General features: G+C 35.8%; 1 protein-coding gene and 1 pseudogene across 1 annotated transcript; both read right to left on the bottom strand.

The window, feature by feature from the left end:
* Window positions 1-62,103: 62,103 nt before the first annotated feature.
* Window positions 62,104-62,604, bottom strand: LOC149202683 (serine/threonine-protein kinase Aurora-1 pseudogene; annotated as a pseudogene).
* Window positions 62,605-73,721: 11,117 nt separating this feature from the next.
* Window positions 73,722-264,930, bottom strand: LOC149202682 (potassium transporter 5-like). The gene is made up of 10 exons (XM_089401668.1): window positions 264,823-264,930; window positions 264,095-264,320; window positions 186,437-186,685; window positions 186,192-186,239; window positions 185,785-186,045; window positions 185,621-185,673; window positions 157,920-158,034; window positions 157,552-157,806; window positions 74,019-74,692; window positions 73,722-73,943 (listed from the first exon to the last, which is right to left on the bottom strand). The coding sequence occupies exons 1-10, from the start codon at window positions 264,928-264,930 to the stop codon at window positions 73,722-73,724; spliced, it is 2,211 nt and encodes a 736-aa protein (XP_089257794.1).
* Window positions 264,931-288,358: the final 23,428 nt, after the last annotated feature.

Below are 288,358 nucleotides of genomic sequence, written 5' to 3'. Positions count from 1 at the left end.
GACCTGAGGGATTATTGCACAAAAGATCGAGCGCTTGTTTTGTTCGGCTCGTTAAAACTATCGAAAACTCATCCCTTATGTATTGTTTTATACTTTTTCGGACTTAAGGGATTAGATGACGAAAAAGGACTTTCGGAGTTGACTTTACATACCTTTTCAGACTCTCTAAAAATGAAAAGGACCGAGTTATCTTTGTCATTAGACTCGTTAAAAGCATTAAATAGCGACAAACTTGTCTTTAGACGAGAACGAGTTTCACTATCGCTAGGCTCGTTAAAACATAGCGATGGGCTTGCCTGAAGGGCAAGTTATAGAACAAGCATATGTTATCCTCCTCAAGCTTGACAAAAATAAAGAGGTACTGGTCAGCAATGACTGGGGAAAAATTGGGAGAAACTCAAGAAAACTTTGATGGTAGCAAGTCGCTCTTGAACATGACACTTTTCCTCCATACCACAATCGGGTTGGGTTGTTTCATTCACCGGTCACATCACCATGGTCTCGCCATACCATCCATATTTGGGGTAATGCTACCGATCCATTGCATAAGTGTCGCCATATGTTCAAGAGAAGTCGTTCAGAGAAGTCAACCGTGTCCCATCCACTGCCATACATTATCCTTCACCCTTTCATGACCGCCACCCTGAATCATATGTCATCAGATCGTTTTCACCTCCATCAAAATCATTAGCTCCGTTCCGTGTCACTGATGTGGGATTCATTAAGGCCCTCCTTTGACGGATCACTTCTTGTCGACATCAGCTCATTATCCAAGAAGTTGATCTAGGAACAACCCCTTCAATACTTTGAAGCTTGCATGCCTCAATGGCAAGTTTCTCACTTCCGGCGACAGGTATACATCAATGACCTTCGACCGAAAGATTTTGCGTGGTGTTCGACGTCAAGTCCTTTATTCACACCACGTGAATTGTACTGCAGTACCTTGAGGGTCATTATCATTATCGGTGATTCCTCTCGCGCTTGTTAACGGTTTACCTCATTGACCGGTAATCAAGCGATGTCTTTCCATGTTCGACTTCAGAACATTTCTCACATGGATCGACTTGTACTTAGAGTGAAGATCGAACGAGTTTGAAGACCCCGGATCTAGTTTCATCCATCCGGGCTGCGATATATATTCAGGAAAGATAAAGACATTGACATGTACATCATTGCAGCAGATAATCATCCTACCCAAAGGATGATAATTCCATCAAAATTATCAGTCTACCATCAGACGATTGTCTGTTCTATGTACAGAAAAATGAATTTATAAAGCTGAGCATGGGAATGCCCGCCTCAGCTAGATCATGAAAGCAGTATGAAAAATAATGTATTGTATTGTATCTTATTACAGGTCTCCTCCCAGCATTGAATGAACTTCGGATCCTCCTAATAAAGCATTTCACCCGATAAACGACCTCATACTTTAGGGGGCAACTGTTATAGACATTTTTGTGCCTTACAGCTATAAGCATGAAATGTCCATAATCTAAGGGATCCAAAGTCCCTAAACATGTTGTTCCTACCCCTAGAGGAACAAGGCTAACAAACCACAGCAATTCATAGAAGTTCTCCACCAGAAACTGCTCAAAAACAAGTCAATTCAGGATCAATTCAGAGGCTCCACTAGCTGTCTGCGCTGAAATGCGAGATTACACTGGCTAGGTGCACTGCAACGCAGGTAGAAGCACTACCAGGATGCGCTGAGCGGGAAGTGACAAATGGCAAGTTCATTCAACGAGGTGGAAAGACCCTGGAAGCTTCCAGAATCTTCTCCAATGACACTTGCCTCAATGAATTCGACTAGTGATGAGTAAGAGGCTCTTAGTCTCCAAGTGGAAGCAAGAACTGACAGAGGGAGAGGACACTAGTCAGATCTCAAGCTGACTCATCCTCTCTCCAAACATCTATATATGGATCTCTCCTCCATGAGATCTAGGGGCTGGAATTTTGTTATTGCAAAGAATTGCTGTTGGTTTGAGACTGGAATCATTGGGTGCTTAATGCTTTGAAGGGAGGTGAAGATAGGAATTTCATTTGCTGGGAAGGAGATGCTGGATTGGAGCCCTCTGGGTTGTATCTCTTCCTGAACCTTGTTATTAATCAATAAAGCTATCTTGGTTTCTCCTATATACTGATGTATCTTTGATGTATGATTGCATTAGTATGTTTAGTTTATCTCTAATCCTGAACTAGTTATAAATATGAATCTATGTCTTTGTGTAGTGTTCTCTTTTTGTGATCTTACAGGAACCCGTTGAAGCTGGGCGAGCGAGAAGGCAAGTAGCTGGGAACTCCCAAAGGGAAGAGAAATCGGATCGAGGGACAAATGGAAGACACCGGTTAGTCCATCCATCTCTCTTCATTCTCATTTCATAAAGGAAGAATACCAGAATAGCTGTTTCTGTTTGTTGCTAAGGCACTGTCACACCTTAGGTGGATAGGATCATCCTGCATAGGCATTTTTCCCCACAACACCCAAACTCAAATACAATAAAAAACCCCCAGAACGTTCATAACTAGCATGAAATCCAAGAAAACAAAGCTAAATCATATAGAGGGAGCCCTATCCAAGTATAGGTTGGCTAGAGCCTATGCTCCAAGGTAGGTTTGTAGTTACTTCGATGATTTCCTTCTTTAACCTTGAGAAAATACTAAGTGATAACATAGTGGCGACCATACTCGAGAAGAATAACATTTTCTTTGGAAATATTTTACAGATTTAGATCTGATCTATGATGGTGGATAGTGATCAGACACACAAAGGTTAAAATCATCCACCTGGCGACTCCAAATCAATTTCACAATCAAGACTCCATCAGAGTAATGGACCTGAAAGAACAATATGAGAAGATCAGGTTTCTAACTTGGATTTTTATCCAAGACATCATGTTTTTTCTCATCAACAAATTTTTTCAATGTATATTGTATTTTAGAGAAGATCTTAGATTAGTTTTTAATTATTTTCCTTTGAAAATTGTAAATATAAAATCTCCTTACACATTTGAGTAACATTCTTCTAAATCTTATGATGATAATTTTCCAGTCAAGAAATCTCAAATAATCAAGAATGATCTTACAATCCCTATACATATTCTGGTACCTTGGAAAGTTCCTGATAGGTATAAGCCACTCATCTTACCTTCTACACTCCATATTTTCCCTAAAAATTATTACAAGTATCTCCTTAGGTTTGATGGAGAAGATGGTAAAATCACTTCCCAAAAACATATTCAAAGTTTTGAGAATTATATGGACTTATTTGAGATCGATGAAGATGATGTTCGAATTAGAATTTTTTCCCTCTCTTTGCAAAGTAGAGTAAAGAGTTGGTTCAAGAATACACCTATTGCAAGTATCTCAAATTCCCAATAGTTTGTCAAAATTTTCCTTGATAGATGGATAATCAAAGTCAATCTTTTTTTGATCATAGAAGAATATAATCAGTTAAAAAGACAGCCAAATGGAACAATACAACAATTTTATGAAAACTTTAATCAAATCTATTATTCAATACCATTAAATATAAGACATCCTCCCGATTCAGCTCTCTTGCATTATCCAAAAGAATTTGATCCAGAGATAGAATTTCAGCTAAGAGAAAGAAACCCCTCAACACTGGAACATATGTAGAACATTGCAATAGATGTAGAAGTTAATCTGCAAATTAGAAGACAAAGGTTGAAAGCAGGAGCGGAGAAGAACAACATTACAGAGTTAAAACTCGACATTTTGGTTAGAAAAATAGAGGAAAAGATACATAAGATCACCATGAAAGATAATTTTTTTGTTCAAAACCACCATGAAACATTTATTTCACAGGAAAAAGAGGTTGATAACCATGAACAAATCCCTGCTAATTCCAACTACTATAGATCAAAAGATAGATTTATAGAATAATGTGTGGAGAGACAATCTGTTGATCTAATGTGTATGTTTGATGGCATTACTTCTTTTAATGATTTCCATAAACATGATCAGTATGGTGATAATTAAGTTCTTCAAATGCAAACTAACTTTACATAGCAATCAGAAACTAGTATGGGAAATAAAGAATTTCAATTTCAGCAGCTTGAAAACTGTGATCATCTTATTCATATCAACGATGAATGTGAGGAAGAAAGTGCAAAAAATTTAGAAATAAGTGAGGCTTCTTTGCCTCTTTGTTTTTCTTCATTTTAGTTCATCAGAGAAAACTTTAAAGCAATAAAAAATCAGAAGTCTTTAGGTATTGATATTGACAACAAAGAAGACAATGAAAATCTTAATCAAGATTCTTTAGTTTCGCAAGTGCAGTTATCAAATTCTATTGAGACGTCTAATCAGATGACACAGGAGTGTTTTATACCACTATGTTTTGAATCATTTTAGTTTTTAAAGGAGATATGGTATAATATCTCCAAAGAAAAGGATGAACAACATGCATAAATCCATGAAGTCCCATTAAAACCCATATGTAATAAATTGCAACAATCCTTCCATGTCTTTTATGATCCAATAGCTGATATGTTAGATGATGAACGCAATCAGAAATTTTCTCCATTGACTAACTACGAGATTCAAAATCAAGATGATAAAGGTTTCACCAGTCAAACATTCTAATCAGTAGAAATATCATCACAAGGCTTATCTGAAAATCTACAAGGTGATAAAGATAAATGTGACATTTCAGTTTCATGGCATGGAGGCCATCTAGAACAATTGTACAGTTGCTTAAATCAGTTGAACAATAGTGTATATATTTTGGAAGATCCTTTTGTATAGTTTTTAGAGTCCACAACAGAATCAATTATTTCCTTATCTTCTCATTGGTTGACAAGGTTATATTGGGTTGTATAACTTCAATTTTAATCACAAACAAGCACAAGCAGCAAAATCCACCATTGTATATGATTCTTGAATGGTTACATTGGTTGTTTCATTTTACCTAACCTGCAGTTGGACAACTGATTAGAGTAAGTAGGTAGGATTTCAGTTTGATTAAATACAGTTTTTTAGCAGCAAGTTTATTTGAGATCATATTTCAACACAACATGTGTTAGATTTCAGTTTTCAGAAAATGGTGTATTTTCAGTTCAAGAGTTTTAGTAATAGAGATTATACGACAAAGAATATACATGTTTGGGATTGACCCAATGGATGAGGCTACTAGTCGACACTGTTCTTGACATCTCACAAGGGGATTCCATCCCCAAGTGGAGCCACTGTTAGGTTCCTACCAAAAGGATTTATAATTTTGAATTGGCTAAAGTTAACTCTTGTAATATTGTACATACCTTTGCTTTTTGCAAATTATTTCTATATTGAAATTAAAAAATGTAAAGAGAGTATGTCCTAAAAGAATAATCAAAGGAAAAAAAGAAACAAAAGGTCAAAAAAATAAAGAAAAGATCAAAAAATGAAAATATATGAACCCCAAAAACAAAAACAGATCATGAAAGTGTGCAAGTCTAAATGCCACTACTATTTTACTACTTTACTATCTTAAATAATGGTTGTGTGCAGCTTTTCATATAGGCCACAACTCATGCTAGTCAAACTATTTAATCTTGACTATTTCATGTTTTGAATTTTATGTTTATAGTTAGAGAATAAAATCTGACCAAATAGCTTAATCTTGGTAGATCATTAGATAGGTAGAGAAAATAAAAGGGGCTCATCAGTGTAATCCAAGCCCTTGGAACATATAAGGTTAGAATTAGATAGTTTATTTTTCAAAAGAAAAAAGAATGATAAGGGTTTTCTAGCCTAAATGCACCCAAATAAGTGAAGAAAAAATGTTAGGGTAAGTAATGGGTAAGTAGAAGAAAGGTTGCTGAAGTATAAAGTTGAGTGGACAAAATCACATTTATCATGCTTCATCTTATGTTTCAATGTGCATGAATAATTAAGAAAGTAAAAATAGAGGCTTACAAGGTGATTTAATTGACTTCCCCTCATTCATTTCATTCCTATACTCACTAATTTCCCCATCCACAAGTATGTTCTAGTACTAAAAATCCTTCAAGACATAAAGGCTCAGAGCATTTCTCTATCTTTTGGTTGGACCGGACCCTCGGCTTAATGACTTATGCACATCAAGTGTTAGAATTCCCCTCATAAAATTCATCCCCCTCCATTTCACTAATGAAGCTTTTTTTCCTAAGGTTAAATTCCATTAGCCCCATGAAAAGTGAGAACCACCATGTTAAAGTCCATTTCACTCAAAAACCCACAAAAGATTTTATCTTAAGTTTAAATGTATGTAAAAGAAAATTACAAAGGTTGCATTACACTTAGTGGTATTTTCTTCTCCACTCATCTCATTTCATATTAATCTCTAACTTAATTATATAGATCCTGATATTCCTTTTCCCATATATAAATGAATCCCATATATAATACCCCAACCCTTAGTTTAGCTATAAACTATATTTTTTATCCCATACTCCCAACAAAACCCTCTTAACTGAACAATACTCTGTAAAGTTAATATCATCCCTTAATTAAGCTTCGTCTAATCATTTAAATTCATCCCAAGCAACTTATGATTAAAGCCATGGCCCCCCCAAAACCTTTTCCCATTTCATCCATGCACATATTTCCCTCAATTGCTATCTGATCATCAGCGCCCAAATCCAACAGTCCACAGCCATATCAGGCTCACATGATGTCCAACCATTACCCACCTGATAAAGTGGTTTTTCGTAGGCCCCCATCTGCTATGTGTTAAGTGCTAACATAGATCGAGTGACCTAGCCAAAATACTGCCTCCTCCATAAAAGTGGTGTGATGGCTTGGGAAACCACCTCCCCACCAAACCTGAAACCACTCATTGTTCATAATATAAAATTACGCGCAAATTTACCCATTACCAATTAAAACCATGAAAACACTCATTTTCATACCTTTTACTCAGTTACACAGTGAAACCTATCAAACTCTTCCAGCGCCACCTTGAGCCTCTGAGACATGATTTCACCATGAATTCCCTCCCAAACACCTTCTGGACTCTGTCCATAGTTCTTCCCAGTTTTAGTATGGCCTCCGGTAACCTCCTTGTAGACTTGTGTTTTATTAACAAATTGTTGTCTTTTACAGGTAATTAGTAGAAGACCAAAGCTTGGATAAATTGTTTTGATACTAGTCACAAAGATTTTTTATCCCAAGATTTGAAAGGAAATATATTTAAAACCCTTCACTCAAAAGAAGAAAACAATTATACACGGAATAGAGAAGGAAATCATTCACACGAAGACATTGATTGTTAAAAAAAAAGTAACTATATAGAGCATACAATCAAAAGACAAACAGATAAAACATATAGAAACTTGATCAATATCCATTACCATATGTTGATACATGTAAAAAGCTAAATAATTTAATGTTGAAGTACAGAGTAAAAAGTTAAAATGTACACTAAAAGTAAAAACAAAGTAAAGGATATTGATAGGTCATCAAAGTAAAAGTGTATCAGATGAAAGAGTATCAGTAGAAGTGTAATAGAGTGAAAAATCAAAGTGAAGATACATAAAATCATGGCAGAAATGGTACATTTTCCAGGAATTTCCTATCTAAGTCATAAATGTGCAGAAAATATTGTGGCCAATCCAAGATGACTTTTGAGAAACTGGATGATTTTGGTGTTCCTAAAAGGCCAATATAAAAAACCTATCTCATGTTTTACACAGGTATTACAAAAATCGAGATAAATGTATATCTTCACAGCCTATTTTTCAGACTATGCAAAGTCTTGTTTTTGACATATTTTTGCAGAGAAAATTGTGAATAGATGGAGCTGAATTTTGGGAAACTGAAAGAGGTTTATCTCAATAGCATACTTATCTACAATAACCTCTTTAATGTTTTACATATCTATCTTGGATTGATATATACAAAGGTATCCCTGGAACCTAATTTTGTAGAATTTCTAGGGCAAAATGCATAAATGAAGAAGGTAGTTAGTGACTTGGAAGCCTCATCATCAATTAAAAGTTGCTATCAAATTTGAATTTCTCTTCTTTTTCACCATGAATCCATAAATATAGTGCAAAATAGATTCATTAGTTTTGAGTGTCCTTTATTTAAGTTCTATTATTGTAAAACAGTTTGAGATATTTGTAAAACCAGTCTTGCTATTTTTTCAAGATATTTCAGTTTAGAATTTGTATAAATACTTCTTCATTTGAAGTATTTTGGGGTGGATTCTTAGACATTTCTATAGAACTTTGAACAAAAAGACTGTAAAGCTATTGTACCACTGACTAAGCCAGCAAGCTGCACTAATGAATAAAGATCAAATATTTCAAAGGATTCATGTGTTGAGCAAAGTTCAGACAAGTATTTCCATGTGTTATCATTATCTTTCTTAAAGTTTTTCACAATCTTTAATGTATTTCTGAATTTGAATGTTATAACTAGAACAATATCTCAGAATTTGTTTAATTACACTTTGTTTTAACATTTATGCATATAAATGTTTTCCACTGATATCTAAGTTAAGGAACTCTTAATTGCTCCTTAGTTTAGGTTGTCTCTTGCATATCCAGATTAAAGGATTCTTAATTTCCCTTTGATTTTGATTACCCCTCTATTCCTCATTCATTTCCTCTTCCGAGAACCCTTAATTTCTCTCTCATCCTGAATGAAACCATTTCACCCCTCTGTTTCAAAGGCCTTAACTTCACTCTGCTGGCTTGCCCTTTGAACATTCCGTTTAGTGAGTTGATCCAGTTCTTCTCCTTTTATATATGACTTCATAGCCCAATGGTCTAAAAGATATCATTATGTCCATCTATTTAGAGAATCCCACCACCCAAACTCAAATACAAATCAAAAACCCCCAAAACGTTCATAACTAGCCTGAAATCCAAGCAAACAAAGCTAAATCATATAGAGAGCCCTCTCTGAGCCTAGGTTGGCTAGAGCATATGCTCTAAAGTTGGTTTGTAATTACCTCGGTGATTTATTTCTTTAACCTTAAGAAAATATTGAGTGATAACATAGTGACGACCATACTCGGGAAGAATAACATTTTCTTAAGAAATATTTTATAGGTTTAGATCTGATCTATGATGGTGGAAAGTAATCAAACACATAAAGGTTAAAATCATCCACCTGGTGACTCCAAGTCAATTTCACCACCAAGGGTCCACTGGAGGAATGAACCTGAAAGAACAATATGAGAAGATCAGGTTTCTAACATGGATTGTTATCCAAGGCATCATGTTTATTCTCATCAAGGTTTTTCAATGTATATTGTATTTTAGAGAAGATCTTAGATTAGTTTTTAATTATTTTCCTTTGAAAATTGTAAACATAAAATCTCCTTACAAATTTGACCAACATTCTTCTAAATCTTATGATGATCATTTTCCAATCAAGAAATCTCAAATAATCAAGAATGATCTTACAATCCATCTACATATTCTGGTACCTTGGAAAGTTCCTGATAGGTATAAGCCACTCATTTTACCTTCTACACTCCATGTTTTCCCTAAAAATTATTACAAGTATCTCCCTAGGTTTCATGGAGAAGATGGTAAAATCACTACCCAAAAACATAATAAAAGTTTTGAGAATTATATGGACTTATTTGAGATTGATGAATATGATATTAGAATCAGACTTTTTGCTCTCTCTTTTCAAAGTAAAGTAAAGAGTTGGTTAAAGAATCTACCTATTTCAAGTATCTCAAATTCCCAATAGTTTGTCAAAATTTTCCTTTATAGATGGATAATCAAAGTCGATTTTTTTTTTTTTTTTTTTATCATAGAAGAATATAATCAGTTAAAAAGACAGCCAAATGAAATAATACAACAATTTTTTGACAAATTTAATCAAATCCATTATTCAAACCATCCAATATAAGACCTCCTCCTGATTTAGCTCTCTTGCATTATCCAAAATCATTCGATACAGAGATACAATTTCAGCTAAGAGAAAGAAACCCCTCAACACTAGAACAGATGCAGAACATTCAATAGATGTAGAAGTTAATCTGAAAATTAGAAGACAAAAGTTGAAAGTAGGAGTGGAGAAGAACAACATTGCAGAGGTAAAATTCGACATTTTGGTAAGAAAAATAGAGGAAAAGATACAGAAGATCACCATGAAAGATAAATCTTTTGTTCAAAATCACCATGACACCTTTATTTTACAAAAAAAGAGGTTGATATCCATGAAAAATTTCTTGCTAATTCCAACTACCATAGATCAGAAGATAGATTTATAGAGCAATATGTTGAGAGGTAGTCTACTGATCTAATGTGTATCTTTGATAACATTACTTATTTTAATGACTTTCCTAAATATGAGCAGTATAGTGATAATTATGTTCTTCAAATCCAAACTAACTTTGTAGAGTAATCAGAAACTAGTTTGGGAAATAAAGAAATTCAATTTCAACAGCTTTAAAATAGTGATCATCTTATTCATATCAACGATGAAAGTGAGGAAGAAAGTGTAGAAAATTTGGAAATAAGCGAAGCTTCTTTGCCTCTTTGTTTTGCTTCATTTCAGTTCATCATAGAAAACTTTAAAGCAAGAAAAAATCAGCAGTATTTAGGTATTGATATTGACAACAAAGAAGACAATGAAATTCTTAATCACGATTCTTCAGTTTCACAAGTGTAGTTATCAAATTCTATTGAGACGTCTGATTAGATGACACAAGAAAGTTTTATACCACTATGTCTTGAATCATTTCAGTTTTTAAAGGAAATATGGTATAATATCTCCAAAGAAAAGGAAGAACAACATGCAGAAATCCATGAAGTCCCATTAAAACCCATATGTAATAGGTTGCAACAAGTCTTCCACATCTTTTATGATCCAGTAGCTGATATGTTAGATGATGAATGCAATCAGAATTTTTCTCCATTAACTAACTATGAGATTCAAAATCAATATGATAAAGGTTTCACCAGAAAGACATTCCAATCAGTGGAAATATCATCACAAAGCTTATTTGAAAATCTATGGGGTGATAAAGATAAAAATGACATTTCAGTTTCATGGAATGGAGGCCATCCAGAACAATTGTAGAGTTGCTTAAATTAGTTGAAAAATAAAGTATATATTTTGGAAGATCCTTTTTGTAAATTTTGTAGAGTCCACAACAAAAATCAAGTATTTCCTTATCTTCTCATTGGTTGACATGGTTTTATTGGGCTATAGAACATCAGTTGTAATCACAAACAAGCACAAGAAACAAAATCTGCCAATGTATATAATGCTTGAATGGTTGCATTGGCTGTTTCATTTTACCTCACCAGTAGTTGGACAGTTGATTAGAGTAAGTAGGTAGGATTTCAGTTTGATTAAATACATTTTTTCAGCAGCAAGTTTATTTCAGATCATATTTCAGCACAGTGTGTGTCAGATTTCATTTTGCAGAAAAGGGTGTATTTTCAGTTTAAGAGTTTCAGTCACAAAGATTATACAACAAATCATATACATGTTTGGGATTGGCCCAATGGATTAGGCTACTAGTTGACGGTGTTCTTGACATCTCACAAGGAGATGTCATTCCCAAGTGGAGCCACTGTTAGGTTCCTATACCAATAGGATTCATAATTTTGAATTGGCTAAGGTTAACTCTTGTAATATTGTACATACCTTTGCTTTCTACAAATGTTTTTTATATTAAAATTAAAAAATGTAAAGAGGGTATGTCCTGAAAGAATAATCAAAGGACAAAAAGAAACAAAAGGTCAAAAAAATAAAGAAAATATTGAAAAATGAAAATATATGAAGCCCAAAAACAAAAACATATCATGAAAGTGTGCAAGTCTAATTGCCACTACTATTTTACTGCTTTACTATCTTAAATAATGGTTGTGTGCAACTTGTCATACATGTCGCAACCCATGGTAGTCAAACTACTTAATCTTGACTATTTCATGCTTTGAATTTTATGTTTATAGTTCGAGAATAAAATCTGACCAAACAGCTTAATCTTGGTAGATCATTAGATAGGTAGAGAAAATAAAAGGGGCTCATCAGCTTAATCCGAGCCCTTGGAAGATATAAGGTTAGAATTAGATAGTTTAATTTAAAAAAAAAAATAAAGATAAGGGTCCTCTAGCCTAAATGCACCCAGATAAGTGAAGAAAAATGTTAGGGTAAGTAATGCGAAAGTAGAAGAAAGGTTGTTGAAGTATAAAGTTGAATGGACAAAAGCACATTTATCATGCTTAATCATATGTTTCAATATGCATGCACAATTAAGAAAGCAAAAACAGAGGTTTACAAGGTGATTTAATTTACTTGCCCTCATTCATTTCATCCCTATACTTACTGATTTCCCTATCCACAAGTATGTTCTAGTACTAAAAGTCGTTCAAGCCATAAAGGCTCAGAGCATTTCTCTGACTTTTGGTGGGACTGGACCCTCAGCTCAATGACTTATGGACATCAAGTATTAGAATTCCCCTCATAAAATTCATCCCCCTCCATTTCCCTAATGAAGCTCGTCTTCATAAGGTTAAATTCCATTGGCCACATGAAAAGTTAGAACCGCCATGTTAAATTCCATTTCACTCAAAAACCCACAAAAGATTTTATCCTAAGTTTAAGTGTATGTAAAATAAAATTGCAAAGGTTACATTACACTTAGTGGTATTTTCATCTTCGCTCATCTCATTTCATATTAATCTCTAATTTAATTATATAGCTCCTGATATGCCTTTTCCCATATATAATAGCCCAACCCTTAGTTTAGCTATAAACTATAATTTTTATCCCGTACTCCCAACAAAACTCTCTTAACTCAACAATACTCAGTAAAGTTAAGATAATCCCTTCATTAAACCCCGTTCGATCATTTAAATCCACCTTTAACTTGTAAATAATCCCAAACCACTTATGATTAAAGCCATGGGCCCCTTGAAACCTTCGCCCATTTCATCCATGCACATATGTCATCGGATTGTTGTCCAATCGTCAGTGCCCAAATTCAACTGTCCACAGCCATATCGGGCTCACTCGATGTTCGACCCTTACCCACCCGATTAAGTGGTTTTTCCTGAGCCCCCATCCGCTACGTGTCAAGTGCTAACATAGATTGGGTGACCTCACCAAAATACCACCTCCTCCATAAAAGTAGTGCGATGGATTGGGAAACCACCTCCCTGCAAAACCTAAAACCACTCACTATTCATAATATAAAATTCCGCGCCAATTTATCCATTACCCGTTAAAACCTCGAAAACCCTCATTTTCGTGCCTTTTACTCAATTACACAACAAAACCTATCAAACCCTTTTGGTGCCAACCTGAGCCTCTAAGACATGATTTCACAATGAATTCCCTCCTGAACACCTTCTGAACTTTGTCCATAGTTCTTCCTAGTTTCAGTACAGCCTCTGGTCACCTCCTTGTAAACCTATGTCTTATTAACAAATTGATGTGTTTTGCAGGTAATTAGCAGAAGACCAAAGCTTGGATAAACAATTTTGATACTAGTCACAAAACTTTTTTACCCCAAGACTCGAAAGGAAATCTATTTAAAAACATTCATTCAGAAGAAGAAATCAGTTATACACAGAACAAAGAAAGAAATCATTCAAATAGAGACATTGACTGTTAAAACAAAAGAACCAGACATAGCATACAGTCAAAAGACAAACAGATCAAACATATAGAAATTTGATCAATATCCATTACAATATGCTGATACATGTAAAAAACTAAATAATTTACTATTGAAATACACAATAAAAAGTTAAAATGTAGCGTAAAAGTAAAAACACAGTAAAGGATATTGACAGGTCATCAAAGTAAAAGTGTATCAGATGAAATAATATCAGTAAAAGTGTATCAGAGTGAAAAATTAAAGTGAAGATAGATAAAATCAGAGCAGGAATTGTACATTTTCCGTAAATTTCCTGTCTAAGTCATAATTTTGTAGAAACTATTATGGTCAATCCAAGATGCATTTTGTTATGAAACCAACTCAAGAAAAAGATTGAAAAGATATATCAACGCCTTAAAATTCAGCCTCTTCGAGGGGGCAACCTCCTTTACATTACATAAATGAACAATTCTTGGATGATACAAATGACAAACCTCCTTTCTATATATAGGAGTCTAAGGAGTCACAATATAACCCAGCCGACCTAACAATAATAATATAAAGCCACAAAAATAACAATAGAGGGATTCTATGGGGCACAATAATAAAAGTATGGGGATAATAGGGGCACAACAATATTAATAAGGGGTACAATTACAATAGTAATGGGGTAATCACTAGTATTATAGGGACACAATATGTCACTCCCCTTCAAAAAAGTGTTGTCCTTAATGCTTGAGTAGTTTTGGATACTTCTGTATAAAATTCTCATCCTCCCATGTGGAATCTTCAGTGGATAAGTTCTTCCAATTGATAAGATACTCTGAAATTGATCGATTTCATAGCTATCGAGTTCTTGTTTCTGTGACTGCTTCCGGTTCCAATATAATTTTTCCTTCCTCGTCAAGTTCTGGCAATATTGTTTGAACTGGGAGCTTGTCACCTATAACCTTCTTTAAACATGAAACATGGAAAACTGGGTGCAATCGAGAAGCTGCAGGAAGCTCCAATTTGTATGCCATAGTACCAATCTTTTGCAACACCTTGTATGTACCATAATACTTTGGTGATAATTTACTATCCTTCTTAGCTTGCTTGGGGGACATTTGCTTATATGGTTGTAGCCGTAGGAATACCCAGTCACCTACATCAAAACTTCTTTCACTGCGATGTTGATCTGCCTATTGTTTCATTCTATTCTGTGCCAACACGAGGTTATCCTTTAAGAGTTGGAGGACTTGTTGTTGATATTCGATGTGATGTTCCATTACCTAAACCTTAGAATTTTCTCTTAAATATGATGTGATGGATGGTGGCTGATACCCATAAAGTGCCATAAATGGGGTCATTTTTGTTGCTGTATGGAAGGAAGTGTTATACCACCATTCAGCCAAAGGCAACCATTTGATCCATTGTGTCTGTTTATCAGATACAAAGCAATGAAGATATCCTTCCAAACATTTTTTTACTATCTCAGTTTGCCCATCAGATTGAGGATGATAAGATGAGCTATGAGCTAACTGAGTACCAAGACAAGAACATAATTCTGTCCAAAAATTTCCAGTGAAAATGGGATCTCTGTCACTTACACTAATCGTTGGGTTTCCATGTAGCTTTTGAATTGTTTCCATATATGCAGTAGAAACTATACTAGCTTTAAATGGATGTGATAATGCACAAAAGTGTGCATACTTGGTAAGTCTATCAACTACCACCATGATGACACTCTTTCCCTCAGACTAGGGTAAATCTATGATAAAATCCATTGAAACCTCCTCCCAATGTTGGCTTGGAATGGATAAAGGTTGTAATAGACCTGATGTCTTAATTGTTTCAACTTTATTTTTTTGGAAATCCAAACATTCCGCCACAAACTTTTGAATATCGGATTTAAGGCCATCCCAAAAAAATTCCTTCTTAACCCTGTGGTAAGTTTTTAAAAATCCTGAGTGCCCTCCTAAGGGAGAAGTGTGCAATTCCATAAGAATCTTTTGTTTTAGCTTGGGAATTCTTACAGAGGTATAAGCGATCTTTGTACCATAACGAATCATTTTTCCAGCTAAATGTATCAGACATACTGGAATCTTGTTGTAACTTTCGAATAAGTGCCCACACTTCTTCATCATTCTTCCATTCCTCCCTTGCTTCATTTATCCAAACTGGTTGGATAATAGAAATGGCGCACAACAATGATTCCACATCGTCATCCTTTCTTGAGAGTGCATCTGCCACCACATTTTGCTTCCCTTTTTTGTAGATGATTTCAAAGTCATAACCCAACATCTTTGTGACCCACTTTTGTTGCTCTTCAGAGGACAATCTTTGTTCTAAAAAGTATTTAAGGCTATCATGATCCGTTTTTACCTTGAAGTGTCTTCGCATTATGTAGGGTCTCCATTTATTAAGTGCATGGAGTATTCCCAACATTTCCTTCTCATAAATAGCTTTGTGTAAAAACTTTCCCTTGATTGGACGACTTTCAAAAGCAATGGGTCTTTCATCTTGCATTAGAACAGCACCAATTCCATTTCCTGAAGCATCACATTCCACAATAAAGGTTTTTGTGAAGTCCGGTGTAGCTAAGACCGGTGCTTGGCACATTGCCTCTTTAAGATGTTTGAAGGCCTTTGATGCTTCCGGAGTCCATGAAAATGCATCTTTCTTCAATAATGTTGTTAAAGGTGCTGCTATTCTCCCATAATTCTTAACAAGCATGCAATATTACCATGTCAACCCGAGAAATCCTCGCAGATGCTTTATCAATGTGGGGATTTTCCATTCCTTAATGGATTTAATTTTGCTAGGGTCTATCTTAACCCCTTCATGAGATACAATATGACCTAGATATTCCACCTCTTGGACTCCAAAGAAACATTTGGATCTTTTTGCATATAATTGTTTTTCCTCCAATACTTGTAGCACCCTATCAACATGTTCAACATGATCCTTCCAAGACTTGTTGTAGATTAGTATATCATCAAAAAATACTAACACAAACTTTTTAAGGAATGGTTTGAAAATTGAATTCATAAAACCTTGAATTGTTGAAGGTGCATTGGTAAGGCCAAAAGGCATGACCAAAAATTCATAATGACCCTCATGAGTTCTAAATGTTGTTTTCAGAATGTCTTCAATATTGATTCTGATTTGATGATATCCTGAACGAAGATCCAACTTGGTGAAGTAAATTGATCCATGAAATTCATCCAGTAATTCATGAATGACAGGAATGGGAAACTTATCTTTAATAGTGAGCTTGTTGAGCTCCCTATAATCCAGACACATGCGCCATGATCCATCCTTCTTGTGCACCAATACTATTGGAGCAGAGAAAGAACTTTGACTCGGTTGAATTATACCAGCCTCTAGCATTTCTGCAACCATACGTTCAATTTCACTCTTTTGGGCATAGGGATATCTGTACGGCCTGATGTTTGGAGGAACACTTCCTGGAATTAGATGAATAGCATGATCATGATCACAGATAGGTGGGAGACCTTTGGGAGTCTCAAATACCTTGGAATGATTGTCTAGGACTTTTTTTAGATCTGGAGAAATAGATGATTCCGATGTGGAAACATCTAGCGAACATAATTGTGCAATTACACCTCTTTGTTCCTTTTTTAGAAGATTTGTCATACCATTAGAGCTGATTATCTTTCCTGGTTTTCCTACAATACCCCTTAATTCAACTTCCTTTCCTTCCGTAGAAAATTTGATGAAAAGTTCTCGAAAATTAAAAGCTATTGTACCCAAAGGTTGTAGCCATTGGACTCCTAGTACAACATCAACATCTCCCATTGGAATGGAAAGCATTGGGCTAGTCAATATATATTCTCCCATGGATAGCTTGATATTATGGCACTTTCCAGAGCAATTTATCGTTTCTCCATTTGCAACCATCACTTGACACTCTAGTGCTGGATATAGGAAGCAATTCAATTCTTTTGCTACCTTACAATGAATAAAATTGTGGGTACTTCCTGAATCAATCAACACTATTACCTTTTTCTTCTTGATTTGTCCTTCTATCTTGATGGTTTGAGGAGTGGTAATTCCCGCCAATGCATTACAAGATATGGTCGGATTTATTTTCTCTTCATCTAGGCTTTGTTCTTGGAGTATATCCTCTTCTTTTGACCTTTCTTGCTCCTTTTCTTCTTCCTCTTCACAATCTATGTAGAATAATTTCTTCTCAGCACACTTATGACCTTTAGTGTATTTGCTATCACAACTGTAACAAAGCCCTTTTGCTCTTTTTTCTTCCAATTGTTGTGGTGTCAACCTTATAGGTTGTGGAAGACTAGGGGCAACAACACTTCCGTCTTTATAGTTGTGAGTGGTATGCTTCCTGGTTGCCATAATTTTGCTTTCAATTTTTCTTACTAACCTGAATACCTTCTCTAATGAATCAGGTTCCCAAAGGCGAACATCATGTTGGATATTATCCTTTAAAGACACTATGAACACATCAATCCTATGCTCCTCTGGAATATTTTTTACCCTTATGTTCAATTTTTGGAACTCCTCAATGTGTTCCATTATTGAACCCTTTTGTTTGAGACTTATCAATTGGCTAAAGAAAGTGTTGCTTTTTGTATCCTCATAATGTGCTATCAATTCTTCCGTAAAAATTGCCCAAGTGATAAATTGTTTACGAGAGCAAAGCCATTAATACCATACAAACTGATTTGGTTCCAAATATAAAGTTGCAATACGTACCTTTTGTGTGTTTTGCACATTATTAAGATCGAAAAATTGATCCATCTATAATATCCATGTTGCGGGATCCTTGCCATCAAACTTCCTCATATCAATTTTTGGAATATGGTGGGTCTTCGATCCAAAATTAGAGTCTATGAAATCATGATTAACATTTCTTTTGTTCTCATCATGAGTTTCCTTTACTACCCTTTCACCATTAGTAAGCATTTCTTGTAGAAAATTTGTTAAATCTATCTTCAAATCTGTCTTCAAATCTTCCATGCCTGTCTTCAAATCTTCCATGTTTGTCTTCAAATCTATCTTGAAATAATCCATCTTATCTTCCACGTCAATCATCTTAGCTTTTACACCTTTCTTTAAACAGTCCATCTTAGCTTCTACACCTTTCTTTAAACCATCCATCTTAGCTTCTACATCTTTCTTTAAGCCATCCATCTTAGATTATGTTCCTTTTTGTGCAAGGGGCAGTTGTTGCACTTGGTCTTGTAATTTTGATATATCATGTTGCATTTCTTCCTCTTCTTCATGAGTCATGCTAGTGCTTTCAGGTTCCTTACTAGGTGTTTGCATTTTCTTTCCTCAGGGCATCAACTACCGATAATAATCCTCTACTATGCCCTTTGAATTCCTTCAAAATAAATTTCAAACCAATCTTAAGCAAAAATTTAAAAGAACCTACACACCTTCTTTCACTTTGTAGGAGCTCGATATTTCCTCTGATGTATCTCTGTACATTCAAATCGTCTAGTTCTAAAATTGTGACTTGCAGTAGCCCTCTTTGTCCTCTTTCCAATGCCACCAGTCTGATCCAAATTGGATTCTCCAAGGAAGAGTTATGCGAAATCTCCCACAATGACCTGATTATAGACTAGTTTAGTAGAGCGAACTTGTACGACATGCCACGAGTCACTGTTTCGACCTTTGGCTCTGTAAAATATATACAAGAAACTACCATCCATCCTCTTTCTATACCTTCTTACGAAATTTCAATCTGATGCTCAGAGAGAAAGTTATGACGATTTTCCCCAGGTCACTTGTTGGAAGGTAATTCAGGAGTCTGCAAAAAGACCAACTTCCTCAGATCACATCTCCGCACATATAGCACAAAAAGCTCTGAAATTCGGACCTGAGCTTCAGCGCGATGTGTTCTCAAATGGGTTTTTTTTAAGCTTCTGAAACATCGCAGAAAAAAGGTTATAGCGAAAATGCCATGATGACCTGTTTGGAGCAGCGAAACCCTAGAATCCAAAGCTCTGATACCAAATGTTATGAAACTGTCTCAAGAAAAAGATAGAAGAGATAGATCAACGCCTTAAAATTCAGCCTCTTCGAGGGGGTAACCTCCTTTATATTACATAAATGAACAATTCTTGGATGATACAAATGACAAAACCTCTTTTCTATATATAGGAGTCTAAGGAGTCACAATATAACCCAGCCGACCTAACAATAATAATATAAAGCCACAAAAATAACAATAGAGGGATTCTATGGGGCGCAGTAATAACAATATGGGGATAATAGGGGCACAACAATATTATTAAGGGGTACAATTACAATAGTAATGGGGTAATCACTAGTATTATAGGGACCCAACACATTTTCAGAAACTGGAGGAGGTTTGTGTTCTTAAAAGGCCAATATACGTTTTACACAAGTATTACAAAAACAGAAATTGTATCTATGATATTAAAGAGAAACTTTGTTTAAAATATTTTCTAAACATATAGAATTTATTATTGGGAGTCATTTACTTTTCAAGCAAGAATTTTTAAGAGATATTTTCTGTGTCATTTATTATTATTTAAATGTTTTTGTCGACACTGATATTTTTGGGAAGTTCACAACATTAACAATCTTTGCTATGGTCTAGATTATATATAGGAGTAGATTGGAATTTTTTAAAAGCATTGTAAAGTAAATTAAATTGTTTAAATAATAAATTTAATGTATCTCAAATTTCTCCATGCACCCTCAAGATTAATATTGAATTCAAGAATGTTTATAAAATATATCTATCTCAAATCTTATCATGCACCCTCAAGATTAAGATTGAACCCAAGAACATTCAATACTAGTATGCTTCCTGTCCAAACCACTCACTAAAAAACAAGGCCAAACCTCACTGAATATTGCTAACTAACATTGCATATCGGCAGGGACTACAACTACGCAGTTGCTCCTTGTTAAGGCTAGTAGTTTTCATATAAGTGAATATGGGCTATACAAACCCTTGCATGTCCATATTTCTTTTGTGCCAATGGCTTCCCACAAATACTAAGATTTATTAATTATTACAATGTTATCAACATGGCTCCCGTGAGAGTTGATAAATTATTAAGGTAAATACTTAATAACAAATATTTTATTTTCCAAAAGTTCATTTATCTGCTACAATTATGTTACGGATTCTAAGAAAAAAAATTCCCAATTCAAAAATCCTCACTCAGTAAATTAGATTTATTATTTTTCCATGAATGAATTTCATTTTATTAGCTTGGATTTTGGGGGCAATTGGTGGCGGTCATGGCTATTTCTTTACAAGAAAATTAAATGGATTTTAGCATACTCATTTTAAGGTCATGATATAAGAGTAAAAAATTAATCAATATTTATGTATTTTCATGATTTATATTACTTGAAATATAGAGTACACTTAAGATATTCATTTTGGAACATTCAAACATTAAATTCATATGTTTTGGTTTACATATACTCAAATTCCCAATTCCACCAAAATTAAATAGGATAATTCTTCTAATAAAATTTTTGTAGCCCCATAGATATAATACACATATAAAAATCTTTGTACAAGATAAGATATATAGTTTATCTATATCTTTAGGTCATACAAATACTCCTCATAAATGTTTTTCTTAATGAAAGAAACATATACAATATTAATCCTTCTTTACTCTATTTATTTTTCAATCTTTTAAGCAATTTTTATAATCATCCACACATATAATTATGGTTTAGTTACTAATAAATGACATATGAAATATTAAGAAAATGTCATTCATTTTCTATTACGTGCTTAAATAATTTTTTTCCTTTCTCTATTTCCTTTATTTTGAAATCATTAACCATTCCTAATGCATTATTTTACACCATCTACTAAGAAGAGAAATACATAGCACTAAACTATAGTTCTTTAAACATTAAGACTCATGAAAATATTATAAGAACTATCACGTTCCTCCCATCTAGTGAGTTCTACACAACCAATTTCGCGCAAGCCTCGGACCCTTTATTGTCACTAGTTTGTCAACATTTAGTCGTAACTTTCTCCTCCCTTGTGCAAAATCTAGGAGTGTCCTCTCCTTTTCAATATTTTCACTTTATAAAAATAATAAAACATAAGTTTCCTATGCTTTCTCCTCTAGCTTTGCATCTCCAACAAACTAGAAGTATCATCCCTTGGCACCACCCATCATAGCACTTATCTTGAGCTATGTTGTCTCTTTGGTGTTGGTTATTCGTCCTAGAATATTAGGGGAGTTATAAATGTGACCATTGTCACTTAAATTTGTCCACTACCAAGGACGTTTAATAGATACTTTGGCAACAAGGAAGCATTATTAGTAATATGTTGGTTTCCACAATATTTCCAAATAAAGACAATATTTAATTTATAATTGTACATAATTATTTAGATATTGCATTACTAATTATTTTATTTAGTCTCGGCCCCGCAACCTATGTCTCCAACTAACATAAAACAATAAAATGTGTAGAAGGTAATTGCAACAAAGCATATTATAATTAGAGAAAAGCGAGATGAAATATTGTTATTTAAAAATAAAATAATATAAAATGAAAAGTATATTAAATTGTATAATAAAAGTAAAATAATCTAAAATAAAAATTAGAATGTAATTATATAATAGTAATTAGTGAACTACTAACTTGGTGGAAATTAAACTCCGCATAAACTAGATAACTTATACTTCATTGATTTTATTTGACTACCATCCAAGCTCAGTGAAAAGTGATAATACCTCTTCCTAATAGCTCCGTCATCCTCCCTCCCATGTTGTATGAATTAATGTTAGACTCCATATAAATTAATGCAGCATACAAATCTTAAAAATATATTGAAACATCGGCCAGAAATGTTTTTCCAGTGTTCAACATCATCTATTGAAGTGAAATAGGTTCCCCAAATTCACAAATGACCTTCCCTCTTACAACCGTGGTGTTTTATGTGTACAATTAGACTCAAATGTGTTTTCCCTTCAAATTATACAACTATACCCTTAGCCCTCTCTTTATCAATGACATTCAAAACATACTCTATTGTAACAGGCTCAAAGTTTAGCCTATCACTAATATCGTAATATCTAGAAAATGTTTGGGGGTTTGAATTCATCATCATGGTTTCGTAGCCTAAATCCCGTAGTATAAATTATACGTGACAATTAGAATAATAAAATTGAATGCCATACTTGATTAGGTTCAATCCTCCTCCATGAAATCAATATTGTCTTCCATAGATTGGGGTTGCTTCACATTCTTCAGTATATATAACGTGTATTATATGACTTAGAAGGAAAGTTGGGTGGAATTTATGAACAACTTTTTTAGGGGATATAGTAGTAAATGTTTTTAGCTTATCACGAAATAAGCTCTACATCATAAAAATCATATTTTCTTAGTTTTGAAATCTTTGTAAGAGATGGGGACCCTTCAACCTTTAGGAGCTTCCACAACTCTCAAACGAACTATCTACGAATTTAGCATAACTCGTGAATCTCTTCAATGCACATAAATTTACTAAACATAAATGATTGCAAGCATTAAAATATTTAAAATAAAAAATGGGCTATTAGGCAGTAGGTAAGAAAAAAAATTAATACGAGTGAAGTAGGGAAAAGAGATTGATGTTTTTTCCGTCATATATTGTTGTAGGCAATAAGGTTACTCCCCTAAACAATATCATGAAAGGAGGAAAGGAAAGTGTTTTATGTACACGATATACAAGTAGAGGATAGGATGGCCCCATTTTTAGTATGCATAAATAAAGAAAGTAATGGAATTTGAGGTGATTTTCTTGACCATGAGAAGAAGAAAGAGGAAGCGTCACATGATAGTTTAATTTTTTTTAGAGGGACTTACTAGAGGGATGTAAGAAACCTTAATATTATCCTGCCAAACATGTTGGTGAGGTATGCCAGAAAACATAAGATAAATATTTTCATGGGGCATTATATATCTCCTCCCATGCATGTGTGTATAAGGTAAACATCATAGGAGGAATCACTATCCATATGTTGATTCAGATTCATATAAAGGCATAATAAAGACATTTATTCACAACACACATATCCATTCTCTTAATCTCTTCTCATAATTTTATTATTATTTTCTTAAAGATGAAACTATGAACTAAATGATAGAATATATAGATAAATGAAAAATAAATAACAATGGGGTGTTGTTGAGTAGGTAAATCCTCTCGATGGACAAAGATGCTCCATCTAGCCCAGTTAGTGGGTCTAGCAACAAACATGACAATCTACAAGACACTTTCTTATATTACAATTAAAATAAGAGAAGAGGAATGAGACCTACCTCACTCTAATGTTATAATTCCTCCTTTGTTGAAGATCTTGATCATTTTCTCATCAGGCTTAGTCCTTTCTTCTCATAGTGTTTGAATACCTACAGAAGAGGCCAAAGACACGACAAAGCATATTCAAATGTAATCCACTTAATAGATCAAGGACCGTAAAGATAAATGAAGAATTGACACAAGAATTTATGGAATGTGAACCAACAGTTGTATATATTAATAAAAAAGGAGAAAGAATACAACCCAGGCCTTCATGTTAGTAGACTTCTTTCAGTGAATTTTCAAGTCCAAGATCAATATTTCCAAGAACTCCTTCTACAAGACAAAGTGAATAGCATATAGGAACTATCTCAGCACAAGGGTGCAAATAATTAAAGACCAACCATTTGGGAATGTAGGAGGATGAATTTACAGGGGGGAGAGGGAGTTAGGATCTCACCAAAGATAGGGAAAGGTTCTCGTCTCAAGAAGGAATCTCAGAAGCATAATATAAAGGTTAATATTGGGAGAATTTGACCACCTCCATGACAAACATCATCCAAATTTCCATTCTGGAAGCCTTTAGATCATGAAGCTTCTCCTCCACTTTCGGAAAACTTTCCTTTTAGGGTTCAGCAAGACTATCTAGGCAAAAGTCGCGCTGGCAATTTGAGGCTCATATGGTGCAACTTTCCATCAACATGAAAGGGTTGTGTCACAATTGCACTGACCCAAAAATAGGGGTTTTGAGCTCATTTTTCTCACGAAAGGCTTAAGGAAAGTTTTCATTAGTTCTTCAGGGAGGATCTGGACTACATATTAGGATGGGTACACTGCATAGTTGTCAAGGTTTTGGCAGTTCGGGATATGAAATAGGGAAGTGCAGTAGGTGTGACAAAATATTTTGCAACATATGCCCCCTAAAACATGAAGGTTGAATAGGGAGTGATGGTTGAGATGCTTTACGAGATAGTGCAAGGACTAGAACAAAAACTGTCAGGAGACTTGCAAATCAAGGATGCACATAAATATGCATATCTGATACCTCTCTCATATATATCAAAGAAATAATCCATTGTATGGATGCAACCATCCAGATGGAGAGGACATGTGAAAAGATCCACGGTACTAGCAAAACCATCCGAATGAAAAAGGATCAGTTGGAAATCAAAGATCCATGGTATGGATGCAGCCACCAAATATAGAAGGATCATCATCATCATAGATATTAGATCCCACTGTATGGTCACAACCATTCGTATAGAGGAAACATTTATACAATCGTGAATAATGCATAACTCCATGTATCATAAATTATATCAGACAAAACTTAAGGTCTTTCCCTCCATCCCAACCCGATCAAAGTATGAATTCTAACATGTGAATGAATGTGTCAAAGTCAAACATGCTATAAAACCACCCGATTACTATCCAATGATGTGAATCGTTAACAGGAATGAGAGAAACCACCAATAATAATAATGGCTCTCAAGGTATGATAGTACAATTTGTGAATGTGAAAATGAAGCTGAAGTTGAAAACTCATGGAATCATTTGATCGAAGGCTACTGATGAAAAATTATCATCGAATGAAACTAACTTGCCATTAAAGCATGCAAGCTCTGAGGTACTGAAAGGGAGTTTCTAAGTCATCTTCCTAGATAATGGGCTGAATTCAATTAGAAATGACATGTCGAAGGAGGGCCATAATGATTCTCTCATCATCGACATGAAACAAGGAATAAAGTGGAATAATCGAGTATGATCCAGAACTATGGAAAAGCTTCATACAATGTATAGGTAGTAAACTACAGATAGGACTTCTCTTGAAGATATAGGTGACACGACCTAGGAGTGTGGCAACATTTGACTAAACATAGGACCAAGGGTCATGACAACAAAGTGGAATAGTTAGATGAGAGGCAAAATGGATCACCCAAACCCAGAAAGACAAGTGACAGACTGAGGATATTCCGAACCCAACATGAGAAAGTTATGAGTGTCATGATTAGGAGCGACATGCTGCCTACAAAAGAGATGTTTCACTTTCACTTTTTCTCCACTATTTCTAGTGAGTAACCCAATTATTTTTAATCACAATCTTGAAGGGGATAGCATATTGTTGTCATATAAGTTCATTATTCGAATGAATCCATCCTAGTAGGTTTTATGAGTCCTAGGAAGGATAAACTCGGTCTCATCATGGTGACAATTCTTTCATCATTTAGTTTTTATGAGTCTGACAAAAGAGTAACTCAATGTATTTTTCATATTTAGATAGTTTGAAAAGTAGACGAAAAAGAAAACTCCATTAGGTCCCTTTTCGTAATTTATCTCTTGAACCCAAAAATTTAAATAATAATATCCAAGAGAACCTCTTGACCATGTCGACCAAGGTGCTCCTTTTTCGTAAATAGTCAATCTCAGCTTGAAAAGGGGTAAACATCTACTGAGACGACATCAACTCAATTAATTTGACAAGTTCCAAAAGACAAGTGCTCGTCAATCTTTTCATAATTTGAGAGTCAGAAAAGAGCTTAAATATGACTCCAACTGGAGGAATGAGTGGTATAAAATGATAGTAACTAGTTCCAGTAATGATGGAACTACGCAAAACATGTAATGGTCAAGTGGCTCGCTAATAAGAACACTCATCGCAGATGCTTCTCAGGCAAACGTAAAACAACCAAGTGAAAGCATATGATCAGCCAAAGAGATGGTGATGATGGAATGAAAAAACTAAGGCTCATCTAGCAAAAATAGGCTGAGAAAAATGGCAATCATGAGAGGTAAAGTGAGAATTGGTTTCATTTTTGCACAAGCTTGAGACAAAGATAAACTATGCTTGAGATGGGATTGCATGCCCCAACATAATGACTCAATTCGAGGTACATGCCGCCCAAGCTTCATTTCCTTCACCTAAGTAGACTATGGGTTGCTAATAGGAGGATGGAATGAAGGTTCACTTACAAGATCAAGTGAAAGACTCCACTAGTATTTTATGAGATCTAATCAAAGACTCAAATTAGAAGGGTATTTGTTTCATTTTTTAACGAGCTTGACACAAGAAAAGAACCATGCTCATGAATACCTATTTCATTTTTCAACAAGGTTGACATAGTAAAAGAACTATCCTCATGGTCCTTGTTTCATTTTTTAATAAGCTTGACACAAGACAATGAACTTTTCTCTAGGAACTTAATCACAGACCGAAAGAGTCCATGGCTTCCAAGAGGTTCTCATTAGGTGGGAGAACAAAAATCTGGAAAGGATACATGTCTAGGGATCCAAATGAAAAATCAGGCTCCAACACCCCCAGTACATCATGTACTACATAACCTACTAGATCATCAGTAGATGTAGGAAATGTGTTATGAAACCAACTCAAAAAAAGATGGAATGGATAGATCAATGCCTTACAATTCAGCCTCTTCGAGGGGGAAACCTCCTTTACATTACATAAATGAACAATTCTTGGATGATTCAAATGACAAAACCTCCTTTCTATATATAGGAGTCTAAGGAGTCACAATATAACCCAACCGACCTGACAATGATAATATAGAGCCACAGAAATAACAATAGAGGGATTCTATGGGGCACAATAATACTAATATGGGGACAATAGGGGCACAACAATATTAATAAGGGATACAACTACAATAGTAATGGGGTAATCACTAAAATTATAGGGACCTAACATGCCCCTCTCCTTCAAAAAAGTGATGTCCTCAACGCTTGAGTAGTTCTAGATGCTTCTATATAAAATTTTCATCCTCCCATGTGGACTCTTCAGCGGATAAGTTCTTCCACTTGGTAAGATACTCCAAAATTGATCGATTTCGTAGCTGTCGAGTTCTTGTTTCTGTGACTGCTTCTGGTTCCAATATAATTTTTCCTTCCTCATCAAGTTCTAGCAATATTGTTTGAATTGGGAGCTTGTCGCCTATAACCTTCTTTAAACATGAAACATCGAAAACTGGGTGCAATCGAGAAGTTGCAGGAAGCTCCAATTTGTAAGCCATAGTACCAATCTTTTGCAACACCTTGTATGGACCATAATACTTTGGTGATAATTTATTATCCTTCTTAGCTTGCTTGAGGGAAATTTGCTTATATGGCTATAGCCGTAGGAATACCCAATCACCTACATCAAAACTTCTTTCGTTGTAATGTTTATTTTCCCACTGTTTCATTCTATTCTGTGCCAACACGAGGTTATCCTTTAAGAGTTGGAGGACTTGTTGTTGATGTTCGATGTGATGTTCCACTGCTTGAACCTTAGAATTTTCTCTTAAATATGATGTGATAGATGGTGACTGATATCCATAAAGAGCCATAAATGGGGTCATTTTTGTTGTTGTATGGAAGAAAGTGTTATACCACCATTCAGCCAGAGGCAACCATTTGACACATTGTGTCTATTTATCAGATACAAAGTAATGAAGATATCCTTCCAAACATTTGTTTACTATCTCAGTTTGCCCATCAGATTGAGGATGATAAGATGAGCTATGAGCTAATTGAGTACCAAGACAAGAAAGTAATTCTGTCCAAAAATTTCCAGTGAAAATGGAATCTCTATCGCTTACAATAATCTTTGGGTTTCCATGTAGCTTTTGAATTGTTTCCATATATGCAGTAGAAAATGTACTGGCTTTAAATGGATGTGATAACGCACAAAAGTGTGCATACTTGGTAAGTCTATCAATTACCACCATGATGACACTCTTTCCCTCAAACTTGGCTAAACCTGTGATAAAATCCATTGAAACCTCCTCCCAATGTTGGCTTGGAATGGATAAAGGTTGTAATAGACCCGGTGTCTTAATTGTTTCAACTTTATTTTGTTGGCAAACCAAACATTCCGCCACCAACTTTTGAATATCCGATTTGAGGCCATCCCAAAAAAAATCCTTCTTAACCCTGTGGTAAGTTTTTAAAAATCCTGAGTGCCCTCCTAAGGGAAAAGTGTGCAATTCCATAAGAATCTTTTTGTTTTAGTTGGGAATTGTTATAGAGTTATAAACAATCTTTGTACCATAATGAATCATTTTGCCAGCTAAATGTATCAGATGTACTAGAATCTTGTTGTAACTTTCGAATAAGTGCCCACACTTCTTCATCATTCTTCCATTCCTCCCTTGCTTCGTTTATCCAATATGGTTGGATAATAGAAATGGCTCACAACAATGCTTCCACATCCTCATCCTTTCTTGAGAGTGCATCTGCCACCACATTTGGCTTCCCTTTTTTGTAGATGATTTCAAAGTCATAACCCAACATCTTTGTGACCCACTTTTGTTGCTCTTCAGAGGATAATCTTTGTTCTAAAAAGTGTTTAAGGCTATCACGATCTGTTTTTACCTTGAAGTGTATTCCCATTAGGTAGGGTCGCCATTTCTTAAGTGCATGGAGTATTGCCAACATTTCCTTCTCATAAACAGCTTTCTGTAAAAACTTTCCCTTGATTGGATGACTTTCAAAAGTAATGGGTCTTTCATCTTGCGTTAAAACAGCACTAATTCCATTTCCTGAAGCATCACATTCCACAATAAAGGTTTTTGTGAAGTCCAGTGTAGCTAAGACCGATGCTTGGCACATTGCCTCTTTAAGATGTTCGAAGGCCTTTGTCACTTCTGGAGTCCATGAAAATGCATCTTTCTTCAATAATGTTGTTAGAGGTGCTGCTATTCTCCCATAATTCTTAACAAACTTCTGATAGTACCCTGTTAACCCCAGAAATCCTCACAGATGCTTTATGGATGTGGGGATTTTCCATTTGTTAATGGCTTTAATTTTGCTAGGGTCTACCTTAACTCCATGAGATACAATATGACCCAGATATTCCACCTCTTGTACTCCAAAGAAGAATTTGGATCTTTTTACATATAATTGTTTCTCCTCCAATAGTTGTAGCACCCTATCAACATGTTCAACATGATCCTTCCAAGACTTTCTGTAGATTAGTATATCATCAAAAAATACTAACACAAATTTTCTAAGGAAGGGTTTAAAAATGGAATTCATCAAACCTTGAAATGTAGAATGTGCATTGGTAAGGCCAAAAGGCATGACCAAAAATTCATAATGACCCTCATGAGTTCTAAATGTTGTTTTTGGAATGTCTTCAGTCTTCATTCTAATTTGATGATATCCTAAATGAATATCCAACTTGGTGAAGTAATTTGATCCATGCAATTCATCCAATAATTCATCAATGACAGGAATGGGAAACTTATCTTTAATAATGAGCTTGTTGAGCTCCCTATAATCTGGACACATGTGCCATGATCCATCCTTCTTGTACACCAATACTACTGGAACAGAGAAAGAACTCTGACTAGGTTGAATTATACCTGCCTCTAGCATTTCTGCAACAATACGTTCAGTTTCACTCTTTTGGGCATATGGATACCTGTACGGCCTGATGTTTGGAGGAACACTTCCTGGAATCAGATGAATAACATGATCATGATCACGAATAGGTGGGATACCATTGGAAGTCTCAAATACCTTGGAATGATTGTCCAATACATTTTTGAGTTCTGGAGAAATAGTTGATTCAAATACGGAAACATCTAGCGAACATAATTGTGAAATTACACCTCTTTGTTCCTTTTCTAGAAGCATTGTCATACCGTTAGAACTGATTATCTTTCCTGGTTTCCTTGCAATACCCCTTAATTCAAATTCCTTTCCTTCCACAGAAAATTTCATGAAAAATTCTTGAAAATTAAAAGCTATTGTACCCATGGATTGTAGCCATTGGACTCCTAGTAAAACATTAGCACCTCCCATTAGAATGGAAAACATTGGGCTGTTCAATACATATTCTCCCATGGATAGCTTGATATTATGGCACTTTCCAGAGCAATTTATCGTTCCTCCATTTGCAACCATAACTTGACACTTTGGTGCTGCATATAGGAAGAAATTCGATTCTTTTGCTATCTTACAATGAATAAAATTGTGGGTACTTCCTGAATCAATCAACACTATTAACTTTTTCTTCTTGATTTGTCCTTCTATCTTGATGGTTTGAGGAGTGGTAATTCCAGCCAATGCATTACAAGATATGGTCGGATTCATTTCTTCTTTATCTATGCTTTATTCCTAGAGTATATCCTCTTCTTTTGACCTTTCTTGCTTCTTTTCTTCTTCCTCTTCACAATTGACGTAGAATAATTTCTTCTCAGCACACTTATGACCTTTAGTGTATTTGCTATCACAATTGTAACAAAGCCCTTTTTCTTTTTTTTCTTCCAATTTTTGTGGTGTCAACCTTATAGGTTGTGTAAGACTAGGGGCAAAAACACTTCCATCTTTATAGTTGTGAGTGGTATGCTTCCTGGCTGCCATAATTTTGCTTTCCATTTTTCTTGCTAACTTGAATGCCTTCTCTAATGAATCAGGTTCCCAAAGGAAAACATCATGTTGGATATCATCCTTTAAAGTCCCTATGAACACATCAATCCTATGGTCCTCTGGAATATTTTTTACCCTTATGTTAAATTTTTGGAACTCCTCAATGTGCTCCATTATTGAACCCTTTTGTTTGAGACTGATCAATTGGCTAAAAAAAGTGTTTCTTTTTGTATCCTCATAATGTGTTTTCAATTCTTCCATGAAAATTGCCCAAGTGATAATTTGCTTACGAGAGAAAAGCCATTGATACCATACAAACTGATTTGGTTCTAAATATAAAGTTGCAATACATACCTTTTGTGTGTTTTTCACATTATTGAGATCGAAAAATTGCTCCATTTGTAATATCCATGTTGCGAGATCCTTGCCATCAAACATCCTCATATCGATTTTTGGAATATGGTGGGTCTTCTGTCCAACATTAGAGTCTACGAAATCATGATTAACATTTCTTTTGTTCTCATCATGAGTTTCCTTTACTACCCTTTCACCATTAGTAAGCATTTCTTGTAGAAACTTTGTTAAATCTGTCTTCAAATCTTCCATGCCTATCTTCAAATCATCCATCTTATCTTCCATGCCATTCATCTTAGCTTCCACGCCCTTTATCTAAGATTCCACGCCATTTATCTTAGATTCCACGACATTTATCTTAGCTTCTGTTAGCTTTTGTGAGAGTGACATTTGTTGCACTTGGTCTTGTAATTTTGATATATCATGTAGCATTTCTTCCTCTTCTTCATGAGTCATGCTAGCACTTTCAGGTAGCTTATTAGGCGTTTGCATTTTCTTTCCTCTGGGCATCAATTACCAATAATAATGCTCTACTATTCCCTTTTAATTCTTCAAAATAGTTTTTCAAACCAAGCTTAAGAAAAAATTTAAAAAAATCTACACACCCTTTTTCACTTTGTAGGAGCTCGATATTGCCTCTGATGTATTTGTAATTTTGGATCATCCAGTTCTGAAATTGCAACCTGCACTATTCCTTTGTGTCCTCTTTCCAATGCCACCAATCTGATCCAAAATGGATTCTCCAAGGAAGAGTTATGCCAAATCTCCCATAGTGACCTGATTATAGACTAGTTCAGTAGAGCGAACTTGTATGACGTTCCACAAGTCACTATTTTGACATTTTTCTCTAAAAAATATACACAAGAAACTATAGTCCGTTCTCTTTCTATACCTTCTTACGAAATTTCAATCTGATGCTCAGAGAGAAAGTTATGACGATTTTCCCCAGGTCACCTGTCTAGAATGTAATTCAAGAGATCATATCTCTGCAAATATAGAGCGAAGAACTCTGAAATTCGGACCCGAGGTTCAATGCGATTTCTTCTCAAATGGGGTTTTTTTAGCTTCTGAAATGTCGCGGAAAAAAATTTATAGCGAAAATGCCATGATCACCTATTTGGAGCAGCGAAACCCTAGAATCCAAAGCTCTAATACCAAATGTTATAAAACATGCTTAAAAAAGATAGAATGGATAGATCAACGCTTTAGAATTCAGCCTCTTCGAGGGGGAAACCTCCTTTACATCACATAAATGAAAAATTCTTGGATGATTCAAATGGAAAAACCTCCTTTCTATATATAGGAGTCTAAGGAGTCACAATATAACCCAACTGACCTAACAATAATAATGTAAAGCCACAAAAATAACAATAGAGGGATTCTATGGGGCACAGTAATAACAATATGGGGACAATAGGGGCACAACAATATTAATAAGGGATACAACTACAATAGTAATGGGGTAATCACTAGAATTGTAGGGACCTAACAAAATGAATAAGTGGCCATGTAATTAATCTATGGTGCGGGAGATACCGCTAGCACATAAGAACCATTAGGGATGATGGTTGATTGGGAGTTAATTGAGGACCAATGAACGTAATCCGATCAATGATCACAATGTTTCCGCCATGTGGGAAACAAATCACTCGAAAGAGAGAAGAAACAAGATCTCCCATGACATAAACATAGTCACGACCAAGGAATATATTAAAATGTAAATGACCTTGGATAACCATCACATCCATATAGACAATATTTCCTCCCAAAATAATAGGTAACTTAGGAAGGATCTCTAATGGTTGACTGGTTCCTCTGTTAAAAGCTAACATATTCTGGGTGATAGGGACAAGCTGAGGAGAACCTTAATCTTTCCAAGCAGTCAAGGAAAAAATTCTAATAGATGTGACCTCATCTATGATTGTTCTCGATACGTCCATATGCTGAGCATGTACTATAATCTGGAAAGGTACATAAGATGGAAGCCGATATCCTGCCAATTGACTACAATCAAAACAAGTGACCAAACTACTCGGAGGGGGTGTCATAAGAATGGGAGAGATGCCCTCTTTCTCTAAGGGAAAAGGAGAGATTCTCTCATGCACCTCAAGAATGGGAGGATTTCCCACCAGTGCATTCGAAACTGAGGAAACGGGAAGAACCTGAAAGAGGTTCACTCTCTACCGAAAAGGTATAGTTAACTGAAGGTGGAGCCAAGTCTACCATTCTCTCAACCAATGGTTGGTCAATAATGGACTCAAGAGATTCACTTTCAGAGAGAGTGGGGTTGACCAAATATGACTTTTGATAAATCCCTTGATCAACTAGGAGAGGATCTAGGGAAATCTTTTGATAACTAGCCAGAAGACGGGGCTAGGAAGAAGTAAGGTTTTCCAACTCTTTGGAAGTGTCAAATAAAAGAGGAAAACGGTGAATGGGATCATTACCTTCACACAACTTACAAGGAAGTTTGAATATCCTCTTTTTCCCATGAGCTTTACTATTACTAGTTGAAGGTTTATCACTGGCATGATCTCCAGAGGTTGATGACAAAGAATGATGTGAACTAGTGGACCACACTTCTAAGACCTTAGGAATACCAAGAAAAATTCGAAGAAGGTGGTCACCCTTACATAACATGTAAGAGAATTTTACTTTCTGATGCTAGTTGGAATATTTTTCATCATTAGTTGCATCGGTAACAATAGTTTTTTGGTTTCCCCGTTTCTTAATTTGCTTCTTATGCTTTGTCCTCTTCTTCTTATTCTTCTTAGCTTCCTAGTTAATAGAACCCATAATTTGCTAGGCGGAGAGGAATAACAGGGGTAAAGAAATAGGCGAATAAGGAAAAGGGTCAACTTTAATATCAACTGGAGGTTAATGTTGGTTAGGTGGAGGAGGATTTGGTTGAAAAGTAGTTTGGACACTTGGAATCACCAAGGTCGGAAATAATGAAACTGGCAAGCCAATTGTCAATCTAGGAAGGGACAATGTTGCCATATAGGGAGCACCAACATTTCCAAAAGAAGGAAAAGGACTAGGATTCTTGTTAGGGAGGTTTCCTTTATTGGTAGACTCGGGAAATGTTGCTATTAGTATCAACCTAAGATATACTAAGGAGTATTTACACAGGAAGGATGTTTTTCCATGGCCAATTAATTGATTTTAGAAATAAAAAAATAAAAATAAAAGGGAGGTAAGATAGGCAAGAGGGTTTACCAAGTATCCATGAACCGCGATATACACCTTAGCCACAACCAAGGACTTAAGGTATGATGGCCAATCTCCCCGAATGTTGTGTTCGATGTATAACATTTACAAGGTGGCTGACTCAGTTACCTGTGGCTAAAGGATACCAACCTAGTTGGGTATCCCAATATATACTCGACAGTACGGGGAGCACAAGTCTGTGTTAGTGTTGTATAATGCATAACCATTCGGTGAGAGTGTTATGATATACTTTCCATACTGAAGTGCCTATGATATACCCAAAAGTACTGGAGAACATTCGATATACTTCTGTACTGGAATGAGATTTCATCCCCAGGATACAATGCAAGAATTTAACGACAACTTATATGTTTAAAGATGACGGGACACGTGTGTGGCCTAGACCTCTAATTATTTACATTAAGTTCCAAATTCTACTTAGGTTAATTAAGGTAAATTGTAAGTTTATCCTAAATTAAGTTTCAAGTTTTTGGCTCAATGATGTCGCTTGAATTCCTATGATGCAACTAAATGAGAAAAATGAAAGATTTTCATTCAATGAAAGCTAAAATAATGAAGGAAGAAAGACAACCAAACAATGCATCAATTGAGAAAAATGCATCAAAACATATTTCCCTAACTTTTCAATGCAAGATGTAAAAAATGAATATTACTTTTCACTTTCACTAATGAATGCAATGCCAAAATGCAATATTATGAGAAACAAAATCACTTTCCTTCACTAAGATGCACTAATATTTTTGTTCTTTTTCTTTAATTTGATCCAAAATGCAAACTAATGCATAAGAAAAAGAAAAATATATTTCATAACAACTAAAATGAAGATTTAATTCACTTTGGCTTCGAATAAAACAAAAATTGTTTCAAAAATACTTTAATAAAGAGATCTTTTCACTTTTATTTTTGAAACAACGAAATCAAAACAAGCATATACTTTCAGTTTCACCAAAGAAAACAATTGTAATCTACGTTTGACAATGGAGCAAAAGTAATTTTCAAAGTACAAATATGATCCAATACTAATGAAAACAACTTGGCAAATATGAGCCGAAAGCAGCTTGAAAATGGTGCCCTGATTGTACTAAAACTCCTAAATGGAGGCAATCAATCTCAAAAAGACAAGCCAAGTGATGAGTGAAGGTTAACCTAGACCTACAAACCCTAGAGGACAATTTGAATTCAATCACACACCAACAGAAGAAAAGGGACAATTTCAACCATTAAAGGACAACAATAAAGGCAAACATAATGAGATCACACTGGGAAAACACCCACAGAGATTGAGACACAATGAAAATGAGAAGAACCCCTAATTTTTTCTAGCCACTGGATGAGCGCGCCTGTCTAAGGAAAAGTAGTGCTAAAAGGAAAGTAAGCGCGATTGTTAATCCAAAATAAGCACTCATAGTTCTCCTGTAAAACCAAAAGATGCATTGGGTGAGGAAAGGAAGGAAGAAACGAAGAGTTTCAAAACTTAGACTAGACTTAACACTCTTAAGAAAAAACTAGTGATTGTATAAACCTACAGTGATACATAGAAGCCGAGAAATTGACGGTTGGTCAAACTAATCAAAGGATCAGATCGAAGAAATCGATGGAAAGGGTATAGCTTCCCCAACAGAGTCACCATTTTTTGAGTAGGTAAATCATCTCTAAAGTGATGCACACAAGTCGAGAAATCAACGGTTGATCAAAGTAATTAGAGGATCATATCAAAGAAATGGATAGAAATGATACAACTTCTCTAGTGGAGTCGTCCTTTTTTTGAGTAGGTAAATCCTCTCTACAGATAGAGATGATCCCTATAGACCAATGAGTGGGTCTAGAAACTAACAAGACAATCTACAAGACACTTTCCTAGATTACAATTGAAATAAGAGAAGAGGAAGGAAACCTACCTCACTTTGATGCTATAATGCACTCCTTTCTTAAATATCTTGATGGCTTTCTCCTTAGGATCAATCCTTTCCACTCATAGTGTTTGAATACCTGCACAAGAGGCCAAAGACATGACAATGCATAAATGTGCAACATGCATAACGAAATGTAATCCACTTAACAAATCAAGGAGCATTAAGATAAATGAAGCATTGACACAGGTATTTATGGAAGGTGAACCAGTAGTTGTATATATTAATAAAAAAAAGAGGAAGCATACAACCCAGGCCTTGATGTTAGTATCCCTCCTTGAGTGAATGTCCAATTCCAAGCTCAAGCTTTCCAAGCACTCCTTCTCCAAGCCAAAGTGAATAACAAGTAGGCACTATCTCAGCATAAGGGTGTAAATAATCAGAGACCAACCATTTGTGAATGGAGGAAGATGAATTTATTGGTAGGGAGAGAGAGTTAGGATCTCACGAAAGATAAGAGAAGTTTATCATCTCAAGGAGGAAGCTCATAGGGATAAGATCAAAGGGTAATATTAGGACAATTTAACCACATCCACAATGAACATCATGCAACTTGCCATTCTGGAAGCCTCTAGATCATGAAGCTTCTCCTCCACTTTGGGAAAAATTTCCTTTTAGGGTTCAAAGCGGGTATCTAGACAAAATCCATGTTGGCAGCACGAAGCTCATATGGTGCAATCTGCCATGAGCACGATAGGGTAGTGTCACAGTCACGCTGACCCAGAAATTAGGGTTTTGAGCTCATTTTTATCAAGAAAGGCTCAAGGCAACTTTTCATTAGTTCTTGAGGGAGGATCTCGATTGCATGTCAAGATGGGTACACTGCATAGTTGTCAATGTTTTGGCACTTTCGGGTATGACAAAGGGAAGTTTAGGAGGTGTGAAAAAATACTATATAACAGGTGTTCAACATCACACATAGAGTGATGCAAAATAAATAACAATAGGGTGTCCCATATCCTCCTAGGGCCATCTAGATCAAGATATGATAAATTACATTCTAAAACCCTTGTCAGAATTGTATCCATTCTATTAGCTCATCTAATATGATAGCATGCTAAAGTAACCATATGGCTATAGAAAATCATATATTTTCAATGGAAACACTTTTGTTACCAGAGCGTCTTACTCTAGTAAGATTCACATACAAAAACATAACACATGAATCATACAATAACAAATATACAAAAACATTACATAGACACAAATAACAAAAAAAACAAATAAGACGAAACACTATTAACAAAGAAGAAACACTATTAACAAAAAGAGATACAACAAACAAGTAGTCATTTAATAGTTCTACTAATACCTACATTATTCATTGATTTCCTTTTCACAATGATGGTTTCTCCCATATAACTTTTCTTTGCTATCTTTTGTTCAACCATAGGTGTATATATCTCGATATTAGGAAGCAACTCATGTTTCGTTAAATAAATCTAGGACATTAAGCTCCAACTCTATGTAATGCATGACCTTTGAATATTTCTAATCAACAGATTTATCATACAATTATCAAATTTATGCATACAAATTAAGGATAATAAATTAATATTTGTAAATTATTTTTACTTCTAAATCAATTAAGAATATAATAATAATAATAATAATAACAACTAAAAATGAAAGTGATTGAAAAATTAATAAATACATCATTGCATTTAAAATCCCAAGGTAACTTCTATTAGATTACTTATATCTGTTGCTGTTGCTTTTGATTTTGAGGTAGAACAGATGGATGTGAAGATAGCATTTCTTCACAAGGATCTGGAAGACGAAATCTACATGAAGCAACCTGAAGGCTTTGTGGTGAAGGGTAAGAAAGAATTGGTATGCATGTTAAAGAAGTCTCTGTATGGGTTAAAACAGTCACTAAGGATGTGGTATTAGAAATTTGATACATTTATATAGGGACTTAGCTTCACCAGAAGCAAAGCAGATCACTATGTGCATTTTAAATTAATTGGCGACCGTGTTATTTATTTGGTATTGTATGTGGATGATGTGTTGTTGGTTGGAAATGACAAAGAAATTATCTAGGATTTGAAGACCCAATTTTCCTCCAAATTCGACATGAAAGATCTTGGTGCTACAAACTATATTTTGGGCATGGAAATTAAAAGAGATTGGGCAAAGAGGAAGCTCTGATTAAACCAGAGGAAGTATGTCGAGACAATATTGCAGATATTTAATATGCATGATAGTAAACTGGTGAAGGTTCCTATTCCTATAGGTGTAAAGTTATCTGTTGAACAGTGTCCCAAGACACAAGAAGAGGAAGAGGACATGTCCCGTGTTCCATATGCAAGTGTAGTCGGCAGCCTAATGTATGCAATGGTCTGTACTAGACCAGACATTGCACATGCAGTGGGAGTATTGAGCAAGTTTATGTCAAAACCAGGAAAGGAGCATTGGATAACAGTGAAGCGGGTTTTCAGGAATTTGTGTGGCACTAGTGATTATGGTTTGTGCTACCAAGGAAGACCAAAATTGGATAGAGTGTTGGATATTCGTGGCTTTGTTGATGTAGACTGGGCTGAAGATCTGGATCATAGAAGATCTACAAGTGGGTATGTGTTTAACCTATTTGGAGGTGCAGTCAGTTGGATGAGTAAGAAACAATCTGTAGTGGCACTATCAACTAGAGAGGCAGAATACATGGCAGCCACTCATGCAAGCAAGGAAGTAGTTTGGTTCCAAAGATTGTGTTCAAGTATGGGGTTAGTACAGGGAGCTATAAGGATAGACTGTGACAGCCAAAGTGCAATTTTATTGGAAAAGAACCCTGCATATCATTCAAAGATAAAGCACATTGATATTTAGTATCACTTTGTGAGGGATATGATAGAAGACAAAAAGGTGTTGCCGGTAAAGGTGGACACTTTGAAGAATACTGCAGATGCATTGAAAAAATCTGTGAGCTCTGAGAAGTTCTCTTGGTGTAGAGAAACAATGGGCATTGTAGGGCTAGATAAATGACTAAGCTCTCTTGTGGCCCCCTGTGGAAAGAAAACAACAAGTGGGAGAATGTTGGGTTGCATTATATTCTTTCCATGACTAGCCGACGTAGTTAACCGGGGGTTAGAAGGGGGGCAGAGCCCTACCTTCGTTGCGCTGATTGTGTAGCGAGGGGAGTCACAGGGGTTTGAGGGGCGCAGGTAACCCCAATCTATGGGGTCCGGGAAAATTTTCGTTTTGGAACCTATGTTAGGTTGGGCATACCCACCTATGGTTTTGCGAATAATTTTTGCACATGTTTTTTTGGACGCGATGGTTTTCGATCCATGGTTTTAGACGCGATGGTTTTTCAGTCCATGGCATTAGATGCTTTTGCATGTATAAATATGTATTATAACATTGAAAGGAACATAATGAAAAATCAAGCTGGTAGTCCTGGTTTTGGGATCTAGGGGAAAAATCTCTATGTATATGTGTTTTATGTGTTATGCTCTCGCATTGTTTATTTTCTATGTTTTAGAATTCGTATGCATGTAATTTCTATACGGGGTTAAAACCTACAAAAAAATTACACTTAAAAATGATAAAATAATCTCCAAATTAGCAAATTGAAAAACTTTAATACAATGAATGTATTTCAATGTTTTTCATAAATGAATTCATAATTTATTAGGTGGAGATGTTTTTTTTAATTTACATTTAAAAATAATAAATTAATATCTAAATTAACAAATTGAAAAACTCTAATAACATGAATATCATTCAATCTTTTTCATAAATGAAAAACTTGAATCTTTGCCTTAATTTTACACTAATTTATAGAGATAAAATAATTGAAAATAAAAAATAAAAAATAATAATTTTATTTATAATTTCTTTTTACTTTTTAGCTATGTTGCCAAGAAACATGGGTTCAGGGATGAGTAGGGGACAGGGATAGGTATGTCATTTTTTGAAACAGGGTGCATGGGTTCGTTGGGATTATATTATAATTTATATATATAATATATAAATAATATATTTTATAAATTATAATATATATGAATTTGTATATTTTTCAACTTTAAACAAGAAAACTAAAATATTTATGATTTAACCGTATTGATTTTAGAGGTTAAAGGCTGATCAAATATCCTCTTTCAAGAGAGAATAGAGCCCAATTTATGTATCCTTATTCACTCTCCAAATTTCAAGATTTTTACCAAATCCTGTAGCAGCTTGCCTACTCAAGAAATCAAGTTAATTGTAGAAGCTCTGACAATCAACAAGTTTAAGTTCTTATTAGATGGATCATGGTCCAAGTGTGTCCTTCGCAATGGCATTATAAAATTTGGGAAATTTTCTCTTAAACAATATCAGACTTTGCCTTGTTAAACAACGATTTTTCAGATAACAAGCTATGTTTATTGTTGATCCATCTCTGCTGTAGAAGATTGATTTTAATGGCTGAAGATCTATTATTTAAAAGCTAATATTCCATTTGTATATTTTTGTAATGCTACCAGGTTCCATCGTTTTGACCTTAACTACATCTATTGGTGTCTAGTTAGTTGCATGGCTATTTATGCTCAGAAATTTTCATCATTTTAAGATGTAACAACAGTGAAAGTCTAATTCTAAGTTTATAAATAAGTTGTCTAGCTATTTGAACCATTTTCCCATTGTTGCAATGACCCTTGTCCATGTCACTTGAGAGAAAATATAAAACCAACATCAACAACAGTTGTCCTTCAACTATTTGATAAAATACCTCAATTAAGACTCATTGAAACTCAATTAAAAACTCAAAAATTTTAAGAGAAAATTGAGTATATTTGAGTTGGGAATATTACATCTACATCGACAATTTTCAATCCTTTCCGATGTATCAAAAGAACCTGGTTTATTATTTCAAGGTCTTGGGCTTTTTCAAGAAGAACTGGGTTCTTCAAGGTACTTCTCAAAGGTACCCGTTCCAGCACCCGGAAGGTGGGGAGAGGAACCCGGGACGAGTTTGAGAACCCCACCCCTGGGTTCGGGAACCCGTGCAACATAACCTTTTAGTAATCATTTTACTAATCACTATGGAATTTTCTTTCAATGTTAAAAAGAATCAATGTGATTTATAACTGAAATATTTCAATATGCACATTATAATAAATATTTAATTATATATAGAGATATATTATTATTCCATTGAGAGGAGCTTTCTAACATATAAAGTAAATTTGTAATTGTTTTAATATTTAGTATGTAATTAGAATATAATATTTAAAAAATTATTAAAAACAAAAAGTTCAAAGTAAATATCTCTTTATATACGTAGAGATTTTGACTACTCGTTGATAGGTGTTTTGTAATCGAGAGTATGAGGGAGATAAATTTCGTGAATGCTGAATATAGAGTTGACATGTCACATTTAAAATGAAATACGAATAACAAAAATAAGTCAATGGATATCTCTCTCTCTCTCTCTCTCTCTCTCTCTCTCTCTCTCTCTCTCTATATATATATATATATATATATATATATATATATATATATATATAGATGGAGAGAAATAAAACATTTTATCGCCATGTTGGGCATCGGATCCCCCGCAATATAGTTTTGGGGCTTAAAGCTCGAGTTTTGGGTCAAAAGTGTATTGTAAAGACTCCACGAAGTGCGCAGAGTGCAAAATATATGGTCAAGTCATAGGGTTGTCCACCCTTAAAATATGTAAAATAAATTGTTGTAAAGTCAACCTACCGATGGTCCACGGACCATGGGATTGTATAAATAGAGCGAGGCTCTGGAATTGTAAGAGATTTTTAGATTTAGAGAAGAAAGATAATGGAATAATCACTATCAGTCTTTAAGTCTGAGTCTTGGGTAGTAGGAGTAGGTAGAAGGCTCTGCACCTGAGTGCGCAAAGGCCTAGAGTCCACAGCTGAGTGCGCAAACCCCTGCAGCTGAGTGTGTAGGGCAAGAGTTGGGTTGTACTTGGAGAAGATTATTAATAAAAGATAATTTGATTTTGGAATATTGTGTATCTGTGTTTCTGTTATCTTTATGCATCTCTATAGTTTTATGATTGCGCGCACTTGCTATGAATGTTACATGGTGAATAAGAATATTGGGCCCACATTATTAAATTAATAACTATAATAATAGCATAGTAAGGATAACGAATCTAGAAAGTACTTATTCGCTCTCTTTATAGAGTTGTGCGAAGGCAGTTGCACAGGTTGCAAAGGATAGATAGCTGCACAGAAGCAACGCAAGTGCGTAGATTCAGATTGTGGACTTTCCAAACTTCATCAAGCCATCCCTAGGGTACAGAAACCTGTTTCCATCACCCTCCCATACTACCTCAGGTGAGGCCTCAGTCCGCACACCACGGACTATTGCCAAAAGGGTCGGTAGTATCGGGATTTGTTTTGCTAATTCACCTCTAAACCTGGGTTAGGCCCAAACAAGCCAACAAATGGTTCCATTGCCAGGACTGGGATCTACCTAAGGGATGTCTGATGTTGGAAAGATGGAATCCAACGAGGAAAGAAATTGAAGAATGGTTGGATAGAAAGATTCACGAGTTCGTGAGACAGGAAAACAGAAATCTACGAATATATAAGGAATAGTGGTTGGATCGTTATTTTTATATTGAAATACATGAAATTTTCTTTGCCTTCTTCCCATCCGAGCTATATGAGTCGCTCGCGAAGTTAGCAGACAACCAGGGATAGTGCAAGCTTGAAAAACCGTTAGTGTGGACTACGGAATTAGTGCACAGATTACAAGCCTTAGAAGATAAGATCGTGCATGTTGTTGACCATTAGCTCGACTGAATAATAGGAGGATTCATCACTGAGTTCACGGTGGACACGACCGTTAGCTACAGTGTGGTAGAGCGACGTTTTCTTAAGGGACCACGAGGTAAATACATAAAATATTTGAACACTTGGATTAAAATGTTATTGTGCGAAAAATAGGTTATGTGAATAAATTGATGTTTGGGACTACGTGAAATGGAAGATCCTATAGAAACATAAATAGCACACGAATAGAAAATAGCCCATTGATTTCTCTGCAAAGGGAGAACGAGGAGGAATGTGAGGAAGTTTCACCATTGAGTGTAATCAGTTTAATCAGATAAAGGATTCCACGGTTACCACCCCCACCCACACCACCACACGTTTCACCTTTTTCACCTTCATCTCCACCCACCCCACCTCCACCACCTGCACAATCTAGTATGGTGAGCAGGATCAAGCTTATGGTGTTCAAAGGAGTAGGAAATGAAGATCCAGACTAGTTCTGATTCATGGTAAGAGCAATATGGGAAGCGCACAGCGTAGTGGACAGTAACATAAAGAAGGCAACTCTAGTAAGTACATTACGAGACCACACACTAACATGGTATATTAAACATTCAAATGATCATCCGAATGGAGGGATCGCGGAAATTCAAGCCACGTTGAATAGGGAGTTTAGCATGCTAAAATCAGAGACACAGTTGATTATTGGATTCAAGGAAATCACGATGCTCCTGGGCGAGACCCCCTAGGACTTGGATCAAAGGTTGAAAAGTATGATTCGTGAAACAAATATGATGTTGACTGATGCACAACACTGAGCCTAGTTTGTAGCATCATTATCACCACACTTGAGGACATCGCTGATGCAACAGAAATTGGCCACATAGGTGGAGGCTTTGGAAATGGAAATGAGGCTACACGAGACTCCTATTCAGGATCTAGGGTTGGAAGTCCAGCAGATCCATGTGCAGTAACAAAATTTATGTTTAGAGATGTAGAGCTTGAAGCAAGACAAGACACCATGACCAGAGGTGTGTGAGGAATTCTGGTTCATTAAATGTAAGGGTCAGGGGCACGATAAGGATCATTGTCATGTATTTGCGAACTACTTAGTGATAGGAGGACTTATGCTGCTAAGACCTAAGGCACAAGTAGGGCCCAGTGCGGTGCCTACATTATGGTGTGCAATCTACCAGATAGGGGAAAAGAATAATATTGACAATTGTCATTTATTGCAGAAGTATACGCAGACGTCGCAACAATTGTTCTATAATTTTTGCAAGTCAGCAAGACATGACGAGCGCACTTTCTGAAGTTTTGAGCTAATGATGGACCAGACCCCTACGTATAGAATGCAGACTAAGATGTGAGGTCTGGATCCAAATGCGACGATGGTGCACACTGGATTTAAGGGGCGCAGACGAGGAAGAGGAGGAATGGGACCCGGAAGGGGTCGCAGACAGTTAATTTGCTATAATTGCAGAGGGCGTGGTCACTATGCCCGTGATTGTACAAATCCTACTAGGGCATCGTGTTTGTATTGTAATTAGTTCGATCATGGGACAGAGGATTGCCCTACCTTGGTAACGAAGATGCGCGAAAAAGTTGTACTTCAGCTGGCCCTGACTTAGAATGTATAGATGATGAGGGCTGAACCACGCGAAGATGACCCAAACGTGAATGTGATGCTTAGAAGTGGCAACGCGATGGGAGATGATAAGGGGAAACAACCGAAAGAAAATCAATAAGTTTTCAAGCCTCCTCTAAAGGTTGGAGCGCGCGAAGGAAACATTTATGGAAGCTAAGGAGAGCTTCGTGGAGGCCTCCACTTCAGCTAGTAAGGATCAAATAGAGTTGGGAATGGATCCTTCCATGATCAATACCTTTCTGGAGACATGTATGAAATTTTTGCGCGACAGCAGGGTGACAAAAGGCCTATAGGAGTTGATCACTAGGTGTGCAGGATCAGGGGAACTGCGCATGTTACGAAAAGTTAGAAAACATGCATCGCACACTGGAAGGGAAATGAGGCTGACTACATAGATCGGGGAATTTGAGATGGATCAAGTAATTCTGGATTTAGGATCTAACACAAATGTATTGCCGAAACAGACCTGGGAAAGAATGTGCAAGCCCACATTGCAATGGTCTCCTATTCAATTGTGCATGGTGAACCAATATAAGATCATACCAATGCGGCGATTGCAAGGAATAACTATCGATATTGAAGGAGCAAGTGTGCTGGTCAACTTTGAAGTGATAGAGATTGTTGATGATAGAAATCCTTATCCCACATTATTAGGTATTGATTGGGCTACTAATATGAATGGAATTATCAACTTAAAGAAGCGCAAGATTATTATTGAGGAGAAGGCATTGCGCATGGTCATACCACTAGACCTTACTAAAGGAGTGCGATACACTGAGGCGGTGCGTGATGGAGAGAGTGATGATGAGCTCGATTGTATCTATAAAATAACTGTGCACGATCAAGATTAGGTGAATCTGACTATAGATGGTAGGATCGCATGGGAGCACGATAGCTCATGCACCTCAGATTCGAATGAGGAAATAGAGCGATGGCAGAATCGGTTGCATGAAGTGATAATGTTGAACTGTAATACAATGATTAATTCATTGTGTTGTGTAACTACGGAGGTGCACAACCTACCGACGTATGATGGGGTGACCACAGTGGACAATTTTTTGGGTCGATTTGAGAACACAGTACCTAAGCAAGAACGGTTCGATGAATTGAATTTGGCACTACGTGCCACGCCTGCCAGATGGTGGGGTACGCACAAAGGAAATTTCGAAAACTGGACTGAATGTAGAAAAATGATGGACATACAATTTGGAAAACCATAGTTAGTGATGAGAACCAATTGTAAGGGAAAAAACAACTTGCACGCACACCTTTCCCAATGGGTGCAAACGTATAACGGACAGCTTGTTCCAGCGCACACCAATTTTGGAGGCCAGAACAGGGCACAGTGGCAGAAAAGAAGGATTGCACTACCCACTGTCAGGAGAGAAGTGTTCACTAAGGTATGCAGAGTCATGAATATAGGAAATAAGGTACAATGTACAGAATGGGACCTACGCATCACAGCGGTGAAATGGGCTTGTAGGACAATATGCAAAAACTTGGCCGTGAAGTCGATTCCGAAGCTACGGAATGAAGTAGGAACTGGTATCTCTGAAGAACCTCCATAGAAGGTCCCGCATGCAACAAAGCCAGCGAAAGGAACAACACGCGAAGACCTGCCAGAAGAAATTGTAAAGCTGCGTGGCAGGCAATATGAAAGACTTTAGGAAGCCATTTGGGGATGGGATGAACAACTTCGCAAACTGGAAAGAAACCGAGTATGGCTGAGAAAGAAGAGTATGTTGCTAGACAGAGAGGTCACAAAGCTGGAGAATGAACTGAAGAAAGTTTTCTTGTTGTAAAACCTATAATAATACAGCCAGATGCGCACTCACTTCTTAATGAAAGGGAGGACTATCGTCAAATATTAGTTAGTCTAATACCATGGCTAGGAATGCATCTCACGCTATGACAAAATCAAGAAAGCTTGCTACAATTAGAAGGATGCGCGGATACGAAAATAGAAGATGTTTCACAGACTATCTGATGGGGTGCGATAGAGTTGCATCAGGGTGGTGCGACCCCCTAACTAACCGATGAAGGGATAGTCTCACCACTCCAGACAGTTGAAAGAGAGTGCAGGACTATAAAATAATCTATGTGGGAGTTGCGTGATAACAGGGGTGCGTGCAGGGTCAGTCTCTCACAAGGTTCGCACCCGCACAATAGTGGGTGCGCTGTCGCGTGAATAAATTATGAAGTGACCACTGATGTCACTGTTCATGATGAGATGGTGGATTTAAGGGAGAATGGAGTGGGCGGCGGACAATTAAGACACTAGTTATGGGTAAGATTTTGGAAAATCTACCGCCAAGGACCCATTTATGATCCCAATTTGGGGGGAACAATCGAATTCGAATTTGAAAAGTGCTATAAAAATACAAGAGCCTACCATAAGACAACACTTGGTCTTTTGAGAAATGAGTTATTGCAGTGTTGAGTGCTAAGTGAATTTATAGTAGCTAAGTACACAACAAGCTAATTTTCTACCAGACACCTTGACTGCTGCTAGGCTAGGAGAAAGACTTGCCGAAGATATCGCTGCAGAAGCTGCACATCCTGGATTAGTTCATAGTGAGCCCATGGAGGTAGGAGTGGTGCCAGAGGTTTTGAAATCTCCGTGAATGCCAAGGCCAAAGAAGGATAAGTAGGTGTAGGGACTAGTTTTCATGTACCCGTGAAATCCGCACTCTGGCCACTAATCCATGGAGGAAAAGGGTAAGGTGGTGAATATTGAATCAGAAGATGAGGAGGAGGATCTACAGGACCTCATCGTGCAAATAGAGCAGTAGGATGACGTAGAGGAGGACGTAGCAACTATGGTTTCCACAACAAAGATTCCCGCATACATTTCCCCATGGAAAGGTAAAGCGAGGGTTCCTAAGGACTTGGAGGCCATAAAGAGTGCACTCCAGACCCCTCTCCTCCCTAATGGAATTACCTTTGAAGATCCGTAGTTAGGTAGGGTGCCTACACTGAAATTTGAGGATTGGGACCTCATAGACAGCGAGAAGTTCCTGCACATTGTGGTAGGAATCTTGATGAAGCAGAACTCGAAGGGGTCGGTGACTATTTTGGAAACATAGACATCATTGTGTGGCGTGGAGAAGTCTGAGTTACTCCATCTATGGTGGATACCCCACTATCACCGTGGGCCCATTACTATTTTTGTCATCAGGCAGTTGTTGTGCCTCATGCACGATGGGTATCTATGGCTAGAGGAGGATTCCCATTACGGCTGCACTCATTCGCAGGGTTACTGAGCTACCCTACAAAGGAAGTGACCCTGCGGAAATTGCAGGAAAGAGCAGTGACTTGGCCCTCGCAGAGGTGATGAAGGCCAAGTACAAATTAGAAAAGAAGAAGCGAGGGTACACCATCGCAAGCTTTCGAGACAAAGGGGTGTGCATAGCCACCCAGTTGCTAGCAAGCAAGCTGATGCGAAAATGCCATGCTGATGAAGCCCCTATGCCAGTGGTTGCACTGGCTTAGTAGTGCACGGAAGGCGTCCATTTTAACTGGGCGGAATTCCTGTGTGAGGAATTTCTCACTAACTACAAGGAGGTCCAAGAGGAGGGTAAGACCTTCCACTATGCATGGTTTCTCTTATCCATCCTCTTGGTGGTAGGAGAATCATTAGAGGATAGCCAGTTCCCCGGTATTAAGTAGGATTTACGAGAGGCCGCAATGTATGCCTCGCTATGGGCCACAAAAGACGTGAAGAGGATTCACAAGATAAAAGTGTTTTGGGTGCTCATGGAGGTGAGCATCTGCATGTGGATAAACAGAAGGTCGCGTCTCCCCCCTACAGTCTACAACAACTTGTAGGGCTCAGCTGAATTCAAGGCAAATATGCATAATGTGTATATCTTGGCATGCAAGGACCCCATGCAGAAATGGGTAAAGCTTCCGTTCATCGTAACGGATGATGCAATCTTTGCCGTATTGGAGTCTTGGCCCTTGGAGTGGCATGCTCCCGATTTGACAGAGCTAGAAAAGGAGGCCACACAAAGGCAGAAGGTGGAAGCCAAACTCCACGTTACATAACTTGCAGAAAAGAGGCGAAAGGAGAAAACAGCCACAGAGGTAAGGGCGCGGTGTAAAGCAACGTTGGCTGCCATGGCACAGAAGAAGGCTGAGGAAGTAGCAGTAGCGCAGGCAAAAGAAACTACCATAGCACCAACAAAGGAGCCCGTGGTGGGCCAAGCAATGTCCACAAAGCAGGACATAGAAGAGGAAGACAAGAAAGAGGAGTGCACAAACCCCGATTTTGCATCAACCCAACTTAAGCGTCCATGCTTCCCTGGGAAACCAGCTCCAAGAAAGAGGTGAAGCAATGAAGACATCTATCAATCCGATCACGCTTACGGAAGGTGATATTTTTGACATTGGTGAGACAGTTTGTAATGTCACTAAAGACACCTTTGAGGAAATGATGATGGAGCAGGCAGCTATGTTTGGGGTGCTCAGAGCACAGTTGTAGGAGTTAGATGTGTGACCCCCACAGGTAGTAATAATGGCACCATACGGCACGGTAGGTACATCGGAAGTAGAGTAGATGTTGCGTGCCCGCGCAATGAACAATTTTGTGCTACCCGAATGTGCGGTATCAGCATCAACCGAGGGTGACAGGCCCACAATGAGCACGATGAAGGGCTTGGGCTTGAACTTGGCATCCCTTCTGAGAGAAGCCCTGCAGCATGACGAACTGGTTGTACAAACCCATGGCTTTGAACAGGCAGTCGCGGAGGCCTGTAGCAGCGTGCCAGAATTGGCCGTTCCGGCAGAGATCCCAACAGCAGAGAGGATTCACCGACTTGCGGCTAGAGTCCACGAGTCTACGAAAGAAACGACGAAGGTTTAGTTGGAGCTGAACCTGTAGATCGTTGAGCCACGGTTGAAGGCATAGCCCTCCACACCCCTAGAAGTCAGAGAGGAGCATGCCCACACTATCCAAACGGGGTTAGAAGAAATAGAGCGCACAATACAAGATTGTACGACAATGTTGAATCAGTCACTCTTCACGCTCACGACACTACAGGAAGATCCAACTATTCAGCGTCTAGAGATAGAACCGCGAGAATTGCAGCAGTAGTACGACAATTTCTAGGGGACCACATAGATGGTCGTCCTTACTCAAAAGCTGGTAAATATGCAAGAGGCATGGGCACTGAAGGAACAAGTGGAGGTTGCGCATAAAAAATAAGCAGTGCTTAAAGAACACATCCAACCTTTGATCCAAGGGAAATTTGGCACAGATGCAGGGAATATATGCACTAAGGTAGGGATGTGTCCTTGATAATGAAGCATCAGAGATACGCGCATAACAGATACGACAGATGGCCGAGCAATGTGCTTTGGATCTATGCGAAGTGTAGGACCTGCTAGATGGACTCTGCACCAAGATCGCCGCACCAACTAAGTGACTCAAGGATGAGTCACGATGTTTGTGTTGGGGGCTTGTTGGGCAGCGGATCCTCCGCAGTATGATTTTGGGGGTTAAAGTGCGAGTTTTGGGTCAAAAGTGTATTGTAAAGACTCCACGAAGTGCACAGAGTGCGAAGTATATGGTCAAGTCATAGGACTATCCACACTTAAAATATGTAAAGTAAATTGTTGTAAAGTCAGCCTACCCATGGTCCACAAACCATGGGATTGTATAAATAGAGCGAGGCTCTGGAATTTTAAAAGAGTTTTACAGTTGGAGAAGAAATCTAATGGAATAATAACTCTAAGTTTGTAAGTCCGAGTCTTGGGTCATAGGAGTAGGTAGAGGCTCTGCAGCTGAGTGCACAGAGGCCTAGAGTCCATAGCTGAGTACGCAGACCGCTACAGCTGAGTGCACAGGGCAGGAGTTGGGTTGTACTTGGAGAAGATTATTAATAAAAGATAAGCTGATTCTGAAATATTGTGTATCTGTGTTTCTGTTATCTTTATGCATCACTTTATATTTTTATGATTGCATGAACTTGCTATGAATATTACATGGTGAAAAAGAATATTGGGATCACACTATTAATTTAATAACCATAATAATAGCACAGTAAGGATAAAGAATCTAGACAATACTTCTTCATGCTCTTTACAGAGTTGTGCAAAGGCAGTTGCATAGGTTACAAAGGATAGACAGTTGCGTGGAAGTAGCCCAAGTGCACATATTCAAATCGTAGACTTTCCAAACTTCATCAAGACATCCCTAGGGTGTAGAAACCTAGTTCTAGCACCCTCCCATACTACCTCGGGTGAGACCTCAGTGCACGCACCATGAATTGTTGCTGAAAGTGCCGGTAGTTTTAGGATTTGTTAGGCTAATTCATCTCTAAACCTGGGTCAGGCCCCAACAAGCCAACACACCATGTTGTTGAAGATGAAGATGTATAATTCTCTCTCTCTCTCCCTCCCTCTCTCTCTCTCTCTCTCTCTCTCTCTCTCTCTCTCTCTATCTATCTATCTATATATATATATATATATATATATATATATATATATATATATATATATATATTTGCATCTTAAGGGATTTTACCCCTCTAGGTCTTTGATAAATCTGAAATTAAGATGGATCAATGCTGGTATTGAGTTAATTGAAACTATGTTACTTAATTAATAAATACAACATCATCATTATTTTCATTTTAGAATTTGAAGAATGTTGATGTCTTGGCCCTATATGTGAAATTTCTATAATGAGTGGATCTTACAATCCATGGACCTCCATTTTGTAACTACCCTCCTAGTTGTTAGCTTCTTATTCTTTCTTCGCCCTTTATTTCAATTCTTTCTTCGCCTTTTCTTTCAAACACTATATATATATATATATATATATATATATATATATATATATATATATATATATATATATATTAGCTAAATCCAAAATCAATAATATTTTGCATACAAGTTAACAAGCACTATGCATCTAGAACATGAGAAATGCCCATAAGGAACATGAACCTAAACCATGAACAAGTAATGCACAATTCAATATCCAAATAAAAAGTACCTTTTATGAGATTCTAAGAGAAAGCCAACTTGATTCCAAGTGTTACAAATATTATTCACTAAAAAATGGGGAAAACACACCAAGGGTCAATTTTCCACCTAACCAATTCAATCAATTTGATAGGTGTTGTGATCTGGATCTTGGGGGCTAAGATAGATGAGCCAAGAATGTTGAGGGAGGAGGGGAGGGAGTTGTAACAACCATTAACACCCAATACCTCATCACCTTTTTTTTTTTACTTTTACCATTAAATATAGGAATTACCCGATTATATACACCCCCATTCAACAAAGATAAAATTCCAGAGTTTTTCTATGATGTATAACTTAGGGATTTAATCTTAGGTCTTCATGTGATATACCATAGTTGATATATAGCTTCACTGTATGATTTATTTCATGAAATTGATACCAAGGTATTTAATCTACCACTCTCATTACATAACTGTTATTTTCTGGGGTTCCCACCTCAACTAGTTTTCAATCCCAAGAAGTCTCTCATGCCTCCAACTAGCACTCTCAACATTCACTCCACCACATCTCGTAGAAGACACCTGGTCCCTTGGTAGCCCTCGATACCGTAAGTTCAGTCAGATGGCCCATGTTACACGATGGTGGTTAAGCGTAAACAACCTAGTCATGGTGATCCAGATGGATATTGGTGGCCACCCACGTATTCCACTTGGACCTACAACATTGTTTCTTTCAATTTTTCAGTTTCCTTATTTGTAGCACAATTTACTAGTTTTAGCAGTTTCTCGGGTCCTAAACTTCCAGAGCCGTCTTGAGGCCCTAAACAATGTTTTCTGCGAAAATTGGGAGCAACATGGGTCTGTGGACCGATGGTTCTCACTCAAAAGTTGTAGTCCTCGGATAGCTCTTTGTAACGAGGTATTGTGCGTGTCAACCGGATATCGTATGCCAAAGTTACAACGCCGAGAATTTGATGTACCAATTTACCCAAACATGGCCCATAGTTTGGCGCTTCGTCTCCTAGGGTTAGGTTTTGTTTTCCATTATATCTCAATAATAAATAGACCTTCAAGCTTCACTGTACGATAGTTCAAAGGCATGTAGCCACCACATCTCTTCTTAGAGATAAGCTACCATTGCTCGAGCTAGTTTATTTCCATTTATGTTTGTAAGCATATTTCAGTATTTTACATCAATGAAATGAAGTATTATTTTTGCTGCATCTCTATATTTATGGTTATATTTGTAATTTGCTGTGTTCTTGTTTAAATTTGGATTAGTGGTATCAGAGCAGTTTTCTCTTTCTCTATTTTTCTTTGCATATCCCCAACGAGGTCGATATATAAGGAGTTGGGGCTTGTACTGGTCAAACCTTTGCAAGACTAGCCTCACAAATCCTGACAACCTCCCATGGTGGATGAAAAGAAAGATGAAGGGGCAGGATATCCTATCAAAACCTTGCTCGAAGAGGCCCTCGACCGACAAAGGAATGCGATGATGGACAACTTTGCCCAAATCCTTCAGCGGCTACCCAAGGGCGACACATCTACTTCCAGCAGCTACTATGGAAGTGCCACACCCTTTAAGGTACAATTTAACTTTGACATTCCCATATTTGAGGGCCAAATAGATGTAGATGCTGTAGATAAATGGTTGAATCTGCTAGAAGGATATTTTTCTCTTCATGATTTTTCCATCCGAGAAAAGATCACTTTTGCTCTTCTCAAAGCTGCCCCCCACATCAAGGACTGGTGGGAAATCCACTGTGAGTAGAAGGATGAAAGTACAAGCTCATTTTTTTAGCCGCACCCACTTCGAACTCGTTCTGGGATGCCATCAAGGAGCAGTACTACCCTATCGGGAGCTATGATGATAAATACGTAAAGTGGACAATGCTACAACAAGGAAGAGACCAATATATGTCATAGTTTACCAATGTTTTTCATACCCTTCGCATGAAGTTGGGTATCAAGGATTTTGGGAAACATTTGTTTCTCAAGTACTGTGTCTACCTACACAGGTACATTCAAGACAAGATGGATTTCTTCAACATCTCCTCACTTTGCACGGCATACCGATATGCTGTCAAGATCGAGTAAATGTTTAAAAAGAAGAAACGAGACTTTAGATCTCTGAACCCGAAGCAAGGGAAAGCTGCCCCCAAACCACAAAACAAAGGACAAAGCCAAGGTGGGCCAGACTGGGACAAAACACCAAAATTGCAAGCAAAAAACAACACTGCAAATCTGAAGAAGGACACAAGAAAGTGGTGTGAGTTCCATAAGAGATCCACTCACAACAAAAGTGAGTGTCCGGCCAAGTAGTCATTGTTGGCTGAGCTAAGATCTTCAGAATCAAATGCATGTTCCAACTTTGAGTAAGAACCCAACAAGGCTAATGACAAAGGGAAGCAGATTATCGATGTAGAGCCCAATGGCACCGTTGCCACCATGAATATCCAGAAGGAGGAACCTGAAGATCCAGAGCAGGAGGAGAGCCTCTTCCACTTGTAGATGTGGGTAAAGAGTTCCCCACTATAGTTCATTGTCGACAGCAGGAGCCAAAAGAACCTCATTTCGGTAGAGGTTGTGAAGTAGTTGGGCTTATCAACCACAGCACATCCACAACTGTACACCATTGGGTGGCTTCACCAAGGACAGGATCTTCGCGAGAGCTAGTAGTGTCGCCTTCCATACAACATCAAGCCCTTCACGAATGAGGTTTTATGTGACATTGCTCCCCTTGATGTTTGTGATGTATTATTAGGCCAACCATACTTGTGGAAGTGACATGTTGTGTATGAGTCAAGGTCTCGTGCTATTATTGTTACTTTGGGAAATAATCTATATCGGATATTGGAGGTAGCACCGTCTACTGCCATCCCTTTGGTTACTGCAAAATATTGCAGTAACCTCATTTCAAAAACTGGGAAATTTGTTTTCCTGATGATACGTCCTCAAGGAAAGAAGAAGATGGTGGCCACGACCTCTAGATAGGGCCCCTCTGCACGACAACAACAGATGGACAAGGTCATGGAAGAGCACAAGCACATCTTCACCTCCCCTGTGGGGGTTCCTCTGCACTATTAAGTCAAGCATTCCATCAATCTGACCCCAGGTGCACCACTACCCAATGGACCAATCTATCGATGCTCCATTATGGAGAACGATGAAATCAAGAGGTAGATTCAGGAACTTTTGCAGAAAGGTCACATCCGATAGAGTTCATCACCCTGTGGGAGCCCGATCATGTTGGTACAGAAGAAGGATGGGACTTGGAGACTCTGTATTGACGATCGGGCACTAAACAAGATCATTGTCTGGAATAGGTCCCTGATCCCACAAATTGATGACCTTCTGAACCAACTGAAGAGGGGAAAATATTTCAGCAAGATCGACTTGAAGTTAGGATATCACCAGGTACCAATCGAACCCTCGGATGCGTGGAAGGATGAATTCAAAGCCAAGGAGGGCATTTTCGAATGGTTGGTTATGCCTTTTGGGTTGACAAATGCTCCTGCAACCTTCATGAGGCTAATGGATGACATCTTGCGACCATTCACCAACTCATTTATAATGGTATACTTGGATGAAATCTTGATCTTCAGCTAGAGTTGGGAAGAACACCTCCATCATATCCTACAGGTTCTCCAAACACTACGGCAACACAAGCTATGTGCCAATTTGGAGAAATGAACATTTGGCATGACACATGTTTAGTATCTTGGATACATTATTGATGAACGGAGGGTGCATGTGTATCTAGCCAAGATCCATGTCATTCAGGATTGGCCATCTCCAACCACTCTGACAGAGCTCCGCAGCTTTCTGGGTCTTGCCAATTTCTACCACAGGTTAGTGTTGGAATTCTCTGATATCACTTGGCCCTTAAGTCAAGTCACCAATGGAGGTGTGAAAGAAAAATTCTTTTGGTCTAAATGTTAACAGAAGGCATTCACAGAGTTGAAACATCACCTCTTCTCGGCACCAGTGCTTGCATTACCAGACTTGCAACAGCCATTTGAGGTCGAGACAGATGCCTCTGACTATGCTATTGGGCAATCCTTACTCAACATGGGCATCTAGTGGCATATCATAGTGAGAAACTTCCAGACATAGTACAAAAGTATCCCACTTATGACCAAGAGATGTATTCCATTGTGCAGGCCTGCCGATAATGGAAGCATTACATTTTGTGGAAGGAAATGGTCATCCACGCAGACCACTGACCTTTGTAGTTCATACAGACACAAGGGAAGTTGTAAAATGATTTCCATCAGAAGTGTTCCAAATATGTGCAACTGTTCCATTTGAATATCAAGTATAAGAAGGGTAGCACCAATAATGTTGCAGATTTCCTTAGTCGACCACTAGTCATGGCGCTAACCACCGTGCTCAACTCTTGTCAGCATGAGACTTCTGATTGGCCACTTCTCTACAAACGAGACCTAGAATTTGGCCACACCTACCAAACTCTCTTGGAGTATCATCATGTTCCATATTTTCCCCTCCAGGATGCCCTGTTAGGCCACCTAGGTCACCTTTGTGTTCCTTCAAGCGAGCGTGCCAAGATGATTTTGGAAGCGCACTGCAGTTGGTTTGTTGGGCATTTTGGGGTCAAGAAAATAGTGGCAGTACTACAAAATTATTTTTGTGGTCATCTACTAAGCATGTAAATGACTATGTTTTTGTGGATGTCGACAGATTCTTGAAGATGGTCATTATGGCGGACTGCAAGAAGAATATCAATGCAGAAGCCACTGCTAAACTCTTCTTTGACTGAGTGTGGGTACACTTTTGGATCCCACAGTCTATCACCTTAGATCGGGATAGTAGGTTCCTCATTGCATTTTGGTCTAGTCGCTGGTTGATGCTGGAAACCAAGCTCACTAAGTCCACAACTTTCCATCCCCAAACTGATGGCCAGAAAGAGGTCGTCAACAGGATGATCATACACATTCTGTGCATGTAAAACTCAAATCATCCACACACATGGGATGAGAACCTGCCCTATGTCTAGCACAGCTATAACTAAGCTCTCCACAGCTTGACTAGCCACAACCCCTTTCATGTGGGCTTGGGATTCCAACCATTATGTCCCACTGATGCGGCCATGCCATTAGCAGCTACTCAGGTAAATTCAGATCATGTACAGTCCGAAATCAACAAGGAAAATAACTTCATTGAGCTCATCCAACATACCCGCCAGTAGGTACATGACATTCTAGAGAAATCAAATGGAAAGTACAAGTAGCGACATGATCAACATCGAGTGACACACAAGTTTTAGGTGGGCAACAAAGTCTAGTTGCATTTGCAAAAGGAACACTTTACTGGAGCCTATCAGAAACTCAGACCACTCTGATATTGTCCTTACACTATTAACAAGGCTATGGGAGACAATGTATTTGAGCTCAAAATTCCCACATTCCTTGGCCTGCACACAATGTTCAATGTGGACTACCTTCGACCATACTTCCCACCATTATTAGACACATTAGACATTGCAGAACAACTCACACCTACAGAGTTAAATCCATATTGCATGGAACAGGCCACAACTGATCGAATCATGGACATGTAGATCAAGAACACCTGACAACAAAGGGTCCAACTATATCGAGTTGTTAAAGCATGCCAACTCCTTCACTAGGTTAAGTGGCTTGCCAGGGATCAAGTTCAGCAGAAGTTTCATCATCTCATGAAGGAACTCAACACAATGGGGACCATTGATTCCTAAGGGGGGAGGAATTATCTCGTTGGATATTGCTGGCCACCCACCTATTCCACTTGGACCTCGACCTTTTTTCTTTTAGTTTTTCAGTTTCCTTATTTGTAGCATAATTTACTGTTTTTGGCAGTTTTTCGGTTCCTGAACTTCCGGAGCTATTTTGAGGCCCTAAATGACGTTTTTAGGGAAAACTAGGAGCAACATGGGTGTATTGACTGATGTTTCTCCCTCAAAATTTGCAAGCCTCGAATAGATATTTCTAATGAGGTATTGTGTGCATCAACCGGAGATCGTATGCCAAAGTTACAACCCCGGGAAGTTGATGTACCAATTTACCCAAACTAGGCCCATAGTTTGGTGCTTCATCTCCTACAGTTAGGTTTTTGGATGTTTAGGGTTTTCCATTATTTCGCAACAATAAATAGGCATTCGATCCTCATTGTAAGATAGTTCATAGGCATGTAGCTACCACATCTCTTCTTAGAGATAAGCTACCATCGCCTAAGCTAGTTTATTTTCATTTCTTTTTGTAAGCATATTTTAGTATTTTACATCAATGGATTGAAGTATTATTCCTATTGCATATCTATATTTATGGTTATATCTGTAATTTGTTGCATTCTTATTTAAATCTAGATCACCTAGCCTCCCTGTTCACTTCTTCATTCTTTCTGATTTGATCACCTCGCCTTCCTGTTCACTTCGTCATTGTTTCTGATTTTTGCATAGCTTTACATCAAACCCTACCTTTGCAAGGGTATTGGGCTCAAAATCACTCCAATAGCTTCTAGCTAAACAAGGTAGCCTACCACCATTTTGGAGTAGTTATGTGTGATCTAATCATCTCTTTGTATCTCACTTACATTTGAGGTTTGGTTATAGGTATCCAACTTATGGAATGTGGCAGGAAACAATGCTCCACTAGCAATACTTCTTTCATTTTGTCGTGGTAAGCTAAGTCTTTCTACTTACCTTATTTGGTTTGTTACAATACTAATATTTCGAGTCTTGACTATTCTTCATATTTTCAATTAAAGGTTCCTTTATGTCTCAGGGGTTGGCTGCATAATACCATGACTTACTGATTCGGGTTAGGCTAGGTTCCTTTTACCACGGATAATTCCATTACTTCATTAATCACCTTATATGTCTATCTATGCATGAGGATGTTAACTAATGGACTAGATCTATGGGTTTATAGGTGAAGGACCTTACCTTTATGCATCTTGATTTCTATAGTCATCATCCAAGCATATCTTATCGGTTTCGTCTATTGTCAAGGTGTAATCTCTTTTGACTGGGATTTCACTTATTATTGCTTCCCACGGCTAGTTCGGTGTTTCGATTATCTTGCCTTATGCTTCCTTACATTTGATATTTTGAGTTGACAAAAAGGGTTTATTGGTTTAGTTCTTGGTTTCCATACTTCATATATTCAACTTAAAGTTCAATGGTTAGTGTTAATTAAAAATGGATTTCTTTCTGCTATCTATTTTACATCCTCTTTTAATGATATTCTTGCAAATTTGTTTCTCATAAAAGATTAAGGTATTTATAACAGCTAGATTTCTTCTATTAATTCTGAAATTGATATTACATGGTATTTTATCTAGCAAGGCTTGGGAGATCAACTTCTTGTTGGCTCCGTCCTCTCATAACCTATTAATTTGCATAGTTTGGAAGGGGAATGTCCCCACAATGGACTTTCTTGACCCAACTACAGGACTAATCCACTTTCAATTTTATTTGCTATATCTCAATTTAATAATAGAATATCATCCAAGTGATGCTCTTTTTAAATTTTCAACTATTATATGTAATCTCATTTAACTTGGACATAATGGAACTATTCCATTTTATTTCACTTAGTCAACAATAGTTTCACCTACAGGTTTCTATGTTTTTCCTTTTTTTTTAATTTTTACCTTCCACGTCCTTTTCTTGGGGTTTCTTAAGTATGTCTTTAAATACAAAACCTACATATTAATTCTTTCTTTTTTAAAAGAAACAAACAGAGATGTTCCACCTAAACAGCCCAAGTCATGCCTCTCACAATACTTGCTTTATTTTCTTATGTTTTTCATCTTCTATTCATATCACAAGGAATCTATTGGAAATAAGATTATATAGAAAAATAAAACCATTTAAAATTAACTCCTTCTCAGGAAATCTAATCACAGACCATAATAAACCTTGTATTTAATTCAAGAAGCACAAAAGTTTGTCTTTAATTCAAGAAATGCAGAAGAAAATATCAATTTGAAACATAATGACAACAATCCTTTACAATCATTGAAAGTTCAAGATATTTATCTACAATCTATCCTTTATAGGGAATTAACCAAGATAAAAGTGTTTTTCGCAACAAACAAGATTGGAAATTATGTCCAATCTCCCCTGAGCCTCTTGTAATTTCCAGAGTAGTTTTGCAGAACACACTAATTCTTAGACCTCAAGACTCCTTTGTCAAGTCCACAATTGACAAGCTTCAGGGTTTCCAATGATTTCACACTAGCTCAAGAATACGAGATAAGAGTAGTTTTACAAAATACACTGATTCTTAGACCTCAAGACTCCCTTTTCAAGTCCAGAATTGACAAGCTTCAGGGTTTCCACTGATTTCACACTAGCTCAAGAATACCAGAGCAATGTTTCTTCTTGGCAGCATCTTGCTCAAGGCATTTTTCCTCTTTCCCTGGTGCCTCAGACTTCCTTCCTCTACCTCTGCTCTCTCGGCTTCCAATCAGATATATTCTCATCTTTAGAGGAGGGGTGTGTAATTGTTCAAACTACGTAGAAGATTGTATTTTTTGTTTAAATAAAGACAAAATATATTCTCTCCTAATTCCATGAGTTAGGATAACACATTTCTTTTAAAGACCAAACAATAAGTTTAATTACCAAAATTAACTTTTACAAACCCAAAATTCACTCAGTCTTTGCAAAGTAAAGTAAATGATAAATATTTACATGGCCATGGAGGGTCTTACAGGAGCATATACATGTGCAAAACAATTAATCACATAAAGATAAAACTATCCACATTGAATGCAAAAGATAACTACATTAATTAAGGAGAAAACTCTTTTACAACTACATTGTCCAGGACCAATTTGTCCTTTTGCAAGGTGAGACATGTTATTTATATTATTCTCTATGCCTTATTAAGGAAGATCATTCAATACCATAGGTAAATTCCATGGGTGGATACCAGTTTCCATTCGGATAAATCATCCCCCTTTAAGAAGCAATGGTCTACATTGGGTCAAGTTCCCACATTAGGTCAAGTTCCCTCCTTAGAAGCTTTTGCTAAATACCAACAAATGAAGAGAAGGGTTTAGTGTGTATGATCCTTAACTGTGGGTTTGTGGATGACCCAAAAACTATTTTTGTTGAAGACAAGGGTTTTGAGTGGTTGACCCATAGCTAGACATTTGTGGATGATGCATAACCATGATGGATATTTGTGGATGACACATAACCATGATGGATGAAGATGCAAGCATAAAGTTACATTGTAATGCTTGTGGGACAACTATGATACTGAACATGTATGACCTAAAAAAGAACTTAAATTACAAGGGTTTTGTGTTGTTGACCCGTAAGCATGGATTTGTGGGTGACCCATAACTATGATGAATGAACATCTAGAGAAAGTGCTACCCTATAATGTTTTTGGGCCAACTCTGACAATGTATGGCCTAACAAATGGACTTCCAAATAGCTCTCTTGTTGGTATGTGAAAGTATGGTAGAAATTTTGTGGCTTATCTAATGGCATATCTTCATAAATTCTCACTATCCATTTTGATGCTGTAAGGACTTAATCCTAGTACTCAAGTTTCACATTGTTGACTCCCATTATTGATAGTCCCACAATGACATTACCTTGGGATTAGGGGGAGTATTTCATCATAACTAGAAGTACACCTCACTATACTCATCAAAGGTAACCCTCTCCCATAATGACATTACCTTGGCATTAGGGGGAGTATTTCATCATAACTAAAAGTATGCCTCACTATACTCATCAAAAGTAACCCTCTCAACATGGGTACGACTAGTATCAATAGAGCTAAAGGGAGACAAATATGCCTCTAATGTCACCTAGGTGTTGTGGTTGACATATCTCATAAGGAAGCAAAGTACAACTCAAAGTATGATGCCTTCAAAGAATGGGAAAATCTAGCACTTGAATGTAAAAAGGACGGGTTATGCAATCGAAAATGTAAAAAGAAGGTTCACAAAGACGATTATGGCTTATCTAGCAACACAAGTTTCCTGTGCAAAAATTTTACTCGACATATTTCATTAAAAATCTACAATTTTGAGTTCACATTGTAGGCCAACTAACAAGTTCTCTAGCTTGATGTCCCAGTGTATCACATGTTTTTCACGACAAAAGATTAGAGCTCGTGCCTGTGAAGCAATGCTACTAGCTTTCCACTTTCTATGGAATCATTCAAATCATTGAAGCTCTTTGTACATCTCATCTTTTGCAACATATTTAGGTATCATATAGCGATGACTTTGATAAAAAAGAAAATAACCAAAGAATGGAAGTATATTGAGATTCTGAATATAACAGTGGATTTCAATCTCTTTAATCGGTAATCTGCCAAAGATTGTTGGAGTTGGTTCTTTTAAGTGATTTTTCAAAGCTGCGACATACTAATTCTTCTTCTTTCTTGCAAGATATAAATTTCCAAATTTCCCATGGTGAAGAGGTTTTCCAATGTAAAAATCATTGAGAGTCCAGTGCCTTTCATCCTTCTTACCATCCTTCTCACTCTGCCCTCTAGATAGAAACATTATTCCCAAAATTGTAGGGGGTATGATTCTCTAAAGGGCCCTTACTATGTACTTTGCAATAACCTTAGGGGCAATCTTAGGAGAATCATAACATGGGGATACCATGTTGGGTTTAAGGACTGTGACCTCTAGGAGGAAATGGTAGTAATATAACGTACTGTAATAGGCAGCTAATACCCTCTTTGTAATATCGAGCCAAGTTTCAACTTTCGGCTCAACAATAGGAACTAAACCATTATCTTGGAATATGATAGCTTAACAAGGCCATTTTCATTTTCCAGAATATCAAGTGGGGAGGGTTCCATATTTCCAATATTCAAAGCAAGTCTCAAGTTTTCAAACCTTGCTGTAACATTATGGTATTGCTAGCATCTTTACGCAAAGCTATCCACACCTTGGGTGGTAGTTTCACATTTCGTTAGTCCAGGATCGTGCTGATGGAGGAGGGTTTCATTTTGACATGGATAATGTAGGTCTTCAGAAGCCATGGAATGAGGATGTGGGTTCCTTCCCCCGCAGTGGTATGTTGGACACCTCTAAATCTATCGAAAAGGATAGATTTGTTCCCCCATCCATGGCATAAAATAATACATTTAGGAATTTGATTCCTGCATAGCCTCCTTGACCAACATAGACAAGGTTTACCCCGCGGTCGATAGCTGGTATGCATTGAACAACTCCATGACAATATTCAAGATCTTGTTGCCAATGGAGGGCAACACCCTCTTGCGATAATATCCCAGTTAAAGAGTCCTCTTGGGGCCTAGAGAATGGAATTTATTCTCAAGGAGATGTTCACAATTTATAGGTCCTTGGTGCCTGAACAATGTGGCTAGGGTGACACCCTGCACTTGGCACTGTAGCTTGCCCTAGTAGTCACCAGTCATGCAATTGCTGATTCATTAAATATATAGCCCTTTCATTATGTTATCCTCCCACTTTGATGCAGCATGGGAAGAGTTACATTCCATGACTTGATACTCTCAAGCTCGTTCCCATCGTTTGGATTTTTATTTGTCACTTCTAAAATGCAGTTGTAAGAGAAAATCATGAAAATGTTCTTATGAAAGATGCCATCATAGACTCTGTTGAAAAAAAAAGTTATTTACGCAGAGAGGCAGAGGTGTGACTTTTGCGAAGCTGATTTCACGCAGATAGCTTTCGTACAGCTAGATTTCGCGCAGCTATACATAGGCTTAAAAACACAGTATTCACTCATAGTAACAAAAACTCAGAGTGAAATAGAGTAAGCTTGGAGAAACAATAAAAACTTAGGATTAACCTCTAATTCATGAAAAATACATTCATATGAGGCTGCAGCTCATTCACCAAGTAAGAATAAGGTTTACAAATATTTTTACTTCACGCAGAATAACACACAGTAATACATAATAACGGTTGTTTTCACACGCCCACCAAAATTCACTCCACAATTTTCTCCTCACAGACCCTCGCTTTCTTGCTGTCCTACTCTCTAACTTCCAAAATGACTTTTACATACTTATTTATCTCAACATACAATTTTTTTTTACATTAATGCATGATAGAGAAAATAATTACTAAGTTGTTGTTGTTGAGTGTGATTAGAATCGCGCAGGTGTTTGTGGAGTGTGGGAAATAGTCGCGAAATGAATGCTTGCCCATATATATTTACCAAAATACATTAAATTCCTTAAATTCTTTGCTATGTTCTGGAATGGTTCACGCAGTACTTCTTTTCTGGCTTCAATCCTTCCATCTTCAAACAGAGACATAACCTGCAAAAATACTTCTGACAAGTATGGCTACTGTTAACATGTTTAACATGGTGGTTGAGATTAATATTTACAACATTCCCCCTTAATCACAATTGCCGCCATTGACAATTCCCAAATAGTTTCTGAGATAAAGAAAACTTTCACGTGCCAATGGATTTATGAAGATATCAACAAATTGTTCCTGTAACCTGCAGTGCTGCAACACAATTTCATAATTGTTAATCAACTCTCTTATAAAATGATATTTAGCATCAATATGCTTGGTCCTCTTATGAAAGATATAATTCTTTGACAATGAAATTGCTGAGGTGTGGCCGCAGAAAATAGTTGTCGTTCCCTCTTGGTCATGATGAAGATCCCTCAGCATCCTTCTCATCCAAACTGCCAGACAAACTACTGTTGTTGATGCAACATATCAAACTTCTGCTGTTGAAAGTGACACTATTGGCTGCTTCTTGGAGGCCCATGAAATGGCTCCGAAACCCAAACGAAAACATATCCTAACATGCTCTTTCTGTCATCGACACTTCCTTCCCAATCATTGTTAGTGTAACCAACCAGCCTGAACTCACTTGTTGCCATGTACAAAATGCCATATTGTTTTGTCCCATTGGCATATCTTACAATCCGTTTCACTGCTTGCTAGTGTGTCTCCTTGGGTGTCTCCATGAACCTTGACACCAAACTTACTGCATACATTATATCCAGACTAGTGGCAATCAAATACATAAAGCTGCCTGTCATGATTTTGTCTAATGTTGAATTGACATTGTTGCTACAATCCTCTTTTCTCAACTTCAACCCCATGATAGTTGGAGTTGGTGCGCATTTGTTGTTCTGCATTTTAAAGCTATCCAAAATGTCTACCACATACTTTTCTTGAGAGATAAAGATGCCATTTTCTGTCTACTTCACTTCTATTTCCAAAAAAATCTTAGCAATCCCAAGTCAGTCATATCAAATTCACTCTTCATGGCATATTTGAAATCAACGATGAGGAAATCATCACTGCCTGTAAAAATCAAATCATCTACATATAAGACAAGAATGAGAATCTTACCTTCTCTCTCTTTGATGTAGAGAGTGGGTTCACCGTCACATTTTTTGAAACCATTGTCCAACAAGTAGGCATCTATCCTATTGTACAATGTACACAGTCCTTACATCAACCCATAAAGAGCTTTCCTCAACAGATACACTTGGTCTTCTTGGCCTTCTACCTCATAACCAGGCAGTTGTGCAGCATACACTTCCTCTTTCAGCACCCCATTCAAGAATGTTTATTTTACGTCCATTTGATACACTCTCCATTTATGTTGCATGACAGTCACCACAACTGCGTGTACTGTCTCCATCCTCATGACTAGCATGAATGTCTCCACGTAATCTCTTCCATTCTTCTGTTCGTATCCTTTGACAAGTAACCTTGCTTTGTGCCTTTCAATCTTTCCCTCAATGTTGCTTTTGGTCTTATAGACCCACTTCACTCCAATGACATGTTTTCATTTCAGAAGGTTAACTAACTCCCATATGTCATTCCTTTCTACTGCTTCTATTTCTTCCTCCATTGTCACAACCCATTTTTCTTCTTTTAATGCATCCTCAAAATGGATTGGGTCATCTACATGACAAAACAAGGCAAATAAGGAATTCAGACCAGCGCTACTATCTACTTCATCTTGCTCATAAATTTCATTTAAATTTCTGAATTTTGGTCTTTTTGTGCTCGCTAAAGATGGGCTTGACATGTCATTTAGTGTTGTGCTTTGCAGTGTGCTTGGAGAAGCACTTGCTTGGATGTGCGAAACTATCCTATTATTTGTTGATGGCATTGCTTGCTGCCTGCTAAGCTGTGCTTGAATAGGTGTAGAGGGAGTCATTATTGAGCAATTAATTGCTGATGTTAATTCCTCTTTGTCCTCATGTGGTATACATGCTTTCACATTGATTGTCTTCTCTAAACTTCCATCCCATGCTTCCTCTTCTATGAACTGCACATCTCTGTTGATTATTACCTTCTTGGTTGTTGGATTGTAGAGCTTGTATGCTTTGGATTAATCACTATATCCAACAAATATGAATTTCTCCCCCTTTTTGTCCAACTTCTTCCTCAACTCATTTGGGACATGTGCATAAGCCACACATCCAAAAACTCTCATGTGAGTGACACTATGCTTTCTTCCACTCCATGATTCTTCAGGGACTATGTTTTGGACACTTTTGGTTGGACATATATTCAAGATATATGTTGCACATGCGACAAATTCAGCCCAATAATCATTTGGAAAAAATTTTCCTTCAACATACTCCTCACCATCTCCATAATGGTCCTATTCTTCCTTTCCGCTACACCATTTTGCTGAGGTGTATACCTGGTTGTAAATTGCTTGTGAATTTCATTCTCCCTACAAAAACGAAGGAAATCATTTGAGATGTATTCTCCACCTCTGTCAATCATGAGGACTTTGATGTAGTGTCCACTTTGCTTCTCAACTATTGGCTAAAGCGCTCAAACATTTCACTTTTCCATTTTAGGAGATAGACCCATGTCTTCCTTGTGTAGTCATCCATGAAGGTCAATACATAGTGGCTACCACCAATTGATGGTGTCTGCATTGGTCCACATAAATCTGAGTGGAAAATCTCCAAAGGTGCCTTTGCCCTTACTAACTTTTCTGCTAGAAATGTCTCACTATGTTGCTTGCCCAAGATACATCCTTCACGTAGGTTATCTGGTTTTTCTATGAGTGGTAGTTCCTTCACCATGCTTTTCCTATGCAACAAATTCAAACCTCCAAAGTAGATATGACCAAATCTCAAATTCCATAACCAATTTCATCTTTGACCTCTGCTTGAAAGTTTACTTGTGTGACAGCTGCATCTTTTCTTCCCTCTTCTTGTGAGTTCATTGAGAGTTGTTCTTGTGCACCTTCTTTCTGCAAATCTGATATTATTTTTAGGGGAAACGTTCTATTGATTGTCATCTAAACTTTTGCAATTAGCTATCTGCTTGGAGGTCTATCCAAAATTGTGCACACATCATTTTTGAAGAAGATATTGTAGCCCTTCTGCATGAGTTGTCCAACGCTCATGAGGTTATGCTTCAGACTGGGGACAAAGTAAACATCTGAGATGTACTTCTTCTCCCCCTTCTTTATTAGGATATTAACTCTTCCTTTTCCCATGACAGAGACTTTGCTATCAGTCCCTAATGTCACTTCAAACTTCACACTTTCATCTATATTGGAAAAAATTTCTTTGTTTCCTGACATGTGGTTGCTACACCCTGAATCTGGATACCATATATCACTTTGCTTTTCTTGTGCAACATTACAAGATAAAAACATGCTATCATGGTTCTAATTTTCTTTTGTCAAATTTACACTTGGTTTGTTACTAATATCATATTGCTTCTTTCTACATTCATTTTCATAATGACCATACTTCTTACAGTAATGACATTGGACTTGAGATTTATCATACCTCTGACCTTGTGCTTGATTTTGGCTTGGGCCTTGACTTGGATTTTGATTGTTGCCTCTTCCACTTGAGCTTGAAGGGCTGCTTCTTCCACCTTTGTGTGGGCTTCTTCCTCTTCCTCTAGCATATGATCTTGCTCTGCCTCTACCTTGACCAAATGAAACTTGTTTCTTGAAGGCATGCTCCAATGAGGAGCGTGTTGCTCTATTCTGTCTATGTTAATGAGAAATCAATGATGCATTAAGCTCATCCACTAAGAACTGTGAGAGATCCTTTGTCTCCTCTATGGCCACAACAATGGCATCAAACCTTGCTGGAAAACTTCTCAAAACCTTCTCAACTATTCTTATTTCCTCAAGTGTCTCACCATGAGAACTGATTTGAGTAGCTTACCCACTTACATGTGTAAAAAAAGAGTCTACATTCTTAGAATCTTTCATACAAAGTGTTTCAAAATCTCTCCTCAACATTTGCAGCTTGGTTGTCTTGACTTTTGCCATGCCTTGGTAGGCTATCTAGAGGGTGTCCCATGCTTGTTTGGACTTCGTTGATGCTACAACCCTTGGGAAATTACTTTCATAAACTACTTGGAAAATATAAAATAGGGCTTTTGAATCCTTCTTCCTGTCGTCCCTTAACAAATATCTTTCTTCTTGAGATAAGGCATTGTATGTTGTTGCATCTACTGGTCCTTGAAAACCATTCTCCACCAAATCCCAAATGCCTTGAGAAGAAATCAGGGCCTTCATTGTAATAGCCCAATAACCATAATTATTGCCATTAAACTAAGGTATTTGAGGATTAGCCAATCTTGTGCTTGATGTTTCCATTTCTGAGTGTAAAAAAAAACTTTCTACCTACTTGTAAATATGCTAGAAACAATCTTCCCTCAAAACAATTATGTCTACTAGTAAAAACACTTGTTTTTACGCTAACAAAGTTTAACCTGCTCTGATACCATGTTGAAAAAAAAAATACGTGGAGAGACAGAGGAGTGACTTTTGCGAAGCTCATTTCGCGCTCGATTTCACACAGCTAGCTTTTGCATAGCTATACATAGGATTAAAAACACAATATTCACTCACAGCAACAAAAACTCAGAGTAAAACAGAGTAAGCTTGGAGCAATAATAAAAACATATGATTAACTTCTAATTCATGAAAAATACATTCATATGAGACTCATTCACCGAGTAAAAACAAGGTTTACAGAGATTTCTACTTCACGAAGAATAACACATAGTAAAACACCATAACGGTTGTTTTCATGTGCCCACCAAAATTCGCTCCACAATTTTCTCCTCACAGACTGTCTCTTTCTTTCTCTCTTACTCTCTAACTTCCAAAATGACTTTTACATACTTCTCTATCTCAACATACAATTTTTTTACATTAATGTGTGACAAAACAAATAATTAATAAGTTCTTGTTGTTGACTGTGGTCAGAATCACGTAGGTGTTTGTGGAGTGTGGACAATAGTCACAGAATGAATGCTTCCCCATATCAACTTACCAAAATACATTAAATGCCTTAAATTCTTTGTTGTGTTGTGGAATGGTTCATGCGGTACTTCTCTTCTGGCTTTAGTCCTTCCATCTTCAAATAAAGACACAACCTGCAAAAATACTTCTGACAAGTATGTCTACTCTCTAGGTGTTTAACGCAGTGGTTGGGATTAATATTTCCAATAGACTATGCAATCGAAAATTTGAACACTCGTCAATGAATATTTACATAATTACAAAGTTCCTTTATAGAAAAATTGTAGCAGTTCTTGAATTTCTCCATCATGTTTTCTCTCTTTCTTAGATGTTCAAATAAATTCGGTTAATTTTCATCTCATAATCCCAAAGATAAGGATCCATGGATGTCACTCCACCAATTAGTCTAAAAAAGGGCATTCTCTAAAAAGTTTCCAAAACGCTATAGATTGGAACTATTTATGGCATGAAGCCAATGTATTCACCCTAGAAACCCTAGTAAACTCGATTACCATGGTGGTATGAAGACCCTTATAAACTCGATTATTATGGAGTTTTAACTCGTTGTAATAGCATTGATCCAAATTTTGGGGACTGGGGGTTAAGAGGTCGGAACCATGAATGTTGAGAGAGAGGAGGAGCATATACATCTTACAAGAAACTAATAACAAAAATATAAAAGTACCTACACTAAATAAAAATGAGTTAGATAACTCTATTAATTGAGAAAAACACCATTTTGCAACTACATTGTGCAGGACCAATCTATCCTTTTTCAAGGTGAGACCTACTATTTATAGTATTCTTGGTGCCTTATTGACTTACGTCATTGAACACAATGGGTAAATACCATGGGAAAATACCATGTGTAAATACCATGTGTGGATACCACTTTTTATTTGGACCATGATTTCGGTTGAATAGATCCTAAAATCAATGAGGCGATATAATGAAAGTTGACAACAACTTTGATGTATCCAACCCAAAGACAATAAAAAAGAATAAATTAAGTCTCACAATAATTCAATTGAAATTTAGTGGAAAGCCAAAGACAATAAAAAAGAATAAGTTATGTCTCACAATAATTCAATTGCAGTTTAGTGGAGAACCTCTTGGACTTGTAGCATCTCCAAATCCCATACAATTATGGTGTGTAGGGACCTTACTACCACCATTATTGGGTAATTGTAACCACAAAAAAAGTGGTAACACATTTCAAACAACAATCTTAGTAATCACAACCATGACAATATAATGGTGTAATTGTAACCACAAAAAGAGTGGAATCACCTTTCAAACAACAATCTTAGTAATCACAACCATGACAATAATGGAATTCTTCTCTTCAAGGATCTGACTACCACCTTCAGCTAGTAGCCCCCTTCAAGCCAGAATATTATTACCAATTTTAGCTAATGAAAACAACCACAACAACAATAAAATCCTACTCTATGCGAGTCTTACTAACAACTTTAAATAGTGACTACACTAGTATTAAGAGTGCAATCCTACGAATTATGCCTAAAATAAAATAATACAAGAAATCAAACATACCAAGCTTCCACACATCTTCATGTTGTAAATACACTCCCAACCCCTCAATTATACAGTCCCTACCCCTCAATTGACATTGATTAAGTTGACATAGACATAGTTCCACTTCATTAAGTCGACATAGACATAGTTCCGCCCAACCAATCAACCTAATAGTCCAGGTACATCCGCCTTACTTATTTCCATGCACCATTTTCCTCAAGAGCCAACCAAACCTAACAAAGTGTAGAGAGCATCTTTTAAAATCCATCTTAATGTAATATTTTTTAAACATTTGTCTCTTTCCATTCCCTCTACCATGAAAATGAACTTTTTGTTTTAATGATGAATATGTATACTTTTTGTTTTAATGATGAATATGTATGGATTTATGATACAGTAAAAGGAAAGTTACAACTCATTCCCCTTATATCCTTTCACCCATATTTATTTTGAAGGTCATTTTCACAAGTATTTTCTCATTTACAAAGATTCTTAGACACTAGGATCAAATAGTCATCTATTTGAGACGAAAATCATTCTCTAGCACACATTTTTCAAACATCCACATTTTTCTCCACCTATAATAATTAACCCATTCATATTAGTGATGCGTATGTCAAAATTAACATCATAGTCATTTCCCACATTCATAATAGTGATGCTAATAGCAAGTTAACATCATAGTCATTTCTTATGAAATAATTTAATAATAAAAAATTTCATACACATATACTTTATAATAAGATAAATATATATTATAAATTGTAATATTAATTATATAAAATTTAAAAGCATCCAATAAACTCTTAAAAATCAAAGATTATAAAAACTCATTTACAAATATCAAAATTAATATCATCATTATTAGGAATATTTAAGGTTTATTAAATGATTAATAACGACTCGCTAGTATTCATCAAAAATTAAAATTATCCAATACATGTAATATCACTAAACTCTTAAAAAGGAAAGATTATAAAAATTCATTTTTAAATATCAAAATTAATGTCATGATTATTAAGAATATTTAATATTTATTAAATCATTAATAAAAAACGATTAGTATTCATAAAAAAATTAAGTAATTACATCATTATTATTATATATATATCCAACGCAATAGATCATCAAATCAAATTCATGGCAAGGAATTGATGAGTCTAAAACACCATACCCTAAGCACATGTATAACACATAATAACCTTGTGAAATGTGGAGGGATGACATCCATTTAAGTAAAAACTATTTGAGATATCAACCATTGATACGCACGAGCCATATAGGGGATTAGGAGCGCCGCATCTCCTGAGAGTGATCTTAATAAAAAGCACCATGTCTAATCATGCTAAGTAGATCTTAATAAAAATTGCCATGTCTAATTATCCTAAATAAGGACAAGGAGTTGTTACTATAAGCATTTACTATTTCTAGATTAGTTATCCTTAATATCCATAATAATATTCCGTGAGAAGATAATCATCTATAATCAATAATAGAACATATCAGTGTGATTTATAACATAAAATTAGTAATACACAAAGGTTTAACATTTTTATATAAATAATTTTAAATACATATATTTCAAAAGAATAATGATTCTACTAAAAATAATAAATGATGTTATTCTTAAATTAATTATCTTTAATATCCATAATAACACTAGGTGAGAAGATAATAATCTATAATCAATAATAGAACATAAATGATGTTATTCCTAAATTAGTTATTTTTAATATCCATAATAACACTCGGTCAGAAGATCATCTATAATCAATAATAGAACATATCAGTGTGATTTATAACATAAATTTAATAAAACACAAAGGTTTAACATTTTCATATAAATAATTTTAAATACATATATTTCAAAAAGATAATGATGTTACAAAGGGAATTTGATTTACTATTATTTTACAAAAGAAAGTGTCTGAATACCAGAATATTTCATTATAATAAAACTTAGTTATTTAATTTATGGTGCATCCCTTTCACTTATGATTTTAAGTTACAAGGTTTTCTCCCCCATTATATTAGATAATCAAAAAGTTTCAAGTGTGCTAACTTTAATGTACACTTTAAAAATAAATCAATATTGATTATTACATTATATTATAAATTTTTAAATTATATTTTAAATATTATTTGTATGTATTATTAAATTATTTTAAATATAAAATAGTTTTTAAATTAAAGTTATATTTAATATATTTATTAAAAAAATTATATCTAAGAAAATATAGAATTCGATTATGATATTATATTATAGTTTTATTTTATATTTAAATAATAAATACCTTTTATTATAAAAATAAGTGTATTTAACTTTATTGTGGCATAGAAGAGTGGATGATGAAATATATTATTGATATGCCTTTTATATAAAAATGGTTAAATCAAAGTTCGGTAATTTTATTTTCCGGAGAATATTAATAAAATAGAAAATTACATTTTATATTTTCCATTTTCAAGTATTTAAATTATTAAATTAATTTTTAAAATAATATAATTAATATTATATATAATATATTAATTTCTGCTATTTTATTTTATTATATAATATTAAAAAAAAAAATAGAGGTGTTCCAACTACTCACCACTTTCCATGCTCACGGAGGTTTACCCTACTAATTTAACGTGGTATTATAAAACTATCAACCCTAGTAATTCAACGTGGTGTTATAATACTATCAACGCTACTAATTTAACGTGGTGCAGTAAAGGTATTACATACAAATATTATAGATATAATATTAACAAAATTAGAGATTCGAAATGACTTTTCTCAACCCCGACAAATCTTAAGACAGTCATGCTGAGCTTCACTAAAATATAAAAGGGGGTCAAAACCTAAATTTGGTTGAAATCAAATCTCGTAGGTCATAGCAACTTGCAATATATTTCTGTGGGGAATGTCCAAAGAAGTGGTTCCCTGCCTGCGATTGCTCTTCAAAAAGGGATATGCATGGTTAACCACAATTTTCTTAAGCAATGAGGAACCCCTCCTCGAAGTCATCTGGCTGTCTCCCATCAAATATACCACACCTGATTCTCTCGCTCTTTCCAAGAAATCGATCTCCTGCTGCAGCTCCAACTCGGTGGGGTTGAGTACTTGACTTTGGGAAATGGCCATAGCATGAATTTCACCACCCTTAGACCCAGCAGATTTATCTGTCAAATGGTCATTATTCTCAAATCTCTGGCTCACTCTTATTTCAATTTGATGAAGTCCGGATTGTATAAATTGTTTCAATGAATCTAGTAATTCATTTTCGAATTCCACATTCCCAATCCTAATGTCTCCGTAGCCATACAATGCAACACATCGATACATTTTGTATTCTTTTGAACTTACTTGTCCGAATCGAAAACGCTCTTCAACTGGGACTGTGCTGACGAGCAAATACTTTACACAAACAAATACAACGATGGAATGGATGGACGGTATATTGGTGATAAAATGTGAGAATATGGGTGGAACTCCCTGTGACAGTTCCGAGAAGAGAAGCCCAATTCCCGGAACTCTGTTCACGCTCAAGTCTTTGAATAAACTCTGAATGCGTTCATCGGACACAATGTGCTCCGCATCATAAGCATATTTCCTTATGTGGGCGTAATGCCACACATACATTATAAATAATAAGACTGCTCCAAAAGATAAGGAGATGTATCCTCCATGGGGAAACTTGTAAAGACAAGATGAGTAGTATATCAACTCCACTGATCCAACCACACCGAGAAACACTGCAACTGAAATCAGATTCGTTTGCCATACCATAAGCATTACGAGCGTGAGGAATGTTGTGGTGACAAGCATAACACCAAGCACAGCAACGCCTGCAAGTAATTTACAAATCAAAATATGAATCAGTATTATTTTCTACAGCTGGGTTTCCTATGAAGATACATAATACTAATACAGCAATTTAAATTAATATCAATAATAAAAAGCATTAAAATATTTACTTTATGGTCAATTTTTGTTAAAATTAAAAAGTTTTATAAATATGAATAATAAAAAGTATTAAAGTATTTACTTTATTTTAAAATTTAGGTTAAAATTAAAAAATTATAAAACTTTTTAAATTGTAATTTTATTTTATATTATTATTATTAATAATTATTAAAGTAGATGGTAAGATATATCATTTGGGGGAGGTCTAGAGGAAACGATGGCGGTATAGGGTTTTTGTCAGACCCTGCAATGGTAGACCTGCACAGACCACGGCGTCACGGTAACAACTCTACAACAATACAAGTAGTAATACACAACTAAGAATAGAGTACAAGTCATGGATAACCTCCAGGCGGAGGACACAAGGCCTCCCCCAATGATCAAGAAAATACTCAAATGCACATGGAAAATGATGGGAAAAACCCCCAGGAAGAGGAGGAAATGATTCTTTTTGTGCAGACAGATAACACAGGAGGAAATGAGGCTCCCAAAGCAACATCAGCCACCTGTAAACCTGTTGGAGCTGAAAGACATAAGATTGAGCTACCAAGTCAAAGAATCAATACCCAAATCCAATACATGGAGGATCATGCTTTAATAGGGAAATTTATCAGCGTCTGGCCCACAGAGAAAGCCTTGTATGGTTGGATTGCAGCTAAATGGAAACCAAAAGGGCACATCACCTTGCAGCTAGGACCAAAGGGTTTTTTCACGATAGTCTTCAACTGTATAGAAGATCAAAATAGGGTCATCAATGGAGGACCATACTTCTTCAATGTAGTTGGTCTTTACCTGAGAGACTGGATTGAGAGATTCAACCTGGACAAAGAAGACCTAAGTTGGGCACCAGTATGGATTTGTCTTTATTCCCTTCCATTAGAGTACTGGGATGAAGATTCTCTGAAAGATATTGGAAATGGACTGGGGAAGTTCATCAAAATTACGGATGAGATAAAACTCAGAAGATATACTTCCTACGCTCGCATTTGTATCTATATGCATCTAAGCAAAGCTTTTCCTGATGCGGTAAGTTTATATCATGATGATTTTGAGTGGATTCAATCAATAGATTATGAACATGTCCCATTTCTATGCAGAAAATGTCATGCCCTTGGCCATCTCTTTCGTGACTGCCCATTAAATCTGAAACCCCCAACTTATACCCTCTCAGAAAACCCTGATTTTGAAGGTTTCACTAAGGTTAACAATCACAAAAAGAACCACAAAAAACCTGCATCAAATCCCAAAAAGCCTTCCGCCAACACTTCAATGCCATCCACCAGTAATAGCTTTGAGATCTTAGCTCAACCAGAGTCGACCACCAAGGAGTTCCCCTTACCTTCCGAGGAGCCTCTTAAGGCACCGTCCAAATTCAACCCATCAAGCTTAGGGCAAACCCAAAAGCATTTGCAATCCATAGATCTAACCAGTTCCTCACCCAATCTGACATCGATCTAGAAATATCATGGCATGGATATAGACATTCTGCAGCAAGAAACCACTGTCGTAACAGACTTTGCAAAGGAAAGTAGCGAGGCCAAGCATATGGAGGAAGAGCTTGAAAGTATAGACAAAGGAGATCTGGACATATTAAGATTGGAACAAGCTTGCAAGAAAAAAGAATTTGACAGGATCCCAAAAAGACAGCTGGAAAATTTGGAAGTCATCCTTTCCAAAGCACAACAACAAATATCTCTAGGCATTCAACCCGGAAGTCAATGTGATGGAAAAAACATTCCTAAAGACAATAAAACCGGGGGAGGAAAACAGTCCTCCAAAGAACCATCCGTATTGGGGAAATGCTAGTGGAATCAGGAAAATATTCCAAGCTTACAAAATATTAGAGTCGCCTACCCAATAATGAAACATGAAGCTCACATCTTGGAATATAAGATGGCTAAATAGCTCTGGGAAATACAGAGTGATAAAAAACATGATTCAACGAGAGAAACCCCAAATCTTCTTCATGCAAGAAACAAAATGTAACTCTACCACACTTGGTCAAATCCTTCCAAAAGCATGGCCAGGCAGTCAAGCAATAGCAGTGGATGCCTTAGGAGCTTCAGGAGGACTAGCAATACCCTGGGATGAACGAGCTATTATGCTTATTAATATCCATGCGAGTAAGCATTTTATTCAAGCCACCTTCCATATAATAGGGACAAATGTGCATGGTCACCTCACTAATGTATACTTTCCCTAGGTGGCAATGCACAAGATAGACATTCTGAATACATTATCTCTAATCAATTCCACCAGAACACATCCACTCTGGATCATAGGAGGAGACTTCAATATGATTACTAAACTGGAAGAAAAAAGTAGAGGCAAGAATAAATTGGATAGTGAAAGCATCCATTTAAAGAATTTCATCCAAAATAACTGGCTTATAGATATGCCATTCAATAATGGAGTCTATACTTGGAATAACAGAAGAGCTGGCACCCAACAAATTGCCTCTCGACTAGATAGATTTCTACTTTCCGACAATGCCATCCATCTTGGAGGAGATCTCTCTGCCTCGATCTTACCTCTTACAGGCTCAGATCACTAGCCTGTCTCGCTCCAATGGAAAAGACCAGGGAGCAACACACGGAGACCCTTTTTCTTTGAAGCTTTCTGGTTGATGCATCTAGACTTCAACAACCTAATAAATACAATTTGGAAAAGCTTCAACCCCCCGGAAGGTTAAAAAATGTATCAATTCCAAAAAAAGCTCAAACATCTCAAAAAGAACATCAAGCAGTGGAATCAACTAACCTTTGGCAACATCTTCCAAGCTTAGAACACTCTAGATCAGGTAATGAAAAGAATCCAGCAGACGATCATTACTAAGCGAAGAACCAAAGCACTCTCAGAGGAGGAAGAGCTCTTTCAGACACAAATGGCAGAAAGAGAAAAGCAAGAGGAAATACTCTGGAAACAAAAATCTAGAATCAGATGGCCTAAGGAGGGAGAAAGAAATACAAAATTTTTTCATCGCACTACCATACAGAGATGAATGCACAACAACATCACTTACATTTAGAATCAGTAAGGAGAGCGTTTAGAAAACCATGAAGATGTAGAACAAGAGCTTCTTACTTACTTCAAATAGGTGAAAAAAGAACCACAAGTCGATCGACAACCAGTGATAGAGAAGATTATAAAGAACATTCTGAAAATCATAACAGAAGAACACAATCAGCTCCTCCTTCGCCCGATATCTTTACAGGAAGTAGTGTATGCTATGCGACAACTCAAGGAAGGGAAGGCGCCTAGCCCTAATGGTTTTACCTCAAATTTCTTTCACAACTACTGGGATCTCATTAAAGAGGAGGTCTGGCTGGTTGTTGAGGAATCCAGGACTACTCGATGGATGCTTCCCTCTTTGAACGCGACTTTTATTTCCCTTATCCCCAAAGAAGCGCAATCTCTGACTCCAAACAAATTCAAGCCTATTGCTCTCTGTAATGCCATTTACAAAGTCATATCTAAAGTTATTGCCTCTCGATTGAAGCTGTTGCTACCTTTACTCATCTCGCCAGAGCAATCAAGGTATGTGGAAGGTCGGCAAATCACAGATTACATCATTCTCATCCATGAGATTATACATTCCATGAAGCAGCTCAAAAAAGCAGGTATGCTCCTAAAAATTGGCCATTCAAAAGCTTTCGATAAATTAAGTTAGACTTACATTTAAAAGATGCTGATAGACTTTGGATTCTTCCCTCCTTGGGTTAGATGGGTTATGAGACTTATATCCTCCACTTTTTTCTCCATTCTGGTCAACGGCATCCCTTCCACTCCCTTTCATCCTTCCAAAGGAATCAGACAAGGAGATCCTCTTTCCCCCTTTCTGTTTGTTTTAATGGTGAAAGGGCTTGGACGAAGTATCAAAAAAGCTCTTCAGTCCCAGCAGCTTAGAGATCTCTGCTTCCCCAACACCCCGGCCTTCACCTACCAACAATTTGTGGATGATAACATGCTGTTTAGCCATCCCTTGGTTCAAGAAGACCTCAAAATAAAATCCCTCCTGAATGAGTTCTCTGAGGCCTCTGGTGCCAGCATTAATAATGCAAAATCCAAATCTTTTTCTTTCATACCCCTTCCATCACTCAATCTTCCATAGCTCGCATTTTTGGATTCACAGTTGCTACTCTCCCCTCTAAATATCTGGGTGCACCTATGACTAACTCTGCTTTAAAGCATTCTACCTGGCAACTGATTTTGGAGAAACTGGAAGCTTGCCTTTCCTCCTAGACTTATAGAGCCCTCAATATGGCGAGTCGTCTAGTATTAGTCAAAGCTGTCTTGCAATCCATGCCTCTTTATCTTTTTTCAGTACTGGCAGCACCTAAATGGGTGCTTAAGAACATCAAAATTCTTTAGATGAATTTTTTATGGGGATCCTTAGGAAAAACTAAAAAATGGGCACTAGTTAAGTGGGCTACGGTCTTCCTTCCAAAAATTTCAGGGGGAACCGGGCTCCGTGATCCTCAACACAAAAATGCAGTCATGGGAGCACGTTTATGGTGGAAATGGATCTCTGCGCCACATATTCCCTGGGCCATCCTATGGACAGCCAGATATGCAAACAACTGACCAACAGATGAGTTAATTCAACCCACAGAAGTAGGCAAAGGGTCCTTAATTTGGAACGTGGCTAGTCAGCACAAAGACATAATCCAACAACACAGTTTTTTGGAAATAAGGGATGGCAACCATGCACATTTTTTGGATGACTCATGGCAGCAAGGACCCAAGCTGAGGGACCTGATCAGACCCCACCAGATACAGGAATGGGAAGAGCATCAGATGGATAAGGTTAGCAAACACTGGACACCTACTCTCATGCAGGGATACCGACAATGGATAAACATGTCCCACGTCATCAGGCAAGGCACAGAGTCCATTCAAAAACATTTGGAGCAGAGCTTCTTAATAGAAAAATTCATTTTTCTGACAAGAAGGATATAATATGATGGGGTTACAATGCGCGAGGAACTTTCAGCACTCAAGAGGCTTACAAACTACTAATTGGCAATCAAACAGTCAAGGATCCTCTATGGGACGAAGTATGGTCCCCCAACATATGGCCAAAAGTCTCTACTTTCCTCTGGCTGTTATGTCAAAACAAAGTGAGTTAAACAAAATACTCACTTGAGACAATCTAAGGAAAAGATGTTTCCACGAGCCCTCCATTTGCCCCAACTATAAACAACAGGATGAAACCATTTTGCATCTCATGAACTCTTGCTCTTTGGCAAACAGACTCTGGGAAAAAGCAAGTTTTAGATGCCAAAAAGAAGGAAGAATTAAAGAGGACATTACCAACACCATACATAGTTAGGAAATCAATCTGTGTAAGAGTAAATTATTTAATTCTTTATGGAAAACCATCCCAGGTTTTCTCATGTGGACTATATGGAAAGAAAGAAATCGCCGCATCTTCAAAGACCAATCTACACCATTAGAATTCCTATGGAACAATGTTTGCAAAAACCTTCAGGAAACATTAATGCTCCAAACTTGGTACGAGGAGGACTTTCCTTCCCTTCCACAGGAGCAGAACATATGGACAAATTGGAATCTTCGACTGAACCAGGTAGAGGCAAAACATAGTAAATTCTCTTTACACCACAATAGACCAAAAAAATGGCTCCCTCTGCCCCATAATATAGTCCAATTAAACTTCGACGAAGCTTCCAAAGGTAACCCAGGAAAAGGAGGCTACGGAGGAGTATTCAGGGTTCATACATGCAAACCTCACTTAATCTTCCTAGGCTCAATTGGTTGGGATATGAACAATTCTGCAGAGCTAGAAGTGCTATGGCATGGGCTTCTTTTAGCTCAACATCATAGTTTCTTCCTCCTAATAATTGAAGGCGACTCTCAGATTCTCATTAACATGGTTAATCAGATTCTGCAAGGGACCCCGGCTTACAAAGTGGTCAGCAGCTGGAAATTGGCAGAAAGATTAGAGCTCATCGAACAATGGCTCTCCACCAACAGAGCAGTCACCTTCAAACATATCCGAAGAGATGGCAACAAAGTGGTTGATCTCTTGGCTAACATAGGGGTTGATAGTGAACGGACTCTACATACAGGTACGCTCAACACTATTGCCACCACTTCCCAGATACAAGATTACAATGAATTGGTACAGAATGAAGAGGCACACCTAGATGCGGGTGATCATGATGCAATTAATGGCGATTAGATTGAAGGATGGCAGGTGGCTTGGCCACATGGCCACCCGCGTCCCCTTCCAGGCCCATTTATGGCAAATAACTGTCAACTTGCAGGCACCATTACTCTATTGCTCAAGTCGAGATATCTGCAGCACGCACAAGTTTATGGCCTCCTCCAGCCATAATACATCCTTCCCTCCCCTGATAAACTACTCATGCCCCCCTCAAGCCACAGAGCCAAGCTCTCGCACCATCACTGGCAGACGTTGTTGGTTACTCTGCTGTGTGGATTTGGGAAATGGTTATTATTTCTCCCAAACAGCACACAGTGAGTTGAATTGTGCTTAGAATCCCTCTGTTTTCCTTCTGAACAACTAGTCCAGTCCTAGGAATCTCTCCGCCTCCCCAATTGACAACTCTGATATTAACACAGTCATGGCTCGCACTCGCCACCGCATACGTAGTAGAAGATGGGGTAGTCATGGTGGAAGCATTTGCCCCCCCCTGCTGCGCCGAACCCTGAAACTGCTTCTCCTTCTTCTTCCCCTTCTATAACTCGCTCCCATGGTCTGTTCTCCAGAAGATACCCCGCTACTCCCAGTGTCACAGGACGGTCATAGGCCCATGGTGCCTGTAGAGAGAATGCTGCTACCCAAACCAACAACCTTCCCCTGCCCCCTCATCCCTCTCAACATGCGGCCCAATTCCGCTTCCATAGTTCTCTGCCTCGGTCAGTCGTCATTGCCACTTTTACCATTACCTTCAGTGAGGAAATCAACCCACAGGAAGCTCAGACAAGGAGTAGTGTCGAGTAGCAAAGGGACACTCAGCGGAACAGGGAAGATCGTGACGTAGGCAAGTAGTAGATGGTTGAGAAAATTGACACTCTGCATGGTGAGGAGCTGGCTGGAAGCAGGCATGTCACCGACGGCAGAGCGGGTGGCACGAAGGCAACTAGTGGCGACTTTGGTGACACGTCTGGCAAGCACGCAGCCGAGGGCAGCTCAGCGGGCATACAAACAACTAGTTGCATCCCGCGTGGCACATCAGTAGAGGATGATGATTGGTACGAGTATGTGTGTCGCATTGTAGAAGAGCCCCCTCCAGATGACATCCAGGGGGTCCATCCTGACTGATGACATGGTTGCCAGGTGTTGCTTTTCCATTCATTGATGGCTTCATGAGCTACAGTTTCAGGCTTTTCTCCTATGTTTTGTTTTTATCATTCCCTTTGGCATGGTTTGCTTGCTTGTGCGGGTATTTTTTATGTTAAAACTCGAGACCCCTACATGGGCTTTTTCTAGTGTTTACACGGACTAGTTTCCCCTTGTTGGGCAGTGGAGTTTAGACTGTGATATTTTTTGTCAAAACTCTGTTCAGCATCATAGAGGCCGGAGCCTCATTGTATTTCTATTTAGTTTTAGATCAATAGAATAGTATTACATAGAAACAAAAAAAAGTAATAATAATTATTAAAAAATGTGAATAAATAGGTTGAATATCTGAAATGAGATTTTCAACCATGGAAATTTACTTTTTTTTTTAATTATGGAAAGTTTTAATGTATAAATTAATTTTGTGATAATATTATGATCCAATACCATGATTTATCAATACCACATGTCAAAAAAATCATAACTTCATTTATATAATACTTGTTAAGCCTTAAAGTGTTCCCTATGAAAATGACTGTCCTCCTCGGCCACCTGTACTTTCATGAGCCGTTGATCATTAGATTGATTTGCGACAGGTATTAATCAGTTATGGTTATTAAGTTACGCGGTTATTCAAGTTACCTCGGTTTCCCTCTTCTACTGCATGTATTAATCAGGTACAATTATTCAAGTTAAATCATTATTCAAGTTACGCAGGTTTCACTCTTAAAAGAACTGCATTTACTTTAGCTGTCATAGTTTTTCCACAAATTTCATTAAGAGCGCCCCCAATATTCTCTATAAGTTGGGAGATGGCTGCACCAGATTCTGTTTCAGTCGACAATTTTGACCTTGTTTTGAATCATATTTGTTTTCTTCGAACGAGTTTTGAATATTCATACAATTTCTAGGAAACATGGCGACAAGTAGAGGAGTTGCAAACCCTTTATAAAATGGCATATGGGCATCGTATGTTTGTGTTATGTTACAGCTCTGCGATATTTGGAAGTGGAAGAAAATGGAGTTGGGAGCACAGATAGCCTCAAAGGAACCAGAGGACATGCAGATGGAGGTGATGGTTAATGGAGTGGAGAATGAAGAGGGCGATGTTTTAAAAGGAAACAAGCTGCACGCTAACTCTCATGGCAGCAAGTTCAAGCAGGTTGACTCAGATTTGGAGTCGAGTACAGTTTCTGGAATGGCTACTCATGGCTCGGTTAGTATCAATGATAAATGAAGGCCACCTCCTCTTTTAACAAGAAGCCAATTTCTTGCTGCCCTTGCTCAAATGTTCTAATATTTGTAACCTACTCATTTGTTAATGACATATTAATTGGATTTTGGTTTAGTAATCACGAAGTTGACGTGGATTTTAGTTTACTAATGGGGAAGTTGACGGAATATAAGTGAACAGAAAAATTATTTAATAATAATAGGCAGTACGGAATAACATAATGACTTATTCTGTACCACTACATAACTTTTAAGAACTTAACATGTGGATATTATTCCTATAGCATATTCCTGTTTAATAAATATTTTATTCTTTAGAGCAATTCAAGTAGTACAAAGTTTGGATTCTAATTTCTAACTTCTCAACTAAGTTAAGTAGAATAAGGATCCTATCCGATTGGCCAAACAAGGATGGAATCCACTCTCTAACTTCTCAATAAAGCTAATTGCATAAAGATTCCAATCATTTTTATCACTCGCATTGATTTGCGGTAGACTTAATAACATAGTGCAGGTTGTACCACATGCATGTTTAGCTTCTTATGTTGTCAAATTTGTATTCCAAGGTATTTTAAGTTAGTATGTGGTTGTCGTTTGCATGTGATATATCATGACATTCATTGAGTTAACTCTTTTAGCCCAATCACATGCACGTGATACACATTTCATGAACATTAGTGTTCTTGGACAGTGTTTTTAGGGGTACCTAATTTAAAGTTGGTGGTGGACATTTGCTTGATGGTGGGGAGACAAGTGTTTCTTTGCCGTCTATTAGTTCAAACCATATGAATTTTTGATTGTATGGTTGTAAATTTGTAGTTTATGTTAACATATTCAACATCTTAATGAATTTATTTTATTTTAACTCATTTTTTCTTATGTTTAATCATATAAATTTGATTTATTTGAAAGATTTTTTTTTATAAAAAAAATTATATGTAATGATAGTGTTCATCCAATTCAATATGACATGTTTTTCATCAAAAATTGATAAAATAATAAATTCACTTCTTTGCATTGAAAATGGATTTTGAATCTCTTGATATTTCCCACAAATAGATCTCATATGGTCCACTCATCTACAAATGGTAATTTAGACTAGAAAATTGTTTATTTTCCATTGGTGATAAGGTTTTATCTTCCAATATTACTTAATATCATGATCATTTCAAAATCTAATATGAAAAATGGTTTAATTTGGAATTGTTTAGTTTCCATTGGTGATAAGGTTTTATCTTCCAGTATTACTTAATATCATGATCATTTCAAAATCTAATATGAAAAATGGTTTAATTTGGTTCAAATGATAATTTCAATGTAATACTTACCAATCATTTCATTATTTTTATTAAAAAAAATTCCATTTCAAAATCTATTATGAAAAGTGGCTTAATTTGGTTCAAATGATAATTTCAATGTAATGCCTACCAATCATTTCATTATTTTTATAAAAAAAAATGCATTGGTGATAAGATATTATCTTCCAATATTACTTAATATCATGATCATTTCAAAATCTATTATGAAAAATGGTTTAATTTAGTTCAAATGATAATTTCAATGTAATACTTACCAATCATTTTATTATTTTTATAAAAAATTCCACTGGTGATAAGGTTTTATCTTCCAATATTACTTAATATCATGATCGTTTCAAAATCTAATATGAAAATTGGTTTAATTTGGTTCAAATGATAATTTCAATGTAATACTTACCAATCATTTCATTATTTTTATAAAAAAAATTATATGTAATGAGAGTGTTCATCCAATTCAAAATTCAATGACATTTTCTTCATAAAAAATTGATAAAATAATAAATTCACTCCTTTTCACAATTTGGTTCATTTCATTATTTGTATAAAAAAATTATATGTAATGATAGTGTTCATCCAATTCAAAATTCAAGGACATTTTCTTCATAAAAAATTGATAAAATAATAAATTCACTCCTTTTCATAATTTGGTTCAAATGATAATTTCAATGTAATACTTACCAATCATTTCATTATATATATATATATATATATATATATATATATATATATATATATATATATATATATATATATATATATATATATATATATATAATGACAGTGTTCATCCAATTCAAAATTCAATGACATGTTCTTCATAAAAAATTGATAAAATAATAAATTCACTCCTTTGCATTGAAAATGGATTTTGAATGAAGTATAAATTATTTCACACTCACAAAAATTTCAAAGGAAGTTAAAATTTATTTATTTATAATAATAATAAATTATATTAACAATAAAAATAAAATGATGGCTAAATTTGTCCATTTTTTTATTTTTCTTCTATTTTAAATTTCTTTTATATTATGGGATATGATTCATGTTAGAAAATGTTTTAGATAAATTTGATAACTTTGTAATGTAAAAGGGTAAAGAATGGACATAACAATACAGATAAAAGGATGGCTAAATTTGTCCATTTTTTAATTTTTCTTTTATTTTAAATTTCTTTTATATTATGGGATATGATTCATGTTAGAAAATGTTTCAGATAAATTTGATAACTTTGTAATGTAAAAGGGTAAAGAATGGACATGTAGAATGCAGAAGATATTTCTAATGATAAAATGTTAAGTATATCTTTTATTTTTTAAATTTTTGTTTGCCTTGAAAATTTATGCCTCAGGCTTTTCCTTTGCAACATCTTGTGCAATTGCTAGTTTATATAACATTTTTTTAACTAATCAATCTAATTAGAAGGACAATAACTATACAATTGTTTTGTACATAAGTTTCAATCTTTAACATGTGTGGATTACAACTAGGAATTGGACCAGATGTTGCAAAGGAAACTTTGTAAGGCATAAATTTTGGAAGAATAACATGAGCTTGAACACCTACTAATTCTACACCTCAAATTCTCACTATGTGGAAAGAATGAAAACTTGAAGAAGTCTCATTTTAAGGTTTGTCCCTCCTTGCTCTCATCTAAAATTCCCTCAAAGATTTCCATATTGGGAGATCAAATACAACACTCCTAGGAGGTGCCTTACATTGTAATCCCTAACAACCACTAGTGAACATTTTAAAAAGAAAAATGAAATTTCTTGAACACCTACTAATTCTACACCTTAAATTCTCACTATATGGAAAGAATGAGAACTTGAAGAAGTCTCATTTTAAGGTTTGTCCCTCCTTCTCTCATATAAAATTCCCTCAAAGGTTTCCGTATTGGGAGATCAAATACAACACTCCTAGGAGGCGTCTTACGTTGTAATCCCTAACAACCATTAGGAACATTTTAAAAAATAAAATGAAATTTTCCATGCAATAAGGCCATCTACCATCTACTTCTTAATTGCTAGAAATTAATCAAGCAATGCAATCCTACTACAAATGAAGGTTATTTTATAAACTTGAAAGTTCTTGTTTTATTTTCCCATCTTTGTATGAGAGGTGACCCACGGATTGAGACGTATCGAAGAAGAAGATGAGCCTTCACTTTTTCTGCAGCCTCTTGAAAAGTTTATAAGGTTGTCTTACCCTAGGAAAGTCAATATTTGTCTTTTTGAACTCACTAACTAAATACTTGAGCAAAGCATTATAAAAATCCTCACCACCCAAAAAGTATCACCATTTGTCCCCATGACTTGCAGTAAAAAGCTAATAAGGTTACATTAATTTGGGGGACGAAGCAAAGAATGAGAATAAATAAATAATCAAAGTAAAATAACCTAATATCTCAAGGGAAGGAACATGTCTCAAATAAACCATTTGATATTAGGGTTACAATAATTTGGGGGACAAAGCAAAGAATGAGAAGAAATAAATAATCAAAGTAAAATAACCTAATATCTGAAGGGGAGGAACATGTCTCGAATACACCATTTGATATTTCAAGAATTGACACATCAAAAGTACACCCACCAAGATCAAACACAACAACTAGGCCCTCTTTCTCATTCATGTGATAAAAGGGTTGTTGCATTAGTCTTCTTGATGATTCTTTTGACATCAAATCCTGCAATTTTACCAACATCATCATCAAAATAGAAAGGCATGGTAATGACTACACTAGCGATAGTCTTTCCAAGGTAACCCTCGGCAATTTCTTTCATCTTGGTCAGCACAAATGCACCCATGTGACTCTAAGAGTATTGTTTCCCATTTATTTCTACCTAGGAATCACATTTGTTGCTTCAACAACATTAAACAAAAAACCTTCCTATAAAATGCTTATTGCCCAACATAGTTTCCATGTGACTCTAAGAGTATTGTTTCCCATTTATTTCTACCTAGGAATCACATTTGTTGCTTCAACAACATTAAACAAAAAACCTTCCTATAAAATGCTTATTGCCCAACATAGTTTTTGTGGGATTTGTCATAGCTTCATGTTTTGCATGAATACCCCTACAAGTATCTCTCCCTTTTGATTCACAACTACAATAGATGGTTTTGTACTGGCCCCTTATGAGCTCTCAACTAACTTTGGGTTCTACAAATTTTCAAAAAATAGTCTAATAAGAAGAATGCATGAAAATCAAAATACTAATTATTTTGTCAACTCACACTAGAGAAAACAATGACTTTAGCATTCAAGCATAAACAACTAACCATCTCTTCCATGATGGCCACACATGAATTGGCAGTACCCAAATCAATACCAATCACATCACTCCTAGCAAGGGAGGAACTATAAGCTCTAACAACCATTATTGAAAATTCTTAAAAGAAAAATGAAATTTTCAATGTAGTAAGGCCGTCTACTTCTTAGTTGCTAGAAATTAATCAGCAATGCAATCCTACCACAAATGCACATTATTGTATAAAATTGAAAGTTCTTGTTGTATTTTCCCATCTCTATATGAGAGGTGACTAGGGGATTGACAAGTGTGTGCTCTAGAAAAAGAAGATGACAACTCGAGCGTGGGTTTTTTTTTGCAACCTCTTGAAATCTTTATAAAGCTAGCTTATCCTAGGATAAGTCAATTTTTGTTTTTTTGAACCCACCAACTAAATACTATAGAAAAGAATTATCAAAATCCTCACTACTCAAAAAAGTATCACCATTTGTGACCTTGGCCTACAATAACACTCTAACAAGCTTACAATAATTTGTGTAACAAAGCATAGAATGAGAAGAAATAAATAATCAAAGTAAAATAACCTAACATCAAAAAAGCCCCAATATGTTAAAGAAAGAAAGAAACCAAAATGAGCAATGCTAGAGGAACTCGAGAAGGACCTTTCTGTTGATAAATTGTTTGCTCAATAAGAAGGTCCAAAGAATTGGGCTACTTTTTCATCCAAAGAGACATTTCTACTTTGAAGGAATTAGTAGAGTTGTGTTGCCCTAAGATCATTTTTACTTGGTAAAGCATTCACAACTCAACGGATTATCAATAGATTGAAATGAAAAATTATGATAAAAATTGTTTTCCATATAATAATACGTCTCAACATTGATATTTTCAAGCCCAAAAAAATTGTGGGACAACCATGCTACATCATTAAGTAATGGGTAGTCATTTTTATATTTATGATTGTTGCGTCATCCACATGTGGACTCCACATCATCGACAAGGTTCCACGCAGGGTGGTAGTTGCAGGCAGTGCCACCCATATGGATTGGTAGGATGGAGATTCCAGTTATTGCCCATATGCACCGCTGACCTTAAATACAAAATGAGTTTTGTTAGTTCCAAAACAACACATAAAATGCTTGGAACATATATACAATGTATATCTCTTTGTTCAGATTGATATTCTTATGTTTCTATAAATCTCTTTGTTCACATTGATATTCTTATGTTTTTAATAGCAACAATTGCAGAAGAAGAATAGGAATAAAAGGGTAAAAATGGAGAGGAGAATATTTTATAGCAACAATTGCAGAAGAAGAATAGGAATAAAAGGGTAAAAATGGAGAGGAGAACAATATTCTGATCAATGGTTATGAAGGCTAAATTTAGCTGTAAAAATGTGTAATCTGGTAGATATAGTTAGCCTAATAGTAGACATGTTATCATTTGTTGTGGTTACAATCACAAAGGTGGGAGGCATTAATTTAGTCATTGGCAGTTCACGGAGTATTAATTCTTTATGTTCTCGGAAATGTTCTGGGATCTCATTGTCCGAAGATGCCACGCCATTAAGTACTCAGCGCTGGTGTCAAGAGATAGCATTGGTATAGCTTGCAACGTCAGTTCATCTATATTGTTTGTCGATATGGTTGGTGAGGCTAGTCAACCCTGTCGGTTCGTCGAGGCTAGTCAACACGGTCGGTTCGTCATAATGTTGAAGAAACTGTTTTTGAAAACAATGCGAGTGAAGACATTTATGTTGGACAAACCAAATAGAAGCTTAGAAAAGCTTTAAAATGAAAAGAGTTCAACCAAGAAAAACGGCAGGCCAAGATAAAAGCAAAGGCGAAAGCTAATAAGTCAAAGAAATCAAAGAAGTAAAGTGAGCAATGCTAGCAGAACTGGAGAATGACCTTTTTGTTGACGAATTGTTTGCTCAACGAAACGGTCGAGATAACAGAGAATGGAAATGAGCTACTATTTGATCTAGAGAAACATATTTCCACTTTGAAGTAATTATTGCCCCGCATTGTGAATAACAATCCAAAATAATTACTTTAGAGAAACGAAGAGAAAGCTTAACCCTAAAGCAACTTTGTCGATGTATTTTAGACTGCCAAAATGTTAGTACAAAAATAAAAACCAAATACCATGATGGCAACACATGAGTTGGTGGTACCCAAATAAATACCAATCACATCACTCCCAACAGCCCTTGAGTTGTAAATCCTAACCACCATTGGCTAAAATTCTTAAAAAAAATAAACTTTCAATGTACTAAGGCCATCTACTTCTTAATTGCTGGAAATTAATCAAACAATGCAATCCTACCCAAAAAAAGGTTATTGTATAAACCTTCAAGTTCTTTTTGTATTTTCCTATCTCTGGCGACCCATGAATTGACACATACTTGCTTTGGAAGCCCTAGCATTGTAAATGGACGTCCCATATTACCAATCACTTGAGGATAACTATGGATAACTCATAACATTGAAGGCCAATTGCCATACTTGCTTCAAATGGAGCCTTGTTTGCAACATTCCTCGAATTGCTTGCAAGACCTCCACGGTAGGAAGCTCCATTGATCTTCACAGTTGCTGTAAAAGTCCTTGTCAAATGATAAGTTGGAGGAGGTATGTTTTTCTTTGAAGCAAGCTCTAGGAGGGAATTTTTAGGTCATTTTCTTTCCTGCATGGTTGTCAGCAAATATAATGAAGAATCTTCCATATTCAATCAAAATCACTAGAATTGTTGACAAACCTAATACGTTCCTAAACCAGAGAAAAGAAAAAGTAGAAGTAACATTCACACTATATGGGAAACACAATTGTACTTTCTCTACCAACAACCACATGCTTATGTCTATTACGTAACACATAGCTGCCCACCCCATTTACGGTTTTCTTGTTGTTCATGGCAATAATTTCATTAGGTATTTGTAGATGTCGAGTGCCATTTTCTTGTGGAGTACGCAAGACATTGAAATGGTGACCTTATGCGCTTGCGCTAAACCATTACGAATTGAGATCTGGTAGAATCAGCGGAAAAGAAATTAAACAGAAAAATTGTCGGCACAAATCATAAATCCATGAGTAAAGCCTTAAAATCTCTCATAAAACATACTTCTATTAGTTGAAGAGAATAAGGACAATTTCCAAAAGATAGTATTGAATCACATATTCTGCGAGCACAAATACGAGATGGAAAGACTATCCAAATAAACATGCGGCAAAGAACTGGGTTCATTGAAAATGAGAGTTTTTCATGACAGGGATGAGAAGATCCTCCCTTCAAGATCCATTGGTATAAATTGATCAATGTTGATATATGCCGGTATACTAGAAAAAATTATGTCTTTCGTTTTATATTGGTTATGGAGATTGATGTAAATTTTCCATTCTTATTAATGGAAATCTTTACGCTGAAAAACTATATCAGCATGTAAAACCTCAATATGGATGGTGAACATTATGCACTCCTCATAAATCCTTCATGGAACATTGAAGTGAGAGGTGTACTCTCAGAAATCTTGCCCAGAATATTGAAGCTACAGATTCCCTGGCCGGAACCTTGGAAATTCTGCCAGGAAATAAAAGATTTAAGAAAAAGGTTCTCTACAGAAAATCTTGCAAACACTGCCGGGAACATTGAAGTTATCGGATTTTCAAGGATTGGGGCAAGAATTCTGAGGGGTATATAATTTTGGCCTTGTGATATAGAGTCTTGTGATGTGCTAATATGCAACAACATACATTGTGAGGTGCACCCCAACCAGACCATTTTGGTGTGCCCAGATCATTGATGTGATGCACCAATATGCATTCATTATATGCAATGCCTAACATGTTTTTATGCATTTTGTAGAAGAAGAAAAAGAACAATATTTCAGTTATTTGGATTGTTTTTCATCTGTTAATGAATTCTACCTAAATTTCACTTGAAAAACATAGATGTTGAAGTAGAAATGAAGAATCCTTATGATAAAAATGATAAATACCTTGGTGAGAATGCCGACGCCACATTCCATAGCAACCTTGGCGAGGAAGAGGTCATCAGCGAGTAAACGTTCCTTGAATCCTCCAAATTGAAGAAGCCATTGAAAGAGGACCGATTTCTCTAATTTAGCATAGCGATTGATAATGGCAGCGGGAATGTACCCTCTGTGACTGCGCCCGCCAAATCACCTAGAATGGTCTCCAATGTCTTCCCCATCTGCCAGAGTAATTAGGGAAGCCTACCCTCCGCCTCACAGCCTTTGCTCAGCATCCCTTTTAGGGTTCCGCTTGCTTGTCGTCTGCATACTGCACTGTGCGCAGTTATCTGCTTCATTCTAACTTTGTTGTATGCAGTTATCTGCTTCGTTCTAGCTACTTATTAATCTGACAGATTCAAAATCTTCAGCCGTGTAACATTGGATTGAGGTTGCAGATTAGTACATAGTGGGTGGTAGTTCGGAGAATTGTTTTCAAAGTTGGGAGAATTGTTTTGGCGTAATTAATATTCTAAAATATTCAACAAAAATTAAATCATTACATAGCATTTACTAAATAATATAAATAATTAAATTAAAATTTACCAAATAATATAAATAATTAAATCTAAATTTAAATCATTATCATTTACCGAATAATTATAAATAATTAAATGAAAATTTACCAAATTGTTTTCAAAGTAATATAAATAATTAAATTAAAATTTCAAAAACTTGATTGAAAAATTACCAAATAAAAAATAATATAAATATATTAAAGAAAATTGTTATAATATTTAAATAATAAATTAGTAAAGATATTTTTAAATAATAAATTAGTAAGTGTTGTTAATTAATAATTTATTTATAATTAATTAATAATAATGTCTAGATATATAATTAATTTTATCAATTTTGTATAAAATTTAAAATTGAGTAATGAATTTCTTCACTACCATTAGGTTGTAAAATATGTTATTCATTTATTTATGAGCACTAAGAAAATGTTATTTATTTATCCTTACTAAACTAATGATGAAGGATATGGGTTTAAAAAAGGTTATAGAATAGAATAATACTCATATTATTATATAAAATAATAATAAAGTAAACATTTAATATCAAACATAAATAAAATCAAATATTTTTAATTCAATTTTAATTTTATGTGAATTTTATGGAGAGATAAAATAATGGAAAATAAAAAAATTCTAATTATTAGTTATCAGCATAAATTTTTCTTAAATACAGATTTAACATGAGCAAATATTTCACTTGCAATTTCTTTTATGAGCAAATATTATTTAAATGTTTTGCAAAGTTTTGTTTTGTTTTGTTTTGTTTTTGTTTTTTTTTTTTTAATTTAAAAAAAAATAAAAATTCGGAGACATGAGTAAAATTTCAACTTTGATGGCTGATGAATAGGTTTACACATCATATTGGGCTATAGAATGAGCCTCAACTCAACAATTGCACGAAAATCATTGCACAAGAATGTATAATTTTTTCACTACTTAGTAGGAGTTAACACAACACTTAAAAAAGAATATTGATATTATAATAAAGTATGAAGGAAATGTGTAAAATAATATATATATATATATATATATATATATAGATATTCCAAAAAAATTAATGTTTATATTTGAAGGTATATAGCAAGTAATAATTTTATATTAATTTGATGAAAAGAGAAATAAAGTAATTAAAATTAAATAATTTAGTAAAGAAGTTTTGTAGTTTAACCAATTTTTAATATGGTGTTGATATATAGTATTCAAAATAATAATAATAAAGATTAGGAAGAATGTGAAGAATAAATAAAATATTTCAAATTCTATGTTTATATATATATAAGATTACCTTCCAAATATTAACTAAAATATATATTCATTAAAATAGTTGCTTTTGGGCCACAAATTTATTTCAAAATTGGCAAGAATCAAAATGACATACTATTACAAAAAACTCTTTCCTTATGTCATTATACTGAAAAGAAAGTTTACATCTATTGTTGTCCTATAATATCTAGTAGTAAACACTTATAAAATATATTCCGAAATTTGATAGATTTTGTATACATCTAACTCATAAGATGTTGAGAAAGTACCATCAAAAGCTTTGTCACTATTGGAAAAAAGATTTGATGTATTAAGGATGCATTAAGGTATGGTAGATAATTTTGAGAGTGATTAATAGAATTTAGGAGGTAGTTTTGAATCCCCTTTGACACATTGTTGTTTTCATCTCTTCCAATAGTTGGTACGCACATCCTACTTCATCCTTAGTTGTTTGGATAAGGACTTTTTGGTCTATAAGAATCTCCATAGTTGAAGTGACATTAGTGATATAGCTGAAATTTTGGAAATCTCAATTTGTAGTTCATAACACTACTCTAGGATTTCCCTTTGACTTACTTTTATCTCACTGGAAATTTTAAAGATAAATGGTTGTTGGCACACTTGAATATGAGATTTCTTGACACTCTGAAAATAAAACAAAAGAGATGGTGTTTTCATACAAAAAATTTGATCACACATACCTAGTCCAATCTAAACGAGGGAAATGATATGGAGAATATTATATAACAAACTAGTCTAATCTTAGTAAAGTTATTTTCTAATAGAAAATATAAGCATCGGTTGTGACAATTAGCACTTATTGATGGCACCTATTTTCATGATTTTCAAAACATTTATCTCCTCTAACAACCCTAGTTATATTCCATCAATGTATATAATCTAAATATTTGATAAAACAAAGTGGGTTGAGGCAAAGGGACAAGGATTACAAGGCTGGGGGGATTACCTTCTTGGGATATTTTAAGATTTCATTACATCATGAAATTTGAACTAGTTCATAGTAGATGGTAGCTATGAAAAAAAAACTATTTGTATTTTCTTATCAACTAGAAGCAGAGGACAAAAAAATATGCTTCTTTGCAGCATTAGACAAGGAAATATGGAAAAGAATTTAAAAAAGAAAAATGGGAAAATTTCCAAATCGCCAAGTGTGTTGGCCACCCACTACATCAGACTAACAAACAATAAACAAATATGGGGGACATATACATAGCTGGAACCAATTTCATAGGCTAAAAAAATTTTGGTAGACAAAAGAAACTATCTAAAGGACAACATGAGGAATAAAGGGAAAAGTCATTCGAACAACCTGATATGTAGAGCAGAAGAGGTTTTGAAGTTGAGGTTGGTTGGTAAAATAGGGAGGATAACTTCCCAATGAGAGATCAATAGAAGGGATCTCAAAGACAGAGGGAATGCAGGAGCAAGGAAAAGTCAATTTTTGGTTGGCAAGATGGCATAAAGAAATTATTCTCAAGTGAGGAATAATGGCCGCTTAATTCCTTATTAGCCATGTTAGAAAATTATATATTACAGAGAAATGAAACACATAAAATATTGCAGAAATATAAACATAGAAAATGCATAAAACAAGGGAGACACGGATATACGTGGTTCACCCAGTTTAGGCTACGTCCACGGAGAAACAACCAATCCTTCCTTTTATATTATCTACCAATCTGAAGAGATACAACCTACAACAGATCTGTTGTAATTCCCTCTTCGCTCTCAATCTCCTCTCTCTTCCTCACTCCGAATAGAGATTTACATAGACGAATTCTATCATATATAATGATGAGTTTCCTTCTAGGGAATAAAAACCCTAAATTAAACATAAATTCTACCGTAAGATCTCCGCCTAATGAACGGCCCATATTGACTACGAAATTACAACATTTTACAAGGCAATTGTACATTTATTTCTAGCTTGGAGGGCACTGCCCCCGATCCCCCGACTAGGGTGGGGCTCCCAAAGGTCACAATCGCCCCCCCTCTAAACCCCCCCATGCAGCGAATATTTTATAGGCAGCATTGCCGCCCCATTACGAACTAGGGTCCAATGCAGTGATACCTTTGAATACATAAGATAATCAAGCTCCACACCCAACAATGTCCAACTTGGAGACTGATTATAACAACTCCACCACTACTTCATTTGCTAGAAAATGACTCCACTTTGGACCTAGTTGTTTCTTATATTCTTCATCGTACTTCAAGACCAATTGAAACTGAGCATATTCTTAGTTTATCCCTCGTTACAACTTTTGTTAACATATCTGCAAGATTCGGGCTAGTGTGTATCTTTCTAGCTTCATCTATCCATCTTCCAACGCTGACCGTATGAAATGGTACTTGAACTGTATATGTTTAGTCTTGTAATGAAATGTAGATTTGTTTTGCAAGATGTATGGCACTCTGGTTGTCACTGTATAACCTGCCCAACTCCTACTTCTTACCCAATTCATCCAGAAACCTATGTAACCCAAATCATTTCTTTACTAGCCTATGTAGCAGCAACATACTCTACTTCTATTGTTGAGAGTGCAACAACACTTTGTAGTTTTGAGACCTAACGGACAGTTGTTCCACCTACAGTAAACACATACCCCGTTGTGCTCCTCCTGTTATCTTTGTCATGCGCCATATCTACATCAACATATCCCTATAGAGCAATATTTGAACACCAAAGCATAATGCTTGATTTGTGGTACCTCTCAAATACCTGAGAATCCACTTCACCACCATCTAATGCTATTTTCTTGGATTGTTCATGCACTTGCTTACAACTCCCACTGCATGTGAAATATCAGTCCTTCTGCAGACCATTGCATGCATTAAGCTTCCAACTGCTAATTCATATGGAACTTTAGACATATGAGCCATTTCATCCTGAGTCTTGCGACACTCCTCCTTACTTAATTTGAAATGGCTAGCCAAAGGTATACTAACTCGTTTTGCATTCTACATATTAAACCTTTTCAACACCTTTTCTATGTACTCACTTTGAGAAAATGTTAATTTGCAATTCTTCCTGTCTCTAGTTATTCTCATACCAAGGATTTGTTTTACAGCGTGCAAATCCTTCATTGCAAATGAGTTGACCAATTTTCTTTTGAGCACATTTATTTCTTGCATGTTAGAACCTGCAACAAGCATGTCATCTACATACAATAATAATATAATATAGCTTCCATCATTTTTCCTATTGAGATAAACACAATGATTAGAGTGATATCTAGTATAACCTTGTTCGGATATAAACCTCTCAAATTTTAGATACCACTGCCTTGGAGCCTGTTTTAAGCCATACAAGCTCTTCTTCAACCTACACACTAGTTTGTCCTTCCCTTTTACCTCATATCCTTGTGGCTGCTGCGTATATATCTCTTCCTCCAAATCCCCATGGAGAACAATTATCTTTACATCTAACTGCTCAAGATGAAAATCGTCAGCTACTACTGGACTTAAAATAGTTTTGGTTGAAGTCATTTTAACAACAAGAGAAAATATCTCATCAAATTCTATACCCTTTTTCTGTGCAAACCCTTTCACCACAGGTCTAGCTTTATACATTTTCCTACCTCCATCTTCTTCCTTCAACTTGTAAACCCATTTATTCGGCAATGTTGTTTTACATGCAGGCAACCTGACTAAGTCCCAAGTCTGGTTATGTGCTAAGGATTCCATCTCCTCTTTCATGGCTTTCTCCCACTTCTTCCTGGTTTCTACCTGTACTGCTTCTTCATAACATTCTGGTTCACCAGAATCAGTCGACAATATTTAATATAATGAAGGAGAGTATCATTCAGGGGGTCTACTTATCCTGGTATATCTTCTAACACCACTTCCAAGTGTTTGAGGTGTTTTTTGATGTTGTGGTCGTTGTTCTGGACGTTGATCATTATGATTTTAAGGAACCATCAATTTTTCTGTGATCTCATGAAGCACTGTGTATTCTATGTTTTCTTTTCCCTGTTTCTTTTCCTACATCTAATCCTTATAGAAAACCTTTTCATTGAATATGACATCTCTACTCCTAATGATTTGTGTTTTTCATAATCATAAAAGTGATAACCAAAGTCATTAACACCATATCCATTAAAGGTACATTCATTTGATTTTGCCTCAAGCTTTGTTCTATTTTCTTTATTAATGTGGACAAAGGCTTCACAACCAAAAGTCTTTAAAGAAGAGTAGTTTACCTTTTTACCTGTCCATGCCTCCTCTAGAATACCACCATCCAGGGAACTTGAATGCCCTCTATCTATTAGATAAACAATAGTATCTATAGCATCTGCCCAAAATTGTAAAGGCAATCCTGCATGCAATCTCATGCACCTTGCACGCTCCATGATTGTCCTATTCATCCTTTTTGACACACCATTTTCTTGTGATATTCCTGGAACTGTCTTCTCTCTACGAATTCCATTCTCTGAACAGTACCTATAAAACTCTTTGCTGTAATATTCTCCTCCATTGTCTAATTTGAGGCACTTCAACCTTTTTCATGTCTCATTTTCAACCAAAGCTTTCCATTTCTTGAAAGTATCAAATACATTAGATTTATTTCGAATATAATAAATCCAAGTTTTTTTGGTTGCATCATCAATAAAAGTAACATAATAATGAGATCCACCAAGATATGATACCAGAGAAGGTCCGCATACATCTGTATGCATAAGATCTAATTTTTCACTCTTCTTTTCTTTCCCAACTCTGAGCAATCTCACTCTTTTCTATTTTCCATAGACACAATTCTCACAGAATTTTAAATCAACGTGCTTCAAACCTAGCAACAAATTTCTTGAGTGAAGAAACTGCATCCCCTTCTCACTCATGTTCTCGAGCCTATGATGCCACAATGTTGTATCTTCTCCTGTAGAGGTTAAAGCATTAACAAAATTATAAATACCATTGCATAAATTCAATGTACCAACCTTTTCTCCTTTTGCTATTACCAGGGATCCTTCAGTGACCTTCCAAGTTTTATCTGTAAAAGTAGTCACACAGCCTTCACCTCCCAACAACCCTGTTGAAATAAGATTTTTCTTCAGATCTAGAACGTGCCTTAACTCCTTCAGTAACCATCGATTTCCATTCTGTGGTTTTATGAAAATTGTACCCATTCCAATGATTTTACAGGGTTTATCATCGCCCAATTGAAAATGTCCAAAATCTCCTGGAACATAATCATGAAAATGTTTCCTATCAAGTGTGGCATATAATGAGGCCCTTGAATCTACCACCCAGGCATCAATAATATTTTCTAAAGAAAGAATCAAAGTATCTTGCAACACATCACCTGTTTCATTCGCTTCATGATTATTTCTTGCTGCGCGTCTCCTTCCTTTCCCTTCGGAGACTTGTAGTCTTTCTTAAGATGTCCTTTCTTCTCGCATTTCTAGCACACTATCCCCGATCTAGACTTGGATCTATCTTTTCTTGACTAACTACGATATCCATGGCTCTTTACTCTTTCCATTTTTCTTCCCCTAGTCTCTACAGTCAAAGCATTACTTGTTGTCTCACCGTAGCTTTTCTGTCACATTTCCTCGCTAAGGATTTCACCGAAAACGTCATCAACCTTAAAGTATTAGATCCAGAGACAACGTTACTAATGCCTATAACTAAACCATTCCAACTTTCTCGCAATGAGCACAGAAATAACAAAGCCCTTACTTCATCATCAAAAGTTACCCCTACAGAACTTAACTGACTGGTAACTGTATTAAATTCATTTAAATGATCAGCAATAGATCCACCTTCTGACATCTTCATGTTAAATAAACACTTCATAAGAAATACCTTATTTGAGGCTGACGCTTCTCATATATTTTAGCCAATGTCAACATTAAACCATCTGTTGTCGTTTCCTTCAAAATATTAAATGCTACCGACACTGCTAGGCATAGCCATATTCTTCCAAGTGTCTTTCTGTCAAGAATATCCCATTCTATGTCTGTTATACTCATCGACTTCTTTTTCTTTCCACTCAATGGTTGGTACAGATCTCTCTGATACAGATAATATTCCATCTGCATCTTCCATAGTTGGTAGTTCTAGCCGTTATATTTTTCGACCCTAAACCTACCATCTTCCACCATTGCTCCTACTCGAAGAAAAAACCCTTTTCCTGTGAGTTTATCAACCAAATAGAGCTTCAGCTCTGATACCAGTTGTTAAAAAATTATATATTACAGAGAAATGGAACACATAAAATATTGCAGAAATATAAACACAGAAAATGCGTAAAACAAGAGTGACACAGATATATGTGGTTCACCCAGTTTGGGCTACGTCCACGGAGAAACAACCAGTCCTTCCTTTTATATTATCCAACAAACTGAAGAGATACAACGTACAATAGATTCGTTGTAGTTCTCTCTTCTCGCTCAATCTCCTCTCGCTTCCTCACTCAGAATACAGATCTACATAGACACAATACAATTCCCTCATATATAGCGAGGGGTTGCCTTCTAGGGAAAGAAACCCTAAATTAAACATAACTTCTACCATCGGATCTCTGCCTAATGAATGGCCGAGATTAACTATGAAATTACAACATTTTACAAGGAAATTTTACATATATTTTTAGCTTTGGGGGCGCTGCCCCCGATCCCCCCGCTAAGGGGGGGCTCCCAAAGGTCGTAGTCCCCCCCCCCCCCCCCGCCCCGAAGCCCCCTACAACGAATATTTTACAAGCAGTGTTGCCGCCCCATTAGAAGCTAGGGCCCAATGCGGTGATACCTTTGAATATAGAAGATGATTAGGCTCCACACCCAACAAGCAAGAGGGTAGAGATGGTTTTCTCTATAGTTCATTGATGGATATGGTGGAGGATTGTTCCTTGGATTCCTAAAAGGTGGATTTCTAAAATCCTTCCTTGTTGAGATTTTTTAGAGTGGGTACTAGAGTCCCTTAGTTGGGAACCACTTTGTTGTAAATTCAAGGGTGGAGATTTGTATCTTTAGATTCCATAGTTCATGTTGGTTGTTGAATTGTTGAAGGGTGGGGTAAATAAGCCTTTGGATTCCCTATGTTATTGTTGACTACTTACATATTCAGCGGGTCGAGGTGGGAGAACCTCTGGAATCCATGTTTCATCCGGCAGTTAGAGTTTAATACTTTAAGAAAAAAATCCCCTCAAGCATTGGAATCTGGCTCGGGAGTGATAGTAACAAGTGAGAACTGACTACATTTTTCTGATGGTTGGGTGGAGAGTCATTATCCTATACTCAGTTGCATAATTATAATTCAGTATGAGTGTATTTATATGTATCATGTGCCATGAATTTTATGTTTATACTATTAATTTAATTGTTGTTTTGATTGCATGAATGATGCATGGATCTCCCGTGATTAGAAAGAATGAGGTTCTGATAACTAGTTCCTTGTGGTTATGGTTTTTCTCTAAAATTCTATATGTCGGGGAAAGGTATCCGAATAATTATTACAGCTATGTAGAAGGTGTGAGTAAGCATTGGGAGCATGTATAATAATTTGTGTTAACATAATTGAACCTTGAGCTTGACCAATGAGTTAAGACAACAATGACTCAAAACCACAATGGGCCTGTATAGGGGACCTGTGTTATCCTTTTGGAACTAGTAAGTTCATTAGCATGGTTGATATTGTGAGGTATATAGATCTCATTGAATGAATGTAAGAAATCATGGAATTTAGTGGTTGTATATGAGAATGAGAATACAAACAAATGATAGAAGTATGCATATGTACAAACATCACTAAGCTGAGTTGTTGAGGTTCTAGGTTAAATGCCTAAATTATATAGCCATGGTTACACGTACAATCAATCTGTTATGCTAATGGAATAAAGACAAAGTATTCCAATTCAAATTACCTTCGTAACATTAAATAGGCTTAATGCTAGAGTGCCTATCCGAACCCTCTTTTCTTTATAAAGAACTACACCTTAAGTTTGAAAACTATAATATGTGCATGTATATTCATAAGTTGAGTTTAGGATTGTTATTAATAATATTTAGTTATGGGAATGAACCAAGAAAATTCACTATTTTCCACAAGGCTAAGTTGACATATCTAACTCATTTATGGAGTACTTGTTTAACATATTACTAGACAATCATAAGCTTATGCAGGGTAATTTAATTCCATGGTATACACACACACACACACACACACACACACACACACACACACACACACACACACACACACACACACACACACACACACACACACACACACTCACTAAAGGTACAAGAAAACATGATTTGAGGTCAGGTGCGGTTGAAAGGTGACTAGCACCATTTTCAGAGGTCAAGGTTTGGCCTTGTGTGTGCATGAAATTATAGGCATTGACCCTCAATGCTGGTACATCAAACAATTTAACCATGTATTATAACTGAGGGCATAATTTGGGTTTGTAATTGAGATGGGGATTAGTTTAAAAAATCAACAGTGAAGAAAAATAATGTGAGCCTCCACCCTTTGACATCAACAAGGGGAGGGTGGAGTAGAACTATTGGATATAATCTAATGAATACTTTGGAGGATGGTGGACATTGAATATTTACTCAAAATTGTCAAGAAAAATTGTGATAGCAGGTCAACCCCCCCCCCCCCCCAATGCAATTAATGACCAAAGGGTGGGTGGTGCTATTTGATGAGGAATATTGGATGATTCAAAGGGTGGTGGACCATTAGATCTCTTCCTAGAACTGTGAAGTAGAACCAAGTAGCGGGGCCTCCCCTCGTGACATTAGCAAGGGGATATGGGAGTAGTGATTTAATTTTTATTCATCAATCTAGTCGGATGACTTTGGTCATCAAATGGTGGATAAACACAAGAAGGGAGGGCTATGGTAATTGTATATTAGTGTCGGTGGTCAAAGGCCTAAGTGCACCACTATATATATATATATATATATGAACAATACACCCACATTTAATGTTGGACAGTTATGGAAGCTACGTGGTGTTGAAAAAGATCACATGTCCAAGTGCCACTAGACACATACAAGTCTATGATTATGTGTGGGTGTAGTGACATGCCGTGTGGGAACAACATGGGAGCCATCTGCATGAAAAAGTGAGGTGGAACATTTGAATTAATATGATTTTAGAAGACCCCAAACTGTAATCCTAGAGTCCAATTGGGCTAAAATTTATATCACCAAAAAAGTCACATTGGGACGAATACGATGGTGACATCCAAATTAAGTTCTGGGAACTCAGAAGAAATTCAATTTTTTTTTACCCCATCTCCCTAATTATACCAAGGTTGTCGGTTTAGCATAGTAAATACACTCCTAAGGGTAAGGGGTGTATTTGTGGGTGGTATTATATCTTCCAAGTTCAACCATTTGACTAGATGGGCTCAATCACATATGAAATGAAGCAAAGGGTGCAACATTAAGCCTTTGGAAGAAAAAAATTGGTTCCCGATTATGAAATTTAACACAGTGGTAAATCCAGTGAGTGGATCTCTAGAGAAGGAATGCATCATAAGCTATGAGCACCTAGGTGAAGGAAAATAACGATTGCATACTACTCCTATGACTGATTGAAGATTGTATTTTTTTATGGCATTTAATTATAGAATTGCATGTGGATTTAAATAATGTTGCTAGCATGTTGTTTGAGACAACCTACTAGTGTGACTTGGGATAATTACTATTTCTTTAAATATTGTAGAAATTCTTACACAACTTTGCAAATAATTGTTGTAGTGTATTAGCACCATCAGGCAGGTGTTGTATTCTTATACAACTAGTATGCATGAGCATGCTATTGCTTCTGTGAAATGATGGATTTAGGGAAATCTTTGTAATTCTTATGTTATCTTGTTTTTTATATAAATGTATGTATTGACTAGGATTTCAGAGTCCGATGGTCTTATGATTATATGGAAAATAGCCTTGTTAGTGGTTGACAATTTCTATAGGATGTTCCTCAATTATTATGTTTTTCCTTATGAATAATTATTCTTTGAGGTTAATGCCTTCCTTGTTTAAGGAATAGGGTGTAACATGTGGAAACTTCTAGTAGAAACTTGTAAAGGTTGTTATCTCAATATGAAATAGAGTATCCACATTTAATACTTTCACTAGATGAGTTCAAAGGAGAGGGTGTTATGTAAGCCCTATAGATAAAGGATTTGTACCTCTACTATAGAATGATGTGCCTAATGATTTCTTATTTGTGTTGTTCCTAGTACTATGAATGTAAATGGTATATTGATTTCTTTCTTATACAAGTAGGTGCTATGTCTAGCATTATGATTGAATGGCTATGTATATAAAATGTTTTTGATATTTCCAAAATATACATGCCACAATTGATAAATGTCAAAATTTATAAGTTATAAAGGGATAGATGCTTATATGCTAAATGAATTTTAACTAACATTTGATATTGTAGATGATTTGTTATTGTTGGCCTTAGATAAAGAGTTTCAATATACATCTACTGCTATGGTTTCTTGTGGAAAAAATAAATTTCTTAATTAGTGATGACGATCTTCGTGAGGACACTGAATGAAGCTAATGAAGGTTGACATTCATTTCAAATTTTCAAGGTTGATTTTAAATAGGTGATAATAGGGGTCTTGGTAAGGAGTTTGATAGTAATTTTGGGTAAAATTGTGAATTTTAATCCTACAAATGCATGATTATACATGTACCTATATGCTCATATGCATGAAAAATATTATTTTTTAAAAAGTTATAAATTATGCATACTCAAATCCTAGATTTTGATACATATGACTAATCAATGAATTAAGATATGTGTGCAGAGGAAGGAAAAAATGCTATAGCGTGGCAAAGAGATAACTAATTTTTGTTATGCATTGATAATATTAACAACTAAATCGAAGTTGTAGTGCCTAAAGAGACTGGTACAACAAGAAGAGAATGGTTTTCAAAAGCTCTCAAGCACTTGAGGCAGTGTTGACAGTGTTGGACCTACAACCATTTCAGGGGATCTCTCCAGTAAGAAGTCGAACTAGACCTCAGACCGTTTGGAATGGTAGTCCCAACAGTGGCTAGTAAAGCTATGCCTTGACTGTGATAGTGCATAGAGGTAAGCAAGATATCCTTGTCAGAACCAAGTGTGTGATGTTGCGGCGAGTCAAGAGAGATGCATGCAGAGGTTCTAGCACACAGAAGGGGAAAATAATTGTATCCCTATAATAGTATGCAGCCTAAAAGGAACACACGAGTTGAATGACATCACAAATTGGAAAGAAGAATAATCGAAAATCCAAAGTGATGAGTTAAACCAATAACATGCTTCAAAAAATTCATATAATAACATACAGAATAGTCCATACATCAATGAGTAAGTAAAACTACATATCTTTCTAAAGTAACAAGAATAGTCGAACTACAATAAAAACATATGCATGAAACGTGTTGGCTCAATTATATTATATAAAGTGAAAGTTCCATCCATATATAAAACCATGACAACTGCTAGCCCCAATAGTGCAATGTTACAATCGACCCTATATGCTCCTCCAAATAGATGTGCTTGTTATGAACTATGGAGAAGCCTATGCTCCTCACAATACTCTCCAAGCCCTCTCTAAGCAATGGCTAGCAAAATCTTGGCTCCCAAAAGCCTATTCTATGAGTTATGGGGTTCTATCTATAACAAAGGGTGGGCTTACCCTTGACATTTCCCTTTGTGACTCTTCGACTACCCTCATGACTCTTTACATTACATATCGTTGTTTGTATTCCACTAATGACACTTGGAATTTCACTTTACATCATGTTTACAAAAATGATACATTTTCCACATATATGTTAGATGATCCAAGATAAATATTATCATAGGTTATAAGGTTAGAATAAAATAATTATTAATTTAAGATATTAAATTAATAATTATTAATCTAGAATATTTAATTATTTAATGGACACATTTAGAATTAGTATATTGTTGTAACAATATATGACTCTATAAATGTGTCGTATCTTAGGCTCTAATTTAGGAGAATTCTTATTAAGTTGTTCGAATAGCTTTTATTGTAAGTGGAAACTTCTTATTTTATAAGTGCTCCATAATTAGAGGCAATTAGGACATTGAGTTTATAAATAGCTCATTGCAAGAGTGTTTTTTTGTTCGGGTGTAAACTCTTGCAAAATTCCAGATGTAATTACTTTTCTTATTAATAAAATTATGTGTCTGAGGACACTTCTTCCATTATTGTGGTATCAGAGCTCCAGTAATGCTCCAGCAGATGTGAGGAGGAGATTCAGCTCTACAGGCACATGGAAAACTCCATTAATTTGGTTAGTAATATTTGGCATATATATATATATATATATATATATATATATATATATATATATATATATATATATATATATATATATATATATATATATATATATATATATATATATATACATTGGGTAGAGGCATCATCTATCAGCGTCAAAGCATGTTACTTGTCGCGATAACCGAGGGGACTGAGACCTACGAAGCATTTGTAAGCATTGTTCAAGCTGCTTGCAACAAGCTTACTCTGATTGTATGACGTATTCATGGGATTTCAACATCTGGTCCATCTAACTCTCTCATCTGGAAATCAAGTGTGAGAAATTCATTGCGATCTCGCTTTAATTTGCATTTTACAGGTATCAAGGCCTTTTTGTGTAGCAAATAAGAGAAAAGAATGTGTATAGTTTGTACATGAAATGAGGAGCGCAGGATTCCAAACACACAAGCACACAAGTGGATCTAGGCTCTTGCCCTTACTGAGGAGGAGCCGTAAGTGCATCAACTGTGGAGAGCGAATGGAGGTTTTTCTTTGTGCCTATCTTTATCAACGGTTTCATCACACTTGCACTCATTGCGGTAGAAGCCTTGTTATTTCCCGCTGATTTTTCTTTCAAATTTCAGTTGTATGAATGCATTTATAGGGGATTTTAGAACAGATATTTCTTTTCTTACTGACGGTAAAAATTTTAGAAGTCAGTTCAAAAGGCCGCAAGAGTCCTTGTCCAGTCGCGCAATGTGCCCAAATTCATAGAGTTGTGCAGTGAATTCTTCCCTACACTCCAACGTTGAACTTCCAAAATGGAACGATGTTGAATTGATAGAATTTGTGGTGGCCATTTAATGAAGATTAGGCCCGCTGAGCCATGGCATCACTCATTGAAGAGATATGTGATCAAAAGAGAGGACAATGAATATTCGATGATCCTGGAGGTCCACTATATCCTCTCAACACCAAAGAACTTCTAGCTTTTGTTGGCCAATGGAGTGCCCAGGGAAATAAGGCCGAGAAGATGCCCCTAGATATTAAATCTCTGAAAATTTCAAACAATTTCTCAACAAAGCCATGTGAAGGATATGGTGGAGCTAGCATGAATTGCTAAAAGCATGCACGATGAGTTATTTTAAATGGTCAAAGGATGTGGATTTTTTTTTAAAGCATGATGTGTGCTTTAAAAGTAGATTCATTCACATTTTAAAGTTCACATAAAATTCACTTATATATATATATATATATATATATATATATATATATATATATATATATGGGAGTTTTAAAAGAAAAGAGAGTAAAGTTATGGAGGGATAAGGTGGATCATAAAGTTTTTTTTTTTTTTTTTTTTTCAAATCTGTAAATTTGGATTCATCACATTGTAACTCAAAGTAATTTTACTTTGGGGGGTAACATTTTTACTAGGATTTGCAAGAGCATTGTAAAAATCAAATTTCAAAAGTTACGTTGTAAATTTTTTGAGAAGTTGACTAGAGCCAAGTGCAAAGCTCAGCCATTTTTCTCTTGTTTGAATGACTATACGAGGGTCAAGGCCAAGCCTTGACAGATCTTTTTTCCATAGTGTGTTGCATGTTTTTTTGCCCATCTTGATACTTTTTTTTGAGCCTGATTCTTGGTGTGAAGCTTCAACACTACAATGTCAAAGTTGATTAATTTGTTTTCTGATTTTGACAAACTTGAAGGCACAAAAACTTACAAAACATGGCAAAGCCTCATCGAAATCACTCTAATTTATAATGAACTATGGCATGATATATGTGATGGTGATATTAAGCCAAATAAACCCACAGATGCAGCTGCACTAGCAAAATGGGAAGTTAAGAATACCAAAGAATTACCGCTCATTAAATCTTTTGTTAATGATGAAACGTATGTGCATATAGAAAATGCTACAAATGCATGGTCTGCTTTGCGAATTTTTAAAGACTTTTTTGATACTTAGTCTGAATCCAAGAAAGTTGATCTACAATTAAAATTGTTGCAACAAAAATTGGCTGAAGGAGGTGATGTTCTTGAATACATCTCCTAACTTAAGAATATTAAGCAGGAAATCATTAATGTTGGTTTTTAAGTAGTAGATGATAGTTTTATGGTCACAATTTTAATTGGTGGACTTCCGTCTTCCTACACACATTTTTTGGAAACTCTACAATTAACTGGAAAGTTAGAGAAGCTAAAGTTTGATGGGCTCTGTGAAATGTTGACTCAACATGATAAAACCTTTGGGAAGAAAAAGAAATTTGGTGAAGATGTCTTTTTCACAAAGGCCAGCACTAGTAAATCATCAACTGACAGCTCTAGAAATGGAGGCAGAGGGAATTTCAATCAGAATCAAGCAGCACATAATGTACAATGTGGAGGTTGAAGACAAAGCAGAGGAAACAACTTTAATAGTGGCAATAGTTTAAGCAGGAGTAATTTTCAAGGTAGAGGATAAAGTCAAGGAAGAGGCTATTTTCAAGGAAGAGGAAATAATAGTAAAGTTAGAGGAAAGCCTCAAAATAGAAGTCAAAGCAGAGGTAGAGGATAGTCTCCAGGAAGAGGAAGACACTTAAGTCAAATTGTGTGTCAAAGGTGTAACAAAGTTGGACATTATGCTGATGATCATTGAACTTCTATTGACAAAATTCCCAAGTTTCATCATCACTCAGCACAATTTGCAAATGATCAAGATGATGATGGTTCAGAATATGTCTTTACTTCTTCGCCAGCATTACAACTTTCCTCCTATCTTAAAAGTGATTATGAAGATGCTTGGATCATGGATTCAGGAACAACTCAACACATGACTTTTCGACGTGACTTCTTTTGGAATTTTCAAGATTGTCATCTTAATTCCATCTTTCTTGCAGATGATACAAAACATACTCCTTATGGAAAAGGTGTAGTTAATGTTTTTCTCCCTGGCATTGGAGAAACAATGATTTCAAATGTATGGTATATACCAACCTTTAAGAAAAATTTGTTATCTTTAGTCACAATTCGACAAGCAGGACATCGAATAATTATGGAAGATGGCTTAGTTAAGATTAATTTAGTCAAATAGAGCTTGCAAACAGTGATGACAAGTTATGAAGATGGAAAATTGTTAAGGATGAAAGGGATAGTTATTCCAAGGCATTCTGACTTTGTAGGGGAAGTGACTACAGGAATTTCACCTATATGATCGTGGCATGTAAGATATGGACATTTAAAATTTGATAGTCTTTCTCAATTGCAAAAGCAAGGGATGGTTAAGGGACTTCCAACTTTCAAAAAGGAAAATACAATATGTGAAGTTTGCATTTATGGAAAACAAAGTCTAGAAAGTTTTCCAACAAGTTCATGGCACTCAAATAGGCTACTGCAACTAGTTCACAATGATGTTTGTGGAACACTACAAACTTCATTCTGTGGTTGAAAATATTTCATACTATTCATTGATGATTTTAGTAGAATGACTTGGGTTTATTTCTTAAAGAAAAAGTTAGAAGCATTTGAAATGTTTAAATTTTTTCACCAACTTGTTGAAAATGAAGTCAAAGAAAAGATAGGCACTCTCAGGACAGATAATGGGGGAGAATTCACTTCCAATGAATTCAAAACTTATTGCATCGATAATGGCATTAGAAGACATCTTACAAATGTTTACACCCCACAACAAAATGGAGTAGTAGAAAGAATGAATCGCACCTTGTTAGGAATGGTGAGATCTATGTTAACTTTCAAAAAGTTAAGTTCAACATACAGAAGCAATTCATACAACTGTTTACTTAAGAAACTAATCTCCAACTACTTCTTTAGATAGAATCACACCTTATGAAGCTTGGTTTGGTTTCAAACCTTGAGTTAAACATCTTAGAGTTTTTGGATCAGTATGTTATGCCTTAGGTTCGAAAGAAAAATGAAGTAAGATTGACTCAAGAAGTTTAAAATGCACAATGATTGGCTACTCTGATGAGAAGAAAGGGTATCGTCTTTTGACCAATGGAAAATTTATTGTGAGAAAGGATGTAATTTTTGATGAAACAGAGAGTAAGAGTGCTGAAGAAATCTAAAGTCTTCTTCAAAAGTTAGAAATTAAAGGTAGTCAATGAAAAGGAAATATTCAAAGTCAACCAAATTCACCAAATTGGTATGAACTTGATTTTCCTTCATCTGAAGATGATTCATCTAGTCCATCTACTTCAACAACACCATCAGGATCTTCTAGCAGTTCATACACATCTCCAAGCAGCAGCAGTTCTTCTAACAGTGATTCTCCACTTCCAAAATCTTCAACTGATCAACAAACTTCAGTTTATATTAATCCTCTTTACAATGATGGTGACTTTTCAGAATCTCAAACAAGTGAGCATCTACTACCAAAATGGGCAGTTCAACTTTTGAAAGATGTAAGGCCCGATGAGCAGAATAAAAGAGGAACAAGGACATCACAAAGAAGTGAAGGAAATTTTCAATTGATAGCAAATGATTTACTGAGCCTTCCACATACAACGAAGGAGTAAAACATAAAGAATGGCAATAGGCTATGATTGAAGAATATCAAGCAGTAATTGATAACAACACTTGGAAACTTGTTCATTGTCCCAAAAATGTTAAACCCATAGGATGCAAATGGGTTTATAGAATTAAGTACAACAAAAGGGAGAACTTGAAAAGTATAAAGCAAGACTTGTGGCTAAAGGTTTTGTGTAGCAGGAAGGCATTGATTATGAGGAAACTTTTTCTCCTACAACTAAATGGAACACCATCTGATTAACACTTGCATTGGCCGCTCAAAAATGGTGGAAAGTTCATAAAATGGATGTAAAAAGTGCTTTTCTCAACAGGGATTTACAGGAAGAAGTACATATGAAACAACCAACAGGTTTTGAAATTAAAGGGCAGGAACATAAAGTTTTCAAATTGATCAAGGCTTTATATGGGTTAAAACAAGCTCCCCAAGGTTGGTATGAAAAATGGATGAATACCTTAGGAAAGTTGGTTTTCAACGAAGTGAATCTGATGATACTTTATATGTGTGACAACAGGGTAAATATCTGGTGATTCTTGTTATGTATGTAGATGATTTGATCATTACTGGAAATAATGACGATCACATTGCATAGGGAAAAACGGAGTTACATGCAGGTTTTAAGATGACAGATTTGGGATTACTTCACTACTATCTTGGAGTTGAAGTCTTCCAATGTCCACATCATATTTTCATTTCTCAGAGTAAGTATGAGGCAAAGGTTATTTAGTTATTTGGAATGCAAGATAGCAAGCCCGTTCTTACCCCCATGGAGCAAAACTTCAAGCTTTTAAAATTTGAAGGGGGGGACATGGTGGACAACACTACTTATAGATAGTTGATTGACAACTTGATTTATTTGACAAATACTCACCTTGATCTATCTTATGTAGTTAGTATTCTTTCCCATTTTATGTAGGAACCACGAGATAGCCACTAGAATGTTACCAAAAGAGTTCTTCGATATATCCAAGGAACAAATGATTTTGGTCTTCTTTACACAAAGACTAAAAACTTTGTACTTGGTGGATATTCAGATGCTGACTTTGCTGAAAGTGTTGATGATCGAGCATCAACATCAACTATCTTGGAGTTGTAAGAAACAAGCTACAATGGCCACTTCTTCAGCAGAAGTAGAGTACATTTCAACATGGGAAACAACATGTGAAATTGTTTGGTTGTGCAGAATTTTGCAGGACTTGGGCATTTCTCAGGCAGAAGCTATGCCATTATTCATTGACATCCAGTCAGCCATCAAGCTTGCCAAGAACCCAGTTTCTCATTCAAAGATAAAGCATGTGGACACCAAGTATCATGATTTTAGATCTCTCATTGACAAAAATGTCCTCAAGCCAATTTATTGTCCTTCAAAATATTAGATCTCCCACATTTTGACGAAATGTCTTGGCAGAATAAAATTTACTAAGTTCAGGGATGAACTTGGTATCTGCTGTAATGTATCTTTGGATCATGGAGGGGAATGTTAGATGATCCAACATAAATGTTATCATAGGTTATAAAGTTAGAATAAAATAATTATTAATTTAAGATATTAAATTAATAATTATTGATCTAGAATATTTAATTATTTAATGGAGACATTTGAATTAGTATATTGTTGTAACAAGATATGACTCTACAAACGTGTCGTATCTTAGGCTCTAATTTAGGAGAATTGTTAGTAAGTTGTTTGAATAGATTTTATTATAAGTGGACACTTTTTATTTTATAAGTGCTCCATAATTAGAGGTAGTTAGGACATTGAGCTTATAAATAGCTCATTGCAAGAGTGTTTTGTTGTTTGGGTGTAAACTCTTGCAAAATTCGAGATGTAATTACTTTTCTTATTAATAAAATTATGTTTCGGAGGACACTTCTACCATTAATATACCCATGTGAGACAAAATTGGCTTGAGTCAACTAGATAAGACAACACTAAGATTCAGACGACTTTGGATAGACCAGCTCATCAACCTTCTCTTTGTGATCCTATGTGATGAACTGATACCATGCTTGATAGTGTGAAATGGTGTCCATGTACTCTTTGATGAAGTCCTAGAACCAAACTATTACCTCCATTGCTTCTAGGTTACTCATTTGGAACCTCAGTCCAACGAATATTATAACATGTGTAGCTTAGTCTTGAGCATGATCAAACCGATGATGTACATCCACATGTTTTCTACACCAACTTGCAAATCTACACTAGTGGCTATGAGAATCAACTGATCAAAGGATGCATCGAGCTCCAGTTTGACTTGGTTCTTCTCTTTGGCCTTAGTGAGCATACAAATCGACAGGGTGTCATACCTCCTCACCACAACATCCAAACTCCTTTACAACCATCCATTTGAAGCCTCGATAATAATGATGAGAGATGAGTGTTATTCATAGTTCTGGATCTGACTTTGGATGTGTGCCTTGTCCAACTGCACATGTGGCTTCATCATTTTGTGCAAGTGAACTAGGACTCCCTTTTACTTCATTTTCCATGTCTGTACATGATCAACTACGACATGTATGTCTGCGAGTGTTCATGCTGTTAGGGTGCAACACTACTGATGACCATGTAGGTGGATAATTTCCTTGTGCATGGTGAAGAACTTGTCATATAGTCTCCACGTGAGTGTATCAAGAGATAATACTTCAGCAAGTATGGCCATCTTCATCTCTGCTCTACAAGATCCTATTGATTATTCCTCTCTGTACTTGGTCGCTTGTAAATCCTTACCCATGCGCTCATTTTCTATGATCAAAAACCTAACACTCGAGATGGTGGCTTCGGCATAAGCCTTTGTAGCATCGGTGAAGGTGACTGGTTGCCTTTGTATATATGACACAATCACCCATTCCTCCAAGTGCACGGTGATGCATGCTCATCCAAGGTGCACTCTCTACGTGCTTGTACAACGTTTTGTTATGACTCATGAAAGGCTATGGTTTAAATCACTGTTCCCAGATGGTCCTCAAGGAGAATGCTTGATATCCCCTAGTTCACTTGGAACTTTCTATTAGCATGAGGACAATATCTTGATCCTACTCTAGCTTCTCCACCTCCATTTCCATTTATTCTACTATATGTTCATCTTTTAGAGAAAATTATTGTTCCTGCCACTGCTCACCATGTTCCTGATTTAGTGTTGGTTCAAAGTCTTCATCCTGTATTGGTTCATTTTGCGCTATATGCCCGCCATGCATTTCCTCCTGTTTTAGTTCCGATTCTTGTTCATGCTCATGTTACATTTACTTGTCTATTTTTCACAAGTTTTGTTCTTCCACAAGCTTCTGTTAGACTTCCTACAACATCTTCACAGTATCCTGTAGCCTTTGCTTTTCTCTCTTTCTCTGTGTTATCCTCCTTTCGTGATGTCACCTTTTCTCATCTATCTCAAAAGCTACCTTTTCCACGAGTGGGTCTTCCTTAAACTTGTAGCTTTTCTCCATCTTTGTGCCTTTGGCAATCTTCCTCTTGTCATTGTCTTGCATAGGTTTGTTGCTTCCTGCTTCTGTTGTTGCTCCTCCTTTTAGTACCACTGCTTTGACTGCTGCCATCTATTCCAATGCAATGTTGATTGGCTCATTTACCCTAGAGGAGTTGTAACAATATCTCCCTAGGTCATCCTTTGGCCAATGACATGCCCCATGGACCCATGAATAGTACACTCTCACACAGTGGATCCCACATAAACCATTTGGCTCATACGGGTTGAAACTAATGGTGCCAAACTTAAACTTCTTTAATGCTTCTACTTTAGCATCTGGTTCTTTCAAACTCCTAACTGTGTACAACCCAATTTGCACTGGAAGCGTGGGCCATGGTGTCTTCTTCTTCTTGTGAAATATAGCTGAGAACCATGTTGATATGTGGTATGCAACCTCCTACATGAACAACTATTCTGTGGCAAACCTCGCAAACATAGATGAAGCTTTCATCGCGTTGTAAATCCTAATGAAGGTTACCTCGGGTGAGGTGTACCAATCTACAATGTTTATCAACGCCTCCATTATTTCCTGGGACATGCAAGGAGGATCTTGTTCAAAGATCATCGTGTACATAGGATTGATGAAATGGTCACATATTCTAGCCATGACTCCTCAGTAGCTACAATATGAGAGGAACTTGCAATATATGTTCACAAAACTTTTTGGAGGTGTAGATGTGCAACCCATGCCAAGAAACTATTGACGGGAATAGATTGCATCAGGAAGGTGTGCATACATGAAGAATTTTTCTTGTCGATCCTTAGGAGGACTCGACCATTGGACATATGCACTTTCAACTAGAGAGCCAACGTGTCATAATAGTTGAATGGTTTTTCTTCATTTGATAGATGATCCAACATAGCAACCCAACTCTACGAGAAGGTTTCTATATTCCCTTGGCAATACAAGTGGAATGCAAAAATTACCAAGAACTGATATGCCTTCCTAAGTGTCTTTGTCCTGTATATCTGGTTGGGTTCCATCCTGAAGTTTGTCAGCTCCTTTACCCAAGACTTCAAGATATATCTTGTGTTCATGTTTCCAATGAGAGCATAGAATGGTGCATCCATCTTGCACACTGGGAATGGAAAATGATGTATCTCTAGATAATCTTTCATCCTGAAGGAAGCAATCCCTGCTCCACTAACACTACTCAATATCATTATCTCATAATCAATGTGTGAGATGATCTTGTGGATCACATATGTGTAAGTAAACACGGGAAACTTGCATGCAACCTTGTATAGTCCTGACCTATAGATGTTCACATAAAACTGTCTGTCCTCCAGATTCTCCTAAAAGTTGCCTAAAAATATGGTGTTGATGTTTTCCATGTTATCTTAATATCCTTCTTGATGAATTGTTGTGTGCCTATGTACACAGGCAAGCTCATTGACCCATGTTCAACCACATCCTGATTACTAGTTTTGACAGTGTCTTTTGGTGCTGCTCTCTTGGAATCCATTGTACCTATACCGTTGAGAGAGTGATAAACATTTGTGATAACTGGAGATGGAGAAACACTCATTTAAGAAAAATTTAGTTGAAAACCAAAAGCAACTTGAGGGATGACATGCAACACACTTGGTTGACTTCTTGGGAAAATTGCGCACTTTTGTCTTAGAGAGGCTAGGAGACTGATAGATAAAGTTATGCAAAGCTTAGTCCAGGTTTCCTCTGAGCTAATTGTTTGCTAAAACTATGTAGAGAATAGTCCATCTTGGCTTGCTGGGGACTGGAACTACTCAATGAGCAATTTCAATCAGCATGAGTGCTAATCGTGAAAGTGCACTACGCAATCTTGCGGGCCAACTAGGGCATTGTCTCCCAAAACTATGCAAAGAACAACCTGGGAAGCTAGTGGGAGGAAAGTTTTGTGCAATTACTAGGAGAAAAACAGAGACTTTCATGACATAAATGTGCAGTGCAAGACGGGCAAGGCAAGTTTTGGGCCAAGGCAGCTTAGACCTACCAACGGGTGACTGAAAATAACTAAGGACTAAATGCATGTGCAAAGCTATTGTAGATCTGAGTAAAATAAGCATGCATTTGATTCAAGGGATTTAAAAAATCAATGAATTGACAAAACCAAGAAGCTCAAGAAGCAAGTCGTCGAAACGACAACTATGAGTGCAGAGGGAGTTATGTGTGCTACACGAAGGAAAGGTGATGCAAAACTTGAAACAACACCCCTAAAAGCTAAAACATTGAAACGCTAGTGGTCATTTAGTACAACCAAGGAAAAAACACTCATACAAGCCAAAAATTAAAGAGTGATAGAAAAAGCAACAAAAGATATGAAACCAAAACTTACCCAAAAAGGTTGTGCCAATTGTGTTGAAGGTTCGTAGATTCCTTGGGAATGCCAGATCTCCAAGAATGAATGTGAACAATGAGCTTTGAGGCATCAATTAAATAGATTTCATGAAATTAAGGTTGATGGTGTGTATGCCATAGATCTAGGAAAAGGTGACACTTAGCGGGAAGTTTCTAAAAATGGTTTTGCATGTAACTCCTTCTACTAAAAACACATCCCTAAAATATAGGGATGTTTTTTCACTTTTTTCTTTTCTTCTTTTTCGGGAAAGGCTACCCAGTATGCAAGGAAGGATTAGACAATTATGGAGTGAACTGGACAACCTTCCAACACATGCAATGGATAACAAGTGCGGGAAAGCTTCTGCATTATTTTTGGACTGAGAGGCCTTCACTGACTCGTTCTCTTTGTGAAATTTTCTAGAGGAGTGATGTTGGGTTTCTCTATGCATTTTTGAAGAGCGAAGCAACTCACTAGTTCTACACAATTTCGGATAATAGTGAAACTACCTTGGGCTGCTCTGCACATTTCTGGATGACAATGTAGCTCGGCTAGTTTATGCGCAATTTTGGATGGTAGTACAACTGGTTGAAATTGCACAATTCTCCAGAGCAGTGCTGGTTGGCCTACTCTATGTAATTTCCAGAGCAAGGGTTCCTATCCTACTCTGCACAATTTCTGAGTATAGGTTAGCTTAAGAGCTACTCTGCGTATTTCTAGAGAGGAAGGAAACTTGCTCTCTAGTTTTGTGCAGTTTTTCCCAACAGTCTGCTGACCAAATGCGAACCAAGTGCTGGGTGTTCTTGCCGTTGACCAAAAAAATACGTGAGTTGAAAAAAGCTATGAAACGAAATATGAACTGAAATATGTATAGGTATTGGATTAGTGCATGATAGCTGCGATTATTTAGAGGAAGGATGATCCAAAATGAAGAGAAGGAAAAATTTTGGAGGGTGGTTGTAGCCGCTACAACATTGGCGACACACTAGTAGAACTCTAGCTCTATGTATGGGCCTTGTTGATGAAAAGTGAGTCTATCTCCTCAGGAAGTATAGTTCGATTCTTTAATCATCATGGCTTCAACACTAGGCTTGAGTTAAAGATATATTTTATTACCATTATCTTGATAATTCAGCACACATTCCAAGCCAAGTTAGCTGTTTCGATTGGGGATGATGGGTATATTAGTACAAAAGCAATAAATATGTCAGAGTCTTAGTTTCATCTCTGGTGTTTCTCTGCTACCAGTAGGCCTAGAAAGTACCTTGATGGAGTCATGCAGGTACAAAAGAATTGATCCACTACTAGCAAGCCCGTTCAGTACCCTAGTGGAGTTACTTGCATCATCTCTCTACGCATGAAGCCTTGAACTTATTTTAGCCTATTTATTTTTCATTTTTTCATTTTTTCATAGAAATGTGCATAGGCACTTATTTATTTCGAAGGGAGAAGAGGGAGCCTGAATTATTGAGAGCAATAGAGTTTTTCCCTACTTGTTATGGTTTTCCCTATCACCATACTCTACTTGAATTAGTTGACAATGGTTAAGCCAAAATAACCGATTCGATTAGGTGGTCCTAGTCAAAGTGAAAGCATTGTGTATTCACCATGACTCACTTGAACAAAACATATTTTCCATTAGGGTATCATTGACTGAATGCAACAAGTTCTTTCATAGAGAGTGAGCACAATAGATAACCAAATGTTGATAGTCGTACAAGTCCTCTTGTACTTTGCCTTGCTTGTCTCGAGAGCCACACACGATTTCATCCGAAGTAAACCTAAGGGTGAAAAAAAGAAAGCAAAGAGAAAGAAAAGGATAGAAGTAAATGAAAGAAAACCAACAAAACCAAGTAATAAAAAAATAAACGCAAACAAAGAAAACAAAGCAATCATGCAAACCAAGAAAAATAAGAAAGCGGACACTACTCCTACTCCTAAGCTAAAAAAGGCATGGGCCAGCTCATGTGAAGTGATATTTCCAATGTAGCCACCAGTACGTTGGTTGACCCTTGTTGGTGAAGGCGTGGTCTGTAAGAATGATAAATGTGTAAACCAGAAAACATGAAAGATATAACAGTGAAGAGCAACATGCTCCAAGTTTAAAAATATCCACAAAAAAGAAAAGAATAAAATGACAAGATAAAAATTTTGCGGACATATCATGGCCATACTTCAAAGTGCATGCAAACGAAAAACATGTACACTATTTTGATCGTGGAAAAAGAGAAAACATGAGAAGGAAAGACATATTAAGATTAGAAAGAGTTCCCATTGTGTATGATTCCTCCAATGCATGAACAATTGGGTCATGTGATTCAGGTGGAGGATTTGAATTCTGTAAACTAAATTGACCTTCAATGCAAACAGCTGAGTTATGACAAGCCTTGATTATTTCAACATATTTATGATATGGAGTGGAATCAATGTCAAGAGAGTGAGGACATGCCATAACCATAAGCTCGGGTTGAAATAAATTGACATCTTATGGGGTTTCCATTTCATCAGCATGTATATCATCGAAGACGGGTGGCTTCAAAAGATCAACAACAAATAAATCAGCATCATGATTGAATGAAGGAGAAAAGAGATCACGACAATGATCATCAAAAAAGTTGATATATTTGTCCACATCCTCATGATCTGAAGAATCGTATAGAGGGGTTGATGAGAAGTAATAATATTTACCCTCTGCATTTATGCAAATGACAGATGAAATATTGAGTGGATTTGTAAACACAGATGTGTCCTCTCCTCTACGCAGTGACAAACAGACATCCAGTGTAATCTATAAGTGATCGAAAGTAGATGTATCCTAGAATGTATTCTCACGTGGAAAATAAACAATGGAAGAATCACCAAAGAAGACAGGAAAAACTGGATGAGGTGCGGATAGAAGGATGCCATCCTTCATCACAGGTTCTTCTTTAGATTCCCACACATACTCATCATAAATGATAGCACAAGTTGACTTCTCAACACCAACTCTGTCGACAACTTGATCCTCATGAACAACAAGTGTGGAGTCCGGAATAGGATAACACGATACAGTACAATCTGGAGGATAAACAAAACACGAGGACAGAGGTTGAGGAAATAAGTCCATGTGACAACCAATATTCTTGTGAACCAAATCTGCACAAAGATCAAGAGTAGGTGGGGTGTGAGGATGTGTCATTTCAATAGTTAGATGTGCACCTTCTCCCACCTCACATTACAGGGCCAAAGCTGTTTGATGAGATGAGGATGGACAATCAGTTGTGACAGCAATTGTGTTTTCCTTGGATTTGGAAGCTCTAAGACTGAGGTATGCTGGGAGGGGTTCAAATGATTCCAAGGTATGAAGATTCTGAAATACGTGAAGAAGATACTGAAATCTTTCATTGAGAAATTCCCAATCAATTTCATCCTCTCGGAATTGAAATGCAAGATTACGACAGTGATACCAGAATTGCGCCACAAATTCATGAGGAGCTTTCTGTAATCAGAAACTTTTTTTATTAAGTTCTTTACAGTCAAAGTTATGGAAAGCATGACATAACTCTAAAACAAGGTGACCAAATGAGGGAATAGATTCTTTGGGAAGTTTCTTAATCCATTTCAATGGATGATCACAAAGTGTGAATTCTAACAGTGTGAAGATCACATAATCCTCACGAGATTTGATGTTTTCACATAGATTGGAAAAATAAAGACTATGCCTATCCCAGGATGTTATGCGTTCACCTACATATGTGTTCTGTGACAAGAGATTCTAGAATTCGTTAGGGATTTCAAAGTCATCTCCATAAGACAAACATCTTAGAGGATGAAGTGTAACATAAGACATGATACACGTGTGAAGATTCAAAATAGATTTCAAGGACTCAGCTTGTCAACTGGCCCTCCTTTCAGTGCTAGAAATGTTGACGGAGATGGACCTGCCAACATGTGAAGGGACATCCTCAGTAAGAAGTCCCAACTAGAACTTAGACCATTTAGAGTGGGATTCCCAGCAATGGGTAGTAAAGCTATGCATTGACTATGATAGCGTAGAGAGGTAAGCAAGATATCTTTGTCGGAATCAAGTATGTGACATTGCACCTGAGTCAGGAGAAATGCATGGAGAGGTTCTACCACACAGAAGGGGAAAATGAATTTATCCCTTAGAATCCTGTATAGTACATAGCCTGAAAGGAACACACGAGATGAATGACATCACAAACTAGAAAGAAAAATAGTTGACATTCCAAACTGATGAGTTAAAGCAAAACCATGCTTCAATAAGATTCATACAATCACATACAGAATAGTCCATACATAAATGCATAAGTAAAACTATATACATTACTAAATTAACCAGAATAGTCGAACTACAATAACAACATTTGCATGAAACATGCTAGCTCTGTTATATTATACAAAGTGAAAGTTCCATCCATACATACAACCATGAAAACCACTAGCCCCAATAGTGGAACATTACAATCAACATCACCTTCTCCTCCAAAGATATTTTCTCACTCTACAATGTGGAGAAGCCAAGGCTCGTCATAATACTCCTGAAACCCTCTCTAAGTAATGCCTAGAAAAAGCTTAGCTCCAAAAATCCTATTCTATGAGTTATGAGGTTATATTTATAACAAAGTTTGGGGTGACCCTTGACATTCATCTTTTTGACTCTTGGACTACCCTCATGGCTCTTTACATTACATATGCCTATTTTTGTTCCACTAATGACACTTGGAATTTCACTTTACCTCATGTTTACAAAAATGATACATTTTCCACATATACCCATGTGGAACAAAATTGGCTTGAGTCAGCCAGCTAAGACAACAATATAAATCAGACTACTATGGATAGACTAGCTCATCAACTTTCTCTCTATGATCCTTGGTGATGAACTGATACCTTTCTTGATAGCGTGCAATGGTGTTCATGTACTCTTTTATGAAGTTCTTCTATAACCAAACTCTTGCCTCTACTTCTTTAGGGTATACTAATTTGGAACCTCGGTCCAACTGATCTTATAACATGCCCAACTTCATCTTGAGCATGGCCAAACCGACTATGTACATCCACATGTTATCTGTGCTGACTTGGAAATTTGCGCTTATGGTCATGAGCATCAAATCATCAAAGTACACATTGAGCTTGAGTCTGACTAGGTTCTTCTCTTTGGCCTTGGTGAGCATACCAATCGACGGGGTGCCATACTTCCTTACCACGACATCCAAAATCCTATACAATCATGCATACAAAGCCTCAATACTAGGGATGAATGATGGGAGTTCTTCATAATTCCATCTCTGACTCCAGATGTGTGCTTTTTCCAACTCCACTTGTGGCTTCATCATTTTGTGCAAGCGAAGTGAGACTCCCTCATACCTCATTTTCCATGTATGTACATGGTCAACTATGACATGTATCTATGCGAGTGTTCACACTAGCTTGGTGCAGCACTATTGATGACCATGTATGTGGAAAACCGTCTTGTGCACAATGACGAACCTCTCATATAGTCTCCACATGATTGTCTCAAGAGTTGATACTTTAGCAAGTGTGGCCATATTCATCTCTGCTTTGGCAAATCCTATTGATTGTTCCTCTCTCTACTTGGTTGCTTGCAACTCCTTAGCCAGTGCTCATTTTCTGCTATCAATAACCTAACACTCGACCTGATGGCTTTGGCATAAGCCTTTATAGCATCAACCAATGCGGTTGGATGTCTCCCATATATTTGACACAATCACACATTCCTCCAAGTGCACAGTTGATGCGTGCTCATCTAGGGTGTGCACTCTATGTGCTTGTACAAATCTTTGTTACGAGTGATAAAATGTTATGGTGTAAATATCTGTTGCCAGATGGTCCTCAAGGAGAATGGTATCCCCTTGTTTACTCATGACTTACTCTACTGTTGGAGCTGGTGAATCATATGGGGTGGCCTCAGTTGCTATTTGCATGAGGTCGGTATCCTGATCCTCTTCCAACTGCTCCACCCCCATGTCCCTCTATTCCACTATCTGTTCATCTTCTAGAACAAATTCCCATTCCTGTAGTTTCTCACCCTATTCCTAATCTATTCTTGGTTTAGAGTCTTCAACAAGTATCAGTGCAGTTTGTGATGTCTACGTGCCTTACATTTTCTCCTATACCAGTTCTTATTCCTGTTCATGCTCACGTTTCACTTCCTTATCTCTTCTGCATAACTCTTGTTCTTCCTTGAGCTTCTTCTAAACTTCCTCCAACATCCTCTTAGTATCCTCCAACCTTTTCTTCTCTCTCTTTCTCTACACTATTCTCTTTTCATGCTGTCACCTCTTCATATCTATCTCTAAATATACATTTTCCACAAGTGGGTCTTCCTTAAACTTGTAGCTTTTCTCTAACTTGCGGTCATTGGAAATATTCTGCCTGCCTTTGTCTTGCACAGGTTTGATGCTTGTTATTGTTGTTGTTGTTGCTCCCTATGGTTTTGTTACATTGAATGCTACTAGCCATTCCATTGCAATGTTGATCAGTTCATCGAGCCTAGAGGAGTTGTAACAATATCTCCATGGGTCTTCCTCTAGCCAATGGCATTCCCCATGGATCCAAGGATAGTACACTAAACCATGTGGATCATATAGGTTGAAACTCCTCATGCCAAACTTAAAATTCATGAAGTATTCTACTTTGGCATCTACTTCTTTCAAACTCATGGTCGGGTATAATCCAATTCACAAAAAATGTGTGGGCCATGGTGCCTTCATCTTCCTGTGAAATCCATTTGACAACCCTATTGAGATGTGATATGCAACCTCTTGCATGACCAACTTGTCCATGGCGAACCTCGGAAACATATGCAGATCTTTCTCCACGTGTTACATCCTAATGAGGGTTCCCTCGGGTGAGGCATACCAATCTACAATTTTTAACGAGAACTCCATTGCTACCTGGGACATGCAGGGTGGATCTTGTTCAAATATCATCATTTGCATTGGGGCGATGAAATGGCCACATATTTTAGCCATCATTCCTTGGTAACTGCAATGTGAGAGAAACTTGCAGTATAAGTTCACAAAACTTTCTGAAGGTGTCCATGCCCAACCCATGCTAAGAAATTATTGACGGGAAAATATTGCATCGATCATATATGCATACTTGAAGAACTTTTAGTGTTGACCCTTGGTTGGACTCTGAGCATTGGATAGATGCACTTTCAACTAGAAATCCAACATGTTAGACTAGTTGAATGGTTTTCCTTCATTTTCTAGTTGATCCAACATACCAACCCAACTCTGTGGGAAGACTTCTATACTTCCTTGGCCATACAAGTGGCATGCCAAGATGAGCAAAAACTAATATGCCTTCCTGAGCGTATTTGTCCTATATATCTGATTGGGTGTCATCATAAAAATTTTATTCTTTGTACCCAATTCTTCATGACATCTCTTGTGTTCGTGGTGTTGTTGGGAGTGCAGAATGGTGCATCCATTGTGCTTACTGGGAATGGAAAATGATATATCTCCAGATAGTCCTCCATCCTAAAGGAAGCAAGCCTTGATCCACCAGTACTGCTCATTATCATTGTCTTGGGATCAGTGTGTGAGGCAATCTATTGGCTCACATCTGCACAAGGAAACAGAAGAAACCTGCATGAAACCTTGTATTTTCCTGACTTATGGATGTTCACATAGACCTAACTATCCTCTAGATTCAATACAAAGCTTCCTGAAAAGACAATGTTGATGTCTTTCCATGTTATGTTGATATCCTTCTTGATGAACAGGTGTGTGTCTATGTACATGGGCAAGTTCATTGACCCATGTTCAACCACATCCCCCGTACTGCTTTCAACAATGTCTTTTGATCCTTCTCTCTTCAAAAGCATTGTTCATATAGTGTTGATAGACTGATGACCACCTATGATACCTAGAGAGAGAGAAAGACTCATGGCAAGAAAAAGTCAGTTGAAAACAAAAAGAAACTTGAGGATTGACATGCAACACACTTGATTGACTTCCTTTGAAAATTAAGTACTTTTGTCAGGGAGAGGCTAGGAGACTAATAGCTAAAACCATGCAGAGCATACTCTATGATGCCAGCGAGTTGATTTTCTACTAAAACTATGTAGAGCACGGTCCAACTTGGCGTACTAGGGATTGGAACCATGCAATTCAGAGTTTCAATCAACATGACTGCTGCCAGGAAATTGCACTGTGTAATCTAAGAGGCCAACTAGGGCACTGTCTCCCAAAACCATGTAGAGCATAGCCTAAGAAGCCAGTGGGAGGAAAGTTCTATGAAATTCTTGGGAGAAAGACAAAGCCTTCTATCCAAAAAATGTGCAGTTTAAGATGGGCAAGCCAAGGTCCGAGCCAAGGCAGCTCAAACCTACCGACAAGTGACTAAAAATCACTAAGGACTAAATGCATGTGAAAATATCATGTATATCTGAGTGAAATAAATATGCATATGATTCAAGAGACTGAATAAATCGATCAATCGACAAAATCAAGAACCTCAAGAAGCAAGTTGATGAAATGATGACTGTGAGCGCAGAAACATTGTTATGCATGTGACACTAAGGAAAGATGATGCAGAACTTGAAAAAAACTTCTATAAGCTAAAATAAATTGAAATTCCTATGGTCGTTCAGTAAAACAACGGAAACAACACTCATACAAGCCAAAAACTAAAAGGCATTGATTAAATAGATTTTGTGAAACTAGGGTTTATGATGCACATGCCACAAATGTAGGAAAAAGCGACACTTGGGAGGAATTTTATAAAAACGGTTTTGCATGTAACTCTTGTTGCTAAAAATGGATCCTTAAAATCTAGGGTTGCTTTTTTTCTTTTTGATTTTTTTTGGAAAGGATTTATGGCATGCAAGGAATGATTTTGCAGTTCTAGAGGGAACTAAACAACCTACCAGCACATTCTATGGACAGTCAGTGAGGGAAATATTATGCACTATTTATGGACTAAGAAGCCTTGGCTGACTAAACATCTCTGTGCAATTTTCAAGAGCGGTGATGCTAGGCTGCTCTGCACATTTCTAGAGAGAACAACGGGCGGCCAGTTTTGTACAATTCTAGAGAATATGTAGCTGGCCTAGGCTTCTCTATACATTTCTGGATGGTAGTGCATCTGGGCCAATTTCTGCGCAATTTTGGATGGCAGTGCAGTTCACTGAAACTGCACAGTTTTCTAGAGCAGTGTCAGCTAGCTTGCTCTATGCAATTTCCAGAGGAAGGATTCCTAGAATGCTTTGTGTATTTTTTTAGTGCAAGGAAACTTTTAGGTTGCTTTGCACATTTGTAGAGAGAAAGGCAAGTTTCACTCCATATTTGCGCAATTTTGCCTGACAGTCGGGTGACTGGATGTGAACCAAGTGTTGGGTGTGCATGTGGTTGACTGATAGAATATGTGAGTAGAACACAAGATGTGAAACAACATATGAACTCAAATAAGCATAGGTATTTGATCACTACAACATAGGTGCAATGGTTTTTAGGAGGGAGGCTCCAAAACGAACCAAAGGAAAAATTTTGGAGGGTGGTTGTAGCAACTACAACATTTGTGACACACTAAAATAACTCCAGCTCTCTATATGGACCTTGTTCATGAAAGGCAAGTCTAACACCTCCGGAAGTATTGTTCATTTTCTCAATCATCATGGCTTCAACAATAGGCTTGAGTTAAAGATGTAGTACCTTACAATTCTCTCAATTGGTTAGCACACATTCCAATCCAAGTAGAGCTAGTTGTTTCAATTGGGGATGAGGGGCATATTTGTACACAAGCAATAAATATTTCAGAGTCTTAGTTTCATCTCTTGTGTTGCTCTGCTGCCAGTAAGGCCTGGATAGTACCTCAGTGGAGTCACACTAGGACATAAGAATCGCTTTGCTGCCACCAATTCTAGTTAGTACGCTAACAAAATTACTTGCATTACCTCTCTATAGAGGAAGCCTTTCTCTTCTTTTACCTTATTTATTTTTCAATTTTTCATTTTTTCGTAGAACTGTATATAGGAACTTATTTATTCCCTAGGCGAAAGAGGGATCCTGACATATTGAGAGCGTAAGAGGTTATCCCTTTAGAAAAGTATTTTATGTATACCTCTGACACCACTTGTTAAGGTTTTCCCCCTCACCTTACTCTACTTGACTGATTTGACAATGGCTATCTCAAAAGAACTGATTAGAGTAGGTGGTCTTAGTTAAAGTGCAAGCATTGTGTTTTCACCAAGACTCACTTGAACAGAACATATGTTCCATCAGGGTATCATCAACTGAAGGAAACAAGTTCTTTCATAAAGAGAGAGGAAAACAACTAACCAAGTGTTGATAGCAGTAAAATTCCTCATGTACTTTACCTTGCTTGTCTTGAGAGACACACATGGTTTCATTCGAACTAAACCTATGGGTAAAAAACAAGAAAACAAAGTGAAAGCAAAGGAAAAAATTAAATGAAATAAAACCAGGTAAGAAAAAAGCAACGGAAATAATGTAAACAAGGAAAGAATGCAAACCAAGCAAAACAAGAAAGCAAATGCTACTCCTACTGCCAAGCTAAATAGTGCATGAGCTGACTCATGTGAAGTGATATTTCCAATGCATCCACAGGCACATTGGATGACCCATGTTGGTGAAGGTGTGGTCTACAAGAATGATAAACCTGTAAACTAGAAAACATGAAATATATAACGATGAAGATCAACACACTCTCAGTTTATAAATATCCACAGAAAAGGAAAGAATAAAAGCACAAGATAAAAATTCTGCAGACGTATCATGGTCATGCTTCACACTGCATGCAAATGAAAAACATGTACACTCTTTTGATCGTGACAAATGAGCAAACATGCAGAAGAAAGACATCTTACGCTTATCAAAAGTGCTCATTATGTATGATTCCTCCAACACATGAGAGATAGGGTCATGTGATTCAGGTAGAGGATTTGAATTCTGTAAACTAGATTGATCTTCAATGCAAACAAGTGAGTGATGAGGATCCTTGAGTGTTTCAACAGATTTCTGACCTAGAGTGGAATTCGCCTCAAGGCAATGCAGACCTAACATAACCATCTACTCAGGCTGAGGTGCCTCGACATATTGTGGGGTTTCCACTTCATCAATAGGTAGATCTTCGAAGACGGGTGGTTTTGAAAGATCGACATCGAATGAATCAGCACCATGATCGAATGAAGGAGCAAAGAGATCAGGACAACCATGATCAGAAAACTCAATATGTTCATCGACATCATCATGATCTGATGAATCATATAGAGGGGTTGATGAGAAGCAAGCATGTTCACCTCTCCATTTATGGAAATGATAGATAAAATATTGAGTGTATTTTCAAGAAAAAATGTGTCATGCCTACTATGCAATGACATCAACATCCGATGTATTCTATGAGTTATTGGATGTAGATGCATCCCAGAATGTATTCTCACATGGAAAATCAGCTATCGAAGAATCTCCAAAGAATTCAGGAAAAGGTGGATGAGGTGCGGACATAAGGAGGTCATCCTTTACCACAGGTTCTTCTTTAGATTCCCACACATACTCATCATAAGTGATAGCACAGGTTAGTTTATCAACAGCAACTTCGTTGAAAACTTGACCCTCTTGAACAACAAGTGTACATTCTGGAATAGTAGAACACAACACAGTACAATCTGAAGGATCAACATAAGATGGGATGGAGGTTGAGGATATACATCCATGTGACAACCAACAGTCTTGTCAGCCAAATATGCGTAGAGATCAAGAACAGGTGGGGTGGGCGAATGTGAAATATAAATAGCTAGATGTGCACCTTCTCTCGCCTCACATTGTGGGACCAGAGCTGTTTGATGAGATGAGGACGGAAAATCACTTGTGACATCAACCGTGTTTTCCTTGGACTTTGCATATCTAACATCGAGGTATGTTGGGAGGGGTTCAAATGATGCTAAGGTATGCATATTCTGAGATACATGAATAAGATACTGAAATATTTCATTGATAAATTCCCAATCAATTTCATCCTCTCGGAATTGAAATGTGAGATTATGAAAGCAATATTAGCATTGCGCCATAGATTTATCAGGAGCTTTCTGTAATAAAATATTTTTTTACTAAGTTGTTGACGGTCAAAGTTATGGAAAGAATGACATAACTCTAAAACAAGGTGACCAAATGAGTGAATAGATTCTTTGGGAAGTGTGTTAATACATTGCAATGGATGACCACAAAGCGTGAACACAAACAATGTGCAGATCGCATAATCCTCATGAGATTTGATTTTTTCACATAGATTGGAAAAAGAAAGACTATGCTTATCCCAAGCTATTATGCCTTCACCTGCATATGTGTTCTATGACAAGAGATTCCATAATTCCTCCAGGATTTCAAATTCATCTCCATAAGACAAACATCTCAGAGGATGAAGCATAACATAAGACATGATAGGTGTGTTCATATTCAAAATAGATTTCAAGGACTCATCTTGTCATCTCACCCTACTTCTAGCCCAAAGAATGTTAACGGTGCTAGACCCACCAATGTCTAAGGGGATCTCCCTGGTAAGAATTCCAAACTAGACCTCAAACCATTCGGAGTGGGTGTCCAAGTAGTGGGTAGTAAATCTATGCCTTGACTGCAATAACGTGTAGAGGTAAGCAAGATATCCTTGTCGGAAGCAAGTGTGTGATCTTGCAACGAGTTAGGAGAGATGCATGGGGAGGTTCTAGCACATGGAAGGGAAAAAGAAGTGTATCCCTTAGAATCCTATAATAGTACGCAACCTGAAAGGAACACACAAGTTGAATGACATCACAAACATGAAAGCAGAATAGTTGACAATCCAAAGTGATGAGTTAAACCAACAACATGCTTTAGTAAGATTCATACAATCACATATGTAATAGTGCATACATCAATGCATAAGTAAAACTACATACATTTATAAACTAACCATAATAGTCAAACTACAATAAAAACATATGCATGAAACATTTTGGCTCTATTATATCATATAAAGTGAAAATTCCATCCATACATACAACCATGATAACCACTAGCCCCAATAGTGGAACGTTATATTCAACACCACCTGCTCCTCCAAAAAGATGTGGTTTCTTTGCACTATGGAGAAGCCAAGGCTCATCACAATACTCTCCAAGCCCTCTCTAAGTAATGCCTAGCAAAATATTGGCTGCCAAAATCCTATTCTATGAGTTATGAGGCTCTATTTATAACAAAGGGTGGGGTGACCCTTGACATTCCCCCTTGTGACTCTTGCAATGCCCTCATAACTCTTTACAATACATATGACTGTTTTTATTCCACTAATGACACTTTGAATTTCACTTTACATCATGTTTACAAAAATGGTACATTTTCCACATATACCCATGTGGGGCAAAATTGGCTTGATTTAGTTAGATAAGAAAACACTAAGAATTAGATGATTTTGGAAAGACTAGCTCATCAATCTTCTCTTTGTGATCCTCGGGGACGAACTGATACCATGCTTGATAGTGTGAAATTGTGTATATGTACTCTTTGATGAAGTTGTTCTAGAACCAAACTCTTTCCTCCATTTCTTCCAAGTATACTCATTCGTAACCTTGGTCCAACTCCTCTTGTAACATGTGCAACTTAGTCTTGAGAATTTCCGAATCGACAATGTACATATGCATGTTATCTATGCTAACCTGCAAATCTAAGCTGGTTGCCATGAGCATCAACTTATCAAAGTATGCATCGAGCTCCAGGTTGACTTGGTTCTTCTCTTTGGCCTCGATGAGAATACCAATAAACGTGGTACAATACTTCCTCACCATGACATCCAACTCTTGTACAACCATGCATACGAAGCCTCGAGACTAGTGATGAGCGATAGGAGTTCTTCATAGTTACGGATATGATTCTGGATGCATGCTTTGTCCAACTCCACCTGTGGATTCAATATTTTGTGCAAGTGCAGTAGGGTTCCCTTATACCTCATTATCCATGTCTTTACATGATCAACAATGGAATGTATGTGCACAATTTTCATCTTATCTTGGTGCACGATGAAGAACCAGTCATATAGTCTCTACCTCACTAACTCAAGAGTTGATACCTCAGTAAGTATGGCCATATTCATCTCTACTATGGTAGATATTTTTTATTTTTCCTCTCTTTCCATAGCCGCTTGACACTCCTTAGCCATTTTCTTGTTCTCTACTATCAAGAACCTAACACTCGAGATGGTGGCTTTGGTATAAGACTTTGTAGTATCAGCCAAGGTGGATGGATGTCTTCTTATATGTGGTACAATCAGTCGTTCCTCCAAGTGCACAGGTGATGCATGCTCATTCAGTTTGCATGCTCTACGTGCTTGTACAACTTTGTGTTGCGACACATCAAAGCTTAAGTTGCACAACTCTATTCCTAGATTGTCCTCAAGGAGAATGGTATCCCCTTGTTCACTTGAGACTTGCTCTACTATTGGAGCTAGTGAAGCATGTGGAGTGACCTCGGTTGCTATTGACATGTGATCAGTATCCTGGTCCTATTCCAGCTTCTCCACCTCCATGCGATCTGGTCTACTATCTATTCATCCTATAGATAAAATTCATTTTTCCGCAACTTCTCACCCTGTTCCTCATTTGTTGCTTGTTCAGAGTATTCAACCTATATTGGTACAGTTTACACTATCTCTGCGCCTTGCATTTCCTTTGTTCTAGTTCCTATTCCTTTTCATGCTCATGTTTCACTTCCTTCTCTCTTCTGCGCAACTCTTTTTCTTCTGTGAGATTTTGCTGGAATTCCTCCAATATCATTTTAGTATCCTCCAACCTTTTCCTCTCTCTCTTTCTATGTGCTATCATCCTTTCACGCTTTTGTCTCTTTGCATCTATCTGCAAACCTACATTTCCACAAGTGGTTCTTCCTTAAAATTTTAGCTTTTCTATGTCTCTGTTCCTTCGAAAATCTTCCTCTTGCCTTTGTCTTTCATAGGTTTGGTGCTTGTTGCTGCTATTACTGCTTCTCCCTGTGGTGCTAGTTCCTCGACTAATTCTAACCATTGCATTGGGATGTTGACTAGTTCATTGATCCTAGAGGAGTTGTAACAATATATGCAGGGGTATCCCTCTTGCTAATGACATGCCCCATGGATCCAAGGATAGTACACTCTCACACAGTTGTCCTTGCATAAACCATGTTGGTCGTATGGTTTGAAACTCTTTGTGTCAAACTGAAACTTCTTGAAGTGTTCTACTTCGGAATATGCTTCTTTCAAACTCATGACTGTGTAAAACCCAATTTAAATAGGAAGCATGGGTCATGGTTCCTTATTCTTGTACAATCTAGATAATCAACTTGTTTGTGGTGAACCTCGACAACAAATGTAGAGCTCTTTCTGTGTTGTACATCCTAGTGAAGGTTCCCTCGGGTGAGGCATACCAATCTGCAATGTTTTGCAATGCCTCCATTGTTGCATGGGACATACAGGATAGATCTTGTTCAAATATCATCGTGTACAAAGGGGTGGTGAAATGGTCACATATTCCAGCCATGACTGCTCGATAGCTACAATCTAAGAGAAACTTGCAATATAAGTTCACAAAAATTTCAGAAGGCATCCATGCCCAACCCATGCCAAGAAACTGTTGAAGGGAACAGATTGCATCGAGGAGGTATGCAGACATGAAGAAATTTTCTTGTTGATCCTTGGGCAAACTTTGAGCATTGGACAAATGCACTTTCAACTGGAGAGCCAACATGTCAGACTAGTTGAATTTTGCTAGTTGATCCAAAATAGCGACCCAACTCTACAGGAAGGTTTTTATACACCCTTGTCCATACAAGTGGCAAGCAAAGATGACCAAGAACTGACATGCCTTCCTAAGTTTCTTCGTCTTGTATATCTGGTTGGGTTTCGTCCTAAACTTTACCAGCTACTTACCCAATGATTCAATATATCTCTTGTCTTCATGCTACCATTAGGAGTTTAGAATGGTGCATCCATCCTACTCACTCGAAATGGAAAATGATATATCTCTAGATAATCGTTCGTCCTAAAGGAAGCAAGACTTGCTCCAATGGCACTGCTCAGTATCATTATCTCAAGATGAGTGTTTGAGATAATCCAGTGGATCACATCTGCGTAAGGAAACACGAGAAACCTACATGCAACCTTATATAGTCTTGACTTATGAATGTTCACATAGACCCTTCTATCCTTCAAATCTCCTCAAATCTACCTAAAAGGGTGGTGTTGATGTCTTTCCATGTTATCTACAAATCCTTCTCAATGAATAGGTGGGTGTCTATGTACACGGGCAATCTCATTGACCCCTATTCAACCAGGTCCCCAATACTGCTTTCGAGGTGTTCTCTGATCCCGCTGTCTTAGAAGCCATTGTACCTATACTGCTGAGAGACTAATGAACACCTATGATACCTAGAGAAATAGAAACACTCATGGAAAGAAAATGTTAGTTGAAAACCAAAAGAAACTTGAGGACTGACACAAAAAATAGCTGGTTGATTGCTTGGGAAAATTACGCAGTTTTGTCTCAGAGAGGCTGGGAGACTAATAGCTGAGACTTCACAGAGCACAATCCAAGCTACCACTGAGCTTAAAAAACTATTGAGACTGTGCAAATCACAGTCCATCTTGGCCTGCTAGGGATGGGAATTGTGCAATGCGTGGTTTCAATCAACATAACTACTGCTCGGGAAAGTGCACTGCTCAATCCAAGGGGAAAATTGGGGCACTATCTCCTAAAATTGCATAGATCATAGCCTAGGAACCCAGTGGGAGGAAATTTATGTGCAGTTACTAAGAGCAAGATAGAGCCTTCCATCCCAGAAATGTACAGTGCAAGCCGATCAAGGCAAGGTCGGGACCCAGGAAACTCGAACCTGCCAACGGGTGACTGAAAATCATTAAGTATTGAATGCATGTGAAAATATGGTGTATATTATAGTGAAATAAACATGCATGTGATTCAAGAAAGTGCAGAAATGAATCAATCGACAAAACCAAGAAGCTCAGGAAGTAAGTCGCTGAAATGATGACTCTGAGTGAAGAAACAGTGTTATGCGTGCAACACTAAGTAAAGTTGATGAAAAACTTGAAACAACACTTCTACAAGCTAAAATACATTGAAACACCAATGAGAGTTCAATAAAACCAAGGAAAAAAAAACACTAATATAAGACGAAAACTAAAAAGTGACAAAAGGGATGAAAAGAAAAACTTATCTGGAAAGGTTGTGCTGGCTATGCTGAAGGTTCCTAGACACCTTGGGAATGCTAGAGCTCGAATATCGAATTTGAGGAATGAGTTCTAAGTTATTGATTAAATTGATTCACGAAATTAGGTTTTATGACACACATGCCACAAATTTAGGAAAAAGCAACACTTGGCAAGAATTTTCTAAAAATGGTTTTGCATGTAACACCTGCTGCTAAAAATGGATCCCTAAAATCTAGGGATGGATTTTCACTTTTTGCTTTTTTGACTTTTCAAGAAAAGATTGGTGAAATATAAGAAAGGATTGCATAGTTCTGGAGGGAACTGGACAACCTTTTCCAACACATGCAACAGACAGTCAATTACGGAAATATTTTGTGATGTTTCTGGACTAAGAGGCCTTGGTTGATTGGCAAGCTTTGCACAATTTTCCATAGAAGTGATAATGGGCTGCTCTACACATTTTAGGAGAGCAGAGTAGCAAGACATTTTTGTGCAATTCTAGAGAACAGTGCAACTGGCCTAGGGTGCTCTATGCATTTCTGGATGGCAGTGCAGTTCGGCCAATTTCTGCACAATTCTAGATGGAAGTACAACTAGTTGAAACTACAGATTTTTCCAGAGAAGTGCCAGTTGGCTTGCTTTGTGCACTTTCTAGAGAAAGAATGTATACCCTATTGTGTGCAATTTTTGAGTGCATGGAAGCTTCTAGGCTACTTTACACCTTTCTGGAGAGGAAGTTAAGCTACTCTCTACATTTGTGTAGTTTTGCCCGACACCTCGCTAACCGGATGTGAACCAAGTGGTGGGTGTTCTTGTGGTTGAGTGATATAATATGTGAGTTGAACACAAGTTTTGAAATGTCACATGAACTCAAATAAGTACAGGTACCATATTAGTGCATGATAGCTGTGATGATTTCAAGGAGGGAGGCTGCAAAACAAGGCAAAGGAAAAATTTTGGAAGGTGGTTATAGCCGCTACAATAGACAAAAAATTTTAATCCCTGAAGAGAGGGAACAGGAGAGAGATTTCCTTCAAGACCCTTTGTTAAGCATTGAAGGAATCATCCTCGGAGAAAATGGAGGGGAATTGAAATTTAAAAGAAGCTTCCCTACAATATTGAACAAGGATTGAGCTAAGCTTTTATTCATGAACCATTAGGAACACAAAGACTCATGGATATTGAGTTTTCATGGTTTTTGAATATTTTAGATATTATTTTTCTTCAATTTATTTTATGTTTCATTTGTCATATTTACTACTGAGTGTGCATGGCCATGTTGATTTTTTGTGTTTTTCCTTTATGATTACTATTGTGGATTTCATTTTTATAATATTTCCCTTCATTCCCTCCTGAAATTTTCTTTCAATTTCATATTTTTTGTTTGATTCCTATGCTTTGAGGCCTTGGTACAAGTTGGCTCGGGTGGCATGGAAGCCATAGGGGTTTTGGTAGTGGCCAAAGAGGACCAACATAACAATAAGAATCGCAATAGCCCTCTCCATAATCAATCAGTGTAAATGAAATGAGGAAGGTCGGGAAGGGGTATTACATAGCTGACATGAACAAGAACATGTTGATAGTGGTCAGATGTGCCTAAAAATGCCATCACTGGAATAACTTGAAACATTACTCGTAAAAATGAGGAAATATACATGGTTAGAATTTGAGTGTGCAAATAGTGATAGTAGAGATAATACATTAGATAAATTTTGAGGTCTAAAATGGCCCTCCTAAGGAATATTACAAAATAGTAGTCGAAATAATAAAATAATATTATATTAAACGATCAAATTTTATACAGAAAAAAAAGAAAAAACTACTTTTTCAACTAGAATTTTCAACTTATCTATCTATGCTATTACTCAAATTTCAAGCGGGAGCACTCATTGGATGTGGAATTTAATTCCTCATCCATGGAGAACCTATATTTCATACTCTAGATGGACCTTGTTACACAAGAAATGAAAAAATACATGAAAAAATGTGATTTCAATCACGTTTTTTTTATGTAATCATGTTTTCTCGTGTATTTCTCAATTTTTGTGTAGCACGGTCCATCAAAAGTATGCACCATAGGCACTCCTTGGATGAGCAATTAAAGTTTTTATCCAATGAGTGCTCTCGCTCCAAATATGAGTAAAATCGTAGGGAGTTAAGTTGAAAATTCGAGTCAAAAAAGTAGTTTCTTTACTTTTTTTATTATTTTTTAATCCTTTTACTCTTTTAATCCAAAAATGGTGAATTATCTCCCATGGTTTACATCATCATCTTGAATCTGATTGGTCCTTATAAAGTTTATTTTTGTTTCACATTTTTCTTTTGAGGACCATTTTAGACCTCAAAATTTCGCTAATGGCTGGGAGCATTGGTATTAATAGCAATGTCAATGGGTAAAGGGAGGAATTTAGATAAAAGAAATCCTCTAACCAAATGCAATTGTTGTTAAAACTGTATGTATAATTGCATAAAAGTAGGGAGTTCTCTAAACCCTAATTCTTGTTGACATGTGTTAATGTGCATTGGCGTCCATGTGGGTTGGTTGGTCCATGGGATAATGGGTAGTGATATGGTATCCATGAGAATGGCTCAAAAGAGGTTCTGATGACCCTAACCTAATTTATGTTTATAAATATATGATATTTTCATGATCATGTTAATGTTTATATACATATATTAGTGTCATTTTTATTTACATGTTATTGTCTAGATTGTTCTTTTGAAAGAATGATTTATCATGCTTATGCATTTAGCCTATGAATCTATGACATGTGCTTTGATTTGTGGTTATGTGAGGAATCAATGGGAAAGAAGTATCCCTAGCCAATTTATGAGCATGATGTCATGCAATTATTATTCTCATGTTGTACCCATACTTTCATTATGAATAGGGATTGTTGAAAGATATATCAACTTAATGAAAGCAATGTGATGCGTGACATGCAGGGACAAGCATGTACAATTGAAGTAGACATAGAACCAAGGTTTGGGTTGTGGCCGCACGTGGAATAAAGCATGAAAAAATGTAATGTTCAGATGAAGGAACTAGGTCCTATGGATTCTTGGTTTGGGTGGAGGTGTTTTATCCTTTGGATTCCTTATTTATACGGGTGGATATGGTAGTCTCTATATTTTCAATGATATGAGACTGCAAGCTTGCTTTTGGTTATAATGTTGTACATTTCATATTTTTCTCTGTGTACATATTCTATTGTATATGTCTATATTTTATATTATTCCACGCATATATGTGTATGTGTTGTATAATGTGTTTGAATAGGCATGTATAGAACTATCTAGGCCCTTGTGTTGTGTAATGTGTTGGGTGGAGGTGGGTTAGCCTCTCGATTGTTGATGATAATATTATATCGACAAAAGGCTACCTGGTTTGGAAGTTCCCATAATCATGAATGAGCCTGTATATATGATCATCATTGAGTTGATGTGTAAACCTATGGATTCCCTTGATGATTTAGGGTGGAGGTGTGCCTTCGGATTCCCTTGTTGCTTTATGAACAAATCTAGAATGAAAGTGGGGTTGGTAGATTGGTAGTTAGCCTCGAGGGTACCTAGAGCACTACAAAAACATGACTATTGAGTTCATACCTTGGTAGATAGTTTGGAAGGTACCTAGAGCCTTGGAGTAGCCACTTTGGGTTGGCACTTTGGTCGAGGAGGACACACTATTTTTTGGCTGCTTTCCAGATTTAGGAATCGAGCTTGTGTGTGTACAAAAAAGTGAGACATAAAAATCAAGATAAGTACCAATACTTTATTGATTCTTAAATGTTGTTTAAGAGTTTTGAATCATGATATATGGTTTCTTAGCTCACTTGATGCGATATTTGATGGTTTGGTTTATAAACTGACCTAGTTTTATTCTAAGAATTATGGAAAATTCCATGTTCATTATAAGATAAATTGCTAATAAGGTCTAATTTAAATTCATTACAATTCATTTGTGAGGATTCTAATGGAAGTTATGTGCTATGATGTAGAAAAGCATGGAAATTTCCCTTTTTCTCTGGTTGGAGTTAGTTACAAGATTGATAACAACAATATCAAAATAATCAAAGCATGCAGTGGTATACTAGTGAAATATTTTAGGAACAGGGCCATTGTGGGACACAGGTATCCAATTGTGTCCATTAATTTCCATGAAGCATGCTATGATCAGTCTGATGGTATTAAGGCAGGGATATGTTTTGGTTTTGAAACCTTTCTGATGTGAGGGAACCTTTTCTAGGAATGGATCGCCCAAGAGATTAGAAAGTAGAGAAGGGGATGTGTGAGCCTACAAGGTGAGTGACTGCATAGAATGGGTCACCAAATTGCATGATAGACTAGGAAGCAAAGAAGAGAAGGCTAGAAAGATTTTTTTTTTCATGGGCATATCTAATTGGAATCGAAAGCACATCCCAAAAATAATGAGCAATTAAATGTTCATTGAAGGAACAAGGAGCACAACATAGAAACACATGACATCATAGGCAAGCAACACTCTAGAGAATGGGAACAAATACAAATTGGATTGAAAGAATATAAAGTAGCAAAATACTACAAAGAGGACTATTGGAAGATTTTTAATTATAAATTAATTTTTATCATATTCTTTTTTTTTAATTGAAGCAAATGCTTCTAAATTAGTAATTACTATACAAATATGTGTATATAGAGCTCCATAAAAAGTATGTTTCTTTTTAAGCATGTATTTTGTGTTGTATATGGACAAATAACACTAAGAATGGTGTTCCCCTTAGGGGGAAGGGCTTGTGACAGCCCTAGTTTTTTTCCACCAATGTATACAATGTAAATATTCGATACAAAAAAAATGGGAAAATTGAAAGGGACACAAATTACAGAGCTAAGAGGGTTACATTCTTGGGACATTTTAGGATTTCATTACAATGGGAAATATAAACTGGTTCATGGAAGTTGATAGTTGTAAAAAAAACACAATTTGTATGTTCTTATCAACTGGAATCATAGGATAAAAATATGTGCCTCTTTGCAGTAGTAGACAATGAAACATGGACAAGAATTTAAAAAGGAAAAATGGGAAAAGTCCCATCTCTTAAGGTGCATTGGAGACCCACTACAACAAACTAACCAACAACAAATAAATTTGGTGGACATATAAGAAGGTGGCACCATTTTCATAGTTTGGAAAGATTTCGATAGAACAAAACAATTGTCTGAAGGACTACATAAGATATAGAGGAAAAGATCATTCCCACAACTTGTTACATTAAGGAGGAGAGGTTTGCAAAATGTCACAAAGAAATTTCTCGTAGGCAAGGAATAATGGCCTCTTGATTCCATGTTGGCTAGTAGGTGATCATGGTTTTCCCTGGAGTTCCTTGATGGTTGGGGTGGAGGATTATTCCTTTTGTTCTTGAAAGGAGTATTTTTGAAGGCATATGTTACTATGGTCATTTTATAGCGGGTTCTAAAGTCCCCAAGATGGGTGGAACCATTATGATATGACTTGAAGGGTGGATATTTGTATCTCTAGATTCCCTACTTTATGCTGACTATTGAAGAACTAAAGTGTGGGGGGAACAAAACTCTAGATTACCTATGATGTTGTTCACTACTTAAATAAATAGTGGGTTGAGGTGGGAGAACCTTTGGAATCCGTGTTTGAACCAATAGTTGGAGTTGAATCCCTTAAGAAAATGTACCCCTAGTCTCTATAATCTAGCTTAGGGGTGACAACTGCAAGTGAGGACTAACTATATTTTATCCATGGTTGAGTGCAGCGTCATTGTCTCAAACTTAGTTGCCCAACTTCAATTCAAGATAAGTTTTTTCATATGTATCATGTGCCATGTTTAGACTATTAATATAATTCTTTTATTGATTGCATGAATGGTGCATGGATATATTGTGATTAAAAAGTATGAGGTTCCAATGATTGGTTCATTGTGGTTATGTTTTTTCACTAACTCTCTCTCTCTCTCTCTCTCTCTCTCTCTCTCTCTCTCTCTCTCTCTCTCTCTATCTGTATATATATATATATATATATATATATATATATATATATATATATATATATATATATATATATATATACAGACACAAACACACACACACACACACACATATATATATATATACATATATACTGTCATTGTATGTACAAAATGATTACTACTATGAAATAGGTGTGAGTTAACACTCGAGAGAGGCCAAACAATTTATGTTAATATAATTAAAACTTAAGCCTTACAAATGAGATAAAACAATGATGACTCAAAACCAAAATGGGCATGTATAAGGAACCTATGTCATCCTTGCAACACTAGTAAATTCATTAGCATGATTCATATTATGAGGTCTATAGACCTCATTGAACGAATGTAAAAATACATGGAATTTTCATACCAATAGATGTATACAAGAAATAAAATGCATATAAATGATAGAAGTATAAATATGTCTCTGCTTGTGTGTGTTCAAACATCGCTCAGTTGAGTTGTTGATATTTTCAGTTTAATGCTTAAATTACTCAGCCATGGTTACATGTATATTCAATTTGTTATTTTAATGTTGTAAAGACAAAATATTGCAATTGAAATTGTCTTTGTAACACTAAATATGCTTAATGTGAGAGTTCCTATCCTGAACCTATTTTATGTATAGGGAATTTTTCCTTAAGTATGAAAAATTTAAAGTGTGCCTATATATTCGTAAGCTAAAGTCAATAATACTATTATTATTATTTAGTTATGGGAATGAGCTGAAATAATTAATTATTTGCAAAAAGACCGAGCTAGAAGATTTAACTCATCTATAGGGTATTTGTTTAACATAATACTAGATAGTCATAGGCTTTTCTATGGTCATTTATGTCCATGCCCTGCATATCAACATACATGTTTGTGTGTGTGTGTGTGTGTGTTTGTATATGTGTACACAAAAGGTACATTGAATGCACATGATTTGAGGTTGGACATGGTCTAGAGGTGACTATTGCCATGGTCCAAGGTTAGGGTTTGGCACTATGTGTGTGTGTGTAATTGGAGGCTTTGTCCCTGAGGGATAGGCATTCAAACCATGTAACCATGTATTATAAACAAGGATGGAAGTTAGATTCACAATGGACAACAGGGATTGGTTTCCAAAATCAATGACCGAGAAAAATGCGTTAACCACCCCTAAGGTGATGTCAGGTGTGGGGTTGGGGGCATGTAGCGCTATTAGTGATAATTCATTGAATGATTTGGAGGACGGTGGATCATTGGATCTCCAGCTTGAACTATGTACTATAACTATGATAGTGGGGCCTCCCAATCTGTGATGACATTGAGGGAGGGGGGTGGAAGTATTAGAGAAGGATGTTTGAATGAGTAGAAGGATGGTGGACTGTTGCATCTTCTCTTGGAACCATGAAGTGGAACCACGATAGGGGCCTCCCTCTTATGATATTAGTCAAGGGATAGGGGATATTACTTTGATTATTACTTTTCTATCTATCCATTTGTATTCTAATGTCAGATGTTAGAAGACCAAAAAAAGGAAGGAATATGCTAGTTTATATGAGCGTTGATGGTAAAATGCCTAAGTGTGCCCCATGATGGGCAATAGGTCATGTGTCAAAGTTCCAGTAGACCCATACAAGTTTGCAACTATGTGGAAGTGTAGTGACATGACATGTGGGCAGCACATGCATGCCACATGGAAGGAAAGGTAAGGTGGCATATTTGAATTAATAATATTTTATAATACCGTAACTTGTAATCCCTAAGTCTAATTGGGAAAGAAATTATATCACTAGAAAAGACTTGCTAAGATAGATATTATGATGGCATCCAAATTGAGTTCTAGAAACATGGAAGAATGTAAAATACAAATTACCCCATTTCCCTAACTATACTAGGGACGTTGGGTTATCATAGTAAATACACTCTTAAGGGTAAAGGGGTGGGTTTACATCTCCTTTGTTGTCCCCACTCTAGCTTTGAAAAAAAATTGTATTTTTCCACTACCTTTTGCTATGTTATTCTTTTGCATACCATTCCAATGGGTTTTTTTAATGGAAAGGAGACCCAACAACCTTCAAATGTCATATCCTATCATGGAAATTTCATGTCTTTACACCATGTTTTCCAAGGAACACTCCTAAGTGAAATTATCATTAAGATGCATAATATAAAGAAACCATGACATGTTCAGTGTATACACTACAAAGATACAATTTTGAAATCTTCCCATGAATTATCGATCCAAAATAACTGCATTATGTACACATGCATGGAATTCGTCTACTATATTTCCATACTCATCTCATGTGTAGTTCTGCATGTTGAATTTTCTACAAGGGATGCATTGTACAAACTTATTTTTTGATCTGATATATACTTACTAATGATATTTAATCAAACTATCCTATATCACCTATGTCATTGTGAAAATATACACATATAAATCTCCACAGTAATGCAACAAGAATAGTAAGATCATAAAGAAATATCCAAGCACAATAGATACAACAATTTTTTCTGTGGGAAACCCAATCTTGTGAGCTAACGTAAAAAAAAATTATTGAACGATAAATTTGTTCTTCAACAATATTTATAATTCCAAGGGTATTCTAGACATATGTGCTAAAATCCAAGTGTATTCACTATTCAAGCCTGGTTAAAATTCCATCCATTCAATGTTGGGTAAATTGTCCAACATAAGAGAATTCAATGATGATCAATAGTCAAACTTGGTTAAACATCAAACAATTTTGGTCAATTCATCCTCTAATCTATTCCTTTCTATGGTTACATTAGAAGATATTTTGTTGTGTGAGTGAGTGGTGAAAATGGGGATGCATCTTATGTATTTACACTTTTCAAATGGGTGTGTTATGACCAAGGATCACACCCTTTCATGGCAAGGACGACATGATAGTTTAGAGGCTACATGGAACCCAAACATTAAACTTTTAGATTTTATTTTCTTCATTTTCCTTTGCTAACTTAGTAGGCATATTAGCATGTAGGAATACCTCGTTACACTACACAAAAAATAAATACTCTCTCTTAGTAAGGGAGGTATTCTCTTCAAATATAGATTTCCCCTTAGCATAAATTTCTCCTGAATAAGAAAATTTCATGATCTTTTCATGTTGATGAATGTCATAGCATAACCCCATCCTGGAGTGGGATATATAAATATCTAGGGCTTATTCGCTAAATTCCATTGTGGCTTCTTAAGGAAATGAATCAATATCCTATGGTAAAATTCCTTCGTGACCTATCTAATTCCTTTTGGCCAATAAGGAGAGAATTTTCCTTCTGACCGTTAACATTTTCTACAAAATTCCTCTATACCCTAGCCAAGTCCTTGTGGAGTCAAAGGTGAATTACATCAATCCTCTTCTGTCAAAGTCATTTATGACCTCACCATGTCCTTCTGGAAGTCAAGTCCGTATGGCTTCTTTAGACAAAAGTTGTCCAATCCTATAATTTCCCTAGGTCATTCACCTTCCTCAAAGTCCTTTATGACCTATCCATGTCATTCTAGCTTCTTAGGTGAGTGTACTCTATAATATACCCTATAATTACCTTGTTCCATTTATCTTCCGAATAAATTTCATTTACGACCTAGAAAATTCCTTTTGGCTTCAAAGGTGAATGTATCCATCTCTCCTCCTCAAAGTCTTTTATGACCCAAAAAAATTTCGTTATGGATTTAAGAGATGTTCTACACAATCTATAATGGCCTCATCACTCTGTCTCAATGAGGGAGACATTTAGCATCATACAAATATCATCTTTGAATTATGTCCACAATTTTCTCATCAATGGCTATGTACTGGAGCTGTATTATTGCTCTCTACATCATCTCTCGCATGAGGTGACTTGGCCATGCCTTTTGGATTTTGAAGCCATAATTCTTAATGACTTATGATAATATTTGCATTATACTTTTCCTCTACATGGATATGTATATTCTTGTAGCCCCACTTCACCTCCTGAGACATATCTCAAACCATATCTTTTGTACCATGAAGATACCTCAATCATGCTTTGCTATAACCTAAAGTGTCTCTCTCAGCCTGACCATATATATGCTTAGGTTGTTCACTACAAAGAAAATATTAGGCATGTTGTTATCGAGGTACACCAAGGATCCAATCCACAACCTATACATCATGAGATCCACCAAATATGAATCTCAAATTCCAAGAAATATTGTATTAGGCCAAGATCCTTCATCTTCAAAATTTAAGGAAAACTCCCTCTAACAATAGAGAAAATCCATCTGAGGTAATTTAGGCTACTTCCTCTATCACATAGACAAGTCCTTCAACAAATTTTACTCCATCTATCACGTAAGAAAGTCCATCTATGATTGTTTCTCCCTATGTCATGTAAGAAAGTCCTTCTTCTTTAGTTGCTCCATATATCATGTAGGTAAGTTCTTATACCATGGTCTCCTCAAGGAAGGCACACTTCTCATAGAGATCTTCTATCTTTGAGCATCTTGATAATCTGAATCGATGTCATCTGCCATAGAAGTTTCTCCTTCCACTCAACTTGATTGTTTGCTTCCTCAGGAAGTAGAATTATTTTGGTCATTTATCACTTTGTTAAGTATGTACTCGAGCCTTTAGGTCATACAAGAACCTATTCATGAGAGACTAGAGCAAAAGGTATCCTTGTACGCCATCTTAGCTAGAGAACCCTCTTGCCACAAACTTTTCCTTTGTTATTTCTAATGTTTCCATAATTGTTTCTTTGGAATCCTTCACAATGTACCTAGAAACTTCATTCAAGGGGCCATGGAAGAAAAAGTTATAATGAGGAAAAAAATACAATGAAAAGAGGCTCACTAAGGAAAAATGACAATGATCAAGGAAGAAATATATGAATTACTTATCTCTTGATTGGGGAGAAAATAACTTAGCATTATAAGAAGTTGTCCACTCCCTCTTAATCCTTTCGTTCTTAATGAATTCCATATGCAATCTCATCCTTTGTTACTTTGTCCTCTGGATTACGCTTAGAAAACCTTCTCTAAGTAGATAGTCTTGTCATGGTATTCCAAGGGATTGGTACCCATATTACAAACTACAAAATCATGCATGATATGGTATGACATGTTTTACACTCATTTTCCTTCTGCCAATGTTTAATATATGTCAATATGGTCAAGTTGTGCCAGGGATTCACATAGTCATAATAGTTTTTAGATATACATATTATACCAGGAGGAGAAAAAGGATGTGCCAAAAATTGTAGTGACCAATAAAACCTACAAAAAATATGGGAACTCCCAATTGGATTCCTTCCCTTCCATCACCTTTAGTTCATCTTTAAATTCTTTAGTTTCCATGTTGTGACCAATCAATGTCACTCTTTTCATTTCTTTTCAGGGAAGGAGAAAGAAATTTATAAAACTATTACTTTCCACTATGTCCACCAGCATGGATGCTTGTAGTATTCAAAATATATTCTAGTATCTTTAAGAGTAGAATATATGATATCCACAGTGCTAATGCACAATGGAATTTTCAATGATTTTTATCCTGAGTTGATCAGAGAGTGAAAGACCTTGAAATCCTGTAATCCTTTTCCAATCACAACTGAAACTAGCTCAACCTAGCATATCAAGGCAAGATTTGGGTGGAACAACGAGCAAGTCCATCTTGGTCTTCACTTTTAAATGATGTCCAACTTCTAGAACCATCATGGGAACTTTTTTGTTCATCAATCTTGTTCAATATATGAACATAACCCAACTATTGAGTGATGAATTTTTCAATTTCTCATCATGCAACCTTCACCAATGACATTGTTAATTATATTTTCATAAAGTATCTTTCAGGGTGGTAGGGATATTTTCTGGGTATAGCTTAGAGCATACTAATCATAAAAGTTGAAATCTCGGATTGGCTTGTTAGTAAGGCCAATGTTTGGATTATATAAATATTTAATAATAACCCTTAACTAACCTTATTCAACTTCCTAAAAAACTCAATGGATTTCTTTCTGAACCTAATCCAACCTTCTCTTTATGTCTTCCAACCTCATCCTGTCACAAAACTATGGACCTCGGCCCTTAGCCTTGCGGCACCCAACCTATTCTTCCCCTGCATGCAGAAGCTTTCCGTACCTGCAAAATATTTGAGTAGGTCTCACCCTACTTCCTCCTTAGCTCGAAACTTAGCTCTTCTTATTGTCGCATCTCTTAGCTCAATCTCGACCTATAGAAAACCTTTGAATTCATAGATCAACCTTGGAGCTCTAATGAATTCAGCTCCCTCTAGGATAGATCAAGAAATATCCTTCTATAACGCTCCTTTTTCTCCACAAATGAGATCCTTTTGCACTTGAATTTAGTGGTTTGTCTCTCAATAAAGCTATGATAGCATGTTGAATTTTCTATAAGGAATGGATAGTAGAAACAAATTTTATGATCTAATAATTACTTCCTAATGATCTTCAACCAACTTATCTTATATCACTTATATCATTCACAAATTTTATACAAATATATCAATAATAATGCAACAAAAACTATAATATCATAAAGAGGCATCCAAAAATAGTAGAAACAACAAAAGTTTCCTTGGGAAACCCAAAATTAGGATAAAACCCAACAACTTTTCTTCTAGGAGAAATTTCTTCTTCAACAATATTTACAATTCAAATAATATTCTAGAAACATATGCCAAAATCTATGTCTATTCACTGTTTAAACCTGGCCAAAATTGCAACTAGTCAATGTTGGTCAACATTCAAGTTGGGTCAAAGTTATAAAAACTTTGGACAAATTATCCTCTAATATGCTCCTTTTTGTGCCTACTTTAGAAGATATGTTGTTGTGTGACTAAGTGGTCAAAATGAGGGTGTATCTTATGTATTTATACATGTCAAATCGTTGGGTTATGAGCAAGGCTAAAACCCTTTCATGGTGGGGTTGACTTGATACTTTGGAGCATACATTAACCCAAAATAATTAAAATTTTAGTTTTTATTTTCATAATTTTACCTAGCTCACTTGGGAGATCTCTTATCATGCACGAATAACTCTTCCATCTCTTTCTAATAATTGTAATGATACATGGGGAAGCCACAAAACCATATTGTTCTGATCCAATGGAAAATGGCACCCACCCGTGGTATTTATCTAGCTATTAAATTTACCCATGGTATTCATCCACCCATGTTATTTATCCACCCGTCAATTTTACCCATGGTATTTTAAGTGGCATCCACGCATGGTACTCATTCACCCCTGATATTTATCCATGGTATTGTAAGTGGAATCTACCCATGCTATTCATCTTCCCATGGTGTTTATCCACCCATGGAATTTACCCATGGTATTCATTCACCCATGGTATTTACCCACCCATGGAATTTAGCTGTGGTATTGTAATAAAAAAAAAACTGTAAGTAACAATTCACATTTTGTAAAATGACACATTTTCCACCACAATGTATCTTTATAGTTATTATCTGTTTTAATAAAAAAAGTTTCTTTGTGGTATTTTATTTTGTGTTCTACTATTTTCTTCTAGAATTTCAATCTGTTTAGATCTAAACAAATTGAAATGCCAGAAGAAAATAAGAGAACACAGAACAAAAAAATGCACAAGGAAACTTTTTTTATTAAAACAAATAATAACTATAAGGGCTACATTGTGGTGGACAATTTGTCCTTTTACAAAATGCGAATTGTTACTTACAATTTTTTTTGTTACAATACCACAGGTAAATTCCATGGGTGGCTAAATACCATGGGTGGCTAAATACCATGGGTAGATATCACTTATAGTACCATGGGTAAATTCTATGGGTGGATAAATACCATGGGAAGATGAATACCATGGGCATATGCCACTTACAATAATATGGATAAATACCATGGGTGGATTTGATTTTCCATTCGGATCATATTCCTTCCAATCTGTACATATTTCCAAACTCATAGTAAGGAAATATAGAAAATGTACCATGGGTATTTCCCAAACCATATTACTTGATGTCATACAATGAGGGTGCCCATTATAGACTAAGTTAGAGTGTGATAATTATATATGTCATCTTTCCATGAAATTCAAGCTGCAATCATGATTAATACGAGGGTAATTTAAAGATTGTCAATCCCCTTATTATGACATCTTGATTTCATCTCATAGTGTACCTACAAAACTGTGTCAAATTATAATGACTAGGTTGTGAATATTGTGAGAATGGGCTAAGGACTCTATGCCTTAGAGAAGCGCATGAGTCTTTCACTGATTAATGGTGCCATTTCCAACATCCCATACATAAACTATATTTGCCTTTCTACATAGGGTACGAATAACTAGTGCCCGCCAACACCTTCCACCCTATGATATTCTCCGAAGGTTTATCAAAACGTACAATATTCCATTACTATGATGTAAGCCATTACTCAGACTCATTATGTGGAAAACACAATTGCAATCAATATTTTCAATTGAAACACCTACTATTATTTGGATGAGGGGCCAATGGTTTGAAAATAAATTGACACACCTATCTCTCTTCCCTCAAGTATAGCTTTTAAAGGATTGAATGGGGTTGAGCTTTCAAATGCAAATGCCTTCAAAACAATGTGAGGTTCCTCATAACTATTGTTTGGGATCGACTTCCAATATCTTGAAATATTTATCTTTTTCTTTCTAGCTATATCTATAAATGGCAACCATAATTTCTTGAATGATGATTTCCATTTGTGGTTTCCTTCATAAATTTTTCCAAGAATAAAAAAAAGTGTGCATGTTTCTCAATCATACTAACCTTACTGTTAATGATTGCAATGCCATTTCTCAAACCAACTTTTGTTGTTGCATTCAACAAAAATATTATGGATAATGTCTCTTTTTTCTACATATAGACCAATGAGAAGGGCCAGGGATTTTTGCTTTCCTCATGTTATCTACAATGAGGATTTTATTGTAAGAGACAAAAAAAATATTTGTCTTACGTAATGTGTTTATGTGCTAAATATCTCACTAGAACCTATAATCTGGATAGGGTCCATGAGGGAAAAATAGAAACAAATATCCCACTTTAACTATATATTTTGACACTCTTAAACCCCTTCAATCCTCCTCATCAAGTCAATATGGATTTCATACTAATAATGATAATTTTAGAGAGAGTGTGGCCCCTTACAAATTAGCTGACAAGTCACAAAAGGCCCAACCATTCCAAGAACCTTCTTTTGTCCAAGGTGAGATGTCCTCCAAAGAATTTTTCCTTTTCTTACCTAACCATAACTGAAGGAGAAGAAGATATTTGTTTTCCCCGACAATGGTTGACCCTTTATTCCACACTTCCATATATTTATGTGTCACACATTTCCCAATGCACATTTGAGATGATCTTTGGCTAACATGGTAAATGTTTTCTTAAGCTTCTCTATCGTTGAACCTCCTCTTACTGAAGTAGGGGAAGCCTAACATAATTTCCTATCTCCTAAAAAATACTTGTGCATGGTCACACTTTTCCACCACTTCTATTACTATGTTATGGGATTCCACTCAAGCTTTGCATCGATGAGGAGGCTAATTAGAGATGGTCTCTTATACCAAATATTAAAATTAGTTTAAAAGTGTAAAGAATCACCTATTTGGTTAAATAAATTTGATTTTTATTGGATTTTCCTCCTTTCTAAAGGATTTTTCTTATTTCTTGTGTCACTTGTAGACCAATTCTTGAAAGAGTAAGTAAGATAGATAATTGATACAATGGGAGTGGAGAAATGATAATGTTTATTAGTGTCACTATTCTAATTGGATTTAGCAAATGAGCTTCCCATTTTTCCAATCTCTTTTTAAATTTGAATTTGGAAGGAATATGTGATGGATGGGGATGAGGTTTTAGGCTAATTAGCATGCCTGCATATTTAAATCTCTTTGGTTTTCCTGATATTGGAAATCCCAAAATTTGGAACAATCTCTTTATACTAGTATGTTGACATTTAAGTATAGATATATCTTTTTTCTCTATTAATTTGTCCTCCTAAAGCAAAGAAAAAGGTTTTTAATAATATTTTAAACCTCATAAAAATGATAATGATAATTTAAATTCCTCTTGAGACTAAAGTGTCACCCACGGATTGTGGATGATTGATGTTCTTTGTTCCACTAACAAATATAATTCCCAAAACTAATTCTCTTCTCTTTTCATAATCCATTCTCCTATCGATAGACTATGCCATTAAAATATATAGGGTGGGAGATAATGGAAAAGCTTTCATCAATCCGCATAAGGGTTTCAAGAAATAAGATGAACTTTCGTTCATCAAGTAGGAAATCCATGTGCCTGAGATGTAATCAAAGATCCATTTTATCACCTAATGATTAAAGAAAAACATATGATCTTTTCCCTCCTTGATTTACTAGAGTCAATCAGTTCTTGTCCTAATATAGTCTTTGTTACCTCTTTTCTATCCTAGAATGAATTAGTTCTTGTACTAATACAATTTTCTTGATTTTCTGATATCAATTTGAATATCAAGGGCTTTACTTCACAAGCAATAATACATGCAACCTCTCCATAAGCACCCACCATCCCAAATTACTTTGATTAGGCCTTTATTGGAATTGAACCGTTCTGGATGATGAAAAACTCCTAGCCTTCAACCATTGGATCCAACCCCTTTGGGCAAAAAAATTTCTTTAGCAAAAATTATGTATATATTATATAAAAAAAATGAAAAATAAACTTATTTAGGAAAAACATTTTATGTATTATTTTTGTTGAATATGAAAGAAAAAGATAATTATTTCCATGCTTAGAATGGAATTGAATATATATATATATATATATATCTAAAACATAATCAACTAAATTTATTTTAACTATTAAAAATTAAATATAACTATATTTATTTTAATGAATAGACCTACATTTGCTTAGTCTTAACCACTATTAGAAATATAATTTTAAAAATAGAGTATTATAATTATTTTACTATTAAATCAAAAATTAATTGTTAAATATTATAATATTAAAAATATTAAAAAATAAAAAATAATTTAATTTATTGCTATTATTAATTTAAATTATTAGTAGAGTCACATGATGGCATATGGGGCATTTTTGTATATGTAAATTTGTTCATATAGTTTTGTATATAAAACAACTATAAAATGTCAATTACCAATTAACCTTATTAAATATATCATAATACAAGTACTTTAATATAAAATATTTAACTTATAAAATCTGTCAATTCCACCACCAATTTTTGTAACTCAATGCGAGTCCTAAATTTAAAATCAATATGATTATACCAATATTATTAGTATTTAAGTGAATCTTTTTACACGTAAAAATATCATAGAAAGATGAGTGAATTTAAATTACTTATATTATTTGTTTTATAATAATTTATAAAAATATCAAATAACTACTCAATCTTAATTAAAATAAATAAATATTATTTTAAATTGAGGTTGATAATATTGTATTTACAATTAAAATTAGACGATTGTTTTTTATTATTTAATATTCTTTTTTTTTCAATAAAATTATAATTAATATAATTTAATTTAATTTTAATTACAAAATAAACATAAAATAACATATTAAATATAAACAAATTTATTTATGACAAATTACCATTTACTTATTTTTAATATTTAATTTAATTTAATCTAATAAATACTATATCTCTTTATATATATACATACATATATATGTACTTAAAACAACAATAAAAGAGAATTAAATAAAAAGTGTCCATATAAAATATGCATGAAAATGAAAAAGCCATCAACCTTTCACAACCGAACTACATTCAAAATTGGAAACTCTCACGAATCCACAAAGGAAGAGGGTATGATAGAAGAGCAGTAAGAACTAAACAGTATTGCTCAAATTATTTGCGCTTTATGTCAAGAAAATAAATTATTTGCTCGCAATGTCAAGAAACCGGTGAAGAATTTGCAAAATATTTGCAGCGCCGTGGCCGTTCACCATTGAAAAATCCGGGCAACTTGCTCGCCGTCCGGCAGGGACTCTGGCTTTTCTTTTGAGCCGCGGCATTAAAACACCACGGTGCCTATCCAGTAATAGCAGGCGACGTGATTAATTAGTTGAGGGTAATTTGTTTTTTAAGATTTTTTGGAATTTTTTTTTGGGAGAAATTTATTGAAATCACATGTTTAATGGGTAATCTAATTTATTGAAATCATAGGCTTGATAGATATAATCAGAGTGCCCTCAAGTTTTTTCAAAGTGTTGAATCCATATTTACAATCAAAAAACTAATTTAAATAACCCAAATCAAAATTTCACCTAAAATATTAATACTAGATTCCTACACATGAAAGTCCAAAAATTCCGAAAAAACAACTCCAATTTTTCGTTTTCGTATTTCATTTGAATGTCAACCACAATTTTATCAACCGCTAGTCTACGTCGGATTAGTTCGCCTGTCCACTTCGGATTAATTCGCCTGTCCAGGTCGTATCCAAAATCATTTATCCGAGACCTGTTTACCCCCCGCGGCATCGGAATCGCCGGGCATCTTACATGGAGAATCTGGACGCATCTCATTGGCAGCCTGAGAATCCGGCGACATCTGGTTGGGCAGCGATTAATCGGCTGGATCTTGAACAGGTGGAGCGGTCGATGGAAGCGTCGGATATTTTCGAAGGTGGGTAAGGGTATATGTGAATAGTGATGATTGAAGGCATTGAATTGAATTTAGTTGAAATATTGTTGGAAAAGTATAAAAGAAATGTTAGAGGAAAGAGTATGTATTTTTTGTTGTTTTGAAAAATGGAAACAAAAAATGTATTTTTTGTTATTTGTGAAAAGTGGAAACAGAAAAATATTTCGTTTTAGAATGTGGTTATCAAATGAAATGATATTTCAAGGTTCATGTAAAAATAGTCTATGAGACCATTAGTTCCATGTTTTTCACTTTTTGCAATTCAATCCTTTTTTGATTCAAATTGATGATGCGTTGACCCAACCTTTCAACAATGCCCTTGCTAAAAAGACAATGCCAAGAAATTGATGCTAAGATGTTCTCATAACTTTCCGTGATGTCTTTGAATGCATCACATTCCAAAATGAAATGTTTTCCAATTCCATAGCCCCAGACTTGCAAAATGTACACACTTGTTTTTCCTAGGCTTTTATAGACCTTTTCCACCATCCTGTTTCACACCAATGTTGATGTGAATTGGTTCTTAATTCAGCAATAAGAACCTTTGCCCTCCATGAAATGCTAGTTCCAATGAAGTCTTTTTGTTTTAGATCATATGTAGGGTTGAATTCCTCAATGTAATATTTCTCCTTTCTACCCAACTCTTTGCCCCATACCCTTTTACAAAACTTCTCCATAAAAAAATCCTTTAGCTCCTTGCTATTTGTGCAACAGATATTGAGGTAGATATTCCATTTTTGCATCCATGTATAGTTTTGATTCATCTACGTTTTCTTTCTTTCACTCATGCCTTCATTGAAAATAACATTAGGTCATCTACCTACTTTCATTTGCTCGATTCTTTTTAGATATCTTATGAGCCGCACCATAGAAATTGCTTTAATGGGAGTTGCTCCTGTTTCACTCAGCATTATCTCATAAGGTACTGAACTTTTTATTTTGAACTTGCTCATGATCTAACGTTTTTGGATTTTCTTACTTTGTTTCCATTTTGAGATGGGAGTGTTGCAAGCCTACAATTCACACTGATATAGTATCACTCGACAAACTAGGAGTCCAAAAAGCACTTTAATTGTTTTCCAATCCCATAACTCTGCCTCTATACATCTTCTTTGAAGAGAATATAATGCTTTCCACCCTCCTAAAATTCTCTTCTTTCTACAGTCCTCCCAATTGAGTTTCTTGTTGAAATCAATCTCAAGGTACTTGTATTCATTTACTTCTTAAAGAATGTTGTCTTCAAAGAATAAAGTATAATGGCTTTGCTTCCTTTTATTAGAAGAAATCATTATTTTAGTCTTGCTAGTATTGACTTACATCCCCACTGCCCTACAAAAATGCTCAAGGGAATATAAGTGCATTTTCAATCCATGGGTAGATTTAGAAATCAATACAATATCATCGGCATATAAAAGAAGCTTTATCACAAACTCCCCCAACTGGAAACTATCTCCACCTTGCAGATTTAACAACTCCTCTCGAAAATGATTGCTAACTTTTTCATCTTTTGAACACCTCACCTATTAGGGATTCTCCTCTTTAGTGAGCCAAATAGGATTGTTATCCTCTTTGCAACAAAGAATCCTAGCTTGATTATTTATTGTTTTAGTATTAAATTCTCCCACTAAAAGAACTTCTCCTTGCTGTACAAAAATATCTTGTTTTAAAGATGCATACAGATCCTTGTTGTCAAGCCCCTTATTTTTGTAAGTTTTTGAGACTTAAGGGGAAAAATAACATGATGCAATTCTTATGTGATTCTCATTCTCTGATATTTTCAATCATAAATATTGTTTATTTGCATCTTCTTTAATTAACTGAATGTTATGGTCTTCTTTTTCTTTCAGAAAAACTAGTATTCCCCCATACCCTTGGCCATTTTCTGCTACCTTGTTCCAAACTGCCAACTTCAAATAACCATCAAACATAGGAGTTTTGCAACCATCATACTCATGGGTGTTCATGAGACAAATTATTTCTCTACCTTCTGCAATAGGCCCTAACCCAGGTCCCCTCCTCCAACTTTAACCTATACAATTCCAACAAATTAAACTTAGATAGACCTGGGTAGGATTTGACTGCTACGCAGTTTGGCACATAAGATTCAAATTTGAGTCTTCACCCATTTTCTTCCATGTTGTTCTTGTTGTTTTCGTCTCTATTATTGAATTCTCTATTTTTTCTTTACTGCGAGCTCGCTGCCTTGATTTGCATAGAGGCCCAAACACTGCAATAACGACTTTCCCATTGTACAACCATGTCCTTTTCCCTTCATTTCTTGTTGTTCTAATTTTCTCCATTTCATCCCTTCTCTCCTCTTGTTGTGTTTTGGTTAAATATTCATCGAGGAAGAAGTGTGAGCCTGTCAAGAGTTTCTTTTTCCCCAAAAGCTGGCATTTGTCTTGTATGCTTGCTACGGTGACTTTTATGGGTCGAGCCCTCTCTTCACATATCCTCCCAACCCTTCTTACTTGGCAAATTTTCCCTTTCCAAGGTAGTTTCTTTTTCAGAAAGTCCCTTATCAAATTGAGAGTACTTTCATTCTTCTCATAATCTCTTATTCCCCTAATAATAAAGTTTGTTTCCTTGTCCTGTCTTTCTTTATGTGCTATTTCCAGTGCTCTACAAGCAGTTTTATCTTCTTCTTCCTCTGTCCTTCTGTAACCATTAGCGTCTTTACCTTTAGCTTTGATTTCTTTTGGAGTATCTTTCCCATTGTTCATATTTGTCCTCTCTTTGGAAATGTTTGTTTGTTAAGATACCTATGTATCTATCTAAGTTTGTTTAGAAATTATCGCATGCAAGTTTGTTGTTATTAATCCTTTCATGCTTTTCCATACTATTTTCATGCTTTTCATTCTTGTTTGCCTATCTCTAGAGCCTCTTGTTATTAATCCTTTCATGCTTTTCCATACTATTTTCATGCTTTTCATTCTTGTTTGCCTATCTCTAGAGCCTCTTGTAACATTGTTACATGTTCTTTTAAAATTATATTACATTCCATTAGATATCGGTTTACAACTGTGATCTCTAAAATTTTGTAGTCACTTTCGTGTTCTTTGGCTTCCAAAATCTCGAGCTTTGTCTTGGCTTTCATCAATTCTTAGACATATAGATCTAATGACCAAGTAAGAGGTGTAGATGTGGGATTGTAAATGATTGATTCTTCTTTATTTTTGTTTTTCTTATTTATTTTCTTTCTCTTGATCGGTTTTCTTCTCATTTCTCCCCATTTAAGGTGAGCAAGTCTAAGCCTTTAAAATGCCCTCATACCGCTTTTCGTTTATCCAAATCCACTTTCCTATTTTATTTGCTGAAGCAATTTTGGTTTGACCCAAATGATTTGTTTTTACAAAACCTGAAATTTCCCTCCTTTTAAGCCAGCCTTGGCTCTTCTGAGCGTAAGGTGAGCAAGTCTAAGCCTTTAAAATGCCCTCATACCGCTTTTCGTTTATCCAAATCCACTTTCCTATTTTATTTGCTGAAGCAATTTTGGTTTGACCCAGATGATTTGTTTTTACAAAACCTGAAATTTCCCTCCTTTTAAGCCTTGGCTCTTCTGAGCGTTTTCCATGTTCTTAGTGTCTACCTTGTACCGTTTGATTCCAAACTGCTACTAGCATGTCATGAGGAGCTCTACTCTGTGCAAGTTTGAATTTGTCTCTCGTTTCCACGGGCTTTTGCAGAATCGGAGCCTCACGAATCGATCAAACGGTATCACATGATTTTTTATTTTTTTTCGGGTAAAGGTCGAACCTCGGAGCTGAACCTCGGAGCTTTCAAATCTAAAACCCTTTGTATCATGTGCAAAAGATTGGAACAAAGAACCCTTTGTATGATGACTTTGAAGCCTCCGTGGACGGCGTAGCCTTAAGCCGATCAAACCTTCGGGCGATGGACACAACTTGGCTCCAGAATTTGCGAATGTGGCAAAACCCTGGCTACCAAAAACCTCGCCTTCGACCTATGATCTATCTCTGTGATCTATGTCGACCTGTGATAGTAGCTAGTTGTCTCACTGTCATCCCCTGTGGACCTTCGCTGAGTCTCAACTACACGACTGTTTTGATGAAATGGGTATCTGGAGGCAATCTCTAAACCTTCGAGAGCCTTCGATTACTAAACCTTTGTGCAAACTCTGGAGAGCTTTTGCGTAGCTCAATAAAACTTGATCGACGATGGTTGGGAGTCGGGAGTAACGGAAGCTTTTACCAGTATGCATGGGAGTTTTCAAAGACAGGGAAAGTTATGCAACTATTCCCCCAACTAATTTTTGGGATTGGGATAGACTATTCAGCGAGAGATTTATCGAGACATTGGAAGCATTTATTTTCAAATTTCACACCAAAAAAAAGTGGATAAAGACATCAACCAAATACATTGTACCATAAAATATTTTTAGCCTGTTAACATTGAAATAATCTCTTTCTTCTTATTTCTGGTCTCTTTCTTCTTATTTCTTTCTTCTTATTTCTTATTTCTGGTATATATGGTAGATATCTTTATTTCTTGAGATTGGAGTATTGTCGCCGTTAATAGTTTTCATACATACCAATATCAATTCTGTAAAAGACCAAAGAAAATTTGTTTACGAGCACACTAATATGTCCTCGTGCGTTTTAGAAATCACTTTGCAACCTAATATTTTTTATTAAATCAAGTGCATTAATAATACTAATAAATTAATAATATTATAAATATGTTATAAAATTAATAATATTATAAATATTTTATATAAAGTTTTTAATAAGTTTTTTTTGAAGTTTTTCAGGTGGGTTTTTCTAGTTTAATTTCTCTAAAATCTGCAAGAATTAACTAAAATCACAAATTCAATAGATAACCCTGCACTATCGAATTGCCTCGAGATTTTTTAGGGTGCTAAATCCATATGTATAGTAAAAAAACCAGTTTAAATAAGACAAATGAAGAATTCACCTCAAAATTTTCGCCTCTCCCAAGTGCTAAATCCATATGTATAATAAAAAAACCAGGTTAAATAACCCAAATCAAGATTTTGCATCAAAATTTTCTGCCATCCCAAAAATCACACTAAAAACAACTCCATTTTATAAAACTTCAACTCCATTTTATAAAACTTTTCAAAAATTAACACGTATTTTAAATTTAAAGAAATTCATTTTAATGGAATAATGATAAAAAACATAAGTTTTTAAGTCGATCATCTCTGATACTAATTATTAGAATCCACGAGCATGATAAATATGTTAAATAATAATTATTAAATTTCACTAATCCACGTAACGAGGTAAAATATTTAAGTTTCTGATCCTTTGTGAAGGGGTTGGCAGAGTACATACCATATGCATTTCCAATTAAGGTGGCTGTTTTGAAGTAGGCTACAACAGACACACATGCCACCATGAGGATGTAGTTGATTTCTGGAATGTACACCTGGCCTTCATATTTTTTTGATGTGTGCATAACTTTTACACGTGGAAAACACCCAAGATCCATCGATTGCTTCAAAATGGAGAAAGTCGCAGAGATCATGGCCTGGCTCGCAATAATAGAGGCGCTAACCGCAACAACAAACACAGGCCAGTATAGAGGACCTGGATATTACAAGAGATTCAGTTTGTCTTTCTGAAACCAAAATAGAAAACAAAACAAAAGTTGAGAGTTGTATTATAAAAATTGAATTAAAAAAAGTAAGAAATAATGAAACCTGGAATTGAGGCGTAAAACACGCTTGAGACACTTTCTGGGAACTTTCGAAGGTATGAAGCTTGTCCGCAATATGCGCAAATTAGACTAGTGTAAAGAATTGCTGTAGATGCAAGCTGAAAGAGAAACAATAGTATAACAGTTATAAAACCTGATATAAGTCGTTCACTACTCAACACTTGAGAATCGTCGGGAGACTAAAGTTCAGATAATTTTTTGTTCATGACCATCTAAATTAAATTCGACTGCTTTGAACTAGCTGGGTAATATATATATAAATGATGTTGAAAAACAATGCTGGATCAATTATCATAAGCTTCCACCAATACGAGAATGAAGTTTTTGCTTCCATATTCCAAAGCCAACAGGGGCTGAGAAATGATGTTATTACTTAATTTCACAAATAAAATGGAAATGGCCATTTGACCTGAAGTATTTATGGCTCATGACAAATATGAAAAACGAAAAAGAAAACAAAATGTCCCAAAATATCTACACCACAGAATCAACCAATAAGTATGTCACATGTCAGATACATTTTAGAGTTTGCTGTCAAAGAATGCTATAATAGCATGTAAAAATTATCTTCATTTTATTTTTTTTACTTACCTAATAATATATAATGATATTAGTATAAATTTATCTCACAATCAGATATATCATTTATTAATTAATATAATTTTTGTAATCTATAAAACTTTTGCCATCGACTTTTATATTATTTAATGTGATGTGATAACCTTTCAGATTAGAAGTTGCACATTTTTTTAGGAAATAGACCTAAGTAGTTTTGATTTTTTATATATTGCCACATAAATATGTATATACATATTTATTTATTTCTGTTATTATTATAATATTTTTTTAATAAAAAAACTTATTCTTAAAATTTCAATAATTATTTAAACTTTTTACATTGAAAGTTTTTAATATGTTAATAAGAAATAGTAGAATGTTGTTTTTTAGTTATTTTTTTTTTTATTATTATAACTATTTTTAATAAAAATATTATTCTTAAAATTTCAATAATTATTTAAACTTTTTACATTGAAAATTTTTAATATGTTAATAGAAAATAGTAGAATCTTGTTTTTAGTAAATATAAAATTTTATTGATTTATTTATTTTTGTTAGAACTTTTTTTTATATATTTTATTAAATATATTATTAACTTAAAATTGAGATGCTACATTTTACTACATATTTCAGAAGAGAAAAAATTAAATATTTCAATTATATAATGGCTATAAACATCAAAACATTTATTTCATGATATATCTTAAATTATGAGGATTTAAAAAAATAATAAAATTAATTGAATTATGATTATATTTTAAACTCTCAATATTGTTAGTAATTATAAAATGAATTAATCTATGAGTTGACCATATCTATACATTTAAAAAAACCTAGATTATTAACTATGGAAATTCACCTCCAGTTTAAGATGGAGATTCCTAACCTAATAAAATTAACTAAATTATAACTTTATTTTAAATTCTTATCATTGTTATTAATTATCAAAAGAATTAATTTATTATTTGAACATATATATACATTAAAAAAAACCTATATGGATATTAATAATCATGGAGATTTGTCTCCACTTAACCATGGAGATTCTTAACCTATGAATAGACTCTATTACAATACCATGATTACTAATACCACATACTCAAAAAATCATAACTCATGTTCATATCACATTTTTTGAACCAATCAATTTAAGAACTACTTTCATTCATCGATCTATCAATACTACTAAGGATATTCTAGAATATTCCATGGAGGTTTTTGATATTGAATGAATATTCTAAATTATTTTTTTGATAATTGAATTCTCAAAACTCGATGTAGTTAATATTGACTTTAAACTATTTTACTCAAGGTTACATATCATTTTATGGAGAGAGGATGAGATCACATATATGAAAGTTTAATTAAATTCAATTAAACTAAGATGAAATTTTTATGTGGAATGGTCTATTCCCATCAATGACATACACAAACATTTCAATTTGGGAGTGAATGAGGAATTCCCTAAACAATAGATGCAAAGAGTTACTATACATGTTGAAGTGAGTATAAAAGTAATCCCTCTAATTATAGGACCATTATTATTAGCCCATTTTAGCCAAGCTGTCTATACCTATTTTGGAAAATAAGATTAGCCAATGCAAAGAAAGCCGTAGAAAATGAGTTAAAAGTCAATTTGGGCTTAGAAAATATTCATATCATTCAACTATGAACCACCTTGTTACTCTTAGGATCATTGTAAAGGAGTGCCTCAGCAATAAAATTGACATCCTATTTTGTTTCATTAACTTTAACAATGTTTTTGACAACATTGCTACTACAAACTTTTGGATGACGTTGGAAGAGATAAATGATTCTTTTGAATTGAGGGTTATAATGGTAGGTTTTTATGAGGATAGTATTACCAAGTTTAGGACCATTAAGGACTAGTGGAAGAGATTATATATAGGGTGTCAACTTTCCCTACCAATTTTTGTTAGAGGATTGTTTGGAAGAAGCACTTGATGTTGGCCCATCTCTTACTAGTATAGTTGTCATTTTACTTCTTTATGTTGGTTCTACTATTTTCAATAATATTCCTTATGCGCTTGAAAGGAAATTAATAATCCTCAAATATTTTTATTCCTAGATGGGTATGAGTGTCAATATGAAAAAATGAAAGTCGTGATAGTTAAATCCAGGAAGATAAAAATGATATTTGTGTATGACAATAACAATGTCAAGGAAGTTCCTTCATAAAAATATCTAAAAAATCATATCAATCTCAAGCTCAACTGGAATTATAGTATATAGAAAAAGACAACTTATGTTTGGAAAGCTTATTATGAAGTTGAAAACAATTGAAAATCCACACATCTTTTGATATCTATATCTATATATATATATATATATATATATATATATATATATATATATATATATATATGTTTCAAGATCTCACACCCATGTTATTTCAAATAGATGTGAGTTTTGGGGATGCAATATATACGAAAATGATAGAATAGATACAAAAGTAATTTATAAGCAATAACCTCAAAATTAATGGAAATATACCTTATCGTGTCTTCTTTATTGAATCAAGCTATTTCCCCATTAAGATCATGGATATGAGTAGACATATGATGTATAAAAGATTTTAAACAAAATAGAAGATAATTGGATTCATAAAATTTCTTCAAAATCTTGGAAAAGCTAGCTTCTTCTTATGACTAATCTTTTGCAAACCATTCACAGATAAAGGAAGACATCATTTTGTACATTAATAATAGTGTTAGAAATGTCAATTGACCTTATCGTAGGTGATTGTGAGTGATGATTTTTATCCTCCCAAAACAAATTTAATTTCAACAAATGACATGTTTGTTGGGCGTGTGTTATATTATTTCCACGCCTAGTCGCACGTGTCAGGGCATCACAGTGTGAGGGGGAATTAGGGGGTTTGCAGGGGGTGATAGTCCACCTGCGCAGGGTCCGGGGTAGTAGCCCGAGATTTTTTTTCTTTTTCCTATATATATATATATATATATATATATAGCCAAGGATGGGGGGCAGGCCCAAAGATGGTGGGTGGACGTACCCATGGTTTTGTGCATGGGTTTTGCACAAGATTTTGGGAATGATGGTTTTGTGCCCAAGGTATTTTGTAGATCCAGTCAAGGGAACTATGATTATGTTCTAATCCATGGTTAATGGATTGGGGTTTATAGATGCTTCAACATGTATATATATGTATTTGTAACATTGAAAGGAATATAATGAAAAATCAATCTGGTAGTCCAGTTTTGGGATCGAGGAGAAAATCTTTGTGTATATTTATTTTATATTCTCGCCATTGTATATTTATGTTTTAAAAATTTGTTTGCAGGTAATTTCTATACAAGATTAAAAACTATAATGTTCATCTCATATCTTTGAACCTTTATTTCATTATTTACATTTTATTAAAAAATAGTCTCTTTAAAAACTTAAAAGCACATGCCTCAAATCTAAGAGTAAAAGAAAGAAATTTTAATATATAAAACATACTACAAAAGAAAAAATTCAATATATGTTTATAAATGAAAGTAACATCAATTTTAAGAAAATCAAATACACTGTAAATTATAATTTTGCAACTATAAATTAGTATTAATACTACCTTAAAAATGTTTTTTTTGGTTGGTTTTCTTTTTTATATTTTGTTGGAGGTTGGTGACGCTACATCTAAATATTTGTATTTGAGTGATTTAACTAAAGGAATGATTTCCTCCTAGACCACAAGAATGAGCAGATAATTGAAGTCATGACTTCCCAACAAAAGATATATTTTACCAACCAGAGTCAACCACCTAGGCTAACTTTTAGAACTTAAAAATAAATATATTAATAAATAAAATAACCAAGTTAATAACATATTTACACTTAGGCTAACTTTTGGAACTTAAAAATAAATATATTAATCAAATAACCAAATTTAATATTTAAATTGTTAAGAAAATATTTATATTAATTTTCTAAATGATAATATCATAGGAAAACTAATTTAGTTAACCTTTCCCTTCACTGTATAAATAACGACATATAATTTTAATTATCCTTGCTCAAGGTATCACTATATTGTTTTTGGTATAAAAAAAATTGATTTTTATTAAAATACAATAAAAAAAATTATAATGTTTTTATAATGTTTTTCAAAAATTTATTTTAAAAAAATTTGTGAAAAAAACATAAAAATTAATTTGATTAATTGTTGACAATTTGTATATGGTTTAAAGTATATCTATCAGAAAACAAAGAAATTTAAAAATAATACAATTTTAAAAAATAGATTAGATATAGCAAGATTCTTTCGTTGGTAAGAGAAGATGCATATTTTTGATAAGTGGTTTCTATGATAGTATATCCACACCAACTTTCAATGGTATAATTTCTGCAACAACTTCCAACCTCTAAAGCAACAATGCCACCCATTTCATTCTCTTAAACATTCATAATTAAGGCCATGGCGTGTTTAGTTTTGTTTTTTTCGATATCTAACAAACAACTACACTAAGAATCAACATTCTTCAGCAGGGTTTGCATTCTACGAACCACCTGAACAAAATATGGTCCAAGTTGTAAGGCCACGATGGCGCTAGTTTACTTCATTATCCATAATTATGTCGACAACTTTCATTTTTTTGTCATCTAACAAACCACTACACTGAGAATCAACCTTCTTCGTGAGGGCTTGCATTCTATGATCACTTGAGCAAAATATGGTTTTAATTCTTCAGGCAGGAGGACCAATATGGATATAGACTTTAAGGTACACTTATGTATTCTTGAAGATAGGTTTTATATATATATATATTTTTGAAATAAATGTAAAAAATTATGCGTGTGGTTAGTGTTGCCATCTTGTCATAGCATGAGACCATGGGCTTCAAATCTATTGAAAATCATATGGATGGTGCAACCTTGGTTTTAAGTACAAGTATTATTAAAACCTCCCATTCATTGAGCAAGTCAGGAGTTAGCATGAATATATGCCGATTTAAAAGATGAATTATTTTTTCTTGGCTTATAATATTAAATATTTCTAGAAAAAGTAGCAATAGGCAGGGTGCATGGATATCTAAGCCTATACTTGAAGAAAAAGAATTCCCTGACCATAGTCTCGCTGCTAATGTTAACCATGATTCTGATGATTTGATTTGTAGAATAATTTTGTATGCAAAGTAAGAATTAAGTCAAAATGTGTGAAAAACACTCAAAATAATTGAGAAAGCTTCCCTCTGATTTCATTTGAAGATGAAATTTTATATAACTAAAGGAACAAAATATTTTCCTAGACGGGCCCTTCCTTATTCTTTCTTGAATTGCAATTGAAATGAATAGTTCCTCTTTGAGTATAGGTAATTAGGTAAGTTTTGTTAAGTTTCGTCATTTCACCTAATGCTTTTTTTTAATTTTCACAAGTAAAAACAATACATGATGTCATGAATAGTTTCTTATGGTTCTCTATTTCAGTATAAGTAGTTAGGTTGGTTTTATTTGCCAGTCGTGAAGACAACAATCATGGCATCTCGTGAGAGACAATACATCATCGCAATGAGTTTGTAGTTGATTATTGCATCTAAATTATTTTTTCATAATGAAACATGAGGGAGCTATATAATTTTAATGTGATTTATGAATAAAACATTTTAGTAGAATAAGGAAAATATGTAACTTTTATGAAATTATATATATTAGTATTTATTTTTATATGAATAATGTTATTCATAAAAGATATTTGGATGGAAGCGTGTATAGGATTATTATCTTGTCCAATGTTTTAAGTAGACACAACACCTATCATCAGGGAGCCAAAAACATTGAATGATAACATACGAGTGTTGGTGAGTCTTAAGCAGATAAAAAATTAATTAGCTGGGAAAAAATAATAAAAATTATAATGAAGTAATTAAAAGACAAATCAAAGGGGATAAAAAATAATAATTAATCATCAATAAAAAAAGAAAATTCAAATTAAACAATATTATTAAAAATAAAAATTAATTAAAAATAATAATAAATAGGTAATAATAAAAATCCAATGAAGTTGTTAAAGGGGACAAAGAAAATTTTAGTTAGTTAACCATATGAAAATATATATTTTTTTATTTAAATAATATTGTTAAACAAAAAAAATAATTAAAAATAGTAATAAGAAATAATAATAAAACTAATGAAGTCGTTAAAGGGGCAAGACAAAGGGATAAAGGAAAAAAAAAAAAAACAATTAACAATACAATAATAACTTTTTTGATAAATATATACTTTTTTTTTAATAGAACAAGTTCTTTTATATATTCAAAGTCTAGAATTCTGTAGTAAAATTGCATTTAAAAAATTTCAACAAAATTGGTAGCAGTTTGTGCATTGATTTTTAGATCACAATACATCCATAGTACTAATTTCTTCCTTCTACATGCCTTGACCACTATTACAAAACATTGATAATTCTCATAATCTCTATAAAAAAGACCTAATATAAACACAAAGTGACATAACATTTTATAGACACTAAATTGAACTGAACATCCCAACATTCTTGTATTCCTCCTTCGCCTTCCTGCTTTGTCTTTTACCTGTGCCTCCTTCTTCATCCCAAGACTAGAATTGTACGACAACCTATTTAGGCAACCCAAGTATGATCTATTGCACCTTGTTGAAAATGTTATTGCTTATCAGCTCTGAGTTGGAGGAAAACAAGCTTGTCTCCATCTTCACATTTTGCATTTCCAACGTGGCTTCCACACTTTCGAACTTGGCGTTAATTCACTCACCATTCCTTGTGCAATCATTCTCCAGGAGCTCAACCTGATGATTAAGGAGGTCTATCTTTCCCTAGAGAAACTTGAACAGCAACTTAATAACCCTCTTCCACCTAACTAAGTCCTTTACTGAGGGCTTCTCACCTAATATTTTTGTGACTCCATCATGGTATCCTCCCAAATTAGGCTATGTTCACACCCACGCTCTCTGATTACCACAACAATTGAATCTGACAGGGGTTGCATCCATTTATAAACCAAAATTTCCATCTCTTCCTTCATTCCTTCTCATGCCAAAATCAACTGTAGATCCTCGATTTGAAGGCCCATTAAATATATGGATCTATCAAACCACCCCTATAGCCAATTCCCCAGAGATCGATGTGTTGGCCATTGCGTCACCATTAAATTACCTTTGATATCTGCAGGCTCAATTCCTTGCTGAAACAATGGTGGCACTGCGATGTGTATGAAAAGAAATAAAACCTTGTGTGAGCAAGCATAAATAATGTATTTGGGATCAATGTGAACTCTGTGCATTAATATGATACATCCTTTCCACCATTTGTTTAGCAACCTTGCCACGAGTTCGCACATCTTCCAACCCTTTAGCTGATTGAGGGTGGTGTTTACTTCTTTTTTTGACATATTCTTATGGCATGTCGGTGGGGACGATTTCCCCTCCATATGTATCACACTCACCAACACCCAAGAGAACACCGCAATTTTCCAAAACGTTGGCCATGGTATTACGGTGACGAAGAATGTGAAACAATTCTTATTTATTAAAAAATAATAATTGGAATTTGATTCTTAATACAAGAGTTATTTTTTCTTCCTTTGGATTTTCAATGTTGGGAGAGAACATCCTTAAGGCTAATAAGGATTCATCGATCACTTTGATGTTTTTTATCCCCATAGATAGAGATAGAACCAAACCTTTCCACATCACTAAAAATTCATCGTTGTTGTTTGTTACTACTTCTAATCCCCATGAGTATTTTTTTCAATTTGTCCGTGACGGAAAAAACGTTCCCCTACTACTCGTGCCGCCCTTGGATTTTATTTAGCCACTTCATAAAACATTATAATAACCTCCTCTTGTGATTATTTCCATCGATTGAATTCTTCATGACTAAAATTGAGTCGTTGTACCTTCCTCATCTCAGGACGAGGCTTGAAGCTTCTAACATGACTTGAAGGAGACCCTATTATTATCCAACTCATTTCATTTTCTACTAACTCTTCCCAATCTACATTGGGAATTTCCATTGCCAACAAAGATTCAGAGAGAAAAGAAAGATCTTTATTTTCGACCTACAAAATTGAAGATATGGCTCCTCCAAATATGCTTTGATTTTTGGAGATCCAAATGCTCCAGCATATGAACATCGGAATGACACTAAATACCCTTTTCATGATCTTTCCCTAGGGTTAACCTTGATAGGTCCAATTAGTAAATGACTCCTCCCAACTAGATGGAATCTCTATTATTATCGCAATCAGGTCTAAGGCACATCTATAGACCGAAGTGGTGAAATGAAAATGAAAGAAAATATGTATGATCGATTCTTCAACATGTTTTGAAAGAGCACATCTTGAGGTCCCTTGAATATTTTTACGCATTAAATTTTCATCAGTGAGAATGCTTGTATATGTGAGGATCCAACAAAGGAATTTAACCTTTGGAATGCCTACACTATCCCATATATCCTTATAAATATTAGCATGTCCAAGAGATGGGATCCTTCTTAATCGAAACCTATATCCATCATTGGCTGTGTATACTACTTCTTTGGAGGTAGTCCATGATCTTACATATTTTTCTTCCATATGAAGCCAGAGCAAACCCCTTCAAGAAAGGGATAAAATTATTCCAATATGTCTGCATATATGGAGGGATTTTGTGACAAACCCATCCTTTTAGATTTCAAAATTCATCTGATTCTGAGATATCCCTCAGTTACATGATCCCATTGTCTTTCATCCATTCAGTAAGAGGAGATAACTCTTTAGAGGAAAAGATAGAGTTCAGAAGATATTTGTCCATCCATAAATTTATTACAGTTTCATTTCCTACTTTCCAACCCAAATTATCTTTGATTAAAGAAGTTGATTTCTTACAAAGCTCCATATTTTTTTTCCTCCCCCAATCCACTGCATCTCTGTAATCTTACTAGATGTGATTTCGGGAAGTATGTTCATATCAAACTTTCTTTGCACCACTCTTTTTTCTCTGACAACAGTTTCCATATCAATTTTTTTACCAAAGTGATGTTGACCATTAACGGGTCCCCGATTCCCAATCCCCCCACTTCCATTGGTAATTTGACTATATTCCAGTTAACTGGATGAAAACTGTTTTCATTCTTCCTGACCCCCTTCAATGAAAATTTTAAATCATAATACTCATTTGATTTAAGGTTCCTTTCGGAGCTAAAAATCCCTGAGCAATGGTAGAGATGTAGAGATGAGAGAACATCCTTTATCAATATTACTTTCCTAGGAAAGTTTAACCAATAAGCTCCTAATCCCACTATTTGCTTTTAAAACTTTCGACTGATTTCCTCTGAGTCCTCCTTATGTGATTTTTTGATGGAGATAGGATCCCCAAGATGCCAAAAGGATCTCCATTCTACTTGTAATATGAAACTAAAGATTGCAATGATCTCATGTATAATTTCTTCTATGTAGTTCCATCCATATATACAACTTTTCCTTTTATTTACTTTTCCTCTTGATAACTCGAGATAAGAGTCCAAAATTAGTTTAAATCTCGAGGTTATCATTATGGAAGCTCCCCCCATCAGGATTGTGTCATCAGTAAATTGTGAATGATTAATCACTTTGACCTACCTAGAAATGCTAAGCCCAAGGATAATATGTGCACAATGAGGCATCTCCAAGTTTCGACATAGAATTCCTACCATTAATATGTAGTGGAGAGGATAAAGTGGGAATCCTTTCCTGAGCCATTTGGAAGCTCGAAAAAATGGGGTTGGTCTTCTATTAATCAAATATTGCAATGATCTCATCTATAAGTTCTTCTATGTAGTTCCATCCATATATACAACTTTTCCTTTTATTTACTTTTCCTTTTGATAACTCGAGATAAGAGTCCAAAATTAGTTTAAATCTAGAGGCTATCATTATGGAAGCTCCCCCCATTAGGGTTGTGTCATCAGTAAATTGTGAATGATTAATCACTTTGACCTACCTAGAAATGCTAAGCCCAAGGATAATATGTGCACAATGAGGCATCTCCAAGTTTTGACATAGAATTCCTACCATTAATATGTAGAGGAGAGGATAAAGTGGGCATCGTTGCCTGAGCAATTTGGAAGCTCGAAAAAATGGGGTTGGTCTTCTGTTAATCAAATACGGAATCCATGGGTTACCAATACAAGCATTGATCCAAGAGACAAAATATTTACTTAATTAGAGTTTTTCAATAATGTTGAATAGAAATGAATGTATTATTGGGTCGAAGGAGTTCGCCATGTCCAATTTGATGACAATACTTAGCTCTCATTTTTCCTGGCTTGAATGGATTTCCTCCTACATGAGAATAATGTTGTCCAAGATATATCTATTTGGCAAGAATCCTCTTTAATTCTCGGCAATGAATCACAGGATGATCTTCTTTAGGTGTCCAACGATTACTTTAGATGAAATTTTGTATGAAGCAATACATAAGGAAATGGAACAAAAAATGTTAAAATTTGTTTGTGCCACTACCGATCTTCCCTTTTGTCTTTGTGCAATTGACCATTTGAAGAAACTCTTTTTTAATGAGAAGCCAAGATAAATGATAAAAGCTGATAGAAACACCATCCCGACCTGGAGCTTTGTCAGGATCTAATGGCTAGATTTCATATATGACCTGATCTTCCTTTTTCTCTACCAATAAAAAATATTTATCCTCGACCATTATTTCTAGCTTCAATGGAGACATAAAATATTCCTTCAATGAAACATTAACCTCCCTACCCACGGAGTATAATGATTGGAAATCAAAAATGGATTATTTCTTCATTTATTCAAAACTTGAGATAGGGGATCTGCCTTCAAGGCATATTTCCTTAACCCCATTCTTCAATTCTCTTTCCTCGATATGTTTGTGAAAAAATGAGGTGTTTTGGTCCCCATAGTTCAACCTCCACATCTCTTCTTCTTTCTGATTTCATGGAACATATTCTTGTTTATACTTTTATCCTTTTTAAGATGCCATTCTTCTACTTGTTGATCTTCCATGATTTTAATATGCCTCTCCAAACCTTTTAGCATAGTTTGATTTTTCTTTCCCAATGGAACATATGCCTCCTTAGCCCATTTTTGAAGAGGTTGTTTCACTCATTTTATCTTCGATTCCCATACGAAACCTGGAGATCCTACAAACTCTTGGTGTCATGCTTTAACTATCATATCCCTAATGCCCTCCTCTGCTAACCATCCTGGATTGTAACAGAAAGGGATCACACAAAGATTGTTTTTTTCTCCCAAACTCCAGTAAGATCGATCTATGATCGAATTCTATGTAAGCAAGAATCGACAAATGATGATCAACGTCCTAGGGAATCCATGAACTGTGTAGCAGGAAACAATTGTGCCTGTCTGCAATATGACTATTAGATGCCCTTCTATTCGACCAAGTTTATTTCCAATTTTGAGGTATAATGTCTACCAAATCCAATTTCACCATGACATCTTCGTGATTTTCTTTCCAATGGGATTTCTTCTAAATAGTAACTCTACTTAGCACTAGAATCTAAGCCTCACTTTTATCGAAGGATGCCATTTCTTCAACGATGGCTTTTTTCCATAGTTTTCCCTCCTTTGAATTCACCACCTCTCTTACAATTCTAGGATGATCATATATAAGAAACAAATAAAATTTAGAACATAAATTAGTGGAGTATAACTTGTTGGTTTCCTTCTATCCCAAGCCATTCACCTTAACAACAATGTATGTGGTTCCTATTCTAAGTCATGTTCTTATGTATATTCTAGTTCATAATCCTTCAATTCAAATTGTATCTTCTTTGGTTCTTTCTCACTTAGTTGGACTTCCTATTTAACAACATTTTTTATTTCTCTAAATATCACATCTCAATTATACACAACCTTCTTATCTTCTGGGTTCTGATTTTATAACCTTTTAGACCATCTTTATATCTATTAAATATACCCTTGTAATATTTCTTATATAACATAATATAATTCTCTTTCGGAATTCTTACATAAGAATCACATCAAAATGCTCTAAAATGTTTAAGATAAGTTTTCTTGTCTCTCCATATCTCATGTGTATATTTTTCATCCAACTTTAATGAAAGTAATATTTTACTGGGTAAAACATGGTGTACATGACCTCTCCCTATAATTCTTATCCTAACATAGAACTATTAGGTAGGCTCCTTAATTTTTTCATCCTTATCATATTCTATCTTTATGAAACTCCATTTTATTAAGGTGTGTAGGGAGTATTCATTTACTTTACTATACAACACATTTTACATAATTCATCAAATGTATTCCCATAGAGTTCTCCACCATTATTTTTCCTCAATACACTACTTTCTTCTCTATATAAATTTCCACAAGAACCTCAAAAAATTTAAACTTTTCAAAAACTTTATATTTATTGTTGAGGAAATCAATCCATGCATTCATCAAAATTCCATTTATAAATGAGATATACTACATAGGTTAACCCAATGATGGCATTGACATAGTTCCAAACTCATCACTATGCACTAGTTGTAATATTTCATCTTCGCTCATGGTTTTGGAAGATAATATTACATGATTCTTCTTCCCATACAAGCAATCTTCATAGAAATAAAAATATGGAGAAAAATTGTGTATATATTGTAACATACAATTATTGAATAGTACTTAAAGAACCATATCTCATTCCTTGATGCAAAAACATAGTCTTTAATCTAGAAATTGTAGGGTTTTTTCCTTCTTCTTCTGCACTTTTGGGAACAATAGAACTATTGAACACATTAGTGACAGTTCTCCCCAATAGATTATATATAGTTTAAATTTCAACTCACCTTATCACTACCATTTCTCCTTAGCCCATATTGTAAGTATATGTTTTAAAAATTATTTTTACACCCACATGATTCACTCATTTTTCTTACAAAAATCAAATTTCTAGCCAAATGTGGGTTTTTTAGAACATGAATAGGGATTTTATTCCTCCAATCCATGAGCTTCAGCTATCATTTTCATCTTCCTATGATATCGGCTATTGATTCAGCTGATAAGAAAACATCATTTCCATCATACCTTTCATACAAATAAAAAAATTCCTTATAAGGTGTCATATTAAAATAACACTTGAGTGAAGCATCCATGCCTCGTTATCTGCATGTATAATTGAAGAAGCCAAATACACATCCCTACTTCATCTAAGTATCTTCCTTCTTCCATAGAAGGATCATTGTGAAATCCCCTCCCTTTTGCAACAATTTTGGATCTACATTCTTTTTTGTAATGCCCATATTTTCCTCATCTCCAACACACTCTTGTAAATTTCCCTATAGATTTATATATTCTTCTAAATTTAGAGATCCTACTTGAGGAATTATTTTTAATTATATTCTAGGAGTATCCTCTTATTAATAGGGAATATGTGTTCTAAATTTCCATGTTTTTCCATATCATCTCTTCTGATGATAAGGATGAGACTACTTAATCAAAACATAACATAGTTGCATTACTACTTATGGAAATAACTAGAATACTACATAATTTTGGTAAAGAACATAACAAATTATTACACTTATTTTCATTTGATATATTATTATCAATAAATAAAAGTTGACTTAACACAATATTGAAGATATTTAGATGCTCTATCATTAAGCCTCCATCATTCACCCTTAAGTTATAAACTTATTTTGTAGCAACAATTTGTTCGATGGGGACATAGACCGATACAAAGCCCTTAACTGGTTCCACATTTCCTTGAGTATAGGTTCTCCTAAAAAATCCAATAACATTGAATCTACAAGACATAATTATATTATTCTCTATTCCTTATGATGCAATTTGGTCTAGACTTTCAATGGCATCCCTGTCGATGTAGTATCAAGATCCATAATGGTCCACTAATATATGTTTACTAATACATATTGCATTTTAATCTTCCACAACTCAATATTTTGCATATTGAATTTCTCTATATCTATCATTGAAATAATCACCATTATTATTTCATTAGAAGAATCAACACTATATATCTCTGACTATCGGAAGTGTAATGTACCTCAATTTCACACTAAAAATAAAAATTTATTCCTTGATAATTCACACTTACAATGAGAATCCTTACCACTATTGATACAAAATCCCAGAGTACTATGTTTCTTACAAAGATACATTTACTTTGAACACTTACTTATTGAGTATTTATAACCATATATTCACAAGTATACAAACCGCATTTAATGGCATTTCCTGAATACCATTAATATACCTCTCATTTATATTGTTCGAATAGGCTAAGGACTTACCTTATATTTCTCTTGTACTTTATATATATATATATATAGATATATATTATGAAGATATCATAAGGGCCTCCATGGCTATTTATGTAACTGATATTATGTACATGAAATCAATTACTTGTTATATCAAACCCCCTTCTATATCCTAGCATATTAATGCTCAGTGCTAACTAGAACCATGGTTTGTGCCTAAAATATTAATTTTATTTGCACATGTATATCTATCTATATATCTATCTATCTATCTATCTATCTATCTATATATATATCTATATATATATATATATATATATATATATATATATATATATATATATATATATATATATATATATAGATATATAGAGAGAGATATATATATATAGATATAGATATATAGATATCATGGTATGTAACTCTGGCCCTCTCTTAGCATAAATATTACTCTAGGTCATATAATGTCCTTGGCGCACACAATAACATGTAACATTGTAGGTGTGCATATTACCCTTGGTTATAATAACACACTGCTCACCCTCTTTAATATTTTTCATGTTAAATGGTAACCCTTAATACTGGTGTCTGATTTGAGTGACTATATTTAGCATGCCATGTGATTCTACCACACAGATTTGTACCATATGTTGAGACAAATGACAACACATGGATGCCACATAGGCAGTAGTGGGGTTCAGATCGTGGATGCTCTAGATATATTTGGGTGATCCAACAATGTACAAATTCTAGGTTTTCATTTGGGAAAAGTGGTCTATCACTAGACCATCCTCATTTTATCTATGCTTTTTCGGCATCCACGACCTCTATAGCGAGGAGGAAGAACTCAACCCAAAGCCTCATTTCTATGGTGTTTGTTACGCATTCTCCTCCTACAACTAGTATTCTAGGTGGCTATTGTATTTAAGTTAGGGTCTATTCGTGAGGTTTTCAACCAAGCCTATCAATTGAGGTAAGCATTCAACTTATTCCCAAACATCTATTTTCTTTTCTTTCTTTTTTAATTGTTAATGCATGGTTTTATAATCACTAATTTTTTCCATCTATGCTAGGATCCGCAGAATCCATTTACCTAACTGGTAACATGGTAGTGCACACTCTCGGGGTGTGAATGCTGAGGTTTTTTCCTTGTACACCAAGCATTTTGTAGTAATTTTTTCAAGTGGAATATTTCTCTCCCAACGTCTAAGGGTTTTACTTAAACACTAATTTTGAAGATAAGTCATTTGTGACTCCTTGCCATTATCACAACCATTTTTATTTTTTCTTATGATTTTAGGAGCGTTCTTGTGCATTTTTGTTCCCCTTAGCCACATAAACATTTAGGGAACTCTATCTTATATATAGTTTTGTTTTATTAGTCCATCCCTCTACCTATGGCATTGCAGGGACTATAGTGATTGATTATCATTGAATTCATATTAATTTGAAATTGACGAGTTCTCTTCACTAAGGTTTGGTAACCAAACTTTATAAGTGGAAGTTTGGCTTTACCTATTTTTAACAAAAGTTTTGAATGGAACCTCTTATCGGAGACATCACGTGAATCAAGGCAAGGTTACAATACATATCCAAAGTTTATAATGCACTTCCAGTGTGTCAGCGTATTTATTTATTCATATTTTTCATAGTTTATTTATTCGTATTTTTCATAACTCGACTAATTCTAGCATTAGTCTTCTGACATTAAATGCTAATGTAATAGTGATGTACATGATAATTTATTTACCTTATTTTTAATTATACAAGATTTAGCAGGAGTGCAATCCTTTCATAGCTTGTTCCCTAGTGTGTTATTTGCAAACTGGTAAAAAATTACAAGGTTACTTCCATGACACACCTTACTATTATAGTTTCCTCGTTATGTCCTGAATGGTAATTAAAGAATGGATTTTGTGTACACATGTTGGGGCTTCCACGTGTGGACCCCGGGTTCTTAGGTAATTCAAATTGTCCTTATTCAATTTTGGGCTTGTAATATTTTTGTTACTTTGATATTTTCCTTACATTTCCACAATAAAATTTAACTAAAGTTTCTTATTTATGTTCTGAGGTGCGATTCCTCACCAAGTAAATATCAAATGTTAAACTATTTAGGAGTTTAGTAAGCTTTGGTTCCATGTACACTATTTCTCATCAAGAGACCTTTTATCCATATTGTAGGTTGTCCTCTATTGTTATAGTTGTGGATATCGTACCTTCATTTAGAAAATTCGACCTCTATTCTAGTCTTGATATGAGCTACGCATCCAGTTCTTATGTTTTGGTGTTAAATGCCAAAGTTTGACTAGCTATGTATGTAGTATGTTAAGGTTTTGTATCTAATAGCTACAAATCAAATTAGTTTATATACTCAGTAGGATGCTATCAACATTCCTTGTTCTCAATGTATTTTCCATTGGAATCTGTCAATAATTACCTACTACCGCCTTATTAGAGTATGGGTCTCTAATTGTTATATGTTTTTTATCCAATGTAAGTTCTTTGGTTGTGACATAAATTTATGGGTATTCTAGAGGGTGATGTCTCACTTATGTATCATAATTCTTGGAAGCTAATCTCTCATTTATGTATACAAACCGTAATGTTGGATGTTACCATTTTTTGTATACAATTATCATAATTTTGGATGTTATTTTTTTGTTTATATATCTAACAATATGCTAACATCTCACTTATTTGGTATATACCATACCCTATCTTTGGGTCGATTTGTGGTGTAGTTTATCTTTGGACTCTTCAGGTCCTCTAGTAATATTACATTAAGTATATATAGCACAGGTGGTTTTAGGTAGAATGGTCAAGAACAAGATAAATTGGAGTTGTTTCCATTTTAGAGGGTCATCTCAATAACACTTGGAAAATCCTTAGATGAATAGAGTCTAGAAAGAACATTCCAATGGTATATTGAAGTCTAAAAATGCCTCTAGGATCAAATGATATGACTAGTCAGAGTTTATTCATAATTGCAGAGTTAAACATGGTGGAGCTTGTCAAAAATAGTGGAACATTTGGTGTTTAGCAAAAGATTGGCTGCACAGAGTGACCATTAAAGGTGGTGGATCACATGCCACACGTCCCCTCTAACCCATTGGAGAAATTGTGTGGTGCAAAGCTCACGCAAGGGTTAACGACAATAGGGTCCTAACGATTGGATGTCCCAAATGATAGATCTAAATATCAAAGGTTGTTATTAGTAGCAGAATCCCTCCCCACTTTACCACTACACCATACAAGGGGAGTTCATGAAGACCATGGTGGTAAGTAGAGTGACATGGAAGGACTGATGAAGCACTATGACATGGCAGGAAAATTGGTGCACATTAGAGCAAGGGTGACCCCACGAGACACATTAACCGACAAGGTCTATCCCATGAAGATCGAAATGAAGTGTAAGTTTAAATTCCTAGGGATAGGAGTGCTAGGAGGATGTGACATCTATGTGGCTAATCTGCAAACACTAATTGGCAGAGGGAGGACCCCACCAAACATGTCACCAACTAGGGTATTCCCTAGAACTTTCAAAGGGAGCTCCATAGGAATGTTCTCAGGAGACACACCCGGAGAAACATAGATATTCCCACCAAATGCCACACATATTTCCATCAAGACAATTTTTTTAATAAAGAAATTTAACAAGAAAACACAACCATGCTACACTCTTCCTCCATATAACTAGCCACATGGAAAAGCTGGATGAAGACATGCGGTGAATTTTATTAGCTCATAAATATGACATGGAGACATAGTGACATGATCATGTCAACAATACATCAGTAGGACATGTGACATTAGTAAGCATGTTAAAATTTGGCATTTCTGGGGTGACAATCAGCTAAGAATGGGTGACATGTGGAACCACTTAGTGAGTGACATTTGGCATTTTTGCAAAAGTGGCATATAGTCTAGAAGTGACACATCACCCTAGAGGAATGACCTTGGAAGATTTGGATGGTGCATAGGCTAAAATATCTAATGAGATAATGCTTGGAAATGGTGCCATCGAGTTGGTGAGTACAAGTGTTAATAAAATTCACATGGACCAATTCAAGGTGCAGAAGTCATCAAGTGGCAAACCAACTTGGACATGTAATCCTTAAGGATTAACCCTTGTATTTTGGAAACAAACTCCAATTTTTATTTCCTCTTAAATAAATTTGTGGTCTAAGCATTCCTCGAAGACATGGATATATCCATGATAAAGTGACTAAGGGCACAAAATATTGATGGGCGTATTTAAGCCCTCAAGGCTATCGAGCAAAAGGCCTAGCAAGTGGTTCTATATAGAGGCTTGATGTGTTAGCAATCGAGCCTAAAACCATTCCACATTAATGATTTAACTACCTATGGTTCGATACTGAGGGCCTATCACATGAATGAGTCGAAAGTTATATATTTGGTGAATTAGGATACATTTTCTACCGTGGTACTAAAATGCAAAGCACTAAAATCCTAGTTAAACCACATAAACAGGTTGGCAACTATTTTGGAAAAATGATGCAGATTTGGTAATTTTGGGAAAAACTAAAGGTTTTAACCAGAGATAACAAATGAGTAAGAGTCTACGATAAACCTTATTATTTTCTAGAGTTACATACTTTGGAAGTTTAACTCAAATCTTCTCATAGGGATAGTAGATAAGAGATAAAAGACCATTAGAACACATCAAGACTAGTTATCAAAAGAGGAATTCAAGGGTTACATAAGAGAAACTAGGAATTTGTACATGAAAAGGGTCTGAAGATAACTAAAGTGTTTATATTGAAATATATCAATCCTAATTCTTTATAAATAGAATTGAATTTGTAAGAATGTTTTTGTCCATGGGATGATATTAATGTTATTGGTGCTAGTGATATATGTATTCAGAGGATGTTGACGGTGACTTTGTGGTGATTAGGGTAAGGGATTGAGAAGGAATTTGTTTCCTTTATGAAAGGATGTGTCCTTCATGATTTGATTTTGGAAATTGATTGAAATATGAATCAAGGAGGTGAAGCAAGTGGCAGCATGCAAACCTAGGGGTGCATGTCATTCTAGTGGTGGTTGGAAAACAATTAGTGGTAGGAGCTCCTTTCAATAGTAGTTGATAAATCAGGGGTTATAGTTCCTTTTAGTATTAGCTGATAAACCTAGGGGTTATAGTTATTTTCATTAGCAGTTGATAAATTGGGGAGTAGTAGATTACTTCTAGTTATAGCCAAATAATTTTGTAACAATAAATTGAATATTTCTTTTGTGTGAAAGTAATTGAGGAAAGGATTGAAGAATATATGTGTTAAATATTTGTTCCTTACATTGATTATTGTGATGCTTATATGAATGGTTTTTGAAGTGTTTATTGGTTTCCTGTATTAGTATTATTTACCTTTGAAAGAAAGTTATAAAATCCTGATAATAGTGATTCACATCCCTTATCAGTATTGTCCTTGTTTCTAACAATTGGTATCATTAAATCAAGGTTACTTAAGGATCAATTTAACAACTGGAAGAAATATCAAGGACCATGGAAAACCAAGAAAGAGGATATACCAATAGGTCACCTATGTTCAACGGAACAAACTATGTGATTTGGAAGGTAAGGATGGTAGCTATATTCAATCACTTGGTGTTGATGTATGGGATCCAATGAAAGAAGAATGTCAAAAGCCTTAACCATTGATTAATAGAGATCAGAAGATGAAATTTACATGAAATTTTCAATATATTAATGTCGTGCCTACTGGCCTACTTGAATCATAACAAGTCAACGTCATGGATTGCACTACTGCAAAAGATATTTGAGACAGGATGAATAGTTGCTATGAAGGTGACAACAAGGTAAAGCAAGCCAAACTTCAAGGTTTTGGAATGAAATTTAAGTCTTTGAAAAGTCATGATGGTGAAGATATTTCCAGATATTTTATTAGAGTTGATGAGGATGTGAATACTATAAGAGGTCTTGATGAAGAGTTAAAGGATATAATAGTAGTAAAAAGGTGTCAAGATCTCTCCCTGAGAGATTTAGTTTGAAAGTTTTAGCCATTGAGAATATGAAAGACATGAATACTCTCACTTTGGACCAATCACTTGGCACTCTTACTGCCTATGAGATGAGAATTTATAATGGAAAGCCTACAACAAAGGAGTCAGCCTTCAAAGTAGATTAGAAGCAAAAGGAAGAACATAACTATTCAAGCTATGAATAAGATGAAGAGAAATATTAGTTCATGAGGAAGCTTAAGAAACTCTCAGGAATGTACCAAGGTAAGCAACCTTTTAAGTGATTTAACTATGGAAAGTTAGATCAATATGCTTCCAAGTGTCTAGAAAAAGGGAAGGATGAATATGAACCTAGAGAGAAGTTTAAAAAAGTTGAAAGGGATGAAAGGATGCCCAACAATAAAAGATCTTACACCCATGATTATAGCTCTTCTAAAAGTGAAGGTAGCTAATCCTCCTATGAAGATAGAACCTATGAAATCTCAGAGGAATTTATTCTCATTGCCATAGAAAATATAGAAACATAATTTGTTGACTATGATGGAGAAGAGTTTGAATTTAACTTAGATGGAGAGATGCTTAATTCTCATGAATAGATCCAGAGGCTATGAAATAAAAATAAAAACCCAACAGGAATTGTTGATCGAGGACAAAATTGATGTTGTTGAGTGTCTTCTCCTACAAATTGAAGAAGGTAAGAATATTCAAGAAATTCTAAATCAACAACTTAATGTCAAAGATCAAGCATGTGAAAGCTTTAAAGGAGAAATTATCTTTCAAAGGAAATAACTTAAAAAGGGAAAAATTGAGGTGAGATTTAATAAGAAATCTAGAAAAGGCACTCAAAGCTTAAATCGGCTCCTTAAAGCTCAAAGAGTCTCCAATGATACAACATGTCTTGTATTTGAGGCTGATTGAAGCTCATCGGTTGATATGAAGGGAAATGAAACAATTACCTTTCTACAAACATTAAAAAAAGAAGATAACACACAAGCCAACGTAGATATAACATAATAACAAAGAGATAAGTGGAGAATGTGGTTAAATTTGGAACCAAAGACAAATAAATTATTGTAAGAGAGAAGAAGCAAATTGATGCAATAAAAGATTGACAATGTAGGGGAGACAAATCAATTTTTTCATAGGGTAGCTAAGCCAATATTTGCAAAAATATTTCCTCCTAGGTATAAAGACATATTTTCAGGTTACTATTTTAGTTGTATAAATTATGGGCAATAGGCAGTAAATTTTAGGTTGAGTCTACTAATTAGACAGTTCATATGACAAGGACAAATTTACTAGTTTGATAATCAAATTGTGAGGCTGAAGAGGAGCACAATTAGACTCAGAACTTCATTCTCTCCTTTGAAAAAATTGATTCAATGTTGTCTATAAAAATTCTGGCCATAGTGTAGTTTATTGTAGACTTGGAAACAAAAGGTCTAATCCAAAGATCGAGAAAATATGCTACCAACACAGAGATTGGAAAGAAAGGAAAACACAAATAAATATAACGTGGTTTTATATACTCAGAATGAAGGAATCCATTGGTATGTTGACAATGGTTTTTCTAGGCATATTTCAGGAAATAAAATAAAATTTTTATCATGGACATCAGTCAAGAAAGATAATGTGACCTTTGGGAATAATACACCTGTTAATATTGTGGATAAGGGAATTATGAGCCTAGCTAATGGTAGAGGTAAACCCAAATATGTCTTTTTTTTAAGGGTTGAACCATAATTTACTCAGAATGTCTCATATGTGTGACTAAGACTATGATGTGTTCTTCAAATATAAAAACTGTCAAATCAATTTTCAAGCACAAAAGAGATAGTACTTAAAGTCGTTAGAACATAAAATAGTGTCTGGGTTCTGAAGGAAAAGTTAGACAACTGTTGTTTGTCAAATATTGAGGAGGGTTGTCCATGGAATCAAAGGCTAGGACATCTTAATTTTGATCAACTTGTCAAATTGGGAAATAATGATGTTGTTAAAGATCTACGAAATATTCCAAATTAAAGAACTTGATTTGGAAGCCTTGAAATATTGGAAAAAAACTTTGATTACCATTCAAGTCGAAGGAATATTCATCAATGAGGACATTGAAATTAGTACAAATGGACTTATATGGTCTTTAAATAAATTCGAAACCTTATCGTAAATTGTATTTCAAGCTTATCATGACGCGTTTTGCAGAATGATGTCGCTAGAATTTTTGAGAGGAAAATGGAAGGAATTTAACAAGTTTAAAATATTTAAGACCACAACTGAAAATGAGTTAGAATGTAAAATAAAGTTAAGTTCTAATAATGGAGGTGATTTCACTTCAAAAGTGTTTTATGTTTTTTGCAAGCAACATGGCATTAAAATACTATATATGTGTATTAGTGTGTGTGTGTGTGTGTGCTCCCAAAGCTCAATAGAGTTAACAACAATCACACCTTTAATGAATTTTTAATCATTTCTATAATATTTCGAACGTAATATACTTGGCCATTTTAATTCAAATGTGACCATGCCTTGTTGAGGTTTGCAAATCATAACCTCAAAGCAATATGAAAATGTGACAACACCATTTGGCTAGGTCTTGGGGGATTATTAGTCATCCACAAGCTAACATCAACATTGCATCATCTTTCCCTATTGTGGAGGATGATGAAAGCCACATGCCACTCACTATTAGGCTTTTCAACAATCCAAAACTACCAAAGGGATCTTCCATGTGGTAGAGTTGGGTGGTGCCATGACCCCCTACTAATATCATTGCCCTATCATACATGCTTCCATGTCATGCCCTGTAGTCACTTACCATGTGTCAGAGTTTCCATTTTGTCCTTGTGATTGACTGCCACGTGTTTGACCTTCCATGTCACAAGTGAGTGAGAGGAATGACCATGTGTCATATATGTCACCATACTCATCCAATGAAATTCTTCCAAGTGTTGATACAAAATTGGCCCATCTTTGCTTCAATGAATGCATTCCTTGTCTCATAATTCTATTGGGTTCGAAAATTTTTTTAAGTGTTGTGAAACTCTTGATATCATCGACCATGCAATTTCTTATTCACTTCATGGAGTCATCGAATCAACAAAAACATTCTCACTCTTTAAAAATGTTAAAGGTAGTATGTGTTTGGTCGAGATCCTCCATAGAACTAATCAATGAACTAGGAATGTGCTTGAAAGATGTGCACTCTTTAATATATCAGTATTTTGTCTTTTTCAATTATAGTTTGGGCCTCCAAATAATGTTAATCTTTCAAATGGCCATGACTACTCATGAGGGAGGATTTTTTCTTGCAAGTTATAACATTGGAAAAGTATGAATGAGGTCTATGTAATAAAATTTTTCTCAACACCATTAGGGCTTGATAACCTTGTAAAAAACTCAATAAACTTCAAGCTTTCTTGGATCTCACTTGATCAAGGTATGCAAAATGTCCAACCGACAAACTATTTTCTTGGACCCATCAATGATATTGTTTCTAACTTGAACAAGTCTTTGAAATCAATGACATCTTTTTGTCATCAATGGCAACATTATTCACAATAGGCTATCCACAATTAAAGATTCCCATAATTGTGAGGGACCTTCACTTATGACAATTTTACCGTGTAATAAAAGCTAATATGTTCTAAACCTTATTTGGAGTGCCAAACCATCAAGATTTGCAACTTATGGTTATTCCTAAGGATTGAGAGGAGGGTCCCTTCCTTATTGATGAATAATTATCCCATCTAAGGACCCATAAACCATAATCTCCTCAATGTTGATGATCCGAATGAATAGTGCCATTCACCCATGGTATCCACCTAGGGTATTTACCCATCATATTGTAAGTCAAAAAGGATATAAATAATAATCCTAAATTTGTAATAAGACATATCTTTCCACAACAATGTAGTGGTCAAAAGTTTCTTTGATTTAGTAGATGGTTATCCTTAATCTTTATCTTCCCTATGTACTTAGTGCATTTTTTAAGTATTGTGTGGTTTCTTTCCACTTGATATGTTCAAAGTCTCTTAGATCTTGGCCCGCCCAAGATCCATATTTGTTGGAAAATTGAAAACACAAAAAAATATTTTGTAAAGATATTTTCTCACTTGGAAGGTTTGTGCATGGATAACAATTTTCTGTGATGCCTTTTTCCTTCTATCTTGTCATGGGGGGATGCCTTGCTAGGTTATTACCTTACATGACGAATAATTTATTTGGTACCTTTATTTATTATTGGAGTTTGGCTACTACTATATATCTATAAATGAATCAACAATGTTTCATGCAATGATATAGTGTAAACTAAAAAATATAGTTGTAGAATGTAAGCCTAGGACAATTTGCCTATGTTGATTAAGGTTCACCCTCTTAAAAATGGAGCATTGTCATAAAAATTTAGACTATTGTCATGCGAGTACTTGCACATTGAGAAGATCACCATTAGGTCATCAAATATGTACCCATTGAGGTGTTTATTTTTTTGAGAGTACATCTTTTCACCATATAGAGGGTTCCTCTAGGTCTATTATATTTACTTGATCGGTTCACAATGAACACCATCACTACATAGCATGGAAAGTTTGGGAGAGACATGAGAGTGAAGAACATGACACATACACCTCTGTGAGTAGATAAAAAATCCGCAAATTTTATTTTGGTATTCTTGAAGGGGCCCCAAGGCCTACAACAACCTAATGATGGGAGGATTTCCATTTCCACAAATGAGGTTGATCCTTTTGTTTCCAGTTCAGACGAGGCCTCTAATTAGCATGATTAAGCCCCTCCAAAAACTATCATAAGTGTTGACTAATATCATTTTCCTTCTTACGAAATTGATTGTTTGAAATTTCCTTAGTCTACTAGTAAGTTATGCTTATAATTCTAATTACATAATGACTACTATAAATTAGTTATTTTTAATTTTTTCTTCTTTAAAAAAAATATTAAATATTATATGTATATATATATATATATATATATATATATATATATATATATAGAGAGAGAGAGAGAGAGAGAGAGAAAGAGAGTTAAGTATAAGTAACGGAAAACATACATTTAAACATTAAAATATCTAATATCAAACTAAATGTAGGTAAAATATTTAGTAAATATACATAAAATATAATTTCATTTATAAATATAAATAAATTACAATTTCATTTATATAATTTTAATAAAATTTATTTATTAAAAACTAAATAAAATAATAAAAAATCGTTATAATAACTGAAAAATATTTTAAACATATATAAAATAACATCATTAGGATGGAGAAAATCTTCTTTGAAGTGAAAAGAAAGATTGCAACCAATTCAACTTAAATAATCACTTTCACTTTCAATTTCAATTTCAATTTCAATATAAATATATAAATATATAAATATTAAATAAATAAATATATATATATATATAATTTAATATTCCATTTAATAATTATCATAAATAAATATATAAATATATAAATATATATATATATATATAATTTAATATTCCATTTAATAATTATCATAAATATAACTTATTTATTAGTAAAAAATAATAGTGAAATAATTACTATTGATTTTAAAAAATGTTAATTGAGCTATCATTTCTGGTGGAGAAAACCTGAGCAACCTAAATTGATTTAGGCTAACAGCTCATAAAGGGAACGTTATCACCAGTACTGCGACTGGCTTCTCCGTGTTGGCCACTAATAGAGTGATAAACAACAATCAAACCTTGATGAATTTGCCCCTAAATCCAGTTCCAACTATGGGGGTGGTTGGAGACCCATATACTGGGAGGTAAATTTATTTTGTAGAACTTCGCCCATAGGGTTTGGTAGATTTTAAGAGCATCGAGATCATTGGTTTTTGCTTTTATTTGCCCAATGAAAAAAGGCTCACGTAAATGGGACGATTGGAGTGTCCTAGATCAAATGGCTTAGGATAGCTTCGTAATCAAGAATTCATAATTTTTTAAAAGAACAAAAAAATATATCTATACAGATTTAATACGAGTTATAAGATCTATTTTTTCCAACATTTTTCAATTATTATTATTTTATTTTTTTTATTTTTTTTATAAAAAAATTATTTAGATTAACATAAATAAAATTTCAATTTTGATGATAGATAGAGGTTTTTACACATCATACTGGATTGTAGAATGAACCTCTAGGCTCAATAAATTTAGTGATAATAAGTTTATTAAAAATCAAACTTTTTATATTTGGAGAAGAGCTTCTCTTTTCAAAAAAACAAATTAACAACCCAAAACATAAAAACATGAGTTAACAACCCAAACAATAAAAGCATCTTACAAAAATGAAAACTTGCAATATATAACCAGATATTGCATGCCTTTTAAATAATAATAATGAATTAGCTTATTATGAATAATCCCACTGCTAACTTATCATACATTCTACTTTTATTTTTAATAATTTTATAATCAAAACCATATAAATTTCACACTAAATCCCATACCCATACATATATAGGGATAAGGAGTTTACCTATGCAATGTTCTCTGTGGTGGGCTACGGAGGTCTGGGATATTTAGAAATTTAGTGGCAGCTCTGTCACCTTTGGTTTATTTCTGTATTGTCTTTTTGAGACAATGATGTTTGCATTAAATATCTTTGTTTTGGTCGGAGGCCTGGTGCCCAAAATGTTTCAGATATTACCAGCTGATATACAGTTTTTGTGGTGAACTACCCGAAATCTACGATTTCGGCTTCATTTTTAACAGTCTAATTTTGAGCTACTGTTTTATTTAGTTATTTTGGGTAGACTTATCTTAATGAAAAGTAATTTAAATATTGAAGAAAGTACCAAAAGTTTTCATTGAAATAGAAACAATTTAAAATTGAAGGAGCATGCAGTGAATCGACATGCCTGAATTGAGAGAACAGAGAAGTGGCCCAAGTCGGCAAACATAGCTTCATTTCCTGCATCATACGATACAGTTTACAAGCAATAGAGTTAGTGTTTCTATGTGACAAAACAATTAGAGTATATTTCAAAATATGTTGAAATGGGAGACAGGAAAAATTGCGCACCTGTTATGCACAACATGACTCCTCCGAGGGAAATCCAAGCCTTTTTGGCGTCTCTTCTGAAATAGTCAATAATGTACTTTGGATAGAAAGCACGTAACACGCCTGGATCATATCTGACAAGGTTGTAGAGCCCAATCCCCCAGATTAACAAGAACCAAATCAGAATAAAAGGTGAAAACACGTAACCCACATGATCGGTTCCGAACCTCTGGACTAAGAAGAGGATAATCAGGATCGCCACAGCTATCCAAACAACTGTATCTGCAACCTCAAATTCAAATCAAATTCCTTTCTGATTTCAAATTCGCTAGTATCTATGTGTGAAGACGTGACACTTTTATATGAACCAGAAGGATCTATTGAGTTAACCCTAAGCTATATCATATATGAAGAGGAATACTTGTTACCTTGGCTCATTGAGGCTTTAGATTCTATCCCTCCCACTGCCGATAGGACTGTTTCATACACATACAAAATAAGGTTAATTGTAACACACATTAAATTACCATACCTTTGTCCATGGAGGCCACTTTATTATGGGGATGTAAAGTCTTTTTGTTACCACTTGTGGGACTGACAATTATTAAATACTTCATTAGATAATTGTTGTATTTTGTTAAAATAAAAATAGATTCGTCTATGGGGATGGTACCTGATATGGAAGGCGTCAATAGACCATCCCCAATTACCATGGCCGTTCCTATAAGGGCTAGCACTAATAAAGCTGTCATGGCAGCAATGCTTTGTTCTAAAGCTTCCTTAATGGCCAAAGCTCTTTTCAACTGTTTGTTGGGTGTTTCAATCTTATATGTTGAAAGCTCCCTGTCCTCTGGTTGATAATTTGGGATGAGGCTTACCTTCGCATGGCGAAATATCAAGGAGTACAATGCAAATGTGCCACCTGCATAAACTTAAAAACCAATATTATTTTAAAGAATATGTTTATTAATTCATTGACACTTTCAATTTCACCATTTTAAAATAGAATGAGCATTCTTGAAATTAGAAAAATTTGAAGCTTTAATAGGTATTCTATATGTTAGGTATTCTGTAAGTTATGTGTTCTGTAATTTTTCTTGGGTATGTATATAGTTGTGTCTAACTTAAATATATGTATATAGTAGTGTCTAGTTAAATTAAAGTAAAAAAAATGAAGATTTAGTAAAATGGAAGCATGTAAAAACAAGAAACTAAAATTAGAAGAAAGGTAAGATTGGAAAACAAGAGTTTAGATAAAAAATGAGACTATAAATAATTATACAAAATCAAAATCTGTATTAATGTTTTATAGTTTTTTAACATTAAAAACAATTTTTTAACATTAAAAACAAATATTTTGGGAATATTATTTTATAGCTGCTATTTTATATTTTTTAAAATAAAAAATAAACATTTTGGGAATATGATTTTATAACTTTGAAAAGCACCCTTCATAAGTCATGGTCAATGAAAAAAATTTGATGGTATTGGATGATGTTCATCATTGTTTAGGTCATATTTGATGACCGAAAAAAGCCACGAAGAGTAATTTTCACTCACTTGTGCTCTTATTAGTATATCTAATTTTCACTCAGTGATAACTATCCCAAGATATTTTTTCAGTATGTTGTAGAACTATGGATATAAAAAAATGTAAATGAATACTAATAATTATTAGTCATTCTCGCCGGATCCGGGCGATCCACTAGCCCTTGGCACACTTCCTAAGGCCCACAACCATCAGCCCCCACTTGGCCCGCCTCCTCTGACCAAGTGGTAGTCGTGGCCATTACTCCTCTTCTTGAACTCTAGTTGTCCATGTATAGGGCTCATCTCCTCTTGTGCCCCCGCAATAATCTATTCATCACCATGCACATTCCATTCTTCTGTCTTTATTCACCACTTGTCATATTCCTTGGCACTTCCCCGAATACGACATTGTGACCCTGCTTTGCAGCCTTCTAACCATGAATCATGACAAGGGGAGTAGTCAACGCCCCGATGAAGGAAGTGGCTAGCGGTGCCATTCCACAACCTTCGACAACACCATCATTATCGTGATGCTTTATCATGGAATTCTAGAGCCCATTCATAGGGAGGTCCACCATCATTATCGCGATGCTTTATCATAGAATTCTTGAGCCCGTTCGTAGGGAGGTCCTTGCCGTGGAAAAGGTGGAAATTCATAGGGGTCGCCCTAGGCTTTGGGCACTCAGGAACCTCCTCACATATCACTTGAAGGAAAGTTCCCAAGAGAGGTTTTAGGCTTCCAGCTCGATTACAAATCTCTTTCCTGACCAAAGTCCCTATGTCTCCTCACTCGGGTTCCTTGCTAGAATCCTTTGTGTCGAACTCTCACCCAACATTCCCTCCTCCTCCTGCTATGCTCCATCCCCCTCCCATTCTTCGTTGATCAACTCCTATATCAGTTGAAGGAAAGTGCCCTGGAGAGGCTGCAGGCTTCCAGTTGGATTACAAAGCTCTTTCCTCACCAAAGTCCCTATGTCTCCTCACTCAAGTGCCTTGCTAGAATCCTCTGCGTCGAAATCTAGCTTGAAATTCCCTCCTCCTCCTACCGTGCTCCATCCCCCTCCCATTCTTCGTCGATCAACTCCTCCTCCCTTCCCATTCCTTGCACTCTTGTGGCCTAATCCCCACCCGTCCATGATTCCATGCCCTCGGTGGTTTGCATGCCCTCCTATCCTTCTTGTCTTAGTCCCTATGGTTGCTACATTATGGGGGAGCTTTCGGCAGACACTGGAAGTATGTAGGCTCAAGGCATTACCAATGTGCAATATGGTACCAGCGTGGAAATAATGTAACTTCAAAGTGGTAGAATTTAGCAACTAGATACCATGCGAACTTTTAGGTCAAACTTTTTACTCTAATATGGCCTCTCAAAAGGCCGCCTCCATTTTCTTCCTTTTGAAGGTTGGCAGTAATGTGACCTCAAGCCTTATGGTTAGATGCAGGCCAATATTAGCTCTTCATGCAACAATTATGTAATGCTCTTTCTTAGAAGAATGATTTTTGTTAACTATAAGTTGCTTTACAAACCATAAGACGGGGAGGCTCTGTTTTCTCTTTAATGGGTTAAAACCCTTCAACTTTTCATCTCTAGTTTTCTCCTTCATGGGTAACTTAAAGCCCTTCAACTTTTCATCTCCAATTTTCTCCTTCAAAAATAGAGAATACAAACTTGAATGTAAATATATGTAATTTCCCCATGTTAATATAATTTAGATATATTCATTTACAAAAGAAATAATTATCAATCATTCAAAATAATAATTATTTCTAAACCTATATAACCATTTTTCCAAAAAAAAATATATATATATTAATATTTTAATTTTAGTTTAATTCGAAATAAACTTCAATTTGAATTTTTTTTACCAAGCCAATCGAAGTAGTGTTTGAATTAATGTCCATACCACTATTGTCAAACTCAAGTCGGCTCCTCATCCAACCGTGAGCAAATGTGTAAGGTTTCATCAACACACAACCAAGAACATCAATACTGCCATAGAAGGAGAAGAGCATAATAAGAAAATGATTCCTAATTTGTTCAATTCTTAATAAATGTATAATTAAAAAGATGTGTATAATAATAATAAAATTGAAATATATATATGAATGACTTAATAAATGTATAATTAAAAAGATGTGTATAATAATAATAAAATTGAAATATATATATGAATGTTTAAATACAGAATTGCATGTCAATTATGTTTATACATATAAATATTATATATTGTTAAACAAAAAACTAGAAAGTAATTGAGAAGAATATAGTTTTATGATTAAAAGAATTCAGGTATTATTATTATATATATGAGAGGATATTTAGAATAATTTTGTCTAAAATTTACCAAAATATTATCCAAATTATAATAAAGCCTAATTGTAAAAGTAGTAATTTTCAAAACATTCAATTTATTTATTAATTCAAAAATAAAATTTAAAGGATGAAGAACTAAACATGATATGTTTGTATTACCAACCATTTTAAATATTTGCATTATCAACCATTTTAAATATTGATTTATCAAGTATTGATAAAGATCCAAATTTTTCAAGTACAAACATTTTTTCAAATTTTGTATATTAAAAGAAAAATTATATCTTCAAATATTTGATCTCCCTCATTACTTATTAAATTAATAATTAAAATGATTTTTTATTGATTAAAAAAAAATAGTTTTACAATTAAAAAAAATAAATTTATATAAAAAAAATTAAACGAGAATATATATATATATATATATATATATAGATATATATATAACTCTATTTATAACGTTATAAAAATACATTCAAACTTCAATGCTTTATATTTTCCATTTTCAAAAATTTTGGGATTAAACAAGTTATAAAATTTGAACATCTTTTCACACAAACTTATAAATTGACTGATTGATAGAAGAAATAATCCCAACCTGAAAGAAATAACATTTCAAGTGAGTAACTAGATTACACTATATTGCTGTTACAAAATCACCTTCACTATATTAGATTAATAATTAAAATCGTTTTATAATTTAAAAACATAAATTTTTATTTAAAAATAATCAAAAATAATATATCTATATATATATATAATGTTATAAAAATACATTCAAACTTCAATGCTTTATATTTCCATTTCCAAAGATTTTGGGATTTGTTTTTAAAATGATAAAGTTTGAACTTCGTTTGACACAAACTTATAGATTAACAGAAGAAATAATCCCAAACCAAAGAAATAACAATTCAAGTGACTAACTAGATTACAGTATGTTACTGTTACAAAATCACCTTCAATTTTATAGTAAGAATGTCCGGAGATGCCACTTAAGTAATGTAAACGGTCCCCACAAATCTACATAGGTTCGCTGGTCCATCACTCATGACTAATTACTGTCTCTTTCTTATTACAAAGCTAAATTGGTGATGGGAGAGACATGCGCGCGTCAGATGGGTGAACAACCTTTGATAAAGCAACACCATAATCTATAATCTGATCTAATATTTGATGACAAAATCTTTATACGATATCGAAAACGTGTCAAGAGGCATGATCTTTAAATTTAAATTAGATTGGTGGCACATCATCAAAGATTAAACTATATATGTGATTGACCCACTATAATATGATTTAATGGTTAAGAACAATTACTATACACTAAGAGTATGAACCATCCATGAAATTTAAAATAAATAAATTAAAACATTATTACATTGTAAATTTTTTAATCAAAACAAACTAAATATTAAAATATTAAAATAAAGTGAAATTAAAAATTAAATACAATATATTTTTCTATAAAAATATAATAGCATTTAAAATTTAATTTATATATTTATTTAAAATTTATATATGCATATATATTTATATTCTAAATATTCTATTGAAAATTTATTGAAAAAATTATATTATTTTATTTAATTATAATTATTTATGAGTAATTTGCTAACATTTTAAGTGAAAAAAATAGCTTTTCGATTTTAACTTTATAAATTTTAATGAATTTTACCCTTCAAAGAACAGAAAGCCACAACTAATATAAATGCACATTTTCTAAAATGCAATATACTTTATTATTTTAATACAATAAAAAATATAAAATAGTATTTAAGAATAAAATTTAATTATTTACAAAACCATGTATTTAAGAATAAAATTCAATTACTCACATAACCATCTTTTATAAGAAAAATGGTAAAATTGTTTCTAAAATTAATTATAGATAAAAAAAATGTTACTAAATGCTTTTATAAATTAATATTCATCCTTTAATTTTTCACCACTTAAAATATATTTGGAAAAAGTAAGAGCCTACTCTCTTATGTCCGAATGATTAGTCCATCTTTAGTCCATCTTTAATATGAATGATTAGTCCATCTTTAAAATTTGTGTTCTGATCCCTTTAAAATCTGTGGCGTCACTCTTTTAAATGTGTTAGTACAAGTAGTTATTAGTTTTTTTATAGGGGTTGTAGTATTCGTTTCATGTGAAAGTGGTTGATTTTGCATTAGTTTGTTCTTTTTAATGTAATTTTAATAAAAGTTTAGGAAACATTTTCTTGAAATTTCTAAAAATAATTTTCTAATTTTCTATAAATATTTTTTCTAATTTTTTAATTGGTTGAGTAAGTTCTGATGGCACATAATTTCCTTGGTCAGAGATAATTCATTTCAAAATTAGAAAGACAACTAATTTTGTGAGTGGTAATTTTATTAGTGAGTGCTCTACAGGGACATTGCCACTACCACTATTATGCTACTACAAATGACATTATTGTAAGTGCTTTACATAGGTGAAGGAAGAGGGGGAGCAAGGAGGCTGAACAAAGCACTTGCAAGTACATAGTATGTGAACCATATGAGATTATTAATGTCACTAGAGCTTAAGGTAGAACATGCACAAAGCACTTGAAGCCACAAAGTATGTGAACCATATGAAATTATTAATGTCACTAGAGCTTAAGTTACACCATGATTGCACCGTAGCATTCCTCTTCTACTCTGTCAACAACCACTAAAATATTTTATATTAATCAAATCATAAATAATATGGAGACATGTGATGATTGGATTACGAGAAAAAATCGAAGAAGATGAAAAAATATTATACAAATAATTGATCCACTAAAATATTTTATATTAATCAAATCATAAATAATGTGGAGACATGTGATGATTGGATTACGAGAAAAAATCCAAGAAGATGAAAAAATATTATAGAAATAATTGATTATTTGCGTAAAAGGCTCACAACATATTCTTATGACTTTTTCCTACATTAAAAAATGACTATCACATTTATTAAATTATTACATAATTTGCGAGGCTAAACAAATTTTTGATATTTTTGTGCAGAACTTCTGCACAACAAAAATAAAGAAATTTAAATGAACTATATTCCTTTAAAGATCTCCAATATTTTTTAATAATTTCTATTTTTTTAATTACTATTCTCACTCCTGCTTTAATTCCTATTCTCACATGTGCTTCCACACTTACAGATAACCATAGCTGCACACATTCAGGCCCTGCCTCCTACACAACAATACTTCTACACATTCAAGCCCCATAATAATAATATTTTCAATGTATATTTCCATAAAAAAAATCGGCACATTAGTGAATATTCAATAATTTGTAATGCTTATTCTCAGTCATGCTTTAATGTCTATTCTCGCCAACATTTCCGTGCTCCAAATTTGTGCACAACCACACTTTTTCATAGTGAGGCCCAACCTCCTCAGTTGGTAGAATGTGATCACCAAATAGCCTCTACTTCCACACTCCCCACATCCCCATACAAATACTTATGCACATTCAAGCCCCACTTGCTTTTTCACAATGATACTTTCGCACATTTAGGCCCAACATTAACAAAATTTTCAGTGTCTGTTTCTATAAAAAAAATGGGAACATTAATGAATGTTCAATATATACCCTAAAAAAATATATTGATAATTACTTATGATGTGATTTGATTTTGATCTAGGGAGATTGGTTTGCACAGATCTATGCTAGAAGTAGTCGATTTCAAACTATGGAGACCATTTTACATGGATCCAAGCTAGTTATCAGAAGCAATGTGAGGGATTTCTAAATACAAAATCATTTTAGCAATCTGGAGAGCATGGCTGCAATGACCTACATAGTGGGCGAAAACGTAGGAGGGTTCATGGAGTCTAGACATGTTATAGAACTTCAATAGACCCTTTCTTTCTGGCTGGCTCAATCATTTTTGAATTATGACAAATTTTGTCACTACAATGCATACAAAAATCTATTGGTGCACGAGAAATGCAAAGGGAATTTTATGTTTTATCAAAGGGAGTTCAACAAACTTTCTCAAGGAGGCTCACGTAGATATTCCTTGTATATTTAAAATGAAGATTGTAATATGATAAAATAATTTAATTGAATCTACTCTACTCATCAACGGGAACAATAAACAATCAATGAATTCATGAAGCATGAAAGAGAAAGAATTCAATCACGCATAATACAATGGTTTTATGGCAAAATACACATCTAAAACCCCATGCTATTTGTATATTTCATTCATAATAAAATATGAGAAGATTAGAATGATCTTCTCAAGCGTAAGAAACCTTTGCACTATCACTATCCATCTCACTACTTCCCAGAGAAGCTCAAGCCAATACTTAGGAAATTTTGTTTCCATTCAAGCTTCTATTTCCTTGCACAATCTCCTTGTGAATCAAACCATATTTAATTATGAAATTCCACAATTATGAATTTCTCAATTCTCATAGGCCTTCTTCTAATTGCGTGCATCACCTGTTCAATTTAGATGATTATAGAACTGATAGTACACTATCCCTGAACTCCAATCTCAACTGGGTCTTTCTCTGATATGACATGCATCAGTTAATTATGAGTGAATATTCAATTTACTGGTTGATCATTGTTGGTTACACCCCACTATTGCACATTACACCCAACTACTTTATCTCTCACTAATTCCTTCATCAGCTGGAACTAGTTTAACTGACTTTAACTCAGTTAGACAGAATTAAATAATTACAAGTAAAAAAAAACTCAACCAAGGCTCCCAAAAGGAGTAAACACTCTACAAGACTTTATTTAAACCCTCAACTCAAATTAACTGAGCCAACTAATTCAAATAAAATTAGTTAACTATTATGATTTGTCATGGGATATGGAATTGCAATTTAATTCAAGGAAAAATTAAATTAGGATTTTCTTGTTGCATTTTCAACACTCCATCTCAACAAGAAAGTGATTATCTTCTACCTTGATCCTATGTCTATGAAACGTGAAATTTCATATTGACAATGCCTTTTTCAAAATATCTACATCCTTTGCCTCTATAGGAATGTACTCTAGCAACATGATTCTCCTCTGCACACAATCTCATAGATGGTGATACCAGATGTCGATATTCTTGGATCGATCATGAAAAACTAGATTCTCATAGAGTTTCATACAACTATGGTTGTCATGATAAATCACTGTACAATCCATCTGCTGACCAAATAGTCTCGGGAACAAGGATCTACCTCATGGAGGTAGCCTCAAAAGTTTCTGGACTAGCAGCCATGTACTATGCTTCTGCTAATCTGAGTGCAACTGATCTCTACTTCCTATTGTACCAAGAAAATCCTATTGACCCAATACTGAAGATTCCCCCTAATGTTCTCTTCCTGTCGGATGGAGTCGCTGACCATTCTCCATCTGTGAAGCCTTGAAGCTTCACTCCTTCAATCCATTTGTTCCAAAGACCAAAATGAGTGGTACCTGTGAGGTATCTCAAAACATGTTTATTTTCCTTCCAATAAAGTTTGATTGGATTAACCATGGCTTGACTAAGTTGGTTCAACACATGTCTGGTTGTGTGTTCACCAAATGCATAAGTGAACCCATGAGTTGTCTATAAATAGTAGCCTCCACTACTTCACCTGATGTAGTATCTTCCTTCCTCCAATTACTTGCTAGAGGAGTCTCCATGCGTTTACTTCTCTCCATGTGGAACTTCTTTAATCTCTCATTGGCATACCTTCCCTGGGAGACAAACAGTTCCCCATATGCTTTCCATACTTCTATACCAAGAAAGTAATGCATGAGCCCCAGGTCTTTCATCTCGAATTCTTTTGCAAGATCCTCTTTGCAAGATTTTGTTAACTTCTTATCACCTCTTATAATCAAATCATCATCATATAATACTATAATCAAAAAATTACCTTCAAGCACAATAAGGTAAGGGATCACATCTTCTTCACCTTTGGTGAACCCCAACCCAGTGAAATAACTGTCAATCCTGGTGTACCAAGCACGTGGTGCTTGTTTTACTCCACACAACACTCGCTTGAGTCTGCACACATTCGACTCTCTGTTGAAGGTTTGAAATCCTTCTGGTTGCTCAATATACACCTCTTCCTCAATCATAAAATTGAGGAATGTTGTCTTCACATCCATCTGATGTATCTTCCATCCCATCTGCGCTCACAGTGCTAGAATAGACCTGATTAAAGAGTGCCTTTCTACTTGAGAAAATGTGTCATCGTAATCAATTCCCTCCACCTGAGAGAACCCTATAGCCAGAAATATGGCCTTGTATTTATCCACACTCCCATCTACTACTTTCTTTACCTTGTAAATCCATCTAGAACTAACCACTGATTTTTCTGTTGGTCTTGTGACCACTTCCCAAACATTGCTTCTAATAATGGAGTCCTACTCAACCAGGAATAAACCCATATTGGTTGCTACACCACTTCGTCGAATGATGATGGCTCAACCTCTACATTGTCGTTTATCATAGCCATGTACCTAGTGTACTGATCTAGTGACTTGCTCTGCCTACATTGTGATGTGGGTGCTCCCACATTATCTCTAGCATCACACATCAATCTATCCGCCTCTTTGGTGTGATTCCTTCTATCTCTGGAAGTCGTTGCATGAGTGGGTTCTTCCATTCTCTACTTCTCTGCATGTAGCTACTCCACATCCTCCTAAGATTCCTGCTCAAACTTCACATCTCTACGAACCATTGTAATTATTTTGGATAGTAGGTACACCCGATAGTTATGAGGCGTATCACTGTACCCCACAAATATTCCCAACTCAGCTACTAGGTATAGCCTTTTCCATACATCTTTGATAACATGGTAGTAGACTAATGAACCAAATATATTGAAGTGTGCCACATCTGGTTTCTTAGCTGAAATATATTCTTTTGGTGTACTCATCCCAAGAATTCGATGAGGGCTTCTGTTCTGCAAATAAAAAAGTTTGTTGCATGCTCCCTGATCATGTAACATCTCTTGGGCCGCTCCCAAAATACTTTTGTTCTTCCTTTTATCCACCCCATCCTATTTTGGGTTATGAGGTTCTACTAACTCCCATCGAATGCCTTTTGCTGCACAAAATTTATGGAATTCATTCGACACATATTCTCTGCCATTATTGCTTCTAAGGGCTTTATCTCTCCTGCCAGTATTTTTCTCGACAAGTGATTTAAATTCACAAAATTTAGCAAACTTATGATCTTTCTTCTGCATGAAGAAAATCCACCACTTACGTTAAAAATAATCAACAAATATTACATAATACATGTGCTTGGCCATGGACACTGTTGAGAATGGTCCAGACACATTTGAGTGAACTCGATCAAGGATCGCTTGCACTCAACTTTCTTTATCATGAAAGCAAGCCTTGGTGTACTTCCCCAATGTACACCCTTTGCCTATGTCTCTCTTATCTAGTGTACCGTTGGGAAGTCCTGTAGAAATTTATTGCATTGTCTTCAAAGCTCTATAGTGCAAGTGACCCAATCTTCTATGCCACAACTCAGCGGTTTCTCGACTCTCCACCTTTTCTTCTTTAATACCCAAAGCAGCATAGAATTATAAATCTAATTTGTAGAGGTTCTTCACATGAACCCTGATTTGCTTCACCTATCCTGAGGCTATGTGGCAAAGGAAAGGCTTTCCCTTGGTAAATATCACATCGTAGCCATGGTCCCCTAACATGGAAACTGGAACAAAATTATTCTTCGAACCCATAACATACATGACATATTTTAATGTGAGAGGAGAAACATAATATCTTTGAAAGATAATAGTACCGATGTCATTCGTGTTATACCTCCCATCTTGATGTGTGTATGGAGGTCCTTTTCCTCCAAGTCACTGAAGAACTCTTTGTTGTTGGTCATATGGAATGAGGCTCCATTATCCAGGTAACGCACACTACCCATCATTGATGTCACCATGCCAATGATGAGGATGAAATCTAGCTCGAATTGTGAAGCAATATCTTCACCTGTCGCTCCTCCTGCAGGCTTCTTATCGACCGTCTTGTGCAAACACTTTGTGGAATAGTGTCTCATCTCGTGAGAATGAAAGAATTTAATCTTCGACATGTCCTTCTTCTTGCCACCCTGATCGGAATCTGATTTCGAATGGGATGATTTCCCCTTACCTTTCTTCTCCTTTCCATCTAAGGCACAGTTCTCCTCATCATCATGCTTGGATTAGGATCCATCTCTGGTGTTCTGTCGAATATCTTCTTATACCAAGTTAAAAAGTCATGTTCTCCTCGTAGTTGTGCCAACTCTTGGGAAGGCCTAGAAGTGCTAGGCTCACTAGATCATCTTCATAAACTATAGCAACGACACTTCCAAGCTCATCCCAACTTTGGGTGAACTTGGCCAAGTACTTCAGTTTTGAGTTGCCCTTCTCCATCTTGATCTTTCTAAGCTTTTCCTTTAGTACGAGCTTCGTATGGTCACTGTTGTTTTGAAACAAGTTTTTCAAGCCTTCCACATTGCAAATGGAGTTTCCTTAGAATGGAGATTCGAGACAATATGATCTCAAACTGCTTATAGGATAATCCTTCTCACCTTTGTCTCACACTCTCTCCACTTTGCTAGATCTTGAGCATCAGTTGTCTTAAAATTTTTCTTATCTATGAATTCCTTAAGCCCATTGTCTTCCAACACTGCCTCTATCTTGTCCTTACAAGAAATATAGTTCAAACTACCATCAAGGGCATATTTGAGTCTCAATCCATAGAACAACATCATGTTAGATCTGAAGTATGATACTGCAAATTTGATTTCTCCTGCAAAATTAAAAACTCATGTTTTCATATTCTATAGTGATTTTACCTTTGATACCATGTATAAATTTCTTGTAGATTCAAACTGTAGATTGTGATAGGCTAAAAAAATTGACTTGAATATACTCTACTCATCAGCAAAAATAATAAACGATCGACGAAATCATGAAGTATAAAAGAAAAAGAATTCAATCACACATAACATAACGATTTTTTGGGGAAAGCCACAACTAAGAATCCTTGCTATCTATATATTCCATTAATCAGAAAATATAAGAAGATTACAATGCTTTTATCAAGCTTGAACAACCTCTCCACTATCTCTATCTACCTGACTATTTCCCATACAAGCTCAAGCCAATACTAAGTCAATTATGCATCCCTCCAAGATCCTAGTTCCTTGCATAGTTTCCTTAGGAGTTAGCCCATATTTAATTGGGAAATTCCAAAAATATGAATTGGGCGAACCTCATAGGCCTTCCTCTTATTACATGCACCACCTGTACAATTCAGATGATTATACAATTGGTCATAGACTATCCCTAAACTCTAATCTCTACTCGATCTTCCTCTGATCTGACATGCGTGAGTTAATAATGAGCGAATCTTCAATTTATTGGTTTATCATTGTTGGTTACACCCCACTACTCTAGGTTACATCTCACTACTGGATCTCCCACTAATTCCTCAATCAACTGAAACTCTTTTAATTGAGTTTAACTCAGTTAGACTAAGTTAAATAATTGCAACTCAAAATAACCTCAACCAGAGCTCCTAAAAAGTAAGAAACACTCTACATGATTCTAGTTGGACCCTCAACTTGAATTAACCAAGCCAACTAAGTAAAATTAACTTAATTAACTATTACATGCTGTCATGAGACATGGAATTACAACTTAATTCCTAATTTAATTCAACAACAAATTAAACTAGCATTTGCACCTAATGTTGCAAAGGAAACGCCATAAGGCGTAGTGTGTGGAAGAATATTGAAATGTGAATGGGCTTTTTTGAAAGCAAGGGTCTATGATAATGAGTTTGAATTGAGGAAGCCATGCCGAAAACCCTATTCAGGGGTTAAAGTGGCTATGAAATGGAATAAAAGTAGTCATAAATATCCATTGAACTTGCTTAAATACCTTAAAGATTGCCTAATTGAAGGTGAAGTTAAAAAAATGAATTCACATGAACAACCACTAGGTATCCATATCGATATACAAAATTTTAAGTAGAGGTATGTTAATTTTTTCAAACAACATTCTAATGTATTTTCCTAGAAATGTGAAGACCTTAAACCATATCACATTGTGATGAACTGAATTCCTACCAGGATATATTCCTTATGACGCAGAGAAGCCACAGGTGGTTGATAAGGAGGTGAAAACAAATGATTGGGCTCATGAAGGAGCTCTGTATTGTCCTCCATCACACACTGTTCCTATGCCTATTATATTCCATGGCAACATCGTACACAGAGACATCTCTTGCTCATTACTCCTAGTATGGTAATATTGACTAACTCTGCCTATGTCACAAATCATATAAAAATGGATTTCAGTTAGCTCCGTGGTCCTTGGAGAATAATAATATATACAACTTTCATCTATCATGGCCTCTCAATGGTCCAATTACTTAGCTAATTGCAGACCTATCTTGAAACATTCTATATGATGCCACTTTTATTACAGGGATGCAGAAATTAGATTTTAGAATGGGAATTGTGCTTCAACGTTATTTTCATTCAAGCGGCATTTGTGCCAGTTATGTCTTTTGGATAATTATGGTTATTCTAAATGGTAATGCTATGTCAAGTAGTATGTGCTAGCATTTTTATTTTTATGATGAAAGCTGCATATTATGTCAGTTTAAACAAGCATAATCTAATTTTCATGCTACACTGCAATTTTTTTCATAGGCATTGAATTGTTTTTCTGCAGAGTATCCAGAAGTCTGAATGCCCTAAAGAATTGGACCCAGTAGACAGGAGGGTTCCAGTACATGTCAATCTTATCAGGAGGGATGAAGACTCTCCTGTATGTTTTCATTCCATTGTCCAATTCATGGCGTGCTAGTTTTTCTAAGGTTATGGTGTTCATGGATGTGCTATTATACTAATTGTGAAATGGGGGAATTTAGTTGTTTCATACGTTGTTTTTAAAATCCTTGCAAAACCAAATCCAGTGGAGAAATCAAACAATGTGCGAAGTTACAGTTTTTTGTATTTATCATAAGCCTCAATGTTCAATTCAAACTCTGGTGTGATATGATGACCTTAAACCATATGACATTGTTATCTCAAACTCTATTGTCAGCTAGTATGGTAATATTGACTAACTCTGCCTGTGTCACAAATCATATAAAAATTGATTTCATTTAGCTGCGTGGTCCTTGGAGAATAATAATATATACAACTTTCATCCATCATGGCCTCTCAACGGTCCAATTACTTAGCTAATTGCAGACCTATCTTGAAGCATTCTATATGATGCCACTTTTATTACAGGGATGCATAAATTAGATTTTAGAATGGGAATTGTGCTTCAACGTTATTTTCATTCAAGTGGAATTTGTGCCAGTTATGTCTTTTAGAAAATTATGGTTATTCTAAGTGGTAATGCTGTGTCAAGTACTATGTGCTAGCATTTTTATTTTTATGATAAAAGCTGCATATTATGTCAGTTTAAACAAGCATAATTTGATTTTCATGCTACAATGCAGTTTTTTTTATAGGCATTGAATTGTTTCTCTGTAGAGTATCGAGAATTTTGAATGCCCTAAAGAATTGGAGCCAACAGACAAGAGGGTTCCAGTACATCTCAATCTGATTAGGAGGGATGAAGACTGTCCTGTATGTTTTTATTCCATTGCCCAATGTAGAAAGCAAAGAAGTTGCATCTACAATCTTGTTGAACTATGAAATGGTTACTTTTGCTCAAGAAGAGTAGCTAATGTTCAACTTACATCTCCTGAAATTTTTAGGATTTCTCCAAGAATTGTATATAGCAGAGCAGATTTCCTTGATCCCACTGAGCCACAAATTGCTACCTTTTCTCCAATTTTAATGTGCAGATTTTTTCCCTTCAATGTTGGCTTTGTCAATGAAGATTTTGGATCCCAGCTGAGTATGGCTTGATTAATTTTGATGGTATACTAGGATCCGACAAGTGCTTTCCTCACAACAGAATCTAGTCTCAGCTCATCATCTTGTGAGAACTTGTCCAGACGATCTAAGGAGACTTTAACCTGAATTAATATAGCAAAAAATTCAGGTAGCATTCTCACTCGATCTTGTTTCACATGGAATGTTGCAATCACTGTAAATATGGTTGTGGCAGTTAACAGTGGATCCCCTATGATAGCACACCCGGCAAAAACTATAGATGTAGTAATGATGGGTGCATCCACTAGAGTATGGTACCATATGTTCTATTAAACTATGCTGAAGACAACCATTTGAACTCCACAGCTCAGAGATTTTCTATCAGCTCTTTAAATTTTTCTTCCCATGCTTGTAGTTTGATTATTTTCATACTATTAATAATTTCAGATGTTATTCTCAGTCTTTCATCCTGTGCAATCATGAACTCAGCTTAGCACTTTTGGAGGGTTTTGGCTAGAGGTTTGTTTAGAATGAGAGTAAGAATGATGATGAGCAAACCTGGAATAGCTGCCCATCCAACTGTGGCAAAAAGGATGCCAATTTCTACACATATTTGTAAAGGGACAATCCAACCCCAATGCAGCCACCACGGAAACTCTCCAAAACGATATGCATCTACAGCTATGTATTTTACAATCTCACTAGTGGCATGTCTTCGTCTTCCTAGACTGGACAACTGAAGTTGTTACTGATATACGCATTCGCATACTTGTGCGTCTGGAATTGAAGTACCAATGCCTTCGAGAGAAGGACTCTATGAGCTTAACTACAAATAAACCTCCAACAAGAATAATTTTTTCATTTTGGAAAGACTATTCTCTACCTGCTAACTGTACAAAGGACCGCATAGACAGAGGTGCAGAAATTGTTGCTGTTGATCTCATAGGTGGTCCAATGCATGTTCTGAATGTAGGGAAATCTGAAATTCTGTTGACTATCATTCAATGCGCTTAGGAAGTTGTGCTATCGGAAAGTTTGATTGGGCTGCATTGAATTAAACAAGGCTGAAACATTATTGTTGACGTTGAAGCTGTAGTTGTTTTGCATGTTGTTGAATCTCTTTGCAGGGTTGGTTTCATCGTCCCCATATGCTAAGGAGAGGGTCCTCTTGAGAGAATTGAATTTGTTGTCATTCTCCATTGCTAATTCTTCTTGTTTTGGGACAACTTCATATCGACAATCTCTATTGTTGTCATTGTTATTGCTGAAATTGTTGTGAGAGAGGTTGGAGGACTGGACTTGAGGTAGTCTGCTGCTATTTCCATTTCCATCCATGGCTTCATCGTTTAAAAAACCATCTATGAAAGGATCGTCACTCTCCAACAACCCACTGAAACAGAAATTTTGGGCAGTTGCGGTTTGTTTTGCTGATCAATATCAGGCAAAGAAGCCATCACTTCATCTGCACTTGGTGATTCATCTCGTTCTACCCCTTGTACTCTCTGAGAATGACCATTTTTCTTATAAATTTGGCACAACACCCAATCATCAAGCTGGAGAACAGAAGTGCCATCAAAATCAATAATACCAATTTTAGTTGAATGAATCAATTCCTATTTATAAATAATCAAAACACAAGAACTGTGAAAGTAAAATCATTCATATTGATCAATATTCAAAAAGACATCACTTTGTAGGGTGTGTTATTTGTATTTACACAATTGATTTTTTTATTCAATCAACTATGTTATTCTCTATGTTTTTTTTGGGATCCTTAATCACCACCATCATTGTGAAATTCATTTCCCCCTTGAAGTATGAAACAAGTAGCAATTTCCAATTGATCTCACACTACCACCACAAAGAAGCCAACAATCCTGATATACAAATCTAACCAGCCATCCTATCAAGCAATCCATGTAGTTCTAAATCTATATCTTTGATAACCCAAAACTCAAATCTTTTATATCTAATATGCACAGAAATTTTCACATTAATATGTCCGATCTCATTCTAAGATCTTTACAGATTTGATACAGAGGTAAACCAGATTTTTCATACTATGACAAGCAATATTAGCAAGTCTTGGAGTCTCTCTTATGTAATGTCTCCTCCTTATTTGATAGAGTTGAAGCTGTATGAGCATCCACTACACTGAAGGGATCATCTAATAGATAAATGTCAGCATTGTTATATACTACTCTAGCCAACTGAATCCTCTATTTTTGTCCTCCTCTCATATTCAATCCTCTCTCCCCAATCTCTGTCATATCTCCATGAGCAAAACTCTCTATATCCTTGTCTAATGCCCAAGCTTTTATTGCCTTCTTGTATTGAATTTTGTCCATTGGTTTCCCATAGAGTATGTTATCTTTGATAGTACCACTCCGAATCCAAGTTGTCTGGGCCACGTAGGCAACATTGCCATATACTTCAACCTGCACGTAGTCCAATCAAAAAGTTTATGGAAGAGTTTATGTATATAGAAATAAAAAAGTTTGCATCTACAATCTTGTTGAACTATGAAATGGTTACTTTTGCTCAAGAAGAGTATTTAATGTTCAACTTACATCTCCTGAAATTTTTGGGATTTCTCCAAGAATTGTATATAGCAAAGCAGATTTCCCTGATCCCACTGAGCCACAAATTGCTACCTTTTCTCCAGTTTTAATGTGCTGATTTATTCCCTTCAATGTTGGCTTTGTCAATGAAGATTTTGGATCATAGCTGAGTATGGCTTGATGAATTTCGATGGTATACTGGGATCCGGCAAGTGCTTTCGTCACAATAGAATATGGTCTCAGTTCATCATCTTGTAAGAACTTGCCCAGATGATCTAAGGAGATTTCAACCTGAATTAATATAGCCAAAACTTCAAGTAGCATTCTCACTGGATCTTGCATCACACGGAATGTTGCAAGCACTGTAAATATGGTTGTGGCAGTTAACGGTGGATCCCCTATGATAGCACACCCAACAAAAACTATAGATGCAGTAATGAGGGGTGACATCCAATAGAGTATGGTACCATATGCTCTATTAAATTGTGCTAAAGACAACCATTTGAACTCCATAGCTTGGAGATTTTCTATTAGCTCTTTAAATTTTTCTTCCCATGCTTGTAGTTTGATTATTTTCATACTATTAAGAATTTCAGGTGTTATTCTGAGTCTTTCATCCCGTGAAGTCATGAACTCAGCTTGGCACTTCTGGAGGGTTTTGGCCAGACGTTTGTTAAGAATGAGAGTAAGAATGATGATGAGAAAACTTGGAATAGCTGCCCATCCAACTGTGGCAAAAGGATGCCAATTTCTACACATATTTGCAAAGGGATGGCCCAACCCCAATGCAGCCACCACAGAAACTCTCCAAAACGATATGCATCTACAACTATGTAGTTTACAATCTCACTAGTGGCATGTCTTCATCTTCCTAGACTGGACAACCGAAGTTGTTTCTGATATACAGCTGCCATCAAGGCCGAACGCATTCGCATACCTCTGCAACTGTAATTGAAGTACCAATGCCTTTGACAGAAGGACTCTATGAGCTTAATTGCAAATAAACCTCCAACAAGAATATTTTTTTCATTTTGGAAAGATTGTTCTCTACCTGCTAACTGTACAAAGGATAGCATAAACAGAGGTGCAGAAATTGTTGCTGCTGATCTCATAAATGAAAATACTCTTGTGACTACCATATCTTTCCAGTAGCATTTTGATAATGCTTTGAATATTGTCTGTTTGTTTAATAGGTCTTGGTTTTTCTGAAGATCCCATGCTTCTGCAAATGCGTTTTTAGCTGTGAATGCTTCATCTTCAAAGGGTAAATGCGGTATATTTTTGAGTTCCAATGTTTTTGAATATCCTAGAAGTAGTAAAAGATCCAACCTTTTGAAAGTCAGACGGCTCAAAAACCCTACTTTACTCAATAGAGTAACTTGGATCTCTTCTTCTGCAGTTTCCTTTAACAGGGGATCTGATACATCCTAGTGTTGATGAAGGTATGGCATCTAACAATGTTGATAGCACAACAAAGTAGAAGAAAATAGTTTACCCATGTAGTAATATCTAGGATTGTTTTAGCTGAGAATGTTTCAGTTGAGAAAACTTTTGCTATAGAGGAAAGGGCTAATAATGATCCTAAAACAAACTTGATGGTCCACCAGGTAATGGCAACAATGGCTGGTGGTTTCTTGAGATTTAGCTTTAACGAAATAGCTAACACAAACAAACCATGTAAGAGCTTCTACAGTGATATCCAAGATGCAGCTGCAATCCGACGACGTGATCCACGTGGAGGTGCAAGTGGAAGCACTACATCTCCATTTCGAATCCCACTACGATGCCCTTGACCGCGCATCAAGGCAAGATGTGCTGCAAGTCTTGACGCCCGCCTGGAGAACACCTATGGAGAAACCCTACCTCTAGATTGGAGATTGGCACCCCAACATAAGCTGTACAGTGCTATGGAAATTAATAGTCTCTACAGAAAGAAAACCTAAGATAATCCACACAATGTAATGCTCATGGTGATACGAAAATTGACTAATATCTTTTTACGGGGGAATAGAGTTTGGAAATATTTCGTTTGGAAATTGACTATATTTCATTTGTGATTTGTATGTTTCGTTGGAATCCTTATTCTAAGAATAATGAGGGAGATTGTTATTCCTTACCCAAATTGGAAAAGAAGGCAAGGCCTCTCAGAAGGGGTCAAATGTTAAGTTCCAAGGTTAGAACCAGGTCCATCTACACTACCAAATTAGAAAGTCAAGACATGTATACATTTTGGAGGTAGATAATGAGAAATCATGTTTAAAATGTTAGAAGGTGGTGATGTGAAAGGAAAAGGAGTGCATACCAGGCTTCACAGAACCCTCATGTCTGGGCTTGGTTCAAAGGCCACAGCACTGCCTTTCCATAAAGTGCAACAATGGAAATTACAATTTTAACTCCATATAATAAATTTGTCACAAGATTAAAGCTAAAGATAAGACAAAAGAACACTAATATGGAATGGGATTTCAACAAAAGGTTGTACCACTTGAGGAATCCCATCATGCGTGTATCCCACTGAGATGAGAAAGACAAAGAATCCATCCTAGAAATAGAGAAAAAATAGAATATGTACATTGCAAACACATCACTGAGAGAGAGAGAAGAATGAAGCCAAAAGGACCGAGGCATTGGGAAGGTTTTGCAACCATTTAAAAATTTTCTTATGTTAGATTATTCTATAACTAAATAACTGAAATTTTTATATGATGCTCAAATCCCTTTGTTTATGAATGATGTTGTTTTAGACTACATAATTAGATAGATAATAGTGGGTTGTACCAAGTATTCTTACAGAATAACATTTCCAGTTTTTCAATAACTTGTTAATTGAAATATGAAACTCCAACATGGCCCCCGAATAGTCCTGAATTTTCAAGGAAGATAAGCATTGGAATGACTTGCAATAATTTCTTTTAAAGTGCCTCCAGAATTCTAAGTCTAATTTTGTTATGGTGTTAATCCTTGGCATTTACTGAGAGGTTGACCCTCTAGTTTAGAATGAATTCCCTTGGTATATATGAGAAAGACATGGGATAAACTAATCCATAGTAAAAATCAATGATTTATACTGAAAATATAATAATACATGTCGGAAATTAGACTTAAACCAAATATCACTCTTAAAAAATACAATAGTAACAACAATTAGACAAGTGGCTCAAGAGGATTTCAATTTTTTGGATTCGGTTGGTTAGCACCTAATTCAACTATGAATGTATGAGAGATATTTACAATGAAATTATGCTTAATAGTTCAATGCCTCACACATGTACCCTTTACTATTGGTTAGTACCCCTTGCAAGATTCAAGTAATCTTTTACCAATGTTTATCTCAGGTATTATAGGCACAACCCACCCACATTCATCCTTTCAGGTTTTATGAAAATAATATGATTAAGGTTATGACCTACAAACAAATGACTATGTGGAAGAATCATGAGTTAGATATACATGCTTGGATATGGTAGCTAAACCTTGATATTCCCAAAGAAAACTCGTGTGTGAATAGACAAGGAAAATAAGCATTGGAATCACTTGCAATAATTGTTTTTAAAGTGCCTCTAGAATCATGCCATGAGCTCCAGAAATTTTCACACAGAATCCTAAAATATTGGCACAATCACAACTTACCAACCTTAACATCCAAATTCTGATGTCCAATTGGTTAAGCTTTCTATGCCAACAATGCTTTATGAACCGTCTCACATTTGTTACGTATGTGTGAATATTCATAACACAAACCCAACAGCAATGTTAAGATACACACAATAATTCTAGGTCTTAGCAGGTCAAGACATGTGTGCATTTTGGAGGCAGATAATGAGAATTTTGTCAGAGTTTTCTTGTTTTTTTACCATTGGATAACAAGTGGCATAGTTGATTTTACTGTTAGGATTTTATTCCTAAAATCTTGTTGCCAAAATTGCAGTTTTTGTAAAGTTATGGGTTCCTGACTTTGAATTCAACTATCTAAGAAGCAGACCATAGTGCAAGAGAGGATTGGCAAAAGAGATATAAGAATGTAGAACAAGCATAGAAGGAGCAAAACTGAATTGATAAGACATTGGAGCAAGCAGCATTTCAGAGGCATTTGTTTTCAAGCCTACAAATTGTACGCTAGTTTGCAAAACCTGTTCACTTTCAAAACATTAAGGTTTGTTCTTCTATTTGAAATATAAAAAATATGGAAAAATTTTCATCATCATCTGCATGTCAAACCATCAAACTCTATCCATTTCAACTCACTTGCAAGACACACCAACATAACGATTTATATTTATAATGTTATACCAACTTCATTTTTGCTTTGCCAGAATTAGAGAGGGGATTGGGTTAATTTTCAGAGGTAGGAAAAGGAATTAGACTGAAAGAAATCAGACAAACAAACGTAAACAGAGAAGTGAGAAATCATTGTGCAAAATCAAAATTGCTGCTTGTTTTCAAAATGGAAGAAAGATACAATGGTAACTGAATTTAGCAGGTTGTATATGAAAAATAAGGGCACATTGTTGAAGAGTCTAAAATCTCAAGCAGATGTATTAAGCATCAGTTTGTGAATAATATCTTTATCTGGGTAGACAAAACAGTAAAAAAGTCATTTCAGTTGTGCTATAATAGTAACTTAGAAAGTAGTATCAAGATATGAAACTAGGTGATAGTCCTGGTTTATATATATAACAACGAAAAATCCTCTAACAATAGTAAAGTTAAATTGCCAATCAAACAGGAATAAAGTTTAAATAATCAAGAAAGCATATATATAACTGAATGAATTCAATTGGGAATTAATTTTGAATCAAAATTATAAGACTCTGTATCTGCTCTGTGGCTAATGTACAATTGCAGCTTTATCATACTCCTATGACAAAATTGTGTTGTGCGCATACAACAACAGGAGCAGTGAGCTGCTACTGCAGGATTGTTAGAGGTACACTTATCATCAAAAGTATAAAAAGTTTCTCCAAGTACTAGTTCGTTTTGAATGACAGGATCACCGCCAACAATGCTCTGAGATGAATTTCCATACAAGTCCCAAGCTTTATCAATCAAATCGGATGCCATAGCCATCGAAAACAAGTAATGATGCAGAGTCTTGGCAGAAGTGCTGGAAGATTGTTGATTGTTGACTATATTGCGTTTGTGATTTGTATGTTTCGTTGGAATCCTTATTCTAAGAATAACGAGGGAGATTGTTATTCCTTACCCAAATTGGAAAAGAGGGCAAGGCCTCTCAGAAGGGATCAAATGTTAGGTTCCAAGGTTAGAACCAGGTCCATCTACACTACCAAATTAGCAGGTCAAGATATGTGTGCATTTTGGAGGCAGATAATGAGAAATCATGTTTAAAATGTTAGAAGGTGGTGATGTGAAAGGAAAAGGAATGCATACCAGGCTTCACAGAACCCTCATGTCTGGGCTTGGTTCAAAGGCCACAGCACTGCCTTTCCATAAAGTGCAACAATGGAAATTACAATTTTAACTCCATATAATAAATTTGTCACAAGATTAAAGCTAAAGATAAGACAGAAGAATACTAATATGGAATGGAATTTCAACAAAAGGTTGTACAACTTGAGGAATCCCATCATGCGTGTATCCCACTGAGATGAGAAAGACAAAGAAGCCATCCTACAAATAGAGACAAAACAGAGTACGTACATTGCAAACACAGCACTGACAGAGAGAGAAGAATGAAGCAAAAAGGACCGAGGCATTGGGAAGGTTTTGCAGCCATTTAAAGGTTTTCTTATGTTAGATTATTCTATAAATAAATAACTGAAATTTTTATATGATGCTCAAATCCCTTTGTTTATGAATGATGTTGTTTCAGACTACATAATTAGACAGATAACAGTGGGTTGTACCAAGTATTCTTACAAAATAGCATTTCCAGTTTTTCAATAACTTGTTAATTGAAATCTGAAACTCCAACATGGCCCCTGAATAGTCCTAAATTTTCAAGGAAAATAAGCATTGGAAGGACTTGCAATAATTGTTTTTAAAGTGCCTCCAGAATTCTAAGTCTAATTTTGTTATGGTGTTAATCCTTGGCATTTACTGAGAGGTTGACCCTCCAGTTTAGAATGAATTTCCTTCGTATCTATAAGAAAGACGTGGGATAAACTAATCCATAGTAAAAATCAATGATTTACACTGAAAATATAATAATACATGTCGGAAATTAGACTTAAACCAAATATAACTCTTAAAAATATAATAATAACAACAACCAGACAAGTGGCTCAAGACAATTTCAATTTTTTGGATTTGGTTGGTTAGCACCTAATTCAACTATGAACGTATGAGAGATATTTACAATGAAATTATGCTTAATGGTTCAATGCCTCACGCATGTACCCTTTACTATTGGTTGGTACCCCTTGCAAGATTCAAGTAATTTTTTACCAATGTTTATCTCAGGTATTATAGGCACAACCCACCCACATTCATCCTTTCAGGTTTTATGAAAATAATATGATTAAGGTTACCACCTACAAACAAATGACTATGTGGAAGAATCGTGAGTTAGATCTACATGCTTGGATATGGTAGCTAAACCCTAATCTTCCCAAAGAAAACTCATGTATATGAATAGACAAGGAAAATAAGCATTGGAATCACTTGCAATAATTGTTTTTAAAGTGCCTCCAGAATCACACAATGAGCTCCAGAAATTTTCACAAAGAATCCTAAAATATTGGCACAATCACAACTTACCAACCTTAACATCCAAATTTTGATGTCCAATTGGTAAAGCTTTCTGTGCCAGCAATGCTTTATGAACCGTCTCACATTTGTTACGTATGTGTGAATATTCACAACACAAACCCAACAACAATGTTAAGATACACACAATAATTCTAGGTCTTAGCAGATCAAGACATGTGTGCATTTTGGAGGGACATAATGAGAATTTTGTCAGAGTTTTCTTGTTTTTTTACCATTGGATAACAGGTGGCATAGTTGAGTTTACTGGTAGGATTTTATTCCAAAAATCTTGTTGCCAAAAGTCTAGGAAAAGAGTAATTAGTTTATCCTACAAATTTTACCACTAATTATATTTTTACATGAGGAATTAACCCATGGATAAAGTATAATATATTTTTCAAATAATTTATATGAAACATCTCCTGAAATTTTTGGGAGTTCTCCAAGAATTGTATATAGCAGAGCAGATTTCCCTAATCCCACTAAGCCACAATTTGCTACCTTTTCTCCAGTTTTAATGTGGAGATTTATTCCCTTCAATGTTGGCTTTGTCAATGAAGATTTTGGATCCCAGCTGAGTATGGCTTGATGAATTTCGATGGTATACTGGGATCCGACAAGTGCTTTCCTCACAACAGAATTTGGTCTTAGCTCATCATCTTGTAAGAACTTGTCGAGACAATCTAAGGAGACTTTAACCTGAATTAATATAGCCAAAACTTCAGGTAGCATTCTCACTGGATCTTGTATCACACGAAATGTTGCAAGCACTGTAAATATGGTTGTGGCAGTTAACGGTGGATCCCCTATGATAGCACACCTAGCAAAAACTATAGATGCAGTAATGATGGGTGACATCCAGTACAGTATGGTACCATATGTTCTATTAAACTGTGCTGAAGACAACCATTTGAACTCCACAGCTCGAAGATTTTTAATCATCTCTTTAAATTTTTCTTCCCATGCTTGTAGTTGATTATTTTCATACTATTAAGAATTTCAGGTGTTATTCTCAGTCTTTCATCTTGTGCAGTCATGAACTTAGCTTGGCACTTCTGGAGGGTTTTGGCCAGAGGTTTGTTTAGAATGAGAGTAAGAATGATGATGAGCAAACCTAGAATCGCTACCAATCCAACTGTGGCAAAAAGGATGCCAATTGCTACACATATTTTCAAAGGGATTGTCCAGCCCCAATGCAGCCACCACGGAAACTCTCCAAAATGATATGCATTTATAGCTATGTAGTTTACAATATCACTGGTGGCATGTCTTTGTCTTCCTAGACTGTACAACGAAAGTTGTTTCTGATATACAGTTGCCATCAAGGCCGAACGCATTCACATACCTGTGCATCTAGAATTGAAGTATAAATGCCTTCGAGAGAAGGACTCTATGAGCTTAACTGCAAATAAACCTCCAACAAGAATAATTTTTTCATTTTGGAAATACTATTCTCTACCTGCTAACTATACAAAGGGCCGCATAAACAGAGGTGCATAAATTGTTGTTGCTGATCTCATAAATGAAATACTCCCGTGACTACCATATCTTTCTAGTAGCATTTTAATAATGCTTTGAATATTGTCTGTTTTTTTAATGGGTCTTGGTTTTTCTGAAGATCCCATGCTTTTGCAAATGCCTTTTGAGCTGTGAATGCTTCATCTTCAGAGGGTAAATGCGGTATATCTTTGAGTTCCAATGTTTTTCAATAGCCTAGATGTAGTAAAGGATCCAACCATTTGGAAGTTAGATGGCTCAAAAACCCTGCTTTACTCAATGGAGTAACTTGGATCTCTTCTTCTGCAGTTTCCTTTAACAGGGGATATGATAAATCCTTAGTGCTAATGAAGGTATGGCATCTAACAGCTTTGATAGCACAACAAAGTAGAAGAAAACAGTTTCCCATGGAGTAATATCTAGGATTATTTTAGTTGAGAAAACTTTTGCTATACAGGAAACGGCTAATAATGATCGTAAAACAAATTTGATGGTCCACCAGGTAATGGCAACAATGGCTGGTGGTTTCTTGAGATTTAGCTCTAACGAAATAGCTAACACAAACAAACCATGTAAGAGCTTCTACAATGATATCCAAGATGTAGCTGCAATGCGACGACGTGATCTACGTGGAGGCGGAAGTGGAAGCACTACGTCTCCATTTCGAATCCCACTATGACGCCCTTGACTGCACAGCAAGGCAGAACGTGCTGCAAATCCTGATGCCTGCCTGGAGAACATCTATGGAGAAACCCTACCTCTGGATTGGGGATTGGCACCCTGCGCTCTTCATCAATCTCTACCACGGCCTCGTCGCGCATTACTTGCACTACCTCATTCTCGAACCTGCGACTTCGGAGAAGAATTATTACTACAGGGGCGGGCTGACTTATGCATCGGAGGACTTGCTAAACAACGTTGAGAACATTAGAATGGTGTTGTGCACCATGGTTCCTGCCTTTTTTCACAGAATGCACCGCATTCATCTCGGCCTAGGAGGCCCCATTGCCAAAGACTGGTTGCTGGCCCTACTTCGAGACCGCCAAGAAAGTTCACCGGGATCGAGTCGCCAAGAGGATCAAGACGTCGTGGTGGCACCGGAGAGTGGATTCACGGTGCAGACGGGAATTGAATCGTCAAATTAGCTACATAATTCTTCTCAAAATCCAGACTGCAATTGTTCGCCTCCATAACCAATTTGTAACTATTTCCAACGAATTTGTAACTGTTTTGATTGACAGTTCAAGTTTTTGTAATCGTCTAACATCTAATTGTACGGTGTCTAATGATGACAGGTAGGCAAAAAGGGTGATGGATTTCAGAGGGGAACGCCTTATGGCGTAATTAGGATTTTCTTGTTGCATTTCCAATAACTCACATGATGTCAATATTTTATCCATTTATTTTCTTCAGGGATGATAGTCCAAGCCAATATGAAAGTTACAATAGTATCCCAGTATGGTGCTCTTTTATCACATTAATAGTGTAGTTCATCGACACTAGTTCATTCTCTCGAATCATATTGAGGATCTAGTTCTTCTTCTTGGTCACAATTCTTCAATGCTCCTAATCAGCTAGAAACTAGTGATGACAAGAGAAAAGGTCAACAACTAACTAAGAAGTCGACCTTTCAATCCAAATGAAAGTCTACAAATCATGAGTTTTGAACATGATGTGATCGATAATCATAAATTGTGGCAATAATCTTGTACAATGTGTCTCATGTCCAGAACTGTGAGATGGTCGAAGGAGATTGAGTCATTGAAGAAGAAGAAGTAAGCTAAGGAATATAGATCCCAACATTCAAGTCCTATAAGTGTTTGTGGCATAAAAAACCGATAGCACTCCAACTTCCCATGGATAAGCAAGTTTGGCTCTTGCTTTTCATGGGTACCCACAGTGGATTTGGGCTTCCACTTCCCAAGGGCTTGCACGATAAAGCTGTGGCCTTGGAATGGAAAATCACAATCATGAGAGAGTTGGAAAACAAACCATTGATTTTTTCACTCGAGTTTATCAATGAAGTGAAAGTGAAGACACAATGGAGGATTCAATTGAAGGGCAGATTGATAATGCAATGATAAGGTAGAATCTGTGAGAATGGACAGTTATTAGACACGTTCTTGACGCTTTCATGTCATGTATGTTGTAGCACGTAATCTACAACAATAAAATGTTTTCATTGGGTGATTGACAAGTGTTAAGCAGACCTGGGTTGAAATCGGCGATGATTCCATTCTCGAGTCATTAATTATCATGTCAAGTGCATCGCTATGTGGTTGTAATTTAATGGCAGCTAAAACTTGCGGTTGCATAATTGAGAAAAAATAATAATTATTAAAGCATCATTACAAAGGCGTGAATACAAGTGAAACTAGTGGAAACGCAGGTTTTCTTTTGAGCTTTTATGTCAGCCAATTCATGGTTTTAGGCACCCGCTACTTAGAACCAACAATCAAATAAACCCCAACAACAAACAACTTAATTGGGAACTTAATGCGAATACGATGCAACGTGTAATTTCCATGCTCTTCGACATTCATTCTAGGATGCACTACCCTCTACTGCAAGAACCTTGTACAATTCAAGCGAGCTTTGAATTCTTGTGTATTGAAAAATGAAAGAAAGTTGTGGAAGTATTCCAAATACACAGAGATCAAAGGTGCCAATTCAGGAAATATTTTCGTTAGCTTCGCCATTGGATCCGAAGTGAACAAAATGGGGATGTATGAATCGAGAATATTTTTGGTCGTGATTCAAGAGGAGTATAAAATTAAAAATAAAAAAGAAATCTACTAAGAAAAGCTGTTTCTCAAACCATGCTGCTAATATTCCCCCTACTCACATTAACAGTGGGAAATACGAGTCTTACGTGAGGATTTTTTTTATTTATCGACAGGAAGAATTGATTCTTGTAATCTGGTCATCGTATAGGAAAGAAATTCCCAATAAACTATAGTCCACCATGAAGAAGAAGACATTGAGATTCGATGTCCCATTATGACTTCTACACATATATACATGCATGCATTACACAATTGTTAAATATATTGTTTGTATCACAAACATTTCACCAAATTTGAAAGGTTCCCACAATACATGGAAAGTCTTATAATTGTTGTTGTTGCTTAATTATATGGGTATTGATCCATGAGTTCATTCATAATTTGTCTGGAAGTAACTGGCCAACAATTTTATTTTTTGATTAAACGATGAATTAGCTTAGAAACTGAGTGCCAACATTTTCAGCATTACGACATTTCATCCATTAACATGGATAGTGATGATACTTGCGTACCTCGGATATTTTGGAACTCTATGGTTGTTCACCGACATGTGGAAGATGTCAATAAGATACAACCATATCAAGTAGGAAGAGATAAATTTCATTGTAAGGGAGAGCATGCATGCGTTTCAAAATGTCAACTCTTCGCAAAAATGCAACGAGAAACAGATATTTTGATGTTATATTAAACAATTCATCGATGCTCTCAAGTTTTGGGACGATGACTTGTTAGGGAAAATTATTTCTAAAAACTGTTCCAATAATTCAATTATGTTAATAATTCTTTGTTAATTGTAAATCGATATAACGGGATGCATCATATGACTAGATATTTGAGTCATATCACTATTTCTATTCCTATCTATGTGGGCCTACCATTCAACCTTGATATTTAAGCTCATATATGTGAATTTAATCGAAGTGAGAAGTTGCACGCTAAAGTGAAGCTTTAGTTTATCTAAATTTATGTAGGAATGAAATGAAATATAGTTTTAAATAAAAACACAGAGTTATAGTAAAAACTGAACTTCAATTCATTAATAACAAAATACTAAAAATTGTTTACATGTAAAATGGAAACACACTAACCCAGATGATATTAGCTTATCTCTGAGAAGAGATCTATTGACTACATGCCTCTAAACTGTGTTACAATGAGACTTGCGAGCCTTTTTATTATTGAGAAACAAGGGAAAACCCCAAACATCCAATAACCTAACCCTCAGAGAAGAAGTTCCAAAAGTTTGTGGGCCCCGTTTGGGTTAATTGGTACACCAAATCCTTGGCATCGTATCTTTGGCATATGATCTTTGCTTGTTGCATATGAAACCTCGTTAAAGGATTTATCTTAGGACTAAATATTTCAATGAAAAACCCCTGTTGTGGGCAATTAGTTTACTAATTTTCCAAAAAAAACGTCTATGACGGCCTTAGAACGGCTCTGGAAGTTCAAGACCTGAAAAACTGTGAAAAATAGTACATTGTGCTATAAGTAGGGAAATTGAGAGGAACAATGCTGGGTCTCCAAGTGAAATAGGTGGGTGGTCACCAATATAAACCAAGATCATTGTAACAACCTTGGTCAAAAATCCATGTAAAACTTACTAAAGGAAAAATAATAACCACAATTGATGAGACACTAATTCCGACCTGAATGTTGGGAAAAAACATAGTGATGGTGATCACTAGTGATTGATTAATGGCTAAGTAAATTGGCAAGGGAAATGGAAAATGATTTGGAAAGGAAAACTGACATTTTTGCACATTTATTTATGAAGATAATTGAAATTAGGAGAAAAGGGAGGTGAAAGGTCATAGGTTGTATGTGAGGAGGAAAATGAAAGAAAATGATGGAAAATGAAGAGAATAGAGGCCTCATTAATAAAAAGGCTTCTGAGGATCAGTGGACAAACTTTTGTTAGCTCAGTTTTAGAGATCTTTCTCTATTATCTAACTCTCTCATACTATTGGGCAATTAGAGTTTTCTTGGAGCACTCTTGGAGGAGTGTGGAATACTTTGAGTTTTGGAGCAAGAAGGAAAATGAAGAGTAGGATTTGGGAAGATGAAATTAGGATCAAAAACTACACTGGGTTTTTCTTGCATGTATTGAGTTGCATGTTTTCCTCGCTAGTTTTAGCAGGCATGGCATATGCATTTGGTTTCTTGGTTATGATCCTTCATGAGCAAGGATGATTGCCTAGATTGATAGTGGATTTCTCTAGCCTTACCATTTTCTAGATAACAATGGTGTTGCAGGTTCATTTCTTCATTTTTCTGTTTGGTTATCATGTTTTCTTTAGTTTGGGTTGAGTTACTAGTTCCTAGAGCCTTGGTTGGATAAACACTCTGGAGCCCTGTAACAGCGTGGGTTGAGTTACTAGTCCTAGAGCCTTCATTGGACAAATTCTTGGGAGCCCTTCGTGGGTTGAGTTACTAGTCCTAGAGCCTTGGTTAGACAAACGCTCTAGTGCCCAGCAGAAGATGTGGGTTGAGTTACTAGTCTTGGATCCTTGGTTTCAACAAATGCTCTGGAGCCCTAGAAGGCTTCAATAGAGATCAATATGGTGATGGTTTTTGATGTCCAACCATGATGTGGAATCACTATTTGATGGGTTGAGGTGGTTTGGCCTCTGAAAGCCCTGGATGGTTTTGATTGATGTGTTTTATGAGATGCCACATTCATGCTTGGAATATGGCATAGTAGTGACCAACTGAAGAGAGATTTTCCTCACCCATGTCTATGGTCGGTGGTTTGTGGAAGTCCCAAACCAAGTTGGCCTTTGTGTTGGTCACATCCAACTTGGCCTAATTTTTGGTGAAGACTCTACATTTTGTGGAGGAGAGTGCATAATGAATAATGTAGCAGAGTGTGAAGTGGACCGTGTAGCTGAGCAGTTTTGGATATATTGTGTGGTATAAGGGCTTTGGGATAGGGTGAATCCCCTTCCTTTTGTAATGTTGTAAAAGATCAATGATTTCCGTACCAAAGTTTCTTCTATTAGGTAGTCCATGGTATGTAGACCATAGTATTGTAATGACGCACCCTCGATATAATAGTATATATAGGGTCAAATAATAAAAAAGTGAAGTATTGAATTGATCTAGATCTGTGTTATGATCATATATTTTTTACCTATGGTTTAGGGGGATAAGGCAAGGCTCTATATTTGAGTCTCTTGATGGGCTGTCGCTGAGTGCGTAGGTTAAGAACTATTTATTGTACAAGAATTATTATTATAAGGAATATTTATTGTGGACGTAGTCCCACATTGGGATGAACCATGGTAAATTTGGTGTCTTCATGTGTATATTTTCTTATTATATGTTGTAGAGTAGCGGTTTATTACAGTTGCATTTTATTACAACGCAGTGATGATTATGGGTTTATATGATGTATTTATGTCATTAAATGAATGCAGAAAAGTAATTTACAAATATTAAGTGTATGAAAACATAGAAAAAACCACATAACATCATCCCTCAACTCTGCAAAAACCTTGTTCTACAACCTCCCATAGACACTTCAAGTGAGACTCCGATCTACTTGCAGGTTGATTTCGAAAGAGCCAGTGCTTAAGGATTTTGTTGGTCCACAGTATAGATTGAACCTCGGTCATCCCAAATCATAACCAACAAATTGTTTTGTTGTTGGGATCAAGATCTATTTGATGGATATATTTATGTGGCATCCATCGAAGAAGGAAATTATAGATTGGCTAGAATCAAAGGAGTGAGAATTTGCAGATCAAGAGAAAAGAAACCCCCATCTAAAGTCAAAAGCCTAGTTATAGAGATATTCTTTTACAGATCAAGACGAAATTTTCTTCACATAATTTCCCGTTGAATTGCACGAGAGGATATCGAGGTTGACTGAAAGAAAGACCTATTTTTAAGGTGGAGAACCAACAACGTGGACCCTTGAATTGGTATAAATAATTAAGAGCACTCACAACAGGATTACAAGGGTTGTCGATTTTTGGATTGATCGCGTCTTGGGAGGATTTATTATTGAGTTTATGGTAGAATACACCGTGTCCTACAGTGAAGCAGAATGATGATTCTTCAACTTTGAAACTTTGGATTAAGATGCTTCTATGTGAAAAAGTGTTTTTATGTATGCAACCAGATTGTTAGTTGACATATGTTTGGAAGAAGAGAGAAGAAATATAAGCAAGCAATCAAAACAACACAAACTGGGAAAATATATAGAATCAATACCTGAAAAAGAGATCATCGACAAGACCCAAATACCTTTGTAGAGACTGACTATAGTACTTAGTTGAGTGAACCTAAAAGTGAAAGAGAATATAATGACCCTAACAAGCCCCAGGTAGCTTGAGAGCTCGTAGAAGCCAGAATCTAGTAACAACCAGGGTGTTTTTTCCTCTCCCCCTTACCCCCCTACCCCTCCTCTAATTTAATCCTCTCCCCCTTCCCCTCCAAGAAGAAATATGGCTTATGATATTAAGATTCCTTTTTTCAAAGGAACTATATCGGAGGATCCAGAACAATTTTGGTTTTCATGTGAAGTTTTATGGACTTTAAAGTAGATCAATGATAAAAATATAAAGAAAGCGTAGCTCATTACGATGCTCTGGGACATAGCATTGACATGGTATATGAAGTATTAAAATAATTTGATTAGAACATTTGCATATATTAAAGTAGCTTTGATAAGATAATTTAAGAAGTCGAAGTCTAAGTCGCAGTGCATCACTGAGTTAAAATAAATCAAATAGAAACCTACTAAGCCTTTTTTGGAATTTGATCAGATATTTAAGGAATTTTTAGATCAAGTAAGTTTTGAAATAGCTCCTTAGTAACATCAAGAATGGTTTATAGCTGCACTATTACCGCATATCAGACTACCATTGAAGCAACAAAAGATAACAACTCAAGATGACGATCAGAAAATCGTGATGAAGTTAGAATCTTCACCTATATGAGATACTAATGCAGGTATGAAACATATTCAAATTCATTTGGTGAAGTTAGAGAAAGATTCTTCGGCGAAAATCACATGGAATTTTAGCCGAAGAATCTTTCTCTAACTTGATATGGATCACAGAAGCCTGAACTCTATCATTTGGTGAACTTAACTCTGCATATACAAGATATCAAGAAAAGAAAATAAGTCAGAGAAGAAGTATGGTGGACAAAGTGTAGATGAGAGGGCCATTCTAAAGAACAATGTCCTATCTTTAGGGATTACATGGCTAGTGAGGCACCAAATCCCTTAAATGTAGGATACAGCATGTGGTGCGAGATATGCAAGACAAGAGACCAACATCGCTCAGAAGATTGTTACCTGTTATAGAAATATGTGCAGACTCCAAGGAACATATATTTCAAATTATGTAAATCAGTACGACATTATGAGAATAATTGGCGAGATTATGAACTAATGATGGAGCAATGTGCTGACACTTATAGAATGCAAGCATAAGAACATGGAAATGAAGGCAGTGAACAAAAAAGTTGTTGAGGATGCTACCAAGGAAGAGGTCGAGGTGTTGGAGCTGGTCGAGGAAGTGGGAAAATCATTTTCTATAACCGTGGTCAGGCATGTCATTTTGCAAGAGATTGTGAGAGCCCTACAATGACATGTAAGTACTATAAATCCTTTGACCATGAAATTGAAGAATGCCATGTACTTATAAAAAAGATGCAAGAAGAAAGGAATGCGCAACCCACATAGAATATTTAAATGATGAAAACTGAAAGGAGGTCCAACAAACCTCGAATTAGTATTGTCATTAGAAGCAGAGCTGCAACTGGAAGTGATAACGTAGACAAGAAGAAAGAATCTGAAAGTGCATGGGTTAGGAAAAATTTTGAGAAAGCTCTTATTTTTTATATTTAGAAGGAAAAATAAGTGTTTATGAAAGAAAAGTGAAGCTTTATGGATGATGGAGCTTCAACCTCTAGTGTGAAGCCAAAGCAGAAAACTAGCTGCGATGTGTCATCAACTTTGACAAAGAATCAAGCTTTGACATAGAACCAAGCTTCGACACAGGATCGAGCTCTGACACAATCCCAGGATTTAGAAAACTAGGAAGGTATTTTAAAGTCCTTCCTACAGACTTCTATGAAATTTTTAAGAGATCAAAAGGTTGTAGAAGGGCTTCAGGAGTTGATAGATTCCTGTGCATCGAAAGAAGCACTGCAAATTGAAATGTACTAAGTCAATAATTTACATTGACAAATGAGACCTGGAAGAGAGATGAGGTTTAGTGCATAGATAGGAGTATATGAGATGGACCAAGTTATCCTTGATTCGGGATCTGATGCTAGTCTCTTATCGAATCAAGCATGAGAGCTAATGGGTAAGTCGAATCTATAGTGGTCGCCTATTTAGTTAAGGATGGAAAATCAACAAAATATCTTCCCCTTAGGAAAAGTACCAGGTGTAACAGTGGACATTTAAGGAGTCGGTAGGGGAGAATTTGAAGAGATTGAGATCATTGATGATAGTAAACCCTATCATACATTTCTTGGACTTGATTAGGCATTTGATAATATGGCTATAATTAATATGAAGAAGAGAGAGATGATACTTGAATGGAATAATATGAGAATGATTATTCCCATGGACCCATAAGAAGGAGTAAGATATACATAACGAGTTAGAGAAGAATACTTCGCAACTGATATAGATAATATCTATCAAATGAAAACAAAGGAATAGGATTGGGTTAACCCTACTACAAAAAGAAATTTGACTTGAGAGCATGATAGTTCTTGTACCTCGGACTCAGAAGAAGAGTTGGAAAATTGGCAGAATAGGTTGCATGAAGTATCCAAAAGGAATTATGTAAGAATTACCAAATCAACTTGTTGTATGACATCTGAGGTAACTAATGTACCTTCTTATGATGTCTTGGGTGATATAAATACTTTTCTTGATGATTATGAAGAACAGGTTCCACAGAATCAAAGGATGTTGGCCTTGGATATAGCCTTGAAATATACCCCTGCTATATGGTGGGGTACCCACAAAAAGAATGTAGAAGGCTGGTAAGAATTTCAAAGATTTATGTCAATAAGGTTTGGATAGAAAGATACAGAAATAGAGATAAAATATTATGGTGAAACTAATCTTAGGAATCATATCGAGTGATGTGCTACACCATGTAAGGAGATTCCACAACAAGAATGGGTACATGGATTCATTCATACATTTGAGTCAATCCCTAAGAACTTGTACTTAGAATAAAGCTTCGACATGGTACAACAAGCTGCAAAGACATGGTTGATGGCTTCATATTAACATTAAGATTTGAGGATGATTTCCCATACATATATTTGGCCCTTTAGATAGTTAAGAAGAGGATTTTGGAGAATGCAACCCCATTGACATGGAAACAACCCGATTAGGTTGCATAGATAGGAAATGCACTAGAATGCTATAACCTTATTACAGAAGAAGAATAATATCCTCCCAACATCGACATAGAAGAATCAGAAGGATACCATGAATTAAATGGACTTGAATTAGATATACCAAATATAACGAAGACATTAATGACAAAGAAGGTGAACATAGGATTAGAGAAGGAACCTAAGTTTGCAACACTAGGAGATTATTGGGATGAAGAGATAGTCACTAAAGTTACAAAGTTACTTCATGAATACCAATAACTATTTCCCAAAAAGTTTTTAGAGATGAAGGGTATACAAGGAGATCTAGGAGTCATGAATATTCCCCTTAAGCCCATTGCGAAGCCAGTCAAACAAAGACCTTATATGATCAATATGAAGTATAAGGAGAAAGTAAAGATAGACTTTGATAAGATGATAATAGCGTGAATTATGGAACCAGTAGAACAATCAAAATGGGTAAGTCCTATGGTGGTGCAAGAAAAGAAGACTCAAGGAGAAATCAAGATCTGTGTTGATTTGAGAAAGTTAAATGATGCATTTTTACATGATCCCTTCCCTAACCCTTTCATAGATGAAGTGATAGACATTGTAGGACATTAGGAAGCTTAATCATTTATAGATGGATTTTAAGATCATCATCGGATTAGGATTGCACCTAAAGATATTCATAAGGCCACATTTGCTATAGAATGGGGCTCATATCAATACAAAGTGATGCCTTTTGGATTAAAGAATGCCCCTACTATATTTTCTAGAGTGGTGGTTGCAACTTTAAGGACTATTCCATAAGTTTTGAGAAGTATACTTTGATGAATGGACAATATTTGGGTTGCTGAGCAAAGATATTGGAAGTTTAAGACTTATGCTCGATACATGTAGAGAATATCATATCTATCTAAACCTAAAGATGTGCATATTTTGTGTACATTTTGGCATATTGTTGGGACATATTGTTTGCAAGCAAGGATTAATGGTGGACCCTGCTAAAATTGCTATCATTGTGAACGTGCCTCCACCTAAGACAGTAACGTAGCTTCGCACTACATTGGGACATACTGGGTATTACAAGAAATTCATCAAGTGGTATGCGTAGACTATTGCACCTATGGAGAAATTGTTGAAGAAGGATGTAACTTTTGAGTGGAATGAATAATGTCAGAAGAGCCTCGACATATTGAAATAAAAAAATGGTAGTTGCACCTATATCAGTGTTCCCTTATTGGAATAAGGAAATCCATGTCCATGTTGATGCCTCTTGTATAGCTTTGGGAGTAGTATTGGCACAACCTGGTGAAGGAGAAATTGATCATCCTATAACTTTTGCGAGTAGAAAGTTATTTAATCCAGAAAATAATTATAGTACTACAGAAAGGGAAGGAATGGGCATGGTAAATGATTTTCACAAGTTTAGACACTACCTGTTGGGATCACACTTTAAAATGTTTATAGGTCATTCTACACTAAAGAATTTGGTTAATAAGCTTGTCTTAGGAGGAAATATTTGCATACGGTTACTTTTATTCCTAGAATATGACTTTGAAATCATTGTTAAACTAGGAACACTGAATATATGACATGATCATCTATCACGATTGGAAACAGGGAAAGAAACAACCAGCATAGAGGATAATCTCCCTTATGTGAAATTATTTGCATTCAGAGTTGTAGATGACTATTTGGCAGATATCATTCAATTTTTTACCATAGGGATGGCTCCTTCAAAGTATAATACACAGAAAAAAATAAAAAATAAAAAATAAAAAAAATAAAAATAAAAAATTAGTGGTTAAGAAGGATGCTTTTTCATTAATAGTAGGATACTTATATAAGATGGGACCAGATGAAATACTACACATATATGTTCCTGACAATGAAAGATAGATGATTATAGAAGAATCTCATATTGGCACAACTCGTTGACATTATGCAGGTAAAGGTACTGTGTAGAATATTTTTAGAGTAGGATTGTGCTTGCCTACATTACATAAAGATGTAAAGGAATACTTCTGAGCAGATTATGTGTGTCAAAGAATAGGAAAGCCTTCATGAAAAGATGAAATTCCATTGGTACTACAAGTTACATTGCAAGCTTTTGATAAGTGGGATATTGATTTTGTTGGACCCATCCACCCACCTGGAAAAAGGACTGGTGGGAGGTACATAATCACAATGACTAACTATTTGACAAGATGGATTGAAACACAACCAATAAGGGACTGCAGCGCAAAGACTGCTACAATGTTTATTTTTGAATATATATTGTCTAGGTTTGGATATCTAAAGGTATTGCTGAGTGACTAAGGTTGACACTTTATGAATAAAACTATTGAAGCATTGACTGATAAATTCCAAGTTTATCATCAGAAGAGTACTCCTTATCATCCTCATGCCAATGGAATAGTGGAAGCATTTAACAAGATTTTGCAGAATGCACTTACTAAGGAATTCAATGTGAATACAGATGAATGGGATCTCAAAATTCTAGCAGTTTTATGGGCTTACATGACCACATGTAAGAAATTGACAAGTGAGACACCCTTCAAATTAGTTTATGTGCAAGAATTTGTGATGCCCATGGAATACACCATCCCTAGCTTGAGGATTGCAGCTTTAACAGATATGGCATACCCTTATATAATGAAGGAAAGAATGGTGTAATTGATTTCTTTGGAGGAAGATAGATCATGGTAGGATTTCATTAGCAGGTATATAAAGCAAGAGAAAAGGATTGGCGTGATAGGCATGTTAAGAAAAGGAAGTTTCAGGTAGGAGAGCTTGTTCTTCTATATGACACTAACTTTTTGAAATCTCACGAAAATTCAAGATGTATTGGTTAGGACCATATACTATTAAGTATATTACTGATGGAGGCGCAGTTCAATTAGCTAAGTTAAATGGATAATTGACTCAGGGAAGAGTAAATGGAAACAAGTTGAAGCTATATAGGGACAACCCTATCCATACAACCTCATGCTAATAAAGAAAGAAGAAGAGTCTTAGTGCCACCTACAGTTTAAAATGGGCACTCGACTATAAATTACATTGCAGAGAGCTTCAACATAAGGAGTTGCTTCGCTATATTCTGGATTATTTAAAAATACATAAGAGATGAAACATAAGATATGTATTCACTACACTATGGGATGCACCAAAGTTCACTGGAAAAATATCACCGTTAAAAGGGAAATTTAACGTTTAAATACACCGAAAATTTCATTTATGAGGACATATCTGCAAGATATAAGGATAGATATGCAGTTAATGAACAGAATCAGATCATAATCTGAACAAAATATAAGCTAATAATGTCGTTAAAAACTAGAAATCAATATAAAAAGCCACCTCCTGCTAAGATTAGAGACTTTGCTGAATTCAAAATTCGAGACTTGAGAGTGCGAACAAGTTGCAGAAATTCTCGCTGTCATATGTCATATGAGCGTTCTTGGGAAGAATTTTTCTGTAATTTTCATGAGACTGGCTTATCTAGAATCATGCACACTGGTACAACCATAGAAACATCAACAACAACATCATCATCACAAAAACATCAAAGATCTCCACCGAAGAAACCCACCAAGGAAGAGAGCACAATGAAGAAATAGGGTAAGAAACCTGTCGAAACCCAACAACAACCCAAGAAGGTTAGAGATAGTGAGTAAGAAGCAGAGCATGCAGAGAAGATGGAAATAGAGGATGAAACATTTCCATCGCCTCTACCACCATACATTTCACAGAGAAAACTGAACGTTAAACTAGTAAAATACTCGAAGGATATGAAGTGTGGCACCTTCACACCCCTACTACCAAAGGAAGTACCATTCACGGGGGAATTAGTTGGGAAAATACCGCAGATGAAGTTCACAGACTACGACTTTAATGATAAGAAGGAATACCCATAGTTTTCACTAGTTTGCTATTTGCAACATGTAAACTAACTAGAGAGCGGTGCGACAAGGTTGAAGAGACAAAAATGGGCCAGTAGATTGTCGTAGCAAGGATTAGTGAATATACTAAATGTGTTGCACTTTAGCAAAAGTCTAGGGAGCACAAATTGTGTGTGAGAGTTTGTCGTGATTGTGCATGAAGGATTCTTATGAATGGGGAAGAGGATCCCCATAGACCAATGTTGATCTGGAGGATCACAAGACTACCATACCGAGGGAAGAACCCTGTAGAAGAGTTTGTTGGAAAGGATCAAGACCGTGCCATAGATGAAAACATGAAGAAAAAGCTTGGATTTACAAAAGGGAAGCACGAGTTTGACATAAATTCAATGAGTGACCAAGGGGTTATTGCTTTGCAGCACACATATTGGCTAGGAAGATTATGAGAAATATTTGGGCTAATGAAGTCCATGGCTTAGTGATTTCATTAGCTTCACAGTGTGCCAACGGGGTTCAGTACAACTGGGCCAATTATCTCTGTAAATATTTTTTGGATGATTTCCACGAAGTCCAAGAGAAAGGTATCACATTCCATTATGCATGGTTAATTTTAATTATTGTAATGTTAGCATGGAGAGAGCTAGAGGATTCACAGTTGCCCCCGGTAGTATCAAATGTCTGCGAAGTCGCACAGTTTGCCTCACTATTATTTACCACTCAACCATCATGAGCAATGGAGAACAAGATGCTCTTTGCATTGTATAATATGGATTTTCATATTTTAGGGAACCATCACGTTTGCATGTTGCCGAGCCTACACAAACAATATATCATTTTTGCAATGTTTAAGGCCGATTTTCACACAGTGTATATACAAGTTCGGAGGGATACAAGAGAGAAATGACATCCCCTGCCATATTTGGTTGAAGAGGATGATCTCTTATAATAGGCACAACAGTGGCATGCTGAATGGATGATTACGTTGGAAACATAGCCTGAAGACAGTGTGATAGAGGATGATACAACGCAACATGACAAATTATGTGGAAAATCTAAAGACAAGGATGCGTAGGAATTAGAAGAAGAGGAGCTACATGACAAGGGTTACTAGGATCCACCAGAAGGGAAGAACAAACAATTATAAAAGACAGAGATGAGACCTCGCTATCGCAGAAAAAAGGAAGGTAGAGGGAAAATTTACCTCATAGGGCAAGAAGAAATAGAAGGGTGATAAGATAAAGGGTGTCATGCCAATGGTCTTTACTAAAGGGGACTTAGATAAAATCGAGGACAAGATATAGAAGAAGAAATAGAATCCTGGAGCAGGCTAGAAGATTACAAAATTGAAGATACTGACATAGACGGTCAGACAACCAGCGCATATAGAGGGAAGGGTTGGAGTAGAAAGGGAGATAGAGCCTACGGTTGCAATGAGGTTAGCACAGATACCTACAGTAGCCCTATAGTTTGACTCTGTCAAATTAAAATAATTGGCTAAGGAATGGAAGCATGTCAATATGAACATTGCAACAGTGTTGTTGCAAAGATTACATAAGTTGCACTTGGAAATTATAGAAGAGTTGAGGTTACGCGAACAACACACCACGCAGCTAAATATTCAAGTAGAAAAAAAGTGAGTTGTACTTTTGTAGAAGCTCGACTTGGTGATCCAAGAAAGGGATCAAGTAGTACAACAACACTAGAAGATCAAGGGGGTGGTGGAAGCAATGCATAGAGAAATTCCAGACCTTGATGTATGAGAAGAGGAGTCGATGGAGGACAAGGTCACGAAGCTTGGCCTTGCAGTGAAAGGTTATAAGGAGAAATTTTCCACAGTGCAATTCAAATATGAAATGAAAATCAGTGAGGTGCAAATGAAACTACAACCAACCATGTCACATGATGTAAGAGATCAAAGGGAGACGGACCTAAAGGCTACAATGGTCGGCATCTCCATAGTAATGGCAGACTATGGAAAACTTTTAGATGAGTGTTTATAGATTTGGACTTCGTTGCAGGAATATCCAAATGTACAGAAACTGGAGGAAGACATTCACTAGAGGCAACAACAGTTGGATGATATTCGAGCAACTATGAGGACCTTACCAATCTCAAAGAAGCTCACCCAAATCAATGAGGGAAACACCCTCTAGAAAAATATAGAAGAAATGAAGAAGGAAGAGCAGTTTTTGGTGGAGAGAGCTCAACCATGGAAGAATGAGGCTCTTTAGCTATCCCAGATAGTATATTGGAAGCTTCAAGAGCTTCGACAGAGGCAAACAGTGATAATGCAGAAAGCTACATAACATTTCACATAATCACTATTAGAGGAGGTTTGAAATGAAGAAAAGAAGGTCGCATAAAATGTGTAGTAGTTCAACAATGCATACAACAACATCGCAAGAAAATAAAAGGAAAACCAACTGAGTGACTTAGGAAAAGTCACATGTGAGTGTTGGGGGCCTGTTGGGCACAACCCAAATTGTCCTAGCTTTTAGTGAAGACTCTGAATTTTGTGAAGCGAAGTGCGTAATGAGGAATGTAGTAGAGTGCGAAGTGGACTGCACAACATAGTAGTTTTGGATATACCATGCAGTATAAGGTCTTTGGGATAGGGCAAAGAATTCTACTTTTGTAATTTTGTAAAAGATCAATGGTTTTCAGACCATAGTTGTTTGTGTTAGGGATTCCATTATATGTGGACCATGGTATTGTAATGATGTACCCTCGATGTAATAGTATATATAGGGTCAAAAAATAAATAAGAGAGGTATTGAACTGATAAATATTTGTGTTATGGTCGTATCTTTGTGATCTATTGTTTGGGGAGAGAAGGAAAGGCTTTGTAGCTGAGTACACAGAGATCTGAGTTTATGGTTGAGTGCATAGACGACCTGCAACTGAGTGCGCAGGTCAAGAACTAGTTGTTGTACATCAATTATTATTATAAGAAAGAGCTCTTGTGTACATAGTCCCACGTTAGGATAAACCACGGTAAAATTGGTGTCTTCATGCATATATTTTCCTATTGTCTATTGTATAGTCGTAGTTTATTACAGTTGCATTTTATTTCAACAAAGTGACGATTATGGGTTTATATGATATGTGTATGTGATTAAATGAATGCGAAAAAGTGATTTATGAATATTAAGTGTAAGAAAACATAAAAACACCACATCACATCATCCCTCAAGGCTATAAAAACCTGGTTCTGCAACCTCCCATAGTCACTTTGGGTGAGACTGCAATATGCTTGGAGATCATTCCAGAAAGGGCGAGTGATTGAGGGTTTTGTTCATGAGTAATACAGATCGAACCTAGGTTAGCAAAAATCATAACCAACAATTTCAAACATTAATATGAGGTTATTTATCCTAATCATTTCATGAGCATTATATTGATTTATATGTGGATGATGTGGTTGTTGTCTCCTTGGTATTTCTATGTTTTTTATGTTGATTATGAACATGTATTATGACAATGGCTATGTATGGCGCTCATAATGTTTCTACTTGTAAATCAATGAACAATGTATCTATGGCCTAATAGATGAAATTTTAGCTAATGTGTTGAAGCATCAATACTTCTTAGTGATTCTCAGATAAGTATTAGACCGCTATGCTCAGTTATGTTGTTAAGACCTTTAGCTTTCATATTTGTGACATGTTTGACAAAATGCTCGTCCAGTCTAATCGTTATCAATATTTCTGAAAATGTATCATTGTTCTATTGTGTAAATTCATTTATGAAGGTGTCATTGAGTTCTGGGCAATGACATGGGCTCTAGGCTTGAAAAGGTGGCCTAAATCCTGTAGTCGTAGGCAAAACAATTGGAAAAAAAAAGTCCCCAAACACTCGTTTTCCCTTGTTGTGGGAGCATCTGGAGCCTCCTAGATGCATGTTGGTCCATATTAAGAGAGCATGGAGGGGTTTGATGCATTAAAACTTCAGTTAGTTTGAGGGGATATTTACTTGAGTGGTTGGGTTGGCTTTTGGGAGTTTTGTTGCTGATGTGGAAGGTTTTTGTAATTTGTTTTGCCGGTTCCACTTCCTTAACTAACACATAGGGTGTCGAATCATATCATTGTAATTTTGCATCACATGGTTACCCTGGTTAGTCAGTTACTTGGGTAGATGTGAAGGAGGGTGTTACAAAGTGGTATGAGAGCATCGTTCACCCCTCAGATAGGATGTGTTTTGTGTTGGTCGTGGATTAATGTCGATTGCATATGTCTTTCTTGTGTTGTAATACCATGTGCTTGTCACAGTTGTATGGTATTGGTTATGCTTGGGTGAGGTCACCTTGGGAAGTTGTTGGTGTTGTTGTGGAGTGTGTCATCATCACTGTATGGTGCTTGATTATGCATTGAATATTCACGTTAGCATTCACATGTGGTCAAGTATATAGTAATGTGGTGGTTGTTATCATGCATGAGGTCATGTTATGTGTAGTTGATATGGTCATGCATGGATGACGGGAATCTATCTAGAATGATGGTTATACTGTTATACACTTATGTACTTTATTTCTATATGTTCTTGATTATGTTATACATGTGTTACGCTAATTTGTTGATCCTACAGATGAGGTATCCTCCCTAAAATATGCTAAGTTATGTTTCTTTGTTGTGATTTGGTTTAGCTGACATGATATACCTTACAGGAAGAATATCAAAGATGGCTAGCAAGATGGTAGACTACAGTTCCCGAGACTCACTCTATGGACCAGATGAGCAGTGTGGTGTTGGGCACTCTTCTAATTTGGAAGACACACTGAGAATATTAAAGGAATAAATGAGGGTTTGTAAGGTAAACAATGAAAAAATCATATAGGCCCAAGAGAAACAAGCAGAGGTAAATGCAATGATACTTCAGAGCTTATCAGAATTGCAGTGATAGGGATCACTTTGGATCAGCCTTGAGTAGGACATAACTAGTACGACATATGGAAATAGGTCTCTTGGTTGGTACAGGTTAGATTGAAATGACACAATTAGATATGGAAGGCTCTTGCACACTCCAGGTAAGGGAGGTGATATACACAGGTACTATTCTAGTTCTGGTTCTCACAGGCATTATGTTGACATCGTTATGATCCTTATAGGAGGAGTGACAGGGAATATTTTTTGGAAGAGTTTAAGGAAGAAAAATCCACCTACATTTGATGGAGAGATGAGAAATCACATGACGCAAAGGCATGGTTGCTTGGTATGAGGAATTTTTTTAGGTTGCATGATTATTTAAAGAAAATGAAATCTAGAATAGCTACATTCATTCTTAAAGGTAAAACAAATATCTGGTGGGAAGATGTAAAGAACATCAAAGATATTTAAGAGGAGGAGGTGACATGGAGTGAATTCGAGAGACTATTTAGGAAGAAGTATCTATTAGAGAGATACTTTGACGACGGGAAAAATAGTTCTTTGAGCTAAAGATGGGATCGATGACAGATGAGGAGTACACTAGAAGATAAAATTACAGACACTCAATAATATATTCTATTAATTTGAATGAGGAAATTACACACATATTTATACAATCAATAGTCTCAAGATAGGAATGCTATCTTAGACGTACAGTAGTGTGGTTGAGAGATTCTCTCAACCACACACTAAATTGAGAGAAACTAAATTCCTATTATGTAGGAACAAACTCCTCAAATGGAGAATTACAACCATAGATAAGTAGGAATTAATTATTTCTAACTCCCCCCCTTAATGACTACTTATCATGATAGTCAAATCCATCACCATCAGGAGAATTGCATGTGCAGAACTTCCAAAAACAAAGAGAGATCAGTGCCTTTCTAAGCCAAATATTCGTGTCCAAATAACAATCACAAACAGTTAAGCTGATTGTTTCTTTCTACACAACTGTCAGATAGAAAAGTGCACCAACCCTCTTATGCTCAGAGAGACCAATATCTGAGACCATGAGCCAGGTGTTACTACAGTCCACCTGCTCCTACGAGCACAAAGCTCTCGTGCACACACTAGCCACTCAGGCAATATGCCACCACCGGGCAATTCCGATCTACCACCACCGGGCAAATTCACTAACTTCAATATGCCACCACCGGGCAAATCTGCCAACTTCAATATGCCACCACCGGGCAAGTCCGATCTGCCACCACCAGGCAAATCCTGTAGCCACTAAGGCTCTGCCACCACCAGGCAAGTCCGATCTGCCACCACCAGGCAAATCCTGTAGCCACTAAGGCTCTATAGATGGTTTCTAGCTCACCACCAACCAGCCACACAGGCAATCCATTACAAAGTGGTTTTAAGATCACCACGAACTTTCAAATACCTTTAAAAGGCTTACATTTCATTCAACATTTTGGAGTTTCTGGGTACATACAATGACCATTACAACAACTGGACTTGTTTATAACATGCTAGGGAGTCTATTCCACAAACCACACTAATTCAAACAAACATCTACTTTGTTGTCCACCATAAACGTTGTCGTTGCTCCTTTACCTCATTTGTGAGGGGTCCACTGATAAAGAAACCAGAACATAGGCACTCACAGCCACACGAAGAGAACACAATTTTCCCTTCAAGAACAGTAATCCATGACTCCACGGTCCAATCCTCCATCGCATTTTAGTATCCAACTCTCCTGGCATTGCAACATAATGCCACTTCCCTTACTCACAGTATCAAGGCTAGTCACTGTTTTCAAGCATAATGCCTCATGCTCGCTAACGATCTGCAACACGATCTCTGATGCAACTCCTCTAATGCCTTCTTCACTGTCATGTCTTCATTATATCTGGTTGGTAAACATTCCTGCAAATTAATTCGTCTATTGTTGGAATGGCCAGTTCCAACAGAGACACAAATGTGTGACAATAGTTGGCCAAACTATATGCCAATATATTAATTTAACCACAATTACATTACTGACATAACACTTTCTAAAAAATAAAATTTAAACAATGGCTCTCAAAATAAGAGATCATCAGCAATGAGTCAAGAAAAAACGTGGTCGAGACAAGAGTGAAGCTCTTCAATTTAATTGCAGGGTCAAAAGTTCAGCATGGGTTATTCCAAGATTAAAAAAAAACTCATCCAGTTCCTTTTCTGGTTATAGAAGATGCTCTGCTGGAGGATACGCCCGGGATCGATCCTCACAACCGTCATTAGATGCCAGCTAACAGAATTTCCAACCATCTCGAGCCTGCCAAAACTGCGGATCTCAGAAGCAAAAAAAAGACGCGCAACACTTTGAACATTAGCATATGAATCTGGTGAAAGTTTGCATAGCGCATGGAAAAATTGATTAAAGAATACAATAAATTCCCCTCTTTGCAATGTTATAGAGGGCTTCACTGGCATTATAATGGAACCTACTATCTTGATCACAAAAAAAAAGTTGAGAACATGTGGAACAATTTGCTCCAGATGCTGAGAACTTCTGCTACCAAACCAACAATTAAATTCCCACCAGCGCTCCGATATCTCCTTGGCTCTATGACTCCACAGAACTATAAGAGAGCGGAGGCAGAGGCAGCATTGTCCCATGTGGACAATCCCACAATCAACATCCCGTCATCAGACTTATAAAAGGTGCAGGAAAGAAGCCCCTTTATCTGTGCAAAGTATGCCTTCATAACGGCCAGGCAGTTGTAAGCGAGCACCTCCTGCGTCTTCATGTCTGTGTATATTCTCCACACGCTTACTATGTTCCCCACTGATACCCTTGAAAATGAAGCCTCCCTCGGCTTCGATGAGGTCAAATGGAAGCAACCGCAGTCCACCTTTCTGAGAACGGCCGTTGCCTTCTCGCTCAAATCGTATCGGCTCGGTGCAGAGCCTCTCCAATCATAGAAAACTGCTACCCAGGAGCCATTACCACTGGATATTAACGACAGTGGGTAATAGACCAAAGAAACAACCATCTCAACGTATGGCAAGAACGAACTCCACTGTGGTCACCAGATTGGCTCTAATGATCAGCTAAATTACAGTCATCAACAATTTCTGGTAGTCATCAACAATTTCCCTGTTCAGATTTAAACTCCTCTGCCATGGAAGCTTAACCGTTCAGAATGAAAAGCCCGAGATCATTTACTCAGGGATTTCAAATACTGTATGAAAATGTTCACTCTATAGTGGCCCTTGGAATGCATTTAATGGCATAAACTAAGAAATCTGATTTCCTTACGAATTTGACACCTCATCCACCGCATGCAATGCCTCTGCCTCTACACGATCAGCAGTGCAAACACCGCTGGAAAATCACCCACTACAGAAACGACCTGTTGCACACTGGCCACTAGGAAGCAAATCGCATGCTGATCATTAATGTTCTCTGCAAATTTTGTAGCCGATCGAAGATGTTCGCTCAGACGACGGAATCCACTGGAGCATTTGCCTTGGAAAATCACAAAATCATTCACCGGAAGCAGGCAAGAAGATATTCTTCCACTGCTTTCGATCAAGACCGAAAAAGCAGTCCGTGTCCAGTGTAAAAAAAAAAAAAAAGCAGTCCGCGTCCAACAAATTTAGCGGGATGGCCACATCTGTCCTTCTGACTGATTCGATCATCCCATAGTTTCTATGAATTCAATGAAATCCTCGGCCTTGATCGGCTCCATCATGAATTCCTGCCATCGGTCCAGGCTTGCATTGCCTTGGTTGAGTACTCGATGATGGCATGTATCCACCGCTATTACAATCAAGAAAAACTCGACAACAGTATCTCCATCGACCCACGATGATGGACAAACAAAAGTAGTTTATTTCTCTATGCCCAGGAGGAGCCAAGCCCAGGAGGGGCCAGGCCCTCGCAGGCTCTGATACCAAGATAAAATTACAGACACTCAATAATATATTCTATTAATTTGAATGAGGAAATTACACACATATTTATACAATAAATAGTCTCAAGATAGGAATGTTATCTTCGACGTACATTAGTGTGGTTGAGAGATTCTCTCAACCACACACTAAACTAGGAGAAACTAAATTCCTATTATGTAGGAACAAACTCCTCAAATGGAGAATTACAACCATAGACAAGTAGGAATTAATTATTTCTAAATCTAGAAGGTTCTTGGAACTACTGAGGTATGTGCCTTACCTCAAGGAGGAGAAGGCCAAGATTTAGAGATTCATTAGTGGGTTTTCAATAGCATTAAATTATAAGATTGAGTTTGATGAGAACAGATCATTAGAGGAGGCCATCTAGAATTTAAAGAATTGTTATGAGTGATCAAAGCAAAGATATCAAACTAGCCGAAATGGAAATGTAATGAAAAGAAAAAAGGAAAATGGGAGAAGAAGTGAGCAAGACCTTGACAGGGTACAAGTAATAAAGAGAATGCATCAACATCTAAGAAGATCAGTGCATCTGACATAGGAAAACGACTTCGATCTTAGGAGAAAAATAAGGAGCCCATGTGGTGTTGGGATTTTGGAGGAGAGCATCATAGAAAATAATTTCCACAACATTAGGGTGGTATACCATAGATCTATAGTGCTCAGGAGGCATAGATAGTGGGAGATGTTGGGCAGAGTATTCCTATGACATATGTAGCGCTGGTTAATACACAAGCAGACCATCAGGAATATATCATTGATATGGACAGTAAGGTTTGTGATCAAGTTTTTTCTATTTTGATCTACCCTAGATATAATTATAGTTATGATAATACTGACGTGGTGGATAAGTGTGTTTTGAATAAAGAAGTGGATGAATAGTATTGATTAGTGCAGTTGGATACAAGTAAAAAGAAGAGAGTTCATCATTAGATAAGATCTTATGCATTTTATTTGAATGGTATTCTACCTCAACACATTTGAATTTATTACCATTGGGATTGTACAATATGTTTTTGGGCATGGATTTGTTGTACCTTCATAGAACCATGGTGGATTGTTATGAAAAATCCATTGAGTGCTTGGATGGCAATGGGGAACGAAGAGTCTTGCGGGGCATGTGTTATTGACAGTGAACATTTCTAGTGAAAAAGGTAAGGAAGTTGAGGATGCATATGTTTTGATAAGGTCCCTAGTTCTACAACAGTTTCAAGATGTATTTCCTGCAGATTGTTCAGAGTTTCCCCCTCACAAGGAAATGGACTTATCTATTGAGTTAATGTCGAGGGCAACTCCAACATCAAAGGAACATTACAGGATGAGTACACCTAAGTTGATAGAGTTGAAGCTGCAGTTGAAACAAATTATTGACAAGGGGTAGATTAGGCCAATTGTATCACCATGGGGCACACCAGTATTGTTTATGAAGAAGAAGGATGGTACTCTCATGCTATGCATTGATTACAAGTAGCTCAACAAAGTTACCATCAAGAACAGGTATTCATTACCAATGATTAATGACTTGTTTTATTAGTTGACGGGAGCAATAGTGTTCTCGAAGATTGATCTGAGATCTGAATATCATCAGGTACACATTAAAGAAGAGGACATCTACAAGACAATTTTATGGACTAGGTATGGGAATTAGGGATTTGTTTGGTTTAACTAATGCTCCAACTACCTTTATGTGCTTGATGAATAGTGTGTTGCATTTGTATTTTGACAAGTTTGTTATTGTGTCCATTGATGATATATTGGTATATTCAAAAATGAAGAAGATCATGTTAATCATTTAGTAGCTGTGTTGATATTTTTGAGAGAGCATCAATTGTATAATAAGCTCAACAAGTGCAGTTTCTTTCAGATCGAGGTACACTACTTGGGACATGTGATTTCCAAGGATGGCATAAAAGTGGAACCAGAAAGGATAAAAGCTCTCATGGAATGGGCAGCTCCTGGGAACGCGGATGATGTAAGATCTTTCATGGGGTTAGCAGGTTATTACAGGAGTTTGATTAGGAACTTCTCATAGATCGCTTATCCTATCACATCATTGCAGTGGAAAGGTAGGATGTTTGAAAGGACAGAGGAGTGTGCAGCCAATTTTGAGTAGCTCATGGAGTTGTTGACACATGCACCAGTGTTAAAGATTGCATATCCAAAGAAAGAGTTTTTAGTACATACAAATTCTTGCAAGAGACAAATTGGTGGATTCCTTATGTAGAATGGAAAAGTGGTATGCTATGAGTCTCGAAAGTTGAATGAGCATGAGCATAATTATCTGACATATGATTTTGAGTCAGCGATGATAATACATGCATTGATGATGCAGAGGAATTATTTTCTTGGTAGGACGTTTATATTGATGAGTGATCACAGTGGTTTCTGGTATCTTTTTGACCAACTGAATCTGAAGAATAAATAGGTTCGATGGTTGGCCACGATCAGTGAGTTCAACATTGAGATCAGGTATATCAAAGGTAAAGAGAATAGGGTGGAAGATGCTCTCAGCAAGTGGATATAGGTAAATCACATAGAAACTATGAGTTCCTATGGGACAAATTTATAGGATAGGATCTTACAGGCACGTCAACAGGATGACAGGTATATGGAGATTGTGCATAGGTTACAATGGAGTAGAGGTACAAGTACAGGTAGTGGTACATGTATATTTACAGATGGAGGTGCATAGGATGTGTACTATCATCTCACTAAAGATGAATTGGTTAGATTTAGGGACATGACATATGTGCCAAATGATAGTGAGCTCAAGAAGGTGACCATGAGGGAGTTTCATGTGAAATTATATCCAGGTCATTCAGGTTATCAAAAGACATAGATAGTAGTGAATAAATTTTACTATTGGCTGAATTTGAGGAGAGACGTAACAAAGTTTGTACCTAGGTGCTTGGATTTCCAACAGGTGAAGGCACAGTGTAAGCATCATGGTCGAGTGCTACAACCGATTTTGATTCTAGAGTGGAAATGGGGGTCATTTCCATGGTCTTTATCATAGGTTTTTCGAGGAAATTTGAGATAGTATGCTTCCATCATGGTAGTGGTGGACAAGTTGACAAAGGTAGTGCACTTCACTCTAGTGAACTCTAGATTCTCAGCGAGTGATGTAGCACAGGTCCTCATTAGGGATGTCGTAAAATTGCGTGGAGTTTCGAAGAACACTGTGTTAGATAGGGATGCAAATTTCACATTCAATTGGAGTGATATAGTTAGGAGGGTGTTGATTGGACTAGACATGTCAGTATACATGGAGTAGGAAATGCAAGTAATCAAGAATAATTTGAAAGAAGCACTGGATAGGAAGAAGAGCTATGTATATCCAAATAGGTTGTCTAAGGAGTTCCAATTTGTTATAGAACAAAATGACCTCCTCATTAACTCCGAGGTGAAAGACAGCATGACTCAGGAAAAGACCATAATTGCAGGCCTTGAATCCACACTAACGCTAGTTTTGCACTACTAACCTACTTTATAAAGCTTATTACCAAGCATAGAGGAGCGTTAGTCACCCTGCTAACTCAAGTTGTTAGACCAGGTGGATCGTTAGTGAAACTAAGAGATAATCAATGGTTCAAGCCAACGAATCTGCTCACAAATATCTAGATATTTATCTCAACATTTGCTCAAGAAAAGTAGGGAAAGTCCCAAAAATCAAACTATTCGAGGAAATTCCAATATGAGAATGAAGGCAAATGGTGAAAAGCTTGAAAACAGGGCAGGTTCATGGCTTTTGCCCTAATGAACTCTAGGAGGAGCTTGGCAACCCTAATTCAATTGTTACATAAGCAGCGAGAGGGCCATTGTGAAAGGGGTCAGAGCATTTGAAAGGATAGCCCACTAAGCTATTGTGAATTGTCATACACTCTAAGAAGTGAGCTGAAGGAGAGAGAGAGAGAGAGAAGAAGAAGGGGAAAAGGGAAGGCTGATACAATGGATGGTTGTAATCACTCTTCCATTATAAATACAGAACTATAGTTGTGTTCCCTACTCCATAGTGTCAGTAACATTGTTCATTGAGTTGTTCATTTCGATACTTGTCAAGTTGAGTAGTTTAAGTTGTATATAAGTATATGTTCATTGTGCATTCTTATATTAGTTTTCAATATTATATGTTGTGATTGTGTTTGCCTTTCGTCTGTGCAGGAATTGTCTTGGACCTGGCTTTGAAGGAGTTCTTCTTGGCTGCATAGCGATATCTAAACAAATCTAGAAGGAGACTTGAGGTAATCCTCTTTCCATACTTTGTCAACTTATATTCGATAGATGAACATGTGTATAACTTTGTAGCTTCTACAGATAATCTTACAGTCTGTCGAAGGTCCCGGGAAGACCTTTGAGGGTAGTTTTCATTCTCCATACATCGTGCATTTTACCACATAGCAGAATTGGCGACTCCGTTGGGGACTATACATCTAGTTCCTGGTTTACCCAGACTCCTCTCAGTTCTTCTCTTTCTTCTAAGAGCTCCCTACTTCTTCAAATCCTTTTCTGATCCACCAACTATCTTGTTACATCCTACTAGTTTGCATTCACCTTAGAAACCGATCCAAAAGGACCTTTGTTTGAGCAATTTCCCTCCCTAACGGAGGCTACCAAGCTAAATAGAGCTTTATAAAGCACTATGCCTGTGTATAGGGAGCGTTAGTGGACCAACTAACTCTTTGTTTACACTGAAACATAGCGTTAGTCTACCATTTTCATGATTTCTAGTAGTGCCTGTGGACCAAAATGGGGGGAAAAGTTTCTCATGGGCTGAAGTGAGATCTGCAACTATATTATGTTAGCAAATTTGGTGTCCTGAAAATTATTTTTAGGAAAAAGTTTTAGTTTTTCTCTCTTAAAATACATTTCTTTTGAAGGAAAGACTGATAAATTGTTCATCATTCTGTCAAAATAGTTGTAAGCTGCTTCATTTTGGTTTTCAGTGGTTGTTAAGAAATATTGGAAAAAGAATCTTTTGGTTATGCAAGTGTTGAATGGAATTAGATGCACAGATGAATCTATGAATATGTGAAAAGATGAATATGTAGAATAGGACTTGTTTGAATAAAAATTGATTTTTTTTTTTTAGAGCATTGTTCTGCATGATTTATTGAGTCAAGAGTCTCACCATATTCATACGTCAACACCCCTACCGAAGACAAATAATCAAGTACACTTAAAATTTACATTAAAATCAATCAGTTACTCTTTTGAGCTAACCAACATTAGCTAGCCTATGATCTTGGGATAAGCATGTGAGTGAACTACCCAAGGTTGAAAACCAAAACTAGTGTTGCTAACGAATGAAAAATCCTTCTGCACTCATATTACCAGGACCACTCCACTAACAACAGAGCAAAATATAGGACAACATCAAACTGTAACTAAAGGTAGCCCACCTTCTCTTACAAATCCTTTGGGCATTCTGTGTACTGGGGGTCCCTTCGGGGATTTTGGAACTGAGTCGTGGACTCAGGCTTCCTGCCCACACAGCATGCTATCTATGACTATGTTCCCCCTGGTAATGTCTGTGATTTGAGGTATCTCTAGTGGCCAAAATTTCTAGGTACTTGCACAGGGTGATTGGGATAGGCTGTCGTGGTACCTAACACGGACAGATCTACTCTCTCTTTAGTTTTTGGGAGGGTGCTCGTCTTCATGGAGTACTTGGCCCCTCAATTTGAGATTCAGGCGAAGCTCTAGAGTAACCGTAACCATACATTTGGCCATCGTTCTCTCTTATTCATTGATATATTGGGTTTCATCTCCAGTGATCGGTGCTTATCAGATGAGGTACTTTCCCTCTGTTTGTTGATTGATATATTTAGTGTACTTTTTATATTTTTAGGTACTTGAGTGCTATCATTTTTGAGACTTTAAAGAATATCATGATAAATTTATTTGATAAAATTAACGGTCACCGTGGCTACATCCGACCCTCATCGTCACTCCAGAAGATTGTTAGGGCTTCCTCCACTCATTGTGGAAGATCTGCCGAGTTCCACTGACTCAGATTCCTCATCTTCAAGGAATCAGTCTCCTAAATCTCACACAAGATCTTTGTGGACAGCTGACGATTCAAGTTTGCCGAACGATTTCTTCACAGAAGGATTTCTTCCTCACTTTAACACTCCTCTCACAAATCCATCAGACCCCATCATGGTTCCCATTGTACTTGTACTTCCTTCTTCAGTAGGTGGAACTTTTCCATCTATCCAGTTGACGAATCACGAGTTGTGCAATTTTAGAGACACTGTTGATCCTCTACCACTTCCCCAGTCGACAGTCATCACAACACCAGTAATGTGGAATCCCACTATCCTGTTTGTCCTAAGTACGACAACTCACATAACACCCTCTATAAGTGGAACCCAACAGATGCCAGATTCCACTCCTATGGTGCCACAATGCATACCTCCGACAGTGCCACATACAGTGCTCCATATAACACTCAATGCGGCACTATTGGCGCAGTTCTTGTTTACCAACAATATTGTTAGCTGCCAATGTACAGTTCCAACCCATAGATTCAGATATCTAGGGGGTTCCCAATATGCACATGCTAGTAGGGAATGTCAGAGTTTCCCCTCCGTTCTCAGGCATGCATGGACAGTCGCTAATTGACATGAGTGTTCCCTTTGTCGATCAAAGCCAAATGGTTAGTTTTGTGTCAGTTGGGAATCCACAAGGGGTTCCCAACCAATCCATGGGGGCACCCTACTCACAGACTCAAATGAGTCAAGAGGGCACCGCTTATACTGGGGGAAATTTCATACCCCAGTATCAAAATCCTCATGGAAATCCACTCTACAACACCATACCACAAAGCAACTGCTACACCACGCAACCCATGTACATTATGGGGAACCAAATGATGGGAGGAGAACAGAGCTCCTCAAGTCATCCATCATCACCATGGTCCGAGTCGGGGGCACCTAACTCTCTGCCTTTTTTGGCAATGTTGGATATTTTGACTTATACAAGTTAACAAACGACCACATCTACCACAACTTACAATGGTCGTCGATACTGCATAAAATACCAATGGACATCCCAAAGTTCAATGGAAAATAAGGGGAGGATCCAGGCACCCATATCACCACCTACCATCTCTGCTGTGTTTCTAACTCTATGGTGGATGAAATTATTTGGTTACATCTTTTTCCCCGCACCCTCACTGGAAATGCTGTGAAATCGTATATTGAGTTACCATGCACATCAGTAAATACCTGTGACGCTTTAGCGATGGAGTTCCTAAAGCACTTTCAGTTACCTATCCGCTATGAGACTGGGATAGAGCTCCTTACTTCATTTCATCAGGATATCGCCACCCACATCTCCAATCATATTCATGAATGGAGACATAGGCAGAGGTTAGTCAAAGCTCCCATCCCTGATTTTCTCTTAACGGACTGGTTCTGTAAGTCCTTACTCCCACAAATCGGTAGAGATGTCACTCTAGGTGGTGCGGTCACAGAAGACCAATGCATACATCATGGCCAGAACTTAGATTTGATTTATTCACAGTCTGGTACTCTTTACGACATAATCCCCCATGCTCTTGGTAACCCTAATGCTTCCACCACTCAGCACCCCAAAGTGCACGCTGACGGGATTGTCGGCGCAACTTCTGGGGTCGTTGTAAAACAACTCAGTGCTTCCATTACTAAGCTGGCAGTGGACCCCTATACCAAAGCGACTACTCTTCCTACCACCACGATAAACTCCATGTAGTCTACACAAAAATCTGGTGGCAAGAACAAGAAGAATAAGAATAAGACTGCTCCTTCTGAAGAGTAGTCATCCAAGCAGCCCAACCTAAAACAGAAGGCCGTTGTACCTACTGATGAGGAAAAAGATAAAGGAACCAGATATACATCCAAACTCTATGATGAAGACCACACTGCAACCCTCGCAAGGGGGCAACGATGGTTCGCAACATCCTTCAGCTGGTGAAGTATCTTCTACCGTTTACACATTTGAAATGGTAGAACTCGCCACAAGAACCAAATATTATGGAGCTCCTGTCACTCCTGCAGTAGAACCATCCTCAGCTCAAAACCCATCACTGCCCAATGATCTGCATATCGAAAGACCAGTTGAGGACTTTGTAATTTGACCCCCCAAGGGGGAACTTCGATGCATAATGCATAATACATCTGCACGTGCTGCCCAACACTACAACATCGTAGAGGATTTTGCGCAAGCACCATCGGCTATGTTGGTGCTTGAAGTATTACAGACATGCCCAACAAATAAAAATCTTTACTTTTGGCTATCAGAGGTATTGACCCTACAGATTCTATGCTTGCTATTTTCGACATGGACAAGTGTAAACCTCCCCTTTCCCACCAGCTTGCATTTTAGGTGCATATCATTTCAAAAGGTAAAGGTATACATAGAACTGTCATCGACGAACGTGCTTCAACCTGCGTCATGTCAGCTTCATGTTGGCTCGCCCTGCATTCCCCAACCCTATCCCCACTATCGAACTCCCTTAAAGCTTTTGACAGCCACGCCTTTATCCCAAAAGGATACCTAGCCAGTTTTCCCATCACATTGTATGGGAAAACAGTAATGGCGGAGGTAGAAGTTGTTGACAAGAAACTCGACTATAATCTATTGCTGGGTCGCAGTTGGACATATGCCATGACGGCCATTGTATCCACTATCTTTCATCTCATCCTACTCCCATTGGATGGAAAGGTCATCATAGTGGACTAGTTTTCTTTCTGCACCCCTGATTATTCACCATTACCAAGTGGCTCCGTACCCCTGGTAGGAGGTGGAACTGAAAGTTATGTCAGTATAGGTACTGGTCTATTGAAGGCTTCTTCCCTTATGGGTTGTTTTCCTCTTCAGCTGCCCCAGGTTTCCCAATCAGTCAACATGATTTCATCAATTCCTCATGAACTTACCAATCTGTGGATCCTAACAACTCCTCTAGACCTTGACACTTTTAGAGACTAGATGCCGCTGTCACCAGTTGAATCGGCCTACCAAGGCATTCAATTCGCATCCACATCTCCAATCATGTTGGTTATCGCTGACAGTACCACCGCCCTTCCCATAACCGCTCCTCTAGATCCATTCAAACAACTCATACCTACGAACGAAACCGTTCAAGAAATTATGTGTTTTGGAGAGAAACATTGGGAGGATTGGCACCATGGTGTCCCGATATCTTATTCGGACATGATGCATCTTCAAATCCTACCCTCTGACATACCAGAAATTGTTTCCTTACCATACGCATTCATCCAAACTTTGGATGCGGAAGGAAACATGGGTGACACTTGCAGGTCATTGCCCATAGATATTTCAGTCATGACAGGCATCGTGGAAAACACCTAGATGTGACCAGATTGTAGTCCTGAGGAAATTGCAAGCTCCACCTACCTACATGAGGAATTCCATGATGAATTCATTTGGTCTCACGAGGAAATTCTCGACTTTAATCCATCATTTGTCGCACATGAGATCCAAATTTACGACGAAGCAGGACAAATTGAGTGTTAGATACCTTCACCTGAAATAACCGTTGAACCCATGCCCAGCCCTACTGCCAAAGAAGCATGCCTACTATACCTTAAACAGCTGGATAAAACTCGTCAAGATGCCAATTTGGCACTCACAACTCACAAGGAGTGGGTACAATCCCAATTTGCGAAAGAGGTTCGGTTTTGTTCTTTCCAAGAGGGCGACCTCGTATCTCTCTATCATCCAAAAGATAACCCCTTGGAGGCATGCACGTTTCGACCCATTTGGCTAGGTCCCTATGTCGTAACAAAAGTCCTCCCCACGGGGGCATATGAACAGCAGGATTGGGAAGGAATCCCACTCAAGGAGCCCACATATGGGCTCTATCTGAAAAAGTATTGTGCCTAGTATTGCACTGGGCATGTGCTTTGTAATTTTATGTATTCATACGTTTTCTTACCTTTCTTTGATGTGATTGGATTGCTTTGTTATTTAGTGGAGTAATTGTCTCATGCATACTTCTCGCAATGCAGATGTCGTCGTTCGCCTTAGAATACGTAGGATCCGCGGATGGTGCCAGTCGTTACACACGGCACATTGCATCAGTTGCTTGGGTCATCTACACACCCGAGTTGGAACTATTTTGCTCCCGGGGGGGGGTCTTTCTTGGTACCAGCACCAACAATATTGCTGAGTACATGTCTGTCCTTTCACTTCTCATAGAAGCGTCATCAAGGGGCATCTCCAATCTGGTGGTCAGGTTAGACTCCCAGCTAGTCATTATGCAATTGACAATCCATTATCACGTTCGTAATCTAGCCTTGTTACGTAACTATCTAAGGGTGCGACTCTTGGAACGTTAATTTGAAATAATCACGTATGAGCATGTTCGTCAAGAATTAAATACAGCCACTGATTCGTTAGCTAACTATGTATTAGATTGGCATTTGTCTCATTCTTTGTAGTAGCATGCATGAGAAGTAAAACATTAACTAAAGTTAAAAATTTGTTACAAAAAACATTTAAAAACACATTTACACCACAAAAATACCAAAAATATCTGTATATATATATATATATATATATATATATATCAAAATCTAGTTTTTTACATCAAAATATTCCAAAACTTGGATCATTTAAGTACAAAATGGCTCAAAGCCTAGCTACAAGCACTCATATGGCTATGCCAGAACACCTACTAAAAAGAGACTATTGCTCCAGAAAAGCTAAAACTACTCTAGCTACGCTCCTAAGAGGAACCAAAAACTGCTCAGGTACACCAACGGTGTGCCACTACATATGAGAGGGAATCTGCCTCATAGGAAGGGGGGGGACACCCATAGTTAAACCCTCTAGGTTCCTTAGAACCTCGCAGAGACTGTCGGCATCGCCCTCTCCAGCAAGTAGTTGGTCGCCTCATCACACATGGCGAGGTTCCCCTGTAGGTCGTACCGGTGCCACATCTGTGTTAAGCATAAAAGTTTCATGTCAGTTCTTATTTCACCGTTAAAAAGCATTACATATACGTTCAAGAGCACAAAAATACTTAAGTACTATCAAAATCATTCTCACCTTGAGGACCGTAGTTGGTCCCTGGTGGTAGCATCAAATTTGTGTCATCGGTAAACTCCATGCCTTCATCGGCATAGTCATCAACAATCACAATTTGGCTACAGAGCCACTGGAAGAAGTCTTCATAAAAAAAGTGCTGGATCGATCCTCCTCCTGTGCGAGGATCGAATGATGACCAGCGACCCTGCCTTGGCTCCATCGAATCAAAGGGACCTAAGCTCATCCATGGGTGCATGACAGGTACCCTCTCAAGGAAAAACAAGACTATGATAGTACCGTACCAAAAACTGTGTTGGGTACGGGTCTTGCATGCTGTTAATTCTACCTTCAATTGGCAAAGCATTACTTCACACCAATTGAACATCTGTGGCTGGACACAGTCAACCACAAGCAACAATTGGGCCTTTGTCACTACGTGGGGACTTTTTGACCCTGCCAACCACAGAGTCAACCATAAAACTACCCTCATAGACCGAGATCAAATCCTCTCTATAAGGACTCTATTGCTGACTAGTCCACTCTCAGGGATGCAGTAGATCTGTACCAGCTCTGAGGTAGATCGTGGATCTGACCTGCCATCAATGAGGTTTACTTGTGCCCCATGGCATGAAAAACCAGTCAAAAATGAAATGTCATCCCAGTCAATCGCCAACACCTGATATCCAATCCTGAACACTTGCTCCTATTCATCCTAGCACTGGATGATCCATCTTAGTAAATCCTCCTGTCCTTTCATCAGCTCTAGCTTTACATACATCAATAAACCACAGTGGCGCAATGCAAGTATGCATGCTAGATCATTTCACATCTGCAATTCCTCATTGTCATGGGCTCATTCTCTCCATAGGTGAGTCATTTCCGCCTGAAACCTGCACAAAATAACCCTAAAAACAGTTAAAATGGGGAAAAACACTTAAGGAATCCATGCATGAGGGTTTTAACTACGCCCTACAGCCCTAACGCTACCCCCAGTGCTACGCAGGGAGGATTAGCATGCTCTAGTGGCTCGTACGGAGCATTTAATGCTCCCTACTGGCCATCTGGAGGGCGTTAGTGTGCAAATAAGTCTTTCGGGCACCTCAGATCTGCAAAATTCCACCCATAAAAGTTCTAAGAAAGGTTTAGTAAGGCATAGAGCAAGGTTTTAGCTCTCACCTGGGACTGACGGCACATCGAATGGTTGCCCGGATCTCCTGCAATGGTCCACGGAAAATTTGCTCCTCTTTAGCTCCAACAAGCTCTTGCAAACTTCAAAATAGTGAAAATGATGCATGTGAAAGCTTAAATCATCTCCTTATATAAATTTGAGAGACATGATTTCTTGAAAATCATTAAAGAGCAAGTGGTCCATTCTCCATGATTTTTTATCATGCATGCACCCAAATAATAGGAATTCCTGCTTTTTTATACCTTTTTACCACTTTTGATGAAAGTACTTTCAGGAATGAAAAGCAGTAAAAGCTGCATGCAATTCTGAATAGAGCACCTTTAGTGATATTTTATTTCTCTTTAAAAAATATAAACATCTCCGAGTTTTTATCATTGAGCTCGTTAAATCTATGCAATGATAGTCAGAGCACTTTTGTGATATTTTATTACTCTTTAAAAAATATAAACATCTCCGAGTTTCCATCATTAAGCTCATTAAATACATGCAACGATGTTCTGAGCAACTCTTTTTTGATCTTTTTTCAGCTCATTAAACAGAAAAAGACCAAAGGAGCATTATTTTTAGGCGCCTTTTTCTCGCTCTTTACACTGAAAAATCCTGAGCTATGTCTTTTAGCTCGTTAAACGCGATAAAGATGACCAAAGCATTCTTTTAGGTAGTTTTCTTGCTCGTTAAAACCGAAAAATCCCAAGCTTTTGTTACTGGGCTCGTTGAAAATAGATGGCAACAGCAAGATCACTTTCTTTTTTGGGATCGTTTCTCGCTCTTAAATCGAAAAATCCCCGGGTTTTTCCCCTCCTTCGAGCTTGTAAAACTATGAAGAAGGGATGAGCCATTCTTTTCCCTCTTTTTCTCGCTCTTTAAATTGAAAAAGATACCCTGAGTTTTCTTCATCTAACTCATTAAAATTTTTGATGAAGGTATTGAGTTTGTCGTCATGTGATTCATTAAAAATTCACGACAAAAAACGAGTTTAGTCCATCGCCTCATACTCATAACAAAATGAGGTCGACATCTATTGAAAATAGGTTTCTCTTTATCCGAGTTCAATAGATTAACTTGTGGAAAAGTAACTGATCCAGGTATACTATTAACCTTTTGTCGCACTCGGTTAACAACTATTACAAAGGGACCACCATGGAGTCTCACTTTACAATATTTTCAAACTCTCTAAATATGAAAAGACCACCGAGTTGTCTAGTCTGGACTCTTTAAATTACACAAACAAGATATAAAGTCATTCTTTTTACGATACTTTTTAGACTCTTAAAACATGAAAAAATCGGTGAGTTTTCCTGTCTGGACTCATTAAACTAATCAGATAGGCCAAAGAGTCATTCTTTTTTGCGATCCTTTTCAGACTCTTTAAACATGAAAAGGTCGATGAGTTTACCCATCTGCACTCATTAAATTAATTAGACGGGGAAAGTGGACAATACAACTATATTCCATATTAGAAAGCATGGTTTGGCAGTAGTCGTTCCCTTGAACATGGCACTCCCTCAGATAAACCTTCCTTTTGATGGCCTCTCAATATGAGCCCTACCAACCTATGAGGTTTTAGCCTATATACCCTGATGTAATTGCATCTTCATATCCTAACACTCTGTAGTGTTCATGAGTCTATTTCTGTCTAGTTAAAACCATTGTCGCGCCTTCTATTGTTCAAGGGTTCCAATTTGTTTCCTCTATGAACCAATCATACATATCCTTTCATCATGCCCTCCGTTTTTTAGACCCAAGTGCTCAAAATATTCCTCAAAAAACAAAATCATTCTTGTCCAGTTTCGTTTCGACTGATGTAGGACACGTCATTACCTATCTTTCGACAAATTTCTTCCTATCGACTTCAACAGTCTATCTAGGAAGATAACCTAGAAACACATTCAGTGCCTTGCTACTTGTAGACATTAGTGGCAGGTTACCTTGAGTTTGATTAGGGGTTTTCATTATTGGCTCTTGGTTAAGCGATTCTAGATTGTTTGATGAAAAAGAAATCTTTCACACTTGTTAGTTTGCACTGTGCATCTTGGAGACCAACACCATTATCGGTGGCCTTCCTCGCATCTGTTAACAGTCTCCATTATTGACTAGTAATCAGATGATTTTCGTGCATGTTCGACGTCAACACATCTTATCACATGTACTGATCTATGATATTCGTTGAAGTGGAAATAAAGACCTTGGGTAGAGGCTTGCATCATTCAACCTTGCTTCCTTTCCCAAGCTGCGGATATTGTTCTTTGGAGACAACTTTTTTAGGATGATCTATTATGACACTGGATCCGCTCTATCCTTATCGGTGACGAGCATTGTTATATCTCAGAAGAGAAAATTACTCTGGCATAGCTACCGAGCATGGGAATGCCCGAATCAGGACATGATTTTAGCAGTTTATATATATGTATGTTGTTGTATCAGGTTTTCTCTTGCTGCCCAAAGCTTCTCTCTATAAAACTTTTGACCAAAAATTACAGTTTTAGTAAATTATTTCAGCCATTGTCTCTGCCTCTGATCTCAAACTTTAGGGGGAAACTGTTATAGGACAAAATGACCTCCTCATCAACTCAGAGGTGAAAGATAGCATGACTGAAGCAAAGACCACAATTACAGGCCTTGAATCCACACTAACACTGGTTTTGCACTGCTAACCTATTTTATAAAGCTTGTTACCAAGCATAGAGGAGTGTTAGTCACCTTGCTAACTCAAGTTGTTAGACCAGGGGGAGCGTTAGTGAAACTAAGAGATAATAAATGTGTCAAGCCAATGAATCTGCTCACAAATATCTAGATATTCATCCCTACATTTGCTCAAGAATAGCAGGGAAAGTCCCAAAAATCGAACTATTTGGGGAAATTCGAATTTGAGAATGAAGGCAAATGGGAAAAAGCTTGAAAACAGGGCAGGTTCATGGATTTTTCTGTAATGAACTCTAGGAGGAGCTTGGGAACCCTAATTCAATTGTTACTTAAGCAATGAGAGGGCCATTGTGAAATGGGTCAGAGCATTTGAAAGGATAGCGCACTAAGTTGTTGTGAACTGTCATACACTCGAAGAAGTGAGTTGAGAGAGAGAGAGACAGAGATAGAGAGAGAGAAGAAGAAGAAGGGGAAAATGGAAGGTTGATACAACGGATGGTTGTAATCACTCTTCCATTATAAATACAGAACTAGAGTTGTGTTCCCTACTCCATAGTGTCGGTAACATTGTTCATTGAGTTTTTCATTTCGATACTTGTCGAGTTGAGTAGTTTAAGTTGTATACAAGTATATGTTCATTGTGAATTCTTATATTAGTTTTCAATATTGTATGTTGTGATTGTGTTTGCCTTTCCTTTGTGTAGGAATTGTATTGGAACCAGCTTTGAAGGAGTTCTTCTTGGCTACATAACGATATCCAATCAAATCTAGAAGGAGACTTGAGGTAATCCTCTTTCCATACTTTGTCAACTTATATTCAATAGATGAACATGTGTATAACTTGGTAGCTTCTGTAGATAACCTTACAGTCGATCAAAGGTCTCGGGAAGGCCTTTGAGGGTAGTTTTCATTCTCCATACACCATGCATTTTACCCCATAGCACAAGTGCACTTGTGCATCAAACCAAAGAAGGGCTCCTTGCGGATTGAATCATGTGCCAAGATGTCACCTCGATTTTATGGACATTTTAGGATTATTGATAGGATTCGGTGAGTAGCCTATTGACTTTCACTACCTCTGACAGTCAAATTCCATGATGTTTTCCATGTGTCGTTTCTTAATAAGTATGTTAAATGTGTTGATCATTTGATTGACTGGTCTCTATTGGAGATGGAAGAAAATGAGAATTGCAGCAAGAATTGCAATACATTTTGTAGAGAAATATGCTCATGCTCCAGAACGGAGCAATCGAGTAGGTTAGATTGCAATGGAAGAAATTTGGGATCGCTTAAGCTACATGGGATATGGGAGATCATATGCAGCCTATGTATCCTTCCTTATTCATTGGTTGAGAAGATGTTTTGGTATATGTCTTTGGTATATGTTTTGGTACATGTTTTGGTGATGTTTGCTATATGTACATATGTCTATGGAAGTAAATACTACCATTATCTATGTTATAAAACTCCAATAATAGGTATGGGTGTCATGTCATTGTGATGTTATATTTGTTATGTTGTCATGTTGGTTTGCTTCACAACAGGATGATCATTGTAGATATTGCAACGAGCTAAGTTATAAAGATCCATGGGAAGTATGTTTTACTTACAACATCCATGTTGGTTGTAGGTGTTGTTGAAAATCGAGGATGGTGTTCCCCCAAGGGGAGGGTTTTGTAACAACCATCATAATAAATCCATGTAAAAATTACTAAAGGAAAAATAATAACCACAGTTTATGGGACACATATTCCAAGTTGAATGTTGGGAAAAAGCATAGTGGTGGGGATCACTGGTGATTTATTAATGGTTAAGGAAATTGGCAAAGGAAATGGAAAAGGATTTGGAAAGGAAAAATAACATTTTGACCCATTTATTTATGAAGATAATTGAAACTAGGAGAAAAGGGAGGTGAAAGGTCATAGGTTGCATGTGAGGAGGAAAATAAAGGAAAATAATGGAAAATGAAGAAAATAAAGGCATCATTAAGAAAAAGGCTTCTAAGGATTAGTTCACAGACTTTTGTCAGTTCAGATTTGATGCCCTCTCTCTATTCTCTCTCTCTCATACTCTTGGACACAGATTTTTCTGGGAGAAATCTTGGAGGATTGTGGCATACTTGGAATTTTTGAGCAAGAAGTCAAAGAAAGAACAGGAAACTGGATGAGGACATCGTGATCAACAATTAAAATAGGTTTTTCTTGTATGTATCAAGTTCCATGTATGTTTTCCTCACTATTTGTGTCATGCATGGAATATTCATGTGCTTTATTGGTTATGATCTATCATTGTCATGGAGGATTGCTTGGATTGATAGGGGATTTCCCTAGCCTTTACATTTATTAGATAGCCATGATGTTGTGGGTTCATTTCTTTGTTTTTTGGGTTGGTTTGCATGTTTTCCTTAACTTGGGTTGAGTTACTAGTTCTTGGAGCCTTTGTTGGAGAAACACTTTGGAGCCCTGTAACATCTTGGGTTGAGTTACTAGTCCTGGAGCCTTGGTTGGAAAAATACTCTGGAGCCCTTGGTGGGTTGAGTTACTAGTCTTAGAGCCTTGGTCAGATAAAAACTATGGATCCCAGGGGCAACTATGGGTTGAGTAATTAGTCTTGGAGCCTTTCTTGAAACAAATGTTATGGATCCTTGGAAGACTTTGGTAGATACCAATCTGGTGATGGTTTGTGACGTTCGACTGTGAGGTGGAATCATCTTTTGATGGTTTGAGGTGGTTTTTCCTCTAGAATCCCTTGATGGTTTTGATTGATGTGTTTTATGATATCTCACATTCATTCTTGGAATATTACATGGGGGTGACTGACTGAAGAGAGATTTGGCTCAGCCATGTCTATGGTCGGGTGGTTCATGGAAGTCCCGAACCTAGTTTTCCTTTGCATCATTAATATGAGGATATTTTTCCTTTTTATTTCAAGAGTATTCTACTAGTTTATATCTTGATTATATGTTTGTTGTTTCCTTGGTATTTCGATGGTTATTATGTTTTTTATGAACATGTATTATGACAGTGGCTATGTATGGATCTCATCATGTCTTTACTTGTAAATGAATGAATAATGTATCTATGGACTAATGTATGAAATTGTAGTGAATGCGTTGAGGCATCAATGCTTCTTAGTGATTCTCAGATAAGTATGAGACCCCTATGCTTAGTTCTAATGTTAAGACTTGTAGCTTTCATATTTGTGACATGTTTGACCAAATTCCTGTCATGGCTAGTAGGGGTCCAGTCTATTACTTTTCAATGTTTTTGAAAATGTACCATTGTTCTGATGTGTAAATTCATTTCTAAAGGTTTCATTGAGTTCTGGGTAGTGACTTGAGCTTTGGTCCCAAAAGAGTGGCACAAATCCCGTAGTCGCAGGCATGACATTGGGCAAAAAGGTCCTTGGACACTCACTTTCCCTTATCGTGGGTTTGTCTAGAGCCTCCTTGACGCATGGTTGTCCATATCAAGGGAGCATCCAAATGTTTGATGTATTAAAAATTCATTTGGTATAAAGGGTTGGTTACTTGAGTGGTTGGGATGGCTCTTGGGAGTTATGTTGCTAATATGGAAGGTCTGTGTGATGTGTTTCATCAGTTCCACTTCGATAACTAACGCATAGAGAGTGAAATCATATCATAGTAACTTCTCTTCACATGTTTACCCTGGTTGGCTGATTTCTTAGTTAGATGTGGGAGGAGGGTGTTACAATCATTAGTATATATGCTCCTATATTTGAATTTAATTAATGTGTAGAAGTTCATTGTGTGGAAGTTCTTGTGCATAGGTCCTCCTCACAATGAACGTCCTTACAATTACCTCTACACAATTAATTTTCAGATGTTGTTTTTAATTTTGTAGATAATTAACATGCCTTGTGTGAAGCTTGGTGATGGATTCTAATCATGACCAATTGTTCTTTAGCATTGTATAAAAACTATGATTGATTGTTGAGTGTTTGAATTGAAAAATGATTTTCGATTCAAAATTGTAAGCAAGTACTTAGGCTTCCATTTAAAATATTATGCACCAACAATTATTTTCATTGATTATTTAATTGAACAAAATGTGGGATTGACATTTCCCTTATCTATTATTTTTGTCTATCAAGTGCTTGATTTGCATTTGAATAGCTGAAATGGACCAAATATTTCACGAAATTAAAATAGAGGAGTTCATGCAAACTATATGTCAGAGATCAAGTGGCGCAAAACAGAAGATATTCACCAAGGAAAAATAAGTAGTAGATTTGAGCTCAAGGCCACTTACGCAAAGTCTAGTCCGATCTCCACTAAATTGGATTCAAAGAGCCACAAGTTGTGGATATCTATTGATTTTTCCAGGAAATTGAGTTCTCATAACAAATTGCCTAACAACTTTTCGAAATTTTCAAAGGTTGAATTCATTGATTGAGTCTCTTTATCATTTTCATACCCACATTTTTCATGCCCAAACATGGAAATAGTGGTGAATAGTGGTGCCCATAATTCCCAATCGAGCTAGCTTCATTTGTCGACATAAACAAAGGTAACTATTAGAAGGTCTTTAGCACAATAAAAAGGTGAAGGCGAAGGGTACGATATAGATATATGTTTACGATTTTGGATTCTAATTATGGGATTCCTTTTACTATTCTCACACATGGTCATACTTCTTGTGTGGGCTTCCATTTGGTGGTATTTACTTCCGAGGTTGTTGAAAAAAGATAAAATTGTGACAGTAGCACTCGTTGGAAAGGAAGAGGAGGAAAGACACAAAATAACAAAAATAATTCACACACATAATAACACGAGTTGCAAATATTCTATTGATCACACAAACTTGATGACTACAATGAACCCGGTGAAGGGTATTTAACCCTTTCCAACTAGCGACTCACCTAAAATAGCTAGACATGCAACCACACACTAAATTCGACTATGATTTAACTTGACTTGACTCAATGCTTAGTTAAATGACTCTCTAATTTCAGATAAATCTCCAAGCAGAAGCTAATTATTTATTTTAACACTCCCCTTAATTACAACCGCTAAACTAAGACATATGATAGCTTAAACATGCCTGCTAGTCTATGTCTCAGCTAGGGTTACAACACCCAAGTATCTTCTATGAAACTCAAACAAATCTTTTGCTAATGGCTTGGTAAATATATCAGCTAATTCATCAACAAATATACAAGACGTCAAGTTAACTTCTCCATTTTGACAAGTTCTCTAATAAAGTGATATCTAGTATCAAAATGCTTGCTCTTCTGATGAACCACACTATTGTTGGATAGTGTTATCACTAAGGTTTTGTCACAATATATTGTTGTTCATCCTTGTTGTTTCTTCTTGAGTCCATCAAATATTCTTCTTAAGCACACTGCTTGACATATTGTTGATGTTGTTGCTACATATTATGCTTCTGCTGATGAAAGTGTCACAATAGGCTACTTATTATATTCCCATGAAATCACACCTGAACCAAGATGGAACACATAACTAGAAGTGCTCTTCCTATTATCCAAACTACCTGCAAAATCACTATATGTATATCCAACCAAATCCTTCGTTTCTATGCTTGCATACATTATGCCACAATCTGTAGTTCCTGCTATGTATATCAGAATTCCTTTTCCTGCTCCCCAATGTGTGTCTTTTTGAGTTTCCATAAATTTGGAAATCAGATTCACTCTATGCATAATATATGGTCATGTAGTTGTGAGATACATGAGGGTGCCAACCAATCTTTTGAATAGAGTTGGATTGACATATGATCCTTCATAATGCTTGCTTAACTTTGTACTTGTTGCAATTGGTGTTCGGACAAGTTTGCAATTCTCCATCCTGAATCCTTTCAGCAAATCTCTAGCATGTTTGTTTTGACAAATACAAATTCCTTTTTCAGATTGTTCAACTTCTATGTCAAGAAAATATTTGACGAGACCAAGATCTCTCATTTCAAATTCTTTCATCATGGCTTCTTTAAATTCATCTAATTCAAAATCACCTGTATAAATCATGTCATTGACATATAAGCAAACAATGAAAATTTTTACATGCTCATTTACCTTTGTGTAAAAGGTAGACTCAATGCTTCTTATGCAGAATCCATTGAGCCTAAGCAGATTGAGTCCATAGAGTGTTTTTGTCAACCTGTAAACTTTATCATCTTTACCTTCGACTTCATATCCTGGAGGCTGCTACAGATAAATTTATTCTTCTAGAATTCCATTCAAGAAGGCTGATTTAACATCCATATGATATACTTTCCACTTGTTCTGAGTTTTTGTGGCTAGAAATACTCTTACAATATCCAATATCTCTCTGAGAGAAAACATTTCTCCATAAGCTATTCCCGGTTGCTACGAGAATCCTTTTGCTACAAGTCTTTCTTTCAATATATCAAATTCACCTTTCTCATTCAACTTAGTCTTGTACACCCATTTTACAGTAATGAGATTTTTTGTCTCTTGGAAAATCAACCAAATCCCAAGTGTCATTCTTTTCAATAGCTTCAATTTCTTCATCCATGGCTTGCTCCCAATTTTCATCTTTGATTTCTTCTTCAAATGAAGAAAGTTGGAATGACAACAATGAAAAGTTTGAACTGACATTCAAATAATCATAAATATATTTTATACTTCTCATCTTTCTCTTACCATTACTTGATTCATGACTTGATTTATTGCTGGGAGAATCTCGATCTTTTGATCTACTTGAAGATCCATGCTGCTCATAAAATCATGGAGGTCTTGCTCATGTGACTTTGTTTGGTGTATGTTATTTTGATCCTTGCTTCTCATTTTCTGCTACATCATCCTCTTCCATCAATGATGTTCATGATTTAATTGTTTTGTGTACAATCCCATTCCATGAATGTTGTTCTTTGAACACAACACCTCTGCTAATTATGGTATTCTTGCTGACAAGGTTATAAAATTTGTAAGCTTTTGATTTCTCACTATAACAAATAAATATGCATTTTTCACTTCTATCATACAATTTACCTCTTAGTTCTTTAGGAACACGTGCACATACCTGACCAAGCATGTTTTGCTACTTCGTTCATCACAGTCTTTGTAGGAGATATGTTTATCACATAAACAACGCATGCAACTGCTTCTACGCAATACTAATTAGACAAGTTTCTTCCTTTCAGCATGCTCCTTTCCATATTCGTAATGGTTTGGTTATTTATCTATGCTACACCATTCTGATGCGGTGTGTACTTGGTTTTAAATTGTCTTTTGATTCCATGTTGTTTGCAGTAATAATGGAATACATTTAAATCATATTCTCCACCATGGTTTGACCTGAATACCTTGATCTTTTGATCACTTTTCTTCTCTGCTAAGGCTTCGAATTATTTGAACTTTGCAAAAGTTTCAGACTTCTACTTCAATAAGTAAACCTAACTCTTTCTACTATAGTCATCAATGAAAGTGAAGAAGTAACAACTTCCACCAATTGACTATGTCCTCATAGGTCCACACAAGTCTATATACACTAGGTCAAGAGGTTTATTTTCTCTCTATGCAATTCCATTTGGTAAAATGTCATGGTGTTTCTTTCCCAAGATGCAACACTCACAAGTACTAGTAGGTTCTTTGATTGGAGGTAATCCTCTATGCATATGTTTCTTCTACAACAATCTTAAACCAGAAAAGTGCAAGTGTCCAAACTAAAAGCACCATAACCAATAATCATTAAACATACAATTGTAAACGAACTAGCCTGATCAATGTAATTCATGATTAGAGGAAAGATTTTGTTCATCGTCATCTAGACCTTTATTATCAACTGCTTGCTTGGGGGCTTGTCATATATAACACAATCTTGTCCTTGAAAGATAACTTTGTATCCTTTCTATGTCAATTGACCAACACTTATCAAACTATGTTTGAGACTAGGGACATAATATGCTTTAGAGATTGTCTTCGGACCCCCCTTCTTGGTCCGAATGTTGACCACTCCTTTGCCATCTACATACACGGTCTTGTCAGTTCCCAACTTTACCTCTGTCTTCACATATTGGTCCAAATTTGCAACCAAATTATTGTTTCTTTTCATGTGGTTATTGCAACCACTACCTAATAGCCACACATTATTAGAAGGTTCATGCATGGTATAGAAAGCTAGGAACATGGATTTAGTACTCTTTGTAGTGACATTAGCTCTCTCGTTTCCTCAACAAACTATCTTCTCCCCTGCAATCATGGGCATAGTGACCAAATTTATTGTAATAATAACATCTCATCTTTGCTTTTTAAATTTTTTTATTATTGTTGAAGATTTTTTTGTTGCTTCAACTTTCATGTTCATGCTCTTCTCGGCCATCTCTCTGAACACCACTTCTTCTGCCTCATCCTCTACCTCTTGATCCATTTCTCCCTCAACCTCTGTCTCTTGAAGTAGAAACACAACTTTTGAAAGTGGTTTCTAAAGTGGAATCCTTATTTATGTCTATCCTTTCCTCATGTGATAGAAGTGATCCCATCAACTCATCAACTCTTAGTGATGTCACATCCTTGGCTACTTCTATGGATGGTACCACAACATCAAATTTGGTAGACAAAGATCTGAGGACCTTCCCAACCACGATTTGATCATTAATATATTCACCATAAATTCTTAACTTATTTACAACAGTCATGACCCGATTCATGAATGAATCGATTTCCTCTGTCTCCTTCATCTGCAGAATTTCAAAATATCTCCTAGTATTCTACAACTTAACAATATTGACTTTGGCCATACCTTTATAGCTTGTCACCAAGGTCTCACATGTTGTCTTTGATGAAGGCGTGATCATAATCTTCTGGAACATTTCTCTATCCACTCTCTACTCGATAAGATGCAATGCTTTTGCATTCTTCTTTTTGCCTTTTTTCCATGGTTCCCTCTCTGCATTAGTGAGGGCTAGTTCTTCTTTTTTATTTTTAGGTTCTATAACCTAAACTAGATATGATCTCAAATGTCATGAGCCTACAATGTGGTCACCATCTTAGTGGCCCACACATCATAATCCTTCTCCGTAAATGGTGGAAAATGGGGCTAGAAATTTGAGAAAGCTATATTCCTTAAAAAAAAATAAAACCCTCTTTTTGCTTAAAAAAACTTTATAAAACTTTAATATCCCTCTTTTCAAAAACCTTCTTTAAAGAAAGACTATATTAAAAAAAAGCCCTTTTCAAATCTTTAATCAATAATCCACTTCACCTTTCCAAAAACTTTTAACTTTTCAAACTTTGTAATAATGTGGTTGAGGCCCTTTAATGCCTCACTTGCACCCCCAATACTAATAAACTCCCAGTTTATTCAACCTTAACATTTCGACAAATTTGCAATGCAATTTGCTTTACCCGACCACAGATCTTGTGATCTTTCCTTAGCTCTGATACCAATTTGTTGGAAAGACAAAGGAGACAAAACAAAAAATTCACACACACAATAGCACTAACTGAGGCTTTTCTATTGATCAAAGAAACTTGATGATTAGAATGAACCCCATATTTAACCTTTTCCAACTAGGGCCTAGCCTAAATTAACTTGACATGCAACCAGGCACTAAGACATAACTGGATTTGACTCAACCCTCACTGATTCTCTAATTTTAAATAAATCCCCATGTAGAAATTAATTAGATATTTTAACGGTACCCCGTGTAGAAATTAATTAGATATTTTAGCAGTACCCCCTACAGGAGGAGATGTTTTCTATAAGAACATGAGCTCCAAAACACTTAGAGACGAAGAAAACTTAACAGCATTCTAAGGGTAATTTTCGTAGCTGACTCGGGTTTTGAACCGAGATTAAGTCGTGAGAACATAAGACAATGCTGTTGGAACTATGAGATGTGTCAAAACGAAGACCAACGCACCAACTCCCTCCCTCCCTCTAGACATTGTCGACATCCATAGATGTACCCCTGCTGTCACTACCGCTTCACTTCCTTCTCTGCCTGCTAATCACGACAACAATAAGAATGGGTCGTCTGCCAATATCTCTGAAAAAATAAAGCCATGGAAGCACGTTCATATGAATGGGGGATTGGAGGCACAAAGAGTGAACGATCACAGCATGTGTCTATCCCACCAATCTTGTAGATTACAAAATCCTTCTGCAGCAACACTTGCGAACGATGTTGATGCCCTTGTCGGATAACAACCCGTAAATCACACCATCCATCCCACACTCTACAAATTTCTTTTGCACTTCCACATATATAATGTCTGACCCACATGCGATTCTTTCGATATCATCCTAGCTGATTACTTACATCTATTTGGAGGCTAGATGTGAAAGGAACAAATATCTTGTTCACTCAGAAAAATGTAAATATCTTGTTAACTAACATAACAGCAACAAAATTCAAATCAAATTATTTGAAATGTCTTTTCCAATGAAAAATCTTGAATAAACCCATGTTTGAAAAGAAAACCAATGTATATATGCAACGTTTGATTAGCATACTCCTCGACATTCATTCCGTTTCGGTGATCAAACAAGCAAACAATTTGCTTTTATTACAACACGATGATCCCATCGGAAGCAGAATTGGGGTTGTGCAAGTATTCTATATTATTGTAGGTTTTTGTCAACTGATATAATAGAGTTTGAATCAGATTATCTTACGCCAATCTCCCTACAACGCACCAGAACAACCCTCATAAGAATGTTTCGTGAAACCACAGAGTCAACGAAGCGAACGAACAGGGCGTACTTTACAAATAACGTATTCATTGCCATAAAATGATAAATATAAATTCTTATCAGCTAAAATCCAGTGATGACAGGGCCAGAGGCCAACAGCTAACCAAGAAATCGAACTTTCAATGTGAATGAAATGATACAAATCATGAGTTTCGAACTTGACGTGCTCGAGAATCGTAAGCTCTGATCCCATGATTGGTAGATCCCCGTGCCATCAAGGGTTCCCCAGCTCATGTCCCCAACGCGAGGTGAAATAAACATATCCATAAATGTTTCATCAATCACAACAAATAGCTAAACTCCCACTGCCACTACTAATTTATCTCGACAGGGAGTAATGTTGGAAAATCCCAGTGATAATGAAATACAAATGTGCGAGCAAACTATTACTTCATTACATTGCACAATGAACGCTTTTGCAGTATGGTTTTGTGTAACATTTTTCTCGATGGGCTTGCATTTAAGGAGCGAAAATATGTCATCCCTCTTACATTTTCAAGAACTTGGATGAAGCAATAGCTGCAGGAATTAACAAGGCGGCACACAACATTGCTCTGCGAAAGATCGAGAGGCGTAGTAGTTTTTCGCCATGGCTATGATACTTAAACTGACCACAAATTTGAATCTACCTAACTCACACATTGAACAAGTCATTCGTGGCAACGTGTGTGTGCAAAGGAAGCATTTGTGGAGGTGTTTCTGGGGAGGAAACATGTGCAGAAGTAGTTGTGGGTAGGAAGTTGTGTGAAAGGAACATGTGAGGAGACAAAAATACTAAATTTTAATTTCATTAAACCATAGTGAGCAAAGAACTATGCTGCATTACACCCATAGCTACCAAGGTCACCCATATTGAGGAAAAAAAAATCGAAAATTTCGTCCCTTGCGTTCGCAAAAAAATACGATGACATTCATACTATACAGATTTCTTAGGTTGACAATGATTTTTATATTAAAATGCATGAAAAGCAGTGAATGATCTGAATGGAGTAGACAAATGAACCGAGCGTCAACTGATAGACACGTGACTCATTCTCATTTGGTATGGACAGACGCCTAACGCCTAATAGGAACCTCTGCTTAAAAAACCTGCATACAGTATATATATTTAGATTTTTTAATATTTTTTTTAATTAAATAACTATGGGTCATATTGTTATTATTGGTTTTCTTTTGTATTACTTTTAAAGTTCAAAGATTTCATAAATGCAGTTTTTTATTCATAGTTTTTTAATTTTTTTTAATTAAAAGTTTGGAGAAGTTTTTAATTAAAAAGAGAAGTTTCTTTTTAATTAAAAATTAGAATCAAAAGTAAAAAAAAATTTCAAAATTTTATATTAAAATTTTGGAGAAGTTTATTATTAAAAAATACCAATGTGTTATTAAAAAGATAAAAAAGAAAAGCAATAATTTCTATATCAAAAAGATTATAGAAATTCAATATTAAAAAATGGTAGCTAATTAAGAAAAAGTTACTTATTAAAAAATATATAAGTTTTTTTCATTAAAATATTATATTTTTAAAAAATAAAAAAGTATGGAGAAATTTCTTATTAAAAATAGAATGAAAAACGATAGGTTTTTTAGAAATTTTCTATTATAAATTTGGAGAAGTTTCTTATTAAAAAATAAGAATGAATAACAATAGCATTGCTTATTAAAAGTACAAGAATGAAAAATAATAATTTCCATATTAAAAAGTTTATAGAAATTCTATATTAAAAATTTGTAGCTAACTAATAATAAGTTACTTATTAAAAAATGTAAGTTTTTTTATTAAAATATTATAAATAATTTTTATTAAAGTATTGTAGAGAAAGATAAGTTTTATATTTAAAAAAATAGAAATTTTAAAACTTATTTTTTCATTTTTCTGTTTTTTTAATGATTACAATTATCATAGCTATTAAGTCCACTGCAAAAGAGATGATATGGTGTGGAATTCAAGGAAATGTTCATTTTATGTTATCTGCATAAAGGATAATCTCCACATAGATTTATTGTTAAATAAATTTGGATCTCATAGGAATAGTGATTGAGGCATAAATTTTTTGGTATGTGGAGATCACTTTAAACCTACTTTTAATATCCAATGTCTTAATTTTTATGTTGAACTTCATATCTCAGGTTTGTTATTCATATTATTAGATTTTATTTACATTTTTTCTCAGTTTGCAATACTAATAAATTTTATGCATTTTGTCTTTCATTATTTTTGGATAATTTTATATAGACATGCAAGGTGAATGTTGGGAATAAGTATAAGAGAAAAATTTAATAATTATTTTAGAAATTTTTAATATAAACATGATTCCAATTGATTTTTTAAAGTTTTGGAAAAATAAAATAAAATTGTTAATCATATTAACATCTATATTCCCAATAATTGTTGTATTGAATTTTATATAGAATATTTTTTTCATATACTGAATCGAATTCAAATTCGGTAACCATGATTGCAACAATTAATCTTGTTTAATTTCCAAGGCTTCTTATTTCAACTTAAGGTGGATGAGGATCTATTGACTTTATTTTTTTTAATTGAGGACCTAGATTGATTCTCAAGGGAATATGCTTAGCATATGCTTAGTCTTAATGCTTATTAGACAATAGTTATAATGTATTAAAGAGTTTATTTGGTTGCACTAACTTTTAATATATTTAAAAAATTATATTTTCCAAGGGATTTGAGATTATTTCAATTATAATAAGTTCATCGTAATTATTTATAAAATTCATTTATATACAAGAAAATTTAATTTAACAAAATGGTCCATTACTTTTAATAAATTAAAAAAAAATAGATTCTTGCCACTTGGCTCCTCTTCCACCAATTTCTTAGGGATTTGAGATGATTCCAATTCTGATAAGTTCCTCATTAATATTTATCGTTTATTTATAATTCATTTTTTAAATAAGTTAAAGTTCACCCATAACATTTTTATACATAGTTAATCAGTTAAATGTGTTAAATGTGTAAATTTAATAAGGCATTCTTAGTGTTGCAATAATTTTTTTAGTTATATAAATCCTTCAACTATATCAACCACATTAATATTTTTAATGTATTTGTAATAATCTCTAATCTAATTTCACCAAAAATATAAACTAAAAACATAAAAACATATTAAAAATTTATCATTCTCAACTTAAAACCAAAAAAACCAACTTATATTTAAAAACAATTAATGAAAAAACCAACTTATATTTAAAAACAATTAATCATGATTTTCCCATTACTAATTTATCAATTAAATAATAATAATTTTTTCCAATCTTTAAACCCTCTATAGACACACCAAAACTCAATTTTATGTTGACTTTCTGGATCTTTAACGAATGGCTGGGAAATGCGGTCTATCTCACAGTTTTTATATAAAAATAATAATAAAAGAAGAAAACCCACATACCTTCTCCTCTATCATTGGCTTGAAGTACAATGAAAGCACATTTGATCAGCGGCAACAGAGTGAGAGTATATATGATGAGAGACAGCGCTCCAATGATGTCATCCTGATCAGCGATCCCCTCTTGGAAAATGGCGGAAAATACATAGAGTGGAGAAGTCCCTATGTCCCCGTAAACGACGCCGATGGTCTGAAAGGCCAACTTCAGAGTTGCCACTGTAGGTAAGACCTGCCATGTAACATGGAAACTATTTAAACAAATAGTGATCCATCCTGCCAAGCCCAAGAAAAATAGGGTTCAAATGCTTACATGCGGGCATCGACGGTTGAGTAAATGTTAACTGGTTTTATAAGAAAATCGAAGTTGTTTCACAGATATCATAAGGCCATAACATATAACATTGAATTAGACAACTATCCAACCATACAAACATAAACATGTAAACTGACATGTACTATATAGGTAGAAATTCGATTTTTTTTTTTATAATTTGTATATTTCTCCAGTAAATTAACGCGAGTCAATCTCATAAATAAATTTGGACAGAATAAAGATACTTATTTTATAGATTTTGAATAAATTTTACAATTTACAGGTGACATTCTTCAAAATTTATAATCTTTAAAATAAATTAAATTTCCACTTTCTGACCTAAAATAAAAAGAATTTCAAAAAAAAATATGGACATGGTGAATTTCAAAAGAAAATGATGAAGATAATTTATACTAACCTTCAGAGCTTGACGCATCTTCAAAAGGCAACTGGACTCCGCATCCAACGAATTGGCCTGCCCTCCATTTAAAATTGTACCTCCACTCCCCTCTCCAACTGGTTTCATCCTTGCTTCCAAGGAGATTACCTTCACTCCGAACTATTGAAGCTTGAAATGTCGGAAAGTAGTTTAGCTCGAAATACCATATTTAGCTGCAGGAGCGGCATTCCAAACTTCTTCAATTATTGGTGTAATGTCAACGAACTTCTTCAATTATTGGTGTAATGTCAACGAACGACAGGGCCCTCTTTACTGCAATCTATTATTGGCGTAATGACGACTAATAAACGATTAAACGACACATTTTTTAATCATTAAATCTAATACAATTTCAATCAAAATTTTCTTCAAATAATTTACTACCACAATTACATTAATAAAAATCACATTAATAAATATATTCCATATTAGTGATAAATTTTAACTAATATAATATAATTTTTCCAATCATTAAATTTAATACAATTTCAATGAAAATTTTCTTCTAATAATTTAATAACACAACTACATTAATAATTGTAATTGATATAAGTGGTAAGCATTAACTTAATATAATGTAGTTGATATAAGTTTACTTTAATATATGCTATATTATATTATAAACTTAATAGGTTAAATTAATATTAATATATCACATCTAAAATTAATATCAAAAACTAGATTATAAAGTCAAGGAATCATAATCCCAAAGGATTATTAATATTATACACTTAAGGAATTAAAAAACCAATAAGATCAATAAACCAATGAATTAATAAACTCAAGAAATAAATATTGAATATCCAAAGGAATAATAATAAATCAAAGGAAAAAATAAAAAACCAATGGATTATTATTATTACAAACTAAGAAATTGTTAAAGTCAACATTAATATTAAAAATGATAGGGATTATATAAAAAACCCAAAAAATTATTAACATTTCAAACCCAAGCATAAATATTCCTAGGGTTTAATCTTATTCCCTTGGATATAATACAATTTCAATGAAATTTTCCTCTAATAATTTATTATTATATTCCAATACATTCATTCATTACTATACTATGTTCACTAATACATACTAGGTTTCCTAATACATATTTTCTTATTGATAACCAATAATTTAATATTGCCAAATGCAAATTATGCAAATTACATTATTTTACTTTTAAAAATGAACATTTAATTTTGAATATTATTAAAATAATTATTATTTAAACATTTAGTTATATCATTATCTAAATGTCTTGTTTTATTCCTTGCACAATATAATTTCATTTGTATAACCTCATTATATATTTTATTCCATAATTTATGACTATAGTTACAATATTGTTATATAATGTTTAAATATTTGTATACTGATTTTATATCATGATTTTCATAATAATTTTCCAAAACTAAAATCTTTGAGAATACCTCACTTTTAAGTAGATAACATAGTTATTATGAGTTATTACAACCATTATTTATGTATTCCACAATAGTTAGGGAGGCATACTACTATAAACGTGTAGACTTGTTTGTGGCTACTACCGAACTCAAATTTATACAAGTTAATAATTTATTTATCCACTTCACATTGTCATTTAATATTTTATGCTTTAAAAAGTCTATAAAATTCCATTTTTCTATTAACCACTATTAATTTAGCATTGATAAATATAAATTAAAATTTTTGTCAGATTTATTTTAAATATTTTCTAAACAATTAGATAAATTAAACCATTTATAACTGCTTTACAACATTTTCTGTCATAATACTTTATTCTTAAAATAAAAAGATGTGAATTTCTTATCACATATGACATGCATTTTTTAAATTTAAAATCATATTTTATAACCTACAATAATGAATGTGTTGTTATTCAATAGTAATTACATTTTTTAGATCTATTTTATAAAAAAATACTAAATATTATTTATTTTAAAATGCATAATAGAATAAGAATAGTTATTTACAATAATAACTAATTTTATAATATATGTTTTTAACCTTGGTAGTCGTTATCATTGAAGTTAGAGAATATAGAAGGATAGCTAAACTCAATAAGACTAAATATAAAACCAAAGAGTGTTTTATCACTAAAATAAGAAAAATATTATTTATTCATAAATTTAATAATTTGAAATTGGATATTTACTTTAAAAGAAAAAAAATGATCTAAATGTTTTAAAGAACAAGTTTATATGAGTTATTATCCATTGTAAATTAAGTATTGACATTATAGTAATACGATATATTCTTACTATTATGATGATGATGATGGTGGTTACTGTCCGCTCAGATCAAACAATGATCTATCGGACCTAAATAAACAAATTATTTATTTTGATTTAAGATTTTATTCCTATGCTAAAAAATCTTGGAGAGAAGCCTCCTGAGCTCACTATAATTTTGACATTGTAAAAGGCTAGGAAGGTCAGTATTGTAACAAAGATTGTGAAACTGAGATCTAATGTGGTTGTATGCAATACACTTTAAGAGGAAGTGGTTTTCATCCTCGATGCTCCTATTCTCACAAATATGGCAGATCCTTTCCATCCACGACGTTTTAGGAACTGCCCAACGACCTGTTTCACTATGGAGCTCATGAGAATTCATTCTAATCTTTGCTATATTAATTTTCTTCTTTGAGCTAGTGAAAATAGAGAGATACTTTTGATCTTCTATGGTGGGGTTGATGACCTTCTTATAATAACTTAATTTTCTTTTAGACGCTAAATCTTTCTCACACCACAATTTTTCTTTGAACTTAGAAGTAACAATATCTTTAATGTTATTTATGTTTTGCAATGCATCATTCTAGTTGATCTCCCAACAGTTTAACCAGGCCCTTGTGTCTTTATGCCACCCTCGATTGAGCCTTAGGTGGTTTTGGCTGGAATTTAAAGCTAGCTTAGGAAGTCTATGATTGTCTATGTTATTGAGTTTGTGCTTGTACAACAGAGACCTAAGCATAACTAGGCTCTCAATAGGGAAAAGACCTGCTTCTATAAGGAGAATAGGATAGGGTGTATTACTTTTAATTTTCAGGTTATAAAATAAATATATTAACTAAACATGAAATAAATATATGTTATATAATATGTATATATGATATTATTATATTTGTATTATATGCATTATTGTATATAAGGTTTAAAAAAAATTAAAAGATTAGAAATTTCAAATAGAAAAAACAATTGTTTTTTTTTTTGGACATTTCTATTTGAATTTATTGTCTTTAATTTTATCAATCCTTATCAAACAATTAATTATATATATATATATATATATATATATATATATATATATATCTTATTATCCATTAATATTAATATTAATTCAAACGTGTCTACTCGGTCTTGGATAGATGGTGATTGGGTATTACGTTAAGGCATTCTTTGAAGTGAAGTCACTTGTTCAATACCTGGCCGTGATTGGGGCGATATGTTGGACATAATGAAGTTGTAGTCTTACCAAGATTAAATCAAACTTCATAATATTTTATATCAATAAAATATAACCTTCCAAATATTATTCTATAAAAATAAAAATAAAAGATAACTTAATTTCAAGGTAATAAATAAATATTTGATTTATAAAATAATATTATTTTTTATTTATTTTATAAATTTATATAAATAAATATTAATTTAATTTTTTATTATTTTTTATTGCTAGATGTATATGATGGTGATGTATATAGTGTATATCACTTTAATAAGGCAAGAGATTAATGAGAATTATTTAATATTTTATTTGGAGTGCCAAAAAGCACTGACAGAAGCACCCCAAGATCATTACAATTTTCCTTCCATAAAGGCCTAGAAGGTTAGTAGCATGAAAAATATTTTTAAAATTACATAAGTGCGAACATAAAATGGACAATCTAGGACCTTAAAATCTCTTTGTATTGGAAATGTGAAAACCTTTTTTCCCATGGTGTTTTCGGAACTAAATAATGGGCAAATTCAATTTGAAGTCATAATAATCAGTTATCTTAGAAATGTTCATTTTCTTTTTAACACTACTAACAGGTATAGATATTATTTATCTTTAGTTGATCACCTCTTTATAATATTTTTCTTTCCCTCTTCCATGTAACTCCATATCACTAACATTTTCCCCTTAAATTTTGAAAAAGTAATATTTTTAATATTATACTTAGTGTGAAAAATGATCTCCAATTTTATCCCCTAATGGTCTAGCCATGACTCAACGTTGTTTGAGATGAAGGTGGGGGTTTTGGCTAGAATTAGAATAATTTTTAGTAAATATCTTCACATCCATGTTGTGTAATTTATTCTCAGACATAAGATACCTATTCATAAACATGCTTTCAATTGGGGAAAGACTTCCTTCAATAAGGATGATAGGGTAGTGATTATTTCCTTTAACCTTGATATTTGATGCTAGAAAATGATTTTGGGTCTTCTCAATCTTCTTCTACAACTCTATACCAGTATTAAACCCCCATAACTCACATCCATATAAAATAATAGGGGTGAAAAGACCCTCAAAATTGAGTTCTTTCTTATCCCATATTGAAATATATGTTAACATAAAATTGTTTTCGTGTCCATAGTAATCTTTCAAGCCTTCATTTATCCTTTTCTTAATGCTATAATTCTAATTGAGCCTACGATGATGTTCATTCCAAGATATTTGTATCAAGGAAATTATTACAAGCATTTGTTATCATATATGAAGGTATCATATGAAATCATTTTAGATTTAATAATGATGAATTTAGTTTTGCTAGTATTGAAAGTCATACCCACCTCATAGTCAAATTCTTCGGGGATTCATAATTGGTCACAAATATTGTAATGTCTACTTGCTAAAAAAACAATAAAACCTACATAAATAAGAAGAGTTATGACTATACGAGTGAGTGTGGTGCCAACAAAACCTACATGTGTTCAAACATTCTTCTAGCTTATTAGTGTATATGCCAAAAAGGCTAGGGAATAAGGGGTACCCTTGCTTGATTCTAATATTTCTTTTAAGTTCTTTAGACCAAACCTTAGTGGTCATAAGATGAGAAATAATATTATTGTACATTCTCACCACAAAAATCAACCATTATCTAATGTATCCATCCATCACTTTGTTGTGATACACTTGGTGCAATCGTTTTTTCATACTTTATTATGAAAGTGTAAATTTTGGTTTTGGGGACAAGAATAAGTCAAATTGAATGATGCAAATGAATTTTACATTAATATATAACTTTTTTTCCCTTGGGAATGATATGGGAAAGAACATGTGAATAATGTGGGCTTCCTGGATGTCCAAGTAATTGTTAAGTGGTAAAGTCCAAATGGTCGACTTTCCCAAATTCTCTTGAAATTATCAAGATAAATATTTCCACTTGTGTTATTGTCTAGATTGACCTTAGGCTGAAGGGAGGCAATTCTAGGGTAACCACAAAGCATGCTTAACCTAGTAGCTAGCCCTACTAGGTTGGGAGAGGGCCCTGTCCTTATGGATCTCAGTGAAGATGATTGGATCAAGAACACGATTTTATGCTACGTATAGTAGCTCAAGGTTTTGATTGAATCTGTTGGTGTTTTTTGCCAGATTAGGAGCTGGGCAGTTTGGGTCTAGGAAACTAAGTCAAAATTGCAGGGGATTCTATGGGGCAATGTAGGTATGATCTTCAGCACCTTAAGCTTGATGGCATGAAAGGCTAGATTGGTGAGGAGCTAAGAAGGGCCTGAGCAAGTCAAGAATCCTTCCTAAACAGAAGAGAAAACATGAAATACTGGTGTTTTCCCAGGTTAGAGCATTAAAAGCCAATGTATTCCACCTATCTGAATTGAAAACAACCAATCAAAGGAATACATAAATAACATGAGAACATATTAAAAGAACAATAAACACATGCTAAAGGCCATACGATAGGTATCCCATAAAAATAGCTGCAACTTTATTAGTTTCCTACCACAACTACTACAAAATGATAAGTGTTCAGTACATGAGCATCCAACTGAATCCAACCCTTGCAAATGAGAAAGAAAATAGATGATATAGACATTGCAATCACTCATCCTAACCATTAGGGGTCGAAACCATTAGAAGAGGAGTTGTTCGAACCATTTCCCCACAAAGAATTGGAATATAGGTAGTCAAACAAATTGCTACTAAAAGAGGGGAAACTGATTCATTTGCCTCAAAACGACCTCTAACTAATGAATCTACCCTATAATTTTGTTTTACCATTACATTTACATGCCATGTCATCAATTACATCAGTGAAATCATCAGTGAGGAGAGAGAAATCAAATTCATAGTGAAAACAGGAGAATTTTTGCTTCCTGAGCAAAATGGCCCTAAGCGCAGTGCTAGTGGTCTTAAGCACAATACCACTTTCCACCTAATTTTGGAGGCCTTCCCCTTAGCAAAATTGGGCCCATGATAGCTCATTGGAAATGTCTTCAAGTCTAGTTTCTGGAAAACCTAGAATTTCTAGATTTGGAGCTCATTTCCCCCTCTCAAAACTTGAATCTCCCAAGACTACTTCTGTGTGTCCAAAAAGAGGAAAAAAGGTCTTTTTTTGGTAGTTTTTGGACCTTTTGGTGAACCAGATCTGCTCCAAAACTTCTGAAAATTTCTAGGGTGCATGTCCTCATCATTCTAAATCTGAAAATGTCAATTTTTTCTCCAATGGATGCCCCAGGAAAAATTTCAGCACCGGTGGCACTACGCTTTTGGACAAATTTTTTGTGTTGTGAATTTCAAAATTTCAAAATACAAAAACTTCTCAAAGTTTGCCCAAATTTGACATGGAACACCACCATCAATTGATTTTATGGGCTAGGGAGGCTTCAACCAATATCTTCAATCTATCTTGATCCTTTTTGCCTTCCAAAGCTCTCCTTAGCGTAGCCTTTAAATTTCTAATCCTCATGCTACAAATTCTGTTGCGGGTCATGTAATGGTATGCCATGTGTTGGAGCATTTTCTTATCCCTGTTGGCCTTCTCAATGAGACCTTGTAGATCTATGTTGACTCTCTCAAGCCAAGTTTCCCCATCATTTTCAATCTCTTATTCAATAGGAGTCAATGTGACATGATGCTCTTTGGCAATTTGCCTATTTGCTTTGATCATTTCCAGTTCCATGAGGACTTGTTTGTCACTCAACTGTTTGTTTTCCTATTCCAAGTATTTGATGATGAACTTGGCTCTCTGTAAGTTGTCTACCAAAGCTTGTATTTGAGCTTCCCTTTCCTGTATGATAATGTATTTGATGGTTTCTTCATGTCGAGCCTCCAAGCCAAAGATATCAACTTCATGATGAGTATAGCATTGTTGTGGCTCCTCATGCTCAATCAATTCAAAATCTCTTTCCTCCTCATCACCAAGGTTATCCTCCTGCATTTTTCCTTGCCTTTGCTCAGCTGCTCAACCTGTACCTTTTTGTCGATGTAGAAGGCAAAGCCCCTTCCACAGTTGGTGGAGATAACATTTTCCTATGGACTAATGATGAAGGCAAGGTCCCTTCCACATACCGTGGAGTAAACACTTGCCTAGAAGCTGCAAAAAGGTTCCTTGTGCCTCTCTAATATGTCAAGTAAACTGGCACCTCAACAGTTTTGGTTTCCTTGACCTCTTCTCTTGTTTCCCCATGGCTAAAAGGCCCACCTTTTTCTTGATGCATTGGTGAAGGGATCTATGGACCTCTGAAAATCTCATGAGCAATGAAAGTATCCCAAGGAATGTTAAGAAGACTCAGATGGTGAAGAACGATGATTTTTCTCAAAGAGTAATGATAGATGTTGTTCAACTGCTGTGGGTATGGCTTCTTCTGCACAAGGTAAGCTATTTTGTAAACGTTTCTAAACAAAAATATGGGAGATTCATCATCTTTACCATGGTGGAGTGCATGAGGAGTCTGATATGGTAAGCATACAACCGGGATAATCAGCCTACACAAGTGAAATATTTGATGATAATCCTCATCAAAGGAACATACCTGTTCTCCAAAAAATTAAAGGGGAAAAGCCTCTTCACCTGGTCTCTGTATTGAGGCTTGATGTAAGGCTCATAGTAATGCTCATCAAGGTCCCGAGACTTGTACCATTTCTCACCAACATTAGGAATTCTAGTGGTCTCTGAAATGACAGCTGGTGATATTGTGAAGGTTACTCTAGCAAGTATCACCTCATAATGATGCAAATGAGCCACAAGAATTCCGGCCAACTCATGATGAAATTGAGCTCTTTCCACTAGTTCAAAAAATTCAAAACATCCATGGTGTCTGAAATAAGAGACTACAAGTGGCCAAGCTTGCAATTCTCTTAAACCGGTGAGCTCTTCTCTTATGATTTTTCCTCCCTTATGAGGCTTTCTCTGCCTATGTCTCTCCAAAGAACTATCACTGTCTATCTCTTCATCCTACTCAAAATGACTTCCTCTATCCATGTTTTAGTTAACTCTCTTAGTTTGCATAGTTTTGACAATGTATGGGATGAATGGTATGTGCAATGGCTTGGAGGAATCAGTGTGAGTGAAGCTATGGGAAAAACATAAGAAGGAGGGTAGTTAGGGAGTGATAAATGAGTGGTAGAATGTGATAACAGTGGTGGGGATAAGGGTTTAGTTATGAGCTGAGTGGTGGGGAAAACCAAAGAACTAGAGTTTTATAGTGAAAGATAGGGTTTTATATAGAGAGTGGAGACTTATGAAAATCTTTACATATGCAAACTAAATTTCAAGGAGAGGAATAATACTTACTTTCCAAGTGTGGAATTGGAGGAGATTTGAAATAAATTTGAAGTTTGGGAGAATTTTTTGGTTGGATGGCCTAAGTGCAGTGCCACTACCCAGCTGTGCAGTGCCACCCTCTAAGCATAGCGCTTGGCTCTAAGCATAGTGCCCTTCTCCCTAAGTGCAGTGCCAGGCTAAAAACTCCAAAAGCACAACGTTTTTCCCTCTAATCGCAGCGTTCAAGTTCCTTACTCACAAACACTTGCTCATTTGATGTTTTTCTCTCCTTTGGCTTTTGCAAACATGGCGTAATGATTTTGAAATTAGGATGGGAGGGTTTTATATGAACTCCATTTGATTTTTTCTTTTGAAAAATCCATCATTCTAATGTCTATTTGTCCTCTTTAATACTCTATTTTTCATGCTTTCTTCTTTTGTCTCTTGTAGGTGGATTGGTTCTTAAGATGACTTAATTTTTGCAGTAGCATGGGCTTGGCATCATCACAAGATGCAGAACAACTGGGAACCAATATTACATATGAAAAGATAAAATTACAACATAACTGAAGATAAAAACAAAATACTCTATTTTCACCTCAAAACAAGTTTTGAGGTGAGAACTACATTAGGCTTTCAAAATGATAAATTATGGCTTTACCTGTAATTATTGGCCTCCTCATGTCCTTGCTGATCATTATTGGCATATAATTATTGGATTTGACCATGGTGGGACCCTAAAACCTAATGAGACCAAACCCTAAGACCTAATGAAATGAATTGCAAAGTGAACATGAGCCATGATTGACATATATGAAAGAGGATCAGTAAGTATAGATAATGAGGGAAAAATTTGAAGAAAACCATACCATCAGTGAATCCATGACCTAATGGAATGAAAACTCAACAGTATGGGACTCCTACTATGAAATGCAAAAGGGAAGATTTTGATTGCTGATGGAAGTGTGAAGACACTGACACTAACATTGGATCCAATGGGGATGGTAGCTCCTTGGAGGTGCCAAGAGCATCATAGACCTAGTAGCCTTATCCATTGGGCAATGGGGTCACAACACTTCAAAGACTAAACACTGACACTATGCAAAATGAAACTGACTCATGACTCAATATGTGACTAGAAACTAAATTAGAATGGGCAAACCTTACACATATCATTCAAACTTTATGGCCTTCACCTCAGGCTCCAAGCTAAAATGACTGTGTACCTTGAAATCCTGCAATGAAAGGGAAAATGGTATGTACAAGGATCATGTCATTATTTCAGAAATCACCTCAGAAGTAGTAGTGCTTCAGGAGCCTACCATTAACTGGCCCTCTTGGACAATCCTGACCATCCATGTCATTCAGTAGAAAGGCATTATGTCCTCTATATGCTGCAATCTTATAGGGTCCTTTCCATAAGTTTTTGAACTTACCGTGCTTTCCTTTGTCCTTATTTCGAGTATCCCACTGCAACACTACATCCTCTAGCTGAAATTTGTTCACTTTGGATTTCCGATCATAGATCTTCTTCATCTTTTCATGTATCTAAAAGTGTTTTGGAAACCTTCATCCCTTGTTTGCTGCAAATGAATCATCTAATTGATTCTTTGCTCCCAGTCTCCTATAACAGTGTCATAACTGGAACTGCAAGAGATTTTGGAAAAACTCTTTCAATGCCATACACTTATTCAAATGGAGACATACCTATGGATTTATTGTGGCTCACTCTATCAGCCCATAATGCATTAATCAACTTCCTGTGCCAAATTTTCTTATCTGTTTCCATCATCTTCTTGATGATGTTTACCAAAGAATTATTTGATGATTCAGCTAAACCATTTCCCTATAGGTAATATGTTGTATAATGACCCAAAATAATGTTATACTTGCTTCAAAAATCGATCATCCTCCTTGATTTGAATGCGGCTGCATTATCTGTGATTATTTTATTAGGAAAACTGAAATGAGATAAAATATTTGACTCTAGAAATTGGATGATTACCTATCTGTGGCTTGTATGGTTGTAATTTCTTCAATCCACTTGGTAAAGTAGTTAGTTGCTGTTAGGATCCATTTTTTCTACGCCGACGATGTTGGATGGATTTCCCCGATGAAATCGAGTCCCCACTACTGAAATGATGCATTGACTTTGACGGGTTTTAGAGGAAGAGGCAACAATTTTCTTTTCCCTTGAAAGATGTGACATTCATGACAACTCATGACTGTCTTATAAACATCTGAAAATAAAGTCGACCAGTAATAACCTGCTCTCAAAACTTTATTTTCCGTTGTCTTCCAGAATAAATGACCATCACAATCACCTTTATGAAAGTCATACATCACCTGTCGAGCTTCATCTTCAACCAAACAGTTAAGTAACACACCTCCTGATCTTTCCAATAAAGGGCATTATTTAGAATGCAGAATTTTGTAGCTCTGAGATTGAGTGATCTACCATTGTTCTTTGTCATTCCCGGAGGTGGCAAAAGGTGTTGAAGTACGTACACTATGTTTGAATACCATGGTGACTAAAGAAACATTTCAGACACTTGAATGAGAGAGCCTTCTTCTTCATCTTCTTGCATGGTTGCAATGAGATTGATATCTAAAGCATGCAAATTTGATTCAGCAATTAGTCTCACCAAACCTTGTCCTTTGATCAGCTTTGTGGGTTTAATCTCCAGATCGTATTCCAACATCATTGCAATCCACTTTCCTCGCCTTCCTTCCGGATCAGTTTGTATCAACAAATCCTTTACTGCTGCATTTGGGATGTATGCTATGATGTGTGAGTGCAGAATGTAAACTCTGAAATCCTTCAATGCTTTGACGAGAGTAAGAGCCTGTTTTTCAACTATATTGTACTGCAAGGCAGCATCTTGGATAGTCCTACTTAAAAAGTCAATGGGCTTCTCCAGCTGATCTCTCTTTTCCATCAATACTGCAGCCATGGTATGCTTAGATGCAAATGAAAATATAATAAAATCTTAAGTGTAATCAGGACTAATCAAGATCGGGGCTGTAGATAAAGCATAGTTTACCAAATTAAATGACTTCATGGCATTCTCTGTCCATTTTACCATGCTATCCTTTTTCAACATGTTAGTTATTACTCTTAAATGTTCAGCTAGATTGGGTATGAATCTACGTAAGAAATTCATCTTACCATTGAAAACTTGTATCTCCTTCTTATTTCAGGGAAAATCTGTTTGTTGAATTTCCACCACCCTTGAAGGATAAATGCGAATTCCTTCTTTTGAGATAATATCACCAAGAAGCTTTCCTTCATCCATGGCAAAAAGACTTTTCTTTGGATTAAGAGATATCTTAAACTTCCTACATATCTGAAACACAATCTTTAAATGGCGTAGATGATCATCATCAGAACCTAAAAACATGGTCAAATCATCTAAATATACAACTAGAAATACATCCTTTTCATTGGCAAAAGCGATGTCTATGGGTCGCTGAAACATGGCTCCAACATTCTTCAAACCGGATGGCATTTTAGCATAATGAAAAGTTCCCCAAGGTGTTGTAAATGCAATTTTTTCTTGACCCTTTTCATTCACCAGGATCTGATTATAACCTGAATACCCATTGAGTAGTGACATGCGCGATGCTCTAACTACTCTTTATAGGATATGATCCATCTTTGGAAGTGGGTAATTTTCCTTCGAAGATACCTTGTTAAGGTTCTAGAAATCGATACAAAATCTTATTTCTCCGGTCTTCTTTTGTATCGGAACCAGATTCGAAATCCAATTAAAAAATCTGATTGGGACAATTATACCAGCTTTAAATAATCTGTTTACCTCTTTTTCAATGGAAGGCAACAATTTTGGGTTAATCCCTCATAACTTCTATCTGAACGGCTTCTGGTTTGGCTTGATGGGAATAGTGTGTGGAATTATATCTTTTTGATACACCTTCATATTTGAATAATCCCAAGCAAACACATCAAAAAATTCAGATAACAATCTAATATATTTAGTCTTTACCTCAGGAGACAATGTTTTGGAAAATTTCACAAACTTGGGCTTATCTACTGTTCCAAGATTGACATTCCCAACTCCTTTATCTGTAGGCACCAAGCTCAGCTTTCTAGCCACATCATCTTGATCAAAACGTTCTTCTAAAGGTATGAGACCTTTAGGAATAATGTTGTCTTTGAACTGTAATATCTCCATCTGGTTCACCTCAATCTCTTGCTCATCGGTATCATAGTCATCATCTATGGAAGCGTCCTTGTAATTTCCTTCATTCTGCAAAAAGGTATTGATTTCATTATCATCCCAAAACACTTGCCAATACCTTAAATTATTCGGAACAACAAGTCGGTGTTTGACATGAATTTAAAACTTGTTGTTGGAGTTCATTGGGATCTTCAAATTTCTTGCAGTAGTGTCGAGTGAATCTGCAACAATATTTTGAGTCCGAGGTACAACTGTTAAGGTATAATCAGGGAACATTCACAAAATGTCTAGGACTGCATTTCTATAGGCTCTCATCTATGGGTGCTTTGCTTGATACACTCCCTTTACCTTTTTGATTACCAGCTCTGAATCTCCATAGACTGAAATCCTTTTTGCATTTAACTTCTTCAAAATTTTGAAACTTGCAATCAAAGCTTCATACTCCGCTTCATTGTTAGAGCACTCAAAAGACAATTTGTAAGAACATACACTAGCATTACTAGGAACCTCATCATGATGGAAAGCAGGGCTCCGAATCCAAATCCCTATGCCAACACTATCCTTACCCATGTCTCCATCAAAATCCATGCTCCAAAGACCTACCTCTTCTTCTAGATGCTGAAATTTTATTTCCTTCTGTTGGCCGGATAAATCGATCTTGGGGACAAGGCCAATCTCCCTAGTATCAAAATATATCTAGCAACAAATAGGACACGAAAATCTTCCATTTTCTAAACATATTGCGATTCGTTAATAAAAAATATAGAGGTGTTTAGACCCTACCTTAAGTCCAACGCTAGTTTGTAGTAGCCATCCTTCAACCATCCGAAAGAGTTTCCTTTTGAGAACCTGCAATCACAAACAAGAACACATCAAATAACACCTTCATAGTTAATATAAAAAATCATGTTCATCATGGTGATCAAGGAATCCATAAAATAAACCATAAAACACAGATTATTGAGAAAAACAAACTTGATTGTATTAACTTTGAAATAGAAGAACTTTACAACCTTTGGTGCCTTGATGTTGTACAAACTCTTCCCAGGGTCCGAAATAGCAATCTCCCCTAGTTTGACAAGCCTCACACTCTTCCAAATGAGATCAAAGAGGTATGTAATCCTTCCTCACATAAGCTCAATTAGGAAGACTAAGTTCCAGTAGCATTTCACCTCAAAAATATTCACCTTTCAACCTTCCAAGTAACCAGCCCAATGCTTCATTTTATAGTGCAAAGGAAGGAGGTTATAGGTCCACCTATGAAGGGATAGAGTCCTCCTTCAAAGGGATAAGCTCCTCACATCAAGGGGTTAGCTCCTTAAGGTATGGGATGCATGAACCTTAAAGGAGTGAGCTTGCCACCTCAAGATTCCTTCCAAAAGCTTCTAGAAATGACTCAAAGTGAGTTTTTAGGAATATACTTGCACCTTTTTTACTTTTACAGCAGTCCGCACCCATTACACAGAGACAAAGCGGTTAGGTGCACAGGGGACATGACCTTTAGGTGTGCGACCGCAGGTAATGCTAAGAGAAAGTGCGGAACTAGAGTTTTAGAGACTTTTGAGGGCTTTCTATTCTTTTCAAGGCTTGATATGAAGAACTGAGGCTTAAGACTTGCAAAGGAGGAAAGTATGAGTGGTAATGGACTCACACAGATTGCCGAATTTCATGGTGACAATATTTTGGCAACAGATTTCCCCCTAAAGTGCGAAGTCTGTAATAGATGAAAATGAAGTCTTTCATGTATGAAGAGTGAAGTACTTTATCATTTCAAGGATCATCCTGTGGACACCCCAGTTGGAACCTGTAAAAACATTCAATGCAAAATATATATATGTGAACATATCATCGCTGAGGTAGGCATTCCCATGCTCAGATCAAAATTGACTATAAAACTAACTAAACTGCTCTAATACAAGAATGATTTTGTAATACATCACGAGTATAGACATATGTATACACAGTATGGGCACAACCATCTATTTATGAATAGTCCACTGTATAATCAATAACAAAATTCCTCGCAGCCTGGATGGAAACTAGATCCAGGGTCTTGATTTCTGCTTCCCGAACTAGTACGATTCTATCCATGTGAATAAATGTGTCAAAGTTGAAAATGGTAGAAACCACTTGATTACCAGTCAATGATGTGAACTATTAACAAGTGTGAGAGAAATCACCAGTAATGTCAATGGCTCTCAAAGTACTCAGTACAATCCATGAAATGTGAATAGATGAGTTGATGTCAAACATGTCATAGAATCCTTTGATCGAAGGTCAATGATGCAACCTGTCATCGAAGGCGAGAAACCTGCCATTAAGGCATGCAGATTCTAAGGTACTGACGATTTCTAGATCATATTTCTAGATAATGAGCTAAAGTTGATAAAAAGCGATCTGTCGTAGGCAAGCCCACAACACGAAATCATAGATCAAGTTTGAAGAAATATATTTAGCAAGGACTAAATCAGGGATGGTCAAAATGGATGACAGATATTTTGTAGATGAATAGTTTATTTGAACTGACCTCTTGAACACATAACGACACTGCAAATGGTTTGGTGACAATTGAACCAAAGCTAATACCCAGAAACCGGCTGAAGACTGTCAATATGATTTGATTAACTGTTAGGCAAAGGATTTACCAACCTAAGTGAACAAAAAGTGTCATGTTCAAGAGTGGTTAACTAGTTTTCTAAAACACAAAGTGTAACAAATAGGTTCATTTTCCTCTCTTTTCCCCCACCATTTCTGGCAAGTACCTCTTTATTTTTGACAAGCTTGACGAGGATAACATTTGCTTGGTTATAAGCTCATCCTTCAGATGAGTCCAACTTAGTTTAAAATTCGAACCCTATGAAGGAGTGGTTCGTTCCTATTTAAAATTGAACAGGGCCTTTATTGTTAAATTTTAATGAGTCCAGTATAGGAAAAATTTGGTGTTTTTCAATGTTAGGGAGTCAGAAGAAAGACTAAGAAAACTCCATGGATGTCCTTTTTCGTAAATTTGTGTCTCCCAAGCTCGTAAAAATATAAAATAATACTTGAGAGAACCGCTTGATCATTACGATCAAGGAGTACTTTTCATAATTAGTGGCTCTGTTATGAAAAAGTAAAAATGCGATCGAAGACACGTCGTTTTATAACCAATATCAAACTTGAAACAACAAAATTATAGCACTATTTTCATGTTTATACGGTCAGAAAAGAGATGTAAGTGGACCGTCTTTTTAGTTCCGATTTAACGAGTTTAGAAAGGAAAAACTCGGCAATCTTTTCATATTTTACGAGTTAGAAAAGAGCTTAAAGAGGACTCCTCCTAGAGGAATGAGTGGTATAAAGGGTAGTAACTGGTTTTGGTAATGGAGGAACTGCTCAAAACATGTAATGGTTAAGAGGCTGGCTAATAAAACCACTCATAGATGCAGTCCCTCAAGAAGGGTAAACAATCAAGTGAAAGCATATGATCAGCCAAAGAGATGTTGGCGATGGAATGAAAACAACCAAGGCTCATCTAACAGAATTTAGCAGATAAAAATGGCAATCACGAGATGTAAATCTGGTATAGGTTCATTTTTACACAAGCTTGAACCATAGAGAACTCTGCTTGGATTCGATTTCATGTTTACGCAAGCTTGAAACAAAAAACTATGCTTGTTATAAGTTCACATGCCCCCAGCATAATGACTCATATTAAGGTACATGGCCCCCAAGCTTCATTGCATTCAACCAGGTGGATGGAATGAAGGTTCACTTTTGAGATCTTGTAAACACTCAACTTGGAAAGGGGGTTGTTTCATTTTTTAATGAGGTTGACACAGGAAAAGAACTATCCTCAAAACCCTTGTTTCATTTTTTAACGAGCTTGACACAAGACCAAGAACTATGCTCGAAACATCCAGTTTCATTTTTTAATGAGGTTAATACAGGAAGAAACTATCCTTGCAACATTCGGTTTCATTTTTTAACGAGGTTGAGATAGGAAGAAACTATCCTCGTGAACTCCTTGTTTCATTTTTTAACAAGCTTGACACAAGACAAGGAACTATGCTTGAAACTCCTTGTTTCATTTTTTAACGAGCTTGACACAATACCAGGAACTATGCTCAAAACATCTAGTTTCATTTTTTAACGAGGTTGACATGGGAACAAACTATCCTCACCACTCCTTGTTTCATTTTTTAATGAGGTTCAGACAGGAAGAAACTATCCTCATGATAGGTCAGGAATCATAAAACAACTATACTGCCTAATATGCAATTTCAAAGGGATTCAAAGGCATCATGCCATTAAATGAATCCACCTTTGAATTGGAAGGTACGATCCAAGGATCATCAAAAGAAATAATTTTCGATGAAATCATATGAATATTGGCAATAGAAGGCGATATGTTAGGAGGAAGGAAGGAAAAAGTTCCTAGTAAACCAAAATCTTTAATCAAACCTACCCCAACATCATTGGGGATAGTCATTTTACCAACATGCTGAACACTATTAGTAGAGGCTAGGTTGGATGAAAAATAACTCAACTGGTCTATCGTAATGATCTTTCCGTTATGAGGAAATTTAACAAGCCGAAAGACTGATGAAACAATAGCAGTCATAGCATAAGACTAACTGTGACCCAAAAGAGGGTTGTAATCTAGAGGGGCATCAACCACTTCCACATCTAGATTTACAGTTTTTCCTTCTACCCCTATAGGTAAATCTTCCAAAATACCAAAAGGATCGAACCCTCGACCATCAAAAGCCTTTAGAATTGTCGGAGACTGATTGAGTGTAGGAAAACCAAGTGATTTCCAACACTGTATCGACATAATACACGTAGAAGCTCCCTCATCAATCACAGTTTGAAAGAAAGGTCTGTATTTTACTAACACTGGGATCTGGAAAGCCGTTTGATGAGGGAGGCGGGGTGTACTATTTTCTAAATCGAAGATTATAAGGTTCGAATCTTGAATCAAAAGCTACTATAGCATACAATAGTAATTTATGCTATGCTAGGCATGATTACAACACTTCCATAGCTGACATCGCTGAAGGGGCAACAACTAAGTCTTCAATAATGTTATAATTCTGAGCAGCTTTCGCATATGGATTGAAAGCAGATTTCCGAAAAATACCTTTAGCAGGTAGTTTGGTTACTAAGTTTGGGTTGGGTTTCTCGATCTATAGTGGAGCAGACCCAAGACGAGGTGTTGTTGATGTGTTTGAATTAGAATATTCTGCTTCTTTATGATCAACAAGATTTTTACGACCATAATCTTGCAATCGCGTCGCAATCCTGACATGAGACATTATCATAATGGGTTCTTCCAAGGTATTCGAGGAAGAGCAACCACTTTCCTATCTTGAGTAGGAGAAGGATCCTTCAAGACAGCAGGCATTTGAGAACCTTTAACAAATTTTGAAAACTCTACTCGATAGGGGCATTCTTTAGTAAAATGATCCTCGTCGTAGATGAAACAAGGATAGCGAGGTTTTCATTTTTCATCAATAGATTCATTTTTATTTGTTTTATCTTTTGAATTTTGATCGTTTTTGTTCTTCCCCTTCTCTTTACTACCAGATTTGGTCGTAGATGAATCTACGACATGGACATCGACATAAACTTCAGTGGAAGAATCTCCTTTCGGGGAATTAGGTAAAGTTATTGTAGGAGAAGAATTATTTGAAGATTTCTTCTTAATTTTAATACTAACTGAACCAATCATACCATCAGCAGCATGAGACCCTGAAGGAGCTGTAGTTTTCAGAAGATTAGGGATTTCTTCGTGTAAAGTACCTGATTGCGTATAGACAAGGTCAAGGTATTGAGCCTGAGCAATGACTTGCTCTTCAGTGACAACTCCTGCCTTAGCTACATCTTCAGTGATTTTAAGTAAGAATGATTTAACGAACCATTCTACTAAAATTTGATCTGGAATGAAAACTTTCACTAAACGCCTTCTACGTCGCCATTCATGAATATGATCAGAAATATATGTGGACATGGATTGCTTTAGTGAATTTAACAATTCCGTTCCTTTGTCGTATCTGACAGGCAACTGAAAATGAGTTAAGAAAGAAGTAGCTAACTGACTGAAATTATAAAAATAGCCTCATGGTAAATCAATGTACCATTTGGCAGTAAGACCAATCAGAGTTCGTTGAAAAAGACGTAAGCGAATTGAATCATCAATAATGGAATTAGATGCACAACAGAGGTGATAAGTCATCACATGATTTGATCGATCCTCACCTGACTTACCCTCGAATTTCAGGATATCACTAGGCAACTTATTAGGCAATGGTGGCCATTATGGAATATAATAAATCGGATCGTTCGTAAGGCGTGACAAATTAGGTAAATGCAAAGTTGCAATAAATAGTAACTAACGGTTAAGTTCATGAAAACCTTGTGTAATGAGACCAGCTCCAGGAGGAGGATATCCAGGATAACCTGGAATCGGATTTGCATTAGGAATGTTATAACCTCCTGGGAAACCAAGATTAACTGGACCAAACTGGGACTGTTGAAGCTGTTGATAATTATAACCAGGGTATGGTTGATACTGATAAACTGGATTTTGTACAGTAGGACCGGATTGATACTATCCCTGGTGCAGTTGAATCGTGGCAATTGTACTTGGACCAGCTTGTCCTGTAGGCATCTAGACTGAAGTCTAGACTGTAGGTCCTAACTGGGGTACAGAGACTTGAGGAGTTGACACTGATGTAGGGATAGTAGAAATCAGAGCTACAGATACTCTAGAAATAGGTGTGGTAGATTGAACAGAAAATGCAGCAGTTCGAGGCAGAGTCTGAGGTGAGCTAGGCCCAGGCGACTGAACTAAACCAAGTGCAGAGGTTTGAACCATAGGTTGGACAGGTTTCTTGGTTGGACCAGAAACCAAAGGCTGTCCAACTTGATAAGGTAACTACACATTAGGTTGTAAAGTCTGTTGAGTTTGAGATGGATCCCACACCATATTCATTCTGGGACCCATAAAAGGTTGTACATATGGAGGACCATAACCTGGTTGAACGTAGGGATGATAATTAGGAGGTACATCTCCAGATCCTTGTAAAAATGACTGACCAGAAGGTGGTTGGAAACCTTGAATTGGGTATTGACCTTGAGGTTGATAACCCTGAGGGACATATTGATTCTGGGGTTGACCTTGGGGTATGTATTGTCCTGAAGGTTGAAAACCTTGAGGTAGCCCTCCAAGTGGAAACTGACTACCTTAGGGTTGTCCCCCAAGTGATAACTGACTACTTTCAGGTTACCCCCTGGGTGGTAACTTACTACCTTGCCCCCCAGGCGGTAACTGACTACCTTGCTCCCCAGGTGGTAACTGACTACCTTGAGGTTGAGGGTTTGGAATACTACCAGACATCATAAATATCTGTTGTACGTTCAAAATTTTAGTTTCATTATTACCAGGTGATATCTGATGTTCAGTCGGTCAAGGAGTTGCTCCTGAAAAAGTACGAGAAAGTGACTGGTACCCCAAAGGAACAATAGGACTGCCATATAAAAATGTTTCCAGTGATTGGGAAAACATGGATGATTGTCTCGACATGATTGATCGAGGATAATAATCTTTGGGTGTAGGATGAAAATAATCACATGCAAAAAAAGAAAATTTCAATAAAAGCACCTAAAGTCTCTAAAGAAACAAACAACTGAATCACATGCCTAAAAAATCTAAGAGTTCAAACCACACACAAATAGTAACTTCACGTAGTAAAGCCACTAGTTGGTGATGAAATCCAATGTCGTAGAATTTAATACAAAAAGGGCAGTTGGAACAGTTACCCCGACAACCTGCTTAATGAAATATACTAGCACAAGTTTCTTCACATAACCATCTTGAGTGAAGAGAACCCACCAGAGAGTCCAAGTGAGTCTAGTTGACATCTTCTCTAGGTACAGTGAGACCCGTCCTTCACTGTCACCTTAGGAAATAATCTTAAGTATATGGACACTAAGGTTACCAACAACAACAAATACAACTGGGGGAACAGTCTATGATCCGATCTATGCGTAAGGGCAGAGTAACAAAGCTCAATCCCCTTGAAGGCTCCTCGACATGATCAATCCAAGGTTTACCAACAAGTGACCCTAGGCTCCTCGACAATGGTTAATCTGAGGTTTACCATTTTTAATACATGCAAATCTTCTATCTTTCCCAATGAGATAGACTTGATTGTCTCAAAGGTTCGGACATGATCTCGTGATTGACTCCTTTAAGAGGGTCTTCCCAGATTATATCAATTACAATTGGATTTATTTCCTACTGCAAGATATATCTACTTGTTTGTTTTAACTATCTTGGAGAGTTAATTACTACCTACTCCAAGATACTAGCCTAAGCTATATTGGTGATAAGCGCCCTAGAAATAAAAAGATTGCTAGATCAATTTTAATTAAGCGTTACTTTTATGGGTTGTTTCTTATGTCAATAGGTATGGAAATGAAACTTTGATGGTGTGAAGACTCGACTCCAAAAACACTAAAAATGCACCTAAAATGATAAACAATTCGTTTTTCCTTCAATGAATTTCTAGCTAAAAGAAAGAGTTTGAAAATGCAATTCTTTAAGAAACAAATCCTTCTTTCAACATAGAAATGAAAAGAAAATCCTTTTGTCTTTTTCAATAAGAACTCAAAACGAGACTGCTAATTAAAGCTCACAAAAATCCATTTTCTTTTTCAACATTCAAAAACTACAAAAAACAATTTTCTTTCAAAAGAGATCTACAAGTTCTAGAAAACACTCAAAACTACAAAAACTAATTTTGAGATCTAAAAACTTGAAAAAGCCTAATTGAAATAAAAGATTCAAATTCTTTTCGAGGATGTTTTACTTAGTTATTCAGTAAACTAAGGATTAATTCGTTCAGAATAACAAATCAATCAAAAAACATCAAATGTGTTTTCTTTTATAAAAATGAAATTCAAAACTTATAACCAAGTTCGTTCAAATCTTTGAAAAGAGAAAACAAAATCTATTTCTCACCAAGGACGCAAAAACCAGTCATACTCATTAAGAAGACAAAGAGACCAGGGTAATCTAAGGTTTCTTAGGCTTCTAATCTCTGAGTTGCTACAAAGACCAAGTGAAAACCAATCGAGGCACGCAAAACTTCTAGAAAATCATCTAAAACAAAATACCAATGGAACTTACTTGTAAGAGATTTCTGACAGAACACATGTAGATCTAGGAAGACACTAAAATCTATAAATAAAACCTAAAATTAACTGGAAGAAAACATTTTATGTTTTTCAAAAATTTGAACAGGGTCTGCAGGCTTCTAGTAGAACTAGATGTGGTACCGCAATATGTACTAAAGGAAAAATGTGGAGAGGTCCACACTGTATGTAAAAAGAAAGTGTGGTTCCTTGTAAACTTCAAAAAAAATAAAAAATAATCCAGATCCTAGAAACTACCCAATCCCACACACATCAATCAAAAACCAGAAACAAGAACAAGTTTCTCAAGTCAAAGAGAAAGGAAAACCAAAAACCAAATTCAAGTCCCCAGTAGAGTCGGCAATTTGTTGGCTGGATAAATCGATCTTGCGGACAAGGCCGATCTCCCTAGTATCAAAAGATATCTAGCAACAAATACGACAAGCAAATATACCTTTCTCTAAATATATTGCAATTCATTAATAAAAACTATAGAGTGTTTAGACCCTACCTTAAGTCCAACACTAGTTTGTAGCAGCCATCCTTCAACCATTCGAAAGAGTTTCCTTTTGAGAACATGCAATCACAAACAAGCACACATCAAATAACACTTGCATAGCTAATATAATAAATCATGTTCATCATGGTGATCAAGGAATTCATAAAATAAACCATAAAACATAGCTTATTGAGAAAAATAAACTTGATTGTATTAACTTTGAAATAGAAGAACTTTACAACCTTTGGTGCCTTGATGATGTACAAGCTCTTCCCACGGTCCGAAACAGGAATCTCCTCTACTTTGACAAGCCTCACACTCTTCCAAATGAGATCAAAGAGGTATGTAATCCTTCCTCACATAAGCTCAATTAGGAAGACTAAGTTCCAGCATCATTTCACCTAAAAAATATTCACCTTTCAACCTTCCAAGTAACTAGCCCAATGCTTCATTTTATAGTGCAAAGGAAGGAGGTTACAGGTCCACCTATGAAGTGATAGAGTCCTCCTTCAAAGGGATAAGCTCCTCACATCAAGGGGTTAGCTCCTTACGGTATGGGATGCATGAACCTTAAAGCAGCGAGTTTGCCACCTCAAGGTTCCTTCCAAAAGCTTCTAGAAATGACTCAAAGTGAGTTTTTAGGAATATACTTGTGCTTTTTTCACTTTTACAGGGGTCCGCACCCATTACACAGAGACAGGGTGGTCAGGTGTGCAGGGGACATGACCTTTAGGTGCGGGATTGCAGGTAATGCTAAGAGAAAGTGTGGAACTAGAGTTTTAGAGACTTTTGAGGGTTTTCTCTTATTTTCAAGGCTTGATATGAAGAACTGAGGCTTAAGACTTGCAAAGGAGGAAAGTATGAGTGGTAATGGACTCACATAGATTGCAAAATGTCATGGTGACAATATTTTGTGCAACACCTTCTCTTCCTTACCTT

The sequence above is a fragment of the Pinus tabuliformis genome, chromosome 2_1 (genome assembly GCF_031772625.1).
Source record: "Pinus tabuliformis cultivar Carrire ecotype Pingquan chromosome 2_1, CPIR1, whole genome shotgun sequence".
Classification (NCBI taxonomy): domain Eukaryota; kingdom Viridiplantae; phylum Streptophyta; class Pinopsida; order Pinales; family Pinaceae; genus Pinus; species Pinus tabuliformis.
Note: the sequence above shows the minus strand (reverse complement) of the source record. Positions and strands in the feature narration are given on the sequence as shown.

What these genes read in the sequence shown, in the direction of transcription:
- LOC149202682 (XM_089401668.1), bottom strand. Translation starts at nt 264,930, where the DNA reads ATGAAACCAGTTGGAGAGGGGAGTGGAGGTACAATTTTAAATGGAGGG. An exon ending in TAAAGCCTCAATGAGCCAAG is followed by an intron (nt 186,046 to 186,191) that starts GTAACAAGTATT and finishes TTGAGGTTGCAG; the next exon opens with ATACAGTTGTTTGGATAGCT. An exon ending in CTTAATTGGAAATGCATATG is followed by an intron (nt 74,693 to 157,551) that starts GTATGTACTCTG and finishes AATTACTTGCAG; the next exon opens with GCGTTGCTGTGCTTGGTGTT.